This window comes from Podarcis raffonei, chromosome 2 (assembly GCF_027172205.1).
Source record: "Podarcis raffonei isolate rPodRaf1 chromosome 2, rPodRaf1.pri, whole genome shotgun sequence".
Lineage (NCBI taxonomy): Eukaryota > Metazoa > Chordata > Lepidosauria > Squamata > Lacertidae > Podarcis > Podarcis raffonei.
In genome coordinates this window covers 116272976-116514362 of record NC_070603.1, presented here as the reverse complement: position 1 = coordinate 116514362, position 241387 = coordinate 116272976, and the positions used below count along the sequence as shown (strand labels likewise).

Below are 241387 nucleotides of genomic sequence, written 5' to 3'. Positions count from 1 at the left end.
TCCAACTTCCTTGATATAAGTTATTTTCTTAATCAGGTAAAGGTACACCTGACCGTTAGGTCCAGTCGCAGATGACTCTGGGGTTGCGATGCTCATTTCGCTTTACTGGCCGAGGGAGCTGGTGTTTGTCCACACTCAGCTTCCGGGTCATGTGGCCAGCATGACTAAGCTGCTTCTGGTGAACCAGAGCAGCGCACGTAAATGCCGTTTACCTTCCTGCCAGAGCGGTACCTATTTAACTACTTGCACTTTTGAAGTGCTTTCGAACTGCTAAGTTTGCAATTTTCTTAATTACTTGCCTCTATTTTTCAACAACAACAGAATGGGAAGAACCAGAGATCTGAAAGGAACATTTCCTACAAAGATTACCATAATAAAGGACAAAAGTGGTAAGGACCTAACAGAAGAAGAAATTAAGAAGAGGTGGCAAGAATACACAGAGGAATTATACCAGAAAGATATGGATGGCTCGTACGCCCCAGGTAGTGTGGTTGCTGACATTGAGCCAGACATCCTGGAGAGTGAAGTCAAATGGGCCTTAGAAAGCACTGCAAATAACAAGGCCAGTGGAAGTGAGGGTATTCCATCTGAACTATTTAAAATTTTATAAGATGGTGCTATTAAGGTGCTAGACTCAATATGCCAGCAAGTTTGGAAAACCCAGCAGTGGCCAGAGGATTGGAGAAGATCAGTCTACATCCCAATCCCAAAGAAGGGCAGTGCCAAAGAATGCTCCAACTACCGCACAATTGCACTCATTTCACACGCTAGCAAGGTTATGCTTAAAATTCTGCAAGGAAGGCTCAAGCAGTATGTGGACTGAGAATTCCCAGAAGTGCAAGCTGGATTTAGAAGAGGCAGAGGAACCAGAGACCAAATTGCAAACATGTGCTGGATTATGGAGAAAGCTAGAGAGTACCAGAAAGACATATACTTCTGCTTCATTGACTATGCAAAAGCCTTTGACTGTGTGGACCACAGCAAACTATGGCAAGTTCTTAAAGAAATGGGAGTGCCTGATCACCTCATCTTTCTCCAGGGAAATCTCTATGTGGGACAAGAAACTACAGTTAGAACTGGATATGGAACAACTGATTGCCAGAAGAAATATCAACAACCTACTAGCAGTGACTACATTATTACATGAGCACTGTTCCATAGCATTTGATATTTTCATTTACATATATTCATTCGAAATAAGATGGGGTATGTACTCTTTTTCATTACTGTTTGTATTCTAGTTTATAATTTTTGTAAACTATGTCATGCAGGTCATCGTCTGCAAAATTTTATTTTCAGTTTATGAAGTAATTCTATATCCTCCCACCACGCTGACAAGAATTCCACAAAACAGTAGTCAATATCCGGAATTACTGTTCAGTGTTGGACATCATATTTGCTGAATACACAAAGCTTCACAGCTTGTCTTTCATCCTGCAAAGTCTGGTACCTCACTTCATTTAAAGATTTCCAGAGACTTTGAGACTAAAGATTTCATTTTGTACTTGTGAGGCCTTGAAGGAATTCTATTAAGATTGTCCATTGTGTATATACATGGTCATCGTGCTGCCTTGACATTGCTGACGTGAGCTTAAGGGCGACAGTGGCCACGGTGCTGAAAAGTCCAAATAAATGGGCAGTCGCAGATCATGAATCTGAATTTGCTCCAACTTCCAAACCAAAACGGGAGGAAAAAAGCTTTCAGGTTTGAAAGTGGCATGTTAGTCTGGTTTGCTAAACCAAAACTAAGCCAACATTTAGCTTAGTAAGTGTGAGGCAAAATACAGGGCAGTAAAACAAGGAACAGGGTGGTGAATCCAGGGCAGGGCAGGGAGGGGGGTTGGTGGACAGTTGGTTTTCTCTTTCCACCTGGTACTGAAGTGACTTCAAAACAATCCATTCCAATCTCCTGCAGCGTCACAGGATGGCCCCCCCCTGGAATTTGTCACACATGCATGCACACACCCAGATACTCATGAATCTGTCAGTCTGTCTGTGCTTGGCTACCCAGAGTTTAAATGCAGGACTTCTCTCTCTCTCACACACACCCTTTCAAACACAGGTGCTTGGAGAGGATCCCTAATTTGGCAGAGAGAGAGGGGGGTGGGATAGATCTGAAATACTAGACAAAACTATCAATACAGGACATGGCATTTTTGTATTAGGCAAAGCAGGACTTTATAGGTGATAACCAGCACATTGTGTCCAGAAACGGACAATTAGGCAGATGGAGCTGTTCTAATATGGGAGTCCTATGCTGCCTATAGCCAGCCCTGGTCAGCAGTGTGTCTGCAGCTCTTTGAGCCAGTTGAACTTTCTGAGCACTTTTCAAAGGCAGCCCCATGTAGTGTGTTACACTGACCCCTACACAATGTGGCACCAGACTGCCTCTTTTGGGGGGGGGTAATTATCTGTTCTAAACATGTGTGTGTGTGTGTGTGTAGTTTAAATTTTCTGAATGCTTGTTTTTTGAGAAGGGGCTCTTAGGGTCATGAAGCAATGCCTTTCAACACATCTCCATAACATCATTGATTCTGCCCTCACACTGCCCTATTGTGTGTGGATTTTGATCCAGACGGGGAAAGATACAGCAGAATCCACCCCTCTCTCTGTGTTGCCCTTAGGTGTGCTCAGCCTTCACCTCCCCATTTCTTTATGGAGGGGCAAAGGCTATGCACTTTGTATAGACGCAACTACAACTGACCTCCCCCCCCCCGCCTTCTCTCCTCCAGATGTAATACAGATTCCCTCCGCATCTTGCCCCACCTTCCAGAAGGCAAATATATAATAATAATAAATTTTATTTATACCCCGCCCTCCACGGGAGGCTAACACCAGTAAAATTACAATAAAAACATAATAGGGAAAAAACCCAATTCAAAATACAAGTTGAAATACAATTTAAAATGCAGCCTCATTTTAAAAGTAACCCATAGATCAAAACCATAAGGGGAGGGAAACATAAGGGTCAGACTGAGTCCAAACCAAAGGCCAGACGGAACAGCTCTGTCTTGCAGGCCCTGCAGAAAGATGCCAATAATAATAATAATAACAATTTATTATTTATACCCCACCCATCTGGCTGGGCTTCCCCAGCCACTCTGGGCGGCTTCCAACAAAATATTAAAATACCGTAATACATCAGACATTAAAAGCTTCCCTAAACAGGGCTGCCTTCAGAAGTCTTCTAAAAGTCTGGTAGTTGTTGCTCTCTTTGACAGCTGGTGGGAGGGCGTTCCACAGGGAAGGCGCCACTACCGAGAAGGCCCTCTGTCTGGTTCCCTATAAACTTGGCTTCTCGCAGTGAGGGAACCGCCAGAAGGCCCTCAGCGCTGGACCTCAGTGTCCGGGTAGAACGATGGGGGTGGAGACACTTTTTCAGGGCCCTTGTCCCTTGTGACAGAGCGTTCCACCAAGTCAGGGCCAGTACGGAAAAGGCCCTGGCCCTACTTCAGACCAATCTAACCACCTTGTGACTTGGGACCTCCAAAGTGTTGTCATTTGTGGACCTTAAAGTCATAGAATCATAGAGTTGGAATAGACCACAAGGGCCATCGAGTCCAACCCCCTGCCAAGCAGGAAACACCATCAGAGCACTCCTGACATATGGTTGTCAAGCCTCTGCTTAAAGACCTCCAAAGAAGGAGACTCCACCACACTCCTTGGCAGCAAATTCCACTGTCGAACAGCTCTTACTGTCAGGAAGTTCTTCCTAATGTTTAGGTGGAATCTTCTCTCTTGTAGTTTGGATCCATTGCTCTGTGTCCGCTTCTCTGGAGCAGCAGAAAACAACCTTTCTCCCTCCTCTATATGACATCCTTTTATATATTTGAACATGGCTATCATATCACCCCTTAACCTCCTCTTCTCCAGGCTAAACATACCGTTCCTCATAAGGCATCGTTTCCAGGCCTTTGACCATTTTGGTTGCCCTCCTCTGGACATGTTCCAGTTTGTCAGTGTCCTTCTTGAACTGTGGTGCCCAGAACTGGACACAGTACTCCAGGTGAGGTCTGACCAGAGCAGAATACCGTGGCACTATTACTTCCCTTGATCTAGATGCTATACTCCTATTGATGCAGCCCAGAATTGCATTGGCTTTTTTAGCTGCCGCGTCACACTGTTGGCTCATGTCAAGTTTGTGGTCAACCAAGACTCCTAGATCCTTTTCACATGTACTGCTCTCAATCCAGGTGTCGCCCATCTTGTATTTGTGCCTCTCATTTTTTTTGCCCAAGTGCAATACTTTACATTTCTCCCTGTTAAAGTTCATCTTGTTTGTTTTGGCCCAGTTCTCTAATCTGTCAAGGTCGTTTTGAAGTGTGATCCTGTCCTCTGGGATCACACTTCCTCCGTGGGGCATACCAGGAGAGGCGGTCCCCTAGGTACGTGGGTCCTAGGCCGCATAGGGCTTTACAGGTCAAAACCAGCACCTTAAACCTGACCCTGTACTCCACCAGGAGCCAGTGCTGTTGGTAAAGCACTGGATGAAACTGAAAAACAGTTTCTATCCAAATGCGATTTTGGTTTTAAATGCAATGTAAGGTAATCTCTAGGTGAGTATATTGTATTTAACTATGGGAATCAGTGTTTCTAGGGGGTTAACCAGGCTGGGATAGCAGGTTTGTTGGTTTTTGAATGTCTGATGTAGATTTTTTCAATTTCATTGTTCTTTATGAGACAATGACAATAAAGATTATTGTATTGTATTGATACATGTGATCCCATGGCAAGGACCCCGTAAGGAGCCTCGCCGTGGCATTCTGCACCTGCTGGAGTTTCTGGGTCTGATTGTTTGTTTAGGACATCATTATATTGTATGAAATGCCGCTTGTTTCTTTGAAGGGTAGACTCTTTTCATCAGCAGTGATAAATATGACATTAATTGGTTAATGAGCAACAGCTTCAATGCTGTCAACATGAACTCTGTCTGAGGTTTCAGAAATACCCATTTCCTTCAAGAAAGATACAGGAAATAATTTCCTTTTTGATTCTGGGCACTTGACTTCTCCCATCCTGCTACCTTCATGGCAGACATTTCGGGCTGAGATCCAGAGAACCCCTCAGCAGCAGCAACAGATGCAGCCCCCACAAACATTTGTCACATTTTGAAGGGGGTTTTTTTATTAAAAACAAACAAAAGGCTTTTCCTTAGCCTCTCATAGCCCTGACGTTAGCTCTTGAAAAAGAGAGGGTTGCCAAACATCATGGCCCCCAAGAATGAAAACAAACACTTCCAAATTCTTTTTTGCACACCCAGAGACAGGGGTCAGCAACCTTTTAAAGTCGAGGGCCGGATCACTGTCCTCAAACCTTGCTGCAGGACAGAGCATGCGTGCACATTCTCTCGTTACTACACGATCTAAAGATTAAACCAAAAACCAATAATAAAGTTCCGAAGGTCTCAGTTCTGCGCCGTAGCATATCTGTTCCGTTCTGAGACACCCTCCCAGGGTTCTGGGGTGTGCGAGGCCTTGATTCCGTTTTTAACTCCGTTACCGAATGCAGCGAGCGGTTCCTTCTGCAAGACGCGTGTTCTCCCCTCTCCTGTCCTGGAGGGGGAGACGCTTTCGGCAGCAGAGTTAAAAACAGGGAAACGAGGCTTCATACACCCCAGAAACCTGGGAGGGTGTCTCATAACGGAACCACTCACTGCAGCGGCAGGAGCAGCAAGCCAGGGGAGGACCAGCCTTCAATGGCGGCCGTTGAGCAACCATGCTGGCACAAACAAAGCCCAGGCCTTTTCCTCTCAGCTCTAGGAGGGAGGGAGGGAGGAGGAAATAAATCTGCAACCAATCAGAGGGAAACAATGCTGCTGGCACCAATCATAGTCTAGCCCCCTTCCTCCACAGGGCGGGGAGAAGCCAGAAGCCAGGAGAAGGGAGGGAGGTGTGCCGCCATCGGGAAGAGAGAGAAAAAAGTGGTGCAGCCTGAACTATATGAATCAGAACCATGAGGCAATTTCTGGACCACCCGCGGGCCAGATCCACAACCCATTTGGGCCGGAACCAGCCCGTGGGCCTTAGGTTGCGGACCTCTGTCCAGAGACTTGACAGCCATCTTCACTTCACTCCTCAGTTCCTTTCACTAATCTCCCCTAGCCCTAATTCTTTCACACATTCCTTTAAAACATTTCTGTGAACTAAGAAACACAAAAAACCCACACCCTCACTGGTCACCTTCCACAGGTCAAAAGCCAATGCACAAAATATTTAATAAAAACAGCTCCAAGCAGGTACACAAGAGCACAGAAAAAAGGAGATGAGTTTGAAAACAATCCCAAATGAACATTTAACACAGAGACTTTTTCATTCAGCTGGAAAATGCTATCAGTAAAAAGCTCTTCAATAGATTATGCAAAGTTCAAGTAATGAGCGCCTGGAATGCTGATCTACAAGACAAGGGCAGCCCATCATTTTGGCAGTGAAAGGCGGACCTGAAAACTCAACAGATTCAACACACACCTTGAGCATTGCAGATTCACACTCTCTCCCTGTTTATCTAGCAAAAAGTTGCCACTTACTTTGTACATTTAGTATATGTGACCTTAATTACTTTAATACATATATGTGTGTATACAAATTTAAGTACAAACACTAAAACATCATTCCATGCATTTACAACTGATTTCCCCCTTTATGAGTTTCTTGATGTAAGTAGTGAACCCTGAGTTGAAAACTCTATACGGTTATATCATTTCCCCCATGTGAATTTACTAATGAATATTAAGGTCTCCACTCCCTCTGAAACCCTTTCCACAGTCAATACACCTGTAGTTTTCATTGTGTATGAGTTAGCTGATGTCTTCTAAGGCGTCCATTTATACTGAAGATCATTCCACACTCCATACATTTAAATGGCTTCTCCCTTGTGTGAGTTCGTTGACGTATTCTAAGTTTCCCACCTTCACTGAAGCTTTTTCCACACTCAATACATTTAAACGGTTTCTCCCCCGTGTGAGTTCGTATTCTAAGTGTTCCATTCCTACTGAAGCTTTTTCCACATTCAATACATTCAAATGGTTTTTCCTCTGTATGAGTTCGCCGATGTATTCTAAGGAGTCCATGTTGACTGAAGCTCTTTCCACATTCAATACATTTAAATGGTTTCTCCGTGTGTATTCGTTGGTGTCTTCTAAGATGTCCACTTTGACTGAAGCTCTTACCGCACTCCATACATTTAAATGGTTTCTCACCCGTGTGACTTCGTTGATGTATTCTAAGAGATCCGCTTCGACTGAAGCTCTTTCCACAATCCACACATTCATATATCATTTCCCCCATGTGAATTTACTAATGAATATTAAGGTCTCCACTCCCTCTGGAACCCTTTCCACAGTCAATACACCTGTAGTCTTCATTGTGTATGAGTTAGCTGATGTCTTCTAAGGCGTCCATTTATACTGAAGATCATTCCACACTCCATACATTTGAATGGCTTCTCCCCTGTGTGAGTTCGTTGATGTTTTCTAAGTTTCCCACCTTCACTGAAGCTTTTTCCACATTCAATACATTTAAATGGTTTCTCCCCTGTGTGAGTTCGTTGATGTATTCTAAGATATCCACTTCGACTGAAACTCTTTCCACAATCCACATTGTTTTTCCAGGAAAGTTGCGGAAGCGGATGTTACAACGTCTATTGCGGTCTTCAAGGTCGGCTTGCTTAATTTTCATCTCTCTGTGTTCTGCTTCCATTTGGTTTACCAGTTTGTCCAGTTTCTTGTTCACACGTGCGTTCTCCTCCCGGTATTGCTCTATTATTCTTTCTTGCATTTGGTTTTTGTTCTCTAGAGCTTCCACTTTGGAGGTTAGATTGTTGATTAGTACCTGCATGGGAGCCATTGTGGCCTTCAGTGTTTCTTCTAATCGTGCTTCTAATCTTGCTTCCATTTCCCTCGGATCTCGTTTCGTTATTGGGTGGTCATCATCTTGAAGGGGAGTTACCATCTTAGCATTGTTTGCCATCTCCCTGGTTGGTGTCATCTCAGTCTCCCTGATAGTTTTGGTTTGAGGTTGGCTTGGCGTCCACTTGGGGTAGGGCGTGTGGTGGTTAGGAGTTGTGGCAGTGGTGATTCCTGAGTATTGTTGGGTTGCTGAGCTGATCAGGCTTTGGCTGGTGGCTTTTACAGAGCGTTTGGATTAGGTGGTCATTTGTGTCACTTCTAGCCTGTGTTTTAAGAACTTCTCTTGGGTTTTCTGTAGTTGCCGCCGAGGCTGGGGGGGGAGGGCAGGTAAGCAGAGATGGTAGATTAACGGACAGACAGTTCATATAAGGGGAGGGGGGTTAGCAGGTAGAGATGCAAGAGATTAGAGGGGTGGGGCCAGGGGAAATATGTTTAGGAGGGGGTTGTATATACCCAAAAGGGGTACTGGGGTCCAGTTAAGGTGGAAATTGGGGTTGGGAGTGTGCTTAGAAACAGAGACAGAAAAATAGGCTATATGTAAAGGGTGGAGGGAGAAAAGGGAAGAAGAAGAAGAAGAAGAAAGAAAGAAGAAGGGGGAGGTGGGGGGGAGAGGGGAGATTGGAGTAAAAGAGAAGAGAGAGAGAGAGACAAAAAGAGAGTTGAAAGAGAGAGGGGAGATAGTACAGTAATATCGGCGGTATTAGTTTGCAGCAGTAGTTTTAGCTATAGTATGAGGGGGGCAATTTATGATAGGGTGATATGAATGTGTGTATGTGTTTCCTTTAGGGGAAGGGGGGATGGCGAGAGGGAGGAGGGAGAGAAAAGGAGAGGAGGAGGGGGAAGGGTGGGAGAGGGAAGGAGAAGAAAAGAGGGGGAGAGGGGAGGAGGGAGGGAGGGTGAGCTGCTGCAATGGTATGGGGGAAAGTCTTATTTTAAAAGAGGGGGTGGGGGGAAAGGGCTCCCCTCTCAAAAACAAACTAACGGACAGGCTAAAAAGGGGGGGTTGATTTTAAAAAATAAAGGGGATAGAAAACAAAATTGGGGATGGAAAATGAAAGGTGGGATAAAGGGAAAAATGAGGAGGGGTGAAGAGAGAGAGGGGAGAGCAAAAAGGGAGAGAAAAATAAAAAGGGGGGAGTTGAGGGGGAGAGTATCAATAACAATAGCAGTGATATAGAGGGAAATTTTGTTTTAAAAGAGAGTGGTGGTCGTAGCTGGGGGTGAAAGATTCCCCCCTCAAGAACAAGCCAACAAATAGAAAAGAAAGGGCGTTAAAAAGAGAGAGGGGGAAAAATGTGTGTTTTTTTAAAAATAAAATAAAATAAAAAATAATATTTTCCCCTAATTATTGTTATTATTTTTTGTTTGTAAAAAAGTAATTAAAAATGTACGGGTAAAAATGACAATTAAAGGTAAAAAAAAGGGGGGTTGTCTTTAGATAGATAGAGCTTTTTATTTTTATTTTTTTAAAAAATGAGTAAAGTATAGGTAAAAGAGGATAGGTAAAAGAGAGTGGAAAGTCTGGGGCGAAGTGGCAGTCCCAGGAAATGGCCTGTGATGGTTCAGGGCTGTTTTCTGGGTACTGCCATTTTAATTCTTAAGAGGGGAGTTTGAGGTGAAAATAAAATGAGGTTTAAATTGAGGGTGTGTGTGTGTGTGTGTGTGTGTGTGTGTGGAGAAGGGTGTCTTTAAATAGTGTGTAGAAAAGATAGAAATAAAAATAAAGATTCAAATAAAGGGTGGCTGCAGCAGCAGTGGCCCCTCTTTTAAAAAGAAAAATGATAAAAGTAGGTATATGGGGGGGGGATAAAAAAAGAATTTCTTTTAAAAAGGGGGGAAGGGAGAGGGGTAGGAAGGGGTTAAAAAAGGAAAAGAAGGGGGTAGTTTCTTCCTTTCTGCGATCTCCTTTGTCATGCGGCTTTGCATGGAGGGGTAGGCTCCGGTCGGCTCAGCCACGTGTTTTTTCGGAGCCTCTTTTGCTTTCCCGTGCTCACCTACCTCCCCTCTTCTTTGTCGGCAGAGATGGGGGCAGCAGCGGTAAAGTAAAGTTAGGGCTCCTTTTTCTTTCTTTTTCTTCTTCTTTCCCCCTTTTCTTTTTCTCCCTCTCTGCGTTAGCTCCACTGTCTTCCTGGATTTGGAGCTCCTCTCGGCTGTTGTGGGGGGTGGTCGGGTGCCTTTCCGGCTCAATCAAGGTTGTGGGGGGGGGGTGTTTTGGCTCCTTTGAAAGACGCCCCAGGCACCCCCGATTCCTCTCCGTTGGCAGTGTTGGCAGCAGAAGTCCTGGGAGCCCAGGAATCGGCCAGACAGAGCCTTTTACTCTGGCTGGCTTGAGGGGCTCTTTTCTGCTGTTGCAGCCGCCATGCTGCCTCGCCGGAAGTCCCCTTGATGCTTGTTTTTTTGAGAAGGGACTCTTACGGTCACAAAGAAATGATTTTCAGTGCAGCTCCATAACACTGATTGTGCCCTCACACTGCCCCTTTTTGTGTGGGGATGTGGATCCAGAAAAGGAGCAGACGGGGAAAGGTTAAGCAGAATCCCACCCACCCGCTGTGCCACCCTTAGGTGTGCTCAGCCTTCACCTGCTTCATGACTCCACCTTGCATGAGAAGGCAGGATGGAGCTCCAGGAAACAGGAAGTGGTCCTTCAATCAGCCAGGACATCTCACCATCACAGACAGAGCCAGTCTCCTGCTGTGAAGTCAAGAGTGGCCCTGGGATGGCAGAGAGAGAGAGGAGGGGAAGGGGCCAGGGACAGAAGAAATGGCAGGGCTTCAGATGCTCCCTTGGACCCCTCCCCTGACACCAAGGAGAGCTCCTCTTCTGGGGCTGAAAGCATTGGCGTGGTTTGATTTTATCAGTATTGCAAGGAAGCATAGAAGGAAAGGTAAAGAACACCTATACAGTTTATTAAAGTATCTGTGATTTTTCCCCTGTGTGAGTTAGTTGATGTCTTCTAAGTGCTCCACTTTCACTGAAGCTCTTTCCACATTCAATACATTTAAATGGTTTCTCCCCTGTGTGAGTTTGTTGGTGTATTCTAAGTGATCCACTTCGACTGTAGCTCTTTCCACATTCAATACATTTAAATGGTTTCTCCCCTGTGTGAGTTTGTTGGTGTATTCTAAGTGATCCACTTTGACTGTAGCTCTTTCCACATTCAATACATTTAAATGGTTTCTCCCCTGTGTGAGTTTGTTGGTGTATTCTAAGTGATCCACTTTGACTGTAGCTCTTTCCACATTCAATACATTTAAATGGTTTCTCCCCTGTGTGAGTTCGTTGATGTATTCTAAGGTTTCCATAATGACTGAAGCTCTTTCCACATTCAATACATTTAAATGGTTTTTCCCCTGTGTGAGTTTGTTGGTGTATTCTAAGTGCTTCATTTTGACGGCAGCTCTTTCCACATTCCATACATTGAAACGGTTTCTCCCTTGTGTGAGTTCGCTGATGTATTCTAAGTTTCCCACTTGTACTGAAGCTCTTTCCACATTCAACACATTTAAATGGTTTCTCCCCTGTGTGAGTTTGTTGGTGTATTCTAAGTTTCCCACTTGTACTGAAGCTCTTTCCACATTCAACACATTTAAATGGTTTCTCCCCTGTGTGAGTTTGTTGGTGTACTCTAAGTGTATCATTTCGACTGAAGCTCTTTCCACATTCAATACATCTAAATGGTTTCTCCCCCGTGTGAGTTCGTTGATGTTTTCTAAGGTATCCACTTTCACTGAAGCTCTTTCCACACTCAAAACATTCAAATAGTTTCTCCCCTGTGTGAGTTCGTTGATGTTTTCTAAGGTATCCACTTTCACTGAAGCTCTTTCCACACTCAAAACATTCAAATAGTTTCTCCCCTGTGTGAGTTCGTTGGTGTCTTCTAAGTGCTCCACTTTCACTGAAGCTCTTTCCACACTCAAAACATTCAAATGGTTTCTCCCCTGTGTGAATTCTTTGGTGTATTCTAAGATTTCCACTATCACTAAAGCTCTTACCACACTCCATACATTTAAATGGTTTCTCCCCTGTGTGAGTTTGTTGGTGTATTCTAAGTGTATCATTTCGACTGAAGCTCTTTCCACATTCAATACATTTAAATGGTTTCTCCCCTGTGTGAGCTCGTCGGTGTATTCTAAGTGTTCCACTTCGACTGAAGCTCTTTCCACAATCCACACATTCAAATGGTTTCTCCCCCTTATGAATTCGTTGGTGTACTCTAAGTGTTTGACTTTCATTGAAGCTCTTTTCACATTCAATGCATTTAAATGGTTTCTCCCCTGTGTGAGTTCGTTGGTGTATTCTAAGTTTACTAGTTGTACTGAAGCTCTTTCCACATTCAATACATTTAAATGGTTTCTCCCCTGTATGAGTTTGTTGGTGTATTCTAAGTATATCATTTCGACCGAAGCTCTTTCCACAATCCACACATTCAAATGGTTTTTCCCCGGTGTGAGTTTGTTGATGTAATCTAAGCGCCCCACTTCGACTGAAGCTCTTATCGCACTCCCTACATTCAAATGGTTTCTCCCCTGTGTGAGTTCGTTGGTGTATTCGAAGTTTTCCACTTTCACTGAAGCTCTTTCCACATGCCGTACATTCAAATAGTTTCTTTCTTTTGTGACTTTTTTGTTGTATCCTCAATTTCTTTGTTTTCCCCCATAAATTCACATGTGGCTTCATAGAATTCTGACTTTCATCTTCCTCACCTGTTTGGGAGTCTGGGAGGAAAGAGAATCCTGTTAGACTTTCAAGAAAGACAAAAAGGGAACTGAACACATGTCAATCCCAATCTGTACCTTCTCTCATTTTAACACCTTCATTCTCCACTATCCTCTCTAGGTTCCAAATTTTATGAAAGCTGATGAGATAGTGGCAGGAGCAACACATGATCACTCCATTCACACTTAATAAAGCACCATCGTTTTATAATACAGATCTATGGTGGAATTGGCTTATTAGACACATCTATTTTTTCTTTCTGAAGTGAAGAAATGATCTCAGGCTCAAGTAACAGTATTTCCCTTGTGAATTAAATAAAACTTAAGTGCTACATGTAACTGTAAAAATATTGCAATATATTGGAACCTAAGAAGAGCCTGCTGGATCAGGCAAAGGCCCACCTAGTCCGGCATCCTCTTCTCACAGAGGCCAACCAGATGCCTGTGGGAAACCGGCAAGCAGGACTGGAGCACAAGAGTCTTCTCTGCCTTCGTGTGCTTTCCAGAAACTAGTATTAAGAGGCATTATTGCCTAGACCACGAGGACAGAGCAGAGACGTCAGTCTTATCCTTTTCTTCAAGCTATCCATATTGCTGGCCGTCACTGTCTCCTGTAGGATAGATTCCATAGATGAACTACGCTTCTGTTTATTCATCTTTTGCAGCCCTTAAAGGCAGATAAATGTATTATGGCCTAAGCTTTTGTGGGGTGCAGTCTGACAAAGTGGACTCTTGACCAGGAAAGCTGGTGCCACTATAAACCTCTGAGTCTCTTTGTTGGCTTTGTGTACTTATTTTGAAATTTGCACCAAGGTTGTACCACAGTATCTCCATGGAAGCTCAGGGACGGACAAAATTAGAGGGTGTCAGCTCCGTCAATCTCAAGCCTCTTGTGCCTCCGCTGACAGAGCCTGAGAACGCAAGAAATGGGATTTGGTTGGAATGTGAAGCAGGGGAGGAGCAGCCAAGCTGCAGCAGGAGCAAAGAACAAAGAGCAGGAAGAGGGGGTGACGGGGGGTGGGGGCACAGACTGTTATCTCCAGTTTGAGCTCTGACACAGAGCCCCCGAAATAGCCTGTCCAAAAAATCGTAGGCTCGAGAGAATCTGCGAGAAGAGGGGAAAAGAAAGCGAAAGTGGGGCCTTCTTTGCTGGAGGACTCGGCAACTGCAAGCTGAGATGAACAGGCCGAAGACTGAGCTCCACAGTGATTTATGAGTTTGAGACAATTACTACTGGAGTTGTCTCATGTCTGTGCGGGAGAACCAAGCCATTGCACAGGGGTGCTAAAATTATTATCCCACTCACTCACTCACTCACTCACTCACTCACACAAACAACCCCAGTCTGTAAGATTGGCAAGTTTACACAGTTTGCTTATAATACCAGCCGCTCTTAGACTTTATATGCCCAATCCTAAATGCAGAGCCTCCAGCCACAGGAATTGTGTATCATGATAACTGGTCCTTTGTCCCTTAACCCCACCAAACTGGGGAGGTGCATGCATCTATTGTGTTTTGATGCTTGTGGAATGTATCATTGTGACCCCATCTATAAAAAATAAGAGTAATAGAAACAATTTAAATACATTAATTATAAATAATTATGCGAAGCATTTCATTCCCCTTCACCCATTTTTCAGGATTGGTGTGCAACATCATTTTCATCAATTATTCCTGCCGTTGAAATAACACCTAAGATTTCAAAGCCTGGAGGAAGAAAATCTGCCCCCACTACTTTAGGAAAAGGATTCAAGCAACAAAGAGCTGCTTCGGAGAAGGCCTCACCCCTTCCTTCTTCCTGTTCCTGTCAGGAACTTCCTTCCATTTGTCTCCTCTCCATCTTTTCCTCTTTCTCCCTCCACCATCCATCTATCCCTGTCCCCATCTCCTCTCCCCTGGAACTCACCAGATTTCTCCAAGGGTCCTGGGAGGGAATGCTCAGAGGTTGTGGGGAGGGATGCGGGAGACAGCCTGACCAGGTCAAGCGTCCATCTTCCTCCTTCCATCCTGGCCAGGGTTGCAGGTTCAGCTTCCTGAGGAGCGCAGAATCCAGAGCAAGTTGCAGCTTCCTGGGAGGGAGGGAAGAAGAAGAAGCCAAGGGAGTCTGAGAGCCCCTGCAGGGATTCTCCTGCCCAAGACATTCAGCTGCCCCTGGAGAAGCCCCAATTGGGCACCCCCTAGTGGAAAAAAAACCACTTATTGTATCCTTAAATTCTTCAGAGCACAAGGGGGTTTCTTCATTCCCGCAGCTCTAAAATTATACAAGGCCAAAACTTTGGCACAACTCCTCTATGGTTCCTTTTTGGGCCCGCCTTCCTCTGCTTTCTCCCCACTTGAGAGAGTTCAATCTAGACTTCTTAGACCTCTCCTCCAAGTCCCCAGATGTGTCTCAAACGCATGGGTTAGATTGGAAACGCGGATGATGAGAGTGGAGGCTAGCATCTGCCTAATAGCAATCTACAAATGGCTGACATTGAACCTGCTCCCCCGAGGGATAGCCCCATTGATCCTCTGTGACCAATTCTAGGCGGGCTGGCAGACTGCAGTCCTGAACACCCTCCGGAAACTGGGTTTTGCCCCTCAAGCCCTTCTAAGTCTGGGCTTGGACCAGGCAAAAGCTACGGTCAGGCAAAGAATATTAGACACTGAGAGACAGCAGCACTGTGCAAGGTGCCCCGACTATAGAATTGGAGAAATCGAGAGATATATAGCCGCACCGGCAGCATATCTCTTCTTTCTCGTATCTAGGGATGCAAGAAGGGCCTTTACACTCGCCAGAAGCTCGGCTCTTCCCTCGCCGGTCCTGGATGAAGCCTTCAGAAGGGTCCCGTAGGCTCAGAGACTTTGCACCTGTCCATTGGGAGAGATAGGAAGCCCAGAACACTTGTTCTTTAAATGTCCCTTTTATGAAGAGGCACGTAGTAAGATCATGGATCCCCTACTGGTGAGGCTAGCCGACCTCCCGCAAAAGCAAAAATTTGACCTTTTGCTGTTAGGCAAAGATCAAAAGATGACCTGGATGGTCGCCAGATTCTGTGTACATTTTTGTAGGCACAGACCATCGCCCAACTCAAAATAGTCCGACATGAAAAGCCCCAAACATGGTTCCATGGGTGACTCTGAGACAACTCCCTGGGACAGTTTATTGTTGTACATTGTTTCTAAATTTAGCGTTGAACATTGTTTTAATTGTCTGTTTTAACCATATTTGCACAGCAGTTTCTAATGTTTTGAGTGTCCTCTATTTAAGAGGCTTCTACTCTGCAGTCTCTTATAGTTGTTTTAACTGCGAGTCTTTTAGTTCTTATGCTCTTACAGTTGTTTTAACTGTGTGTCTTTGTTTGTTTTTAGTTCTTATCTGTTTTAATTATCAGTTTTTTTATCCATCCATTATCTGTGTTTAATCTTGTATTTTATTTAGATGTTTTATCCTATGCGTTTCCATGTCCTAATATTCTCTAACAATTATTGGTTTAAAAAATCCTAACTGCTATTTTATCTATATGCTTTTTTAATCCTGGTCTGTGACCGTAATAAAGTTCATTCACAAGCGGGAACCCCCTTCCCAAGAGCCTCCACCCATTTTCAAACACCTTTGGCAATTTCTTTCACCTGCCTGTCCCACCTCCCTTCCTAAGGCTGGCATGGTATGCACATTAGTGGCCTGAGAGGAGATCCCTTGGAACTTAAGAGTTAATCTTTAAAGGACTGCTCTGAATACATGGGTGGCCCTTGCATGGAGAAGAAGGAAGCCTCTTGCTTGCATCCGGACCCCCTGGCAGAGGCGGTGGATCCGCCCACCTGCCCCTCTTCCCTCACTGCCTCCTCCTCTGTCCTCCTGCCCTGCAAACACCCTTTGCTCTTGTTCCTCAGGGGAGAGAGGCGGCTGGTGGAAAGAGCCTTCAAACCCATCCATTTCCTCCTCTGCTCCCCCTCCTGTCCTTTTGGGAAACAGGAGCTTTGGTCAGGAGTAAACAACTTAGATGGCAAGTTCCCAAGATAAGCACTTTAGAGCACTGCTTGCTCCTACTATGTGTGGGAGCACTTTTATAACTCCTGTTGGCTCTGCGAGCTTCAGCTTGTCCCAGCCTGCTCCCTCCCTCCCTATCAGCTGCCCGGTCAAGGTTGCCAGAGAGGAGAGAACGCTGCTGTCTGAACTGAGAGCAGAGAGAGAAGAGGTCTAAAGACAGAACTGTGAACTGCTTACCCGACCAACGGTGTCTGGAGAAGGAGGGTAAGGAGAGACACGACTGTGAGCCCTGCTTTGAGACTGGCCCATAGACACCCAGCTCTGCTGAACACAGAGAAAGATAAAGCTTGGAGATTCGGGGGTTAACTGAACTGACTGACCCCCGCCCAGCTGGGGGGCTGTGTGAACTAGCTGGGGACAGCATTCCTGCTTCGCAGCTGAAGAGGAAGTGCAGTAGCTGGAAAGACTCTTCATTTTAACAAACTGCTCTGAGGAGACCAGCATTTATACTCTCAGAGACTCCTGGTGAAGGCATCCTGAGTTTTTTACAGGAAGTCTTTAATCTACACAATAACTCTACAACAGTGTATCGGATAGGACCCTCTGGAGGTTTGGAATACCGGCTTCAGCAAGATATCGTTCTGTGCCCTGCCTTATGTGGTAGGCCTCTGAAAGACTGCTTAGAAGGAATCAGTGAACCAGCCCACAGAAAGTTTCCCTTCTGGGCTCTTGGATATCCTTTGTTCAGTATAGGGCGGTGGGAGATGGCCTCTAAAGACTAAGCTAGGGCCCGAAATACAAGGTTATCATAGCTGTACATGCGCTATAGCCAAACTCCACTATTATCCTTTTCCAGCTGCACATAAATTGCCTAAATAAGGCAATTTTAACTTTAATGTAGCCGTTTTATTACTGCTGTCCCTTTGGCAGCATTGTTTTATTATTATATTCTGACTAGGTTGCAGCATCTGTGAAACAGTGCTGGTCGCATGATTGAGGTGAAAACTACAGGCTTAGGACAATCGCCAAGATCTAAAAGCAGAGAACTCAAAATAGAGAAATATACTGAGGCTGTTGATGAGCACATCAGGAAGCTGCTGCAGAGAGCAGGTGGGAATATAGATTGATATCCCCACTTGCCCCCCAATTTAAGGCAGTCGCACCTGGGGTAAACTGCCCTCTCTCTATATCAAGACAACTTTTACCATGGTTTTTACTAGAAGAACATATAAGGAGTTGGGTATACTGCCTGACTCGGCAATCAGCCCCCCGGGCCCTGGTAAAAGACAAAGCAAAATTACAAATTACTTTCCTAAGATGGAGGAGGGTAAGAGTCCACAAAAACAGTTAATTCTTGAGGAAGTAATACCCCCCTCTCTTACTGTTCTTGATTGGACGTCTTATTTTAAAGAGACATATCAAGGTACTGGAAATATTAACTCCCCATGCAGCCTAGCGCAAGAACTAGCTTCAGCCGAGGAACTTCAGGAGGGAAATACCTCTATTACTAAGGAACAGCTGCCCACGGAAGAAATTACATCAACCCATCAAAACCAGATATCTATTCCAAAATACTCTCAAACAGAATTGAGTGACGACCGCCCTTTGGATTGTTGTTGTTGTTGTTGTTGTTTAGTCGTTTAGTCGTGTCCGACTCTTCGTGACCCCATGGACCAGAGCACGCCAGGCACCTCTGTCCTCCACTACCTCCCGCAGTTTGGTCAAACTCATGCTGGTAACCTCGAAAACACTATCCAACCATCTCATCCTCTGTCGCCCCCTTCTCCTTGTGCCCTCCATCTTTCCCAGCATCAGTGTCTTCTCCAGGGACTCTTCTCTTCTCATGAGGTGGCCAAAGTACTGGAGCCTCAGCTTCACGATCTGTCCTTCCAGTGAGCACTCCGGGCTGATTTCCTTAAGAATGGATGCGTTTGATCTTCTTGCAGTCCATGGGACTCTCAAGAGTCTCCTCCAGCACCATAATTCAAAAGCATCAATTCTTCGGCGATCAGCCTTCTTTATGGTCCAGCTCTCACTTCCATACATCACTACTGGGAAAACCATGGCTTTAACTATACCTTTGTTGGCAAGGTGACGTCTCTACTTCTCAAGATGCTATCTAGGCCTGTCATTGCCCTTCTCCCAAGAAGCAGGTGTCTTTTAATTTCGTGGCTGCTGTCACCATCTGCAGTGATCATGGAGCCCAGGAAAGTAAAATCTCTCACTGCTTCCATTTCTTCCCCTTCTATTTGCCAGGAGGTGATGGGACCAGTGGCCATGATCTTCGTTTTTTTGATGTTGAGCTTCAGACCATATTTTGCGCTCTCCTCTTTCACCCTCATTAAAAGGTTCTTTAATTCCTCCTCACTTTCTGCCATCAAGGTTGTGTCATCTGCATATCTGAGGTTGTTGATATTTCTTCCGGCAATCTTAATTCCAGCTTGGGATTCATCCAGCCCAGGCTTTCGCATGATGTATTCTGCATATAAATTAAATAAGCAGGGAGATAAAATACAGCCTTGTCGTACTCCTTTCCCAATTTTGAACCAATCAGTTGTTCCATATCCAGTTCAAACTGTAGCTTCTTGTCCCACATAGAGATTTCTCAGGAGACAGATGAGGTGATCAGGCACTCCCATTTCTTGAAGAACTTGCCATAGTTTGCTGTGGTCGACGCAGTCAAAGGCTTTTGCATAGTCAATGAAGCAGAAGTAGATGTCTTTCTGGAACTCTCTAGCTTTCTCCATAATCCAGCACATGTTTGCAATTTGGTCTCTGGTTCCTCTGCCTCTTCTAAATCCAGCTTGCACTTCTGGGAGTTCTTAGTCCACATACTGCTTGAGCCTTCCTTGTAGAATTTTAAGCATAACCTTGCTAGCGTGTGAAATGAGTGCAATTGTGCGGTAGTTGGAACATTCTTTGGCACTGCCCTTCTTTGGGATTGGGATGTAGACTGATCTTCTCCAATCTTCTGGCCACTGCTGAGTTTTCCAAATTTGCTGGCATATTGAGTGTAGCACCTTAACAGCATCATCTTTTAAAATTTTAAATAGTTCAGCTGGAATACCATCACTTCCACTGGCCTTGTTATTTGCAGTGCTTTCTAAGGTCCATTTGACTTCACTTTCCAGGATGTCTGGCTCAAGGTCAGCAACCACACTACCTGGGGTGCACGAGACATCCATATCTTTCTGGTATAATTCCTTTGTGTATTCTTGCCACCTCTTCTTGATGTCTTCTGCTTCTGTTAGGTCCTTACCACTTTTGTCCTTTATTATGGTAATCTTTGTACGAAATGTTCCTTTCATATCTCCAATTTTCTTGAACAGATCTCTGGTTCTTCCCATTCTGTTGTTTTCCTCTATTTCTTTGCATTGCTCGTTTAAGAAGGCCTTCTTGTCTCTCCTTGCTACTCTTTGGAAATCTGCATTCAATTTCCTGTATCTTTCACTATCTCCCTCGCATTTTTCTTGCCTTCTCTCCCCCGCTATTTGTAAGGCCTCATTGGACAGCCACTTTGCTTTCTTGCATTTCCTTTTCATTGGGATGATTTTCGTTGCTGCCTCCTGTACAATGTTACGAGCCTCCATCCATAGTTCTTCAGGCACTCTGTCCACCAAATCTAAATCCTTAAACCTGTTCCTCACTTCCACTGTGTATTCATAAGGGATTTGACTTAGATTGTATCTTACCGGCCCAGTGGTTTTTCCTACTTTCTTCAGTTTAAGCTTGAATTTTGCTATAAGAAGCTGATGATCTGAGCCACAGTCAGCTCCAGGTCTTGTTTTTGCTGACTGTATAGAGCTTCTCCATCTTTGGCTGCAGAGAATATAATCAATCTGATTTCGACGATGCCCATCTGGTGATGTCCATGTGTAGAGTCGTCTCTTGTGTTGTTGGAAAAGCGTGTTTGTGATGACCAGCTTGTTCTCTTGACAGAACTCTATTAGCCTTTGCCCTGCTTCGTTTTGATCTCCAAGGCCAAACTTGCCAGTTGTTCCTTTTATCTCTTGCCTCCCTACTTTAGCATTCCAATCCCCTATAATGAGAAGAACATCCTTCTTTGGTGTCACTTCTATAAGGTGTTGTAAGTCTTCATAGAATTGGTCAATTCAGTTTCTTCAGCACCAGTAGTTGGTGCATAAACTTGGATTACTGTGATGTTAAAAGGTCTGCCTTGGATTCGTATCGAGATCATTCTATCGTTTTTGAGATTGCATCCCAGTACAGCTTTCGCCACTCTTTTGTTGACTATGAGGGCCACTCCATTTCTTTTACGGGTTTCTTGCCCACAGTAGTAGATGTGATGGTCATCCGAACTGAATTCGCCCATTCCCGTCCATTTTAGTTCACTGATGCCCAGGATGTCAATATTTATTCTTGCCAACTCATTTTTTACCACCTCCAACTTACCCAGGTTCATGGTTCTTACATTCCAGGTTCCTATGCAATATTTTTCTTTACAGCATTGGACTTTCCTTTCGCTTCCAGGCATATCTGCAACTGAGCGTCCTTTCGGCTTTGGCCCAGCCGCTTCATCAGCTCTGGATCTACTTGTACTTGCCCTCCGCTCTTCCTCAGCAGCATGTTGGATGCCTTCCGACCTGAGGGGCTCATCTTCCAGCGTCATAACTTTTATATGCCTGTTGTCTTTGTCCATGGAGTTTTCTTGGCAAGGATACTGGAGTGGCTTGCCGGTTCCTCCTCCAGGTGGATCACGTTTGGTCAAAACTCTCCACTATGACCTATTCATCTTGTGTGCCCTGCTCGGCGTAGTTCATAGCTTCTCTGAGTTCTTCAAGCCCCTTCGCCACGGCAAGGCAGTGATCCATGAAGGGGGCCCTTTGGATTATTCCCTAGCAATAAGTACTGATCTAGCCAACATAAAAAATTATCTAACAATAACAAATGGGCTACTGCTGACGTTAGTAGAAAATTTCATACCTCAATTAAAAGAGATAAAATTAAATGATATGCCCCAAGAACATAAAACAGTTGAGCTAGTGGGGACGAACAAACCAGTAATAAATAAGAATCTGCAAAGACATAACTCAAGGGTAAAAGTGAAGAAAAGTAAAAATATCAAAACAACAAGGAAAGCCAAGTATACCTGTAGTAATCGAAGCATACATTGGCAGAAATTGTTTAAACTTCTTCCCTCGGCCCCAAATAAATCAACCACACGGGGCAGCAAAAAGAAGGGTAAAAAGAGAGGAACAAAGATAGGTTACACAGCAACCGGCTAAGGAGGACTCGCCAAGGCTGACTCCAGTAGCAAGTGAGAAGGTAGAAGTAACAGTTCAGTCCCTGGATAACCAACTATTTAACAAACCTGATGCTGTGGAAGTAGAGGCCTCTACCTATGAAGGCAATAAAACACTTAGCAAATCGAACAGCGGGGAAGAGGAAGCGTCCAGTAGAGATGATACCCCCCTTCAGGCCTGGCAAGCCTCCAGCCAGGAAAGAGATTGGAATCTGATCCTAAATCCCCAAAAATTGGTACTCACGAACTTCCCGAAGCCTAAGGGCTTCCTTACAGGGAAACAGCGAATAATGAACTTTGTATCTAGCCTAAATGACATACTGCCAGGAATGGTTAATTCTAATGATATCATCTTGGTGGAATATCTACATTATGATGGTCACTCAGTGAGAGCACTGACCACTTTTAGGGATCAGAACCTGGCCAAGTTTATTTTTAGGTCAAGACCTGCCTTTTTAAAAGCACGGATAACAATACTTAGGCTCTTTGAAAATAAGGCTCCTTTGAGCCCCCTTTTGAAAACTAAGCAGGCAAATTTTAGAAAGGGGAAACAAATCTCAAAATTCTGGCCTGACAAACAGAATCCGCAATGCCTTGTGAGCAAAGGTGAGGATTTCTTTACTATGGAAGAAAATATCCTAATTGACCAATTCTGGATGTTCCCACCATTAATACAAACTGACATCTTGGGAAGACTAGACAAGCTAAGAGATAAGCTGGCCGAGAGAGCTTCAGGCAACGAGGTTATTAAGGGGGACTAAAAAAAAAACCACAACACGTAAGCTTCAGATCAAAGTGGAGATCAACTTTCCATCAAGAGAGAATGTGCCACCCTTCAAGGAGAGCACTCCATCACCCCCTCGAAGGAGAAATATCCCTAAGGTGACCCTACCAGACGTATGGGACAAAATGAGATACCTAGATGAAACAGAATTGGGCCAAAATCAGGCCGCAACAGAATATCCACAGAAGGAATTTATGCATAATAAAGATCCGGTGTTCACAAATGTGAGCACTTTGCATTCCCCTATTGAAATCATAGAGCGGCTGGATAGCCCGCCATACAAAGACGATAGGCGACCGATACATAAAGCGACAAACCCTAAAAGTATGTTAGCTAATAATTGACAAAGACTCGACTGTGATAAAGCCAATCTTAAATTTTTATCATGGAACATTGCTGGTTGGCTCAACAAGGCGACTGACCAATCATTTGTCAATTTTATTCAAGATCATGATATAGTCTTCCTGCAAGAGACATGGCTAACAGGGGATTTAGATGTAAATGGTTTTGCCTCATTTTCGCTCGCAGGTTCACCAAGCAACAAAGGGGGACGAGTTAAGGGTGGGTTAGGCATTCTAATATCCACAAGGCTGAGAGCATCTTTCGTCGAGCTAGAGCCTCTGAGCAGTGTGGCCATGGCATTATTAATGAAATGCAGATATTGCACACTTCTACTGATTAATATATATGCCCCTCCCCAAAGAGGCAAGCAGCTTATCAAAAATATCTGGCATAGGCTAGAATCATATGTCGATGAGCTAATGAATCAAACTCCTGCAGCGGCAGTGCTGCTGGCTGGGGATTTAAATGCCAGAATTGGCCAATCAGACGAAGCGTTATATGCTCATTTCCATGATGTACCTCCCATTTCTGAAGAAGCCCTTTCTATTCCCCCAAGGCTCTCAAAAGACAAGGGCTGCAACTACGCAGGCCTATGCCTTCTACGTTTTTCCAACAATCTGGATCTGACTGTATTAAATGGTCGTGTCGACAGAGAACCCAGTGGGGAATTTACATTTATATCCAACATGGGAGCCTCCACTATCGATTACGTCCTGGTGTCATCTAACCTTTTGAGCAGAGCACGGGAATGTAAAGTGGTGGAGAGGGTTGACAGCGACCATCTACCGCTCTGTTTAATACTGGATGTAAGAAAAGATCTATTCTGCTCTGATAAACTTGTAGCCCCATGTTTCGAAAACATGGAGCTAAGATATTCACGTATTAAATGGTCCAGCAAACTGAGTGATGAAATATCGGAAAGACTTCACTCAGATACTTTTCTTGCTAGAAAGGAGAACCTCGTTAATTCCCCAACTCCTGAGGCTAGATTAGATATGTTCCGGGAACTGATTTCGTCTCTACAACCTTATCTGACCAACAAAAAAAACGCCATGGCAATCTCTACACTTTAATAAATCCAAACCTTGGTACGACCAAGAATGCATGGCTATGAAACGCCTCCTGCTGGATAAGTACAGGAACTATAGATTAGCGAACTTACCTTCGCTTCCATTAGACTGGTTTGAGTTAAAACGCAGTTATAAAGCTCTGATTAACAAGAAAAAGCTCCAGGCACAAAGGGAGGAATGGCAGTGCCTAGTGGAGGCCTCCCAAAGGAAAGATTCTGCCACGTTTTGGAAAACAATTGCAAAAAGCTGGAGAGACTCCCCGATCGAAATCGAATACTCTATACCCGCTGGAGCATGGGAGGCCTATTTCCTCTCATTATATTCATCAAATCAACTGGTCCCAGTTCTGCCTCCTGCTTCAAGTGAATTTGGCAAGGAATGGCCCCCTGTAACTACAGAAGAAATTACTGGCCTTATCCAATATCCCACCAGAAATTCTTAAGGCAAATGTTGAATGGTGGGCCCCTGTGCTAGCTGCCTTGTTCACTAGTATAAATCAAGCGGCTATTATCCCCGAGGACTGGGGTCTAGCCATCATCATTCCAATATTCAAGAAAGGAAACAGAACTGAGCCAGCTAACTACAGACCAATCAGTCTATTAAGTATTATTAGCAAACTGTACGCTGCTCATTTATGTGATAAATTAGTGGAGTGGATGGAAAGAGAGCATATTCTATCAGAAGCTCAAGCTGGTTTTAGAGCAAAGCGTTCAACTATAGACCAGGCCCTTATCCTTCAACACCTGGCAGACAAATACTCTAGAAAAGGGGGGTCTTTATATGCAGCTTTTGTGGATTTTAAATCGGCTTTTGATCTAATACCAAGGGACAGACTCTGGGAAAAGCTTGGCGCTACAAACAAAGATAAACGCTTATTACGCCTTATCCGTAGTCTATACGAAAACACCAGGGTGAGGGTAAGATGCGATCGGTCAGGCCATCTGACTAAAGAAATTCAAACGCACTATGGGGTTAAACAAGGATGTCTCCTCGCGCCAACGCTATTTAATTTTTATATCAACTCTCTAGCAGTAAATATGGCGAAAGAAAATGCCCACCCTCCCAATCTGGCAGGTATGCCCCTCCCGGTGCTTCTGTATGCGGACGACGCAGTCCTACTCTCCTTTTCCTGCGTTGGCTTGAGGAAGCTTTTGAGATCACTTGCTGACTATTGTCAAGCGGAACAACTATCAATAAATTACAGCAAATCTAAAATTATGGTGTTTTCAAAAAAAAGAAGTAAACACAAATGGAGAATTAATGGTCAACCTATTGACCAGGTAGCATCTTTCAAATATCTGGGAATAACTTTTCAGGAAAGGGTCTCGTGGCACCAACAGATGAAAAACGCCATTGCCAACGCAGGAAGGGCCAATAAAGCCCTTACAAGATTTTTTCACGGGAAAGGGGGTAAATACGTTCCGGCGGCCTCCCAGGTTTTTGCTGCAAAAATACTCCCACAACTCACTTATGGATCCCAGGTTTGCAGTTTTAAAAATTTTGCGCCTATGGAGGCATTTCAAACAAAATTCTATCGGTGTTTATTGGGGATCCCCCCCGTGTATCTAATATAGCTGTCCGCTTAGAAGTTGGACAACCACCCGTCAACGCGCGGTTGTGGATTCTAAAGATACACTACTGGTTAAAACTTATTTTTTCCCCGGCCAGTTTGGCTCCTTTAACACTCTTAGACATCTTTCATTCTACCTGGAAAGCTTCCCTGTTTGAAAAGATAAGAAGCTTGGGCTTCTCCCCGCAGATCTTGATAGCGGCAGGATATGAGAGAGCCAGAAGTCAAGTGCTTCAACGCATTAGGGACATAGAACTGCAATGTCATATGGGCAAAATGGATAAATATGCCACAATTAGAGACTTTGGGAGAGGGTTCTCACCCGCAAATTATCTGGCTGATTTACAAATACCTAAGTACAGACACTCCTTTACCCTGGCCAGATTTAACGTTTTGCCCTCTGCCCTGCTGCTAGGCAGATATGAGGGCAAACCATATGAGTCACGTGTTTGCCCATGTGGCTCATCGGAAGTGGAAACAAGTCTGCATGTATTGCTGCACTGTAGTTACTACGAGGATCTACGCCTGACCCTTATTGCCCCAGTTCTACAAAAGCTTAAAAATGAACCAGAACTCCAACGTATGAGAGCCTTGGTAGAAGATAAGGTTCCTGAAATTACGATCAATGTTGCCAAATTCTGTGTAGCCGCTATTAGGCGCAGGAAACAAGAGCTTTCCAATGCCAATATGCAGGCGAAGGCAAATACTTAATTTTATTTATGCTGTCTAATTTTAAATTGCTGTTATGGCCTAATCTGTATTGAAATTGTCCTTTGTTTTTTCCGGTGTTATGCTTTGCTGACTAGCTGTACGAGTTAATCTGGTCTGTGACCGTTTAATAAAATTTGAACCTACTATGTGTGTGTTTGGACTTAGAGGACAAGTTACATGTTTACACCACGTGATTCCTTAAAGAGGGCAATTCTTTAAAACTGAAGGCCATTCCTACAAAATGGAAGACTTCCGAAGGCAGCCTTTTACAAGGAAATTTTTGATGTTTTTTATTTTGTTGGAAGCTACCCAGATGGGCAGAGGCAACCCAGTCAGATAGGCAGGATGCAAGTAATAATAATCGGCGGTTTGCATCCCTGCGACGGGGTGAGCTCCCATTGCTTGGTCCCTGCTCCTGCCAACCTAGCAGTACGATAGCACGTCAAAGTGCAAGTAGATAAATAGGTACCGCTTTGGCAGGAAGGTAAACGGCATTTCTGTGCGCTGCTCTGGTTCGCAAGAAGTGGTTTAGTCATGCTGGCCACATGTCCCGGAAGGTGTACGCCGGCTCCCTCGGCCAGTAAAGCGAGATGAGCGCTGCAACCCCAGAGTCGGTCACGACTGGACCTAATGGTCAGGGGTCCCTTTAGCTTTTTAAGCCTGTCCTGCTAGGCATGCTGATCAGAGACTCTGTCCAAACAACCCCTTTGAACGCAACAGGGCTTCCTATTTTTACTGCTATCAGTGGGAACAGTCAAACCACGAAGCCACTGATCAACCAGAGTTTCCTGTTTTGACCAAGCACAGTTTGAAGTTAGCTTAATATCCCAGCTTGTTCCAAAGCTGGCAGCCGTAGTTTCCTGGTTTGGGCAAAATGGAAAGTTTGTTAGTTATGGCTCATAAGAGACTGTCTGGTTCACCCTCAGGGCCGGCCCAATCATGAGGTAAGCTGGGACAATTAGGTCAGGAGGCAGATGCAGGGAGATATGGGACCAGCACGTTCCCAGCTCCCCTGTTTGTTAGCCTTGCTGCCAGTGCAGGACCACAGCTGGTAAATTTGTGCAACTACCCATGCAGAGTCCTTTTCTTTTCCCCTCTCTCACTAAAGGTTGGGTGGGGGTCCTTCCTGGAGTGATGCATTCTGGTTGTGGGGGCCAGGAGACTGTGGTGGCGGCGGCTAGAGTTTTTTGTTTTGAACTTGGCTCAACTTAGGTTTTATCGTAATGTACCAAATGTACATTAGTACACAATGTACTAAAAACTGTTCCTATTTGTAACCCAACTTTTCAGGCTATGATTCAGTCATCCGAACATGGACATTATCTTCATAAATCTTGGAACAATCTTGCAAGCTAGGCCAGTGTTATTCTATTTGCACTGAACATGGCGGTGCTGAGGCTGCAAGACGTGCCAAGATTTTTATCTCAGTGGGGAGAAAAGAGCATTTTGGAAATGGAGGCAATTTACAGGAGGAAAATGGAGGTTGGTGGAAGGACCCCGCTTCTGACGTAGCTTCTGCTCTGATGAAATTCAGAGTCCCCTGCAGCTGTTTAGGTAAAGTAAGAACAGAAGGAGATATGATCACAAAACTCCCATGTATAAGAAAGTTTGGTCTAGCAAGCCTTTTAAAAGTGGATTAGAGAGAAAGTGCAGGGAGGAGGAATATTCACCACCATAGCTAAGCAGAACCTCCATGTCTAGAGGCAGTGGACCTGTGACCTCCAGGTGCTGGAAACCCAGGTGAGAGGGGGGCACTTACCTTTCCCAGAAGCCCCTCAGTGTCTGGGAGCAGGGTCTTGTCTGTCCCCCCTGCTCTCCCACTGGGCCACCGACTGGCACCCGCAGCTCCCCTGAAGGAGAGGACACCATCCCCAGAGTGGGGAGAACTGGGAGCCTGTGGGGTTTCCCACCCTGAACAAGGGGGCTGCATCGTCTTCAGGAAATCCTGCTTCTGGGCCTCCCAGTGCTGCTGCGGCTGCCCCTCCTCTGCCTCCTGCTTAATTTGACATAAATCTGCCCGAGGCAGAAGATCCCTGATGGTCCCAACTTGGCCGGCAGGAGGTTTCTTTCCTTTGCACTCCAGTCTCTCCCTTTGAATGGGTCTCCTGGGTCCCTGCTCTTCCATTTTTATGCCACCCTGCTGGAAAAGAAATAAACACAAAGTAAAATAAAACCCAAGAATAAAAACAAAAGCACATTTTTTAACCATTTGCCAGTTTTTGGAATATATTATTACTCTTTCTATTTCTGATGTTCAGGCTGTGAATGACAATCATTATGTCACCCAAACGGCTCCACCCAGGGACGAGGGGAAGTTATCCAAAGACTGGGGGAAACATCAAGGTTTATGGAAGTACAAATAATATTTGGGGGGGGGGGGACCAAGGCAGTGGAAGGAAATCCAAAAACAACCCATTGAGAGGACTGAGCATGTTCAGTGGACAGGGAATGCTGATCCTGGCTGCAACTTCTAGCATGTTGGAAAGGCAGCAACAGATCTTTGTATATGAATAAGGCTGCAACAGACCCAGCTAACATTGAAAGTACATGGCTTCACCCAAGAAATCCTGCGAGCTGCAGTTTGTTAGGGGTGTTGAGAACTGTAGCAATAAACTACAGGTCCCGTGGTTCTCTGGGGGAAGCCACGTGCTTTAAATGTATGGGATCTGCACAGCCTAAGAAACAAACTGACAAAAGGAATATTGATCAACAAAATCAAAGAACTCACTCCAAAATATTTTAAATTTGATGGTCACAAACTCTCTTGACTCATTCAACCTTGCAGTCCACTGGCTGCATATGGCTTGCCAAGCCTCAGGGTGTGTCCTGCTAGTCCCTGCCCTTTCCATCTCCTGATCTGATCATAGGATGAAGATCGCTGTTTGTCCTGGAGAGAAAGATGCCTAAGGGCTCTTAGAGAGATCTTTTCAACTCCAATTTCACCACAAACCAGCACAGTCTTGAAATGGGGTAAAGCCCTGATCTGGAAATAAATGATGCCTCTGGCTGCTCTTTAAAGAGGATTTCTAAAGAACAATCAGAAGGGTGTTTTTTCCACAGATCTCCTTGCTAATTCAGCAGAGTCTTCTTGTGCTCTTATTTCTCCTCCAGACCACCACTGCGGTTGGAAGGTCTAAACAAGCTGATTGTGTTTGCAAGACTTGTATGTATGCTAGATGGCATGTCTGGTGAGTGTGTGCAGCACCTCTGGTGTGTGTGCATGTGACTTTATGGTCTGCATCTCTTTTATGGGTGCGCATGCATGTGCATACATTGGCCACAAAGCTCATTGGGATGTGGCCTCCAGAATCAATGCAGCTTTAAGCCCATAAATGTTTCGTTTCTCCTGCTCTATAGGAAAGAACAATCAAATCTGAGACTATCAGGAGGAGAGAACTCCTGGATCTACAGAGTTAATGCTCTCAACATCCTATGGACACAAACTGCAATGAGATTTTCCATTAATTGCTTTGAGATTATTTCCTTAAAAATATGAAGCAGCATAGAAATGAAATGAGTAATAATCTGAACATGAATAATCTGAACATAGAATCCTCCTTTCCTCTGCCTTCTCAAATCTGGCACTCACTTCAACCCTCAGCCTTCATTTGCCTTACTGAGGAAGGTGGAAATAAAACAATTAATGAAACCAGGCTTAGGTCGGTCTCACTTATTTACACGCAGACACAAGAGGTCACTAGCTTTGACAGCTTGGGAAAAGATCAGATGCATTCTCTGGAGTATAGATCTATCAGCTGTTTTAATTGCCGTGACAGATCAACAGAACCTCCATGTGTAGGCACAGTGTACCTTGATTTGGGGCAGGCAAAAGAAGCCATTTCCTTGCGAAATGAATCTGACGGACATCATTGCCACAAGATGCAGTGATGGTGGTGGCAAAGAGAGCTTTCAAAGGCGATCAGACTAATTCACCAAGGAGGGCGATAGGTTTATCAATGGCACAGGAAGGGGGGGCAGGAGTAGTGGCCTGCAAAGGGTGTCAGGGGGCTGCAGGGTGAGAGGGGCACCTCCCTGTTGCACTGCTCTTCCATTCCCCCCCACCTCCCCTTCACTCTCCCCCGTGGGGAGGACCGTCGAAATGGGCTGGGCTCCCTGCTGAGGGACAGGGAGAGGGCCGGCAAAAGCCCCAGCTACGCCGCTGATCCGTGAGCGACTATATGCAGCCTCCATCGGGAAGCAGCAGCTGCCTTGGACCCCTCATTCTGCCCCTTGAGCCCAGGACTGAAGGGAGCAGCTCCCCAGGGTCTCCGGCAGGGTCCGTGCCAGCCTGAGCCAGAGATGTTTGCCCCTGTGCCCTCCTGCAGATGCCCTGCCCCTGAGCTGCGCCCCTTCCCCTTCCTGCCCGGTTGGGGGGCGCCCTGCAGCCTCTGGCTGGACTCCGGGCCCGATCCTGCCAGGCGCACGTGCTCTCCTCCTCCCCCCGCTTGCTCCGCCCTCCTGCACCTCGGACTCCTCGCTCCGTCCCTGCACCGGAATCCGGCTCCACTCCGGGGAAACTCGCCAGGCCACGGCCCGCTGCTCCTCCGCTCTCCTCGGCGGGGGACAGGAAAGTGCAGCCGCTCTCGAGTCCCCCTGGCTGGCCCCGTTTCCTGCCTCTCTGAGCATCGGAGCTCGCTGGCTTTGGGTTGGGCCCTGGGAGGCTGCAAGGCTGGATGCGCCCCCTTGCGCTGTCCCTCAAAATTTATTGTATCATTGGAATATACCTGGCATCTTCTCGGATATCCAGAATGTTGCACAAATAAGTCTCCTTGTGATCTGATGTGCAGTCACTGGTTTCCTTATCAGTAAATATTTTCAGAAAGCTGGGACGATGCCACCCTGCAGCCATAGCTGTCAACTTTCAGATTTGAAAATAAGGGATCAGCAGCCTCACCTGCCCCGGGGACAGTCTACAGGATATCTAACAATCCGGGATAGCAGTGGGAAATGGCACTGGAATAAGGGAATTTCCCGCAAAAAAAGGGAAGGTTGACAGCTATGCCTGCAGCCCGAATGGGTAGCTGGAGGAGGCAGTCCAGTTCCCAGCTCTGCTGGTTGGGATCATGCAATCACTTAGCTCCAGCAACCGACCTTTCCAAACCCTCCAACATTTCTCTGATGAAAATAGGGACATCCCATTCCATAAATATAATTTTACTATTTATACACCACACATCTTATTACGCTGCCCCAGCCACTCTGGGAAGTTTCCAACATATATAAAAAACATAATAAAACATTAAACATTAAAAAACTTTCCTATACAGGATTGCCTTCAGAGGGCCGGGGGTTGGATAACTCCATTCTCTAATTCTAAATAGTGGCACTTGGAGGGTTTGTCTTTTCCTGCTTTTTCATTCGCTTCCTCTGGTCTCCTGCATCCATTTAGCAGAGGAGGGGAGCGATTTTGGCCTTCATACTTCTCCACTCCCCACCCCACCCCCAATATAAGCAAAAACACACACACCATTTGGGAGTGAGGACCAAAAAAATAAAATCGTTTTATTATTTTATTACTTATTTTTGCAGTTCAATCTACTGTATCTATAAATTTTATTGTTTATAGCCAATGGCCACCACAATACAATATGAGCACAAATCACACAGCTGCAAAACAAAAGACATTGCATGCTCCAGACCAGGATAAATCTATAGCGTACAAAATTTATTTTCACATTTGTTTCAATGGGAAGGATATAGGGCAGCAGAGTCCAGGTGGTGAGGTCCAGATTAGAGTTCCTATCATCCTTGACTGTCTGCCCTGCTGGCTGAAGCTGATGGGAACTGGACAACAACATCTGGGGACACCTCAATGGTTATTCTGTGATATACAGAATCTACAAAGGATTAAGGCACTGATCCAGAAGAGAATGAACTGAGAAGAGGCCCCACTGAATTATCTTGGAGCAACTGTGACTGTAGTGTGTCAGTGTGATCTGTCTGAAGTGAAACAGAGGAAGATCACTATATAATAATAATAATTTATTATTTATACCCTGCCCATCCGGCTGAGTTTCCCCAGCCACTCTGGGCAGCTCCTAATCAAGTGTCAAAAACAGAACAGCATTAAACATTAAAAACTTCCCTAAACAGGGCTGCCTTCAGATGTCTTTTTAACATAGGATAGCTGCTTATTTCCTTCACATCTGAAGGGAGGGTGTTTCACAGGGTGGGCGCCACTACAGAGAAGGCCCCCTGTCTGGTTCCCTGTAACCTCACTTCTCGCAATGAGGGAACCACCAGAAGGCCCTTGGTTCTGGATCTCAGTATCCGGGCTCAACGATGGGGGTGGAGATGCTCCTTCAGGTATACAGGACCGAGGCCGTTTAAGGCTTTAAATGTCAGCACCAACACTTTGAAGTGTGCTCGGAAACGGACTGGTGTTATGTGGTCCCGGCGGCCACTAAATGTTAATAAGCAGAAACCTGTGCAGAAACAGAGACAATACTGCTGATGTGAAAGAAAAATGTTTCATAACAAACTATAAGAGAATTCAAGGGAGAACGTGCCCGTGTTTGAATAAGCAGAAGATTGTACAGTGGTACCTCGGGTTACATACACTTCAGGTTACAGACTCCTCTTCTATTCTTCTCAGTTATATGATTATGAAAGTAAAGTTCTTTTGAATAGCAAGAGTCTGGCTGCTGTATAGTCTGTAAAAAGGAACTATCACATAGAATAGCTATTTGGCTTCCTAACTATAAGCTACTCTGTTACTTTGGATATCATAAAAATTCAGAGACAGACAGACTTTAATGTTGTATACAGTGTAAGGCTGGAGAATTGAGAGGTGGGGAGAGCGAGCGGGGGGGAGGGGTAGTACACTTTCATTATTTTACGAAGTTCATATGCAAGGTATTTGTGTCAGTGTGACATGGGTAGCTTCTCTTCCTTTTCATTTATTAGTTTTCATTGGCAGTGAGAAAGATCGGGGGGCCCAGGGCATAGTTGGTTGCCTTCAGTTGACTGCAGTAAAGGTGGCGGAGGCTGAACCATTTTGAGGAACAGATTGTTGTAATTCTTGGAAAGGGATGGAAAAGAGCATGGCTGCATAGCGGTTTGGTCCTTCAAGTAAAGGTAAAAGTAAAGGGACCCCTGACCATTAGGTCCAGTTGCGGACAACTCTGGGGTTGCGGCGCTCATCTCGTTTTACTGGCCGAGGTAGCCGTTTACCTTCCCGCCGGAGCGGTACCTATTTATCTACTTGCACTTTGACATGCTTTTGAACTGCTAGGTTGGCAGGAGCAGGGACCAAGCAACGGGAGCTCACACCGTCGCGGGGATTCAAACCACCGACCTTCTGATTGGCAAGCCCTCGGCTCTGTGGTTTAACCCACAGCGCCACCCGCGTCCCTTCAAGTGCTTGTTGAAGTACTTGTTGAAGTACCCTTCAAGTACTTGTTGTTAAAGTTGTTCCGTGGAATTCCTGATCTGGACCTTGTGTGGAAATGAATTCTCTCCATCACAAAAATAAGTTTTGAAGCTTTACCGCAGAACAGTTTTAAACAGTCTAACAATAAGATAAGCATGATAAAGTAGCACATTGCAAACAATGATCAGTCCTTTATGTAATTCAGTAAGCTTTCCTCTCTCTGGTCCCAGAGGGAGATCCTAAGCTTCTTCAACATTGCATGACTTATTTGCAACTGCTGCTGCTGCTTCTCCTAGCCATCTCCAGCAAGAACCCACTGGCTTCTCAGGTTTAAGCTTCCTTCCGTGAGAGCTCTGCAGCTTATGCCTCCAGCGATGAGTTATGAGGAAAGATCCAGCCTCCTCTGAGGCTTCTGTCAGAGTGGAACCTCTTGCCTAAGTCTAAGAGAAAATTCCCTTTATAGTATTTTTATTACAATGTGTTCAAGCACAGCATTATATTTACATTAAACTTATAACACTTGTTCCCTTCCAAGTAACAATGACACTTACAAACAGGTTGTCACTTTCTTTTTCTATGTTTGCTTTGTATGCCCCAATGTTCTCTCTCTTTCCCCTCAAATGCTCCAGGCGACCACAGATGAGTGTCTAAAGAGAAACCAAAAGCTCAGAGTTTGGGGGTGGGGTGAAGCCTTGAACATCAGGTTGCCTCCTAGTCCCTGCTTTTAGATTTCTATTTGGTAAGTGTTGTAGGAGTTTTAAGGTTTTTTAGCTGTATATTTAAAAAACAAGGCTCTTGTAAGATGTTTCATTATTTTGTTATTCTGACATTGCATTGCACAGGAGCACCTTTGCACAGCTGTTTGATTTTTTTTATGAAAAAAGAATAAGAATGTATTCTAAAGGGTTTCTTTAGAAGCAGAACAAGTATTTTATTTTATTTTTAATAACAGAGAAAATGATGCCCAATTCTTAGTGCTCATCCTGGCTTTAAGATTAGCAGCCACACCCTCACAAAAAGCTATGAAAGGATTTTGATAGCAAGATTCGAGGTGAATTCCTGCCTTATATTCCAGGGCTGCCTCTTCCTTGAAAACCAAAATTTTAAAAGATGATGCTGTTAAGGTGCTACACTCAATATGCCAGCAACTTTGGAAAACTCAGCAGTGGCCAGAGGATTAGAGAAGGTCAGTCTACATCCCAATCCCAAAGAAGGGCAGTGCCAAAGAATGTTCCAACTACCGCAGAATTGCGCTCATTTCACACACTAGCAAGGTTATGCTTAAAATTCTACAAGACAGGCTTAAGCAGTATGTGGACTAAGAACTCCCAGAAGTGAAAGCTGGATTTCGAAGGGGCAGAGGAACCAGAGACCAAATTGCAAACATGCTGGATTATGGAGAAAGCTAGTGAGTTCATGAAAAACATCTACTTCTGCTTCATTGACTACGCAAAAGCCTTTGACTGTGTCGACCACAGCAAACTATGGCAAGTTCTTAAAGAAATGGGAGTGCCTGATCACCTCATCTGTCTCCTGAGTGTTATGGAAAAATCTAGGTGTGAGGCTGTTCAGTCAAACCAGCTCGTTGGGAAGAGCCCGCGCGTCCCTTGCAGAATAAAGGAAGGAGTCCAGCCACCAACTGGAGCAAATAGCTGTAGACCAAAGTTTATTGTGCAACAGGTTCAAAGAGGAATTTTGAACCCCGAGGATGGGGTGACAAAGACTTTTAAAACTTCCCCACCACATCCCAGAATACAGTTTGTAGAGCATCATTGCTATATCATTGTTACATCACTGACATGTCACAAAAGGGGAGGGGTAGACAGGGGTTACACTAGTTTAACCTTGGCAAACATGTCCAGACAAGCCCTTGGTACAAGATTAGCATAAGCAGACATGTCAGGGCAAGACTCAGGTATAAGATTAGCATAGGCCAACACCTCTGAAGGCCCATCACCCAAAGTACAATAGAACTTCCTTTGCATTTCTGGCCCCTTGGCAAGTTTTGTGATGGGATTAGGCTTTCCTTGGCCCAGCTCAGCAATTGTGACCCCTGGACACTTCCTGGAGTCCTTTTTCAAGAGGAAAATACCGGTAGCTTTGGAATGGAGGAAACTGGCAAAGGAGTTGATTTTATATTATTTTTAAAGCTAGGTAACTTCCCTGACGCGGGTGGCGCTGTGGGTAAAAGCCTCAACGCCTAGGGCTTGCTGATCGAAAGGTCGGCGGTTCGAATCCCCGCGGCGGGGTGCGCTCCCGTTGCTCGGTCCCAGCGCCTGCCAACCTAGCAGTTCGAAAGCACCCTCGGGTGCAAGTAGATAAATAGGGACCGCTTACTGGCGGGAAGGTAAACGGCGTTTCCGTGTGCTGCGCTGGCTCGCCAGATGCAGCTTTGTCACGCTGGCCACGTGACCCGGAAGTGTCTCCGGACAGCGCTGGCCCTCGGCCTCTTAAGTGAGATGGGCGTACAACCCTAGAGTCTGTCAAGACTGGCCCGTACGGGCAGGGGTACCTTTACCTTTACCTTTAACTTCCCTGAGCTGTCAAGTTGAAAGGATACATTGCTCTGATGGTGTTTCCTGCTTGGCAGGGGGTTGGACTCGATGGCCCTTGTGGTCTATTCCAACTCTATGATTCTATGATTCTAGGCATGATATTTGTAACATTTAACAACTTTAAAGATGTGCTCGCTCCCCCCCCAAAAAAAATTTCCATAACATGAGAAATCTCTATGTGGGACAAGAAGCTACACTTAGAACTGGATATGGAACAACTGATTGGTTCAAAATTGGGAAAGGAGTACAGCAAGGCTGTATATTGTCTCCCCGCTTATTTAATTTATATGCGGAATTCAACATGCGAAAGGCTGGAGTGAATGAATAACAAGCCAGAATTAAGATTGCCGGAAGAAATACAGTGGTACCCCGCTGGACGAATGCCCCGCTAAACGAAAAACGCGCAAGACGAAAGGGCTTTCCGATTTTTTTCCCGCTTCGCAAGACGAATTTTTCTATGGGGTTGTCTCGCAAAACGAAAATTTTTTCGGGGTCTTGCGGTTTTTTTGCCTTTTCTGAAAGCCGCTAAGCCGCTTATCTGCAAATTGCCGCTTATCCGCTAATCCACTAAGCCGCTAATAGCCGCTAAGCCGCTTATCTGTCAATTACCGCTTATCCACTAAGCCACGGGTGTCAAGCACAAGGCCCGCGGGCCAAATCCGGCCCGCCAGATCTCGTCATGTGGCCCGTGTAGCCAGCAATTCCTGGTGTCCGTAAGGGCCGCTCCCGCTTCCCCCGCAAGCCCTTTTATCAATGACAAAGGCAGGAACGCTCCCTCCGCGCCTGTCCGGCTCTGCAAAAGGCAACCCTTTCACGCGCTTGAATTGCAACCCAACCCAGCCGCGCGGTGCCCTTTCGGGTTTCTCCCTCTCCTCCTCGCCAAGCCCCGAATTGAGCCCGCCCTCCGCTGTCAAGGCCTGTCTGGCTTGCAGTACCCATTGTGGCGCTTGCTTCTGGGAAATGCGGATTGCTTCCCGGCTCTCCGCCCTCGCTTTGCCCGCTTGGACGGAGCAAAGCACACGACACCGGCTGCGCCATCGCGGGGTCCGTGCGCGTAAGAGCCGCTGCTGCACACGAAGCTAGGGATCCTTCTCTCTCTTCCTCCCTCGGTTCACCTTTGGCCCTGATAGGAGAGGCCTGATCCCGGGCCATCGCTCGCTCTTCCCTCTTGCATGGGTGACTCGCCCGCCCCCGCCCCGCCTCCTCCTCCTCTCCTCCCAGAAAGGCAGGCTGGATGCGGGAGGGTCGCTGCACCTTTAAAGTCCTGCACATTTTCTGCAGTGCGTACAAACACCGAGGTCTAGCCGCAAAGTTAGCAAGCCTAGGCCCTTGTTAAGGTGGGCTTGAGGAGGGTTGGCTCGGAAAGCCACTCGGGTCGCACCTGCCGGAAGCCTCATGGCAATCGTCCCCCCCCCCAGGGCACACACAACAGACACTGGGGCCAACGGAGCTTGGTGGGTTAGGGTGGCAAACGCCTCTCTGAGCTCCGCAGAAAAGCTGAACTTGCACCAGAGCCGCCTCTGACCCACATAATGGGCTATTGCCAGCTTGTATTTTAGGGAGCTGGTTTCTTGTTTTCAGCCTTGCAGCAGAAGTACCCGACTGCACACACTTAATGTGATCTCCCAACAATCCTAGGAGGTAGGCCATGGTTATTCCCATTGTAGAAGAGAGGAAAAACGGAGTGATATAATGCCAGCAGTAGTATAAATATGTCCCCATACATGCACCATACAAATAAAGAGTGGACACATAGTCCTACAGATACAACCGGCCCTTTGAAGGTGACCAAACTGCTGATGCGGCCCCCGATGAATTTGAGTTTGACACCCCTGCACTAAGCCTTTGATAGTGGTGCTCCGCAAGACGAAAAACCCTGCAAGACGAAGACACCCGCAGAACAGATTAATTTCGTCTTGCGGGGCACCACTGTATCAACAACTTCAGTTATGCAGATGCCACAACCTTGATGGCAGAAAGTGAGGAGGAATTAAAGAACCTCTTAATGAGGGTGAAAGAGGAGAGCACAAAATTTGGTCTGAAGCTCATTATCAAAAAAACGAAGATCATGGCCACTGGCCCCATCACCTCCTGGCAAATAGAAGGGGAAGAAATGGAGGCAGTGAGAGATTTTACTTTCTTGGGCTCCATAATCACTGCAGATGGTGACAGCAGTCACGAAATTAAAAGACTTCTGCTTCTTGGGAGAAAAGCAATGACAAACCTAGACAGCATCTTAAAAAGCAGAGACATCACCTTGCCAACAAAGGTCCGTATAGTCAAAGCTATGGTTTTCCCAGTAGTGATGTATGGAAGTGAGAGCTGGACCATAAAGAAGGCTGATCACCAAAGAATTGATGCTTTTGAATTATGGTGCTGGAGGAGACTCTTGAGAGTCCCATGGACTGCAAGAAGATCAAACCTCTCCATTCTGAAGGAAATCAGCCCTGAGTGCTCAGTGGAAGGACAGATTGTGAAGCTGAGGCTCCAATACTTTGGCCACCTCATGGAAAAGACCCTGATGTTGGGAAAGATGGAGGGCCCAAGGAGAAGGGGACGACAGAGGACTAGATGGTTGGATAGTGTTCTCAAAGCTACCAGCATGAGTTTGACCAAGCTGCGGGAGGCAGTGGAAGACAGGAGTGCCTGGCATGCTCTGGTCCATGGGATTGGCAAGTTTACACAATTTGCTTATAATACCAGACGCTCTTGGACTTAATATGCCCAATCCTAAGTGTAGATCCTCTAGCCACAGGAATCGTGTATCATGATAACGGGTCCTTTGTCCCTTAAGCCCACCAAACTGGGGAGGTGCATGCATCTATTGTGTTTTGATGCTGGTAGAATGTATCATTGTGACCCTGTCTATAAAAAATAAGAGGAATAGAAACAATTTAAATACATTAATTATAAATAATTATGGGAAGCAGTTCCATTCCCCTTAACCCATTTTACAGGACTGGTGTGCAACATCATTATCATCAATTATTCCTGCCATGGAAATAACACCTAAGATTTCAAAGCCTGGAGGAAGAAAATCTGCCCTCACTACTTTAGGAAAGGGATCTAAGAAACAAAGAGCTGCTTCGGAGAAGGCCTCACCCGTTCCTTCTTCCTGTCAGGAACTTCCTTCCATTTGTCTTCTCTCCATCTTTTCCTCTTTCTCCCTTCACCTTCCATCTATCCATGTCCCCATCTCCTCTCCCCTGGAACTCACCAGATTTCTCCAAGGGTCCTGGGAGGGAATGCTCAGAGGTTGTGGGGAGGGATGCGGGAGACAGCCTGACCAGGTCACCTGTCCATCTTCCTCCTTCCATCCTGGCCAGGGTTGCAGGTTCAGTCTCAGCTAGGTTTGCAGGTTCAGCTTCCTGAGGAGTGCAGAATCCAGAGCAAGTTGCAGCTTCCTGGGAGGGAGGGAAGAAGAAGCCAAGGGAGTCTGAGAGCCCCTGCAGGGATTCTCCTGCCCAAGACATTCTGCTGCCCCTGGAGAAGCCCCAATTGGGCACCCCCTTCCCAACAGCCTCCACCCATTTTCAAACACCTTTGGCAATTCCTTTCACCTGCCTATTCCACCTCCCTTCCTAAGGCTGGCATGGTATGCACATTAGTGGCCTGAGAGTAGATTCCTGGGAACCTAAGAGTCAATCTGCAAAGGACTGCTCTGAATACATGGGTGCAGGGAGAAGAAGGAAGCGTCTTGCTTGCATCTGGACCCCCTGGGAGAGGCGGGTGATCCGCCCACTTCTCCCTCTGCCCTCACTGCCTCCTCCAATGTCCTCCTGCCCTGCAAAAACCCTTTGCTCTTGTTTCTCAGGGGAGACAGGCGGCTGGTGGAAAGAGCCTTCAAACCCATCCGTTTCTTCCTCTGCTCCCCCTCCTGTCCTTTTGGGAAACAGGAACTTTGGTCAGGAGTAAACAACTTAGATGGCAAGTTCGCAAGATAAGCACTTTGGAGCACTGCTTGTTCCTACTATGGGTGTGTCTGTGTGTGTTTGGACGTAGAGGACAACATACATGTTTACGCCCCGTGATTCCTTAAAGAGGGCAATTCTTTAAAACCGAAGGCCATTTCTACAAAATGGAAGACTTCCGAAGGCAGCCTTTTACAGGGAAATTTTTGCTTGTTTATATATTGTTGGAAGCTACCCAGATGGGCAGAGGTAACCCAGTCAGATAGGCAGGATGAAAGTAATAATCATCATCATAATAATAATTGCTTCCTAAGCCTGTCCTGGGACGCGGGTGGTGCTGTGGGTTAAACCGCAGAGCCTAGAACTTGCCGATCAGAAGGTCGGCGGTTTGCATCCCTGCGACAGGGTGAGTTCCCGTTGCTCGGTCCCTGCTCCTGCCAACCTAGCAGTTTGAAAGCACATCAAAGTGCAAGTAGATAAATAGGTACCGCTCTGGCAGGAAGGTAGGCAGTGTTCCCGTGCACTGCTCTGGTTCGCAAGAAGCGGCTTAGTCATGCTGGCCACATGAACCGGAAGCTGTACGCCGGCACCCTCGGCCAGTAAAGCGAGATGAGCGCAGCAACCCCAGAGTCGGCCACGACTGGACCTAATGGTCAGGGGTCCCTTTAGTTTTCAAGCCTGTCCTGATTGGCATGCTGATCACAGACTCTGTCCAAACAACCCCTTTGAATGCAACAGGGCTTCCTATTTTTACTGCTATCAGGGGAACAGTCAAACCACGAAGCCACTGATCAATCAGAGTTTCCTGTTTTGACCAAGCACAGTTTGAAGTTAGCTTAATATCCCAGCTTATTACAAAGCTAGCAGCTGCAGTTTCCTGGTTTGGGCAAAATGGAAAGTTTGTTAGCTATGGCTCATAAGAGATTGCCTGGTTTCATCACAGTTCACCATCAGGGCTGGCCCAATCATGAGGTAAGCTGGGACAATTAGGTCAGGAGGCAGATGCAGGAAGAGATGGGAAGAGCACATTCCCAGCTCCCCTGTTTGTTAGCCTTGCTGCCAGTGCAGGACCACACCTGGTAAATTTGTGAAGCTACCCATGAAGAGTCCTTCTCTTTTCCCCCCTCTCACTAAAGGTTGGGTGGGGGTCCTTCCTGGAGTGATGCATTCTGGTTGTGGGGCCAGGAGACTGCAGTGGCAGCTAGAGTTTTTGGTTTTAAACTTGGGACAACTTAGGCTTCAGCGTAACTTTGCTGCAGCAATGCATTAAAAACTGTGCTTATTTGTAACCCAGCTTTTCAGGCTGTGATTCAGTCATCTGAACTTGGCCATTATCTAAATAGATATTTCAACAACCTTGCAAGGTAGGCCAGTCTTATTTAATGCAACTACACTTGAGATTGCTGAGGCTGCAGGACGTACTAAGATTTTTACCTCAGTGGGGAGAAAAGAGCATTTTGGAAATGGAGGCAATTTAGAGGAGGAAAACGGGGGTTGGTGGAAGGACCCCTCTTCTGACGTAGCTTCTGCTCTGATAAAATTCAGAGTCCCCTGTGGTTGCTTTATTAAAATAACAACATCAGGAGATATGATCACAAACCTCCCATGTAGGTTTTGGTCCACAAAGCCTTTTAAAGTGGATTAGAGAGAAAGTGCAGGGAGGAGGAATATTCACCACCATAGCTAAACAGAACCTCCATGTCGAGAGGCAGTGGACCTGTGACCTGTTTGGTCCTAGCTCCTGCCAACCTAGCAGTTCGAAAGCACATCAAAGTGCAAGTAGATAAATAGGTACCGCTCCGGCGGGAAGGTAAATGCCGTTTCCGTGCGCTGCTCTGGTTCGCCAGAAGTAGCTTAGCCATGCTAGCCACATGACTCCCTCAGCCAGTAAAGCGAGATGAGCGCCGCAACCCCAGAGTCAGTCACGACTGGACCTAATTGTCAGGGGTCCCTTTACCTTTTCCTGGTGCCAGTATAAACTTCTGAGTCTCTTTGTTGGCTTTGTGTCCTTAATTTGAAATTTGTGCCAAGGTTGTACCACAGTATCTCCATAGAAGCTTAGGGACGGACAAAATTACAGGGGCGCTATAAATTATTATCCCACTCATTCACTCTCACAAACAACGCCAGTCTGTAAGATTGGCAAGTTTACACAATTTGCTTATAATACCAGACACTCTTGTACTGTACTTTATATGTCCAATCCTAAGTGTAGAGCCTCCAGCCACAGGAATTGTGTATCATGATAATGGGTCCTTTGTCCCTTAAGCCCACCAAACTGGGGAGGTGCATGCATCTATTGTGTTTTGATGCTGGTGGAATGTATCACTCTGACCCTGTCTATAAAAAATAATGGTAATAGAAATAATTTAAATATATGAATTATAAATAACTATGGGAAGCATATAAGCATATACACCTAAGATTTCAAAGCCTGGAGGAAGAAAATCTGCCCCCACTACTTTATGAAAGGGATTCAAGAAACAAAGAGCTGCTTCGGAGAAGGCCTCACCCCTTCCTTCTTCCTGTCAGGAACTTCCTTCCATTTGTCTCCTCTCCATCTTTTCCGCTTTCTCCCTCCACCTTCCATCTATCCCTGTCCCCATCTCCTCTCCCCTGGAACTCACCAGATTTCTCCAAGGGTCCTGGGAGGGAATGCTCAGAGGTTGTGGGGAGGGATGCGGGAGACAGCCTGACCAGGTCAACCGTCCATCTTCCTCCTTCCATCCTGGCCAGGGTTGCAGGTTCAGTCTCAGCTAGGTTTGCAGGTTCAGCTTCCTGAGGAGCTCAGAAGCCAGAGCAAGTTGCAGCTTCCTGGGAGGGAGGGAAGAAGAAGCCAAGGGAGTCTGAGAGCCCCTGCAGGGATTCTCCTGCCCAAGACTTTCTGCTGCCCCTGGAGAAGCCCCAATTGGGCACCCGCTTCCCAAGAGCCCCCACCCATTTTCAAACACCTTTGGCAATTTCTTTCACCTGCCTGTCTCACCTACTTTCCTAAGGCTGGCATGGTATGCACATTAGTGGCCTGAGAGTAGATCCCTTGGAACTTAAGAGTTAATCTGCAAAGGACTGCTCTGAATACATGGGTGGCCCTTGCATGGATGAAAGAATATTCATCACCATAGGTAAACAGAACCTCCATGTCTAGAGGCAGTGGACCTGTGACCTCCAGGTGCTGGAAACCCAGGTGAGAGGAGGGCACTTACCTTTCCCAGAAGCCCCTCAGTGTCTGGGAGCAGGGTCTTGTCTGTCCCCCCTGCTCTCCCACTGGGCCACCGACTGGCACCCGCAGCTCCCCTGAAGGAGAGGACACCATCCCCGGAGTGGGGAGGACTGTGAGCCTGTGGGGTTTCCCACCCTAAACGAGGGGGCTGCATCGTCTTCAGGAAATCCTGCTTCTGGGCCTCCCAGTGCTGCTGCGGCTGCCCCTCCTCTGCCTCCTGCTTAATTTGACATAAATCTGCCCGAGGCAGAAGATCCCTGATGGTCCCAACTTGGCCGGCAGGAGGTTTCCTTCCTTTGCACTCCAGTCTCTCCCTTTGAATGGGTCTCCTGGGTCCCTGCTCTTCCATTTTTATGCCACCCTGCTGGAAAAGAAATAAACACAAAGTAAAATAAAACCCAAGAATAAAAACAAAAGCACATTTTTTAACGATTAGCCAGTTTTTGGAATATATTATTACTCTTTCTATTTCTGATGTTCAGGCTGTGAATGACAATCATTATGTCACCCAAATGCCTTCACCCAGGGACGAGGGGAAGTTATCCAAAGAAACATCAAGGTTTATGGAAGTACAAATAATATTTAGGGGGGGGGGGGACTTCCGGTTAGCGCCAGCGACAATGTCGGATTTCCTCTGAACTCTCAGGGGAACCGCTCCGGGGATTTAGGGTCTGCCGCTGCGGCAAAAGCGGAGACCCGCAAAAAACCACAGGCGGGTGAAGCCTGTGGACCTGGGATCCGGCTGGCACCTTTTGCGCCTCCCTTGCTTGCAAGGAGACCTCTTTTCGAGGCTCCGTTGCGAGGCAGGGTGAGCAGCGCGGTGCTTCGGATCGATCGCTTCGTCCCCGGAGTGAAGCCGCACAGCTGTTGTTGGAGAGCGCTGATTTCTTTGTGGGACAATCTGGCTCTAAAAGTAACTACCCGTGAGTAGAACCAATTAGAAGATTTAAGACAAGGACAGAGGCTTAAAGAAATTAAATTTCAATTGGAAATCTTTAAAAAGTAAGAACTAATTTGGATTTAAAGCGGGGAGGTCTAAACAGGAAGTCCGCCTTCCGCTTTTGTATATAGACTTAAGCAAAGATACTACAAGCTAAAATCTTGGAAACTTTGATTTGAAAATCCAAATATTCACTGTTTGAAGTAACTACCCCCCCCCCCTTTGAAGAAGTAGGGGGAGACTTTGAATTTGATAAATTTTTGAGATCGGAAACCCCACAGCTTTGACCTGGGAACGAGCTGCCTGGACGTTAAGGAATTACTTTTAAAAACTTTTGACAGGTGGATTTTGACAGCTAATGGAAATATACAGAATTCCCCGTACCCTTCTGCCTTAAAGGTGGCGAATGTAACCATGTTATGTCTTGGTATTTCGAAGCTGAGTTGACTCTTGGAAATTGTTATTGTTGAGAAATTGTATCCCTCTAGTGGGGGAATTTGAAACTGTTGCATGAACAACTGCAGATAACAAGCCTGGGAACTAGATTCTGACCTTCAAATATCCAAAATGCAGATCTCTGAAGCAATGATGAATGCATTGCAAAGAACAAACTTTTTGTTGGAGGAGCTCCACAGGAAGCTGGAATTTCAGGAATTGGTTTTGTCGACACAACCGGTGGCAAAAGAAGAATTGACGGAAGAAGAATTGGTGGTGGAAGGAGAGCCGGAGCAAGAAGAAGAGGAGAAACTCAACGTAACTGAGGACTACAAATTAAGATCATCTATGGACTACAAACTAAGACCATATATGATGGACTTTGGTAAAGGCCTGACTGTGATGGCTGGATCTCAGTTTGGACTGAAAGGATGGAAGGATCCCATTACACAGGGATCCATGGACTGTTGGAATATGGATATGGGTTTGGAAATGATTGAAGGTTTTGGGGCTACTAGATTTGGATGCATTGGGAAATACCTTTGGAAAGACCATCTAAAATTTAAACCTGAAAATTGGGTTGAATGGTTTAAATGGTGCAGCTATTATGTTAGGATGGGATTCCCCAGAGATGTGTTTCTGGGAATTAAAGAGTATGAACAAAATCGCCAGAAGGGGCCTGGGGGGGACCTAAGAGCCTCTGACATCAGGTGCCCAGATTAAGGAGCTTTAGGGAATTGACGGAAAGGACTGGCAGTTTTTTTTGGGACCGGGGAGGAGCTGTGGGGAGAGGATTGGGAAATTTAAAGTTTTTATTGAAATGTGTTATAAAGTTTAAAGGCTATTTTAAAATAAAGCAAACTCTTAGAGAATTTGGATAATGGTGGATAGATACCCACAGGTTTCAGCAGAAATGTCGTGAGAAGTTATGCATTTATAAGTTGAGAATCTAAAGTTAATAAGGCCAAGAAAAGTATTTTATGTTTATGTAAAAATTTTGGAAAGATGGAAAGGATTTGCTGAAATAACAATTGAAGCAGAATACAAAAAAGGGAGGTGTGAGGAGGTCAAAGAACTAAGCTAAAGAAAGTTACATCATTGAAGTACATTCTATTTTTATGTAATGTTTTGTTCTCTTCTTTTTTCTTTTTTTTGTTTTTGTGTGTGTGATTGTTTATTTTTTGTTATATTGTTGAAAATCTAATAAATATTATTTTTTAAAAAATAGGGGTGGGGGAACCAAGGCAGTGGAAGGAAATCCAAAAACAACCCAGTGAGAGGACTGAGCATGTTCAGTGGACAGGGAACGCTGATCCTGGCTGCAACTTCTAGCATGTTGGAAAGGCAGCAACAGATCTTTGTATATGATTAAGGCTGCAACAGACCCACCTAACATTGAAAGTACATGACTTCACCCAAGAAATCCTGCCAGCTGCAGTTTGTTAGGGGTGTTGAGAACTCTAGCAATAAACTACAGGTCCCGTGGTTCTCTGGGGGAAGCCACGTGCTTTAAATGTATGGTATCTGCACAGCCCAAGAAACTGACAAAAGGAATATTGATCAACAAAATCAAAGAACTCACTCCAAAATATTTTATATTTGATGGTCACAAACTCTCTTTACTGAAGATATTCTAACTTGCAGTCCATTGGCTGCATATGGCTTGCCAAGCCTCAGGGTGTGTCCTGCTAGTCCCTGCCCTTTCCATCTCATGATCTGATCATAGGATGAAGATCTCTGTCTGTCCTGGAGAGAAAGATGCCTAAGGGCCCTTAGAGAGATCTTTTCAACTCCAGTTTCAGCACAAACCAGCACAGTGCTGAAATGGGGTAAAGCCCTGCTCTGAAAATAAATGATCTCTCTGGCTGCTCTTTAAAGAGGATTTCTAAAGAACAATCTGAAGGGTCTTTTTTCCACAGATCTCATTGCTAATTCAGAAGGGTCTTCTTGTGCTCTTATTTCTCCTCCACCCCAGGACTGGGGTTGGAAGGTCTAAACATGCTGATTGTGTTTGCAAGACTTGTATGTATGCTAGGTGGCATGTCTGGTGAGTGTGTGCAGCACCTCTGGCATGTGTGCATGTGACTTTATGGTCTGCATCTCTTTTCTGTGGGCGCATGCATGTGCATACATTGGCCACAAAGCTCATTGGGATGTGGCCTCCAGAATCAATGCAGCTTTAAGCCTATAAATGTTTCGTTCCTCCTGCTCTATAGGAAAGAACAATCAAATCTGAGACTATCAGGAGGAGAGAACTCCTGGATCTACAGAGTTAATGTTCTCAACATCCTATGGACACAAACTGCAATTAGATTTCCCTTTAATTGCTTTGAGATTTTTTCCCTTAAAAATATGAAGCGGTATAGAAATGAAATGAGTAATAATCTGAACATGAATAGCTAATTTCAATTTCGCCTTCCTCAGTCTTTAACAATACTGTCTTCAATGTTTTTATTATCATTAATTCATTTCCATATGCCACACTTCTTAAGAATCCTCCTTTCCTCTGCATTCTCTAAACTGTCACCCATTTCAACCCTCAGCCTTCATCTGAAAACTCTGCTGCCTTACTAAGGTGGAAATAAAACCATTAATGAAACAGGCTTAAGCCTCTCTCACTTATTCACACGCAGACACAAGAGGTCACTACCTTGATAGCTTGGGAAAAGATCAGATGCATTCTCCGGGGAAAAGATCTATTAGCTGTTTTATTAGCCATGACAGAACAACAGAGCCTCCATGTGTAGGCACAGTGTACCTTGATCTGAGGCAGGCAAAATATGCCATTTCCTTGCTAAATGAATCTGATGGACATCATTGCCACAAGATGTGGTGATGGTGGTGGCAAAGAGAGCTTTGAAAGACGATTTGTCCAATTTACGAAGGAGGGCGATAGGTTTATCAATGGCACTGGCAGACGAAGGGGGGGCAGGAGTAGTGGCCTGCAAAGGGTTTCAGGGGCTGCAGAATGAGAGGGGCACCTCCCTGCTGCACTTTCCCCCCTGCCTCGCCTTCCCTCTCCGCCGGTGGGAGAGCGTGAGCTTGTGCCTGTGCTGCCGCCCCCGGAAACCCACTCATCGCCCTTGCAGCCCCCGCAGGGAGGCAGAAGCAGGAGAGAGGGAGGACCGTGGAAGAGGACGGGGCTACCTGGTGAGGGTCAGGGAGAGGGGCGGCAGACTCAGTGACCGCCCCGGGAGGTAAAAGCCCCAGGTACGCCGCTGATCCGTGAGCGACTATATGCATCCTCCATCGCGGAGCAGCAGCTGCCTTGGACCCCTCATTCTGCCCCTTGAGCTCAGGACTGAAGGGAGCAGCTCCCCAGGGTCTCCGGCAGGGTCCGTGCCAGCCTGAGCCAGAGATGTTTGCCCCTGTGCCCTCCTGCAGATGCCCTGCCCCTCAGCTGCGCCCCTTCCCCTTCCTGCCCGGTTGGGGGGCGCCCTGCAGCCTCTGGCTGGACTCCGGGCCTGATCCTGCCAGGCGAGGCGCACGTGCTCTCCTCCTCCTCCGCTTGCTCCGCCCTCCTGCACCTCGGACTCCTCGCTCCGTCCCTGCACCGGAATCTGGCTCCTCTCCGGGGAAACTCGCCAGGCCACTGCCCGCTGCTCCTCCGCTCTCCTCGGCGGGGGACAGGAAAGTGCAGCCGCTCTCGAGTCCCCCTGGCTGGCCCCGTTTCCTGCCTCTCTGAGCATCGGAGCTCGCTGGCTGTGGGTTGGGCCCTGGGAGGCTGCAAGGCTGGATGCGCCCCCTTGCAAGGCGAGGGCTGCGAGACCGCCCTGCTGCTTCCCCTGCCCTCGTATTTGCAGCCCGCTGCTTCTGATCCTGGAGGTTCTGCTCTTAGCTGTCGGGGCAAATGGATTAGCCCGATGAGATCTGGTCCATTCCTAGCTCTGGAGCAGCAGGGAACAAGCTTTTTGCACCCTTCTCTAGGGATGTTCACATCTGTGTCCCCGTGTTCGCAAATCACTGAGCTGTCTTAACTCAGTCGGTAGAGCGTGAGGTGCTTTATCTCAAGGTTGTGAGTTCGAGTCCCATGTGAGAAAAAGCGGAAATAAAGTGTAATGTTACCTTGAAATTGTGTACAGAATAGTCCGATGGTTTTTAGAGAAACCCAAAAACTTCCCCTTTCTATACCCTTTCGTTGTCTTCTGTAATAAGTGGGTTTTGTTTAGAAAGCTGTCTCTCAAAATTTATTAGAACATTGGAATGTACCTGGCATTTTATAAGCTCTTCAGTATGTTGCACAAATAAGTCTCCTTGTGATCAGTATGCAGTCCCTGGTTTCCAAACCCTCTACAGGAAATCTTCCTGAAATACCATTTCATGAAGCTGGGACGATGCCACCCAGCTGCCTGAATGCCTAGCAGCTGGAGGAGGCAGTCCAGTTCCCAGCTCTGCTGGCCTAGGTCATGTGATCACTTAGCTCCAGCAACAGATGCCAGGGCTGGGCTCTGTTATCTTTCCATAACCTCCAACATCTCTCTGATGAAAATAGGGGTGTCCTGTTCCATAATGATAATTTTACTATTTATACCCCACACATCTTATTAGGTTGCCCCAGCCACTCCAGGCAGCTACCAACATATATAAAAACAGAATAAAACATTTTTAAAAATCCCTATACAGGATTACCTTCAGACAACTTGGGGGTCACATAACCCCATACCCTCTGGCATCAAGTCAGAAACTGACGACAGCTTCTGTAAATCAGGGACATCCCTGGAAGACAGTGGCACTTGGAGGGTCTGTCTTTCCCTGCTTTTTCCTTGGCTGTCTCTGGTCTCCTGCCTCCATTCAGCAGAGGAGGGAGCCTTCATACGGAGAAGGATCGGGGCCAACAGGGCATAGTTGGTGCCTTCAGATGACTGCAGTGAAGGGAGAACCATTTGGAGGAACAGAGTGTTGCAATTCTCAGAAAGGGATGGAAGGAGCACGGCCACATCGTGGTCTGGTTCTTCAGGTACTTGTTGTTCAAGTTGTTCCATGGAATTCCTGATCTGGACCTTGTGTGGGAAATGAGTTCTCTCCATCACAAGAATAATTTTTGAAGCTTTACTGCACAAGAGTCTTAAACAGTCTTACAATAAGATGAACATGATAAAGTAGCACTTGCAAACAATGTTCAGTCCTTTATGTAATCCTGTGAACTTTACTCTCTCTGGTCCCAGAGGGAGATCCTAAGCTTCTTCATCATTGCATAACTTATTTGCAACTGCTGCTGCTTCTCCTAGCCATCTCCAACAAGCACCCGCTGACTTCTCAAGTTTAAGCTTCCTTTAAGCTCTGCAGCTTCTGTTTCCAGCGATGAGTTATTAGGAAAGATACCAGCCTCCTCTGATGCTTTTGTCAGAGTGGAACCTCTGAGTGGAACCTCTTGCCCAAAAGGTTGCACTCTTTCTTCTTCTATGTTTGCTTCATATGCCACAATGTTCTCTCTCTTTTTCTCAAATGCTCCAGGCGACCACAAATGAGTGTCTAAAGGGAAACCAAAAGCTCAGAGTTGGGATGGGGGGGGGGCGTGAATATCAGGTTGCCTTGTAGTGCCTGGGAGCCCTGCTATTAGATTTGCATCTCATAAATGTTGTAGAAGCCTTTAGGTTTTTTAGCTGTATATTTAAAAAACAAGGCTCTCATTAGATGTTTCATTCTTTTGTTATTCTGACACTGCATTGTACAGCAGCACGTTTGCACAGTTTTTTTAAAATAGTGATTTTTTAATATGCAAAAAGAATAGAAATGCATTATAAAGGGTTTATTTAGAAGCAGAACAAGCATTTTATTTTATTTTAAATAACAGAGGGATGAGGCCCAATTCTTAGTGCTCATCCCAGGTTAAAGATTAGCAGCCACACCCTCACAAAAAGCTATGAAAGGATTTTGTTAGCGAATGTCAAGGTGAATTCCTACCTTGTATTCCTGGGCTGCCTCTTCCTTGAGAACCACAGTTCTCACTGCGGACGCGGGTGGCGCTGTGGGTAAAACCACAGTGCCTAGGACTTGCCGATCGTATGGTCGGCGGTTCAAATCCCTGCAGCGGGGTGAGCTCCCGTCTTTCAGTCCCAGCTCCTGCCCACCCAGCAGTTCAAAAGCACCCTTAAAGTGCAAGTAGATAAATAGGTACCGCTTTATAGCGGGAAGGTAAACGGCGTTCCGTGTGCTGCTCTGGTGCAGGCTCACCAGAGCAGCTATGTCACACTGGCCACGTGACCCGGAAGTGTCTGCGGACGGCGCCGGCTCCCGGCCTCTAGAGTGAGATGAGCGCACAACCCTAGAGTCTGTCAAGACTGGCCCGTACGGGCAGGGGTACCTTTACCTTTATGCTGCCTATAGCCAGCCCTGGTCAGCAATGTGTCTGCAGCTCTTTGAGCCAGTTGGACTTTCTGAGCACAGAAAGTTCCAGGCAGAAAGTACATGGCAGGCCCATGTAGAGTGTGTTACAGTGACCCCTACACAATGTGGCACCAGACTGCCTCTTTGGGGGGGGTAATTATCTGTTCTAAACACTGCAAAGAGAAGATAGCACCCATTTGCCTCTGTAAAAGCGCTTTCATCTTGACCTGCCATACAGCATAGGTCTTGGGCGTGAGGAGAGGAAAGGGCAGAGTCATCTGGCCAGAATGTAGACAGGCCATGTCTGCTATTACTTAAAGCAAGATAAAGCCTTGGACTCCTTCAGCTACTCTCTCTCCCACTCAGAGCACAATTAACAGGCAAACAGGGATGCTATCTTCTTTCCTTTTGGCAGTCAGCAACACACCTCCATAAATCAAGCAGCAGCAACAGCAACAGCGGCAGCTTGAATACTCTGCTCCAAAACAGCTCTGCTTCTGGGCACCACAAATCAGTCCAGCATGCAGCCTGCGTTCCGCCGTCCAGCAATCAGCAACAGAAACCTCTGGCGACTGGGACGTCTGGTCAGACGACTATAACAACGACTGGGCCCATAACCGATGTCAGCATCGCCCTTGAGCCAGTGCCACCAACTGGACTCATCCACCTCAGCCCCGACTGGGCTAGGCGAGCTGGGTAGCACTTCCAGAGACCACCTTCTGCACAGGAACAGGTCAAAGTGCTGTGGACTCACAGCTTACGAGTTGTGAGCACCGGATTCACTTCCACAAGAAGACAGTGGTCGCACAGCAGAGTATAGCAGAGTATAAACGACTCGGAGAGCAGCTCTGTAGAATATCTTCTTTATTCTATCTACAGCTATAATACACAACTATGTACAGAGCTTAATGAGGTCTAAGCATAAATGAATGCTGAACAGCACTGAGTGCCTGCAGCTGCTCTTAGCAGCAACCTTATCTATACACACGATCTCAAACACTCAGTCTCTCTCTCTCCAACACACTGACTGACTGACTGACTCTTTGATGTGGTGCTGGAGCAGAATATGTAGAGAGCAGAACATCGCCCCTCCTCTCTGGAAAATCACCAGATTCTTGGATATGGGAGGGGTGAAATCTCCTCACTCCTCTTCCATGACACCAAGGGGAGCTCCTCTTCTGGGGCTAAAAGCATTGCTGTGGAGGTTTCATTTTTGTCATGATTGCAAGGGAAGAAGGGAAGGTAAAACCACCCCCACCCCCACCCCCAAACACAAAGAACTGAATGAAAATAGCCCTGTCTGAGCGATTAGCTACTGGAGAGCATAATGTGCGGTTTAGTTGTGATGCTCACCTGCCTCCCTGGATGAGTCTTTTCTTGGGGTCAGGGAGCTGGGGAGCAACATGAAGTTCCCAGCTTACATTTCCTTCTGGTCAGCTATTCCAGCTCTTGTCTCCTCCCCATTTCTTTATGGAGGGGCAAAGGCTATGCACTTTGTATAGACGCAAGAATAACCAACAAAGGAACTCTGCAACCAATCAGAGGGAAACAATGCTGCTGGCACCAATCAAAGGCTGGCCCCCTTCCTCTGCAGTGCGGGGGAGAAGCCAGAAGGGAGGGAGGAGGCGCCGCCATCAGGAAGAGAAAAAGAGAGAGAGAAATGGTGCAGCCCAAACTATATGAATCAGAACCATGAAGCGATTTCTGGACCTTCTGTGGGACGGATCCAGAACCCATTCGGGTCAGAACCAGCCCGTGGCCCTTAGGTTGCTGACCCCTGTCCAGAGACTTCACAGCCATCTTCGCTTCCTAGGAACTCTGGGAACTGTAGTTCTGGGAGGAACCTCTTAGAAGTTTCTGAGCCTCCTCAGCCAACTACAGTTGGACATCCTGAGACTACAATTCCCAGAAAAGCTGGACCAAGGCCTTTAGCCACAGCCCTGACCAAATAACGGACCTTTCTCTTCTCTCCCTCTCCACCTCCCACATTCACAACAAATCAGTCTCCCACTCCTCAGTCCCTTTCACTCATCTCCCCTAGCCCTAATTCTTTCACACATTCCTTTAAAACATTTCTGTGAACTAAGAAACACAAAAAACCCACACCCTCACTGGTCACCTTCCACAGGTCAAAAGCCAATGCAGAAAATATTTAATAAAAACAGCTCTAAACAGGTACACAAGAACACAGAAAAAAGGAGATGAGTTTTAAAAGCAATCTCAAATGAACATTTAACACAGGGACCTTTCATTCAGCTGGAAAATGCTATCAGTAAAAAGGTCTTCAATACATTATGCAAAGTTCAAGTACAGAGCGCCTGGAATGCTGATCTACAAGACAAGGGCAGTCCATCATTTTGGCAGTGAAAGGCGGACCTGAAAACTCAACAGATTCAACACACACCTTGAGCATTGCAGATTCACACTCTCTCCCTGTTTATTTAGCAACAAGTTGCCACTTATTTTGTACATTTAGTATATGTGACCTTCATTACTTTAATACATATATGTGTGTATACAAATTTAAGTACAAACACTAAAACATCATTCCATGCATTTACAACTGATTTCCCCCTTTATGAGTTTCTTGATGTAAGTAGTGAACCCTGAGTGGAAAACTCCATACATTTATATTGTTTCCCTAGTGTGAATTTGCTAATGAATATTAAGGTCTCCACTCCCTCTGAAGCCCTTTCCATATTCAGTACACTTGTAGTTTTCATCATGTGTGAGTTAGCTGATGTCTTCTAAGGAGTTCATTTTTACTGAAGCTATTTCCACATTCAACACATTTAAATGGTTTCTCCTCATGTGAGTTCGTTGATGTATTCTAAGTGCTCCATTCTTACTGAAGCTTTTTCCACATTCCATACATTTAAATGGTTTCTCCCCAGTATGAGTTCGTTGATGTCTTCTAAGTTTCCAACTTTCACTGAAGCTTTTTCCACATTCAATACATTCAAATGGTTTCTCCCCCAAATGAGTTCGTTGATGTATTCTAAGGGTTCCACTTGTACTGAAGCTCTTTCTACATTCAATACATTTAAATGGTTTCTCCCCCGTGTGAGTTCGTTGATGTATTCTAAGTGTTCCACTTTCACTGAAGCTCTTTCCACATTCCATACATTTGAATGGTTTCTCCCCCGTGTGAGTACGTTGATGTCTTCTAAGTGTTCCACTTTCACTGAAGCTCTTTCCACATTCCATACATTTGAATGGTTTCTCGCCTGTGTGAGTTCGTTGATGTATTCTAAGTTTCCCACTTTTACTGAAGCTTTTTCCACATTCAATACATTTAAATGGTTTCTCCCCAGTATGGGTTCGTTGATGCATTCTAAGTTTCCCACCTTCACTGAAGCTCTTTCCACATTCAATACATTTAAATGGTTTCTCCCCAGTATGAGTTCGTTGATGTATTCTAAGGACTACATATTGACTGAAGCTCTTTCCACATTCAATACATTTAAATGGTTTCTCCCCCGTGTGAGTTCGTTGGTGTATTCTAAGTGCTCCATTCCTACTGAAGCTTTTTCCACATTCAATACATTTAAATGGTTTCTCCCCAGTGTGAGTTTGTTGATGTATTCTAAGGGTTCCACTTGTACTGAAGCTCTTCCCACATTCAATACATTTAAATGGTTTCTCCCCAGTGTGAGTTCGTTGATGTATTCTAAGGACTCCATATCGACTGAAGCTCTTTCCACATTCAATACATTTAAATGGTTTCTCCCCCGTGTGAGTTCGTTGGTGTATTCTAAGTGTTCGACTGTCATTGAAGCTCTTTCCACATTCAAAACATTCAAATCCTTTCTCCCTTGTATGAGTTCGTTGATGCATTCTAAGTTTTCCACTTTCACTGAAGCCCTTTCCACATTCCATACATTCAAATAGTTTCTCTCCTTTGTGAGTTTGTTGTTGTATCCTCAGTTTCTTTCTTCTTCCCAATAAATTCACATGTGGCTCCATAGAATTCTGACTTCCATCCTCCTCAACTGTTTGGGAGTCTGGGAGGAAAGAGAATCCTGTTAGACTTTCAAGAAAGACAAAAAGGGAACTGCACACATGTCAATCCCAGTCTGCACCTTCTCTCATTTTAACACCGTCTCCATTCTCCACTGTCCTCTCTAGGTTTCAAAATTTTAGGAATGAATACGAGATAATGGCAAGAGCAACACATGATCACTCCATTCACACTTGATAAAGCACCATCATTTTATAATACAGATCTATGGTGGAATTGGCTTATTAGACACATCTATTTTTACTTTCTGAAGTGAAGAAATGATCTCAGACTAAAGTAACAGTATCTCCCTTGTGAAATAAATAAAACTTAAGTGCTACATGTAACTGTAAAAATATTGCACTATATTGGAACCTCAGAAGAGCCTTCTGGATCACGCAAAGGCCCACCTAGTCCAGCATCCTCTTCTCACAGAGGCCAACCAGATGCCTGTGGGAAACCGGCAAGCAGGACTGGAGCACAAGAGTCTTCTCTGCCTTCGTGTGCTTTCCAGAAACTAGTATTAAGAAGCATTATTGCCTAGAACCACGAGGGCAGAGCAGAGACGTCAGTCTTATCCTTTTTTTCAAGCTATCCAAGTTGCTGGCCATCACTGTCTCCTGTAGGATAGATTCCATAAATGAACTACGCTTCTGTTTTTTCATCTTTGCAGCCCTTAAAAGCTGATAAATGTATTATGGCCTAAGCTTTTGTGGGCTGCAGTCTGACAAAGTGGACTCTTGACCAGGAAAGCTGGTGCCACTATAAACTTCTGAGTCTCTTTGTTGGCTTTGTGTACTTATTTTGAAATTTGCACCAAGGTTGTACCACAGTATCTTCATGAAAGCTTAGGGACGGACAAAATTACAGGGTGCCAGCTCCGTGAATCTCAAGCCTCTCGTGCCTCCGCTGACAGAGCCTGAGAATGCAAGAGATGTGATTCGGTTGGAATGTGAAGCAGGGGAGGAGCAGCCAAGCTGCAGCAGGAGCAAAGAACAAAGAGCAGGAAGAGGGGGTGCTGTGGGGGGGCGGACACAGACCGTTACCTCCAGTTTGAGGTCTGACACAGAGACCCCAGAAATAGCCTGTGCAAATAATCGTAGGCTCGAGAGAATCTGCGAGAAGAGGGGAAAAGAAAGCGAAAGTGGGGGCTTCTTTGCTGGAGGAATCGGCAACTGCAAGCTGGGATGAACAGGCCGAAGACTGAGCTCCACAGTGATTTGTGAGTTTGAGCAATAAACCTGAGATAATTACTACTGGAGTTGTCTCGCGTCTGTGTGGGAGAACCAAGGCATTACACAGGGGCGCTATAAATTATTATCCCACTCACTCACTCTCACAAACAACCCCAGTCTGTAAGATTTACACATTTTGCTTATAATACCAGACACTCTTGGACTTAATATGCCCAATCCTAAGTGTAGAGCCTCCAGCCACAGGAATCGTGTATCATGATAACGGGTCCTTTGTCCCTTAAGCCCACCAAACTGGGGAGGTGCATGCATCATTTGTATTTTGATGCTGGTGGAATGTATCATTGTGACCCTGTCTATAAAAAATAAAAGTAATAGAAACAATTTAAATACATTAATTATAAATAATTTGTTAGGGGACATTCGGCACAGAAACGTGTGTATACCTTTAAGGAGTTTCTGAGATTAATTGGCTGCAGGTGACCGTTGCTATAAAGGAAAAAAGCTGAGTTTTGTAGCCTGCCTGCAGGAATAACACCCACCAGAGTTTGTGTTTATTTGCTTAGTAATAAAGTCTTCGTTTTAGTTTGGGTTTTTATACCTATGTCTCCTGGAGTCACTCTGTCCTCTGCCACCGGCTGGAAATCCCCCTCCAACAGGTTATGGGCCCAGTCCCCAGTCCTGAGTGGGCAGAGACAGAGCGTGGAGCTCAAGGGGGAGCTTCCTATTTTCCAGTAGAGAACTGGGAGAGTCTAATTATATGTCATGGAGTTTACAGATGCAGGCGTTTTTAAAGAAAGAACAATGTTGGACTGTTATTGTTAACCCTCCTGCAAAAGAGGAGGATGAAGAAGTAGATGAAGCAGACCAAAGGCTGGAGGACAAAGCCTATGCCAATTTAATTTTGAGTTTAGAGAAGTCTCAGTTATCTCACGTACGAGACCTTGAAACAGCAAGTGAGATTTGGCAAGCACTGAGAGCAATACATATTAGAGACACTGCTGGCAGCAGGATTACCCTAATGAGAGCTCTGTACCGAGCCAGACTAAGTGAGGGTGAATGTGTTTCAACACACCTTCAAAGAATGCGTGATGTATTTTCACAGTTAAATGAACTTGGGGAACATTTTTCTGAACAGAGAAAGGTTTATATTGTGCTGTCTTCGCTTCCTGAGTCATGGGACAATTTAGTGATGACTCTGGAGGCAATCCCAGAAAGCCAATTAACAATGCATTTCTTAACTGGGCGTTTGCTTGATAAGGAGGAAAGACGCCATGAGAGGAAGGCCACAACCCCTCACCATAACTCCAGAAATGGGAGGCAATCCAGTAAAAGATATGCAACTGATGAGGAGCAGCAACCTAAAGAGGTTGTAGACCACAGAGAGGAAGCAGCTTTCACAGTCAGAAGATGCTATCGTTGTGGGTCAACCAAGCATTTAGTACGTCAGTGCACTGTGTCTGTGGGAGAAAACACAAGAAAAGGGCGGCCTGCGTTTGCTGGGAAGCAAGGAGACAGGAAGAGTCAAGTCCAGTATGTTTCTGCAGCAGTTCAAGGCACCAGTCATGACGTTGGACAAGACTGGATTTTAGACTCGGCAGCGACAAACATTTTTGTTAAGTCTGCACAAACCCTTGTAGAAAAGCAGCCTTGTAAATCTGTAAATGTAGTACTAGCTGATGGAACAGTGCATGAGTCAGCTGGAAAGGGTAGTGTGAATATCAACTGTTTAAGTGCCAAGTTTACCAATGTTTTATGTGTACCAAGTTTAGAAAATAATTTGCTTTCAGTTACAAGTCTTGTTAAGCAGGGATTTAAAGTAACCTTTTCTGGTTCAGGCTGTAAAATAGAGAAAGCTGGAAAAGTGGTTACAGTGTCACTACAAAATGGTTTGTTTGTTTTGAAATACCAGCTAGTGAGCGAGTCTGGGGCATGTGTTAAAGCCTGTAATAGAGCCTTGCATGATGAGTGCCAGCATCTGTGGCATCGTCGTTTGGGGCATGCCAATTTCTGCAGTATTGCAAAAATGCCAGAATTAAGCAAGGAAGTTAAAATGAAAAAATGTTCAGTTTTTCTAGACTGCAATACCTGCAAGGAGTCTAAAAGTAAGCGAGGGTCTTATCCTGAAAGTACTAGAATTAGCAAGAGGCCATTTGCTTTAGTACATTCAGACCTTTGTGGGCCATTTGCAGAGTCTGAAGGAGGAGCAAAGTTTTTTTTTGGGTTCTTGTGGATGATTATAGCCGATATACTTGGGTATACTTGCTAAAACACAAAAGTGAAACTGGTCAACTGATTAAGAATTGGGTCAACTCTATAGAAAGGCAGTTTCCCTACAAAGTTACCCAGTTGCAGAGTGATCGTGGAGGCGAGTTCATGTCTGAAGCCCTCCAGGTCTGGTTGAAAAAGCATGGTATTAGTCACCGTAAATCGTGTCCTTTTTCGCCTGAAGAAAATTCAGTTGCAGAACGCAAGATAAGGTCTTTACAAACAATGCTAGATTCTATGCTATGTGATTCTGGCTTATCCAGGAAGTATTGGGGGGAAGGAATTCTGTGTGCTAACTACATACAGAACAGATTGTTTCATTCTACCATAAACAACACCCCTCATTTTTTGCTTTATGGAAAAAAACCCTTTTTGGACAATGTTAAAAACTTTTGGTTGCTGGGCTTGGGTTCACATTCCAAAAGGACAGAGAAGGAAAGGAGAACCCAAGGCAAAGAGACTTAGGTTTGTTGGCTATCAAAGTTGGTCAAAGGGGTATCGTTTTGCACTAGGGCATGGCAGAGTTGTAATATCAAGACAGGCAGAGTTTTGTGAGCAAGATGGTTGGGTTCATTTACATGGAAATTCAGAAGTTGTTTTATCTTCTGATGATACAGATAAATTTGTGAAATCTGAGGAAGAAAAGCCACAAATTAAAGAAAGTTCTAAAAGTGATAGTGATGAGGATTCAGGGGATGAGGATCCCAGTACACAATCTCCTAAAGCTGAACCAATTTCTCCTGAGCAGGATGAATCAGAAGGGGAAGATAGTTCAGAGGGGGAGAGTGTTCAAGTTAGAAGATCACAAAGAAGCAATAAGGGGGTACCGCCAGAAAGGTTTACTATACAAGAAGTTAAAACTGTTGATGTGAAAAAAGAACCTCGTGATTATGAGGAAGTTTTAAAGTTACCACACCAGGAAATAGTAAGGTGGAAAAATGCAATGAAAGCAGAAATGAAATCTTTAGCAGAACACAATGTGTTTACCATAGAGCCATTGCCAGAAGGAAAAAAGGCAGTGGGCTGTAGATGGGTGTATAAAATAAAACTTTTGGCAGACGGTGGTGTTAAGTATAAAGCCAGGCTGGTAGCACGAGGCTTTACTCAAAGAAAAGGTGAAAGCTTTGATGAAACCTTTTCTCCTACTGCAAGGAGTGAAAGTGTGTGCTTATTGCTAGCTCTTGCAGGACAACGTGGGTTTAAGGTAAATCATTTTGATATTGAAACAGCTAATCTTAACGCAAATCTGCAAGAAGAAATTTTTATGAATCAAGCGCCAGGTTTTGAGGCAGGAGAACAGAATTCTGTATATAGGCTGAACAAAGCAATTTATGGGCTCAAACAGTCAGCTAGAAATTGGAATGAGTGTCTTGATAATGCTTTAAAAAATCTAGGCTTTAAAAGAAGCTTAGCTGATAACTGCTTGTACACTAAAGGAAAGGGTGATAAACAAGAATTATGTTTGTCTTATGTTGATGATTTGCTTTACTCTACAAAAAGTGACAAGCAAGTGGAAAAGTTTGCAGAACAACTAAGAAATGAATTTAAAGTAAGAGATTTGGGTCCAGTAAAAAATTATCTCGGTTTAGAAATTCAAAGAACAAACGATGGAAGGTTTTTGTTGAGTCAAAAAGACAAAATTGGGAATTGCTGTGCGTGACGTGTAAATATGTTCTGTTCTGTTTAAAATACTATTGTTTCTGTTTGAATGAGAGGGGGTGTTAGGGGACATTCGGCACAGAAGCATGTGTGTATACCTTTAAGGAGTTTCTGAGATTAATTGGCTGCAGGTGACCGTTGCTATAAAGGAAAAAAGCTGTGTTTTGTAGCCTGCCTGCAGGAATAACACCCACCAGAGTTTGTGTTTATTTGCTTAGTAATAAAGTCTTTGTTTTAGTTTGGGTTTTTATACCTATGTCTCCTGGAGTCACTCTGTCCTCTGCCACCGGCTGGAAATCCCCCTCCAACATAATTATGTGAAGCATTTCTGTTCCCCTTCACCCATTTTTTAGGATTGGTGTGCAATATCATTATCATCAATTATTCCTGCCGTGGAAATAATATCTAAGATTTCAAAGCCTGGAGGAAGAAAATCTGCCCCCACTACTTTATGAAAGGGATTCAAGAAACAAAGAGCTGCTTTGGAGAAGGCCTCACCCCTTCCTTCTTCCTGTCAGGAACTTCCTTCCATTTGTCTCCTCTCCATCTTTTCCTCTTTCTCCCTCCACCATCCATCTATCCCTGTCCCCATCTCCTCTCCCCTGGAACTCACCAGATTTCTCCAAGGGTCCTGGGAGGGAATGCTCAGAGGTTGTGGGGAGGGATGCGGGAGACAGCCTGACCAGGTCACCTGTCCATCTTCCTCCTTCCATCCTGGCCAGGGTTGCAGGTTCAGTCTCAGCTAGGTTTGCAGGTTCAGCTTCCTGAGGAGCGCAGAATCCAGAGCAAGTTGCAGCTTCCTGGGAGGGAGGGAAGAAGAAGAAGCCAAGGGAGTCTCAGAGCCCCTGCAGGGATTCTCCTGCCCAAGACATTCTGCTGCCCCTGGAGAAGCCCCAATTGGGCACCCCCTTCCCAAGGGACCCCACACATTTTCAAACACCTTTGGCAATTCCTTTCACCTGCCTGTCCCACCTCCCTTCCTAAGGCTGGCATGGTATGCACATTAGTGGACTGAGCGGAGATCCCTTGGAACTTAAGAGTTAATCTTTAAAGGACTGCTCTGAATACATGGGTGGCCCTTGCATGGAGAAGAAGGAAGCCCCTTGCTTGCATCTGGACCCCCTAGGAGAGGCAGTGGATCCGCCCACTGCTCCCTCTGCCCTCGCTGCCTCCTCCTCTGTCCTTCTGCCCTGCAAACACCCTTTGCTCTTGTTCCTTAGGGGAGAGAGGCGGCTGGTGGAAAGAGCCTTCAAACCCATCCGTTTCCTCCTCTGCTCCCCCTCCTGTCCTTTTGGGAAACAGGAGCTTTGGTCAGGAGTAAACAACTTAGATGGCAAGTTTGCAAGATAAGCACTTTAAAGCACTGCTTGCTCCTACTATGGGTGTGTCTGTGTGTGTTTGGACGTAGAGGACAACATACATGTTTACGCCCCGTGATTCCTTAAAGAGGGCAATTCTTTAAAACCGAAGGCCATTTCTACAAAATGGAAGACTTCCGAAGGCAGCCTTTTACAGGGAAATTTTTGCGTGTTTATATATTGTTGGAAGCTACCCAGATGGGCAGAGGCAACCCAGTCAGATAGGCAGGATGAAAGTAATAATAATAATAATAATAATAATAATAATAATAATAATAGTAATAATAATAATAATAATAATAATAATAATAATAATAATAATAATAGCTTCCTAAGCCTGTCCTGGGACATGGGTGGCACTGTGGGTTAAACCACAGAGCCTAGGACTTGCTCAGACGGTCGGCGGTTTGCATCCCTGCGACGGGGTGAGCTCCCGTTGCTCGGTCCCTGCTCCTGCCAACCTAGCAGTTGGAAAGCACATCAAAGTGCAAGTAGATAAATAGGTACCGCTCCGGCAGGAAGGTAGGCAGCGTTTCCGTGCACTGCTCTGGTTCGCAAGAAGCGGCTTAGTCATGCTGGCCACATGACCTGGAAGGTGTACACCGGCACCCTCGGCCAGTAAAGCGAGATGAGCGCAGCAAGCCCAGAGTCGGCCACGACTGGACCTACCGTATTTTTCGCTCTATAACACGCACCTGACCATAACACGCATATCGTTTTTAGAGGAGGAAAACAAGGGAAAAAACATTCTGAATGAAACAGTGGATGTATCATTTTTGTGCTTCATGCTGTGGCCACAGACATGTGATCTGATGGTGAATTTGGGGTGACCCAATGCAAAAATCCTGAGAATTCCTGTGGATCCATGCTTTGTAACCACGTTTTTGCACCATTGCAGCCCCAGGCAACAGTGGGTGCGTGATTTTTCTGGTGCAGGCTGTAGCCATGGACATGCTATGTGATCTGATGGTGAATTTGGGGTGACCGAATGCAAAGATCCTGAGGATCCCTGTGGATCCATGCTTTGTAACCACATTTTTGCACCATTGCAGCCCCAGGCAACAGTGGGTGCGTGATTTTTTTGGTGCAGGCTGTAGCCATGGACATGCTATGTGATCTGATGGTGAATTTGGGGTGACCCAATGCAAAGATCCTGAGGATCCATGTGGATCTATGCTTTGTAACCACATTTTAAATGGGGAGCGAAGGAAAAACAAAGAAGGGACATGAGGTGGTGTGCAGAGAAGCAGCTGGCTAAGAATGCAGGAGAGGGATTTAACGGGAGGGAGAAAAGAAAGGCAAACGTTTCCCCCCACCCCAGCCATTTCTCTCTCTCTCTCTCTCTCTCTCTCTCTCTCTCTCTCCCACCCTCTCTCTCTCTCCCTCTCCCCCAGCAGCACCGGAGCACAGAGAGGAAATAGAAGGAACACAGTCTGCTTTCCTCTCTGCTTGCCTGGAGGGGAGGGGCTTTCCCTGCTCTTTGTTCCGTTTCAGCAAACACAGCAAGGAAACAGAGGAGGGTGGGCAGTAAGACCCTGAGGCAGAATGCAGGAAAGCAGCCACTTCCTCTTTTCAGATTTCCCTTCTCCGTGAAGTGCGATTTGATTTTTGCCTGATTTTTCGGCTCCAGGGACCACACATTCGCTCAATAACACGCACAGACATTTCCCCTTCCTTTTTAGGAGAAAAAATCTGCGTGTTATAGAGGGAAAAATACGGTAATGGTCAGGGGTCCCTTTAGTTTTTAAGCCTGTCCTGATTGGCATGCTGATCACAGACTCTGTCCAAACAACCCCTTTGAATGCAACAGGGCTTCCTATTTTTACTGCTATCAGTGGGAACAGTCAAACCATGAAGCCACTGATCAACCAGAGTTTCCTGTTTTGACCAAGCAGAGTTTGAAGTTAGCTTAATATCCCAGCTTATTCCAAAGCTGGCAGCTGCAGTTTCCTGGTTTGGGCAAAATGGAAAGTTTGTTAGCTATGGCTCATAAGAGATTGCCTGGTTTCATCACAGTTCACCATCAGGGCCGGCCCAATCATGAGGTAAGCTGGGACAATTAGGTCATGAGGCAGATGCAGGGAGAAATGGGACAAGCACATTCCCAGCTCCCCGTTTGCCTTGCTGCCAGTGCAGGACCACACCTGGTAAATTTGTGCAACTACCCATGCAGAGTCCGTCTCTCTTTCCCCTCTCTCACTAAAGGTTGGGTGGGGGTCCTTCCTGGAGTGATGAATTCTGGTTGTGGGGGCCAGGAGACTGCGGTGGCGGCTAGAGTTTTTGGTTTTAATCTTGGGTCAACTTAGGTTTTATCGTAACTTTGCTGCAGCAATGCATTAAAAACTGTTCCTATTTTTAACCCAGATTTTCAGGCTGTGATTCAGTCACCTGAACCTGGCCATTATCCTAATAAATCTTGCAACAACCTTGCAAAATAGGCCAGTGTTATTTAATGCAAGTACACATGGGATCGCTGAGGCTGCAAGACGTGCCAAGAGATTTTTACCTCAGTGGGGAGAAAAGAGCATTTTGGAAATGAAGGCAATTTAGAGGAGGAAAACGAGGATTGGTGGAAGATCACCTCTTCTGACGTAGCTTCTGCTCTGATAAAATTCAGAGTCACTTGCAGCTGTTTAAGTAAAGTAAGAACATCAGGAGATATGATCACAAACCTCCCATGTATAAGAAAGTTTGGTCTAGCAAGCCTTTTTAAAGTGGATTATAGAGAAAGTGCAGGAAGGAGGAATATTCACCACCAAAGCTAAACAGAACCTCCATGTCTAGAGGCACTGGACCTGTGACCTCCAGGTGCTGGAAACCCAGGTGAGAGGAGGGCACTTACCTTTCCCAGAAGCCCCTCAGTGTCTGGGAGCAGGGTCTGGTCTGTCCCCCCTGCTCTCCCACTGGGCCACCGACTGGCATCTGCAGCTCCCCTGAAGGAGAGGACACCATCCCCGGAGTGGGGAGGACTGTGAGCCTGTGGGCTTTCCCACCCTGAACGAGGGGGCTGCATCGTCTTCAGGAAATCCTGCTTCTGGGCCTCCCTGTGCTGCTGCGGCTGCCCCTCCTCTGCCTCCTGCTTAATTTGACATAAATCTGCCCGAGGCAGAAGATCCCTGATGGTCCCAACTTGGCCGGCAGGAGATTTCCTTCCTTTGCACTCCAGTCTCTCCCTTTGAATGAGTCTCCTGGGTCCCTGCTCTTCCATTTTTATGCCACCCTGTTGGAAAAGAAATAAACACAAAGTAAAATAAAACCCAAGAATAAAAACAAAAGCCCATTTTTTAACGATTAGCCAATTTTTGAAATATATTATTACTCTTTCTATTTCTGATGTTCAGGCTGTGAATGACAATCATTATGTCACCTAAACGGCTCCACCCAGGGACAAGGGGAAGTTATCCAAAGAAACATCAAGGTTTATGGAAGTACAAATAATATTTGGGGGTGGGGGAACCAAGGCAGAGAGGGGGGAATCCAAAAACAACCCATTGAGAGGACTGAGCATGTTCAGTGGACAGGGAATGCTGATCCTGGCTGCAACTTCTAGCATGGTGGAAAGGCAGCAACAGATCTTTGTATATGATTAAGGCTACAACAGACCCACCTGACATTTAAAGTACATGGCTTCACCCAAGAAATCCTGCCAGCTGCAGTTTGTTAGGGGTGTTGAGAACTCTAGCAATAAACTACAGGTCCTGTGGTTCTCTGGGGGAAGCCACGTGATTTAAATGTATGGTATCTGCACAGTCTAAGAAACAAACGGACAAAAGGAATATTGACCAACAAAATCAAAGAACTCACTCCAAAATATTTTAAATTTGTTGGTCATAAACTCTCTTGACTGAAGACACTCTAACTTGCAGTCCACTGGCTGCATACAGCTAGCCAAGCCTCAGGGTGTGTCCTGCTAGTCCCTGCCGTTTCCATCTCCTGATCTTCTAGGATGAAGATCTCTGTCTGTCCTGCAGAGAAAGATGCCTAAGGGGCCCTTAGAGAGATCTTTTCAACTCCAATTTCAGCACAAACCAGGACAGTGCTGAAATGGGGTAAAAGCCCTGCTCTGGAAATAAATGATCCCTCTGGCTGCTCTTTAAAGAGGATTTCTAAAGACCAATCTGAAGGGTCTTTTTTCCACAGATCTCATTGCTAATTCAGAAGGGTCTTCTTGTGCTCTTATTTCTCCTCCACCCCAGCACTGGGGTTGAGTGAAATGAATTGAAATGAAAGGAGTAATAATCTGAACATGAATAGCTATTTTCAATTTCGCCTTCCTCAGTCTTTTACAATACTGTCTTCAATGTTTTTATTATCATTAATTCATTTCCATATGCCACACTTCTGAAGAATCCTCCTTTCCTCTGCATTCTCAAAACTGTCATCCACTTCAAACCTCAGCCTTCATCTGAAAACTCTGCTGTATTACTGAGGAAGGTGGAAATAAAACAATTAATGAGACAGGTTTAAGCCTGTCTCACTTATTCACACGCAGACACAAGAGGTCACTAGCTTTGATAGATTGGGGAAAGATCAGATGCGTTCTCCGGGGAAAAGATCTATTAGCTGTTTTATTAGCCGTGACAGAACAACAGAGCCTCCATGTGTAGGCACAGTGTACCTTGATTTGGGGCAGGCAAAAGAAACCATTTCCTTGCTAAATGAATCTGATGGACATTATTGCCACAAGATGCGATGGTGGTGGCTATCAAAGGCGATCAGACCAATTTACGAAGGAAGGCGATAGGTTTATCAATGGCACTGGCAGAGGAAGGGGGGGCAGGAGTAGTGGCCTGCAAAGGGTGTCAGGGGGGCTGCAGAGTGAGAGGGGCACCTCCCTGCTGCACTGCTCTTCCTCTCCCCCCCCCCGCCTCCCCTTCACTCTCCGCCGTGGGGAGGACCGTCGAAATGGGCTGGGCTCCCTGATGAGGGACAGGGAGAGGGGCGGCAAAAGCCCCAGGTAGGCCGCTGATCCGTGAGCGACTATATGCATCGTCCACCGCGAAGCAGCAGCTGCCTTGGACCCCTCATTCTGCCCCTTGAGCTCAGGACTGAAGGGAGCAGCTCCCCAGGGTCTCCGGCAGGGTCCGTGCCAGCCTGAGCCAGAGATGTTTGCCCCTGTGCCATCCTGCAGATGCCCTGCCCCTGAGCTGCGCCCCTTCCCCTTCCTGCCCGGTTGGGGGGCGCCCTGCAGCCTCTGACTCCACTCGGGGCCTGATCCTGCCAGGCGCACGTGCTCTCCTCCCCCTCCTGCCCCCCCCCGCCTCCTGCACCTCGGACTCCTCGCTCCGTCCCTGCACCGGAATCCGGCTCCTCTCCGGGGAAACTCGCCAGGCCACGGGCCGCTGCTCCTCCGCTCTCCTCGGCGGGGGACAGGAAAGTGCAGCCGCTCTCGAGTCCCCCTGGCTGGCCCCGTTTCCTGCCTCTCCGAGCATCGGAGCTCGCTGGCTGTGGGTTGGGCCCTGGGAGGCTGCGAGGCTGGATGCGCCCCCTTGCGCTGTCCCTCAAAAATTATTGTATCATTGGAATCTACCTGGCATCTTCTCGGATATCCAGAATGTTGCACAAATAAGTCTCCTTGTGATCTGATGTGCAGTCACTGGTTTCCTTATCAGCAAATATTTTCAGAAAGCTGGGACGATGCCACCCTGCAGCCATAGCTGTCAATTTTCAGATTTGAAAATAAGGGATCAGCAGCCTCACCTGCCCCGGGGACAGTCTACAGGATATCTAACAATCCGGGATAGCAGCGGGAAATGGCGCTGGAATAAGGGAATTTCCCGCAAAAAAAGGGAAGATTGACAGCTATGCCTGCAGCCCGAATGGGTAGCTGGAGGAGGCAGTCCAGTTCCCAGCTCTGCTGGTTGGGATCATGCAATCACTTAGCTCCAGCAACCGACCTTTCCAAACCCTCCAACATGTCTCTGATGAAAATAGGAACATCCCATTCCATAAATATAATTTTCCTATTTATATACCGCACATCTTATTACATTGCCCCAGCCACTCTGGGAAGTTTCCAACATATATAAAAAACATAATAAAACATTAAACATTTTCAAACGTCCCTCTACAGGATTGTCTTCTCAGAGGCCCCGGGGGTCGGATAACTCCATTCCCTCCAGCATTTCTTCAATGAAAATAGGGAGACCCTAAGGAAAAGCGGGACATTCTGGGATCAAATCAGAAACCAGGATGGCATCTCTAAATCAGGGACATTCCTGGGAAATAGTGGCACTTGGAGGGTTTGTCTTTCCCTGCTTTATCATTCGCTGCCTCTGGTCTCCTGCATCCATTTAGCAGAGAAGGGGAGCGGTTTTGGCCTTCATACTTCTCCACCCCCACCCCACCCCCAATCTAACCCAAAACACACACACCATTTGGGAGTGAGGACCAAAAAATATAAAAATCATTTTATTATTTTATTACTTATTTTTGCAGTTCAATCTACTGTATCTATAAATTTTATTGTTTATAGCCAATGGCCACCACAATACAATATGAGCACAAATCACACAGCTGCAAAACAAAAGACATTGCATGCACCAGACCAGGATAAATCTATAGTGCCCAAAATTTATTTTCACGGTTGTTTCAATGGGAAGGATATAGGGCAGCAGAGTCCAGGTGGTGAGGTCCAGATTAGAGTTTCTATCATCCTTGACTGTCTGCCCTGCTGGCTGAAGCGGATGGGAAGTGGACAACAACATCTGGGGACACCTCAATGGTTATTCTGTGATATACAGAATCTACAAAGGATTAAGGCACTGATCCAGAAGAGAATGAACTGAGAAGAGGCCCCACTGAATTATCTTGGAGCAACTGTAACTGTAGTGTGTCAGTGTGATCTGTCTGAAGTGAAACAGAGGAAGATCACTATATAATAATAATAATTTATTATTTATACCCCGCCCATCTGGCTGAGTTTCCCCAGCCACTCTGGGCAGCTTCCAATCAAGTGTTAAAAACAGTACTGCATTAAATATTAAAAACTTCCCTAAACAGGGCTGCCTTCAGATGTCTTTTAAACATAGAATAGCTGCTTATTTCCTTCACATCTGAAGGGAGGGTGTTTCACAGGGTGGGCGCCACTACAGAGAAGGCCCCCTGTCTGGTTCCCTGTAACCTCACTTCTCGCAATGAGGGAACCACCAGAAGGCCCTCGGCGCTGGATCTCAGTGTCCGGGCTGAACGATGGGGGTGGAGATGCTCCTTCAGGTATACAGGACTGAGGCCGTTTAAGGCTTTAAATGTCAGCACCAACACTTTGAAGTGTGCTCGGAAACGTACTGGGAGCCAATGCAGATCTCTCAGGACCGGTGTTATGTGGTCCCGGCGGCCACTAAATGTTAATAAGCAGAAACCTGTGCAGAAACAGAGACAATACTGCTGATGTGAAAGAAAAATGTTTCATAACAAACTATAAGAGAATTCAAGGGAGAACGTGCCCGTGTTTGAATAAGCAGAAGATTGTACAGTGGTACCTCGGGTTACATACACTTCAGGTTACAGACTCCTCTTCTATTCTTCTCAGTTATATGATTATGAAAGTAATGTTCTTTTGAATAGCAAGAGTCTGGCCACTGTATAGTCTGTAAAAAGGAACTATCACCTAGAATAGCTATTTGGCTTCCTAACTATAAGCTACTCTGTTACTTTGGATATCATAAAAATTCAGAGACAGACAGACTTTAATGTTGTATACAGTGTAAGGCTGGGGAATTGAGAGGTGGGGAGAGCGAGCGGGGGGGGGAGGGGTAGTACACTTTCATTATTTTACGAAGTTCATATGCAAGGTGTTTGTGTCAGTGTGACATGGGTAGCTTCTCTTCCTATTCATTTATTTGTCGGGCCAGCCGTTACAAATGGCGCTTAATTCAGCATAAAATAAAGACGCAGAGAGCTAGCTTATTTCCTTGGACTGAGGGGCAGCTCTTTCAGACATCTTCTCCTCTCCAGTCCGGTCACTTTATTACCCTTTGTTCTCTCCAGCCGCATGGCTGCTTGCCAGTGTCTCATGTTACCTCATCTGGCCAAGCTTAAACCCACCCACACCCTATAGGGTCATCACTGCCCAGAGGAAACACAACTCCTTTTAAGGTCAATACAATTCTAATACATGATAAGGCACAGACATGCTGGTCACTGGGTCAGCAAGACACCAGGTGGCACTACAAACCTTTGCCAGGGCTTTCTGGCTCCCACCCTGGCTCCCACATGCCCTCTTTCTTTATATTTTAAGCATAATCATATATATCAGTACCAATGGCTTTGTCGAGCGCGAGAAGCGACTCTTTTGACACTGGAAGCGGGCCGTGGACTGGAGAACCATGCAGTACATACAGAAATTAAAGAATGAATACATTGTATATAGCAACACAAAAAGAATGAATACATTGTATATAGCAACACAAAATAATGCAAATAACTACTATAATAATCACTATAATCAATAAATGTCGAAGCCAACTTCCATCTGGAAGCTAAGAATATAAGAATTCTGATTCCATGCTGCATGGTAGGCTTCTTTTCTAGTTTATTAGCCATGCACTGGTATCGTTTCTATAGCACTGAGATTGGTCACTGTATGTTCCTGTAAGAGAACAAGAGCTATTAAACATGAATTTCAATGTATATTGACAGTTTGGATATATGCCCCATGATTCTTTCCCTCTTTTTAATTTGAAAATAACTGGGGGCAGGCATACATACCCAACATTTAGAAGCATGCAATAAACTAGTAAACGTAATCATATCTTGTACAAAAATATTATTCCTCCATATCTTATGATAATTTTCACCCGTAAAAGTCTTATTCAACAACACTGTTCTTATAGTTCGAGAGTGGCTGAGCCGTGAATACTGCCAGCCAGTGTAGGATTCAGGCAACTGCTGCTTGCCAGCCGATAAGGTGAAATATGGTGGTTTCACTGGACTGTGTCGTCTGCTTCTCTTCCTTGTATAACGGTGCAGCAAGGGATGGCAAGGAAATGGTTAGGAAGCACTTCCGCAGTTGAAGGGACTTGCCATGGCTGCACGCATCGAGCTAGAACCCATAAAGGCTTGTCCTCGACATCCACTGCCGTGTACCCTCGTCCCCACGTGATCAGCGGGACAGGTCCATGCCATGCGGGATCAGGCAAGCGTCTGTACACCACCAAGGGGTGGGGCAGTGCCTCCTCCTTCCTAAAATGCAATTCCGGGGAAGTATGGGTCCTAGTATGTGGATATAAGAGAATGTTAAGCACAAAAATAACTTGGTGAACAGCTGAAGGGATGAGTGCTGTTCGAATGCTTCGGCCGCCAAGCAGTTTTAGCAATAGTGTTTTGAACATCAGGTGCGCTCTTTCCACTATCGCTTGCCCTATGGAGTTAAAGTGTATACCATGAGTTAATTTCACATTCCACAACATACAAAATTCTGAAAATGTTTTAGAAATATACGCTGGACCATTATCAGTTTTGATACGCGTAGGTTTACCCATGACTTAGAAACAGCGGATAGTGTGCTGAAGTAAGGCTTGCAGGGCAAGAAACAAGGAAAACAAGTCAGAATCCAAGGAAGGAGTTATATAAGATATTGGTAAAATAGCAAAAAGCGATATACATACTGAGTATCCACAATAAGATTGAAAGAATGAGTAGGAAAGGATTGAAAGGCAAGAATCACAGCCGCTAGTGCAGCTGGCTGGGCAGAAGACTGTGGAGAGGTAAATAACTTTTTCTATTTTCCTCCCTCTTCCCATGTCACCCCCCCTCTTTTTTGTTCCATCCGTGAGAAGGGTTAGTGCAGAGGGGAGAGGTGTGAGAGATAAAGGGTTTGTCAAAACATAAGTGACTTGTGTCAGAAATGTCAAACGATCATCCTTTAGAGGATTAAAAATGATGACCTATAAAATCAGCCAAAACAATTTGCATGGCAGCATTTGTGATCAATAAATGCTGCTGTTCAGTCTGTGAAAATGGCATATAAATTGATGCAACATCAAAACTGCTCAAAGTTATTGCACGTGAACGTCCTTTGATAACAATTGTCTGATGTGGATTCATTTGCGGAATAAATGTTCTTCAAAGGGGTATGAGGTAAATGTAACCATTCTATAATGCAGATAGTCTTCTTCTTGTCCATCTGAGCATATAAATTTCCTGTTGGCAACAATGGTGTAGCAAATACTGCCAGATGCAGCTTGTGTTCAGCACCTCTAGGTGGCGCATGCGGAAAGGTTTCAATGCTTCATTCACAAAATTTTGGCAAAGTGTAGGGGAGTTCCGCATGCTGTTGTGGCAGAACAATCCACTGATATCGCTGGGTGGATTGCAATTTGTTATATACTGGCAATGTAAAAGCAAACTGTTCCTTTCTGCTGGATCCAGTGGGATAGAAATGTTTCAATGTGGCCAAAGTCAATTGTTCAGAAATAAGCTGTTCAGAAACGAGATGGTGCCATTGCTGCGGTTTTTTCTTTTGGTGGAGGCCACTGTTCTACCCACACTGAGGTATCAGTGATCTTGGTTTGCCATGCTGGAAACGCTGTATTGATAGCTACAGGTTGGTTTTTATCTTTCGCTGCTGCCAGCAATTGAGCCTTGTGGGTGGCTGTACCAACAGACTGGCAAATGCGTAGCATCGTAGCTGCATCAATGGCAGGAAGGTGTATTATCGGGCGCAACGCAACCTTACAATCCTCAGTGGCATTTTCAAAGGCCAATTGTTTGATAATTATTTGTTTGGCTTCAGGATTTTCAATTTGGCTACTCACTGCTGTAATCAGCCTGTCCATAAAGGAAGGATATGATTCTCTAGGTTCTGGGATTTTTCTCATTGCTTGTTTAGCAGCAAGAGCTGTATCCCTCAATAAGATCTGCAGCAGTGTGGCTTGTACTGAAGCCTGAGCATAGGGCTCACGCCCCATCATAGCATCCATCACATCTGCGAGGGTAGAGTTAGGATTATTTCCTCTGATTTGTTGCAGTAAAGCAGGAGCATAAACACCACAGGCAATTTCCCATTCGTGAGCAAATAATACACCAGCTGATGGGGGTAAAACTGTACGTGCCAAAGGCTTGATTTCATCTGGAGCCAAAAGCTGGGCTAATGTGGTTTCTGCTGGATCACCAGCAGGTGGCACAATAACAGGGAATGCCATAGTATCCTGAGTTAAGTTACAGGCAAATACTGCACGTTGCAAAGGGGTAGCTGCTTTTGCTGCTGCTGAAAGAGCAGGATCATTTCCAGCCAGACCACGGTATTTTTGCAGGATTGGGTCTTCTGGTGAGGAACTGCAGTCTGGAGGTTTGGGATCTGGGGCTGCAGCAGGCAAAGCAAGGGCTGGAACACATGGCAGGACAGCAGGTTGAATTAAGGAAGCTGAAGCTTGTGTTGGCAATGCAGCTATGGAGATATTTTTTGGTGATAAAGAATCCATAGCATATCGAACTTTGCACCATGCATTTAAATTCCGAACACCAATGCTGGGAAGCCCATGAAAATGTGTTCCAATTTCATCCCAATGTTTTAATTCCAAAGTTCCTTCTGCAGGAAACCAGGGGCAATGTTCATCAATTGCCAGAATGAGCTGTATCAAATCTCCCTCAGGAACTTCCAATTTGTTGCAGGAGAGGAGAAATTTTAAGTCTTTTAAAAATTTCTGTTGGGGAGTAGTCAAAGAGCTGCCCATTTTTCTAAAATCAATATTTAAGGGATCGACTAACCTTGGATCCGTAGATGAATAGCGCTTGCAACCTTTTCCAGACGAGGTAAGTCGATGAATATCCACTGCTTGGATCAAAAATCTTCTCACAGTCTGGCCCAGACTGTTTGCTTCAAATCTTGCTTCTTAGCTCTCTTTTAAAAACCTCAGTCGTATCTTTTATTCAGCCTCACACGGGGCACCACTTGTCGGGCCAGCCGTTACAAATGGCGCTTAATTCAGCATAAAATAAAGACGCAGAGAGCTAGCTTATTTCCTTGTACTGATGGAGCAGCTCTTTCAGACATCTTCTCCTCTCCAGTCCGGTCACTTTATTACCCTTTGTTCTCTCCAGCCGCATGGCTGCTTGCCAGTGTCTCATGTTACCTCATCTGGCCAAGCTTAAACCCACCCACACCCTATAGGGTCATCACTGCCCAGAGGAAACACAACTCCTTTTAAGGTCAATACAATTCTAATACATGATAAGGCACAGACATGCTGGTCACTGGGTCAGCAAGACACCAGGTGGCACTACAAACCTTTGCCAGGGCTTTCTGGCTCCCACCCTGGCTCCCACATTTATTAGTTTTCATTGGCAGTGAGAAAGATCGGGGGGCCCAGGGCACAGTTGGTTGCCTTCAGTTGACTGCAGTAAAGGTGGCGGAGGCTGAACCATTTTGAGGAAGAGATAGTTGTAATTCTTGGTTTGGTCCTTCAAGTAAAGGTAAAGGTAAAGGGACCCCTGACCATTAGACCCAATTGTAGACAACTCTGGGGTTGCGGCGTTCATCTCGCTTTACTGGCCGACGGAGCCGGCGTACAGCTTCCGGGTCATGTGGCCAGCATGACTAAGCTACTTCTGGTGAACCAAAGCAGCGCACAGAAACGCTGTTTACCTTCCCGCCGGAGCAGTACCTCCGGCGGGAAGGTAAATATCTTCTTAAATATAAATATTCTTAAATAAATATCTACTTGCACTTTGACGTGCTTTTGAACTGCTAGGTTGGCAGGAGCAGGGACCAAGCAACGGGAGCTCACTCCGTCACGGGGATTCAAACCACCGACCTTCTGATCGGCAAGCCCTAGGCTCTGTGGTCCCTTCAAGTACTTGTTGAAGTACTTGTTGAAGTACCCTTCCAAGTACTTGCTGTTAAAGTTGTTCCGTGGAATTCCTGATCTGGACCTTGTGTGGAAATGAATTCTCTCCATCACAAAAATAAGTTTTTTTTTTTATAATATTTTTATTCAAGAATTTTTCATACATAACATACATAAACATACAAAGACAAAAACAAAACAAACAACAAAAAAAACATGTACCATTTCATATCCTAATTTCTTATACCTTCCTTCCCCGACTTCCTCATGCCTCCCTTTTCTGTATTCCAAATTCTTATCAATTACTCAGCAAATCTTCCCTTATTTTAATTTAAGTTTAAGCTAACCTTCCTTATTCTCCTTGTCACAAAAATAAGTTTTGAAGCTTTACCGCAGAACAGTCTTAAACAGTCTAACAATAAAATAAACATGATAAAGTAACACGTTGCAAACAGTGTCCAGTCCTTTATGTAATTCAGTAAGCTTTCCTCTCTCTGGTCCCAGAGGGAGATCCTAAGCTTCTTCAACATTGCATGACTTATTTGCAACTGCTGCTGCTGCTTCTCCTAGCCATCTCTAGCAAGAACACACTGGCTTCTCAAGTTTAAGCTTCCTTCCGTGAGAGCTCTGCAGCTTATGCCTCCAGCGATGAGTTATGAGGAAAGATCCAGCCTCCTCTGAAGCTTTTGTCAGAGTGGAACCTCTTGCCTAAGTCTAAGAGAAACTTCCCTTTATAGTATTTTTATTACAATGCATTCAAGCACAGCATTATATGTACTTTAAACTTACTGTATAGCACTTGTTCCCTTCCAAGTAACAATGACACTTACAAACAGGTTGTCACTTTCTTTTTCTATGTTTGCTTCGTATGCCCCAATGTTCTCTCTCTTTCCCCTCAAATGCTCCAGGCGACCACAGATGAGTGTCTAAAGAGAAACCAAAAGCTCAGAGTTTGGGGGTGGGGTGAAACCTTGAATATCAGGTTGCCTCCTAGTCCCTGCTATTAGATTTCTATTTGGTAAGTGTTGTAGGAGTTTTAAGGTTTTTTAGCTGTATATTTAAAAAACAAGGCTCTTGTGAGATGTTTAATTATTTTGTTATTCTGACATTGCATTGCACAGGAGCACCTTTGCACAGCTGTTTGAATTTTTTATATGAAAAAAGAATAAGAATGCATTCTAAAGGGTTTCTTTAGAAGCAGAACAAGTATTTTATTTTTAATAACAGAGGAAATGATGCCCAATTCTTAGTGCTCATCCTGGCTTTAAGATTAGCAGTCACAAAAACCCTCACAAAAAGCTATGAAATGATTTTGTTAGCAAGATTCAAGGTTAATTCCTGCCTTGTATTCGTGGGCTGCCTCTTCCTTGAGAACCAAAATTTTAAAAGATGATGCTGTTAAGGTGCTACACTCATTATGCCAGCAACTTTGGAAAACTCAGCAGTGGCCAGAGGATTGGCGAAGGTCAGTCTACATCCCAATCCCAAAGAAGGGCAGTGCCAAAGAATGTTCCAACTACCACACAATTGCGCTCATTTCACACGCTAGCAAGGTTATGCTTAAAATTCTACAAGACAGGCTTAAGCAGTATGTGGACTGAGAACTCCCAGAAGTGTGGGGATTTGGATCCAGAAAAGGAGCAGACGGGGAAAGGTTAAGCAGAATCCCACCCACCCACTGCGCCACCCTTAGGTGTGCTCAGCCTTCGCCTGCTTCATGACTCCACCTAGCATGAGAAGGCAGGATGGAGCTCCAGGAAACAGGAAGTGGTCCTTCAACCAGCCAGGACATCTCAGCATCACAGACAGATCCAGTCTCCTGCTGTGGAGTCAAGAGTGGCCCTGGGATGACAGAGAGAGGAGGGGAAGGGGCCAGGGACAGAAGGAATGGCAGGGCTTCAGATGCTCCCTTGGACTCCTCCCCTGACACCAAGGGGAGCACCTCTTCTGGGGCTGAAAGCATTGGCGTGGTTTGATTTTATCAGCATTGCAAGTAAGCATAGAAGGAAAGGTAAAGAACACCTAAACAGTTTATTAAAGTATCTGTGATTTTTCCCCTGTGTGAGTTCGTTGATGTCTTCTAAGTGTTCCACTTTCACTGAAGCTCTTTCCACATTCAATACATTTAAATGGTTTCTCCCCTGTATGAGTTCGTTGGTGTCTTCTAAGTGATCCACTATCACTGAAGCTCTTTCCACATTCAATACATTTAAATGGTTTTTCCCCTGTGTGAGTTCGTTGGTGTATTCTAAGTGATCCACTATCACTGAAGCTCTTTCCACATTCCATACATTGAAATGGTTTCTCCCCTGTATGAGTTCGTTGGTGTATTCTAAGTATCCCACTTGTACTGAAGCTCTTTCCACATTCAACACATTTAAATGGTTTCTCCCCTGTATGAGTATGTTGGTGTATTCTAAGTGTATCATTTCGACTGAAGCTCTTTCCACATTCAATACTTTTAAATGGTTTCTCCCCTGTGTGAGTTCGTTGGTGTATTCTAAGTGCTCCACTTTCACTGAAGCTCTTTCCACATTCAAAACATTCAAATGGTTTCTCCCCTGTGTGAGTTAGTTGGTGTATTCTAAGGTCTCCACTTTCACTGAAGCTCTTTCCACATTCAAAACATTCAAATGGTTTCTCCCCTGTGTGAGTTCGTTGGTGTATTCCAAGTTTTCCACTTTCACTGAAGCTCTTTCCACATGCCGTACATTCAAATAGTTTCTCTCCTTTGTGACTTTTTTGTTGTATCCTCAATTTCTTTGTTTCCCCCCATAAATTCACATGTGGCTTCATAGAATTCTGACTTTCATCTTCCTCACCTGTTTGGGAGTCTGGGAGGAAAGAGAATCCTGTTAGACTTTCAAGAAAGACAAAAAGGGAACTGAATACATGTCAATCCCAATCTGTACCTTCTCTCATTTTAACACCTTCATTCTCCACTATCCTCTCTAGGTTCCAAATTTTACGAAAACTGATTAGATAGTGGCAAGAGCAACACATGATCACTCCATTCAAACTTAATAAAGCACCATCGTTTTATAATACAGATTGTCAGGGAACTGACATCGGAGCCAGAGGCAGAGGGAAGGCTCCAGAGGGATGCCAGAGAGGGTCCTAGTAGGGAGAGAGGCAGCCCATCTGCTGGGGAAGGAAATCAGCTTAACACCAGTGGTGAAGGGGGGCAGATGGGGGAATCGGAGAGGAGGCTCCAGGACTCTTCACCGGAGACCAGCGGGGAGAGCACAGGTACTCCGCTGCCCACATCCTCCCTGTGCAGAAGACTTCCACGCAGGGAGAGTAGGAGGAGACTTGGCGTCAAAGAACTTCTTTGCTGGAAGAAGTTCAAGAAACGCCCACTGACGGATTCTGCCAGCGACTGAGACAGCCACGGGTGAGAGGCTGTCCAGACAGAAAGGGTTCAACCAGGCAACCTAGCCAGGAGGGGCGGCAACTTACACACGAGCAACCCCTAGAACCATTACAGCAATCCGTCAGTCACCGACGTTGCTTGTGCGCAGCCCCAGAGAGGCAGCACGATGAGCCAAACCAGGGCAGCCGGAGAGACGGAGCAAGCAGCTGGAGTGCAAAGTCTGATAGAGAGGAACCGAGACTTGGAACAGCATTTAGCTCTCCTGACGGCGCGGCTGGACGAAAGACGGACTCAGGATGCACAGGTCAGACCCACCCCCATCGCAAGGAAGGTACTGGGGCTGGTACACAAGTTTGGGGGGATTACAATGCGTTCCGAACGGGACTATAATGCGTTCCGAACAGAAATAGAGTACGCTTTGGAACTGCAGCATAATGACTTTGCTGATGACGGGGAGAGGGTAGCCTACATTGTGGGGCATCTGGAGGATGGGGCACGGGAATGGATCAGGCCCCTAATGGCGACGCAAAATGATGCCTTGAAGGACCTTAAGAAATTCTTCCAGGCAATGAATGCGATGTACTCCAGTGAAGTGGAGCAAAGTGTGACTCGGCGGGAACTGATGGGGTGCAAGCAGGGGAGCCAGTCAGTTAGAGACTACTGGTCGCGCTTTGCGATGTTGATCCACCGGCTCGGGTGGGCTCTGGGCTCTGAACCGATTCAAATGTTGTTTGAGGAGGGGTTGTCCCCAACTGTGAAGGACGAACTGTCCCACGCACCCCGCCCACAGTTGATGGATCAGCTGACCAAGGCTGTGCTTGCGATTGGAGTGCGGCAGGAAGCGCGGGCTCAGGAGAAACGCAAAGTGAGAGGGGAACGTTGCCATGACTACCGCATTCCTGAAATACCGAGACAGCTTTCCCAGGTGGCTGAGCCAATGGAAATAGATGGCGCGCGCGCGAGGTTTCAAACTCCAGTGAAGGTCGCAAGAGGGAGGGGAAGGATTGGAAAAACACCAAGAAGTGTTTCCTCTGCCAAAGACCAGGACATTTTGCCAGGGTCTGCCCTCAAAGAAAGGCCTGGCAAGGGATGGTGGGGGCTGCTGGCTGCGAGGAGAAGGGGGAGGAAGGGCAGGCGCAGGGAAACAACAACGCCTGGCTGCCAACCAGCGGGGGCAGCAGCCAGGCCAGCAACTAATAGAAGTGCCCCAGCCTGACCCTCCCAGGGCAGCTATAGCCATAGAAGTGGTGCTAGAACTCCCGAATGGGCACCCAGTCAAAGTTGAGGGGCTGCTGGATTCGGGGAGCTCCTGCAATTTCTTCAGCAGGGACTTCGCTCTGGAGCACCAACTCCACCTGCTGCCCCTGGATTTTCCCTTGCAAGTGACCACCATAGATGGCAGGGAACTTCTGGGAGGGGAAGTGACGCACCAGACCCCGCCAATGCGAATGAGGGTTTCCAGGCACACGGAGACCATTGCCTTTCACGTGGCCACACTGGCAGGACCCCCAATAATACTGGGGATGAGCTGGCTGGCACTGCATGATCCAGTAGTGTCATGGCATCAGCGATCAGTCACCTTTGGGTCAGCTTACTGCTTGGAACACTGTCGGGGGGGGGAGAACCCAAGAATGAAAGTGGCCAGGGTGGCTGGGCTGGCGGTGGAAACGAAAGGGGAGGTGCCACCACAATATGCTGACCTGAAGGAAGTCTTCAGTGAGAAGGAGGCGGATAGACTACCCCCCATAGACCCTTTGACTGCCAAATCAACTTACTCCCAGGGGCTCAGCTGCCGGTGGGTAAGCTGTATGCCATGTCTGACCGGGAGATGCAGGAGTTGCGGCAGTTTATTGACAAGAACCTGAAGAGGGGGTTCATAAGGGAATCAAAGGCGGTGGGGGGCAGTCCAGTGTTCTTTGTGGACAAAAAGGAGACTAATCAGCCCAGATTAGTCGTAGATTACTGGGCCTTGAACCTGGTATCAGAACCTGTGACCTTCCCAATGCCCAGGATTGACGACATTTTAACGCGGGTGAGGCAGGGGAAATTTTTTTACCAAGCTAGACCTCAGGGGAGCGTACAATTTGATTAGGATAAGGGAGGGGGACGAATGGAAAACCACCATGTTCACCCCCCTGGGGGCTTTTGAGTACTTAGTCATGCCATTTGGATTACAATCGGGCTCCGCCTGCTTTCAAGCATTCATGCACCACGTGTTGGGGCCCCTGCTGTACAAGAACTCCGTAGCCTTTTTGGACGACGTCTTAATCTATTCGGACAATGAGAAGCAACATGTCAGAGACGTCAGGGAAGTGCTAAAGAGACTGCAAAAGCACCACTTGTGGGTCAAGCTGGAAAAATGCCAATTTCACGCCAGAGAGCTCGAGTTTCTGGGGTACAAGTTGTCAGACAAGGGCCTAGCTATGGACCCAAGCAAGTTGCAGGCAGTGCTGGAATGGAAGGCCCCCAAAACCCGGAAGGATGTGCAGAGGTTCCTAGGGTTCAGCAACTTCTACAGGAAGTTCATCAAGAACTTCGCCCACTTGACAGCGCCCATTACAGATTGTCTCTGTAGCAAAAAGAAGTTCGCCTGGACAGAAAGTGCCCAGCAATCCTTTGAAAGACTGAAGAAGGCGTTCGCTTCGGAAGAGCAGCTCCTGTACGTTGATCTGGAGAAGCCCATGAGGCTGGAGACCGACGCATCCGACCGAGCCATTGGAGCGGTACTTTTGCAGCCAGGGGCCAAGCAGGGCTGGAGGCCGTGTGCCTTTTTCTCGAGGAAGCTGAGCAAGTCGGAGCAAAACTATACGGTGTATGACCGCGAACTGCTTGCGATCTATGCAGCGTTTCGCCGATGGAGACATCTGTTGATAGGGGCGCAGCACAAGATCCAGGTTTGTACTGACCACAAGAACTTGGAATACTGGAGAACCGCGCGAGTACTCAACCAGAGACAGATTCGATGGGCACAGGAGTTCTCCAAGTTTTCCTTCAAGATCTTATACGTGCCGGGAGAGGAGAACGTAAGAGACGATGCTCTCTCCCAGAGGCCGGAGTACATGGAAGGAGAGGGACCGCCGGAGATCCGACACGTGTTCCCCGAGAACCGATGGGTGTGTGGGGGAGCGTTGGTTGGGAAACGAAAACTGGCCAGGCTTACTAGAAACAATGTGTTCACTCAAACGAAAATCAGGGAACTCCGGGACGGAAGGGAAAACCATGGAGGGTTTGAGGAAAAGGAAGGGCTACTGTACTATAAGGGGGCGCTGTATGTACCGGGGGAGACATTGAGGGGAAAGGTACTCAACTCCACGACAACCCAACAGCTGGGCACTTTGGACAGCACAAAACCATGCTGCTCGTCACCAGGCAGTTATGGTGGCCAAGGGTGAGGGAAGATGTACGGGAATATGTACGGGGGTGCGACCGCTGCCAGAGGGCAAAGGGGGAGAGGGCTGCCCCCGCAGGGTTACTGGAACCCTTACCCACGCCGGGAAGACCCTGGGAGGTGGTGTCCATTGATTTTATGACAGATTTGCCCAAGTCAAGGGGGAAGACAGCAGTCATGGTAGTAGTCGATCTACTGACGAAGATGTGCCATTTCATAGCTTGCTCACATGCGGTGACGGCAGAGGAGACAGCCAGGTTGTTTGTGGATCACATCTTCAGGCTGCATGGGACTCCCTCGAGGGTCATCTCGGATCACGGGAAACAATTTACTTCCCGGTTCTGGAGGAAGCTCATGAGCTTGCTGCAGGTCGAGGTGGGCTTCTCGACGGCGAGACACCCGGAAACCAACGGGCAAGCAGAAAGAGCGAACAGTATACTCCAGCAATACCTACGCTGCTGCGTCAGCGAGAGACAGAACTAGAGAAACTAGCGCTGGCTGAATTTGCGTACAATAACGCTGAACATGTGTCCACGGGAATGAGCCCGTTCATGGCCAATTATGGGTGTCACCCCAGGGCCTTCTGGGGAGGGGGGAGGAAGGATGGAGTGTACCTGCGGCAGAGCAGTTTGTGGAAGAAATGGAGGCCTTGCACCAGCAACTCAAGATGAACTTGGAGCGGGCCAAGGAAGTTTACAAGAGGCAGGCAGACAAGCACCGTCGGGAGGGGGAGGCCATATGGGTGGGAGACCGGGTGTGGTTGTTAACCCAAGGGTTACCCCTGAAGGGAAGGTGCAAGAAGTTGCAGCCAAGGAGGCTGGGACCTTTTGAGGTAACACAGCAGGTGAACCCTGTGGCATTCAAGCTCAAGTTGCCTGACAGCATGAAGATACACCTGGTGTTCCATAGGTCCCTACTCTCACCGTACAGGGAGGGGCGGGAATTTCCCGGGTGGGAGGCAGGAGTCACCACCCACCCGAGAGTAGAGGAGAGGGAACACCACAACCAAGCTACGGAAATACTCAATTCAAGGTGGCGAGGGCGTCCGGTGGAGTACTTGGTAGCTTGGGAGGGAGAACCCAGGTCAGAAAACACGTGGGTCCCCGCTGAGGCGATCAATGACGGGTATCTTGTGGAAGAATTCCACAGCCTGTTCCCAGATAAACCAGAACCACTAGCGAGATTCTGGGAGGAAGAATTTGGAACCACAGACGACGAAGAGGACTTTGTGGGTTTTCCTGCCTCCGAAGAGGAGGGAGGGGAGGCGTCAGAGGGAGAAGAATCAGACTGGGAGGCCCACCCCGCGGGAAGAGATCAGAGCGGGTGGGAAGCGGGTTTTGAATCCTCAGAGGATGGCAACAGCTCCTTCAGGGGATTCCCCGCATCGTCAGCTGAGGAAAGGGACGAGGTTGGATCAGAAGGTCGGGCCGGGGGTGGAGGGGGTCCTGGGGGGGGGGAGGTGGATGTCAGGGAACTGCCATCGGAGCCAGAGGCAGAGGGAAGGCTCCAGAGGGATGCCAGAGAGGGTCCCAGTAGGGAGAGAGGCAGCCCATCTGCTGGGGAAGGAAATCAGCGTAACACCAGTGGTGAAGGGGGGCAGATGGGGGAATCGGAGAGGAGGCTCCAGGACTCTTCACCGGAGACAAGCGGGGAGACCACGGGTACTCCGCTGCCCACACCTTCCCTGCACAGAAGAGTTCTGTGCAGGGAGAGTTGGAGACTTGGCGTCAAAGAACTTCTTTGCTGGAAGAAGTTCAAGAAACGCCCACTGACGGATTCTGCCAGCGACTGAGACAGCCACGGGTGAGAGGCTGTCCAGACAGAAAGGGTTCAACCAGGCAACCTAGCCAGGAGGGGCGGCAACTTACGCACGAGCAACCCCTAGAACCATTACACAGATCTGTGGTGGAAGTGGCTTATTAGACACATCTATTTTTTCTTTCTGAAGTGAAGAAATGATCTCAGGCTCAAGTAACAGTGTCTCCTTGTGAAATAAGTAAAATTTAAGTGCTACATGTAACTGTAAAAATATTGCAATATATTGGAACCTAAGAAGAGCCTGCTGGATCAGGCAAAGGCCCACCTAGTCCAGCATCCTCTTCTCACAGAGGCCAACCAGATACCTGTGGGAAACCGGCAAGCAGGACTGGAGCACAAGAGTCTTCTCTGCCTTTGTGTGCTTTCCAGAAACTAGTATTAAGAAGCATTGTTGCCTGGACCAGGGCAGAGCAGAGACGTCAGTCTTATCCTTTTCTTCAAACTATCCATGTTGCTGGCTGTCACTGTCTCCTGTAGGATATATTCCATAGATGAACTACGCTTCTGTTTATTCATCTTTTGCAGCCCTTAAAAGCTGAAAAATATATTATGGCCTAAGCTTTTGTGGGCTGCAGCCTGACAAAGTGGACTCTTGACCAGGAAAGCTGGTGCCACTATAAACTTTTATTATTATTTTTTTGTAAAATAATATTTTTATTAAGTTTAACAATAGAAAAATAGGACAATAAAAACACAGAAAAACAATATAAAACACAACAATACAAACTTTCACAATACATAAAATACACACATTTAACATGAGGGGAAAAAGAACAGTCAACACACAAAAAATAGAATAAGAAAAAACACAAATCACTCTTTTCTAATTATTTATCTTCAATTAACTTATTTTCCTGACTTCCTCACGCCTCCCTTTTTTATATCCCTTTTTAGCAATTAGTTCAGCAAATTCATATCCTACTACTTTGTCCTTATATATTTTACCTCCCAAATTTCAAATTTTTATCTCTTATTACTAGAACCCCTTCATTTTATTTCAATGTCATCAGCATTCATACATTTTACAATACTTCTGTAAATAAATTTTAAATTTCCTCCAATCTTCTTCCACCAACTCTTCTCCCTGGTCTCGGATTCTGCCAGTCATCTCAGCCATTTCCATATAGTCGATTACTTGCATCTGCCATTCTTCCAAGGTGGGTAATTCTTGTGTCTTCCAATACTTTGCAATGAGTATTCTTGCTGCTGCTGTAGCGTACATAAAAAAAGTTCTATCCTTCTTTAACACCAATTGGCCGACTATGCCCAGGAGAAAGGCCTCTGGTTTCTTCACGAAAGTATACTTAAATACCTTTTTTATTTCATTATAAATCATCTCCCAGAAAGCCTTAATCCTCGGGCACATCCACCAAAGGTGAAAGAATGTACCTTCAATTTCTTTACATTTCCAACATTTATTATCGGGCAAATGGTATATTTTTGCAAGCTTGACTGGGGTCATGTACCACCTATACATCATTTTCATAATATTTTCTCTTAAGGCATTACATGCCGTAAATTTACTCTCAGTGGCCCACAACTGCTCCCAGTCGGCAAACAAAATATTATGACCAATATCTTGTGCCCATTTAATCATAGCAGATTTTACCGTTTCTTCCTCAGTACTCCATTTCAACAGCAAATTATACATTCTTGATAATATCTTAGCATTGGGTTCTAACAATTCTGTTTCCAACTTTGATTTTTCCACCTGAAAACCAATTTTTTTGTCTTGGTTGTAAACCTCTCTTATTTGAAAATAATGTAACCAGTCTCGCACCTTCCCTTTGAGCTTCTCATAACTCTGCAATTTCAGCTTGTTACCATCCTGTTCCAAAATTTCACAATACTTTGGCCATTTTGCCTCCATATTAAGTTTTTTCATAGCTTTCGCTTCCATAGGTGATAACCACCTTGGGGTTTTGTTCTCCAAAAAGTCTTTATATCTTGTCCAGACATTAAATAGTGCTTTCCTGACAATATGGTTTTTGAATGCTTTATGCGCTTTAACCTTGCCATACCACAAATATGCATGCCACCCAAATACATTATCATAACCTTCAAGATCTAGGATGTCAGTGTTGTCAAGAAGTAGCCATTCCTTCAACCAGCAAAAAGCTGCTGATTCATAATAAAGTTTAAAGTCCGGCAGGGCAAACCCCCCTCTGTCTTTAGCATCAGTAAGTATCTTAAATTTTATTCTGGGCTTTTTGCCCTGCCAGACAAATCTAGAGATATCTCTTTGCCACCTCTTGAAACAGTCCATCTTGTCAATAATTTGTAATGATTGAAACAAAAACAACATTCTCGGCAATACATTCATCTTAATGACAGCAATCCGACCCAACAAGGAAAGCTTCAAATTCGACCAAATCTCTAAATCCTTCTTCACTTCTGACCAGCATTTCTCATAATTATCTTTAAATAAATTTGCATTCTTAGCAGTCATATTCACCCCCAAGTATTTTACCTTCTTTACTAATGTCAAATCTGTCTCTTTCTGAAACCTCTCTCTCTCCATTGGCGTCAAGTTTTTCTCCAAAACCTTAGTTTTTAACTTGTTTAACTTAAAGCCTGCCACATGACCAAACTCCTGGATTAATTCTAAAGCCCTTTTGGTACTAGGTACTGGCTCTTGTAATGTCAATACAAGATCATCTGCAAAGGCTTTAAGTTTATATTGTTTTGCTCCGACCTGAACACCATGAATCAGCTGGTCCCTTCTTATCATGTTTAGCAAAACCTCCAGGACCGAAATAAAGAGCAGTGGGGAAATTGGGCAGCCTTGTCGTGTCCCTTTCTCAATTTTAAATTCTTCTGTCACTATGTTATTAACTATAAGTTTAGCCTTTTGTTCAGAATAAATCGCACCTATACCATTTTCAAAATTTTGTCCAACCCCCATCCCCTGCAGATTTTTCTTCATAAAAATCCAAGAAATATTGTCAAAGGCTTTCTCCGCATCTACGAATATCAAAACCGCTTTTGTATTAATATTCACTTGTAACTTTTCCAAAAAGTTAATTACATTTCTCATATTATCAGACAAATGTCTACCAGGGAGAAAGCCAGCCTGGTCTTTATGTATCATTTCTGCTAAAACTTTTTTAAGTCTTTTAGCCAGAATATCAGCAAAAATGTTGTAATCCACATTAAGCAGGGATATGGGAGGATAGTTCTTAAGTTGTGTCTTCTCAGACTCAATTTTAGGTATAAGTGTGATGAAGGCTTCTTTCCACGACTCCGGCGCCTTTTTCCCTCCATGATTGCATTGCAAACCTCCTTTAGTGGTTGAATCAAATAGTCCTTCAGAGTTCTGTAATATTTGGAGGTTAATCCATCGGGCCCTGGAGATTTTCCCAGTTGCATAGTCTATATGGCACCTTCAACCTCTTGTTCTGATATTTTAGAATTCAGCAATAATTTATTTTCTTGAGAGATTTTTTGTATGAGAGATTATTTGTATGAGAGTATTTATTTATTTGTATTTAATTTGTTTCTCCTCCGTGTGAGTTCGTTGATGTATTCTAAGTGCTCCACTTTCATGGAAGCTCTTTCCACACTGCATACATTTAAATGGTTTCTCCCCTGTGTGAGTTTGTTGATGTATTTTAAGTTCTCCACTTCGACTGTAGCTCTTTCCACATTCCATACATTCAAATGGTTTCTCCCCTGTGTGAGTTTGTTGATGTCTTCTAAGTGCTCCACTTTCACGGAAGCTCTTTCCACACTGCATACATTTCAATGGTTTCTCCCCTGTGTGAGTTCGTTGGTGTATTCTAAGTGATCCACTCTCACTGAAGCTCTTTCCACATTCCATACATTTAAATGGTTTTTCCCCAGTGTGAGTTCGTTGGTGTATTTTAAGTTCTCCACTTCGACTGTAGCTCTTTCCACATTCCATACATTTAAATGGTTTCTCCCCTGTGTGAGTTCGTTGGTGTATTTTAAGTTCTCCACTTCGACTGTAGCTCTTTCCACATTCCATACATTTAAATGGTTTCTCCCCTGTGTGAGTTCGTTGATGTCTTCTAAGTGTCCCACTTCGACTGAAGCTCTTTCCACAACCCACACATTCAAATGGTTTCTCCCCTGTGTGAGTTTGTTGATGTCTTCTAAGTGCTCCACTTTCATGGAAGCTCTTTCCACACTGCATACATTTAAAAGGTTTCTCCCCTGTGTGAGTTCGTTGGTGTATTCTAAGTGATCCACTCTCACTGAAGCTCTTTCCACATTTTATACATTTAAATGGTTTTTCCCCAGTGTGAGTTCGTTGGTGTATTTTAAGTTCTCCACTTCGACTGTAGCTCTTTCCACATTCCATACATTTAAATGGTTTCTCCCCTGTGTGAGTTCGTTGGTGTATTCTAAGGCCTCCACTTTGACTGTAGCTCTTTCCACATTCAATACATTTAAATGGTTTCTCCCCTGTGTGAGTTTGTTGATGTCTTCTAAGTGATCCACTATCACTGAAGCTCTTTCCACATTCTATACATTTAAATGGTTTTTCCCCTGTATGAGTTCGTTGGTGTCTTCTAAGATGTCCACTTTCACTGAAGCTCTTTCCACATTCAATACATTTAAATGGTTTCTCTCCCGTGTGAGTACGTTGGTGTATTCTAAGTGATCCACTATCACTGAAGCTCTTACCGCACTCCATACATTTAAATGGTTTCTCCCCTGTGTGAGTTTGTTGGTGTATTCTAAGTGCTCCACTTTCACTGAAGCTCTTTCCACATTCTATACATTTAAATGGTTTTTCCCCAGTGTGAGTTCGTTGGTGTATTTTAAGTTCTCCACTTCGACTGTAGCTCTTTCCACATTCCATACATTTAAATGGTTTCTCCCCTGTGTGAGTTCGTTGGTGTATTCTAAGGCCTCCACTTTGACTGTAGCTCTTTCCACATTCAATACATTTAAATGGTTTCTCCCCTGTGTGAGTTTGTTGATGTCTTCTAAGTGATCCACTATCACTGAAGCTCTTTCCACATTCTATACATTTAAATGGTTTTTCCCCTGTATGAGTTCGTTGGTGTCTTCTAAGATGTCCACTTTCACTGAAGCTCTTTCCACATTCAATACATTTAAATGGTTTCTCTCCCGTGTGAGTACGTTGGTGTATTCTAAGTGATCAACTATCACTGAAGCTCTTACTGCACTCCATACATTTAAATGGTTTCTCACCCGTGTGAATTCGTTGGTGTATTCTAAGTGCTCCACTTTCACTGAAGCTCCTTCTACATTCAATACATTTAAATGGTTTCTCACCCGTGTGAATTCGTTGGTGTAATTTAAGTTTCCCACTTTCACTGAAGCTCTTTCCACACTCAAAACATTTAAATGGTTTCTCCCCTGTGTGAGTTTGTTGATGTATTCTAAGATGTCCACTTTGACTGAAGCTCTTTTCACATTCAATACATTCAAATGGTTTCTCCCCTGTGTGAGTACTTTGGTGTATTCTAAGATGTCCACTTTGACTGAAGCTCTTACCGCACTCCATACATTTAAATGGCTTCTCACCCGTGTGAGTTCGTTGATGTATTCTAAGTGCTTGACTATGACTAAAGCTCGTTCCACACTTCATACATTCAAATAGTTTCTCTCCTTTGTGAGTTTGTTGTTGTATCTTCAGTTTCTTTGTTCTTCCCAATGAATTGACAGGTGGCTCCATAGAATTCTGACTTTCATCTTCCTCACCTATTTGGGAGTCTGGGAGGAAAGAGAATCCTGTTAGACTTTCAAGAAAGACAAAAAAGGAATGGAACACATGTCAATTCCTATCTGCACCTTCTCTCATTTTAACACCGTCTCCAATCTCCACTGTCCTCTCTAGGGTCCAATTTTTTTGCAAAGCAGATGAGATAATGGCAACAGCAACACCTGAGCACTCCATTCACACTTAATAAAGCACCATCATTTTATAATACAAATCTATGGTGGAATTAGCTTATTAGACACATCTCTGTATTTTTCTTTTTCAAGTGAGGAAATGATCTCAGGCTCAAGTAACAGTGTCTCCTTTGTGAAATCAGTAAAACTTGAGTGCTACATGTAACTGTAAAAATATTGCAATATATTGGAACCTAAGAAGAGCCTGCTGGATCAGGCAAAGGCCCACCTAGTCCAGCATCCTCTTCTCACAGAGGCCAACCCGATGCCTGTGGGAAACCGGCAAGCAGGATTGGAGCACAAGAGTCTTCTCTGTCTTCGTGTGCTTTCCAGAAACTAGTATCAAGAAGGATTATTGCCTAGGACCACGAGGGCAGAGCAGAGACGTCAGTCTTATCTTTTCTTTCAAGCTATCCATGTCACTGGCTCTCACTGTCTCCTGTAGGATGGATTCCATAGATGAACTACGCTTCTGTTGATTCATCTTTTGCAGCCCTTAAAAGCTGATAAATGTATTATGGCTTAAGTTTTTGTGGGGTGCAGTCTGACAAAGTGGACTCTTGACCAGGAAAGCTGGTGCCTGTATAAACCTCTGAGTCTCTTTGTTGGCTTTGTGTACTTATTTTGAAATTTGCACCAAGGTTGTACCACAGTAGCTCCATGGAAGCTCAGGGACGGACAAAATTAGAGGGTGTCAGCTCCGTGAATCTCAAGCTTCTCGTGGCTCTGCTGACAGAGCCTGAGAACGCAAGAGATGTGATTCGGTTGGAATGTGAAGCAGGGGAGGAGCAGCCAAGCTGCAGCAGGAGCAAAGAACAAAGAGCAGGAAGGGGGGGTGACGGGGGGTGGGGGCACAGACTGTTATCTCCAGTTTGAGCTCTGACACAGAGCCCCCGAAATAGCCTGTCCAAAAAATCGTAGGCTCGAGAGAATCTGCGAGAAGAGGGGGAAAGAAAGCGAAAGTGAGGCCTTCTTTGCTGGAGGACTCGGCAACTGCAAGCTGGGATGAATAGGCCGAAGACTGAGCTCCACAGTGATTTATGAGTTTGAGCATTAAGCCTGAGATAATTATTACTGGAGTTGTTTCACGTCTGTGCGGGAGAACCAAGCCATTACACAGGGGCGCTATAAATTATTATCCCACTCACTCACTCACTCACTCTCACAACCCCAGTCTGTAAGATTGGCAATTTTGCACAATTTGCTTATAATACCAGACGCTCTTGGACTTTATATGCCCAATCCTAAGTGTAGACCCTCCAGCCCCAGGAATTGTGTATCATGATAACGGGTCCTTTGTCCCTTAAGCCCACCAAACTGGGGAGGTGCATGCATCTATTGTGTTTTGATGCTGGTGGAATGTATCTGACCCTGTCTATAACAAATAAGAGTAATAGGAACAATTTATGTACATTAATTATAAATAATTATGGGAAACATTTCCATTCCCCTTCACCCATTTTTCAGGATTGGTGTGCAACATCATTACCATCAATTATTCCTGCCGTGGAAATAACACCTAAGATTTCAAAGCCTGGAGGAAGAAAATCTGCCCCCACTACTTTAGGAAAAGGATTCAAGAAACAAAGAGCTGCTTTGGAGAAGGCTTCACCTCTTCCTTCTTAATGTCAGGAACTTCCTTCCATTTGTCTCCTCTCCATCTTTTCCTCTTTCTCCCTCCACCATCCATCTATCCCTGTCCCCATCTCCTCTCCCCTGGAACTCACCAGATTTCTCCAAGGGTCCTGGGAGAGAATGCTCAGAGGTTGTGGGGAGGGATGCGGGAGACAGCCTGACCAGGTCACCCGTCCATCTTCCTCCTTCCATCCTGGCCAGGGTTGCAGGTTCAGTCTCAGCTAGGTTAGCAGGTTCAGCTTCCTGAGGAGTGCAGAAGCCAGAGCAAGTTGCAGCTTCCTGGGAGGGAGGGAAGAAGAAGCCAAGGGAGTCTGAGAGCCCCTGCAGGGATTCTCCTGCCCAAGACATTCTGCTGCCCCTGGAGAAGCCCCAATTGGGCACCCCCTTCCCAAGAGCCCCCTCCCATTTTCAAACACCTTTGGCAATTCCTTTTACCTGCCTGTCCAACCTCCCTTCCTAAGGCTGGCATGGTATGCACATTAGTGGACTGAGTGTAGACCCCATAGAACTTAAGAGTTAATCTGCAAAGGACTGCTCTGAATACATGGGTTGCCCTTGCATGGAGAAGAAAGAATATTCACCACCATAGCTAAACAGAACCTCCATGTCTAGAGGCAGTGGACCTGTGACCTCCAGGTGCTGGAAACCCAGGTGAGAGGAGAGCACTTACCTTTCCCAGAAGTCCCTCAGTGTCTGGGAGCAGGGTCTGGTCTGTCCCCCCTGCTCTCCCACTGGGCCTCCGACTGGCATCTGCAGCTCCCCTGAAGGAGAGGACACCATCCCCGGAGTGGGGAGGACTGGGAGCCTGTGGGGTTTCCCACCCTGAACGAGGGGGCTGCATCGTCTTCAGGAAATCCTGCTTCTGGGCCTCCCAGTGCTGCTGCGGCTGCCCCTCCTCTGCCTCCTGCTTAATTTGACGTAAATCTGCTTGAGGTAGAAGATCCCTGATGGTCCCAACTTGGCCGGCAGGAGGTTTCCTTCCTTTGCACTCCAGTCTCTCCCTTTGAATGGGTCTCCTGGGTCTCTGCAATTCCATTTTTACGCCACCCTGCTGGAAAATAAATAAACACATCCCCTGATCTGATCATAGGATGAAGATCTCTGTCTGTCCTGGAGAGAATGGTGCCTAAAGGGCCCTTAGAGAGAACTTTTAAACTCCAATTTCACTACAAATCAGCACAGTGCTGAAATGGGGTAAAAGCTCTGCTCTAGAAATAAATGATCTCTCTGGCTGCTCTTTAAAGAGGATTTCTAAAGAACAATCAGAAAGGTCTTTTTTCCACAGATCTCATTGCTAATACAGTAGGGTCTTCTTGTGCTCTTATTTCTCCTCCACCCCAGCACTGGGGTTGGAAGGTCTAAACATGCTGATTGTGTTTGCAAGACTTGTATGTATGCTAGATGGCATGTCTGGTGATTGCGTGCAGCACCTCTGGTGTGTGTGCCTGTGACTTTATGGTCTGCATCTCTTTTCTGTGTGCGCATGCATGTGCATACATTGGCCACAAAGCTCACTGGAATGTGGCCTCCAGAATCAATGCAGCTTTAAGCCCATAAATGTTCCTCCTGCTCTATCAGAAAGAACAATCAAATCTGAGACTATCAAGAGGAGAGAACTCCTGGATCTACAGAATTAATGTTCTCAATATCCTATGGACACAAACTGCAATGAGATTTCCCTTTAATTGCTTTAAGATTTTTTCCCTTAAAAATATGAAGCAGTATATAAATGAAATGAGTAATAATCTGAACATGAATAGCTAATTTCAATTTTGCCTTCCTCAGTCTTTTACAATACTGTCTTCACCGTATTTATTATCATTAATTCATTTCCATATGCCACACTTCTTAAGAATCCTCCTTTCCTCTGCATTCTCAAAACTGTCACCCACTTCAACCCTCAGCCTTCATCTCAAAACTCTGCTGCCTTACTAAGGTGGAAATAAAACCATTAATGAAACAGGCTTAAGCCTCTCTCACTTATTTACACGCAGACACAAGAGGTCACTAACTTTGATAGCTTGGGAAAAGATCAGATGCGTTCTCCGAGAAATAGATCTATTAATGTTTTATTAGCCTTGACAGAACAACAGAACCTCCATGTGTAGGCAGAGTGTACCTTGATGAGGGGAAGACAAAAGAAGCCATTTCCTTGCTAAATGAATCTGATGGACATCATTGCCACAAGATGCGGTAATGGTGGTGGCAAAGAGAGCTTTCAAAGGCGATCAGACCAATTCACAAATGAGGGCGATAGATTTATCAATGGCACTGGCAGAGGAGGGGGGGGCAGGAGTAGTGGCCTGCAAAGGGTGTCAGGGGGGCTGCAGAGTGAGAGGGGCACCTCCCTGTTGCACTGCTCTTCCATTCCTCCCTGCCTCCCCATCCCTGTCCGCCGTGGGGAGGACCGTGGAAGAGGACGGGGCTCCCTGATGAGGGAGAGGGAGAGGGGCGGCAAAAGCCCCAGCTACGCCGCTGATCATCGGACGACTATATGCATCGTCCATCGCGAAGCAGCAGCTGCCTTGGACCCCTCATTCTGCCCCTTGAGCTCAGGACTGAAGGAAGCAGCTCCCCAGGGTCTCCGGCAGGGTCCGTGCCAGCCTGAGCCAGAGATGTTTGCCCCTGTGCCCTCCTGCAGATGCCCTGCCCCTCAGCTGCGCCCCTTCCCCTTCCTGCCCGGTTGGGGGGCGCCCTGCAGTCTCTGACTCCACTCGGGGCCTGATCCTGCCAGGCGCACGTGCTCTCCCCCTCCTCCTCCCGCTCCTGCCCCCCCCCCCGCCTCCTGCACCTCGGACTCCTCGCTCCGTCCCTGCACCGGAATCCGGCTCCACTCCGGGGAAACTCGCCAGGCCACGGGCCGCTGCTCCTCCGCTCTCCTCGGCGGGGGACAGGAAAGTGCAGCCGCTCTCGAGTCCCCCTGGCTGGCCCCGTTTCCTGCCTCTCTGAGCATCGGAGTTCGCTGGCTGTGGGTTGGGCCCTGGGAGGCTGCAAGGCTGGATACGCCCCCTTGCAAGGCGAGGGCTGCGAGACCGCCCTGCTGCTTCCCCTGCCCTCGTATTTGCAGCCCGCTGCTTCTGATCCTCGAGGTTCTGCTCTTAGCTGTCGGGGCAAATGGATTAGCCCGATGAGATCTGGTCCATTCCTAGGTCTGGAGCAGCAGGGAACAAGCTTTTTGCACCCTTCTCTAGGGATGTTCACACGCCGCCATCTGTGTCCCCGTGTCCACAAATCACTGAGTTGTCTTATTGTCTTAGCTCAGTCGGTAGAGCGTGAGGTGCTTTATCTCAAGGTTGTGAGTTCGAGTCCCATGTAAGAAAAAGCGGAAATAAAGTGTAATGTTACCTTGAAATTGTGTACACAATAGTCCGATGGTTTTTAGAGAAACCCAAAAACTTCCCCTTTCTATACCCTTTTGTTGTCATCAAGCAGTTGGTCCCTTACCTTTTCCGCCCCCACATGGCCACAGTGATCCATACGACGGTCACCTCCAGGCTTGACTACTGTAATTTGCTCTACGTGGGGCTGCCCTTGAAGCTGTCCCAGAAACTCCAGCGGGTGCAGAATGCTGCAGCCAGGCTCCTCACGGGGTCTCTGCCATGGGAGCATATTCACCCAGTACTTTTCAAGCTGCACTGGCTCCTGGTGGAGTACAGGGTCAGATTTAAGGTGCTGCTTTTGACCTTTAAAGCCCTTCACGGCCTAGGACCCTCGTACCTACGGGACCGCCTCTCCCGGTATGCTCCACGGAGAGCCTCAAGGTCCATAAATAGCAACACCCTAGTGGTCCCGGGCCCTAAGGAAGATAGATTGGCTTCAACCAGAGCCCAGGGCCTTTTCAACTCTGGCTCCGGCCTGGTGGAACGCTCTGCCTCATGAGACCAGGGCCCTGCAGGATCTGATTTCTTTCCGCAGGGCCTGTAAGACAGAGTTGTTCCGCCTGGCCTTTGGCTTGGAGCCAAATTGATTCCCTCCCTCCCTCTCTTTCTTTTTTCTTTTCCTTCCTCTTCCTGCGATGAGGCTGTTGGGATACTGCCAGGGAGATAGAATCCATCTGAGCCCCCAGCTCGGTGCCGGACGATCCATCGACCTCCCTTAGTCACGCAGTATCTAGCAGTTATAGCGACACGAAGCCTCAAGAAAAGATAGCCACATTCTTGGACTTGTGCACACTCTATCAGCAGAATTCACATAACAGAAGTTGCACAGCATGAGAGCAGAACATGCATATTTACAGTTTATTAGGCGTTGGTCAGAACAAAGAAATCATGACCGTCTGCTCCGACTGCTCAGGCAAGACAGGCAAAAACGAAACGAACTTACAACATAAACATCCTGTGAGACAGGAACTTACGCAGGCTGTTATACAAACATCCTGCTCCCTTTTAAGGTGGAACGGAAATATCCTAACATCCTCCCCCTTTCCGTGTAACCTGTAGTACCTGTGGTTCAACCCAATTGCAACCTTTGTGCGTAAACCTTCAGTTGTTCTCTGTTAACAACCTTAGACAACAGATCAGCAGGAATTTCATTTCCTGGCATGTAGGACACCTGAATGAGTCCTTTCTGAATACACTCTCTTGCACGATGTAGCTTAATCTGCAAGTACTTGGTTCTTTGCTTGCAACTCTCTGAGTTCAGCAAAGCCAAACAAGATCTATTGTCTTGATACACTTGTATAGGACATTTCACAGAAACCCCAATGTCCTTAAACAGTTGCATCAACCATTCACAATCCATGAGTGAAAATGACAGAGCATTGAGTTCTGCTTCACAGGAACTTAGGCTAACTGTCGTCTGCTTTTTGCACAACCAGTCAAACAGGCAGTGGTTGTACATGTAGCATACTCCAGAAGTGCTTGTACCATCCATGGTGTCACTTCCAAAACTTGCATCTGCAAAGATTTCAAGACCTCCAGTCTTCTGACTGGTGAACCTCAGCCTGTAGTGCATAGTCCCTTTCAAATACCGGGCTATGCGCTTCAGAGCTTTCCAATCCTGAACAGTAGGATTGTTAGCATGTCTGCTAAGCAGGTTAGTGCTTACAGCAATGTCAGGTCTCGAACATCTAGCAATGAAATTCAACTTGCCTAGAATGCACCTGTACAGCGTTGTGTCAGAAAATGCTTCAGCAGTACTGTCTACCTGGTAACCTGTCACCATCGGTGTGTCTGCTGGGTTTGCATCAACCAAATTCAACCTGGTTAATACATCAGCAATTTTCTGTGTTTGGTGTACCAGAAAATTACCTGCTTGGTCTCTCTCCACCTGCAGAGAAAGATAGTTGGATACCTCACCAAGATCCTTCATGTCAAAGTGCTCCTTCAGCTGAGCTAGGGTGCTTTGGTAGAAAGCCTGATTCTTCCAAAACATCAGAAGATCATCAACAAAACATAAACAATACAGTTTGTTTTGCCCCTCCTCCTTGACAAACACACACGGATCAGCTTTGCCCTGGTGAAAACCTAGAGAAAGCAACGTTTCAGTGAGTTTTGTGTTCCAACACCTGGCACTCTGCTTGAGACCATATAAGGATTTCCGCAGTTTACAGACCATTCCCTTCTGTATCTGCATCCCGTCAGGTGGAAGCATGTACAGCTCCTCCCCCAAAATTCCGTACAAAAAAGCTGTATTAATGTCATGATGGGAAACATGCAGTTTCTCCTCCGCAGCGATCTTGAGCATCAGCCGAATGCTCTCATATTTGACCGTGGGTGAGTAGGTCTCGTGGTAATCCTGCCCTGGTACCTGTGAAAAACCTCTGGCAACCAATCTGGCTTTGTGTCTGACAACCTTGCCATTCTGATCTGTCTTGGCCTTGAAGACCCATTTGCTGCCAACCAGTCTCATCCCTGGGACTACCGGTACCAGCTCCCAAGTTTGGTTCCTGTTCAAGGAATCAACTTCAGCCTTCATGGCATTAAGCCAAGGCTCAGCATCTTTAGAGGTTAACTCCTGGACCTCTTTGAAGCTTGAAGGTTCCCACACCTTCTCTGAGCTACTAAGAACAGCAGTTGCCGTCTTAGCAAACTCATCAGCAAATCTCTTAGGAGGTTTGCCTTTGGTCGCCCTTTCAGACCTGCGAACCAGACGCAAGTCTTCTGGACTCATCTCCTCTTTCTTAGGAGAAAAGTGACCAATGGTGAACAGTGGTTCTTCCAGTTCATTGTCAGACTCATCAGATGGTCTGACTGAGGCCTTTGCGCTCTTGTAGTCTGCTGTGTCATCACTGTCACTGACAGCAGCAGCAGCGCCGCCCACTGAACTGGAATCCGAACTCTGATCATCATCATCATCATCCTCATCCTCAGTTTCCTCAGCTTTCTCAGCATGATCTGCTTTCTTCACATCACCTTCATCCTCCTCTGGGTAACTCTGGAAAATTCCCACATTTTCCCCCCATTTTGGGTTGTACTCAACACTCCTTGTGAACTTTATGGATTTAGAGTTAGTCATCCATACTCTGTATGCACCTTTTTCGTACCCCATGAACAAACCATGTGCCCCACGCTTCCCAAGCTTGTTGCTTTGTGGGGTGTGTACCCACATGTCAGAACCAAAGATTCTCAAGTGCTTGACATTAGGTTTCTTACCAAACATCTTCTCATAGGGAGTGCAGCCAATAGGTGATGACAGTCTCCTGTTAAAAGAATAAACAAAATTCGCCAGAGCCTCCCCCCAAAACTTCTCAGGGAGATTGGCATCATGCAACAAGGTTTTTATCCCTTGCAGCAACGTTTGATTTGCTCTCTCCGCAAGCCCATTCATCCATGGCGATCTAGGCGTTGACAAATCATGCTGGATTCCCTTCTCAGTCAGGAAAGCTTCAAACTGCTGAGAAGTGAATTCCCCGCCTCGATCAGTAAACAGACAACCAATACGTTTACCATGAGCATTCTCCAACCAAGCACAGAATGCCTTGAACTTAGGAAATGCTTGCGATTTCTGCTCGAGCATAAACACATGAATGTACCTGGAAAAAGAATCAATTAGAACCATGAAGTACCTTGCTCTACCCAAAGAGGGCGCTAGAGGACCTACCAGGTCTGCATGAACTAGCTGGTAGGGTTTGGAAGCCTGCCTGCTAGACTCCTTGCCTTTTGGAGCAACCTTCACCTTGTTCTCTGCACAAGATACACATTTCATGTGAAATTTGCAAGGTTTGATGTCCAAACCTTCAACCAACCCAGGCATCTTGGCTAGCGCTTGCCAAGAGAGGTGACAAAATCTGCGATGTGCATCGTGAATGCATCCTGCATGAAGAACCTTGTTAGTTTGTGCAACACAACAAGAATCAGCATTAGACACAGCAACATCATCATAAGTTAGACTGAACAAACCATCCACCAACTTTGCATGCCACATGTCCTCTTTGCCTTTTCTGATGACACAGACAGTCCTCTTGAAGGAAACCTCAAAACCACGCCCAGTCAGCTGTGGTACACTAATCAAATTGTCCGCAGCTCCTGGAACAAAAAGTACATTGCTAATGGTCGTATTCAGACTTGCAAGTTTCACAGTTCCAACTCCTGTAGCTTGCAAAGTCCTTCCATCAGCCAGCTGGACCTCTCCATCTTGAGGTGTGAAGGAGATAAACAGATGGCGGTCTTTGCTGAGATGGCGCGTGCAACCTGAGTCAATTACAAACCTGGCCTTGGCCTTGTTTCCCACCGGCGTGGGCTTTTGCAGCTTGCCTTTAGCCTTTGGTGAAGCTGTGCCAGCAAACATAGCCGTGTTTTCCACTGGCGAGGGCTTTTGCAACTTGCCCCCCTGCTCCTGGCCATCAGACGTGCCTTTAGCCTTTGGTGAAGCTGTGCCAGCAAACATAGCCGTGTTTTCCACTGGCGAGGGCTTTTGCAACTTGCCCCCCCGCTCCTGGCCATCAGACGTGCCTTTAGCCTTTGGTGGAGCTGTGCCAGCAAACATAGCCTTGTTTTCCACTGGCGTTCCACTCCCCTTCTGCTTCGGGCCATCTGCAGGCTTCTTGCTCTGTTTACATCTGGCCTTCCGGCCTCTGCATAGGCTCTGACCTTGGTTCTCACGAGAAACAGAGCTCTCAGCTGCCGACTCCTTGGCTCCCTCTGGAGGCTGGAATGCTGCCTGGGATGACATCACAGTCAGCTCCCCCTGCAGCTTGCAACCGGTGCCCTCGGCATCTCTGCATTCACTCGCATTCTGGGAAACAGCCAGGACCTCCGACGCAGTCAAACTCTGGGCTGGGATGACTGGCAGATGGGCTATCTTCAAAGCATTCCACATCTGACGTGCAGTCGTGTTGCCAGCTAGCGTAGCAATTTCCTCCAGAGAGACGGACAAGACTATTACGTCTATGGCTCTCGAATTCTGAGCCTGCCATTTCTCTGTCTGAGGATCTGGAGTGGCTTCAGAGACAGTATGCCAGACTCCAAACTGACGCAGCAAACTCTCACACCATTTTGCCCAGCTCTGATAATTGTCCCGATTTAACTTTGGACACTCAGCAGCTTCAGAGGCTTGGAAAAACTCCATTCCACCTCTTAACGTCAGCCGTGAGTCTTCTTCACTTCAGAGACTCCTTATCTTGGCACCCATAAATCACGAAGCCTGCTTGGCTCGGTTCCCAGGCCAATTAGGCCAGCCGGACATCAAAGAGGCTGCCGCGGCAACAGAAAAGCCTCTGCTTTCGCTTTTCCCACACATACCTCAGCAGTCTGTCGCAGTCTTACTCTCCTGCAAGTGCCGTGAATCTGGGCCCGAAACCTGTTGTTGGGATACTGCCAGGGAGATAGAATCCATCTGAGCCCCCAGCTCGGTGCCGGACGATCCATCGACCTCCCTTAGTCACGCAGTATCTAGCAGTTATAGCGACACGAAGCCTCAAGAAAAGATAGCCACATTCTTGGACTTGTGCACACTCTATCAGCAGAATTCACACAACAGAAGTTGCACAGCATGAGAGCAGAACATGCATATTTACAGTTTATTAGGCGTTGGTCAGAACAAAGAAATCATGACCGTCTGCTCCGACTGCTCAGGCAAGACAGGCAAAAACGAAACGAACTTACAACATAAACATCCTGTGAGACAGGAACTTACGCAGGCTGTTATACAAACATCCTGCTCCCTTTTAAGGTGGAACGGAAATATCCTAACAGAGGCTACATTTTAATATTTTAATGTTTCAATATTCTAATGTATTTTAATTTTGTTTTTAAGTTATAATCATTCAACTTGTTTTTATTATTGCTTGTTAGCCGCCCTGAGCCTGGCCTTGGCTGGGGAGGGCGGGGTATAAATTATTATTATTATTATTATTATAATTATTATTCTGTAATAAGTGGGTTTTGTTTGGAAAGCTGTCTCTCAAAATTTATTAGAACATTGGAATGTACCTGGCATTTTATAAGCTCTTCAGTATGTTGCACAAATAAGTCTCCTTGCGATCAGTATGCAGTCCCTGGTTTCCAAATCCTCTACAGGAAATCTTCCTGAAATACCATTTCATGAAGCTGGGACGATGCCACCCAGCTGCCTGAATGCCTAGCAGCTGGAGGAGGCAGTCCAGTTCCCAGCTCTGCTGGCCTAGGTCATCTGATCACTTAGCTCCAGCAACAGATGCCAGGGCTGGGCTCTGTTATCTTTCCATACCCTCCAACATCTCTCTGATGAAAATAGGGGTGTCCTGTTCCATAATGATAATTTTACTATTTATACCCCACACATCTTATTAGGTTGCCCCAGCCACTCCAGGCAGCTACCAACATATATAAAAACATAATAAAACATTTTTTAAAATCCCTATACAGGATTACCTTCAGACAACTTGGGGGTCACATAACCCCATACCCTCTGGCATCAAATCAGAAACTGACGACAGCTTCTGTAAATCAGGGACATCCCTGGAAGACAGTGGCACTTGGAGGGTCTGTCTTTCCCTGCTTTTTCCTTGGCTGTCTCTGGTCTCCTGCCTCCATTCAGCAGAGGAGGGAGCCTTCATACGGAGAAGGATCGGGGCCAACAGGGCATAGTTGGTGCCTTCAGATGACAGTAGTGAAGGGAGAACCATTTGGAGGAACAGAGTGTTGCAATTCTCAGAAAGGGATGGAAAGAGCACGGCTACATCGTGGTCTGGTTCTTCAGGTACTTGTTGTTCAAGTTGTTCCATGGAATTCCTGATCTGGACCTTGTGTGGAAATGAGTTCTCTCCATCACAAGAATAATTTTTGAAGCTTTACTGCAGAAGAGTCTTAAACAGTCTTACAATAAGATGAACATGATAAAGTAGCACTTGCAAACAATGTTCAGTCCTTTATGTAATCCTGTGAACAGTCTTACAATAAGATGAACATGATAAAGTAGCACTTGCAAACAATGTTCAGTCCTTTATGTAATCCTGTGAACTTTACTCTCTCTGGTCCCAGAGGGAGATCCTAAGCTTCTTCATCATTGCAGAACTTATTTGCAACTGCTGCTGCTTCTCCTAGCCATCTCCAACAAGCACCCGCTGACTTCTCAAGTTTAAGCTTCCTTCTGTTAGAGCTCTGCAGCTTCTGTTTCCAGCAATGAGTTATTAGGAAAGATACCAGCCTCCTCTGATGCTTTTGTCAGAGTGGAACCTCTGACTGGAACCTCTTGCCCAAAAGGTTCCACTCTTTCTTCTTCTATGTTTGCTTCATATGCCACAATGTTCTCTCTCTTTTTCTCAAATCTTCCAGGCGACCACAAATGAGTGTCTAAAGAGAAACCAAAAGCTCAGAGTTGGGATTGGGAGGGGGGCGTGAATATCAGGTTGCCTTGTAGTGCCTGGGGGCCCTGCTATTAGATTTGTATCTCGTAAATGTTGTAGGAGCTTTTAGGTTTTTTAGCTGTATATTTAAAAAACAAGGCTCTTGTGAGATGTTTAATTCTTTTGTTATTCTGACATTGCATTGTACAGAAGCAGGTTTGCACAGCTGTTAAAAATAGTGATTTTTAATATTAAAAAAGACTAAAAATGCATTCTAAAGGGTTTCTTTAGAAGCAGAACAAGCATTTTATTTTATTTTAAATAACAGAGGGATGAGGCCCAATTCTTAGTGCTCAACCCAGGTTAAACATTAGCAGCCACACCCTCACAAAAAGCTATGAAAGGATTTTGTTAGCAAGTGTCAAGGTGAATTCCTACCTTGTATTCCTGGGCTGCCTCTTCCTTGAGAACCACAGTTCTCACTAATAAGGGAGTCCTATGGACTAATAAGGGACGCGGGTGGCGCTGTGGGTAAAAGCCTCAGTGCCTAGGACCTGCCGATCGTATGATCGGCGGTTCGAATCCCCACGGCGGGGTGAGCTCCCGTCCTTCGGTCCCAGCACCTGCCCACCTAGCAGTTCGAAAGCATCCCAAAGTGCAAGTAGATAAATAGGTACCGCTTTATAGCGGGAAGGTAAATGGCGTTTCCGTGTGCTGCGTTGGTGCTGGCTCGCCAGAGCAGCTTCGTCACGCTGGCCACGTGACCCGGAAGTGTCTCCGGACAGCGCTGGCCCCCGGCCTCTTAAGTGAGATGGGCGCACAACCCTAGAGTTGGACACGACTGGCCCTTACGGGCAGGGGTACCTTTACCTTTACTAGCGGGAAGGTAAATGGCGTTTCCGTGTGTGGCTCTGGCTCGCTAGAGCAGCGATGTCACGCTGGCCACGTGACCCGGAAGTGTCTCCAGACAGCGCTGGCCCCCGGCCTCTTGAGTGAGATGGGCGCACAACCCTAGAGTCTGTCAAGACTGGCCCGTACGGGCAGGGGTACCTTTACCTTTACTATGCTGCCTATAGCCAGGCCTGGTCAGCAATGTGTCTGCAGCTCTTTGAGCCAGTTGAACTTTCTGAGCACTTTTCAAAGGCAGCCCCATGTAGAGCGTGTTACAGTGACCCCTACACAATGTGGCACCAGACTGACTCTTTGTGGGGGGGGGTAATTATCTGTTCTAAACGTGTTTGTGTTTGTGTGTGTGTGTGTGTGTGTGTGTGTGTGTAGTTTAAATTCTCTGAATGCTTGTTTTTTGAGAAGGGGCTCTTAGGGTCATGAAGCAATGCCTTTCAACACATCTCCATAACATTGATTGCGCCCTCACGCTGCTCCTTCTGGTGTGGGGATTTTGATGCAGAAAAGGAGCAGATGGGGAAAGGTTAAGCAGAATCCCACCCACCCACTGCGCCACCCTTAGGTGTGCTCAGCCTTCACCTGCTTCATGACTCCACCTTGCATGAGAAGGCAGGATGGAGCTCCAGGAAACAGGAAGTGGTCCTTCAACCAGCCAGGACATCTCAGCATCACAGACAGATCTAGTCTCCGGCTGGGGAGTCAAGAGTGGCCCTGGGATGGCAGAGAGAGGAGGGGAAGGGGCCAGGGACAAAAGGATGGTAGGCTCTAGATGCTCCCTTGGACACATTCCTTGACACTAAGGGGAGCTCCTCTTCTGGGGCTAAAAGCATCGCCGTGGAGGTTTCATTTTTGTCATGATTGCAAGGGAAGAAGAGAAGGTAAAACCACCCCCACCCCCACACACAAACACAAAGAACTGGATGAAAATAGCCCTGTCTGAGTGATTAGCTACTGGAGAGCATAATGTGGGTTTAGCTGTGATGCTCACCTGCCTCCCTGGATGAGTCTTTTCTTGGGGTCAGGGAGCTGGGGAGCAACATGAAGTTCCCAGCTTACATTTCCTTCTGGTCAGCTATTCCAGCTCTTGTCTCCTCCCCATTTCTTTATGGAGGGGCAAAGGCTATGCACTTTATATAGATGCAACTATAACCAACAACTGGTGTCTTCTGGGTGCACTGAGCTCCCTCCCCTCCCCCACCTTCTCTCCTCCAGATATAATACAGATTCCCTCAGCATCTTGCCCCACCCTCCAGAAGGCAAATATATCTGATTGTTTATTTAGGACATCATTATATTGTATGAAATACCGCCTTGTTTCTCTGAAGGGTAGACTTTTCATGAGCAGTGATAAATATGACATTAATTGGTTACTGAACAACAGCTTCTATGCTGTCAACATGAGCTTTGTCTGAGATTTCAGACTTTCATTCAAGAAAGATGCAGAAAATATTTTTTCCTTTTTGATTCTGGGCACTTGACTTCTCCCATCCTGCTACCATCATGGCAGACATTTGAGGGCGAGATCCAGAGAACTCCTCAGCAGCAGCAGCAACAGATGGAGCCCCCACAAATATTTGTCACATTTTAAAGGTTTTTTTAATTAAAAACAAACAAAAGGCTTTTCCTTAGCCTCTCATAGCCCTGACACTAGCTCTTGAAAAAGAGAGGGTTGCCAAACATCATGGCCCCCAAGAATGAAAACAAACACTTCCAAATTCTTTTCTGCACACCCAGAGACAGGGGTCAGCAACCTTTTAAAGTCGAGGGCCGGATCACTGTCCTCAAAGCTCGCTGCGGGACGGAGCGCACGTGCACATTCTCTCGTTACTACACGATCCAAAGATTAAACCAAAAAATAATAAAGTTCCAAAGGTCTCAGTTCTGCACCGGAACATATCTGTTCCGTTCTGAGACACCCTCCCAGGGTTCTGGGGTATGCGAAGCCTTGTTTCCCTGTTTTTAACTCCATTACCAAAAGAGTCTCCCCCTCCAAGATGGGAAAGCGGAGATCACGTATCCTTCTGCAGCGAGCGGTTCCTTATGCAGAAGGATGTATGTTCTCCGCTGTCCTGTATTGGAGGGGGAGAGGCTTTCGTTAGCAGAGTTAAAAACAGGGAAACAAGGCTTCGCACACCCCAGAACCCTGGGAGGGTGTCTCAGAATGGAACCACTCACTGCAGTGGCAGGAGCAGTGAGCCAGCTGAGGGCCGGAGAGGGGCTGCCTTCAATGGCGGCCGTCGAGCAATCACGCTGGCACAAACAAAGCCCAGGCTCTAGGAGGAGGAAGGGAGGAGGAAAGAACTCTGCAACCAATCAGAGGGAAACAATGCTGCTGGCACCAATCAAAGGCTAGTCCCCTTCCTCTGCAGGGCGGGGGAGAAACCAGAAGGGAGGGAGGAGGCGCCGCCATCAGGAAGAGAAAAAGAGAGAGAGAAATGGTGCAGACCAAACTATATGAATCAGAACCATGAGGCGATTTCTGGACCATCTGCGGGCTGGATCCAAACCCCATTTGGGCCAGAACTAGCCCACGGGCCTTAGGTTGTGGACCTCTGTTCAGAGACTTCACAGCCATCTTCACTTCACTCCTCAGTCCCTTTCACTAATCTCCCCTAGCCGTAATTCTTTCACACATTCCTTTAAAACATTTCTGTGAACTAAGAAACACAAAAAAACCACACCCTCACTGGTCACCTTCCACAGGTCAAAAGCCAATGCAGAAAATAATTAATAAAAACAGCTCAAAACAGGAACACGAGAGCACAGAAAAAAGGAGATGCGTTTTAAAAGCAAAGCCCCTTCCGGCCTGCCCAGGAGGTGGGGTTGCGGGCTTCACGCCCACCCCCACATGAGCGGGGGCTGGTTTCAGCCCCCCCCCCGCGAGAGCAGGGGAATCCCGGCCCCATCTTCCCCCCCATTTAGGGCCGGTGCAGAGGGGGCTCGCCCTCTCCCCCCCCCCCCGCTAGCCCCCACGGTTGTTTCCTGCATATCAGCTGTTCCTGTTTGTCCGAGATCTTATCTGTTGCCTGGAGCGTTCCTGCCTTGCTTCTTTGTTGCCTTTGTTCTTAGCGGCAGGGCACCTCGTGGAATATGCTGTAGCTTCACAGAAAAAGCTCCCTTTCTTTTACAGAGAATTTCCAGCATTCGCTGCTGGTGTTGCTTGATTTCTAAACTGCTTGATTTTCAGGAGTTGTTATCTCTAGTTTTGGAGCTGAAACCAATTTGGGGCTTTTCTCCTTCTGGGGGTTTCCCCTTTGCGCTCCATTCCAGCTGTTGCAGTTTAACACCGGAGCTGTAATTGAGCTAAAATCACTGTGTGCGTGTTTGTGTGCTTCCCTTCCAGCATCTCTTTCACGTCTACAGTTTTACAGGGACCTCTGTATGTTTCGGTGCAAGTTCCCTGCCCTCAGGAATTTGCCGTGCCTGCTTCTGCATGCCCCCTGCAGAGGAATTTATTCAGCTTGGTGGAGCTTTTCCTGGTGATCCGTTGCCTGCCCTCGGCTGCTGACTGCCTGTTCTGCAAGGAGCTCAAGGAAGAACGTTTGGCTCCTCTTCGTTATTTCCACGGCCGTTCGGAGGACGCAGTGCACCCATCCAATCAGGTTTTGCTGTTGCGGCTTCAGGTTTTAGCTAGGGGTTTGTGCAGGGGAGCGCGGTGCGGGCTGCGTTTTGTGCCGGTTGTGTTTCATTTTCCTGCCAGGGTGAGGGGCAGAATTTCTTGTTAAATAATCATTTCAGCAGCATTCTTGAGGGGGTGAGTGGCTTCCGCTGAGCAGGCTGTTTTATTTTCGCGTGGAAGTTTAGACCTGGAAAGCGTCAGAAACAGCTGCGCCGTTGCCAGGCAACCAGCGCGCCCCGGCCGCCATTTCATCCGCCCACGTGGCCTTCCGGGCGGCTGCCATTTTACTATAGGCATTCCACGTGGGAAGTAATTTTACAAACCCTCCCTTTTAAGCCTAACCGGAAAAACAAACAAACAAACCAACAAAACCACCAGGGGGATTATTAGGAATTTTTTCAGTGTTAAAGGGCTAGAGTGAAGTGTTTTCGCACGTGTTCATTGTCGCTAGGCAACTGGAACACATTACGGCCGCCATTTTGATTGCCCATGTGGCCTTGCGGCGGCAGCCATTTTAGGAGAGGCAAAACCACGTGGGAGCTATCTCCTTTTCGAGTGCCCCTCACTTTCTCATTGGTTTTAAATTCAAAAGCAATATAAACAAAGGAAATAAACTTAAGCAATATAACAAAGGATGATAGCGCAATTATTAAAAGAGCCTAGCTTAAATAAGAGCGCACAAGGGGCTGCAGGGAGCGCCTCCCCTTGGTGCATAAGCTTGTATAGAGCTGGCTACAGCATCTCTGGCTAGGCTGATCTTAGAATTAATATCCTCTAATTAATTTGACTGCTTTTGTTTATACTTACATTTAAATTAAATTGAAGCATTAGTGCACAGTATATTGGAATTCAAATTATTTCTTTCAGCTTGCAGTGCTCTGTGGAGCTGTGTCATTTACTCTCTGCCTAGGCATTAAGTTTTATAATTTGGTATAGTCAATTAATAGTTATAAGGAAAAAGAGATCCGGGTTTTATATCATTTGATTTATTAAAGGGCTTCTTCGCCTGCAATCTCTTGCGAGCTTTGCATACAGGTTTATAGGGAATCTAAAGTAAATAGCTCATGCCTCTTCTACGTTCATCTCTTTCTGGTATTTCATCTGTTGGTTTATAAGTATATATTTAATCTGGCAATTTAATCCATTTGGTTGATTTTGATAATAGTGCTTAAGGGCTCTTGGGAGCTTTGCTCTGCTTAGGTTTGTTGCATAAGTCAATTTATCATTTTTCACTGGTGTATTGCTGGGTTACAATTTATAATTCTACCTCTAGCTTGCTGCATAGCTGCTTACATTATCAAAGGTTCTCTTCTGTTTATTATAAACTCAGTATTCCTCAAAATACATTGCTTTGAGGTGTGGGCTGGTATTTTGGACTGCTATCCAGTGCAGATAATACTGAGCTACGGTGATATTGTTTGCAGCTAAATACAATCTGTTGGAGATTAGTTAGGCATCTTTGGGTCCTTTAAGCTTACCAGTGCAGACAATACTGAACTACCGTGATATTGATCGCTTTTCACGCATATAATCCAAGCTAGTTGGCATTGATTTTGGTGAACCAGGCTAATTAAGGGTATCAAACTATGTCTGCTCATGAGAACCAGCAAAATGCTGCGATATCTGGGGTGGCACAAGGGAACCAAGAGGGGCCTCAGGCCTTCGTAGTGCCCAGTAACCCACAGGCTTTGGCACAGTTTTTTCAATGCGTTTTAGACATTTTATAGGCAATATAGGCCCGCAGACCAGGTGCCAGCAGCACCTCTGGTGCTCACCCAAGAATGCATCCCGGATACGCCACCTAACGTTGTGGACCGCCCCGGCACCTCCGCGGCCATCGCGGCAGTGCTGAGAGCAGCCAATGATTCAACAGTGGGTCCTTTGTCCAAGATGGGTCAGGGTAGCCTCCTGTGCCCTGCAACCCACAGGCCTAGTCAGTGTTTCCTCTGCTTTTGAAACCTTTTACCAACAATTCAGGCCCATGGTCACTGCGGCCTCTTCCCTAATAGTGAGTACTTCCGTCCAGCAATGAGGAGCTCCCTTGCACTTTGGCCTCCTTATTTAGGGTTCCACATTCGGGTAGCAATCCATTTAAGCATCCTCACACACATAATTACAGTCTACGTGTCCCTGGGTTTCCAATGACAGATCCTCGGGAGGTAGGGCTCATGCTTGCAATTATAACCTTTCTGCCTCTCAGTATACCCCAGACTTTCCCAGTATTCTACAGGATTCACAACCTCAGCCTTTACTGCGGAAGGGGGCTCCAAAACATCATCGGATGATGAGACGCAGGGGCAACAGGAAGTGTCAGCGGCTGCAGAACAGCACCAGTCTCCAATGATGGGCAAGGGAGAAAGAAGTCTAAGTAAGAAGAAGCATTCGGCCAAGAAGAGCAAAAGAAGTAAGCCTTCTGATGCCGAGGACGATTCAGAAAAGCTTCCTGCTGCCCACCACCTGCTGGGTTCCAAGCGACCAGAATGACTGGATGGAGCATATGGGTCCCTATGTGGAAAAAGGAAAGTTGGAAAATGTGAAGCTAAGCAAGTCCCTCACCATGAGGTTTGCTGGGAGTACAACACGGGTGTGTGCCAGGGGCCAAATTGTAAGTATGCGCATGAATGTGTGAAGTGCATAGGTAACCACCCAGCGTCTTCATGTTTTAAAGGTAAACAGCCCTTTCCGGGCAGCAGGGGGCATTTCCACCAGGGGTCTTAAAAGCTCACAGACCCGCCAAAAAGAACAGTCACAAACTGGTATGAATTTGCCGCTTGACTGTGATGTTCTCTTCTGTTAAGCTCTCACCTCTTAGAACCCTTCTCAATAAATACCCTAAAATAGAGGCAGCAAAATACCCTGGGAAAGAGTTTCTCTTATGGCTTCAAGATCCTCGTTTCATTACCCCCTAACTCAGGGAAATCCCCCCCCCCCCAAATCAAAGAATCAGTTTGGGAAATGCCGGCTATTGCAAAAAAAGAAATTAAAGAAATTTCTGGCCAGGAGGGTGGCCGGCCCCTTCAGGGAGCCACCTATAGCGGGTTTACTCATTTCACCTTTAGGCATTGTCCCCCCATAGACTCCAGGAGAGTATCCTATGATCCACAACCTACCCTACCCTAGAGGTGGCTCAGTCAATGATGCAATACCACAGAAGCCTTGTTCTGTGAAATATGCCTCCTTTGATCAGGCTATAAAGCATATGCGCAGGTTCAGCAGGGGCGCGCTCTTGGCTAAGTGCGACATTGAGTCGACTTTCCGTCTCCTGCCAATTCACCCTGAGGAATTTCTATGGCTAGGTTTTCAGATTTGAGGGGGCTCATTCCATAGACAAATCTATGCCCTGCTCAGGGAAGTTTTTAGCTTGTGCAGCCTTTGAGTCATTTAGTGCAATTTTGGACTGGGCTCTTCGCTTTAGAACTGGTTCGGAAGGGGTGACCCATTACCTCGATAACTCTTCCCCCTCCATCATTAGTAATAGCCCTGATTGCGCTTCCCCTTTAGAGGCTTTCACCTCCCTGGCTGAGGAGCTTGGGGTACCTTTGGTGGCGGACAAAACAGAGGGTCCAGTTTTGATCATAACCTATTTTGGGTATTGAATTGGACACAATCGCACAGACATCCCGCCTACCTAGGGAGAGGCTAGCAGCACTTAAAAATTAATTCTGCAACTTCTTCCCCTCAAGAAGGTCACCCTTGGCCAGGGTAAATTCACGCTTCGGTCACCTCAACTTTGCATGCTGGGTAGTGTCCCCTGGCCGCCCCTTTTATGGGCGATTGGCTAAGCTGTCAGCGGGACTGCGCGCCCCGCAACACTGAGTGCGCCTCTCTAAAGTGGTCAAGTTGGGTTAAAGTTCATGGAAAAGTACAGTGGCATTTGTGTGCTGAAGAGTTCAGGAATCACCAGGTATGCTTCTGGACCGACAATCAAACGGTTGGCAGTGTCCTGTCATAACAATTATCGCACTCTCCTAGAGTGGCAAATCTGTCCCGGACCTTTGTCCTTTTGTGCTCAGAATTAAACATCTATTTCTCTACCAAATTTACCCCTGGGGTAAACAAGGGCATCACGGATGCCCAGGCGCAGCAAATTGCCACAGCCATTCCGGGAGCACCTTTGGAGCCTTGGGAACGTGATGTCCTGAAGGGAGTATTAGCTTCAGGAGCCCCGTCCACACTTAGATCTTATAAAGAGGCTTGGGTGGACTTTATGGAGTTTCAAGGCAAATTTATAAATTAATAATAATAATAATAATAAGAAGAAGAAGAAGAAGAAGAAGAAGAAGAAGAAGAAGAAGAAGAAGAAGAAGAAGAAGAAAGCTAGGCTTGACACACCTCAAGGCAAATTAAAAAATCCTAGGCTTGACACACCTCCTACCAAGGCTGAAGCTCTGCAATACTTGGTACATTGGAGGGTGCTGGGTCGTGCAGCAAAGACTCTTAAACATCCAGTAGGCGGCAATCTCCTTTTTCTGTAAGGTTGTTTAATCCAGAGACCCTGGTGTGGCCTTCTTAGTGTGAAGGGCACTGTAGGGCTGGCGCAGGCTGCAACCTCCTAAAAGTGATGGTAGAAGGCCCTTAACTTACGACATTCTATGCCAATTCCAAAATAAATAAGTAAATAAAAGTAAAATGATGATAATAATAATAATATTAATAATAATAAAAAAATAAAAATTAAGAAGTATCTGTTGGTCCGAGGACAAGGCCCAGTTATTTACAGCTGCATACCCCATTGCCTTTGGCGCTATGCGCAGTGGCGAAGTGGTTTGTAAGGGCCAACCAGATTCCGCTGCCCGGGGTAGTTTGAGAGACCTGACCTTGTTCAGATCCAATTTAGTCCTGCATGTCCAATGTTCCAAAACCGATCAGCAATAGAGGACACTAAACATTTCATGTACATGAGACCAACCGTCTCAGGTCCATTCCTCAAACATTGGGATGGCTCCGGCCTTGCGCGGCATCAGGCCACGCGCGTTACGCGAAGGGCGATTGCTGCCTGCGGTTTACCCTCAGCTGAATTCCACGCGCGTTATGCGAAGGGCGATTGCTGCCTGCGGTTTACCCTCAGCTGAATTCCACGTGCGTTATGCGAAGGGCAATTGCTGCCTACGGTTTACCCTCAGCTGAATTCGCGGTTAACTCCTTTAGGATTGGGGCCGCCGCCACAACAGTGCATTTGGGACTCTCAGCTGAAAGGATGAAGGACTTGGGGGCAGTGGAAGACTGATGCATTAAGGGAAGTCTGATGCATATAAAGGATATATTCATAAGACCTTGTGATTGTTCACAGTATACCTGACCTGGCTTTGTTACCTTCTTTTGCTTTCAGGTGACGTTGTGGTGCGTATTTGGAGTATAGGCCCTGAACCGTCCACTGGGATAGAAACCATGCCGTTAATGGGGACCTAGGGTGCAGGAGCTATGAGGGCGCGCATCTAGATAATCAGGCACAGCATTGGGCCAGGGTCCACGCCATCAATTCCGGTCTCGGGCTGCACCTTAACTACATCAATATATCTTGGATCTCTCAGAGGGAAATGCGCTGGACCGAAATGTTGCTCGCTATTAGGGCCAGAGCGGCAGCGGATGGCCCCCCAGATGCTTTAGTTATCCAATTAAGTGAAAATGAGTTAGCTTACAGAAAGGCAGTTGACTTGATGTGGCATATCTTTAGCGACTTTGAGGAACTTAAGGCCTCTTACCCAAACGTCACTATTATTTTTATTTGGGCCTCATTGATGGAGAGTCGGGTTTGGAGAGATTGCAGGTGCCCGATAGCCATAAATAGGGCTAGGAAAGCCTTGGATCGGGCAGTGGTGCGTAGAGTGGCGGCCCTGAGTGGGAGGGTCATTGACCACCCGGGCATACGTTTCAACTGTGAGGCCCTCTACCGGCTTGATGGCGTGCGTCTTTCGGATGCGGGAAATGATATTGGCTGATGGATATCGAAAATGGGATAAAGGATTGGTTTCAGGCATGAGAGTATTGGCAGCGAGCGATTGCTCGTGTGGCGGTTAGGCATTGGTAAGAAGGGATTAAGAGGATGTGTGTGTGTGGGAGGAACGCCATCACCTCCCCCCAGCGAGCGAAGGGTGGTCCGTTAAAGGACTCCGGGGGGCGTGGCCCTGTCCGAAGCCTATGGAGGTGTGGGCCAAAGGCACGCCCCAGAGCGGTGACCCGGGGGAGCTCCTAGTCGACGTGCCTCGGCAGGAGACTCCCCCGATATAGTGTTAACCCTTCCCCGTTTCTCCAGCAAATGGGCTGGAGCCGGATAGTCGCTAGGACCAATGCCTAAGCCAATGCCTCTCATTCCTGAATTCAATAAAGTTGTGGCCTAATTCGCCCATTTAACCTTAAATTATGGTGTCTTGTGTCTTTATTTATCTTGGTGGGGGGCGGGAACTCGCCACGCAATCCCAGATGAACATTTAACACAGAGACCTTTCATTCAGCTGGAAAATGCTATCAGTAAAAAGGTCTTCAATAGATTATGCAAAGTTCAAGTAATGAGTGCCTGGAATGCTGATCTACAAGATAAGGGCAGCCCATCATTTTGGCAGTGAAAGGCGGACCTGAAAACTCAACTGGAACTCAAGTGGAACTGGAAGCGTGGAAGGCATTTATTCTGGTAGTGAAGAACTTTTTTGGCAACAATAAGGCCAGAAACTACGCGGAATTTGTCAACATGCTGACTGCTTTCAGAAACCTGGGCTGCAACATGAGCGTCAAGATGCACTACCTATTTTCACATATGGACCGGTTTCCTGAGAACCTGGGTTCAATGAGTGACGAGCAGGGGGAGAGATTCCATCAGGACATGAAAGAGATGGAGACCAGGTATCAGGGTCGCTGGGACGCAGTCATGATGGCTGACTACTGTTGGACTCTGAAGAGAGACCTCCCTGCCGCTGAGCATTCCAGGAGTTCCAAGAAACGGAAGTTCAAGCCCTGAAGTTTGAAAAATGGTGAAGCAACATGCAATTTACGTGTACTTACCTTTATTAATGCCCACCATTCAGTTTACAGTAATCGATGTTTCTATCAGGTAATCAATATATGTTGTTGGAAAAACGTTTTTTTCTCTTAAAAACATATTTAGGATGATATGTGTTGACAAAAATCAGCTGATAATGCCACAAAAATGTAATTGATTTTGTCACAAGATCTGATTTTTTTCAGATCAACATAGCACAAAAAGCTGACCTGATGGAGAGAAGCAGTTGCCATTTCCTGATTCAGCAGTGCAAAAACACCCTAAATCAGTTGCAGAAATCTAGACAACATTCAAAAAGTAAAAAATTGTTGCCCAGTGTAATTGTTAGGGCAAATGAGGACAAGGAAACAGGCATAAAACATCCGAATAAAATACAAGATTAAACACAGATAATGGATGGATAAAAAACTAATAATTAAAACAGATGAGAGCTAAAAACCAACAAAGACTCGCAGATAACACAACTATAAGAGGCTACAGAGTAGAAGCCTCTTAAATAGAGGACACTCACAACGTTAAAAACTGCTGTGCAAATATGGTTAAAACAGACAGTTAAAACAATATACACCACTAAATTTAGAAACAATGTACAACAATAAACTGTCCCAGGGAGTTGACTCAGAATCACCCATGGAACAGTGTTTGGGGCTTTTCATGCCGGACTATTATGAATTGGGCGATGGACTGCACCTACAGATCTGTAGACAGAATCTGGTGACCATCCAGGTCATCTTCTGATCTTTGCCCAACAGCAAAAGGTCAAATTTTTGCTTTTGCGGGAGGTTGGCGAGCCTCACCAGCAGGGGATTCATGATCTTACTACGTGCCTCTTCATAAAAGGGACATCTAAAGAACAGGCTTCCTATCTCTCCCAATGGACAGGTGCAAAGTCTCTGAGCATACGGGACCCTTCTGAAGGCTTCATCCAGGACCGGCGAGGGAAGAGCCGAGCTTCTGGCGAGTGTAAAGGCCCTTCTTGCATCCCTAGATACGAGAAAGAAGAGATATGCTGCCGGTGCAGCTATATCTCTCTCGATTTCTCCAATTCTATAGTCGGGGCACCTTGCAGAGTCCTGCTGTCTCTCGGTGTCTAATATTCTTTGCCTGACCATAGCTTTTGCCTGGTCCAAGCCCAGACTTAGAAGGGCTTGAGGGGCAAAACCCAATTTCCGGAGGGTGTTCAGGACTGCAGTCTGCCAGCCCGACTGGAATTGGTCTCAGAGGATCAATGGGGCTATCCCTCGGGGGAGCAGGTTCAATGTCAGCCATTTGTAAATTGATGTTAGGCAGATGCTAGCCTCCACTCTCATCATCCCCGTTTCCAATCTAACCCATGCGTTTGAGACACATCTGGGGACCTGGAGGAGAGCTCTAAGAAGTCTGGATTGAACTCTCTCAAGTGGGGAGAGAGCAGTGGAAGGCGTGTCCAAAAGGAACCATAGAGGAGTTGTGCCAAAGTTTTGGCCTTGTATAATTTTAGAGCTGCGGGAACAAAGAAGCCCCCTTGTGCTCTGAAGAATTTAAGGATACAATTTGCATTTTTTTCCACTGAACTCCCGGTGGAGTTTATGTGCAATTTGTTGGTTCCTGAGGCCTGTACCACCATTCCTAGATACTTGTAGTTTGTGACTTGTTCTAATTTATGGCCTTGGAGTTCCCAGCTTCTAAGCTTTGGTTTTCCCCAAAAGCGAGTATCTTGGTCTTTTGATAGTTGATTTTGAGACGTTCAGATTCGCAGTATGCTGCGAGCTTTCTTAGTGCTCTTTTGAGTCCAATGGGGGTTCTAGATAGAATTACCGCATCATCGGCATATAGCAGGACCGAAATATGCCGATTTGCAAGCTTTTGGGGGGGGGTGGAGTTCTGAGTCATTGAGTGCAGATACTAAGTTTAGATAGAAATTAAATAGTAGAGGGGCCAATAGGCACCCTTGCCTGACTCCTTTGAAGGTTTTTATTGGGTCCGTTAGGTGTCCTAGGCGGCAGCACCTGACTCTAAGAGCCATGTTTGCGTGCAGTGCCTGAATTAGGAGCAGGAGCCTTCTATCTATATTGGTACCCTGTAGTCTGTCCCAGAGTCTGGTTCTGGAGACTGTATCAAATGCTGCTTTTAGGTCGACGAAGGCCACGTATAGTGAGGCCTGCCCTCCTGATTTGTATTTGTCGATGAGATGTTGTGACGTTAGACAATGATCTATCATGGACCTTCCGGGTCTGAAGCCCGCTTGTTCTATTGCCAGAATATCTTCATTCTCTAGCCATTCTGTAAACTTATTAAGGAGGTGCTTTGAGTAGAGTTTACTAATCACACTTAATAAGCTAATCGGCCTATAATTTCCTGGGTCCCCTCTGTTGCCCTTTTTATAGATTGGGACTATTATGGCTGTTCCCCATTCCCTTGGGATGCGGCCAGTGTCATCTATGTAAGTGAAGAGGGTGGCCAAGAAAGGTGCCCACCAATCCACCTGTGCTTTTATCACTTCTGGTGTAATGCCGTCTGAGCCTGGGGCTTTGACCGTTTTCAGTTGGTTTATATATGATTTCACTTCAGTTATTGAAACTGGAGGCCATTTAGCCAGTTGTTCTATATTATAATTCCGTAGTGGAGGTTCAGCATCCTCGTACAAAGATTGGAAGAATGAGACCCAAAGGCTAGGGGGAATTTGTGAGGTTAAAGGGAAAAAGCTTTATGGGTACCAGAAGCTACCAGATTCCAGAATAGTGTATGATCTTTTGCTTTTGCCGCACTAATTAATTCCAGCCAACATTTTCTGGTATAGGCATTCTTTTGGTGGAGTATTAGGTCTTTATACTCTTTTTTTAGGGCACGGACAGCAAGATAGGCTTGATATCTGATAGAATTTTCAGCTGTCAGGGCAGCTTTGTAAGCATTTTGAGGGCTTTCTTTGCCTCAAAGCAGGAATACCCTGTAATTTTCATTGTGTGTGTGTGTTAGCTGATGTCTTCTAAGGTGTTCATTTTTACTGAAGCTCTTTCCACACTCCATACATTTAAATGGCTTCTCCCCTGTGTGAGTTCGTTGGTGTATTCTAAGTTTCCAACTTGTACTGAAGCTTTTTCCACATTCAATACATTCAAATGCATTCTCCCCCGTATGAGTTTGTTGATGTATTCTAAGTGTTCCACTTTCACTGAAGCTCTTACCGCACTCCATACATTTAAATGGTTTCTCCCCTGTGTGAGTTCGTTGGTGTATTCTAAGTTTCTCACTTTCACTGAAGCTCTTACCGCACTCCATACATTTAAATGGTTTCTCACCCGTGTGAGTTCGTTGATGTATTCTAAGATATCCACTGTGACTAAAGCTCTTACCGCACTCCATACATTTAAATGGTTTCTCCCCCGTGTGAGTTCGTTGATGTATTCTAAGTTTCCCACTTTCACTGAAGATCTTTCTACATTCAATACATTTAAATGGTTTCTCCCCCGTGTGAGTTCGTTGATGTATTCTAAGATGTCCACTTTGACTGAAGCGCTTACCGCACTCCATACATTTAAATGGTTTCTCACCCGTGTGAGTTCGTTGATGTATTCTAAGATGTCCACTTTGACTGAAGCTCTTACCGCACTCCATACATTTAAACGGTTTCTCCCCCGTGTGAGTTCGTTGATGTATTCTAAGTTTCCCACTTTCACTGAAGATCTTTCTACATTCAATACATTTAAATGGTTTCTCCCCCGTGTGAGTTCGTTGATGTATTGTAAGTTCTCCATTCGTACTGAAGCTCTTACTGCACTCCATACATTTAAATGGTTTCTCCCCAGTGTGAGTTCGCTGATGACTTGTAAGTGCTCCATTCGTACTGAAGCTCTTTTCACACTCCATACATTTAAATGGTTTCTCACCCGTGTGAGTTCGTTGATGTATTCTAAGATATCCACTGTGACTAAAGCTCTTACCGCACTCCATACATTTAAATGGTTTCTCCCCCGTGTGAGTTCGTTGATGTATTCTAAGTTTCCCACTTTCACTGAAGATCTTTCTACATTCAATACATTTAAATGGTTTCTCCCCCGTGTGAGTTCGTTGATGTATTCTAAGGTGTCCATACTGAATGAAGCTCTTACCGCACTCCATACATTTAAATGGTTTCTCCCCTGTGTGAGTTCGTTGGTGTATTCTAAGTGATCCACTATCACTGAAGCTCTTACCGCACTCCATACATTTAAATGGTTTCTCACCCGTGTGAGTTCGTTGATGTATTCTAAGATATCCACTTTCACTGAAGCTCTTAACGCACTCCATACATTTAAATGGTTTCTCCCCAGTGTGAGTTCGCTGATGACTTGTAAGTGCTCCATTCGTACTGAAGCTCTTTTCACACTCGATACATTTAAATGGTTTCTCACCCGTGTGAGTTCGTTGATGTCTTCTAAGATGTCCACTTTGACTGAAGCTCTTACCGCACTCCATACATTTAAATGGTTTCTCCCCCGTGTGAGTTCGTTGATGTATTCTAAGATTTCCACTTTGACTGAAGCTCTTACCGCACTCCATACATTTAAATGGTTTCTCACCCGTGTGAGTTCGTTGATGTATTCTAAGTGCTTGACTATGACTAAAGCTCGTTCCACACTTCATACATTCAAATAGTATCTCTCCTTTGTGAGTTTGTTGTTGTATCCTCAGTTTCTTTCTTCCCAATAAATTCACATGTAGCTCCATAGAATTCTGACCTTCATCTTCCTCACCTGTTTGGGAGTCTGGGAGGAAAGAGAATCCTGTTAGACTTTCAGGAAAGACAAAAAAGGAATTGAACACCTGTCAATCCCAATCTGCACCTTCTCTCTTTTTCACTCCATTCTCCACTGTCCCCTCTATGTTCCAAATTTTTTGGAAAGCAGATGAGATAATGGCAAGAGCAACACATGATCACTGCATTCACACTTAATAAAGCACCATCATTTTATAATACAAATCTATGGCGGAATTAGCTTATTAGGCACATCTCTGTATTTTTCCTTTTCAAGTGAGGAAATGATCTCAGGCTCAAGTGACAGTGTCTCCATTGTGAAATAAGTAAAACTTAATTGCTACATGTAACTGTAAAAATATTGCAATATATTGGAACCTAAGAAGAGCCTGCTGGATCAGGCAAAGGCCCACCTAGTCCAGCATCCTCTTCTCACAGAGGCCAACCAGATGCCTGTGGGAAACCGGCAAGCAGGATTGGAGCACAAGAGTCTTCTCTGCTTTCCTGTGCTTTCCAGAAACTAGTATTAAGAAGCATTATTGCCTAGGACCGCGAGGGCAGAGCAGAGACGTCAGTCTTATCCTTTTTTCCAAGCTATCCAAGTTGCTGGCTGTCACTGTCTCCTGTAGGATGCATTCCATAGATGAACTATGCTTCTGTTGATTCATCTTTGCAGCCCTTAAAGGCTGATAAATGTTTTGTGGGCTGCAGTCTGACAAAGTGGAATTTTGAGTAGGATACGTGGTGCCACAGGGACGTGGGGACAGGTGAGGCTGCTGATCCCTTATTTTCAAATCTGAAAGTTGACAGCTATGAACCAGCATGTTTAGATCTTTCATCCCCAGTGCTGGGGTGGGAAAAAATAAGAGCACAAGAAGACCCTGCTGAATTAGCAATGAGATCCATGAAAAAAGACCCTTCTGATTGTTCTTTAGAAACCCTCTTTAAAGAGCAGCCAGTGGGATCATTTATCTCTAGATCAGGACTCCTATCCCATCTCAGCACTGTGCTGATTCCTGCTGAGATTGGAGTTAAAGGATCTCTCTAAGGGAACTTTAAGGGACGCGGGTGGCACTGTGGTCTAAACCACAGAGCCACGGCTTGCCGATCAGAAGGTCAGCGGTTCGAATCCCCGTGACAGGGTGAGCTCCCGTTGCTCGGTCCCTGCTCCTGCCAACCTAGCAGTTCGAAAGCATGTCAAAGTGCAAGTAGATAAATAGGTACCGCTCCGGCGGGAAGGTAAACGGCATTTCTGTACGCTGCTCTGGTTCACCAGAAGTGGCTTAGTCATGCTGTATGCCGGTCCCCTCAGCCAGCAAAGCGAGATGAGCGCCACAACCCCAGAGTCAGTCACGACTGGACCTAATGGTCAGGGGTCCCTTTACCTTTACCTGGTGCCACTATAAACCTCTGAGTCTCTTTGTTGGCCTGGTGTACTTATTTTGAAATTTGTACCAAGGTTGTACCACAGTAGCTCCATAGAAACTTAAAGGTAAAGGTAAAGGTACCTCTGCCCGTACGGGCCAGTCGTGTCCAACTCTAGGGTTGTGCGCCCATCTCACTTAAGAGGCCGGGGGCCAGCGCTGTCTGGAGACACTTCCGGGTCAGGTGGCCAGCGTGACGAAGCTGCTCTGGCGAGCCGGCACCAGCGCAGCACAGGGAAACGCCATTTACCTACCCGCTATAAAACGGTACCTATTTATCTACTGGCACTTAGGGCTGCTTTCGAACTGCTAGGTGGGCAGGAGCTGGTACCGAAAGACGGGAGCTCACCCCGCCGCGGGGATTCGAACCGCCGACCATGCGATCGGCAAGCCGTAATCGCTGAGGTTTTACCAACAGCGCCACCCGCGTCCCACCGCCACCCGCGTCCCACCCATAGAAGCTTAGGGACGGACAAAATTACAGGGGTGCTAGAAATTATTATCCCACTCACTCACTCTCACAAACAATCCCGGTATGTAAGATTGGCAAGTTTACACAATTTGCTTCTAATACCAGACGCTCTTGGACTTTATATGTCCAATCCTAAGTGTAGAGCCTCCAGCCACAGGAATTGTGTATCATGATAACGGGTCCTTTGTCCCTTAAGTCCACCAAACTGGGGAGCTGCATGCATTTATTTTGATGCTGGTGGAATGTATCACTCTGACCCTGTCTATAAAAAATAAGGGTAATAGATTAATTATAAATAATTATGGGAAGCATTTCCATTCCCCTTCACCTGTTTTTCAGGATTGGTGTGCCACATCATTATCATCAATATTCCTGCTGGGGAAATAACATCTAAGATTTAAAAGCCTGGAGGAAGAAAAGCTGCTTTGGAGAAGGCCTCACCCCTTCCTTCTTACGTTCAGGAACTTCCTTCCATTTGTCTCCACTCCATCTTTTCCCCTTTCTCCCTCCACCATCCATCTATCCATCCATCCATCCATCCATCCATCCATCTATCCCTGTCCCCATCTCCTCTCCCCTGGAACTCACCAGATTTCTCCAAGGGTCCTGGGAGGGAATGCTCAGAGGTTGTGGGGAGGGATGCGGGAGACAGCCTGACCAGGTCACCCGTCCATCTTCCTCCTTCCATCCTGGCCAGGGTTGCAGGTTCAGTCTCAGCTAGGTTTGCAGGTTCAGCTTCCTGAGGAGTGCAGAATCCAGAGCCAGTTGCAGCTTCCTGGGAGGGAGGGAAGAAGAAGCCAAGGGAGTCTGAGAGCCCCTGCAGGGATTCTCCTGCCCAAGACATTCTGCTGCCCCTGAAGAAGCCCCAATTGGGCACCCCTTCCCCAAGAGCCCCCACCCATTTTGAAACACCTTTGGCAATTCCTTTCACCTCCCTGTCCCACCTCCCTTCCTAAGGCTGGCATGGTATGCACATTAGCGGCTTGAGAGTAGCTCCCTTGGAATTTAAGAGTTAATCTGCAAAGAACTGCTCTGAATACATGGGTGGCCCTTGCATGGAGAAGAAGGAAGCCCCTTGCTTGCATCTGGACCCCCTGGGAGAGGCGGGGGATCGCCCACTGCTCCCTCTGCCCTCGCTGCCTCCTCCTCTGTCCTTCTGCCCTGCAAACACCCTTTGCTCTTGTTCCTCAGGGGAGAGAGGCGGCTGGTGGAAGGAGCCTTCAAACCCATCCGTTTCTTCCTCTGCTCCCCCTCCTGTCCTTTTGGGAAACAGGAACTTTGGTCAGGAGTAAACAACCTAGATGGCAAGTTTGCAAGAGAAGCACTTTAGAGCATTGCTTACTCCTACTATGTGTGTGTCTGTGTGTGTTTGGACCTAGAGGACAACATACATGTTTACACCAAGAGGGCAATTCTTTAAAACCGAAGGCCATTTCTACAAAATGGAAGACTTCCGAAGGCAGCCTTTTACAAGGAAATTTTTGATGGTTTTTATTTTGTTGGAAGCTACCCAGATGGGCAGAGGCAACCCAGTCAGATAGGCAGGATGCAAATAATAATAATAATAATAATAATAGTTTCCTAAGCCTGTCCTGGGACACGGGTGGCGCTGTGGGTTAAACCACAGAGCCTAGGACTTGCCGATCAGAAGGTTGGTGGTTCGAATCCCTGCGACGGGGTAAGCTCCCGTTGCTCGGTCCCAGCTCCTGCCAACCTAGCAGTTCGAAAGCACGTCAAAGTGCAAGTAGATAAATAGGTACAGCTCCGGCAGGAAGATAAAGGGCGTTCCCATGCACTGCTCTGGTTCACAAGAAGCGGCTTAGACATGCTGGCCACATGAACCGGAAGGTGTACGCCGGCTCCCTCGGCCAGTAAAGCGAGATGAGCGCTGCAACCCCAGAGTCGGTCACGACTGGACCTAATGGTCAGGGGTCCCTTTACCTTTTTAAGCCTGTCCTGCTAGGCATGCTGATCAGAGACTCTGTCCAAACAACCCCTTCGAATGCAACAGGGCTTCCTATTTTTACTGCTACAAGTGGGATCAGTCAAACCACGAAGCCACTGATCAACCAGAGTTTCCTGTTTTGACCAAGCACAGTTTGAAGTTAGATTAATATCCCAGCTTGTTCCAAAGCTGGCAGCTGTAGTTTCCTGGTTTGGGCAAAATGGAAAGTTTGTTAGTTATGGCTCATAAGAGAGTGCCTGGTTTCATCACAGTTCACCCTCAGGGCCGGCCCAATCATGAGGTAAGCTGGGACAATTAGGTCATGAGGCAGATGCAGGGAGAAATGGGACAAGCACATTCCCAGCTCCCCTGTTTGTTAGCCTTGTTGTCAGTGCAGGACCACAGCTGGTAAATTTGTGCAACTACCAATGTAGAGTCCTTTTCTTTTGCCCTCTCTCACTAAAGGTTGGGTGGGGGTCCTTCCTGGAGTGATGCATTCTGGTTGTGGGGGCCAGCAGACTGCAGTGGCGGCTAGAGTTTTTGGTTTTAAACTTGGGTCAACTTAGGTTTTATTGTAACTTTGCTGCAGCAATGCATTAAAAAGTGTTCCTATTTTTAACCCGGCTTTTCAGGCTGTGATTCAGTCATTTGAATCTGGCCATTATCTTAATAAATCTTGCAACAACCTTGCAAGGTAGGCCAGTCTTATTTAATGTGACTACACATGGGATTGCTGAGGCTGCAAGACGTGCCAAGATTTTTACCTCAGTGGGGAGAAAAGAGCATTTTGGAAATGGAGGCAATTTAGAGGAGGAAAACGGGGTTTGGTGGAAGGACCCCTCTTCTGACACAGCTTCTGCTCTGATAAAATTCAGAGTCACCTGCAGCTGTTTAAGTAAAGTAAGAATAGCAGGAGATATGATCGCAAACCTCCCATGTAGGTTTTGGTCCAGAAAGCCTTTTAAAGTGGATTAGAGAGAAAGTGCAGGGAGGAGGAATATTCACCACCAAAGCTAAACAGAACCTCCATGTCGAGAGGCAGTGGACCTGTGACCTCTAGGTGCTGGAAACCCAGGTGAGAGGGGGGCACTTACCTTTCCCAGAAGCCCCTCAGTGTCTGGGAGCAGGGTCTTGTCTGTCCCCCCTGCTCTCCCACTGGGCCACCGACTGGCATCTGCAGCTCCCCTGAAGGAGAGGACACCATCCCCAGAGTGGGGAGAACTGGGAGCCTGTGGGGTTTCCCACCCTAAACGAGGGGGCTGCATCGTCTTCAGGAAATCCTGCTTCTGGGCCTCCCAGTGCTGCTGCGGCTGCCCCTCCTCTGCCTCCTGCTTAATTTGACATAAATCTGCCCGAGGCAGAAGATCCCTGATGGCCCCAACTTGGCCGGCAGGAGGTTTCTTTCCTTTGCACTCCAGTCTCTCCCTTTGAATGGGTCTCCTGGGTCCCGGCTCTTCCATTTTTACACCACCCTGCTGGAAAAGAAATAAACACAAAGTAAAATAAAACCCAAGAATAAAAACAAAAGCAAATTTTAACCATTAGCCAGTTTTTGAAATATATTATTACTCTTTCTATTTCTGATGTTCAGGATGTGAATGACAATCATTATGTCACCCAAACGGCTCCACCCAGGGACGAGGGGAAGTTATCCAAAGACTGGGGGAAACATCAAGGTTTATGGAAGTACAAATAATATTTGGGGGGGGATGACCAAGGCAGTGGAAGGAAATCCAAAAACAACCCAGTGAGAGGACTGAGCATGTTCAGTGGACAGGGAATGCTGATCCTGGCTGCAACTTATAGCATGTTGGAAAGGCAGCAACAGGGTTGTCTTTGTATACAGTGGCGTAGCGTGGGGGGTGCCAGGGGTGCCGGCCGCACCGGGCGCAACATCGGGGGGGGGGGGCGTGAGTCCAGAGGGAAGGGACAAGTTCCTTCCTCCGCCGGGCTCCCCGCCGCCACCGCCAGCCTTGCGCCCTAGCGCGCGCGCGCCCCCTGCCGCCGCTGCTGCGGCTGCGCTCCACTCACTGCTCGCAGGAGGAGCAGCCGCTGCAGCAGCGCCGACGCCACCACCAACGCCTGGCCGGGCACGGGCAGCCTCTGCACCCCGACGCCGCCATCCCCTCGGCCCAGCCACAGGCGGCTGCTTCTGCCGACTGGGAGGGAGGAGAGCTCCGAGGGGCCTCGCCGCGCCCTGCGCTCCCCAAAACCCTCTGAGAGGAAGCCGGCGGGCGGGCGAGGGTCTCCCGGCAGAAGGGGGCGCCGCTGGCTCCGGCTCTCAGCGCAAGTCTCAGCTGCGGGGGGGGGGGGCGGTCGAGGACGGAGTGCAGCTGGAAGCCCCCGGACCTGGCCGGGAGGAGGAGAGGCGCTTGCCAAGCCCGGATCTGGAGCGCCTCGGAGCGTGGGCTCCACCTACAGCCCACGGAGAGGAGGGGGCGGGGAGGCGCCCGAGGGAAGGGGGCTTCGGCTGCCTCGGCCTGCGGGGGCTCCGCAAATAATAAATTTAATAAATTCCTGCTGAGCCTTTGGGGGGGGTCTTTGGCTCCTTCGCTCACCCCCAGCCCCAGTGGCGTAGCATGGGGGTGCAGGGGGGGCCGGCCGCAACATCTGGGGGGCGCGCTCGCACTCGAGTGCTAAAATCCACGGGTTAGGGGGCGCAAATTACTTGCCTTGCCCCGGGTGCTGACAACCCACGCTACGCCACTGACTGAACCTAACGGTCAGGGGTCCCTTTATGAGATCTGGTCCATTCCTAGCCCTGGAGGAGCAGCAGGAAACAAGTCTTTGCACCCTTCTCTAGGGGTCTTCACACGCCACCATCGGTGTCCCTGCGCCCACAAGTCGCTGAGCTGTCCTAGCTCAGTCGGTAGAGCATGAGATGAATAATCTCCTGGTTGTGGGTTCAAGCCCCATGTGAGATAAAGTGGAAATAAAGTGTAATGTTACCTTGAAATTGTGTACACAGTATTCCAATGGTTAAACACACACACACACAATTTCCCCCTTCTATACCCTTTGGTTTTCTTCTCTAATAAGTGGGGGGGGTTTTTTTAGAAAGCTGTATCTCACATCAAAATTTATTACATCATTGGAATATAAGCTATCCAGGGTGTTGCACTATTAAGTCTCCTTGTGATCAGGTGTTCAGTCACTGATTTCTAAATCCTCCTCAAGAAATATTCCTGAAATACCCTTTCATGAAGCTGGGACGATGCCACCCTGCAGCCCAAATGCCTGGCTGGAGGAGGCAGTCCAGTTCCCAGCTCTGCTGGCTGGGGTCATGCAATCACTTAGCTCCAGCAACAGATGCCAGGATCAGGCTCTGTTATCTTTCCATACCCTCTATCATTTCTCTGATAGGGACAGCCCATTCTATAATGATTATTTTACTATTTATAACCCACACATCTTATTAGGTTGCCCTAGCACTCTGGGCAGCTTCCAAAATATATAAAAACATAAAACATTTTAAAACGTTCCTATACAGGATTGCCTCCAGATGGCTTGGGGGTTGGATAACTGCATACCCCCAGAATTTCTCCAATGATAAAAGGGACATCCAAAGGAGAAGCGGGACATTCTGGGATCAAATCAGGGACAAATAGTGGCACTTGGATGGTCTGTCTTTCCCTGCTTTTTCCTTTGCTGCCTCTGGTCTCCTGCCTCTGTTCAGCAGAGGAGGGGAGGGGTTTTGGCCTTCATACTCCTCCCCCACCCCACCCCCCAAAAAACCAAAAGCTCAAGGGGACACACACATACCTTTATCGAGTGAGGACCAAAAATCTCCAACCTTTTATTATTTTATTACTTATTTTCACAGTTTAATCAATCAGTTAGTTTTATTGTTTATAGCCAATGGCCACCACAATGCAATAGGAGCACAGATCACACAGCTGCAAAACAAAAGACATTGCATGCACCAGACCAGAACAAATGTATAGTGTCTAAAATTTATTTTTATGGTTCTTTCAATGGGAAGGATATAGGGCAGCATAGTCCAGGTGGTGAGCTCCATATTACAGCTTCCATCATCCTTGACCAGGGGTCCCCAAACTTTTAAAACGGGGGCCGGTTCACTGCCCCTCTGACTCTGTTGTGGGCCAGACTATAATTTGGAAAAAATATGAATGAATTCCTATGCGCACAGCAGGGAAAACAATACAATATTTAAAATCAAGAACGTCCTTAATCTACATAAATTTATAAGTATTTCAGTGGGAAGTATGGGCCTGTTTTTGGCTAATGAGATGGTCAATATCACTAATGCTTGTCCCTACAACCCGGCCTACACATGGATCTCCCTCACCCCCATGGCCCAGTCTACATGTGGGCCTTCCATGCCCCCATCCCCACAACCCAGCTTATGCATGTCTCCCTAACCCCCTTCCCCATGACCCAGCCTATGCAAGTGCTTCCCTAACCGATCCACTGGCTTCTCAAGTTTAAGCTTCCTTCTGTGAGAGCTCTGCAGCTTCTGTTTCCGGAGATGAGTTATTGGGAAAAATCACAGACTCCTCTGATGCTTTTGTCAGTGGAACCTCTTGTCTAAGAGAAACCTCACTTTTTAGCTTTTTAATTACAATGCATTCAAGCATTAACCAGACTGGGATAGCAGGTTTGTTAGTTTTTGAATGTCTGATGTAGATTTTTTCAATTTGGTTGTTCTGTATGGGACAATGACAATAAAGATTCGTATCGTATCGTATTGATGAATGTGATCCCATGGCAAGGACCCCATAAGGAGCCTCGCCGTGGCATTCTGCACCCGCTGGAGTTCCTGGGTCTGATTGTTTGTTTAGGACATCATTATATTGTAGGAAATACCGCCTTGTGTCTTTGAAGGGTAGACTCTTTTCATCAGCAGTGATAAATATGACATTAATTGGTTAATGAGCAACAGTTTCAATGCTGTCAACATGAACTCTGTCTGAGGTTTCAAACATACCCATTTCGTTCAAGAAAGATGCAGGAAATACTTTTCCTTTTTGATTCTGGGCACTTGACTTCTCCCATCCTGCTACCATCAAGGCAGACATTTGGGGCTGAGATCCAGAGAACCCCTCAGCAGCAGCAGCAACAGATGCAGCCCCCACAAACATTTGTCACACTTTGAAGGGTTTTTTTTATTAAAAACAAACAAAAGGCTTCTCAATCAATAGATTTTATTGCATTAGCCGTGTGGCCATAGCATGATATACATAGAAATAACAACATAAAATGGGGGTGGGGAGGTAAAGGTAGATATCGTCCTGGGCGAATACTTAAAGGGAGGAAAAAAAAAAAAAAGAAATAACAGAAGCAACAGGGGATTTAAAACATCGAGTGACCGATAGTACAAAAACAAAAAGACAAAAAACTGCTGAGGCTGGGGGAGGAACGTTAAGGGGTCCTTCAGCTCCTCAGATTTGTCCTAGCTCCATTGTCCTTGTACAATAAAGCTGCTTGGAACTTCGTTCGATTGTGCAGCGTATCGACTGCAGCTGTGGTGTTAAAAAGAAGTTAGTGCCGCTTTCCTCTTCCTCACACTGAGCAGGAAGTTAGCTGTCATCTCGGTGACAAACAAAAGGCTTCTCCTTAGCCTCTCATAGCCCTGAAGTTAGCTCTTGAAAAAGAGAGGATTGCCAAACATCATGGCCCCCAAGAATGAAAACAAACACTTCCAAATTCTTTTTTGCACACCCAGAGACAGGGGTCAGCAACCTTTTAAAGTCGAGGGCCGGATCACTGTCCTCAAACCTCGCTGCAGGACGGAGCGCACGTGCACATTCTCTCGTTACTACATGATCCAAAGATTAAACCAAAAAATAATAAAGTTCCGAAGGTCTCAGTTCTGCGCCGCAGCGAGTGGTTCCGTTCTGAGACACTCTCCCCGGGTTCTGGGGTGTGCGAAGCCTTGTTTCCCTGTTTTTAACTCCATTACCAAAAGCATGTTCCCCTCCAAGATGGGAATGCGGAGAACACGCATCCTTCTGCAGCGAGCGGTTCCTTATGCCGCTCCTTATGCATGTACAACGCTCTCCTGTATTGGAGGGGGAGACGCTTTCGGAAGCAGAGTTAAAAACAGGTAAACAAGGCTTCATACACCCCAGAACCCTGGGACGGTGTCTCAGAACAGAACCACTTCCTGCGGCGGCAGGAGCAGTGAGCCAGTTGAGGGCCGGAGAGGGGCTGCCTTCAATGGCGGCCGTCGAGCAATCACGCTGGCACAAACAAAGCCCAGGCTCTAGGAGGAGGGAGGGAGGAGGAAAGAAATCTGCAACCAATCAGAGGGAAACGATGCTGCTGGCACCAATCAAAGGCTGGCCCCCTTCCTCTGCAGGGCGGGGGAGAAACCAGAAGGGAGGGAGGAGGCGCCGCCGTCAGGAAGAGAAAAAGAGAGAGAGAAATGGTGCAGACCAAACTATATGAATCAGAACCATGAAGCGATTTCTGGACCTTCTGTGGGACTGATCCAGAACCCATTCGGGCCGGAACCAGCCCATGGCCCTTAGGTTGCTGACCCCTGTCCAGAGACTTCACAGCCATCTTCGCTTCCTAGGAACTCTGGGAACTGTAGTTCTGGGAGGAACCTCTTAGAAGTTTCTGAGCCTCCTCAGCCAACTACAATTGGACATCCTGAGACTACAATTCCCAGAAAAGCTGGACCAAGGCCTTTAGCCACAGCCCTGACCAAATAACGGACCTCCCTCTTCTCTCCCTCTCCACCTCCCACATTCACAACAAATCAGTCTCCCACTCCTCAGTCCCTTTCACTCATCTCCCCTAGCCCTAATTCTTCCACATTCCTTTAAAACATTTCTGTGAACTAAGGAACACAATAAACACCCTCACTGGTCACCTTCCACAGGTCAAAAGCCAATGCAGAAAATATTTAATAAAAACAGCTCAAAACAGGAACACAAGAGCACAGAAAATAGATGAGTTTCAAAAGCAATCTCAAATGAACATTTAACACAGGGACCTTTCATTCAGCTGGAAAATGCTATCAGTAAAAAGGTCTTCAATGGGCTATGCAAAGTTCAAGTAATGAGCGCCTGGAATGCTGATCTACAAGACAAGGGCAGCCCATCATTTTGGAAGTGAAAGGCGGACCTGAAAACTCAACAGCTTCAACACACACCTTGAGCATTGCAGATTCACACTCTCTCCCTGTTTATCTAGCAAAAAGTTGTCACTTATTTTGTACATTTAGTATATATGACCTTCATTACTTTTATACATACAAATGCGTATACAAATTTAAGTACAAACACTAAAACATCATTCCATGCACTTACAACTGATTTCTCCCTTTATGAGTTTCTTGATGTAAGTAGTGAACCCTGAGTGGAAAACTCCATACATTTATATCGTTTCCCTAGTGTGAATTTGCTAATGAATATTAAGGTCTCCACTCCCTCTGAAGCCCTTTCGACATTCAATACACCTGTAGTTTTCATCGTGTGTGTATTAGCTGATGTCTTCTAAGGTGTCCAATTTGACTGAAGCTCTTACCGCACTCCATACATTTAAATGGTTTCTCCCCTGTATGACTTCGCTGATGACTTTTAAGTGTCCCACTTCGACTGAAGCTCTTTCCACATTCAATACATTTAAATGGTTTCTCCCCAGTGTGAGTTCGTTGGTGTATTCTAAGTGTTCGACTTTCATTGAAGCTCTTTCCACATTCAAAACATTCAAATCATTTCTTCCCCGTATGAGTCCTCAGAGGAGAGAGGCAGATTAAGCCTTCAAACCCATCCGTTTTCTCCTCTGCTCCCCCTCCTCTCCTTTTGGGAAACAGGAACTTTGGTCAGGAGTAAACAACTTAGATGGCAAGTTTGCAAGGTAAGCACTTTAGAGCACTGCTTGCTCCTACTATGTGTGCGTCTGTGTGTGTTTGGACCTAGAGGACAACATACATGTTTACACCATGTGATTCCTTAAAGAGGGCAATTCTTTAAAACGGAAGGCCATTTCTACAAAATGGAAGACTTCCGATGGCAGCCTTTTACAAGGCAATTTTTGATGGTTTTTATTTTGTTGGAAGCTACCCAGATGGGCAGAGGCAACCCAGTCAGATAGGCAGGATGCAAGTAATAATAATAATAATAATAATAATAATAATAATTGCTTCCTAAGCCTGTCCTGGGACACGGGTGGCGCTGTGGGTTAAACCACAGAGCCTAGGACTTGGCGATCAGAAGGTCGGTGGTTCAAATGCCCGCGACAGGGTTGAGCTCCCGTTGCTCGGTCCCTGCTTCCTGCCAACCTAGCAGTTCAAAAGTACGACAAAGTGCAAGTAGATAAATAGGTCTTCCCGCTCCGGCGGGAAGGTAAACGGTGTTCCCATGCACTGCTCTGGTTCGCAAGAAGCGGTTTAGTCATGCTGGCCACATGACCCGGAAGGTGTACGCCGGCTCCCTCGGCCAGTAAAGCGAGATGAGCGCTGCAACCCCAGAGTCGGTCACGACTGGACCTAATGGTCAGGGGTCCCTTTACCTTTTTAAGCCTGTTCTGCTAGGCATGCTGATCAGAGACTCTGTCCAAACAACCCCTTCGAATGCAACAGGGCTTCCTATTTTTACTGCTATCAGTGGGAACAGTCAAACCACGAAGCCACTGATCAGCCAGAGTTTCCTGTTTTGACCAAGCACAGTTTGAAGTTAGCTTAATATCCCAGCTTGTTCCAAAGCTGGCAGCTGTAGTTTCCTGGTTTGGGCAAAATGGAAAGTTTGTTAGTTATGGCTTATAAGAGACTGCCTGGTTTCATCACAGTTCACCCTCAGGGCCGGCCCAATCATGAGGTAAGCTGGGACAATTAGGTCAGGAGGGAGGTGCAGGGGGAGATGGCAAGAGCACATTCCCAGCTCCCGTTTGTTAGCCTTGCTGTCAGTGCAGGACCACAGCTGGTAAATTCGTGCAACTACCCATTTAGAGTCCTTCTCTTTTCCCCTCTCTCACAAAAGGGTGGGTGAGAGTCCTTCCTGGAGTGATGCATTCTGGTTGTGGGGGCCGGGAGACTGGGGTGGTGGCTAGAGTTTTTTGTTTTAAACTTGGGTCAACTTAGGCTTCAGCGTAACTTTGCTGCAGCAATGCATTAAAAACTGTGCTTATTTACTGTAACCCAGCTTTTCAGGCTGTGATTCAGTGATCTGAACCTGGCCATTATCTAAATAGATATTTCAACAACCTTGCAAGGTAGGCCAGTCTTTTTTTATATATATATAAAATATTTATTAAAGTTTTCCATTTTATACAAACAAAAAAAGAAGACATAAAGAAAAGAAAAAATATTAAAAACACAAAATTTTCAAAGCCTAATTTCAAAACCATAGTTCCTTGACTTCCTCATACCTCCCCTTCTTGTTTTCTAGTTCAAATTATTTATCCAGCAAATCCTAATCTCTTAGTTTCACAATTAGCTAACACCTTATTTTCAACTTCTTAAATTATTATAACTTAAACATTATTTAAACAAAAGAAAAAAAGAAAAACATTTCTTCCATATTCTTTTACCATAACAGCTAAAGACCACTTAGTTTCAATCCAACCCCCTTCAACATTCAATAATATTACAGTGTTTCTTTAAGTAGTCCTTAAATTTCTTCCAATCTTCTTCTGCCGACGCTTCTCCCTGGTCGCGGATTCTGCCAGTCCCATACAGTCAATCAGCTTCATCTGCCATTCTTCCAGAGTGGGTAGGTCTTGCGTCTTCCAGTGCTTTGCTATAAGTATTCTTGCTGCTGTTGTTGCATACATAAAAAAAGTTCTGTCCTTCTTTGGCACCAATTGGCTGACTATGCCCAAGAGAAAGGCCTCTGGTTTCTTCAGAAAGGTATATTTAAATACCTTTTTCATTTCATTATAAATCATCTCCCAGAAAGCCTTAACCTTTGGGCACGTCCACCAAAGGTGAAAGAATGTACCTTCAGTCTCCTTACATTTCCAACATTTCTTATCGGGCAAGTGATAAATTTTAGCAAGCTTGACTGGTGTCATGTACCACCTATATATCATTTTCATAATATTCTCTCTCAAGGCATTACATGCCGTAAATTTCATACCGGTGGTCCACAACTGTTCCCAGTCAGCAAACATAATGTCATGACCAATGTCCTGTGCCCATTTAATCATTGCAGATTTAACCGTTTCATCCTGCGTATTCCACTGCAACAGCAAGTTATACATTTTTGACAAGATCTTAGTTTTACGTTCTAGCACTTCTGTTTCTAATTTAGATTTTTCCACCTGGAAGCCAATTTTCTTGTCCAGATTGTAAGCCTCCATTATCTGATAATAATGTAGCCAGTCCTGCACTTTGTTTTTTAGTTTCTCAAAACTCTGTAGTTTCAACCTGAACAAGTCTCCTTCTTGTTCTAAAATTTCCCAATATTTCGGCCAGTTGGCCTCCATATTGAGCTTTTTCTGAGCTTTCGCTTCCATTGGCGACAACCACCTTGGGGTTTTATTTTCCAATAAATCCTTATATCTAATCCAGACATTAAACAGAGATCTCCTAACAATATGATTTTTAAACGCTTTGTGTGCTTTAACCTTGTCATACCACAAATATGCATGCCACCCAAAAACATTGTTAAAACTTTCTAAGTCCAAAATGTCTGTGTTCTCAAGAAGCAACCACTCTTTCAGCCAGCAAAACGCTGCTGACTCATAATAAAGTTTAAAGTCTGGCAGGGCAAATCCACCCCTTTCTTTTGCATCAGTTAAAATCTTAAATTTTATCCTGGGCTTCTTGCCCTGCCAGACAAATTTAGAAATATCTTTCTGCCACTTCTTGAAACAGTCCATCTTGTCCACAATTTGCAATGTTTGAAACAAAAACAACATTCTAGGCAATACATTCATCTTTATAGCTGCAATTCGACCCAACAAGGAAAGCTTCAGATTAGACCAAATTTCTAGATCCTTTTTCACTTCTGTCCAACATTTTTCATAATTATCCTTGAACAAATTCCCATTTTTAGCTGTCATATTAATCCCCAGGTATTTCACTTTCTTCACAACAGTTAAGCCTGTTTCATTCTGGAACTTCTCTCTTTCAAACAATGTTAAGTTTTTCTCTAAAACCTTAGTTTTTGACTTATTCTGTTTAAATCCTGCCACCTGACCAAACTCTTGAATTAATTCTAGAACTCTTTTAGTACTAGATTCTGGCTCCTGTAATGTCAAGACTAGGTCATCTGCAAATGCTCTCAATTTATACTGTTTGACTCCAAACTGAATACCTTTAACCAGCCGGTCCCTTCTGATCATGTTCAGCAAAACCTCCAGGACCGATATAAAAAGTAATGGGGAAATTGGGCACCCTTGTCGTGTCCCTTTTTCTATCTTAAATTGTTCCGTAACCACATTATTTACAATTAATTTAGCCTTTTGTTCAGAATATATTGCACCTATACCATTTTCAAAACCTTGGCCTACCCCCATACCCTGTAGGTTCTTTTTCATAAAACTCCAAGAAATGTTGTCAAAGGCTTTCTCCACGACCACAAATATCAAAACCGCTTTAGTATTTATGTTCACTTCTAACTTTTCCAAAATGTCAATTACATTCCTCAAGTTATCAGATAGGTGTCTTCCCGGTAGAAAGTCCGCTTGGTCCTTATGAATCTCTTCAATCAATACTGTCAGGGAACTGACATCAGAGATCAACGGAGAGGGAAGTCGCTCCGAGGATGCAGGGGAGGGAACCAGCAAGGAGAGAGGGAGAGCTTCCGCTGGGGAAGGAAACCAAGGTGACACCAGGAAGAAAGGGGAGGCTGAGAGTACTTCGGAGGGAAGGCTCCGAGACTCTTCCAGTGAGATCAGTGGGGAGAGCGCAGGACCTCCGCTTGGCACGCCTACTCTGCGCAGAAGGCTTCCGCGCAGAGAAGCTAGGCGGAGACTGGCTGTCAAGGAATTTTTATGTTGGAAGAAGTTCAGGAAACACCCACTGACGGATTCTGCCAGTGATTAAGACAGTCGCGTTGCAAGGCGCTGTCAAACCAGGGAAAGTTTGAGCTATATAACCTGCTTGGAGCAGTTTGGAGTTTTACGCATGAGCAACACCATTTCCCATTACAGCAATCCGTCAGTCGTCTGAGTTGCTCGTGCACAGAGAAACAGGGGCAGCATCATGAGTCAAACTGGAGGAGCCGGCGCCGGAGAACAGGGGGGCAGAGGAGGACCTACTCTCGAGGAGAGAAACAGAGAGTTGGAGCAGCAACTTGCCCTACTAGCGGCGCGGCTGGATGAAAGGCGCACTCAGGATGCCCAGGGGAAGCCCACACCCATCGCAAGGAAGGTACCGGGACTAGTGCAGAAGTTTGGGGGCAATCCCAGAGACTATAATGCATTTAAGACAGAAGTGCAGTATGCGCTGGACCTGCAATACGAGGACTTTGTAGACGATGCAGGGAGGGTAGCCTTCGTGGTGGGGCATCTGGAAGGGCACGCCAGAGATTGGATCCGACCCTTGATGGCGTCGGAGAATGCTGCCTTGAAGGATTTGAGAAAATTTTTTAGCGCCATGGACCATATGTTCTCGAGTGATGTGGAGCAGAGCGTGACCCGCAAAGAACTGATGGGGTGCAAACAAGGGAACCAATCAGTGAGAGAGTACTGGTCACGATTTGCGATGCTGATTCATAGACTTGGGTGGGAACTTGGTTCTGCGCCAGTGCAAATGTTATTTGAGAAAGGATTATCCCCTTGCGTAAAAGATGAACTCTCCCGCGCGCCCCGTCCGGAATTGATGGACCAGCTGACCAAGATGGCGTTGGCGGTGGGAGTACGCCAAGAGGCGCGCGCTCTAGAAAGGCGGGAAGGGAGAGCAGAGCGTTGGTATGACAACCGCATTCCGGACGTGCCTGAGCAACCCGCGCCGCCCGCGTAACCAATGGAGATTGGAGGAGCGCGCGCGCGCGGGGTTTCAAACTCCAGCGAGGTTTGCAAGAAGGAGGGGAAAACGACTAAGAAATGCTTTCTCTGCCAGCAGCCGGGACATTTTGCCAGAGTCTGCCCGCAGAAGAAGGCGTGGCAAGGAATGGTGGGGGCAGTGGAGGGGGAGGAGGAAAGAAATAAAGAGCAGGGAAACGGGAATGCCTGTCTGCCCGAGAGTGGGCACAGCAGCCAGGCGAGCAACCAGTAAAGGTGCCCAAACCAGACCCTCCCCGAGCTGCCATAGCCATAGAGGTGATACTAGAACTCCCTAACGGACACCCAATTAAGGTGAAGGCGTTGCTGGATTCAGGCAGCTCTTGTAACTTTTTTAGCAGGGATTTTGCACTAGAGCACCAGCTCCAAGTAGTGCCTCTAGAACACCCCCTGCAAGTAACGACCATTGATGGTAGAGAACTTCTGGGGGGGGAAGTGACCCACCAGACCCCCCCCCATGAAAATGAGGGTTGCCAGACACACTGAGACAATTGCCTTTCATGTAGCCACACTAGCAGGACCACCAATCATACTGGGAATGAGTTGGCTGGCACTGCACGACCCAGTGGTGGGATGGCACCAGCGGACAGTCACCTTTGGATCTGCTTACTGCGTGGAGCACTGCCATGGAGGGGAGACCCAAAGGATGGCAGTAGCAAGGGTGGCAGGGATGGCGGTAGGAGAAAAGGGGAGAATACCAGTTCAGTACGCAGATCTGGAAGAAGTCTTCAGTGAGAAGGAGGCTGATAAACTACCCCCTCACAGGCCCTTTGACTGTCAGATCAACCTACTCCCAGGGGCTCAGCTGCCTGTGGGTAAGCTGTACGCCATGTCGGACAGGGAGATGCAGGAGTTGCGGAACTTTATTGACAAGAACCTGAAGAGGGGTTTCATACGAGAATCAAGGGCGGTGGGGGGCAGTCCAGTGTTCTTTGTGGACAAGAAGGACTCTAAAGAGCCCAGGTTGGTCGTTGACTACCGGAGGTTGAACCTGGTGTCGGAACCAGTGACATTTCCAATGCCCAGAATTGATGACATTTTGGCCAGAGTAAGGAAAGGGAAGGTCTTTACCAAGTTGGACCTTCGGGGGGCGTACAATTTGATAAGGATGAGGGAGGGGGATGAATGGAAAACCACCATGTTCACCCCTCTGGGGGCCTTTGAGTACTTAGTTATACCCTTCGGATTACAATCAGGCTCAAGCACATTTCAAGCCTTCATGCACCACGTGCTGGGGTCCCTACTGTACAAGAATTGCGTAGCTTTCTTGGACGACGTGCTAATCTACTCGGAGAACGAAGAGCAGCATATAAAGGACGTCAGGGAAGTCCTGAAAAGGCTGCAGGAGCACCAGTTGTGGGTCAAACTGGAGAAATGCCAATTCCATGCCCGAGAGGTGGAGTTCCTGGGTTACAGGTTGTCTGACAAAGGCTTAGCCATGGACCCAGGCAAGGTGCAAGCGGTGCTAGAATGGAGGACCCCCAAGAACCGGAAGGACGTGCAGAGGTTCCTGGGGTTTGGCAACTTCTATAGGAAGTTCATCAAGAACTTCGCCCACTTAACAGCACCCATAACCGATTGCCTCAGCAGCAAGAAGAAGTTTGAGTGGACGGAAGAGGCTCAGCAGTCCTTTGAAAAGCTAAAGAGGGCGTTCGCTTCGGAAGAGCAACTCTTACATGTGGATCTGCAGAAACCGATGAGGCTGGAGACAGACGCGTCAGACAGAGCGGTGGGAGCGGTATTGCTCCAGCAGGGAAATCGGGGAGAGTGGAAGCCGTGCGCCTTTTTCTCAAGGAAGCTGAACAAGTCAGAACAAAACTACACGGTGTACGACAGGGAACTGCTGGCCATTCATGAGGCTTTTCGCCGCTGGAGACATTTTCTAATAGGTGCACAGCACAAAATCCAGGTGTGCACGGATCATAAGAACCTGGAATATTGGAGGACTGCGCGAGTCCTGAACCAAAGACAGGTGCGGTGGGCACAGGAGTTTTCCAAGTTTTGTTTTGAAATTAGGTACGTGCCGGGGAGGGAAAACGTCAGAGCAGACGCTCTCTCTCGCAAACCGGAGTACTTGGAAGGAGAGGAAGTACCAGAAGTACGTCATGTCATACCCGAGGACCGGTGGGTGTGTGGGGGAGTGTTGGTAGGGAAACAAGAACTAGCCGGTTTAACGAGGGATGACCAGTACGCCCAAACCAAGATCAGGGAGATTCGAGATGCCGAAAATCAGAGGGGTTTTGAGGTTAAGGAGGGGGCTTTGTACTATAAGGGTGCGTTGTACATACCGGAAGGAGACTTGAGGAGAAGAATACTCAAACAACTGCATGACAACCCCACGGCGGGACATTTCGGTCAACACAAAACCATGTTGCTTGTCACCAGGCAGTTCTGGTGGCCAAGGGTAAGGGAGGATGTGCGGGAATACGTACGGGGGTGCGAGTGCTGCCAGCGAGCTAAAGGGGAGAGGGCAGCACCCGCGGGGTTACTGGAACCCTTGCCCACACCAGAAAGACCATGGGAAGGGGTATCAATTGATTTTATGACTGATTTACCCAAGTCCAGGGGGAAAACAGCAGTCATGGTGGTAGTTGACTTGATGACCAAAATGTGCCATTTTATTGCTTGCTCGCATGCAGTGACTGCAGAGGAAACAGCTAGGCTGTTTGTAGATCACGTCTTCAGGTTGCATGGTGCCCCCTTGAGGATTTTATCCGACAGAGGCCGCCAATTTACTTCCAGATTCTGGAGGAAGCGTATGAGTCTGCTGGAAGTTGAAGTTAGTTTCTCGACGGCCAGACACCCAGAGACCAACGGACAAGCAGAAAGAGCTAATAGCATACTTCAACAGTATCTACGCTTCTACGTCAACGAAAGGGAGAACGATTGGGTGGACAAACTAGCGCTGGCTGAATTTGCATACAATAATGTGGAACATGTGTCCACGGGGATGAGTCCATTCATGGCCAATTACGGGTGTCATCCCAGGGCCTTCCCAGGGGAGGAGGGGGGAAGGTGGAGTGTACCGGCAGCCGAACAATTTGTGGAAGAAATGCAGGCTTTACACCAACAACTTAAGGTTAACCTGGAGCGGGCGAAGGAAGCGTACAAGAGGCAGGCAGACAAGCACCGCAGAGAAGGGGAAACTATAAGAGTGGGGGACCAGGTGTGGTTGTCTACCCAAGGGTTACCGTTCAAAGGGGGGTGTAAGAAACTATGGCCAAGGCGATTGGGACCTTTCGAGGTCACACAACAGGTTAATCCTGTGACCTTTAGACTCAAATTGCCCACCAACATGAAACTGCACCCGGTGTTCCACCGGTCCTTACTCTCACCGTACAGGGAAGGATCTATGGGACAAGAAAGAGAAGCTCCCAAGCATCCCCGGGTAGAGGAAAGGGAACTCAGTGGTCATGCAGCTGAAATTCTCGATTCCAGGTGGAGAGGGAGGAGGGTGGAATATTTGGTGGCGTGGGAGGGGGAACCCAAATCAGAGAACACGTGGGTTCCGGCAGAAGAGATCAGGGATGAGTATCTGCAGGAGGAATTTCACCGCAGGTTTCCAAGGAAGCCTAAGCCCTTAGGGAGGTTCTGGGAGGAGCAATTTGGTGACACGGAGGATGAAGAAGAGTTTGTGGGATTTCCCGCCTCAGAAGAGGAGGAAGGGGAGAGATCCGAGGAAGAGGAATCTGACTGGGGAGATTGGGCTGAGGAAAGAGAGAACAGCAGGTGGAGAGCGGTGCTGGAATCATCTGAGGAGGAGGATAGCTCCTTCTGGGGCTTTCCCGCTTCACAGTCCCCGGGACGGGAGGGGGAGGGGGAGGGGCCTGGGAGGGAGGTGGATGTCAGGGAACTGACATCAGAGATCAACGGAGAGGGAAGTCGCTCCGAGGATGCAGGGGAGGGAACCAGCAAGGAGAGAGGGAGAGCTTCCGCTGGGGAAGGAAACCAAGGTGACACCAGGAAGAAAGGGGAGGCTGAGAGTACTTCGGAGGGAAGGCTCCGAGACTCTTCCAGTGAGATCAGTGGGGAGAGCGCAGGACCTCCGCTTGGCACGCCTACTCTGCGCAGAAGGCTTCCGCGCAGAGAAGCTAGGCGGAGACTGGCTGTCAAGGAATTTTTATGTTGGAAGAAGTTCAGGAAACACCCACTGACGGATTCTGCCAGTGATTAAGACAGTCGCGTTGCAAGGCGCTGTCAAACCAGGGAAAGTTTGAGCTATATAACCTGCTTGGAGCAGTTTGGAGTTTTACGCATGAGCAACACCATTTCCCATTACAAATACTCTTTTCAGTCTCTTGGCCAAAATATCAGCAAAAATTTTGTAATCCACATTTAATAAGGATATGGGACGGTAGTTCTTAAGTTGAGTCTTTTCAGTCTCTGTTTTCGGTATAAGTGTAATATAGGCCTCTTTCCACGTTTTTGGTGCCCCTTTCCCTTCCAAAATTTCATTGCAGACCTCCTTCAGAGGTTGAATTAGCCAGTCCTTCAAAGATCTGTAATATCTGGAAGTCAGCCCATCTGGTGTCGGAGATTTGCCCAGCTGCATATTTAGAATGGCACCTTCTATCTCTTGGTCAGAAATTTTACAGTTCAACAATACTTTACTTTCTTGTGAATTTTTTTGTAATCCATTTGTTTTTAAAAATTCATCAATACCCCTTTCATTCTGTGGCCCTTGTGCATATAATTGTTTAAAATACTTCTGGAAGCAATTTCTAATCTCATTTGGATTATGTATGTCTTTTCCTTCTACTTCCAAATTTGTAATGGTGTTTAGTTTTTGTCTTTTTTTCAGTTGCCAAGCCAGTAATTTCCCACATTTGTCTGCCGATTCAAATGTCTTCTGTCTCATCTGTTTGATTTTCCATTCTATTTCCTGGTTCATCAGTTCCATATATTGTATTTGATAAACCTTTATTTCTCTTAAAATCTCCTGTGACTTTGGCTTGGCTCTCAATTTTTTCTCACCTTCTCTTATTTTCTCCAAAATTTTATCTTTTTTCTCATTTTGCCTTCTCTTTTTCAATGCATTCTGTTGTATCAAAAACCCTCTCATCACAGCTTTACTTGCGTCCCAGATTACTCTTTTTTCCACATTTGTTGCCAAGTTTATTTCAAAATAGTCTCTTAAAGTCTTTTGGGCCTTGTTGTACACTTCTTCATCTCTGAATAAGGTGTCATTCATCCTCCATCTAAAGGTGCCGGTTGTTGTTTGTTTCATCTCCATCTTTACAGCATTATGGTCAGAGCAAGTTTTAGGGCAGATCTCCACTTTTTTTATCTTCGGTGCCATTCCTCTAGTAATCCAAATTTGGTCAATTCTGGTCCATGTCATCTTGGCTTCAGAGAAAAAAGTTCCCTCTCTCCCCAGGGGGTTCTTAATTCTCCAAATATCAGTCAAGTCCATGTTATCAGTCATTTCAAAGAAAGTTTTTGGTAGTCTACCATCTTTGGTGACTACCTGTTTTTGCGCCTTGTCCATATTAGTAGATACAACTCCATTCATATCTCCCATCAAAATTATATTGTAGTCCATAAAGTCCATAAGCGTCTCATGCAACTTCTTGAAGAAATCAGATTTCCCCTCATTCGGTGCATACACCCCTACTATCAAAAATTTCTCTCCTTGAGACTGAATTTCAATTGCCAAATATCTTCCTTGCTCATCTTTAAAAATAAATTTCAGTAAAAGTTTCTCCTTTGCATATATCACCACTCCTCTCTTTTTAACTTTGTCAGACGAAATAAACTCTTGTCCTAATATTGATAAGTATTTTCCTGTGTAGCCTCATTACATGTGTTTCCTGTAAGCAAAGCAAATCCAATTGTTCTTTTCTTAATATGTGAAAGACAGCTTTTCTCTTTCTAGGGGAATTCAGTCTGTTACAATCCCAGCTTAAAAGTTGCAGAGACATGGTTGGTTATTTAGGTTTCCCTCCCACTGCACCAAGTTGTTGTTCTTCTTCTGTCAGTGGCTTGTCTTTCCCTGAACCAGGGAATCCAAATGATAAATTTGCTATGTCCAAAATTCCTTTTCCTAACGCCGATGGGTCCTCTCCAGACTCCACTTCCTTCTGTAGATCCTCTTCGTAGTCTTTCAAAAACTTGTCCTTGTCATTTACTGTCCTTATTCTTATTTTTTTCCCTCTGAATTTAAAAGACAGACCCTGGGGAAATTCCCACCTGAAAAGTATTTTATTTCTCCTCAGCAAAACAACCAAATCTCTGTAGTAGGCCCTTACGTCCAAAATATGTTTAGGTATATCCTTGAAAATTTCCACAAAGGCGTCTTCAATTTCCAGAGTTCTTTGGTAATGCAGGTTCAGAATTTTGTCCCTTTCATCCTTTGTTCTTAAAGTAATCAAACAGTCTCTTGCTTTATTCTTTCCTTGTCTTCTACCAAGTCTAAATGCGCTCACTATCTTGAATTCTTCCTCCCCTGGGTCTTGCTGCCAAAATTGTAACAGTTCCTTTGTGAGAAAGTCTACCAAGTTATCTTTCTCGCTTTCTGGTACGCCTCTTAGTCTTAAATTCCTCTCCTTCCTTTGTAACTCTATCATAGACAATGTCAGGTCGTGCTCTTCTAATTTCTTATATACCGGTGGTATCCTCTCTTGGGTAGCGGTTGCAATATCCTTAGCTTCCTCCGCTAGCTTTCTAGTTGAGGCCGATTCCTCCAATAGTTTTTCAATAGACTGTGTATTAGAGTTCACCTTTTTTCCCAATTCATTGATATTTGAAGTGTTCAGGTCAATTTTTGCTGAGGCCTCAGCTACTTGTTTATTTGTCTCAGCCACTTGTTTATTTGTCTCTGCCACTTGTCTATTTGTCTCTGCAACCTGATTGGCTAATTTCTCCAAAGATGCATCTATCCTGCCTAATGCTTGAGCCAATAACTCTTCAGCTGACATAGCTTTTGTTTTTGCCTGTGAGGCAGCAACTCCTGCTGTACCCGCTACCCCAGCTGTTGAGGCCCTTCTCTGATGTATAGTGTCAGTCTTGTATTGTCTACCAGACCTGGTGGTTTTTTCCTGTGTCAGCTCTATCTTCCCTTTTCCATCTGCCATAACACTCTCATTCACAACCCAAGGTCAGTCCCACGCCTAGGAAGTTTGTTTTAAGAAGGAATTTTCCACAGCTTGGTTACTTGACTCAGATGTTATTGCAACATGGTACCTCTAGGGGACACATTCCAGCTTCATTTTGCAACTTTTAAACAAATAAAGTCCTAATAGGTCCCCAATAACTAAAGTCCAATTTTCAAAGTCTTAAAAAGTTACTTTAGTTTCCAATATAATTCTAAACAAAGTATCCTTTACAGAGTTGAATCAAAACTTTTTTACTTTTACCCTTGCAGTTTGACAGTTCTTCCCACTGGTCAGCTTCCCTGTCAAAGGCAGTCTGTTTCCAGGTTTTAAAGTCGGCAAATATACTTTTAATCTCCCTTTTTGCAGGACAGGTGTCTCTTAAATCACTCCCCCCTGTCCCTGCAAGCAGAGGGGCGAATTTCCTTTTTGGTGCTGGATTTTAATCCTTTCAGAAACGTCTTTCTCAGTCAAAGCTTTGAAGTCTCTTTGCTTTGATCTCTTAACAGTCCGGGAAGGCAGACTTCCTGTTTTTACCTTTCCCGTTTCGGTGCCAAATTCTTTATAAATTTATTCCAATTAGCTCTTCAAATCCTACTCACGGGTAATTCTTTTTTAGTGTCCAATTTTCCAGCGAAGAAATCAGCGCTCTCCGACCCTGGCTGTGCGGCTTCGCTTCGCGGAGACGGTTGTGTAGACGGCTCTCAGCTCTGCGCCGCTCTCCCCCGGTCTGTTCAGGAGCCTTTAAAAAGGCTCCTTCGCAGCGGAGGGGGGCACAAATGGAGCCCGCCGAGCCTCCGGTTCACAGGCTTCCCCGCCTGTGACTTTTTCGGGTCCCCGCTTTGCCGTAGCGGTGGAACCCAGCTCCGCAAAAGCCGATTGCCTCCAGAGCTCAGAGGCAATCCGCCATTTTGGTCGCTGGCGCTGACCGGAAGTCGGTAGGCCAGTCTTATTTAATGCAACTACACTTGGGATTGCTGAGGCTGCAGGACATACCAAGATTTTTACCTCAGTGGGGAGAAAAGAGCATTTTGGAAATGGAGGCAATTTAGAGGAGGAAAACGGGGGTTGGTGGAAGGTCACCTCTTCTGACACAGCTTCTGCTCTGATAAAATTCAGAGTCATCTGCAGCTGTTTAGGTAAAGTAAGAATAGCAGGAGATATGATCACAATGTCAGCATCGCCCTTGAGCCAGTGACACCAACTGGACTCATCCACTTCAGCCCCGACTGGGCTAGGCGAGCTGGGTAGCACTTCCAGAGACCACCTTCTGCACAGGAACAGGTCAAAGTGCTGTGGACTCACAGCTTAGAGTTGTGAGCACCGGATTCACTTCCACAAGACAGTCGTCGCACAGCAGAGTATAGCAGAGTATAGCAGAGTATAGCAGAGTATAGCAGAGTATAGCAGAGCATAAACGACTCGGAGAGCAGCTCCGTAGAATATGTTCTTTATTCTGTCTACAACTATAATACACAACCATATACAGAGCTAAATGAGGTCTAAACTGAAAATGAATGCTGAACTGCACTGAGAGCCTGCAGCTGCTCTTAGCAGCAACCTTAACTATACACACGATCTCTAACACTCAGTCTCTCTCTCTCCAACACACTGAATGACACTTTGATGTGAGGCTGGAGCGGAATAAGTAGAGAGCAGAAAACCGCCCCTCCTCTCTGAAGAATCAGCAGAGAACATCAGGAGATTCTTGGATATTGGAGGGGTGAAATCTCCTCATCCTCCCCCATTTCATCTGACCATTCAAGAATCTAAACATAACTGTAACTTACGCACACACTCCAAAAGTTGTCCTCTGCTTATAACTTTTGTTAACACATTTGCAGGTATCTCTTTTCCCCTTTATCTAAGACACTTTTATCACATCATTAAACAGTTACTGCAACCATTAGGGAAAGAGTTAAAACACAAACCTCAATCTGTAGTTTAAACAAAATACACACTGTGAATACACTAATGAATAAGCAGCTTCTAGAAAAATCTTCATACACATTTTTTTCTCCCAGATACAAATTAACATTGCTAATTAGGCAGATTTGAACAAACCACTTTTGTACTCAAACACATGCTTGCTCCTTCAATCCTGATCCTTTTAACGTATTACACATGAACCACTTAAGGTCAGGTAAGGAAATAAATAAAGTGTTTTGTGCTATTACTGTCGGCACATTTCATGCTTGGTTCAAAAACCGCACCAGAGTTGCTTGTGACCGCAGCCCTAGCGAACTCTTCAGAAAACCTTTTCGGTGGTACACCCTTGGTTGTTCTCTCGGATCTGCGCAGAACTCTCTGATCTTCTTGTTCTGGTGCTTCCTCCTCTTTGGGAGAATGGGGAGCTAAAGTATATGAAGCTGCTAAGTCTTAATCTGCGTCAGACTCACTTGAGGCTTTGGGCTCTGATAATCTGTGCCATCATCTGAATCTACATCGGCATCAGAATTATCGTCAGCTACAACAGCACTTGCCTCCCTCTTAACTGTCTTTGCCCCCTTTGCACCATCATCACAAATGGGAAGGCTCTGAAAAATGCCAACTTTGTCCCATTTCGGATTGTCATCAATACTCCTGGTCAGCCTTATGGTTTTCGTGTCTGTGATGAGGACACGATAAGATCCTTTCTCATATCCTACGAAAACACCATGTTCTCCACGCTTACTCAGTTTGTCACCCTGCGAGGTGTGCACCCAAACCTCCGACCCAAAATTTTTTAAATGCTTTACATTCGGCTTCCTCTTGTGAAGCATTTCATACGGGGTGCAATTTACAGGGAATGATACCTCCTGTTAAACACGTGACAGAAAAACAAAAGAGCTTCGGCCCAAAAGGGATTGGCCAGCCCCGAATCATGCAACAGTGTTCTGATTCCTTGCTGCAGGGTCTGGTTTACTCTCTCACATAAACCATTCTGCCAGGGTGATCTGGGCGTGGCAGTCCTATGCTCAATGCCCTGTTCAGAAAGAAAACTCTCAAACTCTTCTGAACAAAACTCACCTCCCCTGTCACTGAAAAGACAACGTACATTCTCATTATGTACATTCCTGAGCCATTTACAAAACTGACAAAACTTGGTAAAGGCTTCGGACTTTTTCTGCAACATATAGACCCATTCATATCTTGAATAGGAGTCTATCAACACCATAAAAAACCTTGAATTGCCTCTAGAGAGCGCTAGAGGCCCCACTAAGTCTGCATGAATGACTTCGTATGGTTTCTTGGCCTCTCTCCCAGACTCTGTACCTTTGGGAGCTTGCCTTGCCTTATTCTCAGCACAAGAAACACATTTCATGTGGTAGGGACATTCCTTCAACTTCATTCCCTCAACCATAATAGGCATTTTTGCCACAGCCTGGAAATTCAAATGACCATAAACACAGTGGTAATAATGAATACATTGGTCATGCAACTTCTCATTCTTATCAACTGATAAATTGCAACACTCTTTCTCAGTTGCTTCTGCAGTACCTGTAACAAAAGGCAATTGGTGCAAACCATTAACACATTTTGCATACAGAATGAGCTTGCCATCTTGACGAATTTCACAACGAGATCTAGCAAAAACCACCTTAAACCCCTGGGACACACTCAACAGATTGTCCTGAATATGAGGAGCATACTGGACATTCTTAATTGTTGCATTCAGGCTCTTTAAAAACACAGTTCCCTTAGCCAAACTCCTGAGAACAGTCCCATCTGCTTGATGAATTTCTTTCTCTTGCTTCTCAAGCTGAACAAAGAGACTTTCATCGTTGGTCACGTGGTTGGAACAGCCAGAGTCAACTACAAAGAAACTCCGCCCACGTTGATTGGAACAGCGAGAGATCAAAGCCTTTGAAGTAGCAGGTGCTTGGGGATTTCGTCCTCCTCCCCCTCTGCCTTTGAAGCTTCCCTTCTTCTTTGAAGATCTCTTGCTGCACTGGAAACTCAAATGGCCTTGTACTCCACACAAAAAGCACCGCCGCAACTTTAGTGCTTTAACAGCAGTTTCACTTTCACTTTCCCTGCTGAAGACTCAGGCACATTTTCAAGCACATTTTTAACAGCACAGTCCCGGCTTTCTCTAACAGCCTGTCTGCGATCCCACTCATTCAAGAGCACGCTAGACACATAATCTTCCGTTAGCCGGTCTGAAGGCATCGTAGAAATCTGGGCAGCTACTCCATCGTAAGACTCATCTAGGCTGTTTATCATCAGCATTGCAAACACAGCCTCTGAAATAGCCTGGTCTTGCTGAACAAGGTCCTGTCTGAGACGCTTTAACTGAGATAGATGGCTAGGCAAATCACCACCTTTCTCCAACTGCAGCCTGCACAGCTTCTTGAAGAAAATCACACTGGAACCAGCATTCTGCCTCAAATGCATATCTCTCAGCTTATGCCAAACAGCTCGTGCAGTCTCTTGACCCTCTAAATTCACCAACAAGTGGTCTGCAACACTCAAAACAATTGTCCCTTGGGCTTTCATGTCTGCAGCATGCCACTCAGGCCAGTCATCATCATCCTTATCGGGAGGGTCATCTTCTATAGTGTGAAATAGCTTTTCCCTTTGTAAAAGCGCTTTCATCTTGACCTGCCATACTGCATAGGTTTCAGGCATGAGGAGAGGAAAGGACAGAGCCATCTGGCCAGAATGTGCACAGGCCATGTCTGCTATTACTTAAAGCAAGATAAAGCCTTGGACTCCTTCAGCTACTCTCTCTCCCACTCAGAGCACAATTAACAGGCAAACAGGGATGCTATCTTCTTCTCTTTGCAGTCAGCAACATACCACCATAAATCAAGCAGCAGCAACAGCAACAGCAGCAGCTTAAACACTCTGCTCCGAAACAGCTCTGCTTCTGGGCACCGCAAATCAGTCCAGCATGCAGCGTCCATTCCGCTGTCCGGCAATCAGCAACAGAAACCTCTGGCGACTGGGACTACTGGAACGACTGGTCAGACGACTGGGACAACGACTGGGCCCATAACCGATGTCAGCATCGCCCTTGAGCCAGTGCCACCAACTGGACTCATCCACCTCAGCCCCGACTGGGCTAGGCGAGCTGGGTAGCACTTCCAGAGACCACCTTCTGCACAGGAACAGGTCAAAGTGCTGTGGACTCACAGCTTAGAGTTGTGAGCACCGGATTCACTCCAACAAGAAGACAGTCATGGCACAGCAGAGTATAGCAGAGCATAAAAGACTTGGAGAGCAGCTCTGTAGAATATCTTCTTTATTCTATCTACAACTATAATACACAACTATATACAGAGCTAAATGAGGTCTAAACTGAAAATGAATGCTGAACTGCACTGAGTGCCTGCAGCTGCTCTTAGCAGCAACCTTATCTATACACACGATCTCTAACACTCAGTCCCTCTCTCTCCGACACACTGAATGACACTTTGATGTGAGGCTGGAGCGGAATAAGTAGAGAGCAGAAAACCGCCCCTCCTCTCTGAAGAATCAGTAGAGAACATCAGGAGATTCTTGGGTATGGGAGGGGTGACATCTCCTCACACAAACCTCCCATGTAAGGTTTGGTCTAGCAAGCCTTTTAAAAGTGGATTAGAGAGACCCCATGGACCAGAGCACGCCAGGCACTCCTATCTTCCACTGCCTCCCACAGCTTGGTCAAAGTCATGCTCGTAGCTTCAAGAACACTGTCCAACCATCTCGTTCTCTGTCGTCCCCTTCTCCTTGGGCCCTCCATCTTTCCCAACAACAGGGACTTTTCCAGGGAGTCTTCTCTTCTCATGAGGTGGCCAAAGTATTGGAGCTTCAGCTTAAGAATCTGTCCTTCCAGTAAGCACTCAGGGCTGATTTCCTTAAGAATGGAGAGGTTTGATCTTCTTGCAGTCCATGTAACAATCAAGAGCCTCCTCCAACACCATAATTCAAACGCATAAATTATTCGGCGATCAGTCTTCTTTATGGTCCAGCTCCCACTTCCATACATCACTAAATTCATATATACGTGTATACAAATTTAAGTACAAACAATAAAATATCATTACATGTATTTACAACTGATTTGCCCCTTATGAGTTTCTTGATGTAAGTAGTGAACCCTGAGTGAAAAACTCCATACATTAATATTGTTTGCCTAGTGCGAATTTGCTAATGAATATTAAGGTCTCCGCTCCCTCTGAAGCCCTTTCGACATTCAATACACCTGTAGTTTTCATCATGTGTGAGTTAGCTGATGTCTTCTAAGGTGTCCACTTTGACTGAAGCTCTTTCCACATTCAATACATTTAAATGGTTTCTCCCCCATGTGAGTTTGTTGATGTCTTCTAAGGTATCCACTTTGACTGAAGCTCTTACCGCACTCCATACATTTAAATGGTTTCTCCCCTGTATGACTTCGCTGATGACTTTTAAGTGCCCCACTTCGACTGAAGCTCTTTCCACAATCCACACATTTAAATGGTTTCTCCCCTGTGTGAGTTCGTTGGTGTATTCTAAATGATTCACTATAACTGAAGCTCTTTCCACATTCAATACATTTAAATGGTTTTCCCTCGTGTGAATTCGTTCATGTAGTCTAAGTTTTCCATTAACACTGAAGCTCTTTCCACACTCAAAACATTCAAATGCTTTCTCCCCTGTGTGAGTTCGTTGGTGTATTCTAAGTGCTCCACTTTCACTGAAGCTCTTTCCACATTCAATACATTCAAATGGTTTCTCCCCTGTGTGAGTTCGTTGGTGTATTCTAAGTGCTCCACTTTCACTGAAGCTCTTTCCACATTCAATACACTTAAATGGTTTCTCCCCTGTGTGAGTTCGTTGGTGTATTCTAAGTTTCCCACTTTCACTGAAGCTCTTTCCACACTCAAAACATTCAAATGGTTTCTCCCCTGTGTGAGTTCTTTGATGTATTCTAAGTGCTCCACTTTCACTGAAGCTCTTTCCACATTCAATACATTTAAATGGTTTCTCCCCCGTGTGAGTTCGTTGATGTATTCTAAGATGTCCACTTTGACTGAAGCTCTTACCGCACTCCATACATTTAAATGGTTTCTCACCCGTGTGAGTTCGTTGATGTCTTCTAAGATGTCCACTTTGACTGAAGCTCTTACCGCACTCCATACATTTAAACGGTTTCTCACCCGTGTGAGTTCGTTGATGTCTTCTAAGTTTCCCACTTTCACTGAAGATCTTTCTACATTCAATACATTTAAATGGTTTCTCCCCCGTGTGAGTTCGTTGGTGTATTCTAAGTGCTCCACTTTTGCTGAAGCTCTTTCTACATTCAATACATTTAAATGGTTTTTCCCCTGTGTGAGTTCGTTGGTGTATTCTAAGTTTCTCACTTTCACTGAAGCTCTTTCCACATTCAGGACATCTAAATGGTTTCTCACCTGTGTGAGTTCGTTGATGTCTTTTAAGGTGTTCATATCGACTGAAGCTCTTTCCACATTCAATACATTTAAATGGTTTCTCTCCTGTGTGAGTTCGTTGGTGTATTCTAAGTGCTCCACTTTTTCTGAAACTCTTTCCACATACAATACATCTAAATGGTTTCTCCCCCTTGTGAGTTCGTTGATGTCTTCTAAGTTTTCCACTTTCATTGAAGCTCTTTCCACATTCCATACATTTAAATGGTTTCTCCCCTGTGTGAGTTTGTTGGTGTATTCTAAATGATTCACTATAACTGAAGCTCTTTCCACATTCAATACATTTAAATGGTTTTTCCCCCGTGTGAATTCGTTGGTGTATTCTAAGTTTTCCACTTTCACTGAAGCTCTTTCCACACTCAAAACATTCAAATGGTTTCTCCCCTGTGTGAGTTCGTTGATGTCTTCTAAGTGTTCCACTTCGACTGAAGCTCTTTCCACATTCAATACATTTAAATGGTTTCTCCCCCGTGTGAGTTCGTTGGTGTATTCTAAGTGTTCGACTTTCATTGAAGCTCTTTCCACATTCCACACATTCAAATAGTTTCTCTCCTTTGTGAGTTTGTTGATGTATCCTCAGACTTCCACTGTGATAAAAGCACATCCCACATTCCATACATTTAAACTGTTTCCTTGTTCTTCCCAATGAATTCACATGTGGCTCCATAGAATTCTGACTTTCATCTTCCTCACCTGTTTGGGAGTCTGGGAGGAAAGAGAATCCTGTTAGACTTTCAAGAAAGACAAAAAGGGAACTGAACACGTCAATCCCAATCTGTACGTTCTCTCATTTTAACACCTTCATTCTCCACTATCCTCTCGAGGTTCCAAATTTTACGAAAGCTGATGAGACAGTGGCAAGAGCAGCACGTGATCACTCTATTCAAACTTAATAAAGCACCATCATTTTATAATACAGATCTATGGAGGAATTGGCTTATTAGACACATCTATTTTTTCTTTCTGAAGTAAAGAAATGATCTCAGGCTCAAGTAACAGTATTTCCCTTGTGAAATAAATAAAACTTAAGTGCTACATGTAAATATTGCAATATATTGGAACCTAAGAAGAGCCTGCTGGATCAGGCAAAGGCCCACCTAGTCCAGCATCCTCTTCTCAGAGTCCAACCACATGCTTGTGGGAAACCGGCAAGCAGGATTGGAGCGCAAGAGTCTTTTCTGCCTTCGTGTGCTTTCCAGAAACTAGTATTAAGAAGCATTATTGCCTAGGATTGCGAGGGCAGAGCAGAGACGTCAGTCTTATCCTTTTTTTTCAAGCTATCCAAGTTGCTGGCCATCACTGTCTCCTGTAGGATAGATTCCATAGATGAACTATGCTTCTATTTATTCATCTTTGCAGCCCTTAAAAGCTGATAAATGTATTATGGCCTAAGCTTTTGTGGGCTGCAGTCTGACAAAGTGGACTCTTGACCAGGAAAGCTGGTGCCACTATAAATGTCTGAGTCTCTTTGTTGGCTTTGTGTACTTATTTTGAAATTTGCACCAAGGTTGTACCACAGTAGCTCCATGGAAGCTTAGGGACGGACAAAATTACAGGGTGTCAGCTCTGAATCTCAAGCCTCTCGTGCCTCCGCTGACAGAGCCTGAGAACGCAAGAGATGTGATTCGGTTGGAATGTGAAGCAGGGGAGGAGCAGCCAAGCTGCAGCAGGAGCAAAGAACAAAGAGCAGGAAGATGGGGTGCCGGGGGGGGGACAGACCGTTATCTCCAGTTTGAGGTCTGACACAGAGACCCCAGAAATAGCCTGTCCAAAAAATCGTAGGCTCGAGAGAATCTGTGAGAAGAGGGGAAAAGAAAGCGAAAGTGGGGGCTTCTTTGCTGGAGGACTTGGCAACTGCAAGCTGAGATGAACAGGCTGAAGACTGAGCTCCACAGTGATTTATGAGTTTGAGCAATAAACCTGAGATAATTACTACTGGAGTTGTCTAGCGTCTGTGCGGGAGAACCAAGCCATTACACAGGGGCGCTATAAATTATTATCCCACCCACTCACTCTCACAAACAACCCCCGTTTGTAAGATTGGCAAGTTTACACAATTTGCTTATAATACCATCCGCTCTTTGACTTTATATGCCCAATCCTAAGTGTAGACCCTCCAGCCCCAGGAATTGTGTATCATGATAACGGGTCCTTTGTCCCTTAAGCCCACTGTCAGGGAACTGCCATCGGAAGAACGGGAGGTGAAAGGGCTCACAGAGGTTGGGAGAGACTTATCAGCTGAGGAGGGAACCAGCAGGGGGAGAGAAGGAGCTCCAAGGGAAAGTGAGTCGGAGGGATGGCTCAGAGACACTTCCAGCGAAAACAGTGGGGAGGTTTCAGGACCTCCTATAGGGACACCCACTCCTCGCCGGAAACTGTCGCGCCGAGAGTCCAGAAGGCACGTTTCCGTTAAGGAGCTTTTATGCTGGAAGAAATTCCGTAAACGCCCACTGTCGGATTCTACCAGCGACTGACGGAGCTATGCTTAAGGAGCTCCGTTACAGACAGAGGTTTGTGGACTTAGCCAAACTCTGAGGGACTTGGAATTTCACGCACAAGCAGCTCATCATCCCATCACACCCATCAAACTGGGAAGGTGCATGCATTTATTGTGTTTTGATGCTGGTGGAATGTATCATTCTGACCCTGTCTATAAAAAATAAGAGTAACAGAAACAATTTAAATGCATTAATTATAAATAGTTATGGGAAGCATTTCCATTCCCCTTCACCCATTTTTCAGGATTGGTGTGCAACATCATTATCATCAATTATTCCTGCCGTGGAAATAACACCTAAGATTTCAAAGCCTGGAGGAAGAAAATCTGCCCTCATTACTTTAGGAAAAGGATTCAAGAAACAAAGAGCTGCTTCGGAGAAGGCCTCACCCCTTCCTTCTTCCTGTCAGGAACTTCCTTCCATTTGTCTCCTCTTCATCTTTTCCTCTTTCTCCCTCCACCATCCATCTATCCCTGTCCCCATCTCCTCTCCCCTGGAACTCACCAGATTTCTCCAAGGGTCCTGGGAGGGAATGCTCAGAGGTTGTGGGGAGGGATGCGGGAGAGAGCCTGACCAGGTCAACCGTCCATCTTCCTCCTTCCATCCTGGCCAGGGTTGCAGGTTCAGTCACAGCTAGGTTTGCAGGTTCAGCTTCCTGAGGAGCGCAGAATCCAGAGCAAGTTGCAGCTTCCTGGGAGGGAGGGAAGAAGAAGCCAAGGGAGTCTGAGAGTCCCTGCAGGGATTCTCCTGCCCAAGACATTCTGCTGCCCCTGGAGAAGCCCCAATTGGGCACCCCCTAGTGGAAAAAACCGCTATTTGTATCCTTAAATTCTTCAGAGCACAAGGGGGTTTCTTCATTGCCGCAGCTCCAAAATTACACAAGGCCAAAACTTTGGCACAACTCCTCTATGGTTCTTTTTGGGCCCGCCTTCCTCTGCTTTCTCCCCACTTGAGAGAGTTCAATCCAGACTTCTTAGACCTCTCCTCCAAGTCCCCAGATGTGTCTCAAACGCATGGGTTAGATTGGAAACGGGGGTGATGAGAGTGGAGGCTAGCATCTGCCTAATAGCAATCTACAAATGGCTGACATTGAACCTGCTCCCCCGAGGGATAGCCCCATTGATCCTCTGTGACCAATTCCAGTCGGGCTGGCAGACTGCAGTCCTGAACACCCTCCGGAAACTGGGTTTTGCCCCTCAAGCCCTTCTAAGTCTGGGCTTGGGCCAGGCAAAAGCTACGGTCAGGAAAAGAATATTAGACACTGAGAGACAGCAGGACTGTGCGAGGTGCCCCAACTATAGAATTGGAGAAATCGAGAGAGATATAGCCGCACCGGCAGCATATCTCTTCTTTCTCGTATCTAGGGATGCAAGAACGGCCTTTACACTCGCCAGAAGCTCAGCTCTTCCCTCGCCGGTCCTGGATGGAGTCTTTAGAAGGGTCCTGTATGCTCAGAGACTTTGCACCTGTCCATTGGGAGAGATAGGAAGCCCAGAACACTTGTTCTTTAAATGTCCCTTTTATGAAGAGGCACGTAGTACTGGTGAGGCTAGCCGACCTCCCGCAAAAGCAAAAAATTGACCTTTTGCTGTTAGGCAAAGATCAGAAGATGACCTAGATGGTCGCCAGATTCTGTGTACAGATCTGTAGGCGCAGACCATCGCCCAACTCAAAATAGTCCGACATGAAAAGCCCCAAACACGGTTCCATGGGTGACTCTGAGTCAACTCCCTGGGACAGTTTATTGTTGTACATTGCTTCTAAATTTAGTGTTGAACATTGTTTTAATTGTCTGTTTTAACCATATTAGCACAGCAGTTTTTAACGTTGTGAGTGTCCTCTATTTAAGAGGCTTCTACTCTGCAGTCTCTTATAGTTGTTTTAACTGCGAGTCTTTTAGTTCTTATGCTCTTACAGTTGTTTTAACTGTCTTTGTTTGTTTTTAGTTCTTATCTGTTTTAATTATCAGTTTTTTTATCCATCCATTATCCGTGTTTAATCTTGTATTTTATTTAGATGTTTTATCCTATGCGTTTCCATGTCCTAATATTCTCTAACAATTATTGGTTTAAAAAATCCTAACTGCTATTTTATCTATATGCTTTTTTAATCCTGGTCTGTGACCGTAATAAAGTTCATTCACAAGCGGGCACCCCCTTCCCAAGAGCCTCCACCCATTTTCAAACACCTTTGGCAATTCCTTTCACCTGCCTGTCCCACCTCCCTTCCTAAGGCTGGCATGGTATGCACATTAGTGGCCTGAGAGGAGATCCCTTGGAAGTTAAGAGTTAATTTGCAAAGGACTGCTCTGAATACATGGGTGGCCCTTGCATGGAGAAGAAGGAAGCCCCTTGCTTGCATCTGGACCCCCTGGGAGAGGCGGGGGATCCGCCCACTGCTCCCTCTTCCCTCACTGCCTCCTCCTCTGTCCTCCTGCCCTGCAAACACCCTTTGCTCTTGTTCCTCATGGGAGAGAGGCGGCTGAGGGAAAGAGCCTTCAAACCATCCGTTTCCTCCTCTGCTCCCCCTCCTGTCCTTTAGGGAAACAGGAGCTTTGGTCAGGAGTAAACAACTTAGATGGCAAGTTCGCAAGATAAGCACTTTAAAGCACTGCTTGTTCCTACTATGTGTGTGTCTGTGTGTGTTTGGGCGTAGAGGACAACATACATGTTTACACCACGTGATTCCTTAAAGAGGGCAATTCTTTAAAACCGAAGGCCATTTCTACAAAATGGAAGACTTCCGAAGGCAGCCTTTTACAAGGAAATTTTTGATGTTTTTATTTTGTTGGAAGCTACCCAGATGGGCAGAGGCAACCCAGTCAGATAGGCAGGATGAAAGTAATAATAATAATAATAATAGTAATAATAATAATAATAATAGATTTCTAAGCCTGTACTGGGATGCGAGTGGCGCTGTGAGTTAAACCACAGAGCCTAGGATCTGCCGATCAGAAGGCTGGCAGTTCAAATCCCCGCGACGGGGTGACCTCACATTGCTCGGTCCCTGCTCCTGCCAACCTAGCAGTTCGAAAGCACGTCAAAGTGCAAGTAGATAGATAGGCACCGCTCCGGCGGGAAGGTAAACGGCGTTTCCGTGCGCTGCTCTGCTTCGCAAGAAGCGGCTTAGTCATGCTGGCCACATGACCTGGAAGGGGTACGCCGGCACCCTCGGCCAGTAAAGCGAGATGAGTGCCACAACCCCAGAGTCGGTCACAACTGGACGTAATGGTCAGGGGTTCCTTTACCTTTTTAAGCCTGTTCTGCTAGGCATGCTGATCAGAGACTCTGTCCAAACAACCCCTTTGAATGCAACAGGACTTCCTATTTTTACTGCTATCAGGGGATCAGTCAAACCACAAAGCCACTGATCAGCCAGAGTTTCCTGTTTTCACCAAGCACAGTTTGAGTTTCCTGTTTTCACCAAGCTTAATATCCCAGCTTATTCCAAAGCTGGCAGCTGTAGTTTCCTGGTTTGGGCAAAATGGAAAGTTTGTTGGTTATGGCTCATAAGAGACTGCCTGGTTTCATCACAGTTCCCCATCAGGGCCGGCCCAATCATGAGGTAAGGTGGGACAATTAGGTCAGGAGGCAGATGCAGGGAGATACGGGACCAGCACATTCCCAGCTCCCCTGTTTGTTAGCCTCGCTGCCAGTGCAGGACCACAGCTGGTAAATTTGTGCAACTACCCATGCGGAGTCCTTTTCTTTTGCCCTCTCACACTAAAGGTTGGGTGGGAGTCCTCCCTGGAGTGATGCATTCTGGCTGTGGGGGCAAGGAGATTGTGGTGGCGGCTAGAGTTTTTTGTTTTAAACTTGGGTCAACTTAGGCTTTAGCATAACTTTGCTGCAGCAATGCATTACAAACTGTTCCTATTTTTAACCCAGCTTTTCAGGCTGTGATTTAGTCATCTGAACCTGGCCATTATCTTAATAAATATTGCAACAACCTTGCAAGGTAGGCCAGTGTTATTCTATTTGAACTGCACATGGCAGTGCTGAGGCTGCAAGACGTGCCAAGATTTTTACCCCAGTGGGGAGCAAAAAGAGCATTTTGGAAATGGAGGAAATTTAGAGGAGGAAAAAGGGGGTTGGTGGAAAGACCCCTCTTCTGACGTAGCTTCTGCTCTGATGAAATTCAGAGTGCCCTGTGGTTGCTTTATTAAAGTAATAACATCAGGAGATATGATCGCAAACCTCCAATGTGTAAGAAAGTTTGGTCTAGCAAGCCTTTTAAAAGTGGATTAGAGAGGAAGTGCAGGGAGGAGGAATATTCACCACCATAGCTAAACAGAACCTCCATGTCGAGAGGCAGCGGACCTGTGACCTCCAGGTCCTGGAAACCCAGGTGAGAGGAGGGCACTTACCTTTCCCAGAAGCCCCTCAGTGTCTGGGAGCAGGGTCTGGTCTGTCCCCCCTGCTCTCCCACTGGGCCACCGACTGGCATCCGCAGCTCCCCTGAAGGAGAGGACACCATCCCCGGAGTGGGGAGAACTGGGAGCCTTTGGGGTTTCCCACCCTGAACGAGGGGGCTGCATCGTCTTCAGGAAATCCTGCTTCTGGGCCTCCCAGTGCTGCTGCGGCTGCCCCTCCTCTGCCTCCTGCTTAATCTGACATAAATCTGCTTGAGGTAGAAGATCCCTGATGGTCCCAACTTGGCCGGCAGGAGGTTTCCTTCCTTTGCACTCCAGTCTCTCCCTTTGAATGGGTCTCCTGGGTCCCTGCTCTTCCATTTTTACGCCACCCTGCTGCAAAGAAATAAACACAAAGTAAAATAAAACCCAAGAATAAAAACAAAAGCACATTTTTTAACCATTAACCAGTTTTTGAAATATATTATTACTCTTTCTATTTCTGATGCTCAGGCTGTGAATGACAATCATTATGTCACCCAAACGACTCCACCCAGGGACGAGGGGAAGTTAACCAAATACTGGGGGAAACGGTTTATGGAAGTATAAATAATATTTGGGGGTGGGGGAACCAAGGCAGTGGAAGGAAATCCAAAAACAACCCAGTGAGAGGGCTGAGCATGTTCAGTGGACAGGGAATGCTGATCCTGGCTGCAACTTCTAGCATGTTGGAAAGGCAGCAACAGATCTTTGTATATGATTAAGGCTGCAACAGACCCACCTAACATTTAAAGTACATGACTTCACCCAAGAAATCCTGCGAGCTGCAGTTTGTTAGGGGTGTTGAGAACTGTAGCAATAAACTACAGGTCCTGTGGTTCTCTGGGGAAGCCACGTTCTTTAAATGTATGGTATCTGCACAGCCTAAGAAACAAACAGGCAAAAGGAATATTGGCCAACAAAATCAAACAACCCACTTCATGTGTCCTGCTAGTCCCTGCCGTTTCCATCTCCTGATCTGATCATAGGATGAAGATCTCTGTCTGTCCTGGAGAGAAAGATGCCTAAGGGGCCCTTAGAGAGATCTTTTCAACTCCAATTTCAGCACAAACAAGCACAGTGCTGAAATGGGGTAAAAGCCCTGATCTGGAAATAAATTATCCCTCTGGCTGCTCTTTAAAGAGGATTTCTAAAGAACAATCTGAAGGGTCTTTTTTCCACAGATCTCCTTGCTAATTCAGCAGAGTCTTCTTGTGCTCTAATCCCTTGACAGATTAGAGAACTGGGCCAAAACAAACAAGATGAATTTTAACAGGGAGAAATGTAAAGTATTGCACTTGGGCAAAAAAAATGAGAGGCACAAATACAAGATGGGTGACACCTGGCTTGAGAGCACTACATGTGAAAAGGATCTAGGAGTCTTGGTTGACCACAAACTTGACATGAGCCAACAGTGTGACGCGGCAGCTAAAAAAGCCAATGCAATTCTGGGCTGCATCAATAGGAGTATAGCATCTAGATCAAGGGAAGTAATAGTGCCACTGTATTCTGCTCTGGTCAGACCTCACCTGGAGTACTGTGTCCAGTTCTGGGCACCACAGTTCAAGAAGGACATTGACAAACTGGAACGTGTCCAGAGGAGGGCAACCAAAATGGTCAAAGGCCTGGAAACGATGCCTTATGAGGAACGGCTAAGGGAGCTGGGCATGTTTAGCCTGGAGAAGAGGAGGTTAAGGGGTGATATGATAGCCATGTTCAAATATATAAAAGGATGTCACATAGAGGAGGGAGAAAGGTTGTTTTCTGCTGCTCCAGAGAAGCGGACACGGAGCAATGGATCCAAACTACAAGAAAGAAGATTCCACCTAAACATTAGGAAGAACTTCCTGACAGTAAGAGCTGTTCGACAGTGGAATTTGCTGCCAAGGAGTGTGGTAGAGTCTCCTTCTTTGGAGGTCTTTAAGCAGAGGCTTGACAACCATATGTCAGGAGTGCTCTGATGGTGTTTCCTGCTTGGCAGGGGGTTGGACTCGATGGCCCTTGTGGTCTCTTCCAACTCTATGATTCTATGATTCTATGATTCTAATTTTTCCCCACCCCAGAACTGGGGTTGGGAGGTCTAAACATGCTGATTGTGTTTGCAAGACTTGTATGTATTCTAGATGGCATGTCTGGTGAGTGTGTGCAGCACCTCTGGCGTGTGTGCATGTGACTTTATGGTCTGCATCTCTTTTCTGTGTGTGCATGCATGTGCATACATTGGCCATAAAGCTCACTGGAATGTGGCCTCCAGAATCAATGCAGCTTTAAGCCCATAAATGTTCCGTTCCTCCTGTTCTATCAGAAAGGACAATCAAATCTGAGACTATCAGGAGGAGAGAACTGGATCTACAGAGTTAATGCTCTCAACATCCTATGGACACAAACAGCAATGAGATTTTCCATTAATTGTTTTGAGATTTTTTTCCTTAAAAATATGAAGCAGTATAGAAATGAAATGAGTAATAATCTGAACATGAATAATCTGAATATAGAATCCTCCTTTCCTCTGCCTTGTCAAATCTGGCACTCACTTCAACCCTCAGCCTTCATTTGCCTTACTGAGGAAGGTGGAAATAAAACAATTAATGAAACCAGGCTTAAGCCTGTCTCACTTATTTACACGCAGACACAAGAGGTCACTAGCTTTGACAGCTTGGGAAAAGATCAGATGCATTCTCTGGAGTATAGATCTATCAGCTGTTTTAATTGCCGTGACAGATCAACAGAACCTCCATGTGTAGGCACAGTGTACCTTGATTTGGGGCAGGCAAAAGAAGCCATTTCCTTGCGAAATGAATCTGATGGACATCATTGCCACAAGATGCGGTGATGGTGGTGGCAAAGAGAGCTTTCAAAGGCGATCAGACTAATTCACCAAGGAGGGCGATAGGTTTATCAATGGCACTGGCAGAGGAGGGGGGGCAGGAGTAGTGGCCTGCAAAGGGTGTCAGGGGGCTGCAGGGTGAGAGGGACACCTCCCTGCTGCACTGCTCTTCCATTCCCCCCCCCCCGCCTCCCCTTCCCTCTCCGCCGTGGGGAGGACCGTGGAAGAGGACGGGGCTCCCTGCTGAGGGACGGGAGAGGGGCGCCAAAAGCCCCAGCTACGCCGCTGATCCGTGAGCGACTATATGCATCGTCCACCGCGAAGCAGCAGCTGCCTTGGACCCCTCATTCTGCCCCTTGAGCTCAGGACTGAAGGAAGCAGCTCCCCAGGGTCTCCGGCAGGGTCCGTGCCAGCCTGAGCCAGAGATGTTTGCCCCTGTGCCCTCCTGCAGATGCCCTGCCCCTGAGCTGCGCCCCTTCCCCTTCCTGCCCGGTTGGGGGGCGCCCTGCAGCCTCTGACTCCACTCGGGGCCTGATCCTGCCAGGCGCACGTGCTCTCCTCCTCCTCCCCCCCCCGCCTCCTGCACCTGGGACTCCTCGCTCCGTCCCTGCACCGGAATCCGGCTCCTCTCCGGGGAAACTCGCCAGGCCACGGCCCGCTGCTCCTCCGCTCTCCTCGGCGGGGGACAGGAAAGTGCAGCCGCTCTCGAGTCCCCCTGGCTGGCCCCGTTTCCTGCCTCTCTGAGCATCGGAGCTCGCTGGCTGTGGGTTGGGCCCTGGGAGGCTGCGAGGCTGGATGCGCCCCCTTGCGCTGTCCCTCAAAATTTATTGTATCATTGGAATCTACCTGGCATCTTATATGCTATCCAGAATGTTGCACAAATAAGTCTCCTTGTGATCTGATGTGCAGTCCCTGGTTTCCTCATCAGTAAATATTTTCAGAAAGCTGGGACGATGCCACCCTGCAGCCATAGCTGTCAACTTTCAGATTTGAAAATAAGGGATCAGCAGCCTCACCTGTCCCGGGGACAGTCTACTCTACAGGATATCTAACAATCCGGGATAGCAGCGGGAAATGGCGCTGGAATAAGGGAATTTCCCGCAAAAAAAGGGAAGGTTGACAGCTATGCCTGCAGCCCGAATGGGTAGCTGGAGGAGGCAGTCCAGTTCCCAGCTCTGCTGGTTGGGATCATGCAATCACTTAGCTCCAGCAACCGACCTTTCCAAACCCTCCAACATTTCTCTGATGAAAATAGGAACATCCCATTCCATAAATATAATTTTCCTATTTATACACCGCACATCTTATTCCGTTGCCCCAGCCACTCTGGGAAGTTTCCAGCATATATAAAAAACATAATAAAACATTAAACATTAAAAAACTTTCCTATACAGGATTGCCTTCAGAGGGCCGGGGGTTGGATAACTCCATTCTCTAATTCTAAACAGTGGCACTTGGAGGGTTTCTCTTTCCCTGCTTTTTCATGCACTGCCTCCGGTCTCCTGCATCAATTTAGCAGAGGAGGGGAGCGTTTTTGGCTTTCATACTTCTCCACTCCCCACCCCCAATATAACCAAAAGCACAATATAACCAAAAACACAAACACCATTTGGGAGTGAGGACCAAAAAAATAAAAACGTTTTATATATTTTATTACTTATTTTTGCATTTCAATCTGGCCGCTGTAGGTGGGGAGAGCGAGCGGGGGGAGGGGTAGTACACTTTCATTATTTTACAAAGTTCATATGCAAGGTGTTTGTGTCAGTGTGACATGGGTAGCTTCTCTTCCTATTCATTTATTAGTTTTCATTGGCAGTGAGAAAGATCGAGGGCCCCAGGGCACAGTTGGTTGCCTTCAGTAAAGGTGGCGGAGGCTGAACCATTTTAAGGAACAGATTGTTGTAATTCTTGGAAAGGGATGGAAAAGAGCACAGCTACATCGTGGTTTGGTCCTTCAAGTAAAGGTAAAGGTAAAGGTATCCCTGACCATTAGGTCCAGTTGCGGACAACTCTGGGGTTGCGGCGCTCATCTCGCTTTACTCGCCGAGGGAGCCGTTTACCTTCCCGCCAGAGTGGTACCTATTTATCTACTTGCACTTTGATGTTCTTTCGAACTGCTAGGTTGGCAGGAGCAGGGACCGAGCAACGGGAGCTCCCCCCGTCGCGGGGATTCAGACCACCAACCTTCTGATCGGCAAGCCCTAGGCTCTGTGGTTTAACACACAGCGCCACCCGTGTCCCTTCAAGTACTTGTTGAAGTACTTGTTGAAGTAACCTTCAAGTACTTGTTGTTAAAGTTGTTCCATGGAATTCCTGATCTGGACCTTGTGTGGAAATGAATTCTCTCCATAACAAAAATAAGTTTTGAAGCCTTACTGCAGAACAGTCTTAAACAGTCTAACAATAAGATAAGCATGATAAAGTAGCACGTTGCAAACAATGTTCAGTCCTTTATGTAATTCAGTAAGCTTTCCTATCCCTGGTCCCAGAGGGAGATCCTAAGCTTCTTCAACATTGCATGACTTATTTGCAACTGCTGCTGCTGCTTCTCCTAGCCATCTCCAACAAGCACCCACTGGCTTCTCAAGTTTAAGCTTGAGAACACATTTCCCCTTACTTTTTAGGAGGGGAAAAGTGAGTCTTATAGAGCAAAAAATACGGTAACTTCGCTGAGCTGTCAAGTTGAAAGGATACATTCAGGCATAATATCTGTAACATTTAATAACTTCACCTTCTTCTGGCGCAGCTGCCCTTGGAACTTCTCGTACTGAATGTGCTTCGTCCTGTGGTGCCTCTGCAGGTGGGCCTTCTTCAGGACGGAGAGGGCCTCACCACAAATGAGGCACACGGGCATGCCTTTCAGCTCCACAAAGAAATAGTCATGTGTCCATCTTTTTTGAAAATGCGGCACTCCAAATCTATCTTCCTCTTCTTGTGGAAACATTGATTGTGTCCAGAAACAGACAATTAGGCAGATGGAGCTGTTCTCATATGGGAGTCCTATGCTGCCTATAGCCAGCCCTGGTCAGTAATGTGTCTGCAGCTCTTTGAGCCATTGAAGTTTCTGAGCTCTTTTCAAAGGCAGCCCCAGGTAGAGTGTGTTAAAGTAACTCCTACGCAATGTGGCACCAGACTGCTTTCTTTTTTTGTAATTATCTGTTTGTTTTAAATTCTGTAGCTTAAATTCTCTTGATGCTTCTTTTTTTGAGAAGGGCCTCTTATGGTCACAAAGCAATGATTTTCAGTGCAGCTCCATAACACTGATTGCGCCCTCACACTGCCCCTTTTTGTGTGGGGATTTGGATCCAGAAAAGGAGCAGACGGGGAAAGGTTATGCAGAATACACCCCCCATGTTGCCCTTAGGTGTGCTCAGCCTTCACCTGCTTCATGACTCCACCTTGCATGAGAAGGCAGGATGGAGCTCCAGGAAACAGGAAGTGGTCCTTCAACCAGCCAGGACATCTCACCATCACAGACAGATCCAGTCTCCTGCTGGGGAGTCAAGAGTGGCCCTGGGATGGCAGAGAGAGGAGGGGAAGGGGCCAGGGACAGAAGGAATGGCAGGGCTTCAGATGCTCCCTTGGACCCCTCCCCTGACACCAAGGGGAGCTCCTCTTCTGGGGCTGAAAGGATTGGCGTGGTTTGATTTTATCAGTATTGCAAGGAAGCATAGAAGGAAAGGTAAAAAACACCTATGCGGTTTATTAAAGTTTATTAAAGTATCTGTGGTTTTTCCCCTGTGTGAGTTCGTTGATGTATTCTAAGTGCAACATATTGACTGTAGCTCTTTCCACATTCAATACATTTAAACGGTTTCTCCCCCGTGTGAGTTCGTTGATGTATTCTAAGGTATCCATTTTGACTGTAGCTCTTTCAACATTCAATACATTTATATGGTTTTTCCCCTGTGTGAGTTCGTTGGTGTATTCAAAGTGATCCACTATCACTGAAACTCTTTCCACATTCCATACATTTAAATGGTTTCTCCCCCGTGTGAGTTCGTTGGTGTCTTCTAAGTGCCCCACTTCGACTGAAGCTCTTTCCACATTCCATACATTGAAATGGTTTCTCCCGTGTGAGTTCGTTGGTGTCTTCTAAGTGATCCACTATCACTGAAACTCTTTCCACATTCAATACATTTAAATGGTTTCTCTCCTGTATGAATTCGTCGGTGTACTCTAAGTGCTCCACTTTTGCTGAAACTCTTTCCACATGCAATACATTTAAATGGTTTCTCCCCCGTATGAGTTCGTTGATGTATTCTAAGGTATCCATTTTCACTGTAGCTCTTTCCACATTCAATACATTTATATGGTTTATCCCCTGTGTGTTTGTTGGTGTACTCTAAGGGCTCCACTTTTGCTGAAGTTCTTTCCACATTCAATACATTTAAATGGTTTCTCCCCCGTGTGAGTTCGTTGATGTATTCTAAGGTATCCACTGTCACTGAAGCTCTTTCCACATTCAAAACATTCAAATTGTTTATCTCCTTTGTGAGTTTGTTGTTGTATCCTCAATTTCTTTGTTTTTCCCCATAAATTCACATGTGTCTCCATAGAATTCTGACTTTCATCTTCCTCACCTGTTTGGGAGTCTGGGAGGAAAGAGAATCCTGTTAGACTTTCAAGAAAGACAAAAAGGGAACTGAACACATGTCAATTCCAATCTGCACCTTCTCTCATTGTAACATCTTCATTCTCCACTGTCGCTCTAGGTTCCAAATTTTTTGCAAAGCAGATGAGATAATGGCAAGAGCAACACATGATCAGTCCATTCACACTTAATAAAGCAGCATCGTTTTATAATACAGATCTATGGTGGAATTGTCTTATTAGACACATCTATTTTTTCTTTCTCAGGCTCAAGTAACAGTGTCTCCTTTGTGAAATAAGTAAAATTTAAGTGCTACATGTAACTGTAGAAATATTGCAATATATTGGAACCTAAGAAGAGCCTGCTGGATCAGGCAAAGGCCCACCTAGTCCAGCATCCTCTTCTCACAGAGGCCAACCAGATGCCTGTGGGAAACCGGCAAGCAGGATTGGAGCACAAGAGTCTTCTCTGCCTTCGTGTGCTTTCCAGAAACTAGTATCAAGAAGCGTTATTGCCTAGACCACGAGGGCAGAGGAGAGACATCAGTCTTATCCTTTTCTTCAAGCTATCCATGTTGCTGGCTGTCACTGTCTCCTGTAGGATGGATTCCATAGATGAACTATGCTTCTGTTTATTCATCTTTTGCTGCCCTTAAAAGCTGATAAATGTATTATGGCCTAAACTTTTGTGGGCTGCAGTCTGACAAAGTGGACTCTTGACCAGAAAAGCTGGTGCCGCTATAAACTTTTAATTGGTTTCTCCCCCGTGTGAGTTCGTTGATGTCTTCTAAATGATCCACCATCACTGAAGCTCTTTCTACAATCCACACATTCAAATGGTTTCTCCCCCGTGTGAGTTCGTAGATGTATTCTAAGTGCTCCACTTTTATGGAAGCTCTTTCCACATTCCATACATTTAAATGGTTTTTCCCCTGTGTGAGTTCGTTGGTGTATTCTAAGTTCTCCACTTTGGCTGTAGCTCTTTCCACATTCAATACATTTAAATGGTTTCTCCCCTGTGTGAGTTTGTTGATGTCTTCTAAGTGTCCCACTTCGACTGAAGCTCTTTCCACAATCCACACATTCAAATGGTTTCTCCCCTATGTGAGTTTGTTGATGTCTTCTAAGTGCTCCACTTTCATGGAAGCTCTTTCCACACTGCATACATTTAAATGGTTTCTCCCCTGTGTGAGTTCGTTGGTGTATTCTAAGTGATCCACTATCACTGAAGCTCTTTCCACATTCCATACATTTAAATGGTTTTTCCCCAGTGTGAGTTCGTTGGTGTATTTTAAGTTCTCCACTTCGACTGTAGCTCTTTCCACATTCCATACATTTAAATGGTTTCTCCCCTGTGTGAGTTCGTTGATGTCTTCTAAGTGATCCACTATCACTGAAGCTCTTTCCACATTCTATACATTTAAATGGTTTCTCCCCTGTGTGTGTTTGTTGATGTCTTCTAAGTGATCCACTATCACTGAAGCTCTTTCCACATTCTATACATTTAAATGGTTTCTCTCCTGTGTGAGTTCGTTGATGTCTTCTAAGTGCTCCGTTGTTACTGAAACTCTTTCCACATTCAATACATTTAAATGGTTTCTCTCCCGTGTGAGTACGTTGGTGTATTCTAAGTGATCCACTATCACTGAAGCTCTTACCGCACTCCATACATTTAAATGGTTTCTCACCTGTGTGAATTCGTTGGTGTATTCTAAGTGCTCCACTTTCACTGAAGCTCTTTCCACATTCAATACATTTCAATGGTTTATCCTCCGTGTGTATTCGTAGATGACTTCTAAGTGTTCCACTTCGACTGAAGCACTTACTGCACTCCATACATTTAAATGGTTTCTCACCCGTGTGAATTCGTTGGTGTATTCTAAGTGCTCCACTTTCACTGAAGCTCCTTCTACATTCAATACATTTAAATGGTTTCTCACCCGTGTGAATTCGTTGGTGTAATTTAAGTTTCCCACTTTCACTGAAGCTCTTTCCACACTCAAAACATTTAAATGGTTTCTCCCCTGTGTGAGTTTGTTGATGTATTCTAAGATGTCCACTTTGACTGAAGCTCTTACCACACTCCATACATTTAAATGGTTTCTCACCCGTGTGAGTTCGCTGATGTATTCTAAGTTTCCCAGTGGTACTGAAGCTCTTTTCACATTCAATACATTCAAATGGTTTCTCCCCTGTGTGAGTACGTTGGTGTATTCTAAGATGTCCACTTCCACTGAAACTCTTACCACACTCCATACATTTAAATGGTTTCTCACCCGTGTGAGTTCGTTGATGTATTCTAAGTGCATGACTATGACTAAAGCTCGTTCCGCACTTCATACATTCAAATAGTTTCTCTTCTTTGTGAGTTTGTTGCTGTATCCTCAGTTTCTTTGTTCTTCCCAATGAATTGACAGGTGGCTCCATAGAATTCTCACCTTCATCTTCCTCACCTGTTTGGGAGTCTGGGAGGAAAGAGAATCCTGTTAGACTTTCAAGAAAGACCAAAAAGGAACTGAACACACGTCAATCCCTATCTGCACCTTCTCTCATGTTAACACCGTCTCCAATCTCCACTGTCCTCTGTAGGTTCCAATTTTTTTGCAAAGCAGATGAGATAATGGCAACAGCCACACCTGAGCACTCCATTCACACTTAATAAAGCACCATCATTTTATAATACAAATCTATGGTGGAATTAGCTTATTAGACACATCTCTGTATTTTTCTTTTTCAAGTGAGGAAATAATCTCATTCTCGAGTAACAGTATCTCCTTTGTGAAATCAGTAAAACTTAAGTGCTACATGTAACTGTAGAAATATTGCAATATATTGGAACCTAAGAAGAGCCTGCTGGATCAGGCAAAGGCCCACCTAGTCCAGCATCCTCTTCTCACAGAGGCCAACCAGATGCCTGTGGGAAACCGGCAAGCAGGATTGGAGCACAAGAGTCTTCTCTGCCTTCGTGTGCTTTCCAGAAATTAGTATCAAGAAGGATTATTGCCTAGGACCGCGAGGGCAGAGCAGAGACGTCAGTCATATCTTTTCTTTCAAGCTATCCATGTTGCTGGCTCTCACTGTCTCCTGTAGGATGGATTCCATAGATGAACTATGCTTCTGTTGATTCATCTTTTGCAGCCCTTAAAAGCTGATAAATGTATTATGGCTTAAGCTTTTGTGGGGTGCAGTCTGACAAAGTGGACTCTTGACCAGGAAAGCTGGTGCCTGTATAAACCTCTGAGTCTCTTTGTTGGCTTTGTGTACCTATTTTCAAATTTGCACCAAGGTTGTACCACAGTATCTTCATGAAAGCTTAGGGACGGACAAAATTACAGGGTGTCAGCTCTGTGAATCTCAAGCCTCTCGTGCCTCCGATGACAGAGCCTGAGAATGCAAGAGATGGGATTCGGTTGGAATGTGAAGCAGGGGAGGAGCAGCCAAGCTGCAGCAGGAGCAAAGAACAAAGAGCAGGAAGAGGGGGTGCTGGGGGGGGCACAGACCGTTAGCTCCAGTTTGAGCTCTGACACAGAGACCCCGGAAATAGCCTGTCCAAAAAATCGTAGGCTCGAGAGAATGTGCGAGAAGAGGGGAAAAGAAAGCGAAAGTGGGGGCTTCTTTGCTGGAGGACTCGGCAACTGCAAGCTGGGATGAACAGGCCGAAGACTGAGCTCCTCAGTGATTTATGAGTTTGAGCATTAAGCCTGAGATAATTACTACTGGAGTTGTCTCGCGTCTGTGCAGGAGAACCAAGCCATTACACAGGGGCACTAAAATTATTATCCCACTCACGCACTCACTCACTCACTCCCACAAACAACCCCAGTCTGTAAGATTGGCAATTTTGCACAATTTGCTTATAATACCAGACGCTCTTGGACTTTATATGCCCAATCCTAAGTGTAGACCCTCCAGCCCCAGGAATTGTGTATCATGATAACGGGTCCTTTGTCCCTTAAGCCCACCAAACTGGGGAGGTGCATTCATTTCTTGTGTTTTGATGCTGGTGGAATGTATCACTCTGACACTGTCTATAACAAATAAGAGTAATAGGAACAATTTATGTACATTAATTATAAATAATTATGGGAAACATTTCCATTCCCCTTCACCCATTTTTCAGGATTGGTGTGCAACATCATTACTATCAATTATTCCTGCCGTGGAAATAACACCTAAGATTTCAAAGCCTGGAGGAAGAAAATCTGCCCCCACTACTTTAGGAAAAGGATTCAAGAAACAAAGAGCTGCTTCGGAGAAGGCCTCACTCTTTCCTTCTTAATGTCAGGAACTTCCTTCCATTTGTCTCCTCTCCATCTTTTCCTCTTTCTCCCTCCACCTTCCATCTATCCCTGTCCCCATCTGCTCTCCCCTGGAACTCACCAGATTTCTCCAAGGGTCCTGGGAGGGAATGCTCAGAGGTTGTGGGGAGGGATGCGGGAGACAGCCTGACCAGGTCAACTGTCCATCTTCCTCCTTCCATCCTGGCCAGGGTTGCAGGTTCAGTCTCGGCTTGGTTTGCACGTTCAGCTTCCTGAGGAGCCCAGAATCCAGAGCAAGTTGCAGCTTCCTGGGAGGGAGGGAAGAAGAAGCCAAGGGAGTCTGAGAGCCCCTGCAGGGATTCTCCTGCCCAAGACATTCTGCTGCCCCTGGAGAAGCCCCAATTGGGCACCCCCTTCCCAAGAGCCCCCATCCATTTTCAAACACCTTTGGCAATTCCTTTCACCTGCCTGTCCCACCTCCCTTCCTAAGGCTGGCATGGTATGCACATTAGTGGCCTGAGAGTAGACCCCATAGAACTTAAGAGTTAATCTGCAAAGGACTGCTTTGAATACATGGGTTGCCCTTGCATGGATGAAAGAATATTCATCACCATAGGTAAACAGAACCTCCATGTCGAGAGGCAGTGGACCTGTGACCTCCAGGTCCTGGAAACCCAGGTGAGAGGAGGGCACTTACCTTTCCCAGAAGTCCCTCAGTGTCTGGGAGCAGGGTCTGGTCTGTCCCCCCTGCTCTCCCATTGGGCCTCCGACTGGCATCCGCAGCTCCCCTGAAGGAGAGGACACCATCCCCGGAGTGGGGAGGACTGGGAGCCTGTGGGGTTTCCCACTTTGAACGAGGGGGTTGCATCGTCTTCAGGAAATCCTGCTTCTGGGCCTCCCAGTGCTGTTGCGGCTGCCCCTCCTCTGCCTCCTGCTTAATTTGATGTAAATCTGCTTGAGGTAGAAGATCCCTGATGGTCCCAACTTGGCCGGCAGGAGGTTTCCTTCCTTTGCACTCCAGTCTCTCCCTTTGAATGGGTCTCCTGGGTCTCTGCTCTTCCATTTTTACGCCACCCTGCTGGAAAAGAAATAAACACATCTCCTGATCTGATCATAGGATGAAGATATCTGTCTGTCCTGGAGAGAATGGTGCCTAAAGGGCCCTTAGAGAGAACTTTTAAACTCCAATTTCAGCACAAACAAGCACAGTGCTGAAATGGGGTAAAAGCCCTGATCTGGAAATAAATGATCCCTCTGGCTGCTCTTTAAAGAGGATTTCTAAAGAACAATCTGAAGGGTCTTTTTTCCACAGATCTCCTTGCTAATTCAGCAGAGTCTTCTTGTGCTCTTATTTTTCCCCACCCCAGAACTGGGGTTGGAAGGTCTAAACATGCTGATTGTGTTTGCAAGACTTGTATGTATGCTAGATGGCATGTCTGGTGAGTGTGTGCGGCACCTCTGGCATGTGTGCCTGTGACTTTATGGTCTGCATCTCTTTTCTGTGTGCGCATGCATGTGCATACATTGGCCACAAAGCTCACTGGAATGTGGCCTCCAGAATCAATGCAGCTTTAAGCCGATAAATGTTCCTCCTGCTCTATCACAAAGAACAATCAAATCTGAGACTATCAAGAGGAGAGAACTCCTGGATCTACAGAGTTAATATTCTCAACATCCTATGGACACAAACTGCAATGAGATTTCCCTTTAATTGCTTTGAGAATTTTTCCCTTAAAAATATGAAGCAGTATATAAATGAAATGAGTAATAATCTGAACATGAATAGCTAATTTCAATTTTGCATTCCTCAGTCTTTTACAATACTGTCTTCAACGTATTTATTATCATTAATTCATTTCCATATGCCACACTTCTTAAGAATCCTCCTTTCCTCTGCATTCTCAAAACTGTCACCCACTTCAACCCTCAGCCTTCATCTCAAAACTCTGCTGCCTTACTAAGGTGGAAATAAAACCTTTCATGAAACAGGCTTAAGCCTGTCTCACTTATTTACACGCAGACACAAGAGGTCACTAACTTTGATAGCTTGGGAAAAGATCAGATGCGTTCTCCGGGAAATAGATCTATTAGATGTTTTATTAGCCTTGACAGAACAACAGAACCTCCATGTGTAGGCAGAGTGTACCTTGATGTGGGGAAGACAAAAGTAGCCATTTCCTTGCTAAATGAATCTGATGGACATCATTGCCACAAGATGCGGTAATGGTGGTGGCAAAGAGAGTTTTCAAAGGCGATCAGACCAATTCACAAATGAGGGCGCTAGATTTATCAATGGCACTGGCAGAGGAAGGGGGGCAGGGGTAGTGGTCTGCAAAGGGTGTCAGGGGGCACAGTAAGAGCCCCCCCCGTGCTGCACTGCTCTTCCATTCCCCCCTGCCTCCCCTTCCCTCTCCCCCGTGGGGAGGACCGTCGAAATGGCCTGCAAAGGGTGTCAGGGGGCTGCAGGGTGAGAGGGACACCTCCCTGTTGCACTGCTCTTCCATTCCCCCTGCCTCCCCTTCTCTGTCCGCCGTGGGGAGGACCGTGGAAGAGGACGGGGCTCCCTGCTGAGGGACAGGGAAAGGGGCGGCAAAAGCCCCAGCTACGCCGCTGATCCGTGAGCGACTATATGCATCGTCCATCGCGAAGCAGCAGCTGCCTTGGACCCCTCATTCTGCCCCTTGAGCTCAGGACTGAAAGGACGCCCTGCAGCCTCTGACTCCACTCGGGGCCTGATCCTGCCAGGCGCACGTGCTCTCCTCCTCCTCCCCCTCCTGCCCCCCCCCTCCTCCTGCACCTCGGACTCCTCGCTCCGTCCCTGCACCGGAATCCGGCTCCTCTCCGGGGAAACTCGCCAGGCCACGGCCCGCTGCTCCTCCGCTCTCCTCGGCGGGGGACAGGAAAGTGCAGCCGCTCTCGAGTCCCCCTGGCTGGCCCCGTTTCCTGCCTCTCTGAGCATCGGAGTTCGCTGGCTGTGGGTTGGGCCCTGGGAGGCTGCAAGGCTGGATGCGCCCCCTTGCAAGGCGAGGGCTGCGAGACCGCCCTGCTGCTTCCCCTGCCCTCGTATTTGCAGCCCGCTGCTTCTGATCCTGGAGGTTCTGCTCTTAGCTGTCGGGGCAAATGGATTAGCTCTATGAGATCTGTCCATTCCTAGCTCTGGAGCAGCAGGGAACAAGCTTTTTGCACCCTTCTCTAGGGATGTCCACACGCCACCATCTGTGTCCCCGTGTACACAAATCACTGAGTTGTCTTATTGTCTTAACTCAGTCGGTAGAGCGTGAGGTGCTTTATCTCAAGGTTGTGAGTTCGAGTCCCATGTGAGAAAAAGTGGAAATAAAGTGTAATGTTACCTTGAAATTGTGTACACAATAGTCCGATGGTTTTTAGAGAAACCCAAAAACTTCCCCTTTCTATACCCTTTCGTTGTCATCAAGCAGTTGGTCCCTTACCTTTCCCGCCCCGACCTGGCCACAGTGATCCATGCGACGGTCACCTCCAGGCTTGACTACTGTAATTCGCTCTACGCGGGGCTGCCCTTGAAGCTGTCCCAGAAACTCCAGCGGGTACAGAATGCTGCAGCGAGGCTGCTCACGGGGTCTCTGCCATGGGAGCATATTCACCCAGTGCTTTTCAAGCTGCACTGGCTCCCGGTGGAGTACAGGGTCAGATTTAAGGTGCTGCTTTTGACCTTTAAAGCCTTTCACGGCCTAGGACCCTCGTACCTACTGGACCGCCTCTCCTGGTATGCTCCACGGAGAGCCTCAAGGTCCATAAATAGCAACACCCTAGTGGTCCCGGGCCCTAAGGAAGTTAGATTGGCTTCAACCAGAGCCCAGCGCCTTTTCAACTCTGGCTCTGGCCTGGTGGAACGCTCTGCCTCATGAGACCAGGGCCCTGCAGGATCTGATTTCTTTCCTCAGGGCCTGTTAAACAGAGTTGTTCCGCCTGGCCTTTGGCTTGGAGCCAAATTGATTCCCTCCCTCCCTCTCTTTCTTTTTTCTTTTCCTTTCTCTTCCTGCGATGAGGCTACATTTTAATATTTTAATGTTTCAATATTCTAATGTATTTTAATTTTGTTTTTAAGTTGTAATCATTCAACTTGTTTTTATTATTGCTTGTTAGCCGCCCTGAGCCCGGCCTTGGCTGGGGAGGGTGGGGTATAAATAATAATGATGATAATAATAATAATAATAATAATTATTATTATTATTATTATTATTATTATTCTGTAATAAGTGGGTTTTATTTGGAAAGCTGTCTCTCAAAATTTATTAGAACACTGGAATGTACCTGGCATTTTATAAGCTCTTCAGTATGTTGCACAAATAATTCTCCTTGCGATCAGTATGCAGTCTCTGGTTTCCAAATCCTCCAGAGGAAATATTCCTGAAATACCATTTCATGAAGCTGGGACGATGCCACCCAGCTGCCTGAATGCCTAGCAGCTGGAGGAGGCAGTCCAGTTCCCAGCTCTGCTGGCCTAGGTCATGTGATCACTTAGCTCCAGCAACAGATGCCAGGGCTGGGCTCTGTTATCTTTCCATACCCTCCAACATCTCTCTGATGAAAAGGGGCCAGGGACAAAAGGGTGGTAGGCTCTAGACCCCTTGGACCCCTTCCTTGACACCAAGGGGAGCTCCTCTTCTGGGGCTAAAAGCATTGCCGTGGAGGTTTCGTTTTTGTCATGATTGCAAGGGAAGAAGGGAGGGTAACCCCCCCAACACAAAGAACTGAATGAAAATAGCCCTGTCTGAGTGAATAGCTACTGTAGAGCATAATGTGGGTTTAGCTGTGATGCTCACCTGCCTCCCTGAATGAGTCTTTTCTTGGGGTCAGGGAGCTGGGGAGAACATGAAGTTCCCAGGTTACATTTCCTTCTGGTCAGCTATTCCAGCTCTTGTCTCCTCCCCATTTCTTTATGGAGGGGCAAAGGCTATGCACTTTGTATTGATGCAACTATAACCAACAACTGGTGTCTTCTGGGTGCACTGAGCTCCTCCCCCCCGCCTTCTCTCCTCCAGATATAATACAGATTCCATCCGCATCTTGCCCCACCCTCCAGAAGGCAAATATATCCGATTGTTTATTTAGGACATCATTATATTGTATGAAATATCGCCTTGTTTCTCTGAAGGGTAGACTTTTCATGAGCAGTGATAAATATGACATTAATTGGTTACTGAACAACAGCTTCTATGCTGTCAACATGAGCTTTGTCTGAGGTTTCAGACATATACATTTCCTTCAAGAAAGATGCAGAAAATACTTTTCCTTTTTGATTCTGGGCACTTGACTTCTCCCATCCTGCTACCATCATGGCAGACATTTGGGGGTGAGATCCAGGGCCCCCTCAGCAGCAGGCAGCAACAGATGGAGCCCCCACAAACATTTGTCACATTTTGAAGGGTTTTTTTTATTAAAAACAAACAAAAGGCTTTTCCTTAGCGTCTCATAGCCCTGAAGTTAGCTCTTGAAAAAGAGAGGGTTGCCAAATAGCATGGCCTCCAAGAATGAAAACAAACACTTCCAAATTCTTTTTTGGAAGAATTTGCAATGCTTTTGCAAAGTTTTTTGCAGATAAAATCGCTCAGATTCAGAAGGAGTTAGACTCCACCGTGGGAGCAGGGCCAGGGCGGGAGAGTGCTAGAGTTCTGTCTGGTCTTGTTACATGGGATCAATTCCAATCTGTTACCTCCGAGGATGTGGACAGGCTGCTTGGACAAGTGAAACCGACCTCCTGTCTCCTTGCCCATCCTGGCTGATAAAAGCAAGCCGGGAAGGGCTGGGCGATGGGCTCTGCGGGGTGGTGAATGCTTCCCTCTGTGAGGGAGCCTTCCCAGACCCGCTGAAAGAGGCGGTCATTAAACCGCTTCTTAAAAAAACATCTTTAGACCCGGCCAATTTGGCCAATAATCGCCCAGTCTCAAATCTGCCATTCTTGGGCAAGGTGATTGAGCGGGTGGTTGCTGAACAACTCCAAGCACGCCTGGAGGAAACGGACCATTTGGATCCCTTCCAATCAGGATTCAGGCCTCACCATGGGACTGAAACTGCCTTGGTCGCGCTGGTTGATGATCTCCGGCGGGCTAGGGACAAAGGTGAGAGCTGTTTCCTAGTTCTGCTGGATCTCTCAGCGGCCTTTGACACCATCGACCATAACATCCTTCTGGACCGTCTAGAGGGGCTGGGAGCTGGGGGCACTGTCATACAGTGGTTCCGCTCCTTCCTCCTGGGCCATGTCCAGAAAGTGGTGGGAGGGGGATGAGTGTTCAGACCCCTGGGCTCTCACTTGTGGGGTGCCTCAGGGTTCTGTCCTCTCCCCCATGCTTTTTATATCTATATGAAGCCGCTGGGAGAGATCATCAGGGGGTTTGGACTGGGTGTTCATCAGTATGCAGATGACACCCAGCTCTACCTCTCCTTTAAATCAGAACCAGTGAAGGCGGTGAAGGTCCTGTGTGAGTGCCTGGAGGCGGTTGGAGGATGGATGGCGGCTAACAGATTGAGGTTGAATCCTGACAAGACAGAAGTACTGTTTTTGGGGGACAGGGAGCGGGTTGGTGTGGGGGATTCCCTGGTCTTGAATGGGGTAACTGTGCCCCTGAAGGACCAGGTGCGCAGCCTGGGAGTCATTTTGGACTCACAGCTGTCCATGGAGGCGCAGGTTAACTCTGTGTCCAGGGCAGCTGTCTACCAGCTCCACCTGGTACGCAGGCTAAGACCCTACCTGCCCGCGAACTGTCTCGCCAGAGTGGTGCATGCTCTAGTTATCTCACGCTTGGACTACTGCAATGCGCTCTACGTGGGGCTACCTTTGAATGTGACCCGGAAACTGCAATTAATCCAGAATGCGGCAGCTAGACTGGTGACTGGGAGTGGCCGCCGGGACCACATAACACCGGTTCTGAGAGATCTGCATTGGCTCCCAGTACGTTTCCGAGCACGATTCAAAGTGTTGGTGCTGACCTTTAAAGCCCTAAACGGCCTCGGTCCTGTATACCTGAAGGAGCGTCTCCACCCCCATCGTTCAGCCCGGACACTGAGATCCAGCGCCGAGGGCCTTCTGGCGGTTCCCTCATTGCGAGAAGTGAGGCTACAGGGGACCAGACAGAGGGCCTTCTCGGTAGTGGCGCCCGCCCTGTGGAACGCCCTCCCATCAGATGTCAAAGAGAAAAATAATTACCTGACATTCAGAAGACATCTTAAGGCAGCCCTGTTCAGGGAAGTTTTTAATATGTAACGCTGTACTGTTTTTAACACTGATTGGGAGCCGCCCAGAGTGGCTGGGGAAACTCAGCCAGATGGGCGGGGTATAAATAATAAAAAATTATTATTATTATTATTATTATTATTATTATTATTATTATTATTATTATTTTGCACACCCAGAGACAGGGGTCAGCAACCTTATAAAGTCGAGGGCCGGATCGCTATCCTCAAACCTTGCAGCAGGACGGAGCTCATTACTACACGATCCAAAGATTGCACCAAAAAACAATAATAAAGTTCCAGAGGTCCCAGTTCTGCACTGCAGCATATCTGTTCCGTTCTGAGACACCCTCCCAGGGTTCTGGGGTGTGCGAAGCCTTGTTTCCCTGTTTTTAACTCCATTACCAAAAGCGTCTCCCCCTCCAAGATGGGAAAGTGGAGAACACGTATCCTTCTGCAGCGAGGGGGAGAGGTTTTCGGTAGCAGAGTTAAAAACAGGGAAACAAGGCTTCATACACCCCAGAACCCGGGGAGGGTGTCTCAGAACGGAACCACTCGCTGCAGCGGCAGGAGCAGTGAGCCAGTTGAGGGCTGGAGAGGGGCTGCCTTAAATGGCAGCCATCGAGTAATCACGCTGGCACAAACAAAGCCCAGGCCCTAGGCTCTAGGAGGAGAGAGGGAGGAGGAAAGAACTCTGCAACCAATCAGAGGGAAACAATGCTGCTGGCACCAATCAAAGGCTAGCCCCCTTCCTCCACAGGGTGGGGGAGAAGCCAGAAGAAGGGAGGGAGGGGTGCCGCTGTCAGGAAGAGAGGAAAAAATGGTCCAGCCCGAAGTATATGAATCAGAACCATGAGGCGATTTCTGGACCATCTGCAGGCTGGATCCGAACCCCATTTGGGCCGGAACTAGCCCGCGGCCCTTAGGTTGTGGACCTCTGTTCAGAGACTTCACAGCCATCTTCACTTCACTCCTCAGTCCCTTTCATTAATCTCCCCTAGCCGTAATTCTTTCACACATTCCTTTAAAACATTTCTGTGAACTAAGAAACACAAAAAAACACCCTCACTGGTCACCTTCCACAGATCAAAAGCCAATGCAGAAAATATTTAATAAAAACAGCTCAAAACAGGAACACAAGAGCACAGAAAAAAGGAGATGAGTTTTAAAAGCAATACCACATGGACCTTTCATTCAGCTGGAAAATGCTATCAGTAAAAAGGTCTTCAATAGATTATGCAAAGTTCAAGTAATGAGTGCCTGGAATGCTGATCTACAAGATAAGGGCAGCCCATCATTTAGGCAGTGAAAAGCGGACCTGAAAACTCAAGTGGAACTGGAAGCGTGGAAGGCATTTATTCTGGTAGTGAAGAACTTTTTTGGCAACAATAAGGCCAGAAACTACGCAGAACTTGTCAACAACATGCTGACTGCTTTCAGAAACCTGGGCTGCAATATGAGCGTCAAGATGCACTACCTATTTTCACATATGGACTGGTTTCCTGATAACCTGGATTCAATGAGTGACGAGCAGGGGGAGAGATTCCATCAGGACATGAAAGAGATGGAGACCAGGTATCAGGGTCGCTGGGACGCAGTCATGATGGCTGACTACTGTTGGACTCTGAAGAGAGACCTCCCTGCCGCTGAGCATTCCAGGAGTTCCAAGAAATGGAAGTTCAAGCCCTGAAGTTTGAAAAATGGTGAAACAACATGCAATTTACGTATAATACCAACCTAGCAGTTCGAAAGCACCCCCGGGTGCAAGTAGATAAATAGGGACCGCTTACTAGCGGGAAGGTAAACAGCGTTTCCGTGTGCGGCTCTGGCTCGCCAGAGCAGCGATGTCACGCTGGCCACGTGACCCGGAAGTGTCTCCGGACAGCGCTGGCCCCCGGCCTCTTGAGTGAGATGGGCGCACAACCCTAGATTCTGTCAAGACTGGCCCGTACGGGCAGGGGTACCTTCACCTTTTTACCTTTATCAATGCCCACCATTCAGTTTACAGTAATCGATGTTTCTATCAGGTAATCAATATATGTTGTTGGAAAAACATTTTTATCTCTTAAAATCATATATAGGATGATATGTGTTGACAAAAATCAGCTGATAATGCCACAAAAATGTAATTGATTTTGTCACAAGATCTGATTTTTTTCAAATCAACATAGCACAAAACCTGACCTGATGGAGAGAAACGGATGCCATTTCCTGATTCAGCAGTGCAAAAACACCCTAAATCAGTTGTAGAAATCTAGACAACATTCAAAAAGTAAAAAATTGTTGCCCAGTGTAATTGTTAGGGCAATTTGCTAATCACACTTAATAAGTAAAACTTAAGTGCTACATTTAACTGTAAAAATATTGCAATATATTGGAACCTAAGAAGAGCCTTCTGGATCAGGCAAAGGCCCACCTAGTCCAGCATCCTCTTCTCACAGAGGCCAACCAGATGCCTGTGGGAAACCGGCAAGCAGGATTGGAGCACAAGAGTCTCCTCTGCCTTCCTGTGCTTTCCAGAAACTAGTATCAAGAAGCATTATTGCCTAGGACCGCGAGGGCAGAGCAGAGACGTCAGTCTTATCCTTTTTTTCAAGCTATCCAAGTTGCTGGCCATCACTGTCTCCTGTAGGATGGATTCCATAGATGAACAACGCTTCTGTTTTTTCATCTTTTGCAGCCCTTAAAAGCCGATAAATGTATTATGGCCTAAACTTTTGTGGGCTGCAGTCTGACAAAGTGGAATTTTGAGTAGGATACGTGGTGCCACAGGGACGTGGGGACAGTTGAGGCTGCTGATCCCTTATTTTCAAATCTGAAAGTTGACAGCTATGAACCAGCATGCTTAGACATTCCAACCCCAGTGCTGGGGTGGGGAAAAATAAGAGCACAAGACTACCCTGCTGAATTAGCAATGAGATCTATGAGAAAATACCCTTCTGATTGTTCTTTAGAAATGTTTCTTTAGAAAAGAGCAGCCGGTGGGGTCATTTATCTCCAGATCAGGACTTCCATCCCATCTTAGCACTGTGCTGATTCCTGCTGTGATTGGAGTTAAAGGATCTCTCTAAGGGCTCTTTAAGGGACACAGGTGGTGCTGTGGAATAAACCACAGAGCCACGGCTTGCCGATCAGAAGGTCGGCGGTTCAAATCCCCGCAACGGGTGAGCTCCCATTGCTTGGTCCTAGCTCCTGCCAACCTAGCAGTTCGAAAGCACATCAAAGTGCAAGTAGATAAATAGGTACCGTTCCGGCGGGAAGGTAAACGGCGTTTCCGTGCGCTGCTCTGGTTCACCAGAAGTAGCTTGGCCATGCTGGCCACATGACCTGGAAGCTGTACGCCGGCTCCCTCAGCCAGTAAAGCGAGATGAGCGCCGCAACCCCAGAGTCAGTCACGACTGGACCTTATGGTCAGGGGTCCCTTTACCTTTACCTGGTGCCACTATTGTAGGAATCAAGCCTTGTCAGAGGAATTGGCCACTCTCCAGGCATCCGGCTTGAGTTCCTTGTTGACCTCCCCGTCTGCGACTCCCGGCAAGATCAGGCGAGGTCTCAATCGGTGATCCTCCTCTAACGTGAGAAGAACACACCACTCCTCCCCTGCCATCCCCAGGGAAGGGAGAGAGACAGACAGAAATGTATTTACATGCCTTTATTTCTGTCTTTCCAGCAGTACAGAGAAACGTGTCTGCACTCTCTTAACACCAACAGCAGAGAGGGAATAACTCCTCCCCTGCACTTCCAGTACAGGTCAGATGACACTCTGAGCTAACATCCGGTGCTCAGTACATTGAATAGACTGTTCCTTTGTTCCCACGGAACAGTCCCAAACATCAACATCCTGTTTGGCTTTCCAGCCATCTGGAGCTCGCTGCTGCATTGCTCCTTTTTCGTAACAACTATAAACTTCTGAGTCTCTTTGTTGGCTTTGTGTACTTAATTTGAAATTTGTGCCAAGGTTGTACCACAGTATCTCCATAGAAGCTTAGGGACGGACAAAATTACAGGGGTGCTATAAATTATTATCCCACTCATTCACTCTCACAAACAACCCCAGTCTGTAAGATTGGCAAGTTTACACAATTTGTTTATAATACCAGACACTCTTGTACTTTATATGTCCAATCCTAAGTGTAGAGCCTTTGTCCCTTAAGCCCACCAAACTGGGGAGGTGCATGCATTTAATGTGTTTTGATGCTGTCTGTAAAAGCCTGACCCTGTCTATAAAAAATAAAGGTAATAGAAATAATTTAAATATATGAATTATAAATAACTATGGGAAGCATATAAGCATATACACCTAAGATTTCAAAGCCTGGAGGAAGAAAATCTGCCCCCACTACTTTAGGAAAAGGATTCAAGAAACAAAGAGCTGCTTCGGAGAAGGCCTCACCCCTTCCTTCTTCCTGTCAGGAACTTCCTTCCATTTGTCTCCTCTTCATCTTTTCCGCTTTCTCCCTCCACCTTCCATCTATCCCTGTCCCCATCTCCTCTCCCCTGGAACTCACCAGATTTCTCCAAGGGCCCTGGGAGGGAATGCTCAGAGGTTGTGGGGAGGGATGCGGAAGACAGCCTGACCAGGTCACCCGTCCATCTTCCTCCTTCCATCCTGGCCAGGGTTGCAGGTTCAGTCTCAGCTAGGTTTGCAGGTTCACCTTCCTGAGGAGCGCAGAATCCAGAGCAAGTTGCAGCTTCCTGGGAGGAAGGGAAGAAGCCAAGGGAGTCTGAGAGCCCCTGCAGGGATTCTCCTGCCCAAGACATTCTGCTGCCCCTGGAGAAACCCCAATTGGGCACCCCCTTCCCAAGAGCCTCCACCCACTTTGGCAATTCCTTTCATCACCTCCCTTCGTTTTCTATTTTTTTTATTCAATCTTTATTGGTTTAAAATCCACACACACACACACACACAAAACGAAAGCTTAAAAAAAGGGAAAAGAAAATGAAACAAAAAAGCACAATACATCTCTTACAAAAAGAAATAGAACCATACACCACAAACGTACAAAATTATTCCAGCCGTCAACTTCCAACTTCCTTGATATAAGTTATTTTCTTAATCAGGTAAAGGTACACCTGACCGTTAGGTCCAGTCGCAGATGACTCTGGGGTTGCGATGCTCATCTCGCTTTACTGGCCGAGGGAGCTGGCGTTTGTCCACACTCAGCTTCTGGGTCATGTGGCCAGCATGACTAAGCCGCTTCTGGTGAACCAGAGCAGCGCACGTAAATGCCGTTTACCCTCCTGCCAGAGTAGTACCTATTTATCTACTTGCACTTTTGAAGTGCTTTCGAACTGCTAAGTTTGCAATTTTCTTAATTACTTGCCTCTATTTTTCAACAACAACAGAATGGGAAGAACCAGAGATCTGTTCAAGAAAATTGGAGATATGAAAGGAACATTTCATTCTAAGATTACCATAATAAAGGACAAAAGTGGTAAGGACCTAACAGAAGAAGAAATTAAGAAGAGGTGGCAAGAATACACAGAGGAATTATACCAGAAAGATATGGATGGCTCGTTCACCCCAGGTAGTGTGGTTGCTGACATTGAGCCAGACATCCTGGAGAGTGAAGTCAAATGGGCCTTAGAAAGCACTGCAAATAACAAGGCCAGTGGAAGTGAGGGTATTCCAGCTGAACTATTTAAAATTTTATAAGATGGTGCTATTAAGGTGCTACACTCAATATGCCAGCAAGTTTGGAAAACCCAGCAGTGGCCAGAGGATTGGAGAAGATCAGTCTACATCCCAATCCCAAAGAAGGGCAGTGCCAAAGAATGCTCCAACTACCGCACAATTGCACTCATTTCACACGCTAGCAAGGTTATGCTTAAAATTCTGCAAGGAAGGCTCAAGCAGTATGTGGACTGAGAACTCCCAGAAGTGCAAGCAGGATTTAGAAGAAGCAGAGGAACCAGAGACCAAATTGCAAACATGCGCTGGATTATGGAGAAAGCTAGAGAGTTCCAGAAAGACATCTACTTCTGCTTCATTGACTATGCAAAAGCCTTTGACTGTGTGGACCACAGCAAACTATGGCAAGTTCTTAAAGAAATGGGAGTGCCTGATCACCTCATCTGTCTCCGGAGAAATTTCTATGTGGGACAAGAAACTACAGTTAGAACTGGACATCAAAAAAACGAAGATGATGGCCACTGGTCCCATCACCTCCTGGCAAATAGAAGAGGAAGAAACAGAGGCAGTGAGAGATTTTACTTTCTTGGGCTCCATAATCACTGCAGATGGTGACAGCAGCCATGAAATTAAAAGACGCCTGCTTCTTGGGAGAAAAGCAATGAGAAACCTAGACAGCATCTTAAAAAGTAGAGAAATCACCTCGCCAACAAAGGTCCGTATAGTAAAAGCTATGGTTTTCCTAGTAGTGATGTATGGAAGTGAGAGGTGGACCATAAAGAAGGCTGATCGCCAAAGAATTGATGCTTTTTAATTATGGTGCTGGAGGAGACTCTTGAGAGTCCCATGGACTGCAAGAAGATCAAACCTCTCCATTCTGAAGGAAATCAGGCCTGAGTGCTCAGTGGAAGGACAGATCGTGAAGCTGAGGCTCCAATACTTTGGCCACCTCATGAGAAGAGAAGACTCCCTGGAAAAGACCCTGATGTTGGGAAAGATGGAGGGCACAAGGAGAAGGGGACGACAGAGGATGAGATGGTTGGATAGTGTTCTCAAAGCTACCAGCATGAGTTTGACCAAACTGCGGGAGGCAGTGGAAGACAGAAGTGTCTGGCGTGCTCTGGTCCATGGGGTCACGAAGAGTCGGACATGACTAAACGACAACAACAATTTTTCAATAAACTTTATCTTTATTAAATCTTGTCTGAATTCTTTATACCTTATTCAATTCCTAGAGTTATTCAAAGCATTTTAAAGTTTTTATATGGGGACACTGTTCTTTTAAATATTGTCTATAGATCTCCCATTCCCATTTAAACTTTTGGGTTGATCGATCTCGGATCTTTTCTGTCAGCTATGCTATTTCTATATATTGAAGGATTTCTACTTGTCACTCCTCTTTTGATGGAATTTTATCTCCTTTCTATCCCTTGGCAATCAGCATCCTCACTGCAGTTGCTGCATACAAAAAGACCCCTTCCCAAGAGCCCCTGCCCATTTTCAAACACCTTTGCCAATTTCTTTCACCTGCCTGTCCCACCTCCCTTCCTAAGGCTGGCATGGTATGCACATTAGTGGCCTGAGAGTAGATCCCTTGGAACTTAAGAGTTAACCTGCAAAGGACTGCTCTGAATACATGGGTGGCCCTTGCATGGAGAAGAAGGAAGCCCCTTGCTTGCATCTGGACCCCCTGGGACAGGCGGGGGATCTGCTCCCTCTGCCCTCGCTGCCTCCTCCTCTGTCCTCCTGCCCTGCAAACACCCTTTGCTCTTGTTCCTCAGGGGAGAGAGGCAGAAAGAGCCTTCAAACCCATCCATTTCCTCCTCTGCAGCCCAGTGAGAGGGGAAGGAGTGGTTCACTTCAGATACACACATGGTAAACACTAGGATTGTGAATGAACACATCCTCTGTCTTCCATGCGGTGGGAGTGGGGGGGTTAAAAGTGGTGAGGAGACCCCCCCCTCCAATCCTTTTGAAAAAAAAGTTTTGGTCAGGAGTAAACAACTTAGATGGCAAGTTCACAAGAGAAGCACTTTGGAGCACTGCTTGCTCTTACTATCGCTGTTCGGTGTGTGTTTGAACCTAGAGGACAACATACACGTTTACACCATGTGATTTCTTAAAGAGGGCACTTCTTTAAAACCTATTTTTACTGTTATTCTTTACATTTCTATACTGCCCTTCCTCCAAAGATCACAGGGCAGCATACAATAGAAAAACACAGAGATGCATAGCAGAGTAAGAAATAAAAACGACAACCCTCCCGCCCCCCAATCCAGTTGTGAAGTCCATAGATTGTTTAATGAGCCAAACGCCTGGGAGAAGAGAAAGGCTTTTGCCTGTTGCGGAAGGAAGGAAGGAAGGAAGGAAGGAAGGAAGCCGGACACTGAGGCCCTCCTGCGAGAAGCCTTCTGCTGGGGTATAGATATTAAAAATAATACTATTATTAAGGCGATCCTGGCCAGCAATGCCCACCCCTCTCCCCTTTCCCACCTACTTCCCTCCACCCCCTTTGCACCAGATCCCTGCAGGAGGAAGCTTCTCCCCCCCCCCCTTCAAGGCCCCCTTTAAGAAAACAGCTCCCTTTCCTCCCTTCTCTTCTCCCCGCCCGGATCTTGTGCAGGGCCGCCTCTCCCCGTCCCGGGGCTTCTCATCCTGGACCCCCTCGCAAAGCCCCTTCCCTCCTTCCCCGCCATTGGCTTTGCACTCACCCGACATCCTGGGCAGCGGGGGCGGGAATGGGAGCCCCCGCGTGGGAGGCAGGGCGTGAGGGCGCTTAATTAGGAGGCTTGATTAGGAAGAAGCCCCCTCATCCGCCTCCGCACGATGCAGCCCCGCTTCCCGCCTCCTTCCCTCCCTCCTTTGCAAGCTCCGATTTTATCTCTGCTGGTGAAGCCGGAAGTGGAGGCAACTCTGAGGAGGACGGAGAAGTTTCTCTCCACGCTCAGCCTCTTGTCTGTTATTTGATAACTGGGGGGAGAAAAACCTTGTAGCACCCAACCAATGGGAAGACGAGGGAGGGAACGTGTGCATAGCTCTTGCAAGAATATATTGTCGTCACTGCTTCACCAGTTTTGTTCAGATTGCATTTTGAGGAGCAAGTTCAAGGGTCTTGTTATAGGAAAATCCCTGGGCTCACCTGGATTACCAAACAAAGACACCAACCAGGAATATAGGAGCAAACAGCAGCCAGGAGGCCTGATCTTTATTTTTAAAAAACTATTGCAACAGGACTTCCACCCACCACCAGGAAGAAAGCCCAGAACAAAGTATGGCTCCCACTTTGATCAGTTTTACAGAGATACCCACAACACCCCTAAAATTACATCATGGATACATTACAAATTACATCACAATTGGGGGGGCGTGTCTGGCGACAGAAACCTCAGTATCAGGGCTTGCCCCCACCCTTCGACTGACCTCCACCATACACTCATCAAGTGATGCAAAAGAGGTATTTACATGTCCCAGTTTCCCAGCCAAGTTAATCACACCCTTTTGTCTTGATCTGGGTTTGCTATTGTTTCTGGAATGGCTTACCTGTCCCGTACTCAGGTATCAGGATGCCAGAGATTATATCACTCAGGCAGAGGGGCTGCTGAGTACATGGACTCACACTATAGAGATTATGGCTGCCCTCACTCATGTTCCAAGCTCCTCCCTTGGCAGCCATTTCCTTCCTGAACAGAACAACGTTGGAATGGTGTAAATCGGACACTCAAGTGATTCTATATGAATTTCTGAAGTTTTCCCAGTGAGCCAGTTCATAGATACAGTGGTACTTCAGGTTACATACGCTTCAGGTTACATACACTTCAGGTTACAGACTCCGCTAACCCAGAAATAGTACCTCGGGTTAAGAACTTTGCTTCAGGATGAGAACAGAAATTGTGCTCCGGCGGCACAGCGGTCCCATTAGCTAAAGTGGTGCTTCAGGTTAAGAACAGTTTCAGGTTAGGAACGGACCTCCGGAACGAATTAAGTACCTAACCCGAGGTACCACTGTACATTTATCAGTGAATTGTTATGTGCAGCAGAGTCCCTTTGAATAGATAGGGAAAACTGTAATGAAGTGTTTTGTGGGGACATTTGCAGAAGTGATTGTGTTGATTTTGGTAGTCGGTGTGTGTGTGTGTGTGTGTGTGTGTGTGTGTATGATGTCTGCTGAAGGGGCAACACTCTCTGGCTTATTGCACATTCATTACACACAGTGTCTTTTGCAGTGTCCTGTATTCTCCTCACAGACACAGAGACACAGGAACATTGAACAGGCACTTGCAGCAGCAGCAGCTGCCGGACAGACTAATTGCCAAAGAATTCCTCACATGCAACCCCTCCCATGAATCTTTTGGGGGGGAACCATGTACTTTCAATACGTGAGGAATGTACACTACAGATGTGAAATATTCTTCGTGGGAAGTACTGAGAAAAAGTGGAGGGCAATTTTAATTTGTAAGGACAGAGGGGGAGTGCTTTGCTTCGTTTTCTGTCGTGAAAAATAAAGCAATAAATTTAAGAAGCAACCCCTTTTTTTCAGTGCTTGCTTTTAAAGCAATAAAGGTCCAGGTACTCACCATGGAATTGTTACAGTAAGTGCCATACTTTGAACAGTTGGGGAATGTTGCGGATGTTTGAGTACTCACAGAATAAAGCCCCACTTTTTTTCCAAACACCATAATTGTACAGGGGGTGGAAGACGATTGGCTCTGTCCAGTAATACCTGTATGCAGCTGTTATAATAAAAATACTGCTCCGTTTCCCTTATCTAAAAGCCCATATAGAGTCCTTAAGTAGGTTCTCTATCAGTAGGAGAAAATAACAGAGGCTGCTATGAGAATTATAAGGTCTAAGATATAAAAGAAATGTTCATAATTGTACCAGGCAAACAAATACATAAATATATATAACAGACATTTAATTCCAGCAAGCTGGTCTCTGACCATAAAAATAAATGATTGTTATTATTATTATTCTTAAAAACAGAGGCCAGCCGGAGAATATTGAGAAGCAAAGCAGCTAGTAAGTATGATCTTCATTAAACTGTTGCAACAGGGTTCCCCACACCCCACATGCAGGGAGGGAGGAGAGGAACCTAGAACAATGGTGTGCAAGCTCTTATATAGACATTCAAAAATTGCCTCCTCTGTACCTCAAGACTACCCCCCAAAACATCATTCATATATCATAGAAGGGGCGGTGTACAGCAGAAAACCTGTCTGCCAGGATATCTGATAATGGTCACTGATTGCTTTTACCTGGGCATCCTGGCCATTTTTTCCTGATGGTTAATACTTTAGTTCCTGAATCCAGCTCACAGGCTCACCCTGTTCATACACAGATACGCTCTTAAGACAGGATTTGTTTTCAAAACACCGCTGCACAGCCAACTCCCCAGCTCTTGCTGTAAATAGAGGGTCTTTATATGATACCTGGGGGCCCTGCAACACAGCCGGTCAGAACAGAAAAGGGAGGGGTGTGGAGGGGGGTGTCTCCCAGAAGAGAAGCGGCTCTGGCCCAGCAGAAGCCCACCCTCCCCTCCCTCTCGGCAGCCTGACCAAGAGGGCAAGTTGAGGTTGAGTGCAGTGCGCAACGTGAGGGAAGGCAAGAGGGTGCATGGGTCTCTCTCTGTGTGTGAGTGGGTATCCAAGTGGAGGGATGGTGGAGGGAGCCAGCCCAGCACCAGGCTTCAGAGGTTCCTTTCGTTAGTGGAATGAGAGGGTTGCTGCCTCTGCCGCTGCTGCCGCCATCACATCACACGAAGGCAGCAAAGGCAGCAGCTGGCAGCTGTCCGGGTTTGGTTCAGCACAGCCGCTGGCCTCGTTGCCTGTCTGCCTCCCTGCACAGGCAGGTGGGTGGGATGTGTATGAGACCCAGACGAGCTGGGCAGAGGGACACTGCTTGGGGCATTTCCCGCAGGGCCACCCTTTTTAAAAATATTTTTATTCTTTATTTTATTTATTTTGTAAAATATATTTCACAATTACCACATTTAAATTTCGAAATGAAAAAAGATTCTTCTTTGAGGGATAACTTACCTTATGGACAATTTTTACGCCTTAAAAGAAATTCCTCTTTTAACCACGATTTTTATAATAGTGCAGATATCCTAGCTCATTCTCTTTGTTCCAGAGAATATCCTTCTACCATTGTTAACAGATCCAAAATTAAATCCCTCACAAAGGATCAAACATTTCTTCTCAGTCCCACTACCACCTCACGTTCTCAAAACCGCATCACGGGATCATTAGAATACACCTCTCATGCGGATAGAATCATCAGAATAATACGCAAACATTGGCATGTATTCTGGAACATACCAGGGTGTAATGAATTTCCTCTGATAGGCCTGAGGCGGACCAAATCCATTTAAGATATTTTAGTAGATACAGGCATAAATTCTGAAAAAATCATTCCTCGCACCATTAGCACTTCCGGCCCCACTGGACATCATAGATGTGGTAGATGCTCATCTTGCCCATTTGCCTTACAGACGAAAGAAATTTAGGATGAGAAAATGAACTTCAGATTATTATTTGTCATTTTAGTACCTGTCAAACCAAAGATGTAGTCTACCTGATTCGATGTCCTTGTAATTTATTGTATATAGGCTCTACCCCTCGAGCTGTGGGGGTTCGGATAGATGAACACCGATCGCGTATTCGTAATGCTAATTTGGAGGCACCTCTGGGAGAACATTTTGTTTCTCACAATCATTCAGATATGGATCTATTATTTACAGTTTTATGGGTGAACCAGAAGGCAATTAGCATTAGAAAAGATTATGAGTGACAGTTACGGCAGCAAGAAACAAGGTTTATTTTCATGTTTAAAACCATTTATCCAGGGGGTCCCAACTCTGAGTTAGACCTTAATTGTTTCGTTCGATTATTTGTATTTTGTCTGTAACTTTACACTGCTCCTTTAATCCCAACCTCCTTGTATTTGTATTGTTACTTTGCACTGTTACGGAAAATTCCGGGTGCGAGTCGGCTCAGCCTCCCGGCTCGTCGGACTAAGTCCGCGGGTCCTAGCGGAAAAATGAGCTCAGCCGGACACAGGAGCAAGATGCGGAGATCCAAGGTTTATTGCGCAACAGGTTCAAGGCAAGATTGAACAGCGAGAAAGGGGTGACACCAACTTTTAAAAGTTCCCTCCAAGTCCCAGAATACAGTGCAAGAAACGTCATGAATACATTATGGGAAGGTTGGGTTTGACAACTTACATCATGAATATGTTACGGAAAGGTGGGGTTACACACATTAGCATTTCAGGGAAGGGAGGGGTAGTGTGCGGAGTAAGAGATATACATAGATAAGCACTTCCTGAGTACCGGTGATGATAAAACAATAGTCCAGATATGCACCGTCTGCCACCTGGCATTGCCCGGAGGAAGGGTTTGGCAGAACGATCTGACAGGATTAGGGTCTTCCTGAGTACGTGACTTGCCGCTCAGGGGATTATGGAAGCAAGTGGGGTGTCGTAGAGTCCTGAAAAGGCTGAGTCGATTGACACCAGAACGAAGGAAATCGGTGCTACGGTTGATTTTATATGATTTTTAGAAGTTTTAGCTCATTTCAAGTCCATTCTGACAGTATTAATCAAAGTCGGAAGTGAATAGATACATTGTTGCAGTTCTTGATACTGTCAGGGGTCCAGGAGTTTCAATTCCATTGTTGGATGGATACATTGTTGCAACTTGGGTTTCAGTTCCATTGTTCCCCCAGCGGGGAGCTGTCAGCAACTTGTCAAGAGGTTAAATGAGGCGTGCAGAGTTGGCTGAGCTACCTCTGCATGGCAAATGCACGGTGCTGATTGGCCAAAGCGCGGCCATTATAGTCAATGGGGATACAATCTGATACGGTCTACCCATGTTAGAAATGGAGCGAGAGGGAAGCTTTAAGAAAGATGGTGGGCTTATTTCGCCCGTATAGAGAGAGGGAAAAAAGTCCTTTATTACAGGACTAGGGTGCAGTGTGGTGCTTGTGCAACAGTGTGGGGTTTGAGGGGTTGGGGAACCGTCGAGGTCATCGCCTCGGGTCCACTGGTGCTGGTGGAGGGGCCGAGAAGGTACCCCCCCCTCCTTCCGTATCAGTCCCCCATTCGGAGATAGATTTGCATTAAAGTTCTGTAAGAACTTGCAAATCCTTTCTCCGCACCCTATATTTCTGTGATCTCATATTCACCTTCTCCCAGGTGTCTCATCTGCACATATTCAGGGAAGTCAGGGGCGCTGTGTGAACGGGAATAGGCTCGGAAGGAAAGAGGGGCAGATGGTCTAGGGCAGCGAAAGAGAGAACAGCAAGGTGTCACACAGTGGATAGCGCAGCAGAGTATTCAGATAGAAAAGACAACGATAAGGACAGTAATAAGTATAACCTTGAGTAATTGTCGGAGCCATCCAAGCTTCGGTAGCCATCCCCATAGGTCTAGATCGGATAGTCCCTCATGCTGTATGTCGTTCAGTCTTCCTGCTAGTTCATGGATATTATTCAAATGTCCGGTGATATTTAAAGATTGGTCAGTCACATATGTGCAGCATTCGGTACCTATTAAGGCACACGTCCCTCCCTGGCTGGATAACAGAAAATCTGTCGCAATTCTGGTCTGTAAACTTAGCTGTCTTACCTCAGACAGTTCCGTCACGAGGGAGTCTATAATTTGGGTTGCCTCCTGCATGAATTTGAGAAGGATGTCGGTGAGTCGGAGAATGTCCACATGGTTAGATCCTGCTCCATAAGCGGGAAAGAGGGCTCTGCCTACCGTCTCCCCATTGGCAGCAACATCTGACAGGTCTGACAGCTCCTTTTGGTCTCTCTTGTTCCGTTGCCTCCCGGGGGGTAGATGTGGAACGACTCTGATTCCGGGAACAATGTACCCGACAAAGCAGGATCCCGACATATGCGGGCTTACCCAAGTGTATGCGCGGTGTCCACATACCCAGAATAAGCCGCTGAGGTATGATTCCATCCTCCCGGAGGCAAAAGCTTGCAGCAGCATAGAATCCGTTGGCTGGGGTTTCCATTGGGGGGGGTGTCCGACTACAATGGCCCAAGCACTAGTGAGGTTTGGGAAGGTGTGGGAGCCAGTGGTGTCGGCAACGGTGACTTCGCCGGTGGGTAGGATTTCCAAGTTGGAACTACATGTGCTGGATCCGATGAAGGTCCCGTCTCCGGTGAAGCAACGACAGAGGGGTCCCCTCGTGGGGCCGGTGAGATACAGGTATTGGTGTGTCAAGTTCAATGCGGTTAGGTTCCAGGACGTGACGTCTCCGGAACGGAACTGTTCCAAGGTTACTGGCATTGGGACCAGGGGTAAGCTTTGTTGGAGGTGGCTGGGCGCATGGGCGCAGATCCAACAGTCAGGGTAGGGTGCTTCCTTTGCCACCTGACTGAGGAGTTTGATGTAGGAGTTTTGTTCCCAGGATGAGAGGAGGTCTTCTCCGGGGATGGAGGAGTCTGTGCCGAGTCGCCGGGGTGCGGTACCTACTGGGTGAAGGGGGTCGGTAGTGTTGAGGAGTCGCCTGTCTTTGGCGATGCCCCCGCACCTCAGTGGTCCGACATTGTCCCAGGTGGGGGAGCGTGAAGGATGCACGGGGTGGTGCCATCCTTCCAGGTATTCGGCTCCCTTCCATTCATGGGTGATTCCAAGGTTCCACAAGCAACAGAACCGCCTCAGGCAAAGTCCCTGGAGTTGAGATTTCCGAGGTCCTGGGGTCATAAGGAGGCATTGGAATCCGAAAATCAAATTCTTGGAGGGATGGTTCGAGTCCGTGTATGCCGGTGAAGCTCCCCGTACCTTGCTTTCGGTCCAATTAGGGCTCCGCGTGACCTCCCCATTTTCGTAAAGAAGGTATGTCCCGTTATAGCACTGCAGTCGATAAAACGAGTGATCGAGCGTGAGGGCAGCTGACCCGATGCGGTGTAAGTCTTTATCTCGGATGAAGAGTTCCCAATATTCATTGTTCGTGAGCCGGGGTACGAGCGAATGGCGCAGAAGGGTCCGGGATTCCGGGAGACAGAAGTCAAAGTCCCCCATTCGGTCCGGGTTAGACTTTCCCCCGGTCTCGACCTTGTGATAGTCCAGGAAATGATAATCTGTTTGTAGCCCGGTGCAGTGGTCTGATGAGAGAGACGACGTTCTGGTCAGGGTGGCGAGGAGAAGGAGGGAGAGGATCAGATTCATAGTTGGGTCGCAGTCACACGGGGTTAAAGGAAGGAGGCGATCTACGGGGTTGTCAAGGTAAGCTGCGAGGTGAACTGTCAAAGTGAGCTGTCAAACTGGCTGTCAGAGCGAGCTGTCAAAGTGGTTGTCAAAGCGAGCTGTCAAAATCAACGGAAGTCTATGGAGCTGTCAAAGTGGTTGTCAAAGCGAGCTGTCAAAATCAACGGAAGTCTATGGAGCTGTCAAAGTGGCTGTCAAAGCGAGCTGTCAAAATCAACGGAAGTCTATGGAGCTGTCAAAGTGGCTGTCAAAGCGAGCCGTCAAACTCGTTTAAAGCGGAGTTTGACGGCGTTGGTGTCCGGGATGATCTCGGAAGTCCAGCTGGGTGTAGTGGCGTCCGGTCCGGTCTGTTGAGCCCGACCTTGGCCCCGATCTGGTCCGGTCTGTTGAGCCCGACCTTGGCCCCGATCTGGTCCGGTCTGTTGAGCCTGACCTTGGCCCCGATCCGGTCCGGTCTGTTGAGCCCGACCTTGGCCCCGATCTGGTCCGGTCTGTTGAGCCCGACCTTGGCCCCGATCCGGTCCGGTCTGTTGGTCTTCGTCGTCGATGTATGAAGTTGGCGAAGCGGGCGGAGTCGAAAAGGTGAAGTCGTCGTCACCGAAGTCTTCTTCCGACTCTGGAGGGGGGGGTGCCGACTTGCACCTTGTGTGATGTAGCCAGGAGTTTTTCTCACCTACTTTCACGGCGGTTGGTGACGTCAGTAGGATTTGGTAGGGACCTTCCCACGCAGGTTGAAGGGGTTCCTTTTGATAGACCTTGACGAGGATCCAGTCACCTGGATGGAACGAGTGGGCTTCGACGTCGATGGGCAGGTTCTGTCCCTCGAGGGCCGCGTACTGGTGGAGACGCTGTAGCTGTGTCTGAAGCTGAATGACATAATTAGTGAGTTCTGCCTCCCCTAGTTCGAGTTCAGAGAGGGGAAAGATAGCGTTTTAGACGGGAGGAGGTCTCCCAAATAAGATTTCGTATGGAGATAGTTTCAGTGGTCCAGTAGGAGCACTCCTTATATTATGAAGAACTAGTGGGAGTGCATTTACCCATTTCAGTCCAGTGAGTTTACAGAGTTTTCCTAGTTGTATTTTAATTTCCTGGTTCATGCGCTCTACTTGACCAGAAGACTGAGGGTGGTAGGGTGTGTGGAGATCCCATTTTATTTGTAGAGCTCTCGCCACTAATTGCACTACTTGAGCAGTGAAGTGGGTCCCTCTGTCACTGTCTAGGCGACGGGGAATGCCAAACCGAGGAATGATGTCTTGTAGGAGGGCTCTGGCTACTACAGAAGCGGTGGGCTTCCTACAGGGGAATCCCTCTACCCAGGAGGAGAGCTTATCCACTATGATCAAGGCATGTTTGAAGCCCTGGCAGTGTGGTAGGTCGATAAAGTCCAATTGCAGGCTTTCAAAGGGGACGAATGCCCACGGCCTGGCTCCCGGTGGCGTTCGGGGTTGTCGCTTGGGGTTAAAGGAGTTGCAAGTGGTGCAGTTCTTTGATGCGGCGGTGGCTGCGACTGCAAGTCCCGGAGCGTACCAGGACCTCTTAACATGCTCTATCAGCCTTCCCTTTCCCCAGTGTGTTCGTTGGTGGAGGACCCTCACCAATTTTGGAACCCAGGATTTTGGAAGGACGGTCCTGCCATCGGGGAGGACCCACACACCATCTTGCTCAAATGCACCCACGGAACGCCAGAGGGTCTTTTCTTCTTCAGGGGTTTCTTTGTAAATTTGAGTGGGATCTATGTTGGCTGGGATTTGTAGGGCTTGAAATTCGGACTCGTTGTTCGGAGGGCAGAGTGCAGCCGACTGAGCCGCCTTATCAGCCCGTCTGTTACCCCTTGATACTGGGTCCCTGCCCCGGGTGTGTGCTTTGCAATGCACGACTGCGATCGCGGCAGGTAAGTGGATGGCAGTCAGGAGCCTTTCTACTAGGGCAGCATGTGAAATTTTAGAACCAGCTGCCGTCAGGAAGCCTCTTTGTAGCCAGATTTGGCCAGTAGTATGTACCAATCCAAAGCAGTATTTACTGTCGGTATAGATGGTAGCCCGCTTGCCTTCGCTGATCTCACAGGCACGTATGAGTGCTATTAATTCTGCAGCTTGAGCACTATACTGTGGGTTAATTGGGTTGGATTCTAGGATTTCAAAATCAGTGACCACGGCGTATCCCGTTTTCCTCTCCCCCTCCACAACTTTTGAACTTCCGTCTGTGTACAGTATTAGGTCTGGGTTTTCCAAAGGTAGATGATCTAAGTCTTCCCTGGGTCTCTCTGCTTGTCGAACTATGGTGGCGCAGTCGTGGTGTGGGGTTCCATCATCAGGGAGAGGCAGAAGGGTAGCTGGGTTAAGGGAGTTGACTCGCTTTATGGTGACGTTTGAGGGTGTTAATAGGAGGGCTTCATACTTGTTTAGTCGGGAGTTGGAAAAGTGATGGCAGCCTCTCAAAGTTAGGAGGGTGGAGACAGAGTGGGGAACATGGATGATGATTTCATGTCCCAAGACAGTCTCTTGAGCCTTTTCAAGGAGGACTGCTGTGGCGGCTATGGCCCTTAGGCAGCTCACTGCCCCTTTTGCAGTGGTGTCTAATTGTAGACTATAGTATGCCACAGGTCTCTCTTGGTCTCGGAAAGGCTGAGTCAGTACCCCTGAGGCTACCCCCATTTGTTCATGGATAAACAAGTTGAAGGGGATTCTGTAGTCAGGTAAACCTAGGGCGGGGGCAGATCTTAGTTCTCTCTTTAGTCGCTCGAAAGATTTATAGGCTTCTTCTTCCCATATTAAGATGTCCGGGTGGTCTTGGCGGGTCATGGCGGACAGGGGCTTCGTTATTTCACTGTAACCTGCGATCCAGGCCCTGCAGAAGCCAGCCATGCCCAAAAATCCCCGCAACTGTCGCTTAGTTTTTGGGAGGGGAATTTTTGTCACTGCTTCTATCCTGTCAGTGGCTAAGCTTCGGGTGCCTACTCCTAAGATGTGCCCGAGGTACTTTACTTCTTGTTTACAGTATTGTAATTTCTTCGGTGACACCTTATGCCCCTTCCGGGCTAGTTCAGCAAGGAGGTGCTTGGTGTCAGTTTTACACGCTTCCTCACTAGTAGAACAGAGGAGCAGATCGTCTACGTAAAGCAAGAGGGAGGAGCCAGCAGGGAGGTGTACATCTTGCAGATCTTGATGCAATATGGCTGAAAAGATCGCGGGTGACTCCACGTACCCCTGGGGTAACCTAGTCCAGGTTAATTGACTAGGCCCCCAGGTGAAGGCGAAGAGGAATTGACTGGCAGGGTCCAAGGGTATGCTAAAGAAGGCGGAGCATAGGTCCGCAGCGGTGTACCATTTAGTCTCTGCTGGTATGGCGTTCAGGAGGGAATTTGGGTTGCCCACCACTGGGTGGCGGGGTATGACAAACTGGTTCACCAGTCTGAGGTCTTGGACAAAGCGGTATCGGACTGGGGCTCCTTCTGCCGCCGGTTTCTTTACTGGGAGCACTGGGGTATTGCATGGAGACGCGCATGGAACCAAGATCCCCTTTTCGAGGAAGTCCTCTATCATGGGTGTTAGTCCCTCAATGGCTTCCTTGGGTAGAGGATATTGTTTTGTGCACGGGAAAGGTAAATCAGTTTTGTAGGTGATTTTTACGGGAGTTGCTGATAGCAGGAGACCCACTGAAGTTGACTCAGTGCCCCATAGAGAGGAGGGTAGGTCGTCCAATTCAGGGGGGAGCTCTGGGGATGGGCTGCCTGCTTTTTCTTCTGCTATTATTCCCTGGAATGCGGGGATGGATTCCTCAGGCATGTGTAGGTAGATACCCTCCTTGGAACATTTAATGGTCGCATTTAATTTGCAAAGCAAGTCCCTTCCGAGGAGGTTTACAGGGCTGCTGGTTAGGAGGAAGGTATGTTCAGCGAGCAGGGGTCCGAGGGTAACTTTAGATGGACGTGAAAGTGGACAAGTGCGGGGTATCCCATCCAGTCCCATAACTTTTCTGGTCTCTGAACCCGGTTCCAAATGGCTATTCGTTAAGGTGGAATATGTGGCTCCAGTATCTAGGAGGCATTGATAGGGGTGGCCGTCAATCTCTATGGTGCAAAACGGGTCTTCGGAAGATAAAGTTAGGATCGGACATATAGTTTGAGTTTGGTTGGGATCCCCTTTTAATTGTCAATAAGTTTCTCGATCGTCCGGAGGAGGTTGGTTAGGGGGGTGCAAGGGGGGTGCGGTGGCGTTTGTCCAAGGGTGAGTGGGTGAAATTATTGCGGGCATTTGGGTCCTCGGTCCTGGTAGGGGTCGTTGGGTTTGAGCAGGTACATTTGGAGGCGTCGGTTGGTTGAAGAGGGCGGAGGAGGTTGTATGAGGGGTATAGGTGGTGGGTGTGGGGTTCCCATATCCGTGGGCCGTGTTAGGATGCGGGGCGCCATAGGCCATGTTATTGAGGTAGGGGCAAAACCTTTTTATGTGCCCTTCTTCTTGACAATAGAAGCATCCTCCAGTAGTGGGTCCCCACGGTCTAAGGGGATTTGGAGGTCCTCCTCCCCGGACCCCCCTTCCTCGACTGAAACCTCTGCCTCTGGTGGAATGCGGTTCCATACTAAGGGCAAGGATCTGCTCAACTTCTGGTTTGGGGTCCTTTCTTTTCCTCTCATCTCGAGAATTATAGACAGATTTTGCAATCGAGAGGATTTCACTGACGCTTTTTCCGTCATACCCTATTTGTAGGTTCAGAGCCTTTCTAATGTCAGGGCAGGCTTGATCTTTAAAGAAGCCTTTCACTATAACTTCGTGCTGGGGGTTATCTGGATCAATCCCTCCCCAGGTCTTGATGGCTGATACCAGCCTGGTATAATAATCGGACGGGTGTTCATTCGTCCCTTGTAGTACAGTCTGGACTTTTGTCCAGTTGACGGTACGCTGCCCAGCAGCCTTAATGCCGTCTAAGATCGCTTTCTTAAATAACTTCAAACACCAGATCCCATCTGTGGTATTATAGTCCCAGGCCCGTTCGACGCGTAGGCATTGAGCCGTGAGTGCTGTCACACCTTCTGGCCGCCCCGCCTGGTAGTCTGGGAGTTCAATTACTTCCGCAGCCTTGGCTAGGATATCTGCCTTTTCGGCCTCGTTAAAAAGGGCGTTTAGGAGAACGTGGACGTCCGGCCAGGTTGGGTTATGGGTTGAGAAAATAGCGCTGACCTGGCGGTGGCATTTGTCCGGGTCGTCTCTTAGAGATGGCATTTGATTTGACCAGGTTACCAGGTCTGCCGTGTAGAACGGTTGGTGGGTATATACCATCCGAGGGGGTCCGTTTGGCTGTAGAGGTGGGATTGGCAGGGCCCTTAGGGGCATCTGGGTGACTATAGCATCTGCGTCCCGTGACGTTCCCGGGGTCTCTTTGGGTTTCTCTGCAAGACTAGAGTCCCCTATGGTAGTATTCCTTTTGTCTCTAATTCGTAATCTCTGTTTTATGCCCCCCCATGCTTCTGGTTCTCCTGCTCCTTCATCGCTATCCGAATTCTCATTTGGGGCGGGTGGAGTACTCTCCCTATAATAGAAGGGGATGAGCATTCGTTCCATATGGTCATCTGCAGAATGCCCTTCGTATGGGGGGGGGGTAGAGGTTGTCTTCCAGGATTTAAGATTGGCAGTTGATAATTCGTAGCTTCCTTCGGAACTTTGAGTAGTCCTCTGACCGTCTCGAAGGTGGCTAGGTATTCTAGCTGACGGGGCTTCTCCTCCGTCAGATACTTTCTGAGAAATCGTAGGCGATCTTCATTAAAAGAGCCTCCCTTTGGCCAACGTAACTCAGGTCTCGCGGAGGCTGTGCCTGAAGGCCAGGTTTCGTTACAAAGGTCCTCTAACTTCTGCCTCGATAGCAATTTATGCCCGGGGATAGCCTTCCAATACGAGATGACAAATTCGAGAGGGGAGTCGGGGTCTCTCTGGGATTCAGATGGCTTTCTGGAAGCCTTCTTCCCAGAGTGAGCCCGCTCATGTTTGGAAGCTTGGGTACCCATTTTAGATTCACACAGGAGCAAGATGCGGAGATCCAAGGTTTATTGCGCAACAGGTTCAAGGCAAGATTGAACAGCGAGAAAGGGGTGACACCAACTTTTAAAAGTTCCCTCCAAGTCCCAGAATACAGTGCAAGAAACGTCATGAATACATTATGGGAAGGTTGGGTTTGACAACTTACATCATGAATATGTTACGGAAAGGTGGGGTTACACACATTAGCATTTCAGGGAAGGGAGGGGTAGTGTGCGGAGTAAGAGATATACATAGATAAGCACTTCCTGAGTACCGGTGATAGTCCAGATATGCACCGTCTGCCACCTGGCATTGCCCGGAGGAAGGGTTTGGCAGAACGATCTGACAGGATTAGGGTCTTCCTGAGTACGTGACTTGCCGCTCAGGGGATTATGGAAGCAAGTGGGGTGTCGTAGAGTCCTGAAAAGGCTGAGTCGATTGACACCAGAACGAAGGAAATCGGTGCTACGGTTGATTTTATATGATTTTTAGAAGTTTTAGCTCATTTCAAGTCCATTCTGACAGTATTAATCAAAGTCGGAAGTGAATAGATACATTGTTGCAGTTCTTGATACTGTCAGGGGTCCAGGAGTTTCAATTCCATTGTTGGATGGATACATTGTTGCAACTTGGGTTTCAGTTCCATTGTTCCCCCAGCGGGGAGCTGTCAGCAACTTGTCAAGAGGTTAAATGAGGCGTGCAGAGTTGGCTGAGCTACCTCTGCACGGCAAATGCACGGTGCTGATTGGCCAAAGCGCGGCCATTATAGTCAATGGGGATACAATCTGATACGGTCTACCCATGTTAGAAATGGAGCGAGAGGGAAGCTTTAAGAAAGATGGTGGGCTTATTTCGCCCGTATAGAGAGAGGGAAAAAAGTCCTTTATTACAGGACTAGGGTGCAGTGTGGTGCTTGTGCAACAGTGTGGGGTTTGAGGGGTTGGGGAACCGTCGAGGTCATCGCCTCGGGTCCACTGGTGCTGGTGGAGGGGCCGAGAAGGTACCCCCCCTCCTTCCGTATCAGCACTGTATCTTTAAACTCAACCTCCTTGTTATTAGCACCACCTGGAGTTGGCTTTATATGTTTTTCAAAAAATATTGTTAGTAGCAGTGACTACAGTATTACATGAGCACTGTTCCATAGCATTTGATATTTTCATTTACATACATTCATTCGAAATAAGATGGGGTATGTACTCTTTTTCATTACTGTTTGTATTATAGTTTATAATTTTTGTAAAGTGGTATGTCATGCAGGTCATCGCCTGCAAAATTTTATTTTCAGTTTATGAAGCAATTCTATATCCTCCCACCACACTGACAAAGAATTATATGAAACAATAGTCAATATCCGGAACACTGTTCAGTGTTGGACATCATATTTGCTGAACACACAAAGCTTCACAGCTTGTCTTTCATCGTACAAAGTCTGGTACCTCACTTCATTTAAAGATTTCCAGAGACTTTGAGACTAAAGATTTCATTTTGTACTTGTTAGGCTTTGAAGGAATTCTATCAAGATTGTCCATTGCGTATATACACGGTCATCGTGCTTCCTAGACATTGCTGATGTGAGCTTAGGGGTGACAGCGGCCACAGTGCTGAAAAGTCCAAATAAATGGGCAGTCGCAGATCATGAACCTGACTTTCCTCCAACTTCCAAAACAAAATGGGAGGAAAAAAGCTTTCAGGTTTGAAGGTGGCATGCTAGTCTGGTTTGCTAAACCAAAACTAAGCCAAAATTTAGCTTAGTAAGTGTGAGGCAAAATACAGGGCAGTAAAGCAAGGAACAGGGTGGTGAATCCAGGGCAGGGCAGGGAGGGGGGTTGGTGGACAGTTGGTTTTCTTTTTCCACCTGGTACTGAAGTGACTTCAAAACAATCCATTCCAATCTCCTGCAGCCTCACAGGATGGGCCCCCTGGAATTTGTCACACATGCACGCACGCACCCAGATACTCATGAATCTGTCAGTCTGTCTGTGCTTGCCTACCCAGAGTTTGAATGCAGGACTTTTCACACACACACACACACACACACACACACACACACACACAGACACACACACACACACACACACAGACACACACCCTTTCAAACACAGGTGCTTGGAGAGGATCCCTAATTTGGCAGAGAGAGGGGGGGTGGGATAGATCTGAAACACTGGACAAAACTATCAATACAGGACATGGCATTTTTGTATTAGGCAAAGCAGGACTTTATAGGTGATAACCAGCACATTGTGTCCAGAAACAGACAATTAGGCAGATGGAGCTGTTCTAATATGGGAGTCCTATGCTGCCTATAGCCAGCCCTGGTCAGCAGTGTGTCTGCAGCTCTTTGAGCCAGTTGAACTTTCTGAGCACTTTTCAAAGGCAGCCCCATGTAGTGTGTTACACTGACCCCTACACAATGTGGCACCAGACTGCCTCTTTGGGGGGGGGGGTAATTATCTGTTCTAAACGTGTGTGTGTGTGTGTGTGTGTGTGTGTGTGTGTGTAGTTTAAATTCCCTGAATGCTTGTTTTTTGAGAAGGGGCTCTTAGGGTCATGAAGCAATGCCTTTCAACACATCTCCATAACATCACTGATTCTGCCCTCACACTGCCCTATTGTGTGTGGATTTTGATCCAGACGGGGAAAGATACAGCAGAATCCACCCATCTCTCTATGTTGCCCTTAGGTGTGCTCAGCCTTCACCCCCCCCCCATTTCTTTATGGAGGGGCAAAGGCTATGCACTTTGTATAGACGCAACTACAACCAACAACTGGCGTCTTCTGGGTGCACTGAGCTCCCCCCCCGCCTTCTCTCCTCCAGATGTAATACAGATTCCCTCCGCATCTTTCCCACCTTCCAGAAGGCACATATATAATAATAATAAATTTTATTTATACCCCGCCCTCCCGGGAGGCTAACACCAGTAAAATTACAATAAAAACATAATACGGAAAAAACCCAATTCAAAATACAAGTTGAAATACAATTTAAAATGCAGTCTCATTTTAAAAGTAGCCCATAGATCAAAACCATAAGGGGAGGGAAACATAAGGGTCAGACTGAGTCCAAACCAAAGGCCAGGCGGAACAGCTCTGTCTTGCAGGCCCTGCAGAAAGATGCCAATAATAATAATAATAATAATTTATTATTTATACCCCACCCATCTGGCTGGGCTTCCCCAGCCACTCTGGGCGGCTTCCAACAAAGTATTAAAATACCGTAATACATCAAACATTAAAAGCTTCCCTAAACAGGGCTGCCTTCAGATGTCTTCTAAAAGTCTGGTAGTTGTTGCTCTCTGACAGCTGGTGGGAGGATGTTCCACAGGGATGGCGCCACTACCGAGAAGGCCCTCTGTCTGGTTCCCTTTAACTTGGCCTCTCGCAGTGAGGGAACCGCCAAAAGGCCCTCAGCGCTGGACCTCAGTGTCCGGGTAGAACGATGGGGGTGGAGACACTTTTTCAGGGCCCTTGTCCCTTGTGACAGAGCGTTCCACCAAGTCAGGGCCAGTACAGAAAAGGCCCTGGCCCTAGTTCAGACCAATCTAACCACCTTGTGACTTGGGACCTCCAAAGTGTTGTCATTTGTGGACCTTAAAGTCATAGAATCATAGAATCATAGAGTTGGAATAGACCACAAGGGCCATCGAGTCCAACCCCCTGCCAAGCAGGAAACACCATCAGAGCACTCCTGAGATATGGTTGTCAAGCCTCTGCTTAAAGACCTCCAAAGAAGGAGACTCCACCACACTCCTTGGCAGCAAATTCCACTGTCGAACAGCTCTTACTGTCAGGAAGTTCTTCCTAATGTTTAGGTGGAATCTTCTTTCTTGTAGTTTGGATCCATTGCTCCGTGTCCGCTTCTCTGGAGCAGCAGAAAACAACCTTTCTCCCTCCTCTATATGGCATCCTTTTATATATTTGAACATGGCTATCATATCACCCCTTAACCTCCTCTTCTCCAGGCTAAACATGCCCAGCTCCCTTAGTCGTGCCTCATAAGGCATCGTTTCCAGGCCTTTGACCATTTTGGTTGCCCTCCTCTGGACACGTTCCAGTTTGTCAGTGTCCTTCTTGAACTGTGGTGCCCAGAACTGGACACAGTACTCCAGGTGAGGTCTGACCAGAGCAGAATACCGTGGCACTATTACTTCCCTTGATCTAGATGCTATACTCCTATTGATGCAGCCCAGAGTTGCATTGGCTTTTTTAGCTGCCGCGTCACACTGTTGGCTCATGTCAAGTTTGTGGTCAACCAAGACTCCTAGATCCTTTTCACATGTAGTGCTCTCAAGCCAGGTGTCACCCATCTTGTATTTGTGCCTCTCATTTTTTTTGCCCAAGTGCAATACTTTACATTTCTCCCTGTTAAAGTTCATCTTGTTTGTTTTGGCCCAGTTCTCTAATCTGTCAAGGTCGTTTTGAAGTGTGATCCTGTCCTTTGGGATCACACTTCCTCCGTGGGGCATACCAGGAGAGGCGGTCCCCTAGGTACGTGGGTCCTAGGCCGCATAGGGCTTTACAGGTCAAAACCAGCACCTTAAACCTGACCCTGTACTCCACCAGGAGCCAGTACTGTTGGTAAAGCACTGGATGAAACTGAAAAACAGTTTCTATCCAAATGCGATTTTGGTTTTAAACGCAATGTAAGGTAGTCTCTAGGTGACTTAATTATGGGAATCAGTGTTTCTAGGGGGTTAACCAGGCTGGGATGGCAGGTTTGTTGGTTTTGGAATGTCTGATGTAGATTTTTTCAATTTGGTTGTTCTGTATGGGACAATGACAATAAAGATTATCGTATTGTATTGTATTGATGAATGTGATCCCATGGCATTCTGCGCCTGCTGGAGTTTCTGGGTCTGATTGTTTGTTTAGGACATCATTATATTGTATGAAATGCCGCTTGTTTCTTTGAAGGGTAGACTCTTTTCATCAGCAGTGATAAATATGACATTAATTGGTTAATGAGCAACAGCTTCAATGCTGTCAACATGAACTCTGTCTGAGGTTTCAGAAATACCCATTTCCTTCAAGAAAGAAAATACAGGAAATAATTTCCTTTTTGATTCTGGGCACTTGACTTCTCCCATCCTGCTACCATCAAGGCAGACATTTCGGGCTGAGATCCAGAGAACCCCTCAGCAACAGCAGCAACAGGTGGAGCCCCCACAAACATTTGTCACATTTTGAAGGTTTTTTTAATTAAAAACAAACAAAAGGCTTTTCCTTAGCCTCTCATAGCCCTGACGTTAGCTCTTGAAAAAGAGAGGGTTACCAAACATCATGGCCCCCAAGAATGAAAACAAACACTTCCAAATTCTTTTTTGCACACCCAGAGACAGGGGTCAGCAACCTTTTAAAGTCGAGGGCCGGATCACCGTCCTCAAACCTTGCAGCAGGACGGAGCATGCGCGCGCATTCTCTCGTTACTGCACGATCCAAAGATTGCACCAAAAACCAATAATAAAGTTCCGAAGGTCTCAGTTCTGCGCCGTAGCATATCTGTTCTGTTCTGAGACACACTCCCAGGGTTCTGGGGTGTGCGAAGCCTTGTTTCCCTGTTTTTAACTCCGCTACCGAATGCAGCGAGCGGTTCCTTCTGCAAGACGCGTGTTCTCCGCTCTCCCGTCCTGGAGGGGGAGAGGCTTTCGGTAGCAGAGTTAAAAACCAGGAAACAAGGCTTCATACACCCCAGAACCCTGGGAGGGTGTCTCATAACGGAACCACTCACTGCAGCGGCAGGAGCAGCGGGCCAGGGGAGGGTCTGCCTTCAATGGCGGCCGTCGAGCAATCATGCTGGCACAAACAAAGCCCAGGCCTTTTCCTCTGGGCTCTAGGAGGAGGGAGGAGGAAATAAATCTGCAGCCAATCAGAGGGAAACAATGCTGCCCGCACCAATCAAAGTCTAGCCCCCTTCCTCCAAAGGGCGGGGAGAAACCAGAAGCCAAAAGAAGGGAGGGAGGTGTGCCGCCATCAGGAAGAGAGAGAAAAAAGTGGTGCAGCCTGAACTATATGAATCAGAACCATGAGGCAATTTCTGGACCTCCCGCGGGCCGGATCCAGAACCCATTTGGGCCGGAACCAGCCCGTGGGCCTTAGGTTGTGGACCTCTGTCCAGAGACTTCACAGCCATCTTCACTTCACTCCTGTTCCTTTCACTAATCTCCCCTAGCCCTAATTCTTTCACACATTCCTTTAAAACATTCCTTTAAAACTAAGAAACACAAAAAACCACACCCTCACTGGTCACCTTCCACAGGTCAAAAGCCATTGCACAAAATATTTAATAAAAACAGCTCCAAGCAGGTACACAAGAGCACAGAAAAAAGGAGATGAGTTTCAAAACAATCCGAAATGAACATTTAACACAGAGACCTTTTCATTCAGCTGGAAAATGCTATCAGTAAAAAGCTCTTCAATAGATTATGCAAAGTTCAAGTAATGAGTGCCTGGAATGCTGATCTACAAGACAAGGGCAGTCCATCATTTGGGCAGTGAAAGGCGGACCTGAAAACTCAACAGCTTCAACACACACCTTGAGCATTGCAGATTCACACTCTCTCCCTGTTTATCTAGCAAAAAGTTGCCACTTACTTTGTACATTTAGTGTATGTGACCTTCATTACTTTAATACATATATATGTGTATACAAATTTAAGTACAAACACTAAAACATCATTCCATGCATTTACAACTGATTTCCCCCTTTATGAGTTTCTTGATGTAAGTAGTGAACCCTGAGTTGAAAACTCTATACATTTATATCATTTCCCCCATGTGAATTTACTAATGAATATTAAGGTCTCCACTCCCTCTGAAACCCTTTCCACAGTCAGTACACCTGTAGTTTTCATTGTGTATGAGTTAGCTGATGTCTTCTAAGGCGTCCATTTTTGCTGAAGATCATTCCACACTCCATACATTTAAATGGCTTCTCCCTTGTGTGAGTTCGTTGATGTATTCTAAGTTTCCCACCTTCACTGAAGCTTTTTCCACATTCAATACATTTAAATGGTTTCTCTCCTGTGTGAGTTCGTTGATGTATTCTAAGATATCCACTTCGACTGAAGCTCTTTCCACAATCCACACATTCAAATGGTTTCTCCCCCGTGTGAGTTCGTTGATGTATTCTAAGATATCCACTTTCACTGAAGCTCTTTCTACATTCAATACATTTAAAGGGTTTCTCCCCCGTGTGAGTTCGTTGATGTATTCTAAGTGTTCCATTCCTACTGAAGCTTTTTCCACATTCAATACATTCAAATGGTTTTTCCTCTGTGTGAGTTCGCTGATGTATTCTAAGGTGTCCATATTGACTGAAGCTCTTTCTACATTCAATACATTTAAATGGTTTATCTGTATGTATTTGTTGATGTCTTCTAAGTGTTCCACTACGACTGAAGCTCTTTCCACATTCAATACATTTAAATGGTTTCTCCCCCGTGTGAGTTCGTTGGTGTCTTCTAAGTTTCCCACTTTCACTGAAGCTCTTTCCACATTCAGTACATTCAAATGGTTTCTCCCCTGTATGAGTTCGTTGATGTATTCTAAGATATCCACTTTGACTAAAGCTCTTACCGCACTCCATACATTTAAATTGTTTCTCCCCCATGTGAGTTCGTTGATGTATTCTAAGATTTCGACTTCTACTGAAGCTTTTTCCACATTCAATACATTCAAATGGTTTCTCCCCGGTGTGAGTTTGTTGATGTAATCTAAGTGCCCTACTTCGACTGAAGCTCTTATAGCACTCCCTACATTCAAATGGTTTCTCCCCCATGTGAGTTCGTTGGTGTATTCTAAGTGCTTCATCTTTACTGAAGCTCTTTCTACATTCAATACATTTAAATGGTTTCTCCACGTGAATTCGTTGATGTTTTCTAAGTCTATCACTTCGACTGAAGCTCTTTCCACAATCCATGCATTTAAATGGTTTCTCCCCCGTGTGAGCTCGTTCATGTCTTCTAAGTGCCCCACTTCGACTGTAGCTCTTTCCACATTCCATACATTCAAATGGTTTCTCCCCTGTGTGAGTTCGTTGATGTATTCTAAGTGCTTGACTATGACTAAAGTTTGTTCCACACTTCATACATTGAAATAGTTTCTCTCCTTTGTGAGTTTGTTGATGTATCCTTAGACTTCCACTGTGATAAAAGCACATCCCACATTCCATACATTTAAACTGTTTCTTTGTTCTTCCCAATGAATTCACAGGTGGCTCCATAGATATCTGACCTTCATCTTCCTCACCTTTTTGGGAGTCAGGGAGGAAAGAGAATCCTGTTAGACTTTCAAGAAAGACAAAAAGGGAACTGAACACCTGTCAATCCCAATCTGCACCTTCTCTCATTGTAACATCTTCATTCTCCACTGTCCTCTCTAGGTTTCATATTTTTTGAAAAGCAGATGAGATAATGGCAGGAGCAACACATGATCACTCCATTCACACTTAATAAAGCACCATCATTTTATAATACAGATCTATGGTGGAACTGGCTTATTAGACACATCTATTTTTTCTTTCTGAAGTGAAGAAATGATCTCAGGCTCAAGTAACAGTGTCTCCATTGTGAAATAAATAAAACTTAAGTGCTACATGTACCTGTAAAAATATTGCAATATATTGGAACCTAAGAAGAGCCTGCTGGATCAGGCAAAGGCCCACCTAGTCCAGCATCCTCTTCTCACAGAGGCCAACCAGATGCCTGTGGGAAACCGGCAAGCAGGATTGGAGCACAAGAGTCTTCTCTGCCTTCGTGTGCTTTCCAGAAACTAGTATCAAGAAGCGTTATTGCCTAGGACCACGAGGGCAGAGCAGAGACGTCAGTCTTATCCTTTTTTTCAAGCTATCCAAGTTGCTATCCCTCACTGTCTCCTGTAGGATGGATTCCATAGATGAACAATGCTTCTGTTGATTCATCTTTGCAGCCCTTAAAGGCTGATAGATGTATATGGCCTAAGCTTTTGTGGGCTGCAGTCTGACAAAGTGGACTCTTGACCAGGAAAGCTGGTGCCACTATAAACTTCTGAGTCTCTTTGTTGGCTTTGTGTACTTATTTTGAAATTTGTACCAAGGTTGTACCATAGTATCTCCATGTAAGCTTAGGGACGGACAAAATTACAGGGTGGTATAAATTATTATCCCACTCACTCTAACACACAATCCCAGTCTGTAAGATTGTCAAGTTTACACAATTTGCTTCTTCTTCTATGGCGATCATTAGTAACCGAGTAAATAATACTGACCACTGTTGGTCTTCATATGTCCAATCCTAAGTGTAAAGCCTCCAGCCACAGGAATTGTGTATCATGATAACGGGTCCTTTGTCCCCTAAGCCCACCAAACTGGGGAGGTGCTTACATTTATTGTATTTTGATGCTGGTGAAATGTATCACTCTGACCCTGTCTACAACAAATAAAAGTAACAGAAACAATTTAAATACATTAATTATAAATAATTATGGGAAGCATTTCCATCCCCCTTCACCGATTTCTCAGGATTGGTGTGCAACATCATTATCATCAATTATTCCTGCCGTGGAAATAACACCTAAGATTTCAAAGCCTGGAGGAAGAAAATCTGCCCCAACTACTTTATGAAAAGGATTCAAGAAACAAAGAGCTGCTTCGGAGAAGGCCTCACCCCTTCCTTCTTCCTGTCAGGAACTTCCTTCCATTTGTCTCCTCTCCATCTTTTCCTCTTTCTCCCTCCACCATCCATCTATCCCTGTCCCCATCTCCTCTCCCCTGGAACTCACCAGATTTCTCCAAGGGTCCTGGGAGGGAATGCTCAGAGGTTGTGGGGAGGGATGCGGGAGACAGCCTGACCAGGTCAACCGTCCATCTTCCTCCTTCCATCCTGGCCAGGGTTGCAGGTTCAGTCTCAGCTAGGTTTGCAGGTTCAGCTTCCTGAAGAGCGCAGAATCCAGAGCAAGTTGCAGCTTCCTGGGAGGGAGGGAAGAAGAAGCCAAGGGAGTCTGAGAGCCCCTGCAGGGATTCTCCTGCCCAAGACATTCTGCTGCTCCTGGAGAAGCGCCAATTGGGCACCCCCTTCCCAAGAGCCCCCACGCATTTTCAAACACATTTGGCAATTCCTTTCACCTGCTTGTCCCATCTCCCTTCCTAAGGCTGGCACGGTATGCACATTAGTGGCCTGAGCGTTGATCCCATAGAACTTAAGAGTTAATTTGCAAAGGACTGCTCTGAATACATGGGTGGCCCTTGCATGGAGAAGAAGGAAGCCCCTTGCTTGCATCAGAACCCCCTGGGAGAGGCGGTGGATCCGCCCACTGCTCCCTCTGCCCTCGCTGTCTCCTCCTCTGTCCTCCTGCCCTGCAAACACCCTTTGCTCTTGTTCCTCAGGGGAGAGAGGCGGCTGATGGAAAGAGCCTTCAAACCCATCCGTTTCCTCCTCTGCTCCCCCTCCTGTCCTTTAGGGAAACAGGAACTTTGGTCAGGAGTAAACAACTTAGATGGCAAGTTTGCAAGAGAAGCACTTTAAAGCACTGCTTGCTCCTACTATGTGTGTATCTGTGTGTGTTTGGACGTAGAGGACAGCATACATGTTTACACCACGTGATTCCTTAAAGAGGGCAATTCTTTAAAACTGAAGGCCATTTCTACGAAATGGAAGACTTCTGAAGGCAGCCTTTTACAAGGAAATTTTTGATGGTTTTTATTTTGTTGGAAGCTACCCAGATGGGCTGAGGCAACCCAGTCAGATAGGGAGGATGCAAGTAACAACAACAACAACAACAACAATAATAGCTTCCTAAGCCTGTCCTGGGACACGAGTGGCGCTGTGAGTTAAACCACAGAGCCTAGTATTTGCCGATCAGAAGGCTGGCAGTTCAAATCCCTGCGACGGGGTGAGCTCCAATTGTTCGGTCCCTGCTCCTGCCAACCTAGCAGTTCGAAAGCACGTCAAAGTGCAAGTAGATAAATAGGGACCGCTCCGGCGGGAAGGTAAACAGCGTTTCCGTGCGCTGCTCTGCTTCGCAAGAAGCGGCTTAGTCATGCTGGCCACATGACCTGGAAGGGGTACGCCGGCACCCTCGGCCAGTAAAGCGAGATGAGTGCCACAACCCCAGAGTCGGTCACGACTAGACCTAATGGTCAGGGGTCCCTTTACCTTTTTAAGCCTGTCCTGCTAGGCATGCTGATCAGAGACTCTGTCCAAATAACCCCTTCGAACGCAACAGGGCTTCCTATTTTTACTGCTATCAGTGGGATCAGTCAAACCACAAAGCTACTGATCAGCCAGAGTTTTCTGTTTTCACCAAGCACAGTTTGAAGTTAGCTTAATATCCCAGCTTATTCCAAAGCTGGCAGCTGTAGTTTCCTGGTTTGGGCAAAATGGAAAGTTTGTTAGTTATGGCTCATAAGAGACTGTCTGGTTTCATCACAGTTCCCCATCAGGGCCGGCCCAATCATGAGGTAAGGTGGGACAATTAGGTCAGGAGGCAGATGCAGGGAGATACGGGACCAGCACATTCCCAGCTCCCCTGTTTGTTAGCCTCACTGCCAGTGCAGGACCACAGCTGGTAAATTTGTGCAACTACCCATGCGGAGTCCTTTTCTTTTGCCCTCTCAACTAAAAGTTGGGTGGGAGTCCTTCCTGGAGTGATGCATTCTGGCTGTGGGGACGAGGAGACTGTGGTGGCGGCTAGAGTTTTTTGTTTTAAATTTGGGTCAACTTAGGCTTTAGCATAACTTTGCTGCAGCAATGCATTACAAACTGTTCCTATTTTTAACCCAGCTTTTCAGGCTGTGATTTAGTCATCTGAACCTGGCCATTATCTTAATAAATCTTGCAACAACCTTGCAAGGTAGGCCAGTGTTATTCTATTTGAACTGCACATGGCAGTGCTGAGGCTGCAAGACGTGCCAAGATTTCTACCCCAGTGGGGAGCAAAAAGAGCATTTTGGAAATGGAGGAAATTTAGAGGAGGAAAAAGGGGGATGGTGGAAGGACCCCTCTTCTGACATAGCTTCTGCTCTGATGAAATTCAGAGTCCCCTGTGGTTGCTTTATTAAAGTAACAACATCAGGAGATATGGTCACAAACCTCCCATGTGTAAGAAACTTTGGTCTAGCAAGCCTTTTTAAATGGATTATAGAGAAAGTGCAGGGAGGAGGAATATTCACCACCAAAGCTAAACAGAACCTCCATGTAGAGAGGCAGTGGACCTGTGACCTCCAGGTGCTGAAAACCCAGGTGAGAGGAGGGCACTTACCTTTCCCAGAAGCCCCTCAGTGTCTGGGAGCAGGGTCTGGTCTGTCCCCCCTGCTCTCCCACTGGGCCACCGACTGGCATCCGCAGCTCCCCTGAAGGAGAGGACACCATCCCCAGAGTGGGGAGAACTGGGAGCCTGTGGGGTTTCCCACCCTAAACGAGGGGGCTGCATCGTCTTCAGGAAATTCTGCTTCTGGGCCTCCCAGTGCTGCTGCGGCTGCCCCTCCTCTGCCTCCTGCTTAATTTGACATAAATCTGCCCGAGGCAGAAGATCCCTTGTGGTCCCAACTTGGCCGGCAGGAGGTTTCTTTCCTTTCCACTCCAGTCTCTCCCTTTGAATGGGTCTCCTGGGTCCCTGCTCTTCCATTTTTACGCCACCCTGCTGGAAAAGAAATAAACAAAAAGTAAAATAAAACTCAAGAATAAAAACAAAAGCACATTTTAACCATTAGCCAGTTTTTGAAATATATTATTACTCTTTCTATTTCTGATGTTCAGGATGTGAATGACAATCATTATGTCACCCAGATGACTCCACCCAGGGACGAGGGGAAGTTATCCAAAGACTGGGGGAAACATCAAGGTTTATGGAAGTACAAATAATATTTGGGGGTGGGGGAACCAAGGCAGTGGAAGGAAATCCAAAAACAACCCAGTGAGAGGACTGAGCATGTTCAGTGGACAGGGAATGCTGATCCTGGCTGCAACTTCTAGCATGTTGGAAAGGCAGCAACAGATCTTTGTATATGATTAAGGCTGCAACAGACCCACCTAACATTGAAAGTACATGACTTCACCCAAGAAATCCTGTGAGCTACAGTTTGTTAGGGGTGTTGAGAACTTTAGCAATAAACTACAGGTCCTGTGGTTCTCTGGGGGAAGCCACGTTCTTTAAATGTATGGGATCTGCACAGCCTAAGAAACTAACAAAAGGAATATTGAACAACAAAATCAAACAACCCACTCCAAAATATTTTATATTTGATGGTCACAGACTCTCTTGACTGAAGACATTCTAACTGGCATTCCACTGGCTGCATATGGCTTGCCAAGCCTCAGGGTGTGTCCTGCTAATCCCTGCCGTTTCCATCTCCTGATCTGATCATTGGATGAAGATCTCTGTCTGTCCTGGAGAGAAAGATGCCTAAGGGGCCCTTAGAGAGATCTTTTAAACTCCAATTTCAGCACAAACCAGCACAGTGCTGAAATGGGGTAAAAGCCCTGATCTGGAAATAAATGGTCCCTCTGGCTGCTCTTTTAAGAGGATTTCTAAAGAACAATCAGAAGGGTGTTTTTTCCACAGATCTCATTGCTAATTCAGCAGGGTCTTCTTGTGCTCTTATATCTCCTCCACCCCAGCACTGGGGTTGGAAGGTCTAAACATGTTGTTTGTGTTTGCAAGACTTGTATGTATGCTAGATGGCATGTCTGGTGAGTGTGTGCAGCACCTCTGGCGTGTATGCATGTGACTTTATAGTCTGCATCTCTTTTCAGTGTGTGCATGCATGTGCATACATTAGCCACAAAGCTCACTGGAATGTGGCCTCCAGAATCAATGCAGCTTTAAGCCCATAAATGTTTCGTTCCTCCTGCTCTATCAGAAAGAACAATCAAATCTGAGACTATCAGGAGGAGAGAACTGGATCTACAGAGTTAATGTTCTCAACATCCTATGGACACAAATTGCAATGAGATTTCTCTCTAATTACTAATTAGATTTTTTTTCTTAAAAATATGAAGCAGTATAGAAATGAAAGGAGTAATAATCTGAACATGAATAGCTAATTTCAATTTCGCCTTCCTCAGTCTTTAACAATACTGTCTTCAATGTTTTTATTATCATTAATTCATTTCCATATGCCACACTTCTTAAGAATCCTCTTTTCCTCTGCATTCTCAAAACTGTCACCCACTTCAACCCTCAGCCTTCATCTGAAAACTCTGCTGCCTTACTGAGGAAGGTGGAAATAAAACAATTAATGAGACAGGTTTAAGCCTGTCTCACTTATTCACACGCAGACACAAGAGGTCACTAGCTTTGATAGTTTGGGGAAAGATCAGATGCATTCTCCGGGGAAAAGATCTATTAGCTGTTTTATTAGCAGTGACAGAACAACAGAACCTCCATGTGTAGGCACAGTGTACCTTGATTTGGGGCAGGCAAAAGAAACCATTTCCTTGCTAAATGAATCTGATGGACATCATTGCCACAAGATGCGACGATGGTGGTGGCTAAGAGAGCTTTAAAAGGCGATCAGACCAATTCACGAAGGAAGGCGATAGGTTTATCAATGGCACTGGCAGAGGAAGGGGGGGCAGGAGTAGTGGCCTGCAAAGGGTGTCAGGGGGGCTGCAGAGTGAGAGGGGCACCTCCCTGCTGCACTGCTCTTCCTCTCCCCCCCCCCGCCTCCCCTTCACTCTCCGCCGTGGGGAGGACCGTCGAAATGGGCTGGGCTCCCTGCTGAGGGACAGGGAGAGGGGCGGCAAAAGCCCCAGGTAGGCCGCTGATCCGTGAGCGACTATATGCAGCCTCCATCGCGAAGCAGAAGCTGCCTTGGACCCCTCATTCTGCCCCTTGAGCTCAGGACTGAAGGGAGCAGCTCCCCAGGGTCTCCGGCAGGGTCCGTGCCAGCCTGAGCCAGAGATGTTTGCCCCTGTGCCCTCCTGCAGATGCCCTGCCCCTCAGCTGCGCCCCTTCCCCTTCCTGCCCGGTTGGGGGGCGCCCTGCAGCCTCTGACTCCACTCGGGGCCTGATCCTGCCAGGCCCACGTGCTCTCCTCCCCCTCCCCCCCCCGCCTCCCGCACCTCGGACTCCTCGCTCCGTCCCTGCACCGGAATCCGGCTCCTCTCCGGGGAAACTCGCCAGGCCACGGCCCGCTGCTCCTCCGCTCTCCTCGGCGGGGGACAGGAAAGTGCAGCCGCTCTCGAGTCCCCCTGGCTGGCCCCGTTTCCTGCCTCTCTGAGCATCGGAGCTCGCTGGCTGTGGGTTGGGCCCTGGGAGGCTGCGAGGCTGTCCCTCAAAATTTATTTCTCTGATGAAAATAGGAACATCCCATTCCATAAATATAATTTTATTATTTATGCACCGCACATCTTATTACGCTGCCCCAGCCACTCTGGGCAGTTTCCAACATATATAAAAAACATAACAAAACATTAAACATTAAAAAACTTTTCTATACAGGATTCAAATTGCAAACATGCGCTGGATTATGGAGAAAGCTAGAGAGTTCCAGAAAGACATCTACTTCTGCTTCATTGACTATGCAAAAGCCTTTGACTGTGTCGACCACAGCAAACTATGGCAAGTTCTTAAAGAAATGGGAGTGCCTGATCACCTCATCTGTCTCCTGAGAAATCTCTATGTGGGACAAGAAGCTACAGTTAGAACTGGATATGGAACAACTGATTGGTTCAAAATTGGGAAAGGCGTACGACAAGGCTGTATTTTGTCTCCCTGCTTATTTAATTTATACGCAGAATACATCATGCGAAAGGCTGGGCTGGATGAATCCCAAGCTGGAATTAAGATTGCCGGAAGAAATATCAACAACCTCAGATATGCAGATGACACAACCTTGATGGCAGAAAGTGAGGAGGAATTAAAGAACCTTTTAATGAGGGTGAAAGAGGAGAGCGCAAAATATGGTCTGAGGCTCAACATCAAAAAAACGAAGACCATGGCCACTGGTCCCATCACCTCCTGGCAAATAGAAGGGGAAGTGAAATATACTCAGAGTCGCAAAGTGATTTCATGCTCTTTATTCAGCTCATAGTGGTGAGGAGGAATGAATGAATGTCCCCTCAAAGTATCTGCTTTATATACATTATTTACACAATGGGCTGCACATGATTGGCTAATTCCGGAATTCTACTGTAAGCCAATCAGCTTGTGGATTCACTTCAATCTGGAGCATGATTGGGTGGTTCCTTCCAACCAATCATACTGCTGCATTGTTCTAGGACCAATCAGACTGCTGCATTCTGAATCCTATTGTTCTAGGACTAATCAGACTGCTGCCTTTTGGATCCTATTGTTCTAGGACCAATCAGACTGCTGCAGTTTGGAGCCTATTCAACTCAGTACATAACACCCCTCCCCTCTAAGTTCCCGTCCTGCCCGGGAGGTCGCATTCATAGTCCTCGAGGTACGCTGGCGGCCTACGTGTGCGTTGCGGCCTGGGGTGTTCCCTGGTCCGGGGTTCAGGTTCTGGCTCGTGTTCCAAGGATGCTGGCTGTGATGGGGCTGTCTGGTCTGGCGCAACCGGCTCGCTCAGTCGTGGTTCTGGTTCCGGTGTCCTTTCGGCCTCGCAGGTCCTCTCTGTATTTACTGATTCTGCCTCTCCTGCTGGCCCCTCGTGCTCTATGGGCCTCACTGCCCCTCTGTTCCCTTGGGACTCCTCTGACCTTTCCTCCTCCTGGTTTTCTCCCAGGAATCGTCGCCGTATCTGGTCGCAGTGGCGGCGCCAGCATTGCCCCCCATCTGTTAGCACCTCGTACGACACGGGGCCAGTGACCCTGGTGACTGTGGCGGGTACCCATGCTGGGCCTGCCCCAAAATTCTTTGCGTACACTGGGTCCTGGGCCTCGAAGGTCCGGGGGTTCCTGCCTTCCCCCACCACTACCTCATCCTGAGCTCTATCGGGGTGAAGGCGGTCCAATCTGATTGCAAGGCGCCGACCCATTAGTAGTTCAGCGGGGCTCCGGCCAGTTGTTGAGCTGGGGGTGCTGTGCTGTGCTAGAAGGAATGTGGCAAGGCGGTACTCCCAATCCCCTTGCGTCACGCGGCGAAGGGTGTCCTTGGTGGTCCGCACCATGCGTTCTGCTTGGCCATTGGTGGCAGGATGGAATGGCGCCGAACAGATGTGGCGGATGGCGTTTTGCGCTGTGAAGGTTTGGAATTCTCCTGACGTAAATGCAGTCCCGTTGTCTGAGACGAGAGTGTCAGGGAGCCCGTGGGTTGCAAACAGCCTGCGTAGTACCCGGATGGCTGCGGACGTAGAAGTGGACGGTACCAGTGCGACTTCCAGCCATTTGGTGTAGGAGTCCACCACTATGAAGAATGTTTTCCCCTGAAAGGGGCCAGCGAAGTCCACATGCAGGCGTGACCATGGTGCTCGGGCGGACTCCCAGGACTGGACTGGGGCCCTTGGGGGATCTGGGCGGGATTCTTGGCAGGCCTGGCAGTGTTTGACCCAGGCCTCTATCTCTCCGTCGATCCCCGGCCACCACACATAACTCCTGGCAAGGGCCTTCATTCTTACTACCCCTGGGTGTGTCTCGTGTAGGGCTGTGAGGACCCTTTTGCGGAGGGGCTGGGGAACAACGACCCTGCTTCCCCATAACAGGCACCCCTTGTGGGCCGACAGTTCATGTTTGCGGGTTGTGTAGCCGGCGAATTCTGGCCCGGGGCTGCTGCTGGGCCATCCCCTCCACACCCAGTCCAGGACCCGGGAGATGACCCTATCTTTCTTGGAATGGTGTGCAACTTCTTGTGCCTGAATGGGGCGGTCGGGAAGCAGCTCCAGGCTCATAACCTCTTGTGCAGGTGCTGGGTCGGGGCCTGTTTCCGGTAGTGGTAGCCTGCTGAGGGCATCCGCATGGCCCATCGCCTTCCCCGGACGGTGAATCAGTGCATACTGGTAGCTGGCAAGGAAAATTGACCACCTGAGGACGCGAGGAGACAGCACTTGGGGGGTCTGCTTTTCAGGGGCAAATAAGCCAAGCAACGGCTTGTGGTCAGTCACCACGGTGAAGGGCCGCCCGTACAAGAAATCATGGAATTTTTTTACTCCCTTCACGATTGCCAGACCCTCCTTGTCGATTTGCGAGTAGTTCCGCTCGGTTGCGTTGAGTGTCTGGGAAAAGTATGCCACCGGTACCTCTCTTCCATCCGGGAGTTGGTGTCCCAGGACAGCGCCAATTCCATAGGGCGAGGCATCGCATGCTAGCACCACCGGCAGCCTCTCGTCGAAGTGTGCCAAGACCGAGTTTGAGACAAGCAAGTCCTTGACTGCCTGGAATGCGGCCTCCTGGCGCTGGCCCCACACCCAAGGGGCCCGCTTGTCCAGGAGTCTGTGTAGGGGCTCTGCTACCGCCGCCTTGTGGGGAAGGAAGGAATGGTAAAAGTTCAATAGTCCCAAGAAGGCCTGAAGTTCAGTCTTGTTCTTGGGCGCTGGGGCATCACAAATGGCCCGTACCTTGTCCCCAGTCGGGTGGACCCCTTCTGCGTCCACCATAAATCCCAGAAAGTCCACCTGAGGCACTCCTAGTAGACATTTTTCCCGCTTCACCTTGAGACCCGCCGTCTGGAAACGGTGCAGAACGGTGCGGAGGCGGTCCTCAAACTCCTCTGGTGTGGGCCCGGCAATCAACACATCATCGAAGAAGGGGGTGACGCCAGGAATCCCTTTAAGTAGAGAGTCCATTAGATTCTGGAATATGCCTGGTGCCACGCTGACACCGAATTGCAGCCGCTTTACCCTGAATGCTCCTCTGTGCGTCACAATCGTCTGTGCCTCTGCTGTGGCCTCATCTACTGGCAGCTGTTGATATGCTTGGGCCAAGTCCAGCTTGCCAAAAATTTTCGACCCAGCCAGGGTGGCAAGAACATGGCTGACCACTGGCACTGGGTATGCATGGGCCGTGAGGGCCTTGTTTATGGTACATTTGTAGTCTGCGCAGATGCGGACTGAACCATTAGGCTTGACGGGCGTGACGATTGGGGTTTCCCAGGGGGCATTAGGCACCGGCTCCAGCACTCCTTGCTCCACGAGCCGGTCCAATTCCTCGTCTATACGGGGTTTCAGGGCGAACGGGACCCGGCGGGCCTTGAGCCTGACCGGTCGTACTGCGGGGTCAAGCTGTAGAGCAATGGGGGGGCCCGTATACTGTCCCAATTTCCCATCGAAAACCCCCGGAAATTCCTTGCATATGGCGTCCACGTCCACTTGTAAGCTAGTGTGGTTCACCCCGGTGACGGCTAGCCCCAGTGGTCCAAACCATGCCAATCCCAGTAAGCTAATGTAGGGGCCCTTGACCACAAGCAAGTCCAGTTGCCGCGTCCGCCCTCGGTATTGCACCCTGAAGGTCCCCACCCCCATTGTGGGGACCTTACGTTTTTGGAAGTCCCGGAGGGTGAATGGGGCCGGCCTGAGTTTGGGACCCCCAGTAGGACACAGTTTCCTTAAGGTCCTTGCCGAGATTATGGATAGAGTTGAACCCGTGTCAAGCTCCATGCGGCATGGGGCCCCCTCTATCTGTACGTCAACATAAATTTTCTCTACGTTGGGGTGGGGCAACTGGTATACCTGGAAGTCCGTGAGCTCTGTCGAGTTGCCTTGGTGCGTTGGGCCCCGGGACCTGGGGCTCTTGGATTGGTCATCTGATGCCTGGCGTCGGGTGGGCCGAGCCCGACACACCCGGGCGATGTGTCCCAATTTTCTGCACTGCCTGCACTCTGCGTTGCGGAAACGGCAGGTCCTCCTCTCGTGACTTTCTCCACAGCTTGCGCAGCTCCCTCCTTCTCGTCGAGGCAGCTGTGGTATGTGGGCTGCTTGAGTGCGCTGCTGTACTCGGTGCACCTCCTCCCTGTCGGATCCTGAGTCGTCGGTGAGGTCTTCGTGGTGGACCCTCGGTTGGGACAGCTGGCTCGGCCGTGCCTCTTGCGTCGACCTCTCGGCAGCTTCCGTTGCCAGGGCCTCCTCCAGAGCGACCTGGAACGTTAGGTCCTTCTTAGCGTAGAGGCGTCGTTGCAGCTTCTCATCCTTCAGGCCACCGACGAGGCGGTCACGAAGCATGTTCTCCAGCTCTGAGAAGTTGCAGAACCGGGCGGCTTGGCGGAGAGAGGTCACAAACCCAGTTATGGTTTCCCCAGGGGCTTGCCGCTTTGCGTAGAAGGCATTTCGACGAGCCACCACTGAGGGCTGTGGCGAAAAGTGCCCCTTCAGCTGTTCCATTATTGTTTTGTATGGAACAGTAGCGACGTCTTCAGGCGCAAGGAGGGCCCGGGCGATTTCAAACGTCTCCTCTCCGCAGACGCTGAAGAATATCGCCCTCTTCTTGGCGTCTTCTTCGTCGGTGACCCCTTTGGCTTCTAGGAGGAAGGTGAAACGGGAGGCGTACGCTTCCCAGTCTCCCGATGCTGGGTTGAACGGCGAGAAGCTGTTGTCGGTTGCCATTCTGAGTTCCTTGTGTCCCGGAGCTGAAGCCTGGATACACGGTGCGAGGCAGCGGTGCGGCAGGTGGCGGTGCTGCGGTGCTGTGTGTGGCAGTCAGCTCAGCGGGATCCCACCTTCGTCGCCAGTGAAATATACTCAGAGTCGCAAAGTGATTTCATGCTCTTTATTCAGCTCATAGTGGTGAGGAGGAATGAATGAATGTCCCCTCAAAGTATCTGCTTTATATACATTATTTACACAATGGGCTGCACATGATTGGCTAATTCCGGAATTCTACTGTAAGCCAATCAGCTTGTGGATTCACTTCAATCTGGAGCATGATTGGGTGGTTCCTTCCAACCAATCATACTGCTGCATTGTTCTAGGACCAATCAGACTGCTGCATTCTGAATCCTATTGTTCTAGGACTAATCAGACTGCTGCCTTTTGGATCCTATTGTTCTAGGACCAATCAGACTGCTGCAGTTTGGAGCCTATTCAACTCAGTACATAACAGGAAGAAATGGAGGCAGTGAGAGATTTTACTTTCTTGGGCTCCATGATCACTGCAGATGGTGACAGCAGCCACGAAATTAAAAGACGCCTGCTTCTTGGGAGAAGGGCAATGACAGGCCTAGACAGCATCTTGAGAAGTAGAGACGTCACCTTGCCAACAAAGGTCCGTATAGTTAAAGCCATGGTTTTCCCAGTAGTGATGTATGGAAGTGAGAGCTGGACCATAAAGAAGGCTGATCGCCGAAGAATTGATGCTTTTGAATTATGGTGCTGGAGAAGACTCTTGAGAGTCCCATGGACTGCAAGAAGATCAAACGCATCCATTCTTAATGAAATCAGCCCTGAGTGCTCACTGGAAGGACAGATCGTGAAGCTGAGGCTCCAGTACTTTGGCCACCTCATGAGAAGAGAAGACTCCCTGGAGAAGACACTGATGCTGGGAAAGATGGAGGGCACAAGGAGAAGGGGGCGACAGAGGATGAGATGGTTGGATAGTGTTTTCGAGGTTACCAGCATGAGTTTGACCAAACTGCGGGAGGTAGTGGAGGACAGAGGTGCCTGGCGTGCTCTGGTCCATGGGGTCACGAAGAGTCGGACACGACTAAACGACTAAACAACAACAACATACAGGATTGCCTTCTCAGAGGGCCTGGGGGTCGCATAATTCCATTCCCTCCAGCATTTCTTCAATGAAAATAGGGAGACCCTAAGGAAAAGCGGGACATTCTGGGATCAAATCAGAAACCAGGATGGCATCTCTAAATCAGGGACATTCCTGGGAAATAGTGGCACTTGGAGGGTTTGTCTTTCCCTGCTTTATCATTCGCTGCCTCTGGTCTCCTGCATCCATTTAGCAGAGAAGGGGAGCGGTTTTGGCCTTCATACTTCTCCACCCCCACCCCACCCCCAATCTAACCCAAAACACACACACCATTTGGGAGTGAGGACCAAAAAATATAAAAATCATTTTATTATTTTATTACTTATTTTTGCAGTTCAATCTACTGTATCTATAAATTTTATTGTTTATAGCCAATGGCCACCACAATACAATATGAGCACAAATCACACAGCTGCAAAACAAAAGACATTGCATGCACCAGACCAGGATAAATCTATAGAGTCCAAAATTTATTTTCACATTTGTTTCAATAGGAAGGATATAGGGCAGCAGAGTCCAGGTGGTGAGGTCCAGATTAGAGTTTCTATCATCCTTGACTGTCTGCCCTGCTGGCTGAAGCGGAGGCGAACTGGACAACAACATCTGGGGACATCTCAATGACTATTCTGTGATATACAAAATCTTCAAAGGATTAAGGCACTGATCCAGAAGAGAATGAACTGAGAAGAGGCCCCACTGAATTATCTGAAGTGAAACAGAGGAAGATCATTATATAATAATAATAATAATAATCTATTATTTATACCTCGCCCATCTGGCTGAGTTTCCCCAGCCACTCTGGGCACCTTCCAATGAAGTGTTAAAAACAGTACAGCATTAAATATTAAAAACTTCCCTAAACAGGGCTGCCTTCAGATGTCTTTTAAAGATAGGATAGCTGCTTATTTCCTTCACATCTGAAGGTGTTGGCTTCCTAACTATAAGCTACTCTGTTTGGATATCATAAAAATTCACAGACAGACAGACTTTAATGTTGTATACAGTGTAAGGTTGGGGAATTGAGAGGTGGGGAGAGCAAGCGGGGGGGGAGGGGTAGTACACTTTCATTATTTTACAAAGTTCATATGCAAAGTGTTTGTGTCAGTGTGACATGGGTAGGTTCTCTTCCTTTTCATTTATTAGTTTTCATTGGCAGTGAGAAAGATTGGGGGGCCCAGGGCATAGTTGGTTGCCATCAGTTGACTGCAGTAAAGGTGTGGAGGCTGAACCATTTTGAGGAAGAGATTGTTTTTTAAAAAAAATATTTTATTAAGGATTTTCTTGTTTTACAGAAGAGTAGTGCCTCGTATTTTTTTTTCATGTAACATTTTTATAAATCCGTTTCATTTGTTGAGGCATTAGAGATTGTTGTAATTCTTGGTTTGGTCCTTCAAGTAAAGGTAAAGGTAAAGGGACCCCTGACCATTAGACCCAGTTGTAGACAACTCTGGGGTTGTGGCACTCATCTCGCTTTACTCGCCGAGGGAGCCGGCGTACAGCTTCCGGGTCATGTGGCCAGCATGACTAAGCTACTTCTGGTGAACCAGAGCAGCGCACAGAAACACCGTTTACCTTCCCGCCGGAGCGGTACCTATTTATCTACTTGCACTTTGATGTGCTTTTGAACTGCTAGGTTGGCAGGAGCAGGGACCGAGCAACGGGAGCTCACCCCGTCGCGGTGATTCAAACCACGACCTTCTGATCGCCAAGCCCTAGGCTCTGTGGTTTAACAAACAGCACCACCCGCGTCCCTTCAAGTACTTGTTGAAGTACCGTATTTTTTGCACCATAGCACTCACTTTTTTCCTCCTAGAAAGTAAGGGGAAATGTCTGTGCGTGTTATGGAGGGAATGCCTACGGGTGGCATGCCTACGGATTTTCCTCCTCTAAAAACTACGTGCGTGTTATGGTCGGGTGCGTGTTATAGAGTGAAAAATACGGTACTTGTTGAAGTACCCTTCAAGTACTTGCTGTTAAAGTTGTTCCGTGGAATTCCTGATCTGGACCTTGTGTGGAAATGAATTCTCTCCATCACAAAAATAAGTTTTGAAGCTTTACCGCAGAGCAGTCTTAAACAGTCTAACAATAAGATAAGCATGATAAAGTAGCACATTGCAAACAATGTTCAGTCCTTTATGTAATTCAGTCAGCTTTCCTCTCTCTGGTCCCAGAGGGAGATCCTAAGCTTCTTCAACATTGCATGACATATTTGCAACTGCTGCTGCTGCTGCTTCTCCTAGCCATCTCTAGCAAGAACACACTGGCTTCTCAAGTTTAAGCTTCCTTCCGTGAGAGCTCTGCAGCTTATGCCTCCAGCGATGAGTTATGAGGAAAAATCCAGCCTCCTCTTTTTTTTTTTTAAATTATGTTTATTAAATTTTCAAAAAAAAGTATAAAAGAAAAACAGAAAAGAAAAAAAGAAAAAAAGAAAAAAAAGAAAGAAAAAAAGAAAAGAAGAAAAAACAACAGTTGAAAAAAAATTACCTTAATTACATTCCATATCCAATTTCCTTGACTTCCCCACACCTGCCCTTCTTGTATTCCAATTCCAATTTTCAGCTCAGCAATTTTTATCCCCCTCACTTTACCTTATTTCCTCTAATTCAATTTACTTAATCAATTTTAACTTCTAAACCTCAATCTTTATATTTCAAAACTTATTCTTAAAATACTTTTCCTAAATTCCCCCAGGTATTTAATTAACCTATTTTAACTTAAAAATCTCAGTCTTTATACACCAACACTTATTCTTAACAATCTTTTGCTAAGGTCGGCCCCAAATCTCTCCCCAAAATCCCCATTTTTATGTTAGTGGCAAAAACCAACTTAATTAAAACAGAATTATATTTTTACACCCTTTGGATTCCCGAAGCCCTACCACCCCCTTTCCCGGTTTCGATCCCCAACCAAAGTCCATCAGTCCGTCCGAAATCAGCCTGGCGATCTCACATCCGAGGCACTTAACCCTCTCTCAATTTCTCTCTGCCGGTTTTCTTGATAGTCCTTTATTTTAAATTCCGAATCTCGAAGAGGCTCTGTTCCAGTAAAGTCCGTATTTCTTCCGGCCAGACCTCCATATTTAACAATGGAGCCAAAATCTTGTTTCTTACTTCTCATAAGTCCAAATGTCCCAAAGGCTCCAAATTCTACATTGGCCATATTTATATTCCATATGTCTTCAGATCCCCATAAGAGGAGATCTCTCCAATTTCCATTCTTCACTTCCAACCAAGCTTTCATCGTCATGTTCTTATTTTCCATTATTTCCAACTTAACAGGCCTCTGGCTCTCTTTAGTCTGCAACATCACAGCGCCTCCTTCTTTCTCATGTTCCTCTTTAAACGGCACCTCAAATGACACAGATTCTTTCTCCTGTTTGGCTGTAAGGATTTTTGGATCAGCCACAACACTTCCCTGTTCATCTGCAGGAGCTTGAATCATATCCTTTCCAGGTTCAGCAATTTTATTTACTGTTCCCTTCATTGTTATTACATTCATAGTCAAAACATTTGTCTGCTCCTGTAGTTTTCCCAAGAGACGGAAGGTCTTTTCCAGTTCAGCCAGTATTTTTCCACTTACAGCCATTTTTGTAATGTCCTGAACCCCCTCTAGAGGGATTCTAGTTACTTAATGACAAATTAACCTTTTCTTCTTTATTTTTAACAATTTGTTACCAAATCGTATCAAATGTAACCAGCAAAGACAGCAGAGACACAGTTCTCCTTTTTCCCCCCAACTTTGACAGCTAGTTTGACAGCTGTCAAAATCTATAAACCTCTTCCGCAGGCTCTCTCCCCGATCGCTCCCGGGTTTTGGGGGAGGGGTGAATTCCATTCTCAATGTTAGCTCTTATCCTCCAGCACAGTCACTTAAATTGGCCCAATATAAAGTTAATTGCTCTTTTCCACAAAAAGAAAGGCATTCTCACAACCTTAGTAATAAAATCCTTGCTTTACGATGTTTACAAGGCGGGTAGGCTGACTTCCTTTTAAACACCTTGCCCGATTGTGCCGAATTCCCAGAAATAAATTTCCCTTTTAAGTCCAATTACCGTGTTACTCACGGGTCGTTACTTTGGATCCAAATGTTCAAAGGAAGAAGTTAGCGCTCTCCATCCATGGCATGCGGCTTCACTCAGCAGGGGAAGCAGTCGAACTCTCAGCACCACGCCACTCCCGTCCCCCGTTCCGAAGCCTTTAAAAAGGCTTCTTTGCGGGTCGGGGGGGCGCAAATGGTGCCCACCGAGTCACCAGGTCCACAGGCTTCAGCGCCTGTGGTTTCTAAGGGTCCCCGCATCGCCGCCGCGGCAGGACCCGACCCCTGTTGAGCAGATTCCCTCCGGAGCTCGGAGGGAATCCGCCATTAGACGATGGCGCCAACCCGGAAGTCGATCCAGCCTCCTCTGAGGCTTCTGTCAGAGTGGAACCTCTTGCCTAAGTCTAAGAGAAACTTCCCTTTATAGTATTTTTATTACAATGCATTCAAGCACAGCATTATATGTACATTAAACTTATAACACTTGTTCCCTTCCAAGTAACAATGACACAAACAGGTTGTCACTTTCTTTTTCTATGTTTGCTTCGTATGCCAGAATGTTCTCTCTCTTTCCCCTCAAATGCTCCAGGCGACCACAGATGAGTGTCTAAAGAGAAACCAAAAGCTCAGAGTTTGGGGTGGGGTGAAGCCTTGAATATCAGGTTGCCTCCTAGTCCCTGCTTTTAGATTTGTATTTGGTAAGTGTTGTAGGAGTTTTAAGGTTTTTTAGCTGTATATTTAAAAAACAAGGCTCTTATGAGATGTTTCATTATTTTGTTATTCTGACATTGCATTGCACAGGAGCACCTTTGCACAGCTGTTTGATTTTTTTAATAAAAAAATAAGAATGCATTCTAAAGGGTTTCTTTAGAAGTGGAACAAGTATTTTATTTTATTTTTTATAACAGAGGAAATGATGCCCAATTCTTAGTGCTCATCCTGGCTTTAAGATTAGCAGTCACACTCTCACAAAAAGCTATGAAAGGATTTTGTTAGCAAGATTCAAGGTTAATTCCTGCCTTATTTTCCAGGGCTGCTTCTTCCTTGAAAACCAAAATTTTAAAATATGATGCTGTTAATGTGCTACACTCAATATGCCAGCAACTTTGTAAAACTCAGCAGTGGCCAGAGGATTGGAGAAAGTCAGTCTGCATCCCAATCCCAAAGAAGGGCAGTGCCAAAGAATGTTCCAACTTCCGCACAATTGCGCTCATTTCACACGCTAGCAAGGTTATGCTTAAAATTCTACAAGGCAGGCTTAAGCAGTATGTGGACTGAGAACTCCCAGAAGTGCAAGCTGGATTTCGAAGGGGCAGAGGAACCAGAGACCAAATTGCAAACATGCTGGATTATGGAGAAAGCTAGAGAGTTCCAGAAAGACATCTACTTCTGCTTCATTGACTACGCAAATGCACTTGACTGTGTCGACCACAGCAAACTATGGCAAGTTCTTAAAGAAATGGGAGTGCCTGATCACCTCATCTGTCTCCTGTGTGTTACAGAAAAATCTAGGTGTGAGGCTGCTCAGCCACCCAGCTCGTCGGGCGGAGCCTGTGGGTCCCTTGCGGAATAAAGGAAGGAGTCCAGCCATCAACTGGAGCAAATAGCTGTAGACCAAAGTTTATTGCGCAACAGGCTGAAAGAGGAATTTTGAACCCCGAGCATGGGGTGACAAAGACTTTTAAAACTTCCCCACGATATCCCAGAATACTGTTTGTAGAGCATCATTGCTATATCATTGTTACATCACTGACATGTCACAAAAGGGGAGGTGTAGACAGGGGTTACACTAGTTTAACCTTGGCAAACATGTCCACACAAGTCCTTGGTACAAGATTAGCATAAGCAGACATGTCAGGGCAAGACTCCGGTATAAGATTAGCATAGGCCAACACCTCTGAAGTCCCATCACCCAAAGTACAATAGAACTTCCTTTGCATGTCTGGCCCCTTGGCAAGTTTGGTGATGGGATTATGTGGCAGTCCAGCTGTTCCAGGTGGCGTAGTTTAGCATAAAATAAAGACGCAGAAAAGCAACAATATTTCCATGGATGGAGGGCAGCTCATTTCAGACATCATCTCCCTCTCCGGTCCGTTTTATTATCCTTTGTTCTCTCCAGCCGCATGGCTGCATCCCAGTGTCTCATGTTACCTCATCTGGTCATGGCTTAAACCCACCCACACCATATAGGGTCATCACTCCCCAGAGGAAACACAACTCCTTTTAAGGTCAATACAATTCTAATACATGGTAAGGCACAGACATGCTGGTCACCAAGGTCAGCAAGGCACCAGGTGGCGCTACAAGCCTTTGCCATGACTTCCTGGCTCCCACATGCCCTCTTTCTTTATATTTTAATCAGAATCATATATATCAGTACCAATACGGTTATATCGAGAGCGATAGGCGACTCTTGTGAGACCGGAAGCGGGCCGCGGACTGGAGAACCATGTAGTACATACAGAAATTAAAGAAGGAATACATTGTATACAGCAACACAAAATAATGCAAATAACTACTATAATAATCACTATAATCAATAAATGTCGAAGCCAACTTCCATCTGGAAGCCAAGAATATAACCATGCCCATGGATCAATGGAAGGAGGGGGGGCAAACGGATTGTGGGCTACCATGGTTTCCATATGGTCGATCGTCGCAGATATGCTGACATTATTATCAGGAATAAACATACAACAATGAGAATGAACAAGTGCAGAAACTCCTCCTTTTGAGGCTAAAATCACATCCAAAGCAAAGCGATTCTGTAAAACCACTTCTCTCTTTTTTATTTTTTTTTATTTTTTTAAAATATTTTTATTAAACAGTTTTTATAATCACACAAACAATACATAATACATAACAACAACAAATACATAAACAAACAATAACAAAAACAAAACAAGAAAAACAAGTACCATTTCATATCCTAATTTCTTAAACCTTTCTTCCTCGACTTCCTCATGCCTCCCTTTCCTGTATTCCAAATTCTAATCAATTACTCAGCAAATCTTCCCTTATTTTACTTTAAATTTAAGCTAATCTTCCTTATTCTCCTTGTCTTAACCATTGCTAATAGTAACCATTTACTTTCCAGTCCAACATCATTCTAACTTTCATTAATTTTGTAATATTTCTTTAGATAGTCCTTAAACTTTTTCCATTCTTCTTCCGCTGCTTCTCTTCCCTGGTTTCGGATTCTGCTCGTCATTTCTGCCAAGCCCATGTAGTCCATCACCTTCATCTGCCTGTAAAACCACTTCTCTCATTGCAGACAACTCCTGGTTGAGTTTCCTCAAAGCTTTTATGGTATCATTGAATAATCCTTCAGTCCAATTTGCTAGCCGATGGAGGTCCCTATAGTTCATTGCTGCACCCACTGAGGGCAGCAAGGCCCGAGAGACCTGGGTACCGATATATTAATTTATGGGTGAATTAACCTCCCGACGATTCCGTAGTCTAAGAGAAGATGGTAACTTATCAACCTTATACAACAACGGAACCACGAGACCCAATGTACATGTGCCTGTGAGGTTTCGAGGAATGGCTTTGTATGCTTTTTTGCCACAAAGCAACCATAACTCTCTTTGGAGTATATAGATGATATTACTACTCTGTTGGGACCAACTAAAGGCTTCAGTAAATAAGGAACTGATATGAAATTGCTCATCTGTGGCATTTGCTAAGCCAGGGATAGCAGAATTCAGACTCCAATTTGCATGGTAGGTTTCTTTCCTAGTTTTTAGCCATGCACTGGTATCGCTTCTATAGCACTGAGATTGGTCACTGTATGTTCCTGTAAGAGAACAAGAGCTATTAAACATGAATTTCAATGTATATTGACAGTTTGGATATATGCCCCATGATTCTTCCCCCTCCTTAATTTGAAAACAAATGGGGGCAGGCTCATGGAGGGTCAATTGTACTGGAGGCCAAAAAGTTTGCTTAGGGGATATGATATTAGTAAATTGAAAAGATCCATTAACAGGCACACCATGAAGCATTATGCCTGAATGTCTGGCAAAGGGCGGCATGTGCATACATAACCAACATTTAGAAGCATGCAATAAACTAGTAAACTTAATCATATCTTGTACAAAAATATTATTCCTCCATATCTTATGATAATTTTCACCCCTAAAAGTCTTATTCAACAACACTGTTCTTCTAGTTCGAGAGTGGCTGAGCCGTGGATACTGCCAGCCAGAGTAGGATTCAGGCGACAGCTGCTTGCCAGCCGATAAGGTGAAATATGGTGGTTTCAACTGGTCTGTGTCATCTGCTTCTCTTCCTTGTATAACGGTGCAGCAAAAGATGGCAAGGCAAATGGTTAGGAAGGCACTTCCGCAGTTGAAGGGACTCGCCATGGCCGCACGCATCGAGCTGGAACCCACAAAGGCTTGTCCTCGATGTCCACTGCCGCGTACCCTCGTCCCCACGTGATCAGCGGGACAGGTCCATGCCACGCGGGATCAGGCAAGTGTCGGTACACCACCAAGGGGCGGGGGAGTGCCTCCTCCTTCCTAAAATGCAATTCCGCGGGAGTATGGGTCCTATTATGTGGATATAAAAGATGGTTAAGCACAAAAAGAACTTGGTGAACTGCCGAAGGGATGTCTGCTGTTGGTATGCTTCGGCCGCCAAGCTGTTTAAGCAATAGTGTTTTGAACGTCAGGTGCGCCCTTTCCACTATCGCTTGCCCTGTGGAGTTAAAGGGTATACCATGAGTTAATTTCACATTCCACAACATACAAAATTCCGAAAATGTTTTAGAAATATATGCTGGACCATTATCAGTTTTGATGCGCGCAGGTTTACCCATGACTGAGAAACAGCGGATAGTGTGCTGAATGACATGCCGAGCTGTTTCCCCCCTCATGGGCGTAGCCCATATGAATCCAGAGTGGGTGTCCACCGTGAGGTGAACCTTGGAGAGTGGAGCCAACACAGGTGTGTGTGTGACATCCATCTGCCAACATGCCAATGCAGACGTGCCCCTAGGATTGACAGCATCAAAAGGAATGGCCAGCTGAGATTTAGAACAAGAAGCACATTGGGACACAATATCCCTAGCTTGGGCCAAAGGAATAGAAAACTGCTTAGCCAATGCTTTCGCAGGGAGATGAAAGGTGTTATGACATAGTATAGGATCAGAAAAGAGAGAAAAGGCAGAAATGTTCTTCAGAGCTGAATCTGCTCTTGAATTTCCCTCTGCTAAATACCCTGGGTGTGATGTGTGGGAGCGAAGATGTGCAACATAATAAGGGAACTCTCTGTGCTGAAGTAAGGCCTGCAGGGCAAGAAACAAGGAAAACAAGTCAGAATCCAAGGAAGGAGTTATATAAGATATTGGTAAAATAGCAAAAAGGCGATATACATACTGAGTATCCACAATAAGATTGAAAGGTTGAGTAGGAAAGGATTGAAAGGCAAGAATCACAGCCGCTAGCTCAGCTCGCTGGGCAGAAGACTGTGGAGGGGTAAATAAACATTTCCATTTTCCTCCCTCCTCCCACGTCACTACTCCCCTACTTCTTGTTCCATCCGTGAAGAAGGTTAGCGCTGAGGGGAGAGGTGTGAGAGACAAGGGGGTAGCCAAAACATAGGTGACCTGTGTCAGAAATGTCAAACGGTCATTCTTTGGAGGATTAAAAATGATGATACCTATAAAATCAGCCAAAGCAATTTGCACGGCAGCATTTGTGATCAATAAATGCTGCTGTTCAGTCTGTGAAAAAGGCAAATAAATTGATGCAACATCAAAACCGCTCAAAGCTATAGCACGTTAACGTCCTTTGATAACAATGTCTGATGTGGATTCAATTACGGAATAAATGTTCTTCGGAGGGGTATGAGGTAAATGTAACCATTCTATAATGCAGATAGTCTTCTTCTTGTCCGTCTGAGCATATAAAATTCCTGTTGGCAACAATGGTGTAGCAAATACGGCCAGGTGCAGCTCGTGTGCAGAGGCCTCTGTGATCCTGTCCACGAGAACAGATCGCAGGTGCTGATTTACAGTTTGTAATGCAGTGATCATTGCCGAAGTGACCTGGATTACATCTGCTGGATCCTTGTGTCCTGCGAGCACTGAAAACAATGGTGATAATGTGCTGGTAGGTAATGCAAGGAAAGAGCGAGCCCAATTCAAATGCCCAAGAAGTTGTTGTAATTGCACAAGCTTCATGTTTGAAGGGATAGTCAGTTGGGGAACAATAGGCAGCGCTGCTTGTGCAGAGACTTTATGTCCCAGGTAGGTGGCGGGCAACGTCAATTGAATTTTTTCAGGTGCTACGTAGAGTCCCGCTTCTGCTAATGTGGCAGAAAGTTCTTGAAAAATGCCAGGCGGGAGTTCCTTAGCAGCGATTAAAATGTCATCCATGAAATGATAACATATGACCTCTAGGTGGCGCCTGCGGAAAGGTTTCAATGCTTCATCCACAAAATGTTGGCAAAGTGTAGGGGAGTTCCGCATGCCTTGTGGCAGAACAAACCACTGATATCGCTGGGTGGGCTGCGAATTGTTATATACTGGCAATGTAAAAGCAAACCGTTCCCTGTCTGCTGGATCCAGTGGGATAGAAAAAAAACAGTCCTTTAAATCAAGCACAGCCAACTGATATTCTCGTGGGAGCATATTTGGATTTGGCATGCCAGGTTGTAAAGTTCCCATTGGCTGTATCTGTTGATTAATTCTCCTCATATCCTGTAAAAGACGCCATCTGCCTGATTTTTTCTTAATAACAAAAATTGGGGAGTTCCAGGGAGATGAGGACGGTTCAATGTGGCCAAGAGTCAATTGTTCAGAGATAAGCTGGGCCGCCGCTGCTAATTTTTCTTTTGGTAGAGGCCATTGTTCTACCCATACTGGGGTAGTGGTGATCCATCGTAACGGCAGTGCGGTGCGTGGAAGTGCAGGGGCGGCCCTTAGAATAAATTTGACTCCAATTTGGGGTCTGCAATAGCCAAAATATCGCGCCCCCATAAGGAGACTGGAATGTCCATTATTAATGGATAGAGGGTGATCTGAACCCCGCTATCGCTTTGGATGAGTATTGGGTGGAGACTGCGCCGTGCCTGTGATTCACCTCCCACACCAATAACTTGTGAGGCTGGACAGGTGGGCCAACTGGATGGCCAAGCAGATTTTGCCACGACTGTTACATCCGCCCCCGTGTCCAGAACTCCCACAATGCGCCGACCTCCCACTGTCAGAGACACAGAAGGGCGTGAGGCTGTGATGCTCATGGCTGCTGCAATTAGGGGTAGTTGTTCGGATGGGGGGGAAATGATAATCATCGCCACTGAAGTATTTGACTGTATTCTGCATGGACGATCCGCATATAGCGTGATCTCAGGGAAATTCACATATGGTCCGTGTGTTAGCATCGGTACCGCATGAATTCCTGTTGCTTGTGCTGATAATAAAGGCAATACCAGACAAGTGGCATGATTGTCTAACCCTGCTTCAGTGAGAACATGAGTCTTTAAAGGGCAGAAAGGCAAATGGAATTCCACGTCCTGAGTCAGGCGAAGTTGTGGTGCTGTTTCCCTGGACTCTGGGGGGTCCCCTATTGATTTGTCTGGGCCCGGGGTGGGCCCTGCTGCCGGTTTCCCTGCTGTTGTCCTTGCTGATTTCAGGCAGTGTGCTGACCCTGCTGTTGGTTTTGAGGAAGCGATCTGCATTGATTGGCCCAATGAAAGCCTTTTTTGCAGATTGGACATTTGGTAGAAGGACGCCTTGGCTGTTGCGTGGATCTACATTGTGCCTTAAAATGTCCTGGTTTGCCACACTGGAAACAAGTTTTATCAATGGTTACAGGCTGGTTTTTATTTAGCGCTGCTGCCAGCAAATGGGCCTTGTGGGTGGCTGTACCAACAGACTGACAAATGCGAAGCATGGCTGCTGTGTCTGTGGCAGGATTGTGTATTATCGGGCGCAACGCAACCTTACAATCCTCATTTGCATTTTCAAAGGCCAATTGTTTGATAATTATTTGTTTGGCTTCAGGATTTTCAATTTGTCTACTCACTGCTGTAATCAGCCTGTCCATAAAGGAAGAATATGATTCTCTAGGTTCTTGTCTGATTGAACCCCACCTAGACTGAATACTGGTGGGTTCCGGGATTTTTCTCATTGCTTGTTGAGCAGCAAGAGCAGTATCCCTCAATAAGATCTGCAGCAGTGTGGCTTGTACTGAAGCCTGAGCAAAGGGGCCACGCCCCATCATGGCATCTATGATATCTGCGAGGGTAATATTTGGATTATTTCCTCTGATTTGTTGTAACAAGGCTGGAGCATAACCACGGCAGGCAGTTTCCCATTCGTGAGCAAATAATACACCAGCTGATGGGGGTAAAACTGTACGTGCCAAAAGCTTGATGTCATCTGGAACCAAAAGCTGGGCTAATGTGGTTTCCAAAAGAGCTTGTGTAAAAGGAGCTTGCAGTCCATTTGTCCTAACTGACAATTGGAGCTCTTTCAAGATTTTAAAGTCAAAAGGTTGGTGCTGGGCTTGTGTTCCTGCTGGAGCACCAGCAGGGGGCACAATAACAGGGAATGCCATAGTATCCTGAGATAAGGAACAGGCAAGGACTGCACGTTGAAAAGGGGTAGCTGGTTCTGCTGCTGCTGCTGAAAGAGCAGGGTCATTTCCAGCCAGACCACGGTATTTTTGCAGGATTGGGTCCTCTGGTGAGGAACTGTAGTCCGGAGGTTTGGGGTCTGGGGCTGCAGGCAAAGCAAGAGCTGGAACACATGGCAGGACAGCAGGCTGAATTAAAGAAGCTGAAGGTTGTATTGGCAATGCAGCCATGGAGATATTTTTTGGTGATAAAGAACCCATAGCATATCGAACCTTGCACCATGCACTTAAAATCCGAACACCAATGCTGGGATGCCCATGAAAATGTGTTCCAATCTTATCCCAATGTTTTAATTCCCAAGTCCCATCTGCAGGAAACCAGGGACAATGCTCATCAATTGCCAGAATGAGCTGTATCAAATCACCCTCAGGAACTTCCAATTTGTTGGAGGAGAAATTTTAAGTCTTTTAAAAATTTCTGTTGGGGAGTAGTCAAAGAGCTGCCCATTTTTCTAAAATCAATATAAAAAGAAAGAGAAAAGGGATCGGTCTCACCTGGATCTTTTTAAAAGATGATTCAGCGCTGTGAAACCCTTGCCGGGCGTAATGAGCCGATGATATCCACTGCTTGGATCGAAAATCCTCTCACAGTGTCTTTTAAAATCCTCTTAGTCTGCCTCAGACTGTTTGCTTCAAGTTGCTTCTTTTTTCTCTTTTAAAACCCTCAGCCGTATTCTTTTATTCAGCCTCACACGGGGCACCACTTGTGGCAGTCCAGCTGTTCCAGGTGGTGTAGTTTAGCATAAAATAAAGACGCAGAAAAGCAACAATATTTCCATGGACGGAGGGCAGCTCATTTCAGACATCTTCTCCCTCTCCGGTCCGTTTTATTATCCTTTGTTCTCTCCAGCCGCATGGCTGCATCCCAGTGTCTCATGTTACCTCATCTGGTCATGGCTTAAACCCACCCACACCATATAGGGTCATCACTGCCCAGAGGAAACACAACTCCTTTTAAGGTCAATACAATTCTAATACATGGTAAGGCACAGACATGCTGGTCACCGAGGTCAGCAAGGCACCAGGTGGCGCTACAAGCCTTTGCCATGACTTCCTGGCTCCCACAGGATTAGGCTTTCCTTGGCCCAGGTCAGCAATTGTCACCCCTGGACACTTCCTGGAGTCCTTTTTCAAGGGGAAAATAGCTTTGGAATGGAGGAAACTGGCAAAGGAATTGATTTTATATTATTTTTAAAGCTAGGTAACTTCCCTGAGCTGTCAAGTTGAAAGGATACATTCAGGCATAATATTTGTAACATTTAACAACTTTAAAGATGTGCTCACTCCCCCCCCCCAAATTTCCATAACATGAGAAATCTCTATGTGGGACAAGAAGCTACAGTTAGAACTGGATATGGAATAACTGATTGGTTCAAAATTCGGATAGAGTATGACAAGGCTGTATATTGTCTCCCCGCTTATTTAATTTATATGCGGAATTCAACATGCGAAAGGCTGGAGTGGATGAATCCCAAGCCAGAATTAAGATTGCTGGAAGAAATATCAACAACCTCAGTTATGCAGATGCCACAACCTAGATGGCAGAAAGGGAGGAGGAATTAAAGAACCTCTTAATGAGAGTGAAAAAGGAGAGCGCAAAATTTGGTCTGAAGCTCATCATCATAAAAACGAAGATCATGGCCACTGGTCCCATCACCTCCTGGCAAATAGAAGGGGAAGAAATGGAGGCAGTGAGAGATTTTACTTTCTTGGGCTCCATAATCACTGCAGATGGTGACAGCAGCCACAAAATTAAAAAGTGCCTGCTTCTTGGGAGAAAAGCAATGACAAACCTAGACAGCATCTTAAAAAGCAGAGACATCACCTTGCCAACAAAGGTACGTATAGTAAAAGCTATGGTTTTCCCAGTAGTGATGTATGGAAGTGAGAGCTGGACCATAAAGAAGGCTGATCGCCAAAGAATTGATGCTTTTGAATTATGGTGCTGGAGGAGACTCTTGAGAGTCCCATGGACTTCAAGAAGATCAAACCTCTCCATTCTGAAGGAAATCAGGCCTGAGTGCTCAGTGGAAGGACAGATCGTGAAGCTGAGGCTCCAATACTTTGGCCACCTCATGAGAAGAGAAGACTCCCTGGAAAAGACCCTGAAGTTGGGAAAGATGGAGGGCACAAGGAGAAGGGGACGACAGAGGACGAAATGGTTGGACAGTGTTCTCAAAGCTACCAGCATTAGTTTGACCAAGCTGCGGGAGGCAGTGGAAGACAGGAGTGCCTGGTGTGCTCTGGTCCATGGGGTCACGAAGAGTCGGACACAACTAAATAACTAAACAACAACAAACTTGCCAATTGAACCTTATATTGGCCCGTTTGACAAGACCAGCTGCCATGTTTGAGTTGTTGTTTGTTTTTTTGGGGGGGAGGCTTAAGCATCATTTTGGGAGGCAGCAAACGGTGAGCTTTAAGAACTGTGGAGTCTGTTATCTGTCACACGAGAAACAAGGCCTGATTCCCGCCCCCACCCCTTAATCCTCTCCAGCTATTTGCTGATCCATCAACCCTGATGGAGCTCAATATATTCCTAGTTCCCCGAATTCCTGTCAAAACTGTCCCAAGGTGGTGTCAACCATAAAATTTCCCTACTATTTTGAACACATCTGACAAATTGATTCAAATCAACATTCATAAGCATGGAAACAAAAATGTTGATGCTCCCCTAAGTTTCCCTGGTTGTCCACTTCCAATCTCAGCTCTTGGCAGACTGTTTCTGAACTGGGAGGCAATGGCTGGTTCCTGTCACCTGACAGCTGGAGGTTTCCAGAGAGAGAGTGCAGACTGCTGAGGAACCAGATGCTGAGACTTCAGCTAGAGTTCAACAACACAGGTGCTTGCTGTATGCAATTTGGAGACAAAGAATCCTTTATTTTCAGTCAGATTCAGAACTATTTCATGTCCTCTTACCCATGAATTACAATTCTGTTCCACACTCCCCTCATCAAGCCCACCACAAGATATATTGCTTTAACGCACACAGCAACCCTGTGAGGGTGGTTTCGCATAAAGCTTTAAGTCACCCAATCAGCTTCACAATTGAGGAGGGATTTGAATTGTCCCCGGCATTTGTGGACCTAGATCCTTGGACTCCAGTTCCCATGAGCCCCAGCCAGCGTGGCCAATGGCTAAAGAAGATGTGAGTTGCAATATCACATCATCTGGAGGGGCCACAGGTTGCCCAACAGGTCCATTTTCAGCGCCTTGACCTTCTCCTGGCGCAGCTGCCCTTGGAACTCCTCGTACTGAATGTGCTTCGTCCTGTAGTGCCTCTGCAGGTTGGCCTTCTTCAGGACGGAGAGGGCCTCACCACAAATGAGGCTCAAGGGAATGCCTTTCAGCTCCAGAAAGAAATAGTCGGGTGTCCATCTTTTTTGAAAATGCGGCACTCCAAATCTATCTTCCTCTTCTTGTGGACACATTGATTGTGTCCAGAAACAGACAAATTAGGCAGATGGAGCTGTTCTAATATGAGAGTCCTATGCTGCCTATACTTGGTCAGTAATGTGTCTGCATCTCTTTGAGCCACTGAAGTTTCTGAGCTCTTTTCAAAGGCAGCCCCAGGTACAGTGTGCTAAAGTAACTCCTACGCAATGTGGTGCCAGACTGCTTTCTTTTTTTGTAATTATCTGTTTGTTTTAAATTCTGTAGCTTAAATTCTCTTGATGGTTGTTTTTTTGAGAAGGGCCTCTTACAGTCACAAAGCAATGATTTTCAGTGCTGCTCAATAACACTGATTGCGCCCTCACACTGCCCCTTTTTGTGTGGGGATTTGGATCCAGAAAAGGAGCAGACAGGGAAAGGTTAAGCAGAATCCCTCCCACCCCCCGCACCACCCTTAGGTGTGCTCAGCCTTTGCCTGCTTCATGACTCCACCTTGCATGAGAAAGAAGGATGGAGCTGCAGGAAACAGGAAGTGGTCCTTCAACCGGCCAGGACATCTCATCATCACATACAGATCCAGTCTCCTGCTGGGGAGTCAAGAGTGGCCCTGGGATGGCAGAGAGAGGAGGGGAAGGGCCCAGCGACAGAAGGAATGGCAGGGCTCCAGATGCTCCCTTGGACCCCTTCCCTGACACCAAGGAGAGCTCCTCTTCTGGGGCTGAAAGCATTGGCGTGGTTTGATTTTGTCAGTATTGCAAGGAAGCATAGAAGGAAAGGTAAAAAACACCTATGCGGTTTATTAAAGTATCTGTGATTTTCCCCCTGTGTGAGTTCGTTGATGTCTTCTAAGTGCTCTACTTTCACTGAAGTTCTTTCCACATTCAATACATTTAAATGGTTTCTCCCCTGTATGAGTTCGTTGGTGTATTCTAAGTGATCCCCTATCACTGAAGCTCTTTTCACATTCCATACATTGAAATGGTTTCTCCCCCGTGTGACTTTGTTGGTGTCTTCTAAGTTTCCCACTTGTACTGAAGCTCTTTCCACATTCAATACATTTAAATGGTTTTTCCCCTGTGTGAGTTCGTTGGTGTATTCTAAGTGATCCACTATCACTGAAGCTCTTTCCACATTCAATACATTTAAATGGTTTTTCCCCTGTGTGAGTTCGTTGGTGTATTCTAAGTGATCCACTATCACTGAAGCTCTTTCCACATACAGTACATTTAAATGGTTTCTCCCCTGTGTGAGTTCGTTGGTGTATTCTAAGTGATCCCCTATCACTGAAGCTCTTTCCACATTCCATACATTGAAATGGTTTCTCCCCTGTGTGAGTTCGTTGGTGTATTCTAAGTTTCCCACTTGTACTGAAGCTCTTTCCACATTCAATACATTTAAATGGTTTTTCCCTTGTATGAGTTCGTTGGTGTATTCTAAGTGTATCATTTCGACTGAAGCTCTTTCCACATTCAATACATCTAAATGGTTTCCCCCCTGTGTGAGTTCGTTGGTGTACTCTAAGTTTCCCACTTGTACTGAAGCTCTTTCCACATTCAATACATTTAAATGGTTACTCCCCTGTGTGAGTTCGTTGGTGTATTCTAAGTGTTTGACTTTCACTGAAGCTCTTTCCACATCCAAAACATTCAAATCCTTTGTGAGTTTTTTGTTGTATCCTCAATTTCTTTGTTTTCCCCCATAAATTCACATGTGGCTCCATAGAATTCTGACCTTCATCTTCCTCACCTGTTTGGGAGTCTGGGAGGAAAGAGATTCCTGTTAGACTTTCAAGAAAGACAAAAAGGGAACTGAACACCTGTCAATCCCAATCTGCACCTTCTCTCATTGTAACACCTTCATTCTCCACTATCCTCTCTAGGTTCCAAATTTTACGAAAGCTGATGAGATAGTGGCAAGAGTAACACGTGACCACTCCATTCAAACTTAATAAATCAGCATCATTTTATAATACAGATCTATGGTGGAATTGGCTTATTAGACACATCTATTTTGTCTTTCTGAAGTGAAGAAATGATCTCAGGCTCAAGTAACAGTATCCCCCTTGTGAAATAAATAAAACTTAAGGGCTACATGTAACTGTAAAAATATTGCACTATATTGGAACCTAAGAAGAGCCTTCTGGATCAGGCAAAGGCCCACCTAGTCCAGCATCCTCTTCTCACAGAGGCCAACCAGATGCCTGTGGGAAACTGGCAAGCAGGATTGGAGCACAAGAGTCTTCTCTGCCTTCGTGTGCTTTCCAGAAACTAGTATCAAGAAGCATTATTGCCTAGACCACGAGGGCAGAGCAGAGACGTCAGTCTTATCCTTTTTTTCAAGCTATCCATGTTGCTATCCGTCACTGTCTCCTGTAGGATGGATTCCATAAATGAACTATGCTTCTGTTTTTTCATCTTTGCAGCCCTTAAAAGCTGATAAATGTATTATGGCCTAAGCTTTTGCGGGCTGCAGTCTGACAAAGTGGACTCTTGACCAGGAAAGCTGGTGCCACTATAAACCTGAGTCTCTTTGTTGGCTTTGTGTACTTATTTTGAAATTTGCACCAAGGTTATACCACAGTAGCTCCATGGAAGCTCAGGGACGGACAGAATTAGAGGGTGTCAGCTCCGTGAATCTCAAGCCTCTCGTGCCTCCGCTGACAGAGCCTGAGAACGCAAGAGATGTGATTCGGTTGGAATGTGAAGCAGGGGAGGAGCAGCCAAGCTGCAGCAGGAGCAAAGAACAAAGAGCAGGAAGAGGGGGTGCCGGGGGGGGGCACAGACTGTTATCTCCAGTTTGAGCTCTGACACAGAGACCCCGGAAATAGCCTGTCCAAAAAATCGTAGGCTCGAGAGAATCTGCTAGAAGAGGGGGAAAGAAAGCGAAAGTGGGGTGGGGGCTTCTTTGCTGGAGGACTCAGCAACTGCAAGCTGGGATGAACAGGCCGAAGACTGAGCTCCACAGTGATTTATGAGTTTGAGCAATAAACCTGAGATAATTACTACTGGAGTTGTCTCGCGTCTGTGCGGGAGAACCAAGCAATTACACAGGGGCGCTATAAATTATTATCCCGCTCACTCACTCTCACAAACAACCTGTCTGTAAGATTGGCAAGTTTATTCCAGACACTCTTGGACTTAATATACCCAATCCTAAGTGTAGAGCCTCCAGCCACAGGAATTGTGTATCATGATAACGGGTCCTTTGTCCCTTAAGCCCACCAAACTGGGGAGGTGCATGCATCTATTGTGTTTTAATGCTGGTAGAATGTATCGTTCTGACGCTGTCTATAAAAAATAAGAGGAACAGAAACAATTTTAATACATTAATTATAAATAATTATGGGAAGCATTTCCGTTCCCCTTCACCCATTTTTCAGGATTGGTGTGCAACATCATTACCATCAATTATTCCTGCCATGGAAATAACACCTAAGATTTCAAAGCCTGGCGGAAGAAAATCTGCCCCCACTACTTTAGGAAAAGGATTCAAGAAACAAAGAGCTGCTTCGGAGAAGGCCTCACCCCTTCCTTCTTCCTGTCAGGAGCTTCCTTCCATTTGTCTCCTCTCCATCTTTTCCTCTTTCTCCCTCCACCACCCATCTATCCCTGTCCCCATCTCCTCTCCCCTGGAACTCACCAGATTTCTCCAAGGGTCCTGGGAGGGAATGCTCAGAGGTTGTGGGGAGGGATGCGGGAGACATCCTGACCAGGTCACCCATCCATCTTCCTCCTTCCATCCTGGCCAGGGTTGCAGGTTCAGTCTCAGCTAGGTTTGCAGGTTCAGCTTCCTGAGGAGCGCAGAATCCAGAGCAAGTTGCAGCTTCCTGGGAGGGAGGGAAGAAGAAGCCAAGGGAGTCTGAGAGCCCCTGCAGGGATTCTCCTGCCCAAGACATTCTGCTGCCCCTGGAGAAGCCCCAACTGGGCACCCCCTTCCCAAGAGCCTCCACCCATTTTCAAACAGTTTTGGCAATTCCTTTCACCTGCCTGTCCCACCTCCCTTCCTGAGAGTAGATCTCAAGAGTTGTTTACACCACGTGATCCCTTAAAGAGGGCAATTCTTTAAAACTGAAGGCCATTTCTACAAAATGGAAGACTTCCGAAGGCAGCCTTTTACAAGGAAATTTTTGATGGTTTTTATTTTGTTGGAAGCTACCCAGATGGGCAGAGGCAACCCAGTCAGATAGGCAGGATGCAAGTAATAATAATAATAATAATAATAATAATAGTTTCCTGTCCTGGGACAGGATGTCCTGGGACGCCAGTGGTGCTGTGGGTTAAACCATAGAGCTTAGGACTTGCCGATAAGAAGGTCGGTGGTTCGATTCCCCACAACGGGGTCAGCTCCCATTGCTCAGTCCCTGCTCCTGCCAACCTAGCAGTTCGAAAGCACGTCAAAGTGCAAGCAGATAAATAGGTACCGCTCCGGCGGGAAGGTAAACGGCGTTTCCGTGCGCTGCTCTCCTTCGCAAGAAGTGGCTTAGTCATGCTGGCTACATGACCTGGAAGGTGTACGCTGGCTCCCTCAGCCAATAAAGCGAGATGAGCGTCACAACCCCAGAGTCAGTCACGACTGGACCTAATGGTCAGGGGTCCCTTTACCTTTTTAATCCTGACCTGCTAGGCATGCTGATCAGAGACTCTGTCCAAACAACCCCTTCGAATGCAACAGGGCTTCCTATTTTTACTGCTATCAGTGGGAACAGTCAAACCACGAAGCCACTGATCAACCAGAATTTCCTGTTTTTACCAAGTACAGTTTGAAGTTAGCTTAATATCCCAGCTTATTCCAAAGCTGGCGGCCGTAGTTTCCTGGTTTGGGCAAAATGGAAAGTTTGTTAGTTATGGCTCATAAGAGACTGCCTGGTTTAATCACAGTTCACCATCAGGACTGGCCCAATCATGAGGTAAGGTGGGACAATTAGGTCAGGAGCAGATGCAGGGAGAGATGGGACAAGCACATTCCCAGCTCCCCTGTTTGTTAGCCTTGCTGTCAGTGCAGGACCACAGCTGGTAAATTTGTGCAACTACCCATTTAGAGTCCTTTTCTTTTGCCCTCTCTCACTAAAGGTTGGGTGGGGGTCCTTCCTGGAGTGATGCATTCTGGTTGTGGGGGCCAGGAGACTGCGGTGGCGGCTAGAGTTTTTGGTTTTAAACTTGGGTCAACTTAGGTTTTATCGGAACTTTGCTGCAGCAATGCATTAAAAACTGTTCCTATTTTTAACCCAGCTTTTCAGGCTGTGATTTAGTCATCTGAACCTGGCCATTATCTAAATAGATATTTCAACAACCTTGCAAGGTAGGCCAGTCTTATTTAATGTGACTACACATGGGATTGCTGAGGCTGCAGGTCGTACCAAGATTTTTACCTCAGTGGGGAGAAAAGAGCATTTTGCAAATGGAGGCAATTTAGAGGAGGAAAATGGGGGTTGGTGGAAGGTCACCTCTTCTCACACAGCTTCTGCTCTGATGAAATTCAGAGCCACCTGCAGCTGTTTAGGTAAAGTAAGAGCAGAAGGAGATATGATTGCAAACCTCCCATGTATAAGAAAGTTTGGTCTAGCAAGCCTTTTTAAAGTGGATTAGAGAGAAAGTGGAGGGAGGAGGAATATTCACCACCATAGCTAAGCAGAACCTCCATGTCCAGAGACACTGGACCTGTGACCTCCAGGTGCTGGAAACGCAGGTGAGAGGAGGGCACTTACCTTTCCCAGAAGCCCCTCAGTGTCTGGGAGCAGGGTCTGGTCTGTCCCCCCTGCTCTCCCACTGGGCCACCGACTGGCATCCGCAGCTCCCCTGAAGGAGAGGACACCATCCCCGGAGTGGGGAGAACTGGGAGCCTGTGGGGTTTCCCACCCTGAACGAGGGGGCTGCATCGTCTTCAGGAAATCCTGCTTCTGGGCCTCCCAGTGCTGCTGCGACTGCCCCTCCTCTGGCTCCTGCTTAATTTGACATAAATCTGCCTGAGGCATTAGATCCCTTGTGGTCCCAACTTGGCTGGCAGGAGGTTTCTTTCCTTTGCACTCCAGTCTCTCCCTTTGAATGGGTCTCCTGGGTCCCTGCTCTTCCATTTTTATGCCACCCTGCTGGAAAAGAAATAAACACAAAGTAAAATAAAACCCAAGAATAAAAACAAAAGCAAATTTTAACCATTAGCCAGTTTTTGAAATATATTATTACTCTTTCTATTTCTGATGTTCAGGCTGTGAATGACAATCATTATGTCACCCAAACGGCTCCACCCAGGGACAAGGGGAAGTTATCCAAAGACTGGGGGAAACATCAAGGTTTATGGAAGTACAAATAATATTCGGGGAGGAGGACCAAGGCAGTGGGAGGGAAATCCAAAAACAACCCAGTGAGAGGACTGAGCATGTTCAGTGGACAGGGAACGCTGATCCTGGCTGCAACTTATAGCATGTTGGAAAGGCAGCAACAGATCTTTGTATATGATTAAGGCTGCAACAGACCCACCTAACATTGAAAGTACATGACTTCACCCAAGAAATCCTGCGAGCTGCAGTTTGTTAGGGGTGTTGAGAACTCTAGCAATAAACTACAGGTCCTGTGGTTCTCTGGGGGAAGCCACGTGCTTTAAATGTATGATATCTGCACAGCCTAAGAAACAAACAGACAAAAGGAACATTGACGAACAAAATCAAAGAACTCACTCCAAAATATTTTAAATTTGATGGTCACAAACTCTCTTGACTGAAGACATTCTAACTTGCAGTCCATTGGCTGCATACAGCTAGCCAAGCCTCAGGGTGTGTCCTGCTAGTCCCTGCCTTTTCCATCTCCTGATCTGATCATTGGATGAAGATCTCTGTCTGTCCTGGAGAGAAAGATGCCTAAGGGGCCCTTAGAGAGATCTTTTAAACTCCAATTTCAGCACAAACCAGCACAGTGCTGAAATGGGGTAAAAGCCCTGATCTGGAAATAAATGATCCCTCTGGCTGCTCTTTAAAGAGGATTTCTAAAGAACAATCAGAAGGGTCTTTTTCCCACAGATCTCATTGCTAATTCAGAAGGGTCTTCTTGTGCTCTTATTTCTCCTCCACCCCAGCACTGGGGTTGGAAGGTCTAAACATGTTGTTTGTGTTTGCAAGACTTGTATGTATGCTAGATGGCATGTCTGGTGATTGTGTGCAGCACCTCTGGCGTGTGTGCATGTGACTTTATGGTCTGCATCTCTTTTATGGGTGCGCATGCATGTGCATACATTGGCCACAAAGCTCACTGGAATGTGGCCTCCAGAATCAATGTAGCTTTAAGCCCAGAAATGTTTTGTTCCTCCTCCTTTATCAGAAAGAACAATCAAATCTGGGACTATCAGGAGGAGAGAACTCCTGGATCTACAGAGTTAATGTTCTCAGCATCTATGGACACAAACTGCAACGAGAAGGACACTGACAAACTGGAACGTGTCCAGAGGAGGGCAACCAAAATGGTCAAAGGTCTGGAAAC

The 241387-nt window shown here is 46.5% G+C and overlaps 5 protein-coding genes, 1 long non-coding RNA gene and 4 pseudogenes across 9 annotated transcripts; all 10 read right to left on the bottom strand.

Annotated features, from left to right (window-relative positions):
- Positions 1 to 10788: 10788 nt before the first annotated feature.
- LOC128408992 (oocyte zinc finger protein XlCOF6-like) lies at positions 10789 to 48851 on the bottom strand. Of its 4 annotated transcripts, XM_053379119.1 has the most exons (6): positions 48289 to 48851; positions 43370 to 43750; positions 39473 to 39659; positions 28088 to 28468; positions 14525 to 14687; positions 10789 to 12618 (listed from the first exon to the last, which is right to left on the bottom strand). In XM_053379119.1, the coding sequence occupies exons 4-6, from the start codon at positions 28451 to 28453 to the stop codon at positions 10811 to 10813; spliced, it is 2337 nt and encodes a 778-aa protein (XP_053235094.1). In that variant the 5' UTR covers positions 28454 to 28468; positions 39473 to 39659; positions 43370 to 43750; positions 48289 to 48851; the 3' UTR covers positions 10789 to 10810. The 4 variants fall into 4 exon arrangements, with proteins under 4 accessions (XP_053235094.1, XP_053235093.1, XP_053235091.1 ...); XM_053379118.1 differs by lacking the exons at positions 39473 to 39659; positions 43370 to 43750; positions 48289 to 48851 and adding exons at positions 30139 to 30441; positions 47909 to 48250; XM_053379116.1 differs by lacking the exons at positions 39473 to 39659; positions 43370 to 43750; positions 48289 to 48851 and adding an exon at positions 30793 to 30969.
- Positions 48852 to 53203: 4352 nt separating this feature from the next.
- Positions 53204 to 170903, bottom strand: LOC128408778 (zinc finger protein 729-like; annotated as a pseudogene).
- On the bottom strand, positions 115377 to 119968 carry LOC128409024 (oocyte zinc finger protein XlCOF6-like). The gene is made up of 3 exons (XM_053379188.1): positions 119880 to 119968; positions 117809 to 118242; positions 115377 to 117405 (listed from the first exon to the last, which is right to left on the bottom strand). The coding sequence occupies exon 3, from the start codon at positions 117365 to 117367 to the stop codon at positions 115592 to 115594; it is 1776 nt and encodes a 591-aa protein (XP_053235163.1). The 5' UTR covers positions 117368 to 117405; positions 117809 to 118242; positions 119880 to 119968; the 3' UTR covers positions 115377 to 115591.
- On the bottom strand, positions 147385 to 168115 carry LOC128408994 (oocyte zinc finger protein XlCOF6-like; annotated as a pseudogene).
- Positions 161953 to 211495, bottom strand: LOC128409126 (zinc finger protein 239-like; annotated as a pseudogene).
- LOC128409139 (zinc finger protein 709-like) lies at positions 163558 to 164996 on the bottom strand (the record flags this gene model as incomplete). Its single annotated transcript, XM_053379386.1, has 1 exon — positions 163558 to 164996. A coding segment is annotated over one exon (1308 nt), but the record flags the coding sequence as incomplete, so codon positions are not given.
- On the bottom strand, positions 176750 to 200698 carry LOC128409129 (uncharacterized). Its single transcript, XM_053379369.1, has 3 exons — positions 200065 to 200698; positions 178927 to 179113; positions 176750 to 177044 (listed from the first exon to the last, which is right to left on the bottom strand). Exons 1-3 carry the CDS (start codon positions 200653 to 200655, stop codon positions 177016 to 177018), a joined length of 807 nt encoding a protein of 268 aa, XP_053235344.1. The 5' UTR covers positions 200656 to 200698; the 3' UTR covers positions 176750 to 177015.
- On the bottom strand, positions 202813 to 205512 carry LOC128409082 (zinc finger protein 14-like). The gene has a single exon (XM_053379285.1). It carries the CDS (start codon positions 204498 to 204500, stop codon positions 203127 to 203129), a length of 1374 nt encoding a protein of 457 aa, XP_053235260.1. The 5' UTR covers positions 204501 to 205512; the 3' UTR covers positions 202813 to 203126.
- Positions 211496 to 218139: 6644 nt separating the features above from the next.
- Positions 218140 to 223851, bottom strand: LOC128409185 (uncharacterized). Its single transcript, XR_008329193.1, has 2 exons — positions 222395 to 223851; positions 218140 to 218553 (listed from the first exon to the last, which is right to left on the bottom strand). It is a non-coding gene; the product is annotated as an uncharacterized LOC128409185 (long non-coding RNA).
- A 10759-nt stretch (positions 223852 to 234610) lies between these two features.
- LOC128409031 (oocyte zinc finger protein XlCOF22-like) overlaps positions 234611 to 241387 on the bottom strand; it is a 9462-nt pseudogene continuing 2685 nt past the window's right edge.

Bases quoted from the DNA above. Each gene is read 5' to 3' on its own strand.
- LOC128408992 (XM_053379116.1), bottom strand. From the start codon at position 30,954: ATGCTCAGAGAGGCAGGAAACGGGGCCAGCCAGGGGGACTCGAGAGCG. The intron at 28,469-30,792 runs GTGCAGGAGGGC...TTTCTTTTCCAG, and splicing joins GACGGAGCGAGGAGTCCGAG to CAGGGTGGCATAAAAATGGA. The intron at 14,688-28,087 runs GTAAGTGCCCCC...CCTCCCTCCCAG, and splicing joins CTGAGGGGCTTCTGGGAAAG to GAAGCTGCAACTTGCTCTGG.
- LOC128409024 (XM_053379188.1), bottom strand. From the start codon at position 117,367: ATGGAGCTACATGTGAATTTATTGGGAAGAAAGAAACTGAGGATACAA.
- LOC128409129 (XM_053379369.1), bottom strand. From the start codon at position 200,655: ATGAACTTTAACAGGGAGAAATGTAAAGTATTGCACTTGGGCAAAAAA. The intron at 179,114-200,064 runs GTAAGAGCTGTT...CCTTCCTCCCAG, and splicing joins TTAGGAAGAACTTCCTGACA to GAAGCTGCAACTTGCTCTGG. The intron at 177,045-178,926 runs GTGAGTTCCAGG...TCCATCCTACAG, and splicing joins AGGGCCCTTGGAGAAATCTG to GAGACAGTGATGGCCAGCAA.
- LOC128409082 (XM_053379285.1), bottom strand. From the start codon at position 204,500: ATGGAGCCACCTGTGAATTCATTGGGAAGAACAAAGAAACAGTTTAAA.